The 251,869-nt window shown below is 42.8% G+C and overlaps 3 protein-coding genes across 8 annotated transcripts; 1 reads left to right on the top strand and 2 right to left on the bottom strand.

The window, feature by feature from the left end:
- Positions 1-12,945: 12,945 nt before the first annotated feature.
- On the bottom strand, positions 12,946-22,668 carry LOC133388539 (leucine-rich repeat-containing protein 23-like). Its single transcript, XM_061634498.1, has 4 exons — positions 22,482-22,668; positions 19,603-19,745; positions 14,534-14,731; positions 12,946-13,106 (listed from the first exon to the last, which is right to left on the bottom strand). Exons 1-4 carry the CDS (start codon positions 22,500-22,502, stop codon positions 12,995-12,997), a joined length of 474 nt encoding a protein of 157 aa, XP_061490482.1. The 5' UTR covers positions 22,503-22,668; the 3' UTR covers positions 12,946-12,994.
- A 53,256-nt stretch (positions 22,669-75,924) lies between these two features.
- Positions 75,925-217,776, bottom strand: SERPINI1 (serpin family I member 1). The gene is made up of 9 exons (XM_061637245.1): positions 217,568-217,776; positions 133,668-133,937; positions 128,737-128,967; positions 116,126-116,320; positions 114,573-114,777; positions 99,931-100,028; positions 88,439-88,525; positions 80,315-80,404; positions 75,925-76,291 (listed from the first exon to the last, which is right to left on the bottom strand). The coding sequence occupies exons 2-9, from the start codon at positions 133,915-133,917 to the stop codon at positions 76,215-76,217; spliced, it is 1,233 nt and encodes a 410-aa protein (XP_061493229.1). The 5' UTR covers positions 133,918-133,937; positions 217,568-217,776; the 3' UTR covers positions 75,925-76,214.
- A 180-nt stretch (positions 217,777-217,956) lies between these two features.
- PDCD10 (programmed cell death 10) lies at positions 217,957-247,024 on the top strand. 6 transcript variants are annotated; one of them, XM_061637248.1, is made up of 8 exons: positions 217,957-218,075; positions 230,915-231,127; positions 232,178-232,231; positions 235,861-235,978; positions 236,812-236,938; positions 242,215-242,293; positions 242,793-242,875; positions 246,525-247,024. In XM_061637248.1, exons 2-8 carry the CDS (start codon positions 231,032-231,034, stop codon positions 246,604-246,606), a joined length of 639 nt encoding a protein of 212 aa, XP_061493232.1. In that variant the 5' UTR covers positions 217,957-218,075; positions 230,915-231,031; the 3' UTR covers positions 246,607-247,024. The 6 variants fall into 6 exon arrangements, with proteins under 6 accessions (XP_061493232.1, XP_061493234.1, XP_061493230.1 ...); XM_061637250.1 differs by lacking the exon at positions 217,957-218,075 and adding an exon at positions 218,241-218,319; XM_061637246.1 differs by lacking the exon at positions 217,957-218,075 and adding an exon at positions 218,326-218,433.
- Positions 247,025-251,869: the final 4,845 nt, after the last annotated feature.

Here is a 251,869-nt window from a genome sequence, read left to right as displayed (position 1 = left end):
ATTTTTAATGTTTCGATGGAATTGTTTTATTGTGTATTTTGATTATGTGTGGATATTATATAATCGATTATATTTTCAAACCACTTAGAAGCCCTTTTGGCGCGTGCACGGTATTTGCTGTGGTTGTTAAGTGCCTTCAAGTTGATATAAATAAATAAAAAGGTTGTATCCAGTGTTAGCCATGCTCAGAGTAGATCCCCTAAAATGAATGGACATTAATAACTCAGATCCATTCATTTCAGTTGGTCTACTCTGAGTAGAACCTAGTTGGATAAAGCCCATAAGGATTAATTACGGCTATCCATCAAGACCCTCATCAATTCCAGTGTTGTGCACAGCATCCTTGGATAGTTCAGGATCAGAGGCAGCAAGCCTCTGAATACCAGTTGTCACTGATGTGAGCATCTGGTTGGCCATTGCCAGGGCCGGTGCCAGACATGACTTGGCCCTTGGGCACCAGCCTGCCCTGGACCCACAGCACCCGCTCACACATCTCACATACCTCTTCTGTTGCTGTGAATGCTGTGTGCACTGTGGGTGCATGCCTACCATCAACCAAGATGGCAGAGGGGATGTCAGTCCCTTAGGGAAGCCCACGTTGCCATCTTGGTTGATGGTAGGCATGCACATACAGCATACACTACAGCTGCTGCAGATTGCAGAATGGGAGCACACCTTCCACCCTAAGGAGGGGCCCTTTAGTGGCCCCTCTGAGTGAAGGGCCCCTCAGCCAGGGCCCAACCTGGCAGCCGTCTGGTGCTGGCCCTACAGAAAACAGGACTAGAAGGGCATTTGGTCTGATCCAGTAAGTCTCTTCTTATGTTCTTCCCATAACCAGGAAAAACTCAAGGCTCATTCCTTTTGTCTGTATTTTGCTTAATCTTACTGGTCTTTGGAACCTTGGTGCATTCATTCTTTTTATTAGTTATTTTCTCCCAAACATTTTTATATCCTGTTTCAGACACTGGTCTTGAAGAAGTGTTTGCCTTTTAAAGACTATCCAAGGACGATGAGTGCAACACTGGAATTGATGAGAGCCTTGATGGATCTGCCTGTTCCTATAAACGCACCTGCTCCACCCGTGATTTATGGCATCTACGTGGGCTACATAGTAGACGCCAACCTGGTAACGTTGAACATGCTGATTGCAGTGATGGATGATACAAACTGGAGAGCAATACAAAAGAAAGAAATAGGGAGTTGCAAGGAATCTAATGGATCATCTAGTATGACCTCCTGGTCCCAAGCCAGAATTCCTTTGTCCAGAAGTATCTCCATGGATACCTGCCTTAATATTTTTGTAAAACGTCTGAAAATAGAAACTTTTCAAGCCCCACCCCACCCCTCAGGTGTTATAGTGTTGTGTTGAAGCTAGTGTTGCTCTTGTTCATTTTCTTTCTTGGTGAAAAGTTGAGGAGGGAGTGGATTGAGAGGTTTTACTTCTCATTCTTATAACCCTAGAATTTGGCGGTCACCCAGTGATGAAATTGACTGAATGTAGTTTCAATCAGTCACAGGAAAATCAGAGAACTTCTTCATGTAATGTATAATTTTATGGAATTTATGATGACCATTAGCTGAAATGACTTTAAAAGATGATTAGACAAGTTATTGGAAATAGAACATAAGACAAGTCTTGATGCATCAGACCAGAGTCCATTATCCTGTTTTCCCCAGAGCTTGGAAGTAACTCGTTATTTTTAACGAGTTACTTGTAATTAGTTACAATTTTAAATAACAAGTGGGTAATTCCATTACATTTGGCAAGTAACGGAACGACTAGTAATTTCCCTACTTTTCAGCTGCAACTTTAACGTTTCCATTTTAGGTTGGACGTTACTTGGGGGCGGGAACAAGGGGAAGTCAGCTCCTGGCTGTGATTGGTTAACACAAGACATGTGCCTCACACTGATTGGACCTCTGCGCAGACTCTCTCTTCCGTCGTGATCTGTGTTAGGAGGCACGAGGGAAGAGGTGAATAGGCAGGGCCTGCTAGCGTCTGAGAGGAAAAAATGGATGCTGGAGGAAAAAGCCAGGGCAAGGACAACGGAGGAGAAGGCAGCAGCAGAATGGCGAAGAGCTGTGGAGTTGAGTGACGATGATTTGTGTGTGTGTGTGTGTGCCCCCACGGCCCCTTCCACCCCCCTGTGGCATTTCCCCACCCACCCACCCCCCGTGGCCCGTTCTGCCCCCCACTGCCTCTCCTTGCCTAGGTATGCATGGGAACTCCCATCAGCCCTAGGCAACATGGCCACTGGATTAGGCTGATGGGAGCTGTAGTTCAAAAAAGTAACTTTTCCAAGCTCTGGCCTACTTCTCTTCCTTCCCCCCCTTTTTGAACTCTCCTCCTTGTTCCCATGCATACCTGTGTGCTGTATTTATCCAGACAGAGCACTCCTGCTTTTTAAAATGCCAGCTAGCTTTTTATTGTATATTTATTTGAACTCCATCTTTCTTTTTATTTCTATTTTTGTCCTGTTTAATCACAAGACTGAATTGTATGTGGGACAAAAACTGTCTCAATAATAATAATAATAATAATAATAATAATAATAAACCATTAGGCGTATAATAAATGGCTTAAGGCTGATTTTTTTGTTCTTGGCAGAGATGAGGTGAGAAGTAGGGTCCTTGCAGCTCCTCCTCTCAGTCCCCCAGCTCTCAAACTCATGTGAGAAAGAGAGAGATTCCCAGTCCCAGAGAGAGATAGAGTGTTGACAATCTCTGCTAATATCTATACAAATGTACATAACATGCATCACCTGAACTCACGTGATCTAGAGTTACCTTAGATCTTGCAAGATTTGCAAATGAGAAGCAATAGGGTTTTATATTAGTTCTGATTGTCTATTGGGCTATCATAGGTTATATGTTTTTTTCATTTTCTATGGCAAAAACTCCTTCAATGGAATTTATGTGATGTGTTCTAATCATTTGAATTTGGCTAATGAATGCTTTATTTTTTCATCAGAACTTTAGCAGTAGTACTAAAATATTAATAAAAAAGAAAAGGGAAAGAAAAAATACTTTACATACATCATTCAGCTGTATTGCTAATTATAGATATAGATATAAAAGATAAACGGCATTTTGTCAAAAGTATTTTTGTCTACATTTTATACCTCATCTTTGGTTTTCCAAGCTTGTCATGGAATGCTTCTCATACAGAATTAATTTGAAATGCTGCATATTTATTATCATAATCATCATATTCAAAATAAAAAATATATGTACCGCCTTCAAGTTGATTCCAACTTATGGTGACCCTATGAATAGGGTTTTCATGAGGCTGAGAGGCAGTGACTGGCCCAAGGTCACCCAGTGAGCTTCATGGCTATGTGGGGATTTGAACCCTAGTCTCATTTTGTTCTCACAACAACCCTGTGAGATAGTAGGTTAGACTGGCCCAGGCAGGGTTATTCAGTGAGCAAAAATGATGCAAATAGGATCTCTTTTAATTGTGCTATTGACCTGCTTACTTCCACTCTGACTGGGGCATCTTGCAGCATGGGGAAGAGATGGGGGCACATCACAGCTGAAGTTCACCCATATAGGAGCATTATCTCTTGTTTATTACAGAGACGCCTGTTGCAGGTTTTGCTGCTGAGAGCAGCAGTCAGTTAGTGCGGCCACTTGAGTCACAGCTTGTTGATCCTGAGGAGGCAAAACTAGAAAGTGAGGCTCAGAAAGGAGGCCCTGTGCATGAGGAGGAGGAGGGCATGAAGCAGTGCCAGTTGCCCACAGCCACATCTGCAGAACAGCAAGTACCATGGTTTGGCTTTGAGAAAGCTTGTACATTTGTGAGCCAGAGTGGGGAAAATGTTGTTGTACGATGCAATTACTGCCTTCCAAGGATCAAAAATCTGAGATCAGCTGTTTCCTCCTCATCCAATGTGAAGAAACATTTTGAGGTAAGCCTTTGTCATGCTGGTCCTCCAAGAGTGTCCATTGTCTATTTATGTTTAAATTGTGAAGTTCCTCTTCCATTTTTTCTTGGATTCATGCTTTGTTCTTCTTCCTCAGAGGGCACACCCTGAGAAGCTGAGAGCAATTGAAGAAGCAATAAAGGCAAGGAGACGTGGCCTTCCTGAACCAATGCATGACACCCCTCCTCCCAAAATGCTGAAGCAGCAGCAGACAACCCTTGAGAGGTGGGGATCTGGCAGGGAGCCTGTCACCCAGAGCAATCTCGACAGGAGAATCATTGATTTCATTGTAGAGGAGACATTACCACTTCAGACTGTGGACAAACCATCATTCATTAATCTGGTTCGCATTGGACTCCCCAAAGATCTCACCATCATATGTGCCAAGACTCTGAGAGACAGAATTGAGAAGAGAGCATGCCACATGAGAGAAACTCTTGCAAACCGAATGGGTGCTGTGGCATATATAGCAACCACTGCAGATTGTTGGACCAATGGCAAGAAGAGTTACTTTGGGGTAACAGCCCACTGGATCAACCCAACTACCCTGAAACGTGAGGTCAGGGCCTTGGCTTGTAAGCGTCTGAAGGGGCGCCATACATATGATGTCCTTTCAAAAGCACTGCATGATGTACATGTGCAGTACAGGATCCACAACAAAGTTATGTGCACTACTACAGACAATGGCTCCAACTTTGTGAAAGCGTTCAGAGTTTTCATGGCCAAAGAACCAGTGGAAGCTGCAGGCACCAGTGACGATGATGGTGATAACCAGGAGGAGGAGGAGGCTGAGGTGGAGTTTGTGCCTATCTGTGAGATCCTGGACACAGGACCTGAGGCAGAGGAAGAAGCTGCAGACTCAGGAGAGGATTTTGTTTTACCACCACACCAGAGATGTGCTAGCCACACCCTCAACCTTGTGGCAACACAAGACATAGAGGCCATGCTTTCTGACTCCTCCAAAAGTAGTCTTCTTGGTCCTTTCAAGAAACAGTTTCATTCCTTGATGGGAAAGTGCAGCAAGTTGTGGTCCAAGCAGAACCAGTCAGCCCAGATTGCTGAGTATATCCGTGCGCAATGTGGTGTGTATCTGAAGGTACCGAATAAGACCAGGTGGAATTCCACCTTTGATGCGTTGAAGCAACTACATGAGCTCCTGTCAACTGTGCCACTAAAAATGCATGCCATAATGGACCGCTGCTCCTTGTCCAGGATCACAGCTGCTGAGATTGAAGTGGTACAGGAATACACAGAGATTATGGAGCCACTAGCCCAGTCCCTAGATATCCTGCAACGGGAGAACGGCATGTTCATGGGGTATTTGCTACCAACGCTCTGCAATCTGGACCGCAAGTTAGAAGGACTGGAAAACAAACCTGAGAGGTACACATACTGTTTTCAGCTGTTGAGAGGTGTGCGCGAAGCCCTAAGAAAGCGGTTTGCAGCTATCTGGGAGGACAAGAGGCTTCTTCTGGCAGCCTGCCTACACCCTCGCTTCAAACTAGATTGGCTGGAATCGTGTCAGGCCACCACCCATACCAACAAGTAAGAACATTAGGGAAGCCCTTTGGGTGGATTACTCCAAGGGAAATGTTGTCTCAAGGGAGGCATCAGAGGGCTTAAGGTGGTAGGCAGGGGCTGGTCCTTTTCTTCCTGGGGCTCCTCATCACAACCTTGGGTTGCTGCAGGTAATCCTTAAGGGTCTGCTGTGCTGCCCCATGAGTGTGGTGACTTGGTCACCTTCCTACCTTCCATGTCATCATCCACAGGCTCAGGCTGGACCCTGAACCAGGGGACACGACAAGCATCAGGAAATGAAGAGCAGATGATGGTTTCCTAACATATATGTGTTAACATATCCTCTCTCTTTCTTAGATACACAATGGAAGCCTTGTTGAAAGCTGAAATAAAGATGGGTGTACTTAATGAGGACAGTGATCAGTCTTCAGATAAAGACCAGGAAGGAGATGACTTAGCAGATGACTTCTTTAACTTTCTGCCCCAGGGCAAGAAGTCAGCAGTGGACACTGCTGAGGAGGAACTGGTGAGGTACCTGAGGTCTCCCAGCAGGGAAGTGTCATCACTCCATGGCTTTCCACGTGTGCTGCGGTGTTTTTTGCAGCACAACACAGGCATGCCTTCAAGCGCCGCAGTAGAACGCCTGTTCAGTACTGGTGGCAACGTAATGACTGTAAAAAGACATTCCTTGTCTGACATGCTCTTTGAGCATCTTGTTCTTTTGAGACATAACAGAAACATATTATAAAAGCATTTCAAGTGTAAAATTTGATTTCAAGAGTTGGGGTATCTTCATTGCTTGGGGGGATGTGAGATTCTGTTATGCCATTATGTTAATCTTATGGATAATTTTTTTATTCTACTACCCCCTGTGTGTGTGTGTTTATTTTTAATATTGTTTTAGGCTTCTTAGATGTGCAGCAGCCAAGGCCAGCACCTTGTAGGAGTTTTTTTTAAAAAAAGTAACTGAAATGTAATTGTAGTGATTACTTTTGAGAAAAAGCAAAGTAATCAGTTACTTTCAGAGCAATTGTAATTGTAACGGTAATTACTACTTTTTTGGGCCAAGTAATGTTAACTGTAATTTATTACTTTTTAAAAGTAATCTTCCAAGCTCTGGTTTTCCCCAGTAGCCAACCAGATGCTTATGGGAAGTCCACAAACAGGACACGAGCGCAATACCTCTCTCCCACTGTTGTTCCTCAGTGACTGATAATCATAGGCATGCAGCTTAAAATTAGTATATTATCTATAAGGATTAGTAGCCATACATACAGAACCTCCATCTACAAGAGGCAGTATGCCTCTTCATACCAATTTCTAGAGAGCAACAGTGAGGGAAGGCTCTTGCCTTCATGTCCGTCTTGTGAGCTTTCTGACAATATTGCGCAAGGTCAGCTTTTCCCAACTTAGTGCTCTCTGTGCTGACTGGAGTCCAAAGTAGTCCAAACCATCTGGAGGTAATTATGTGTATGCTGGTCGAGCATCTGATTTAATTTGCTGTGCCATTCCACATGATTTTATTCAGTGATGTGAGCACCTCATGTGACATCATGCAATGTTATTTAGTTTCTTCTTGCCTGATACTGTATTGCCAGCACCACATACATATCATCTTATGAATGGGAATCCTTTCTGAAAAATGGAGTTAGTGTTAGTGGCTGCTTCGACAGCAGTGGTAGCAGTGGAAATGTGCAGTAGCATCAGGACAAGTCTTTAAATAATATGCGTTCTTATATTGCATACCTGCGAGAAGGTGTTATAGTCAATGTGGCTTTAGTGAAAAGGCTTGGCAACCCAGGATGTTGTGAGAAATTACTATGTGTGTTGTACCCTGCACAATACATTTTTGTACACAAATGTACACTGCAGTGCATGGTACATTTTTTCTAAATGATTTTAAAAAAATAGATGTTTGACAAAAATTGTACATAGGAAAAGGTTAAAGTCTGAACCAAAAACCATACATTATAAACACCTAGTCTTTGGAATTCTCTTCCATTACCTATCAGATGGGTGGCATCTCTATTGTCTTTTTGGCACCTCTTGAAGACCTCCTTATTTCAACCAGTCTTTTAAGTGGACATTTTTATTCCACTCTGTATCTGTGTTGCATTTAAAATGGTTTTTAATATATGAAATTGTTCTAAATGCTTCTACATATATGCAATTTTAAAAATTGCTTTTGTAGATGAAATTGTTTTAGATATGTTTTTCTCATTTATGTGTTTTTCACTTGGAGATGTTTCATAGGAAGCGATCCATAAAGGTAATGAAATAAATAAAATAAATAAACAAAATTTGGCCCAGGGCTAGTTCTTTCCATCGCTGGATCGCCCTGCAAGTGTGTAAATCTAACCTGAGTGGAAACCTGTCCCACTGGCAATGAACTAAGACAAAACACTGTTCTCCTTCTTTTTCCCCGCATGCCTTTAAGCTAAATTGTTTTTAAATCCTGCATTCCCTATTCCTCTATTACTTTCTAAACCAACCAAGTTTCTCCAGCTTTATCCTCAGATCTCTCTCCTGAATCACTTCCAATGTGAGCTGTGTAGCCCAGAACAGGAGTGCAGAAAGTTGACTTTTTCCTGAGTACTTGTTTTAACTTTTCATCGTACTTGTCAGTATTCATTCACCATAGTGATAGTTCTGAGCCAACTAAATAGGGTTGCCAGGTTCAATCCCTGAGACTGACCCTATATTTTTAGGAGAAAAGAAAGCCAGCCAAGTGCAGGTGTTCTTGCAACATTGTAATGGGAAAAACCACAAGGTGGGATTCTCCCTTTCCCCTGCAAAACTCTTAAAGATACAGAAGACCTCTTGGTTGCCAGGCCTGGCCTCCAAGAGGTCTTTTGTATCTTTAAAAGTTGTGCAGGGGGAAGGGAGAACTCCACCTTATGGTTTTCCCATTACAGTGTTGCAAGAACACCTGCACTTGGCTGACTTTCTCTTCTCCTAAAGACACAGGATCAGTCTCAGGGATTGAACCTGGCAACCCTACAACTAAAGGATATCTTGAGAGTATTGTCTGAACTTGGGTCTACTCTGGCATCCATGGGTGGCCTTAGACCTCTGGCTACTCATGACTGGGTTGCAGCTTAAGAGCAGAGGCATGCTTTAATGAGCAGGCATCTTCTTTGCTTGGCCTCTCCAGTATCCTGTCAGTTGGGACTCCGGGACTGGGGCTTTACTTTCTGGCAAATGCTAATGCATTTGTGATTCCTCTGCACCTCCCAGTTGCAGAGCAGGCTGCATCAAATAGGTCTGTACCGAAACCTAAATAGGTGCATAATGGACCTTTCCCCCTTTTATGTGTTACTTGTGCTTGCTGAGAAGTGGGGCCACATTTCTGCCCCTGGCATTGGTTATGTTGCCTGGCTCTGCCTAAAGGCATTCATGTATTGGCTGCAAAGGTGTAGGCTCCCATCCCATGTGATCAGGACACCATGATTGCGTGGAAGCCTCTGTGTGAAGTGCTGCTTCCACACAGGCAGGCTTCTTCCCTGCAGATGAGCACACTAACACATGGACATTTCTAGGCCGGCCCAGGCAGCATGCATGATGCCATTGGTTGGGCCAGACTCACGCCCCCTCACTCCTCAGTAATCATGGGATGCCCCGTCCTTCTGAGTAACACACAAAGGGAGCTTGAAGTAATTGCCCCTTTATCCCTTATTTGCCCCCTGCCTCCTCGTCCCTCTCCTTCCTCAGTTCCCCCTGTGTTGTATTTTAGATGGAAAGCTGCTTGCAGGCAAGGGCCTGATGTCTTGCACTCTGACAAGAGCTGTGCATATTGATGCCCCCACCCTCCCCTTGTCAGGATACCCAGGCTACATCGAGAACCACTGTGCTAGGATAACAAGCACACTCTTCAGTGTCAGTTGTTTTTTCCACATTTGTAAAGCATCTTTTTTATTTTCTGTTGCTTTTAGGGACATCCTGTGCCTTGACTATTCATGAGTGCAGCGGTCATTGCTAAGTCATCACTGTCCCAGCCTGCAGCATTCTTCTCAAACTGATTACATTTATTTATACTGTTTGATCTCTGGCATATGCTGCTTGTGAACCCCCATTCCTTATTGTCAGCACTTTCAATTATTAAGCGTGGCAGAGTGCACACCACCTGAAATATATATTGCAATGGAGTTCACAAATGAAAAATGACGGGCTCTTTAAATGACTTAATAGGGGGTGTTTGACTACAGTTCCTGAAACTGTGCCCCTGTGTGCTTTATACATGTATCCAAATTGATCAGAGCATCCGTCAGCGTATGTGTGCTTACAGTCATTTTTTGCTTTTAGTGTTGATGGCAAAGAAATTTGCTCCATAGACTTTCTGTGATTTTCAATTTTGTGGATGGCCAGGTCAGTGGTTAAAGTAAATGAAAACTATTTGATTGTAATCAGCTGAAGAGGGGGAGGGAAGAAAACAAATGGTTTTTGTTATCCTTCACTGCAGTTCATTCTATGGCAGGACATTGCACAACTTTGCACAACTTTGCATGAAACAATTAAAGAGGACTGCAGTGTCCTCTTGTGACCTGCTACTTTGCAAAACCTAAATCCCTGTCCTCGCAATATTTATGTAATTATTTACTTATATTCTGACTTTCCACCATGGAACCCAGGGCAGTAAAGAACAAGTGATAAAACACTAAACACATCTTTTAAAATAGTATATTGTGGAGCACAGAAGATGAATTTTCTGAACATTCTGATGTCAAGCTTATCCACGTAGACTTTTTCTAATTCTTCTAGTTCCTTAATCTTGATGATAAGTGAGTCCCCCAGCCTTCTAGTTTTGCTAAAATATGTACAATTCTCATAGATTATATGCATTATTATATGTATAATATTAGACATTATACACATATACACTCCAGGTCCCTAAAGTAACCAGCACTTAGATAGAGATATGCAACAGTGCATGTAACCTTAGGGAAATACATATACATTAATATAAAATTATGTTGCAGAAATATTGTGCAGTATGAGACTTGACTCTAATGGATATAATACTATAATCAGTAGTGTAGTAGCAGATTAAAAAGTGAAGGGTCCTTTCATGGTAGTGACACCACACCGCCTCATAGACACTCCCACTTCTAATATTATGCAATAAAATGACCTTTCAGTCTCTTACTTTGTTTGGAGTACTTTCCCTTAGTAATGTACTGCAAAGATCAATGCAGACCTCCATGTGTTGTCTTTCAGCTAGTTCTACTATTTTGAGTGCATGTAAATGGGCAAATGTGCTAAGATGCTGTAAGGTAAGGAACTTCCTTTGCTTAGTTTCCCTACTTGCTTGCCATACTAAGGGGAGTGTGTCAGCTACTGAGCAGAGTCTTCTCAGTGGCTGACTCACCCATTTTCACTCTGATTGGCTCCAATCAGCAGGAAAGGATACTGAAGACATAGGGACACTGATCCCAAAAAGGTAAAAGGACTAAGAGCACCTGGGACCCTGGACGACTACGCTCCTGACTAAAATATACATTTTCTCCCCTCTGGAGCAGATTTTGAGGGTGCACGGGGGGGGTCTGAGGGGAGAGAAGAAGAGGAGGAAGTTCCATTGCACAAGGAGGAATCTGTTGCATGAGTGGAATGATGCAATTGAATACAAGTCACTCTTTCTGTTTGTTTGTTTTTAGCTTATTTGTTCATACAAGGGTCACAGTAGACACTTATCTGAAGAGCATTGGGTCAGTTTGGATGTAATGGGTGGTATCCAACTCAACAGTTCCGCTAGCACAAACACTTTGGGCTGCCCAGTAGAACTTCCTCTCCCTTTCCTCTCCCTGGGCACCCCCATCTCTACTTGTGAGGGCTTGGGGAAAACACCCTACTGATTTAGGCTGTGTGCTGGCGGGGGGGGGGGAGGAAAGGAGGCAGAGGGAAGTTTTGCTGTGCAGCCAAAATGCTTGCACAAGCAGAACTATTTAGCTATTTGTAAACCATAGCTTATCAAGCTGGGAATGAGCACTGGGCAGTCATGCTACCCTCTCCTTTTTCCATCATGGGCTTGGCTTTGGTAATCCTGGTCTCCTTAAACCACAGTTGCCCATTATGTCTGACTGTTTTAAGATCCTAGATAGTGAACCAACATCAAACCACAGTTCCCCTGTTTGGGCAGAATTCAGCCAGAATCACGATGCCAAGGGGCAGAGTGGCTGCTAAAATGTCCCTAAGAGCTACTCTTATGTCATAAGCTACTCTTATGTCTACTGTTAGCAAAATTACAATTGAATTACCCAGGAAGGACTAAGGTCACTTCCAGGCAACCTGTTTGTTGAGCATACATCCTGATTTGTTTCCAAATTGTTTGCAGGGAAGTTACATTGTTTTTAATGATGCATTTTAGATTGTTCTACTACTGCTACTACTACTACTACTACATGAATGAATGAATGAATGAATGAATGAATGAATGAATGAATGAATGAATGAAATTTATTAATTTCTCACCTTCCACCACAAGGTCATAGGGCAGGTTATAGCAAGTACAAATACAATATTAACATCAGTTAAAATAACTTACAATCAAAAGAATGGGGTGGGTCCTAAAATTGTATATCTCAGGTCACAGGCGAGGGTAAAGATATGTGTATTGGACATAATAAAAGCTATACAATGAAAGTGCAGATGCACTTCTGTGGAGAGGGAATTCCATGGTTTAGGGGCTGCCACAGAGAATGACCTTTCCTGGGCCATCATTCCCCAAAACTCTGAGAGTGGTGGAACTACCAAAAGGCTCCCTCTGCCAATCTTAACACCCAAGAGGGTCATACGCTTCAGATATTTGGGGCCCAAGTTGTTTAGGGCTTTAAACACTAATGTGTAGAGCCAGTGTGGCAAAGTGGTTAGAGTGCTAGACTATGACCTGGGAGCCCAGGGTTCAAATTCCCTCTCGGCCATGAAGGTCACTGGGTGACCATCAGCTGGTCACTGCCTCTTAGCCTAACCTACCCCACAGGGTTGTTGTGAGGATAAAACGGAGAGGGAGAGAACTATGTACACCACTTTGAGCTCTTTGGAGGAAAGATGGGATATAAATGCAGTAATAAATTAAATTGGATTAATAGTGTAAGCACCTTGAATTGGGCCTGGAAATGAACTGGCAACCAGTACAGCTGTTTTAAAACAGGACTTATGTGAGTTTAAATAAAACTCCAGCCAGTTATCTGGCTGCTGCATTTTGGACCAGTTGAAGTTTCCAAGTCACCTTGAAGGGCATCCCCATTTAGAGTGTGTTGCGATAATCCAATATGGAAGTTACTACAGCATGTAGTGCAGTGGCCAAGAAGCTGGTGAACCTTCCAGAGCTGGGAAAGGCACTTCTAGCCACCAAGGCCATTTGAGCTGCCAGGGCCAATGTTGGATTCATGCATACCCTAAATTAAATATATATGCTTGGTTTTCTGTGGTGCATAATTTGGACATTTTGGCATAGCATATAGTTCAGCCACGAGGCCAGGAAACACACTTGTGTATTCGTAGGATTTATTATTTTAAATGTGGCAATTCCTTCAGTCCTGTCATAAAATATAATGCTATAGTATGGTGCATATTTTTGACAGAAAACTAGTTTCCGGTGGAGGACAGTCCTCTGGTAGTTTCAGGATCCCATCCAGCATTTTCAAGTTTGGCAAGTTGGAAAACACACTAGAAGAGAACAAGATTTAGGAGTAAATTCATATATTCCCATCATTCCATATCCTTGGCTTCCACTTCAGTGTTGCCCTCCCCCTCTCCCCCTCTCCCCAATCTGTAGAGGAACAGGAGGGGACTGGGGGGAGTCATTTCAGGGGCCACCCACCTGTCAATCATCTGACATCAGGTGACTGATAGGTGGAGGGTACAGTCTATCTGCCAAAGTTGACCTTGAGGGGGGAGGGGCCAGCCTTGCCAGCGTTTTCCCAGCAGGAAATGCACTGGTAAAGCAGCACACAGCAGGACTGAACTCTCTGCTCTTTAGCTGATGAGCAGGTGGTTCAGTCCTGCTCTCTGCAGTGGTCTGAACAGGACTGAACCACCCTACCCTGCTGATTAAATCCAGATGCTTTGGCTGTGCATGCCATTTGCACCAGGAAACTGGCAATGCACAGCCAAACCAAGCAGGATTTGGCCCCCACTCATCAGCAAACCATAAGCAGGGATTAAACCCTGCTGTTTTGACTGCACACCAGCTCCAGGTGGGGAAATGGCAGGTGCAGCCAATGCAAATCTGAACCCCTCCCCCCATCCACCGAGAGCAGACATCACCTAGTGCCATCAGGTAATTGACAGGTAGATGTGATTTGGGGGAAAATGCCCTCATGGGCCAAATTGGTGAACCAAGATTGGCCTGGGAGGCAGAGGCTCCTAACCCTGTTATCAGCTCTAGAAAGGTGTTTTTTGTTTTTGGCTACCCCCTACTGCAGCCTTTCCCAACCAGTGTGCCTCCAGATGTTGTTGGACCACAATTCCCATCTTTCCTGACCATTGGCAATGCTAACTGAGTCTGATGGGAGTTGTGGTCCAACAACATCTGGAGGCACACTGGTTGGGAAAGGCTGCCCTACTGCTTTACAAACATGCTTTTCCAGGGAGCCATCATTCTTTCTCTTTCCAATATCCAAAGGTGCTTCTGTCATTTCTGAAACAGGACCATCTATTCACAACAGGGAGGAAGCAGTAGACCCATACCCTAAGGATTGGAAAGGGCAAAAGGATTCTTAGAGGAAGAAAACCCTCAAAGTAGACCAATCAGAACTAGACTTGTTCAGTGGCCATGCAATACTGATTGACTATGGGGTGTGTGTGGGATACACCAGGAGTGGAGAACTTGCGGTCCTCTCAAAGTTGTTGAACTCCAGCTCACATCAGCTCTGTCAGCATGGCCAGTAGCCAGGAATGATGTGAGGTCATCCAGCAACATCTGGAGGGTCACAGATTCCCCACACCTGGAGTAGATTATTGTAGAGGAGGGCATGGCTGATGGACTGAATCTCTGAATATGAGCGCTCTATACTATTATGTTGCAACCCCCCTTGTTACTAATTTTGACCCCGTTGTGTCTAATTACACTTCAGTGGTATGCAGTAACTTACAGCTGCCTGTAGTTTTCATGAAACTCACAGGGGTTCCTCTTGAGTACGAGAGACTCTAACGGAGTGTGTCTTAGGGTGGATAACCCCTGCAGAGTCTCAATGTTGTTCTCATCAAGGGACAGATGTTGAATCTCAGGTATTTTTGGCAGCTGACTGAAGGATGTAAAATGATTTTTGCTGAGTTTCAGTTCTTTGCATCTGTAAATTGTACAAAAGGTGTACAATCAGTTATTACATACAGAGGGAAGGAAATTCCAGCTTACAACAATGAGGGGGTTACAAAAAAGTCCTAAAAATGTAGACAATAATTCGTTTGTAAGAAGCAATTCAATGGACCCCTATACTGGGATGATCTTACAGAAGGCACTAGTGGATATGGTAATTAGTCTCCAGTGCTGCACCAGTTATGCTCAAAGTCCTATTTGTGAAATGGTAAAGGGCTCAGGTGAGGAGTTTATTAGCTTGGCTTCACACTGCATTGTTGTCTGACCCGCTTGCTGTCAAAAATGTCAACTCAGTGGCTCCCTTGGAAAACCATTTCTTAGCACAATTAGCCAAGATGTAAACAAGCTTTGTGCCTGCACATGCAGCTCCTTTTCTTCTCCTTTCACAAGGTGCAAGCAATTAAACCCAGAAGTTTCCAATTAACCAATGTGTGAAAAACTCCCTTTGGGATAAGGCCATTCAGAGCCTATTTAGCATCCCTGCACTCCCTCTGGGAGAGAACTAAATGTTTCCCAGCCTCTACTATGGCTTAGGGAGGCCTGACTCATCACTTAGGTTAAAGCTTTCAGGATGTCTGCTCCCCAGCTCAATAAATCTGCCTCTTGTTTCCTAACCTCACCCACTCTGGCTCCAGGAAACAAAGCTTGCCTTGGACCTTCATTGCTCCTTGCAATAAAGACAACCAGCTTCCACTCTTCACTGCCTCTCACCTGGTTGCCTCTTCCAGGTTGATTAAATAGCAGCTGCTGTGGCTTGGCTTGGGTGCGCTACCTGTCCCTGGCTAAGGCTCTGTGCTTTCACTTACAATTCCCATGCATTCCCATTTTCCATTTCTGGAATGCTGAGAACATGCTCCAATGAAGCAACATTGTGAGGAAGTCTTCCAGAAGGTCCAGGCTTGCACAATCCTTCACACATTGTACCCCCTTTTTTTTGCCCAAACTGGGAAACTATGTTTACCAGTTTCAGAACAATCTATGATCTTAAACCAACTCCAAATTGTGGTTTAAGTTGCTGGCTTGTTTTCTGAATCTGAACACCATAGTTTCCCAGTTTGGATGAAATGGTAAACTACAGGTAATTGGCAACTTCTGGGCTTAATTGCAACACACTGTGAAGGGAGGAAGCACAAAGACCATATTTACACCATAGATTTATTTCACTATTATTCCACTTTAACCAGTCATGGCTTCCCCAAAAGAATCCTGGGAATTGTAGTTTGTGAAGGGTGCTGTTAGGAGACCCATATTCCCTTCATAGATCTACAGAGTTCTCTGGGAAGAGTTGTTGTTATGTGCCTCCAAATCAACTACGACTTATGGCGACCCTATGAATCAGTGACCTCCAAGAGCATCTGTCATGAACCACCCTGTTCAGATCTTGTAAGTTCAGGTTTGTGACTTCCTTTATGGAATCATACAACTCTGGACTCTCCTTTTGCATCTGTGCGCATCAGCCTCTGGGCTTCCTTTCAGCTTTGACCCAGCTGCGTCATTAGTCACAGCGCTACTCGTACTTGTCCTTTGTTCTTCCCCAGTAGCTCGGTGAGTGCCTTCTGACTTGGGGGGTCTCATCTTCCAGCACTATCTTGAGTTGCATTTTGGATATTCTGTTCATAGGGTTTTCGTGGTAAGAGATATTCAGAGGTGGTTTACCATTGCCTTCCTCTGAGTTTGGATGCATCTTAGCAGAGCTTGGAAAAGTTACTTTTTTGAACTACAACTCCCATCAGCCCCAGCCAGCACAGTGCTGGCTGGGGCTGATGGGAGTTGTAGTTCAAAAAAGTAACTTTTCCAAGCTCTGCATCTTAGTCTGGTGTTTCAGCTTTGACCATTCCGCCTTGGGTGCCTCTGCTAGGAGTCTAGCCTCTTGGTCTAGACTCCTGACAGCATTGGACTGACTTAAACCACTCTGAAAATTATAACTCTGTGAGGAGAAAAAGAGTCTCCTAATAACTCACAGCACCCTTCACAAACTACACTTCCCAGGATTCTTTGGGGGAAGCCATAACTATTTAAAAGGGAATAATAGTAGAATAAATATATGGTGTGAATGTGGCCAAAGTCTTTATGTGGGCACTTATTAAGCTTAGATACAATAATCCAGATCAGGTTAGCTAGTAGCAGCTGCAGAAAGGTAAATTTAGTTCCCGAGATTATGAGGAAAGGATTGAAAAAAAACTGCCATTATTGTAAATTAAGTGGCCACATTTGGCATACCATGTGTACAATTCTGCCTATAGAATTTCAACAAAGATGATCAAGGAGTGAAGGCTCATTTTATTCATTTGGTTTAGAAAAAAAGATAACTAAGGTTACAGTGCTAATCCCACTCATTTGGAAGTAAACCCCATTGAACTCAATACTTCTTTCAATTACTTCTGGGTAGACATGGTTAGGATTGCACTGTGACATAACAGAGGTCTACACAATGATGCATAGCATGGAGAAAGTAGACAGAGAGAAGCTTTTCTTCCTCATAATACTAGAATTTGGGGAAAGCCTATGAACAAACAGAGACAATTCACACAGCACATTCTTTTATGCAACTGACTACCACAGGACATGGTGATGGCCATGAGTTTAGATGACTTTAAAAGAGGATTAAACCAATTCACAGAGGAGAATTGATCTATCACTGGCTCTTATTCATGATGGTTATACAGAACCTCCACTGAACATGCCGCCAAATACCACTTGCTGAGGAAGAACAACAGAGGGCTATTATGTTCATGTCCTGCTTCTCGTGAGCTTCCTGGGAGATATATGTGGCTGACCATCAAGGGAATCATGATGCCGGACTAGATAAATCTTTGTTCTGATCCAGTAGGGCTCTTCTTACATTCTTACATTCTTATGCATTGGGAGAGGGCTATAGCTCAGTTGCAGAGCATCTGCTTCGCATGCAATAGACCAGGTGGCACCGAAACGTCCTCTCCCCCTGAATAGAACTCAGACTGCACCCTGGTATACACCACAGTTACGCGGTCTGAGACAGGAAGTGAGACGACTAGAACGCCGATGGCGGAAGTCGTGCACTGAAGGCGATCGGACACTGGTTAGAGCGGCAATAGCGGCCTACCAGCGGGCAACAAAGGCAGCAAAGAGGCAATTTTTTGCTGCCTCTATTGCGTTGGCAGAGTGCTGTCCCAGGACTTTTTAGTTTAGAGAAAAGGCGGGTCAGAGGAGACATGATAGAAGTGTATAAAATTATGCATGGCATTGAGAAAGTGGATAGAGAAAAGTTCTTCTCCCTCTCTCATAATACTAGAACTCGTGGACATTCAAAGAAGCTGAATGTTGGAAGATTCAGGACAGACAAAAGGAAGTACTTCTTTACTCAGCGCATAGTTAAACTATGGAATTTGCTCCCACAAGATGCAGTAATGGCCACCAGCTTGGATGGCTTTAAAAGAAGATTAGACAAATTCATGGAGGACAGGGCTATCAATGGCTACTAGCCATGATGGCTGTGCTCTGCCACCGTAGTCAGAGGCAGCATGCTTCTGAAAACCAGTTGCTGGAAGCCTCAGGAGGGGAGAGTGTTCTTGCACTCGGGTCCTGCTTGCGGGCTTCCCCCAGGCACCTGGTTGGCCACTGTGAGAACAGGATGCTGGACTAGATGGGCCACTGGCCTGATCCAGCAGGCTCTTCTTATGTTCTTATGTTCTTATGTATACTGGGCCCAATTCAAGGTGTTGGTATTAACCTTTAAAACCCTATATGGTTTCGGCCCAGTTTATCTGAAGGAACGCCTCCAGTATCACCAAATATGCCGCCAAACAAGATCAGCCTCACAAGACCTTCTCTCGGTCCCACCGGTAAAAACAGCTAGGCTGGTGCGGACCAGAGAGAGGGCTTTTTCGATCGTGGCCCCCACCCTCTGGAACTTGCTTCCTTTTGACCTTCGACATGCCTCCTCCCTGATGGTTTTTCGCCGAGCCTTAAAGACCTGGCTATTCAGGCAGGCCTATGGGATTTCCGGGGTGGGTTAGGCTATTATGCTGTATTATTGAAGGATGGTTAAATGAATTGATGTTAATATTGTGATTGTCGTATGCATATGTTTTATAATGTATTTTATATTGTGTAAGTCGCCCAGAGTGTCCGTTAGGTTGGACAGATGGGCGACTAACAAATAAAATTTTATTATTATTATTATAAGGTCCCAAGTTCAATCCCCAGCATCTCCAGGTAGGTTGAGAAATATTCCCTGCCAGACACCCTGAAGAGTTGCTGCCAGTCACAGAAGGCAATACTGAGCTAGATGGACTGAGCTGGTTTCAGGCAGCTTCCTAATGTTCCTTTGCCACATATAAAGCATGAAACGTGCAGCCAAGAAAAGACACACACCCCTTGTGGCATGGAAATCTTAGCAGTCCAGCTGTTTCCCGAACTGCAAAGATAATGTCAATAGCATTAGATCCCTGGAGTGGGGCTATACTGGTATGAGAAGGAGTCCCATTGCTGACTCAGTTCATTTTGCCCAGAGCTTCTGACATTACCCTCATTGTGGGGTAGGAAAGAGCAATGCTGCTGTGATTCCCATACTGTGAAGGTCACACGGGCCCCTAACATATAGGAAATGCCATACAAAGCATTTCTCATGTGAATTTGAGTCCCAGTACCTCCTTTGCAAACTACGTGCATGTACCCATCCTGAGTGTAATTTCCAGTGGTCAAAACACACCCCTCCAGATGGCACTTGCAACAAATGATGTATAAAGTGATCTAATGATTTAAGCCTTACTATAGCAAATTGGGCATTCACCCTGATTAATTTACATAGCTCTGCTATTAACTTTGTTAATGCTTGAAAAGGTCCCAATAATTAATAAAAATTACCTTGGCAAGCCTATGGCACTTAGATCTGTCAGTGAGTTGTCCACCAGCCAAAGCCTCTCCACTCGAATTAATCGTCGGAGAATCCTTTTACAGTTTTCTATCTGGTAAAGGTCTCCCAAATCTTGATACGAAAGATTTAAACTCTAGCAGGGGGAGGAAATTCATACAATACACAAGTAAATTTCTTTTGTCTGAACAATTAGCCTGATATCTTTGGCACATTCGATGTTTTTCACAGCATGAAGACCAAATTAGACAAGACAGGGATGCATGAGTGCATCTCAGCTCTCTTTAAACCACTGTTCTTCAACCTTGGGTCCCCAGATGTTGTTGGACTACAACTCCCATCATCCCCAGACAGCATGGTCAATGGCCAAGGATGATAGGAGCTGAAACCCATTAACATCTGGGGACCTCAGGCTGAAGAACACTGCTTTAAACATTTGCAAATAGGCCCCAAAACAGATTGGAACAATGGAATCAGGGAGCAGGGTGAATTTTCATGTCCCGCCCTCACTATTTCCCCAAGAAAAATCCCCCACCAGAACTGTTGGGAACACATACATGTGAATATATTTTCTCCCTCTAACAGAGCAAATCACAGAGCAAATCACAACTTTGGGGTGGTAGTTGTAGGCAGTGGCGTCACTAGGGTTGGTGTCATCCAGTGCGGGGCCTGATGGCTGCACCGACTGGCTGCTGGGATGCCCCAATCAGCGGCTCTGAGCTGGCGGCAAGCCGGTAAGGACATTCCCCCAAGCCCTGCCCAGCCCCAGCCCACCGTGGGGAGGGGCTCGCCCGCCCACTTGCCCGGAGCCTGCCTTTGGCCCGCCATGTCGGGGCGCTGAGGGAGCAGGCGGGCAGCCGTCTGCCGGGCGTGGAGTCTCCTCCTGACAGATCTCCTCCTCCTCCTGGGACCGCTTCCCCTTCACACGTCCCTCACTTCCTCTCTAGTCTGGGCTCCGGGCGCCTTTGCGCAGGTTTTGCGCACTCCTGGGTTCTGCACCAGCCAGATGGGAGCCCCTGCAGCGGCTCTGGGTGTCACCCCTCTCATGGTGTCACCCGGGTGCGGTCCGCACCTCCCGCACCTGCCTAGTGATGCCTCTGGTTGTAGGTATTCACTGAGGGAAAAAAGGTACTGGGAAAAGGGTTAAAATGTCCCCTTATGTTACTGTAGAGATTCTCCCACCCCAGTTGCTCCTATCACGAATGTTTAAAGGAAGAGATAAATGTTTAAAGAAAGCAGAGAAAACTTCACACATCTCCATTTGCCCCTTGGTTTCCTTACAACACAGAACACTTCTAAGCAAGATGGTGCAGCTAGTGTGAGGTTAGATGGCTCACTATTAGTTTCGTTCTTGTGTGTGGGCTTCCTGTTATACCTAACTGCTAACAAATTAAGGTGCCAGATTTGACATTTCCCAGAGTAGTTCAGTCCCTCTTCCCAGAGAACTCTGGGAACTGCAGCTCTGTGAGTGGAATAGAGCTCCTAACAACTCTCAGCACCTTAACAAACTACATTTCCCAGGATTCTTTGGAAGAAGCCATGGCTGTTTAAAGTGGAATAATAGTGAAATAAATGTATGGTGTGAATGTGGCCCCAATCAGAGACTTGGAACTGCTGAGGAACTTACCTCACAGGCCAAATTTTATATCGCAGTTATGAGGAGACTTTCCTCTTTTTTCTTAATATGCAATAAATCATTTCCAGCCATTGTCAGTGTGTTTGAGGTATGCACTTTGATGAAGTGTGTCATACCTGTGAGGGATGAGCCATACCAGGCTGGAAGATGTGTGGCTGGATCTTCTGATGTATTTCTCACTTTACTTTAAAACAAGGGTCACCAGCATAGTGCACACAGGTGCACATGTGCCCACAGAGACCTTCCCTGGTGCTCACAGGGTTTCCTCACTCATGTGTAGCACATAGACTAGGTTGCAATGTATGCTTGGTTGTGGAGTGTGTCTGATGCCCACCATGATTCCTCTGGTTCACAAATGTGCCCACATACCCAAAAAGGTTGGCGACCCCTGAATTTTGAGTAGACCCATGGCACTGAGAAAAGGCTTTTTTATCCCTTTGCCTCTCCACCAGTGTCTGGAGATCACCCCTCTGAAGCTGCAGCTGTATCACATTTGTATTTCACCACCACCGCCCTCTCCTGCAGAATTAATAGGATGTTCAGGTACATGATTTACATAAGATAACAATAAGGGGGGAAAGTTAAGCATCTCCTCTCCCAGTACAGCTGCTCCAATCAAAATCAGGGTTCCCTCCTTTAAAGTTTAAAAAAAGTTAGGTGATGTGATCACAGATCTCCTACTTCATATGCAATTAGGCCCTAGGCCATGAGTCCTGTATTTTGATCCTGACTCCCAGTTAAGAGGAATGGGTGCCACAAGTAGGAAAGATAGGGGCATAGGATCAGTTTCCTGATTAAAGAAATCTTAGTCATTGAAACATCTGTATTGTTGTCAAATAATCAGTCATCTATATCTGCATTAGTGATTACCATTAAAGTGTTGGACTTGGATTGGGAGACCAGGGTTCAAATCCCCACTTAGCCAAGAAGCTCACTGGGTGACCTAGGACCAGTCACAGTCTCCCAGTCTAACCTACCTCTCAGGGTTGCTGTGAGGATAAAAAGAGGAGGGGGAGAATTATGTATGCCACCTTGAGCTCACTGGAGGAAGGGTGGGATATAATAATAATAATAATAACAACAACAATAATAACAATAACAACAACAACAATAATAATAAACAATATATAAACTTTTGCTCTGAAATACATGCATATGGATCACAGCAGTGGAGGCTGGCCTATTAGGATGAGTGGGGCACTTAGCCAGCCCCCCACCTCCAGCCTTCTTACTTACATCCAGCCTAGGGAGTGGCATTGGCTGTAAGCTTCCTCCTTCTCCTCCTTAGTGTTGCCATTATAGAACTCAGCAGGGAGGAGGATGGGGGCAAAAAGTTGGCTCTGGTTCCTCCTACTGTTGGCCTTCCACCTTACCAGCCTCAATGGGCAACAGCCACCCTGGATCATAGCAAGAATCGTCTCAAATGAGGCATTCTCTCCTGTCTGTGAGAGGTGTAATGCGTCTCCTAAAATGGTGCTTGCCTCTGCAGCTTTTGTAAATATTTCTAACAGAAACAACAAAGGGCAGAATCCAATTGGTTTCCAGAAAAGATTTTTGGGAGGAGCTGAGGGCTGCAGGGAGCAGGAAAAATTGTGCCTCCTCCTCCCTTTTTAGCAGATGCCTCCCACTGGATACAGCCCTTTAACAAGAAGAAGCACACACACACATTCACTGCCTGATGAATTGGAACACTTTCTGAGTCAGTTTTAGAACTCTAATCTATTATCTGGCTAAACATGGCAGCATTAGTTTACATGCAAATATCTTAACTAATTCCTTTCCTCAGTGTAAACTTCCTATCTCCCAATCCATTTTCCTGTTGTGTTGTGCCTTTTTACAATGTAAACCAGAAGGTAGGGACTGTGTAAAAGGCTTTGGGAGCCTTTTTTGTTTTGGTTTGGCTGACTTGCATGGGAAAAAAATCTTTCGATAAGATAAATAAAAGGCTACACTGGCAAGTGCTATATTTGTCCAATCGGAGTCAGGAGCAATGCCCATTGAGTTCAATGGGAATAACTCGCAGATGAGTGTATATAGAATTGCAGGCTGAGATGGTACTCATGCTGTGTACGCACTAACGTGTTTGTTGCACAAAGATGTAGCTTTTCTCAATCTGGAATTGCTCATACTTGTCCTCAACATGCTGCTTTCGATCTAGATCGATTCTAGATCCTGCCATCCACAAAAGTGGGTGTGGTTACTTGATACTCATTTGAAAACTCTCCCCTTGATTAGGTTATCCACCCCTTTTCCTCCCTGCACATGCTCCATGTGAATGAAGAAGGAAGGGGTGATTACAATTTTGGTATATGCCCAGGAGTGTAGTCGTCTGGGGTTGCTGGGGGTCATAGACCCCTTACTTTTTTTGTAAGCAGGGTCTCTCACCAGTTCTCTATGTACAAGCCATTCAACATGAAAGGGGAGCTTGTTAGCCACTGAGAAGAGTCCTTGTCCTTTCTTGCTGATTGGAGCCAATCAGAATGAAAGGAGGTGAGTCAGCCATGTCTCAGTAGCTCACACACAGCCTCCCCTTCCATGCTGATTGACTCCTAGGGACAGTTGTGAGGGGGCGTGACTATCATGAAGAGATCCTGCACTTCTGAATTTGCTACTACACTACTGTATATACCCAGCTACAATGCCATTGGGAAGGTGTGGTATATCTCACCATTGCTGGGACTGCCTACATCTATTTTCAAGTGGGCACACTGCGGAGTAATGCAAAATCAATGTGCAATGAGTTTTTATTTTTGGAATGAAGCCAGGGTAAAAAAATATGCAGTAGATCTAGATTGTATGTGGACTCATAGAAATAAACAGAAATTCAGTTTCCATTGATTCTAGAATAAAAGAATAAAATAAATAACTAAGCTTTAAAAAAATTAAAACAATCCCAATGCACAAAAATTTCTTACCACACAGTTTTCCCAGTTCTCTTGTAGCCTTTGTTCCCATTTCTCTTTCTCTGTCAATTGTTTTCTTGCACACAGAGTATGATACTCTCCTCTGAAAAAACACTCTTCTTCAGAAGGTCCTGTTAAAAAATATTGATTTCCATTCAAATATTGTTTTTCTGCTTATATAACAAATCTTAGTAAAACATTTCAAAGCTTAGAAATATGCAGGAAGGGATATATCTACATGTACATGTATGTGTGTGTGTACACTAGGGATGGAAAGATCTGTCAATTTCGGTCCTCGCCGTTTCTCAGTTTTCCAATCTTAAATTTAGTTCTCCACGTTTCTACAGCAATTTGTGATTTTTTTTAAAAATCCTCATGAAAATTCTCCAGCATTTTAGTGCAAGTTTCTCCTAATAAACACATTTTTGTAGGCAGTTTTGACTAAAGCACACATTTTTGCAAATTTCTCATCATGTAACGCATTTTTGCATGTTATTTTCACTTTTATATTCATTTTTATGCACACTTTTCTCTAATATACGCATTTCTATAAATATTTTTTGTTGACCAACAGCATCACAAAATTCAGATAAGTGTGCATTTCGAAGGATGGCTGTGTTTTAGTTCTTTTATTATTTCAGAAATTGCAAATTTGTTAAATTTGGCTTGAAATGAGAACTGAATCAAAATTCTCACCCATCCCTAGTGTACACACACGCACATGCACACACACACACACTTTCATCGCCTTACACCTCAAAGGTCTCAGTAAATAAATACAATAAAATATAAAGTGACTAAAAACGATCATGCATAAATATCCAAAATTTTAAACTCTGATCACTTGCTGTCCTATACTTTGACCCACTCACACCTGTAGAAGAAACATCAACAATCAAATGCCTAGGAATAAAGAAAACAGTCTGCCACTGAAAAGCCAACAATGCACAGCTGATCCAGTCAGGGCTTGCTGTCACTGCTAACCAGCTGATCAGCACTGACAGCAAGTCTCACTTGCCAAGGAACAATTTGGAGTGCACTTTAAGGCTCCTTATTGTTCCTTTGCAGCAGGATCTCTACTCGCTTCACACCTGATATCACAGATGATATATCTAAAGGACTTCCTGCACCCACATGAACCTGCTCAAGCTTTAAGATCAGTGTCTGAGGAACAGGGCCTTTTTAGTGGTGCCCTTGCATCTTCGGTCCTTCATCCACAGGGAAATACATATGGCCAATCATTGCTGTTTAAAATTTTTAGTCTGGTTTTGGATGATGTGCTGTGTCTTGATAATTTTGACATTTGCTGCTGTTTATTTACTAGGGATATGATATTTTTATGATTTCTGTAATTAATATGCATTTATGTCCTTTAAAAACCTTACTTCTAAACTGCCTTAGAAGGGCAATGAAAGATGGGTTATAAGTTCTTTAATAAAACAATATGAATAAAGAAAGTTTAAAGTGCTTCAAAAAAGTCTTTATTTCCCATTGCAGGCACACATATTTGTTTTCTCCCATGGCCAACCTCTGTGCAAACAGGTTTTGTAGGATTTGGATGCAATAAAAAACCTTGCAGACTTGTTTTTCAGATGCACTAGTGGGATGATTACATAACGATGTAGTTTTCTTAGGTTCTTGTTGATTTCCTCATATAATCTCTCTCTTATTTATTGTTTGTCTACAATAGTGAATAAAATAACTAGTTGGGGAATTAAATCTCAGGGCAGCTGAATCTCGCAAGACTGATCTCTATCTAGGTCATAGAAGCACAACATTAAATCGTAAGTTTGGATGATCATGGATGCCTGCATTGTTATGATAATGTATGTGCCATATTGGATTGCTTTCAAGATTGCTTTTGGGGAGAAAGGGATGATGCTGGCTGCCAGTAAAGCAGTTGGTATTTTTTCAACTGATTCTCATTATAAATTACTTCTTATCTCTGTTGCCAGGGCTTGATTGCTTTCTTCCATTTTGTAATCTGATTTCTTTATACTTCATGATCATTGGAACAGTCGTATATATCAGCTGCAATCCCATAAACAGATAAGTTGCTTAACTCCCACTGAACATAATAATTTGGGATGCCATCTGAGCAATCAGCTACCTTTTAACCAATGAATCAATTAAGGGTTCCATCGTATTGTCCCTTGGAAGACATCCCATGGGCAACAGCATTTGTGGTTCTTCCTCTCCATGGGTGGGGAAGTGGGAGAGAGAGAGAGAGAGATTCAGATCAGGAGATCTATCAGCTTTCCTCAAGCTGGTGGAGAAACCTCAGTGGCTGTCCCTCTTCTGTTGTTATTGCTCTGATTGCAGAGGGCAAAGGGGGAGTGTGTGTGTTTGTGGCAGATTTTGGGAGGCTGGCACAAAGCTTTTCTGTTCTCCAGAGATAGCCCTAGAGTGGAAGGCAAAGCATGTCAGCCCTTCATTGAGATCCATGTGAGGTGAAATCCATTAAAAATGCTCAGCTGATGGAAGAAAATAAAACAAGAGAGTGGAAAGATCCTCCCCATCCAACACACACACCTTTTGTCCTGCTGACAGGAGTCTTGGCCAGGCTTTGGATTTGTCAGTTCCACAACCTTCAAATCTCCTCTTCCAACCCCTTTGGATTGCTCTGCCACCTCAAATAAACTTGTTTGTTGCCGAAACTCCAGTGCATGTGCCTTATTAAGGTACTGAAGGAAGACTTAAGACGGCTGCTTTTTGTAAAAGTTCCCAACATTGTTTAACATCCTAGAAAGGCTCAGTTATCTGTTGTTAGCCTGGTCAGGTTTACTAAGCAGATCCAGCATAAACCCAACACAGCACTTTCGTAATAACTAGAGCTGATCTCATATCCACAAAAGTGGAGAGGGGGTGTTTGGGGGGGATGGTAATCCAAATTTAGGGTGAGCAAGGAGTGGTTCACAAGTCCAGATAATTGGTCAGTTGCCTGCTTTGGAAGGGGTTGTACTCCCCCTGAAGGAGCAGGTTCATAATCGGAGGGTGTTCATGGATCCACCTCTGTCACTAGAGGTGACCTCAGTGGCTAGAAGTACATTTCACCAGCTTTAGCTGGTAAGATAGCTATGGACATTTCTGAACCACAATGTTGATCACTCTTGTCAATGTGCTGGTAACCTCCAGGTTGGGCTGCCCCTGAGGTTGGCCCAGAAGTAGCAGTTAGTGCAAAATGCAGTGGCTTGACTCCTCACTGGTACAAACTATTGCCATCTTGTTATGCCTCTGCTGCTGAAAGAATCACATTGGCTGCCAATTAGCTACTGGGCTAGGTTCAAAGTGCTGGTACCAGTGTATAAAACCATATACAGCTTGGCTCAAGTTACCTAAAATATATTCTCATGCCTTATATACCCAACCCAACACTGCATTCTGCAGGACAGAGCTTCCTAAAGACACCATCTCATCACAAAATCCATTTTGTATGCTGTAGGAATCAGGCCTTTAGCATGACAGCCCTGCCCTTTGGAACTCCCTCATGATACATGTCACTCAGGAGGCATCTCTTTTGTCTTTTCAGTGCCTATTGAAGACTTCCCTTTTTCAGCAAGTGTTTTTAGTGGAGATTTTTATCCCAGTCTATATGTGTATTGGATTTAAAATTGTTTTATATAAATGAAATTGTTGTCATTGTTTTTATTGTTGATGTTTTTGTTGTTAAATCTCTCTGAGATATTTTGTAGGAAGTGATTCATCAATCGAAATAAAAAAATAAAGATGATGTTGTCCAGATGTTTTAGACTACAAATCCCATCAGCTCCAGCCAGCATGGTCAATGTTCAGGGATTATGGGAGTTGTAGTACAAGATCTGGAGGGCACCAGGTTGGGAAAGGCTCTGACAGACAGAGAGGTTTCCAGTTAACCTCCAGCTAATCCATTAGCTCTCACTGCCATGATAGCAGCAATCATTCTGGGCTATTAAACAGAGATCTGTCTATCAATAATGGTTAACCAGTTCCACAGTAACAATGCAAACAAGCCTGCAACAATGTAAACAAGCCTACATTTAACTTGCAATCCTGCTGAATAAAATTTGGCCCACAACAATTAGTGACTTAAAACTTTGGTTGATTTACATACTCACTAGACCAATTACACTCAGTTCAATGGATAGAGCAACATCCTGTGCACATCCCTTTGAGAATGTGGAGCTACTCCTTCACTGAACTCAGCCAATATGCATAATTCTACTAGGTGCTCATTGAGCTCTAAAGCAAGGCACCTGCCTCTAATCCAATCAACAGTCCAGAATTCAGCCATCATTTCCGCTATCATCTGATATCATGGAGGCTACAAACCAGATTTGTTTTCTATACCTTCTCTCACTCGGGGGCAGCAGATTTGGTTTCCTTGAACATCATGTTCTTCTAATTCATACCAGGTGAGATACTTGAACGAATCTGATGGAAGCTTGAAAGAGGAGAAGCAAATTAAGAACAATTTCCCCTTTTGCCAGATATATTTTTAATTGGTACATAAATATCAGATAGTATTTTTAATTTTAGTTTGTTTGGACATTTTCAGTTCTTCAGTGCATTTGAAACAAAAACTACAAGGGGTCTCATGGCACCTTAAAAGACTAATACATTGATTAGGGGTGTCCATCAGCTCTATGCAAGGGCTGAAAAATGAGGTGATTCAGGTCTCCCTTCCTCTCTGAGTCAAAGCACAATGCCAATAGCCACCACTCCTGAGTTGGTTTCTCTCCCCCCCCCAAAGCTTCAGAGTGCCATGTTGCTCTGTTTTAGTGCTGATACCGCTCTATATTTTCCTATATAATATCTCTCTGTTTGCCTAGATTCATGGACTTTGTGAGAAATGAGGCTGTCCAAAATGTTGTCGGTGGAGCATAGGAGAGCTCTGTTCTTGTTTTTGTTAGATCACAGCAGTGGAGGATTTTTTTTATAAAAATCATTCAAAGCTTCATTTCAGTTTTTTTTAAAATCCTATATTGTTCTGCTTTAGCAACATACAATCAAATCTCAGAGCTCTTCAGAACTCCGCAGGCATCATTCTAGACAGCCTCACATTGTAAATTCTATTATTGGAGATCTGTAAAGGCCCATCGGGAGGCCTGTAAAACCTATCAGAGAACACAAACAACCACCAGCAAGAAAGGCTGGTGTGAAGTTGCAAAGTTTTAAAAAATGTACAAGCAAGAATACATACCACTTGGTCACCTCTTAGGTAAGAAAGAGACAACCCCCCTCACAAGGGATTATGAAAGAAAGTGAATGCTTTTTATTTCCCTCCCAGAAAGCCCCGGACCTATTTGTCTGCAATTTGGCAAGCTTAATGCATACACAGCTTTATACAGAGCATTTTAGTAGCTGAATTACAGATTGTAGTGTAGGTTGCAAAGTGCAACTCAGAAACCGACCGGAATTTTAAAAAATGCAGATACAAGGTGAATCTTGGCACACCCCTATTATCCCATAAGCTTTCATGGACTAGAATCCACTTCATCAATGCATTTGGTTTACTGAAAAGGGGAAAATTCAAATCTCTAAATATTTAATATGGCTGCAATCCAGATGGAAGCATATGCAACAGTCACATTTGCAGGAACTTAGAATGATACATTTGCCATCAATCATATTGGCCATGCATGGCCTCATCTTCTTTTTGTCTCAGTGAGTGCTGCAAAGATATCCTATCAGTCACATGGTAATCCAAGGTAAGGCAGGCTGGACAAACCAATACAGACAGTTGATTTCAGTGGGCTCAAGTATGCATAGAGTCACCTATAATTTTAGTAGGGATCCCACTGTGGAAGTAACTCATTGCATTTTGGGCTCACATTTCATCTTCTCTCCCAGAAGCCCATGGGAAATATCTTGCAGTTCTCAGCAAACATTAGACTTGTACTGTGCAGATTGGCTAGGCCTCATGTCCATCAGAAAGGCGTATCCCTCCTCACTCAGAGCAGGGCTGTGCACAATGCTAATAGGCTGGATTTTTTGTGACTCCCAGTGCCACATTTCCCCATTGTTTGACTAGGGCTGTTTGCAGTGCTGATTGGCTTGCCCTTTTGTCAGTCACAATGTCATTTCTCTTCTTGGTGAAGTGTTTAAAGTACTTTTAAAAGTGTAAAATACAACTGTTTAAATAAAAAAAACACCAAATAAAAAAATTAAATAAAAAAGCAAAAACAAAATTGGCAAATGGCTAAGAAAGATGGGGGAAGCAGAGCTCACTTTGTTGCTCCTGTTTCAGGGATATCTGTATGTAGTGTTGGTGTTAGTGTGTGGCCCTGATCTCTGTTGAAGAGATCACCTTTCCTTGCTTCATCAGCATTACTAATGAGACTTCTCATAGCCAAACCAGAATGACATTTGTCACATTATTTGCCCTGTGCAAACACCCTTCAAGCCTGATTAGAACTGTCGGGTAGAAGGAGGAGGCTTTAACTCTTTGCTTCTACTGTAGTCCCAGTTGGACTTGCCCCCATCAGGCTAGTCACAGTGGGAAGAAAGCTCCCGTTGGTGCAAAAGATGTAAAGCTCCCGTTTGTGACAATGGAAGATTTCCTCTCATTGTGAATAGCAGGTACAGCCTCTGCTGATTCTGATCAGATTAATCCTTCATCCCACCACATCCTAGTCCTGATCCAGCTCACCAACTCTTGCTAGCTATTTTTTTTTAAAATCAAACATGTAAGGGTAAACTCTGTAACAAATGTCACATCTAGTTTAGCCCTTAGTGGGGACTTTGAGGCAAGCACTCAAAGGGGCTGTTCTCTCTTGTAATTTGCATCCCTAGAAGGCTAGATCAAATAAAAGAAGACCATAAACTCTGTAAGTGGGCACAGATCATTATACCCCATGACTTGGGTGGAGTTAGGGAGGCAATCCATTTACACACACACACACAGACACCACAGATCGGTCACCCTTATTTCTTCCATTCCAGTAGCTAGTCCCTTACGTCTGATGGCTAAGACTCAAGGAGAATGTTTGCACTGTCATGCTGCAGAAGAAGATGCCAGTAGTGAGGTTACCATCAATTTGTGCTTCTTTCCACAGAACTCAGTACCAGAATGCTTACTGGAGAGGCAATGCCAGAATCACAGCTGGGCAGGCAAATCCCTCTGTTCCCTGACAATAGCACCAGCAAAGGAATTTCTGAATCAGTTAAATCAGAGCAGGGTGATGAATGGGAGGTGCAGAATCTAAGGCAGCTTGCATTCAAACCTGAGGAGCTAAGAAGACAACATTATAAAGTCACAGAGAGGTTTACTGATCTTGTGAAACATATTAGCAATCACTTTTGGGTCCAGACCCACACAGAGGGACATCTTAATGCAGTGAAGCTGGATCTCACAAGGTATAGGAGTAAAAGGCAATGTTGAAAATGATCCTGGCTCTTGGAGAATATTCAGTAGAAATTGCAGAGATGGCTCAGTGCATCTAGTCTTAGCACTCTGTGTCCAACAAGATGCACCTGGGTGAATCCTACCTGGTTTGGTCCTAAGGTAAATGGAGAACTGGTGGCCCTCCATATGTTTGAGTAAATACACTTGGAACCCTGCAAGCAAACAAGAACCCTGATTGTGAAGGGTTCCCATTCATGTGGAATATTCTAAGCACATTCACCCAAACATGTGCCTCCTTCACACCTACCTGCTCAGTGTGGGAAATTTAGGGGGCAGGCAAGCCAACATGCATGGGACTATTGGGTGCAGGGAAGGCATACACACCTCTATGCTCCCTATTCATGTTGGGAATTCTCTGATCAGGCAAAACATTTCCACACACCTGAACAAGGAAAGGATGCTGCCTGATAGCAAGTTCAACTATTGGTCTGTCTAGCATTGTCTATGCTCACTGGCAGGTCTCAGGGAGAGGCCTTTCTCCACCACTTGCCACCAGATCTTTTAATTTTAGATCCTAGGGATTGAACCAGGGGCCTTCTGATTGCAAAGCATGTGCTCTGCCACTAAACTGAGGACCAGGGGTTGTTAGGAAAGACCTGTGCAACTTCAACAGGCACTGGACAAAGGAAAGGGATTGTAAGATAACCAGCAAGACTAGGAAGGAAACCTCTTAACAAGCCTGACTCTTATAGGTCAGAGCCTGATACACTCTAATCTCTACTAAAGATTCTGGATCAGGCTTGTTCACTAACCAGAGCAACCAGCTCTACTTGGTCCTGGATCTAGATCTCCTGTTACCTTTTTGGACTTTTTCCTTCTTGCCTCTGCCCCACCATAGACTTTATTGGAGTTGAGTCTGACACACAGCACTTTATGCATGCGCCACATGAGCTTATACGGTTTATTATTTTGTTGGACCGGAGAATTGAAATTGGTTTATTCTTTATTGCATAAACGGTGCAATTTTCAAGGCTGTGATTTCAAGCAAATGAACATCTCTAAAGGCGCAGAGAAGTCTACAGAGGAATACCTTGATAGATATTCATGTTGATCTTTAGTAGCACAGTCGATTCAGCAAACCACACTCCAGTTATTCTACAAGCTCCATGATCTGTCACAAAACATGATTATAACAGCTGCACAAGGGAAAAGAGGAAGACGTGCAACTATAAAATGCTCTGGTAAGAATAGTAATGGAACCTTCCTTCTACACAAGAACGAAAGGCCCATATAAAGTATTAAGTGACTTCAAATTGTAGCAATGTTGCTATTTGAGAGTACTCCTGAACAGAATCATAAGTTGCTTTGGCAAAATTCACTGTTTGGAAATATCCAAGAAAAGAGGTTCTGCAAAGTCTTTCATATGATCTTTAGTGCAGTGTTTCTCAAACTCTCTAACCTTAGGGACCCTTTCTGTTTTGACTTGCCTGATAGGTCAACTTCGGAATCTCTGTGCATTGCGGATAATTCTTAGTCCTTAAAGGCATTTCATCGATTTGCATAGGGGACCTGCTAGGCCTGTGCTGTGCATTACAGAGGAACATCTGCAGTAGTAGAAAAGCTGTGTATGAGGGACGCTTGATCTTTTCATTAAGGACCCATGATCCTTTTTCTAACATTCATATGTGTATGAATATATGATATATATAATTCATATAATATATAATAATATATAATTCGTATATGAATATATGGGGGGAAATGATTGGGGTCATGCCTACTGGCTTCATCCCTGGCCTCCATGCACTAAAGCCTGGGTGGGAAACCTGTGGCCCTCCAGTGATTGTTGGACTCCAGCTCCCTTCATCACTGACCATTGTCCATGCTGGCTGGGGCTGATGGGAGTCAATCAATCAATCAATCAATCAATCAATCAAGTTTATTTGCGGTCAAAGACCCGAAATACAATATACAGTTGACTTTACTCGTAATAGAAAACGAAGAATAAAAACATATATATATATATTTAGAATAGCCTGGTTGACTAGGAGGGAAGGAGGATCTTCCTTCGGATCCGTTGGGCAGTAAAAATAAACTTTGCGACGGATAAGGTTATTGATTTGTCCTTGCCATCCAGAAGATATTGCAATAAAACTATCCTGGACCTGCCAGGAAGGTTTATTAAAATAGGATTTAAGCATCTGGAACGTGCCATGCGATAATAAGGGCAAACAAAAAGGACATGAGACAAGGACTCAATGTCTACAGTATTACAGGGACAAAAACGGAGATCAAAGGGGGTACCCTGGTATCAATAAGCGAGGAAAAAATACAGTTAAACCGCGCCCTAGAGAAGGCGTGGCGGAATTTAGGTGTAGTCAGGTATTCCAGATAGGGGGCTGAATTGGGGAAGGGGAAACTTAAATTGGAGTATAAGGGAGAGCAAGTTTTAGTTGCATTTGTCCAGGAGCTTTGAAGGTAAGTGTCCTTTAATTGAGTCTCTATGGTCCATCTGGCTGTCTGGGAGTCCAAAACATCTGGAGGGTCACAAGTTCCCCATCCTTGCACTAAAGGCACTTCTTGCACAGAGCATACATCTGGATGCCTGCAGGCTCCTGTTCATGTGGTCTGAGTCCTTCCATTTCCCAGGGTTCTGGATTGTGTGCATTTATGCTCCATCATGGCCCGAATCTCTGTCCAAATACATGCAGCTACACTTAAAACAGTTTTTAGATGACATCTCACTCCAATTAAACTTCCCTTTATAAATTCAAATCTTTCCCCCTAGGGATGGGGGAGAATATCTGCTAAATTGGACCTGGCTCCAGATTCCAGCTGAATTCAATAGTTCACCATCCTTTTGGACCAGCACCTATTTCTTGCTGTGGGCCACAGCTGTAATCAGCATGGATTTTGCAGCTGTGGCGTGCAAATCAGCAAGAATTTATACTTTTGAACTTTCCCCCTATTTTACACTGAGTTAAACCACATGCAACCCTGGGATCACGCATGTAAGCTACCTAAAAACTATGCAATGTTTTTCCGGCCACCAAAAAACCATGCCAAATACTGTCATCATTTACATAAGTATCTATGTTGATAACTATGAAATTTTGGCCACCAAAAAAAATAAAAATAAACCGCAGATTGAATAACCCAAAAACCGGCACAGCAGATCGAATTGGCAAGCACGACAACAAGTGGAAACAAAAAAAGGGTGGATCAGGATCAAACGACAGACTATTGGAATGCAAATGGATTAGAACTGTGCAGTGAACCCCATCCCTATTTTTCCTACAATGTTGGCACTGTAGACTTGGTAAGGGCACGTATTTCTACTTTTGGTGGACCTGCCCATTAGTAGCAGAGTTCTAGGATATTATCTTTGCCAAAATTAAGCTAATTATAAAACAGGACATCATACCAGTGCCATCTTTTGCCTTATTAGGGGCATGGGAAGGACTGAATGAAGAGTGCCATGATAAAGAACTGATTCTGCATCTCCTAGCAGTAGCATGAATCTTGTAGTAAAAAGCTGGATGCATTTAGAAGGAACAACAAAGGAACAATCAGGTGTGATTTTTAATGATTATGGAGAAACTAATGTATAAAATATTGTTGAGTCAGGGACAAACCAAATTTTTAAAGGTTTGTCAAAGTTTTTTTTTAAAAAAAAATAGAAATAATACTAATACTATCCAGGCTGTTCCAGCAAGACATGCCAGTGTTTGGAATGTTTGTTGACTGCCAACTGATACTGATGATTGATGATGGAACTCTGGATCTTGGATGACCTGCAAAAATCTATACAAGAACAAAAATGGCAAAGTTCTGATTTATGGCAACAGCACATTGTTACCCTGACATATATACAAATATGTATACCTGTCTGTTTATGGAAAATTAAATAAGAAGTATTTTTTAAAAAGACACATGGAAAGGAAGCTCCAGGGACCAGCCATGACTTTATCCTCTCTGCCTGAGAAGATAGTTCTCTCCCCTTTCAAAGAGGGAAGTAGGACCTCCGGCTCAACCCCAGAAACTTTCTCTGACATCACATCAGGTCTAGGACCAATGTACTGTTCCCTTGCTTCAGAATACAACATGGTCCCTCAAAGCCCAATCTGTGTTTCTCCAAGGAGGTGGAACTTGGGACATCCACGTGGCTTCAGAGGTTTGCAGTTGGCATTCCAGGTACTCTGATGTTGCTTGTGACTATTAGCTGCCAGTGTGTGCTGTCCATGGTCCTGGCCATTTGCTGTACCCAGCCGGGACACCTCTGCCAGACTCCAGCTTTGAGCAGGACACAATCTGTTCACAAACATCCTCTGAAGCACATGTTTTTGTTTTATACATGAGTTGACTTATATGAGCTTAAATTTAGAAGCTGACAAACATCTGTGTATGCATTTGGGTGTTTAGGGCTGGTTTATGAAGCTGGATTGGAAAAATATTTACATGCCTCTGTTCCCAAGCTGATAAAAACGTTAATTTACTGCGTCATTGCTGTCCACATTGCTACATTAGATTGTTGCTGTGTGCAAGGATTTGGAGCTGCTTTGAGTAAATTGTTCTGTGGAGGTGAATTTTATTAGCATTATACAATATCATCATCTGATGCACTGTCAGTGTCATAAAATATGCCATTATACCATGTGAAAATACACAATGAAAATAATTTAGAATAGGAGAGGGAGGTAGCAGTGCAGAGAGTTATAGAGATGAGAACTGCTTTTTTAAATTTATTATTCAAAATTTATTTCCCACCATTTGCTTCCTCCATAGAAGTCAGGGTGGTGTATGTGGGTTCCCTCCATTTTCTCAACACAACAAGCCTACGAGGTAGGTTCAGCTGAGAGGTAGTGACTAGCTTGAGGCCACCCAATGAGTTTCATTACTAAGTGGAGTGAGGTCATATATTTCACAGTTCTTGCCACATTTAACGTCATCAGGTGGCGAAGAAGTTGAATAGTTCACTGTTTATGTTACCCAGTACTGATCATGCTTCTGTGGGGATATTTTCCACGATGGAAGTCAGGCAGCAGCAGTGATATTTTCTTAAAAGGTTGAGGCCACTTAGGAACAAGCAATGTATTAAACTAATAGGCATTTAGACAAAATGCAAAAGGATTATAGGCTTGGATCTGGATGGGCCTTGTTCTGTGCCACCCCTTTGCACCTTCTTGTCTGCAGGGGCAATCCCAAACTGGCTCCAAGAAAGCCTACAGGAAAGCAGTGTGTGTGCATGTGCGTGTGTGGCAGGGTGCTGTTGTTGAGGAACATAAGAAGAAGAACACTGCTGGATCAGAGCAAAGTCCAACATACTGTTGTCACAGTGGCCAATCAAATGCCTATAGGAAGCTCACAAGCAGGACTTGAGTGTAACAGCTCTCTTCTCATTTGCAGTTCCTTGCAACAGGTATTTAAAGGTATGCTGCTTCTGACGATGGAGGTTCTGTAATGCTCTGCATTGACCCTCTCTCCTTTCTCAATTATTTTCAGTGTGCATTGTGACACTGTATGTCGCTGAAGCTTTATATGCAGAAGCTGATGTTTCTGTAACCAAAGGCAGCAACACTCCACTTTTTAGCCATCACAGACATCAAGGTAGTAAACACAGTGGTCTCTCATCCAGGCACTGACCAGACCCACTGCAAGGAAGCAGCATGATATGTCTTCAGACTATGCCTTGCCCCACCCATATTGGGCTGATATAACTTTAGGGATAGGTTTGTGGTGCTGATGCTAAAATGTCATGACATAATGTTTCAGGCCTTTTCCTAATCATTCCTAAAAATGTGTTGCTATTGAAGCTTTTGCTGCTGTTTTATTGGGTATTGTCTGTGGATCTTTTTCACTAACCGTCACACATTTTTATTGTCATGCATTATCTTATTTATACTTTATGCTCTTAAAACATTTTGTAAGTTGCCTGGAGACCTTTTTTCTGTAGCAAGTGACTCCTAAGTTCAATAAATAATAATAAAATAATAAGAGACAGCAATTAATAAGAGCAGGCATTGCCTTCATAATTTAGATGAGGGTGGGCAAATGGTAGCTCAAGATCTACGGGTCTATCTTTGGGTGACTTGCAGTAAATTGCCATGGGTTTTTGACTCCCCCCTGTTTAACAATGGCAACAACAAAATGACTTTTCTCACCTAAATTAGGCTGCTGAAATAAAGAAGGTGAAGAAGGTGTGGACTTTTGTGCGAAAGGACTCAGAGCTCAGTTCAGGGCTGGTGCTGAAAACAAATGTGTTCCAACTTCCCAGGAGGATCCCTCCGCCTGTGCTGCCTCTGAGACGGGCTCCCGTCTCCCGGCTTCCCCCAGGCACCTGGTTGGCCACTGTGAGAACAGGATGCTGGACTAGATGGGCCACTGGCCTGATCCAGCAGGCTCTTCTTATGTTCTTATGTTCTTATGAAACTTATCCAGTTTTAAATTCAGTCAGAAGGGTTTTTTCTGACTGGGGATGATTTCTTCCGGATAAGGAAGAAGCGTGAGATCTGCCACATAGTTTTGTTTTGATTGTTGGAGCCTGGAATTCGTCAGAATTGTCTGTCTTCCAGCAGTTCAGACAGAGCGAGGATTTTATGCTAGCTCAGCTGGATAAGTGACCCGTTTTTTTTTAACGGACTAGCAGGCAAACCTCCTGTCTACATTTATAATTTTCTTATCTATATAGCTAAAGAGATTTGTCAAAGTAACAGCAATTAAGATAACCTAGATGAGGTAAGACTTTCCTTCTTTATTTACGGAACTAAGGGGGAAGAAAATATAAATAGCTTATCTTTTTTTTTTTATTGCAAAAAGCTGACATGGAAAATTGCGTTTTAAAGATTACAACGGATGAGAGCTTTCTGATTGGGAGAGATAAGAAATCTTTTTGATTTACAAGACTTTTGTGTAATATATATAAGGGACTATTTTTTCTGATCTACTTTTTTGTTGTTGTTGACGAATCTGCTCATTCTCTCTGCTACTAGTTATTTGAACGCTGTGAACTAAAAGCTGTTTTTGCACTTCTGGACATTTAAGAGATAAGGACTGTCTAGCGTGTGACGTTAGTTGGTTGGAAAGATTAACTCCTTTGTAACTGGATAAAGAAATAAACTGCTCTTTGCTTGGGACATTGAAAATTGAAGGAGTTTTGTTCTTTTGGTTTTAAGAATGGCAATTAAGAAGATCATGGATGTACAAGAAGGGACTTTATTTCTAGACATGCTTCAGAAAATAATGGATGGGATTAACTCAATAAAACAAGAACTGAGAAATAATAGACAAGCGTGGAGAACTGAATTTCATGAAATGAGACAGGAGCTGAAAGAAACTCAGGATTCTATGAGAAAGGATAATAAAGATAGATCTGGAAAACAAAAAAAGGATGAAAGAGAAATTAAAGGCAAGGTTCAATCTATGGAGATTGGCTTAAATATGGACATGAAAAAAGATTTGGATTTCCTGGTTGTGACGGATCCTGGAGATAAATATTACAGTTTGGAATACAGCGCTGTCTCTGAAGGAATTGAAGAGATTGGAGATAAAGATATTATCGGTTCAAAAAAATTCCTGGACTGGAAGGATTTGATGGAACTTGAAATGGAGAAAGTTAATAGAATTAATCCCTGTTTTGTGTCAATGGAAAAACCTTCAAGAAATGTACTAGTGTATCATGTGGAAAAGAGGAGCAGAGATGCGGCTTTGAAACAATACTTCAGTGTTACGTTTGGATTTGATGGTAAGAAAATATCTGTGATGGAGGAAATTCCTATCAGACTTTTATTATATGACTATGACAGCAAGATTTTTAGGTGCGTAAAGATGGAAGATGGACCCAATATGGATAAAGACAGAAGAGCGATTTGAAACTACTGGACTCAGTAGATTTGATGAGTTGGATTAATTGACATGTTTATTTAGAAAAAAAATTGATTGACATATATCTCAAGGATTGGAAACTTCTCTTTGACTTTTTGTGGAAGATTAAAATGATATGATGTTAATGAGATTTGAAACCAACTAAGATAACTGCTGGAGGAAGGTGATTTAATAGATTATAAAATCTTAATAAAGAGATAGGTCTGTTATATATTATAGATTTATAGTTGAATTATAGTGTTTTGAAATTACTGGATTTAGTAGATTTGATGAGCTGGATTAATTGGCATGTTTATTTAGAAAAAAAATTGATTGATATATATCTCAAGGATTGGAAACTTCTCTTTGACTTTTTGTGGAATATTAAAATGATATGATGTTAATGAGATTTGAAACCAACTAAGATAACCGCTGGAGGAAGGTGATTTTATAATCTATTAAGAGATAGGTTTGTTATATATTATAGATTTATAGCTGAACTATGACAAATCGGAAGTCAATATTTTTATATATATGTATTTTTTTTTGTATTGTATTAGTTATTGATTTGTGTTGTTTTCTTTTTGTATTATTTTGGTTTTGAAAATTAGAATAAAAATTAATTGAAAAAAACAAAAACAAAAAAACAAATGTGTTCCAAGGCACCCTGTTCTTTAATTCTAATGTCCTTTTGCACCTGGCTCTGACTGGCGGCTCTTGGGATTCTATTAAAAGCAAAACAGATCCGACAAGCCTGAAGACAAGCCTGAAGATTATAGTCATTTGCTAAAATGATTTAGACTAGAAATGTGAGACTGAAAACGTTACAGTAGGGTTCAGTCGTCTATATTTAACGCTAAGAAAATTGCAGTCTAAAAAAAAAGGAAGAGAAAAAAATAACAGGTGTATGAAGAACTTTCCCAAGTCCAAATGCCTCCACATATCTTAATACACCCCTTTTCTTGCTCCCAGTGGAGGCTGGTCTTTTAGGGCAAGTGGGGCATTGCCCTGCCAACTTCAGTCTGCCCTCAGCCAGCCCCCACCTGCCTACTTACAGCCAGTCAAGGGGTTGGCCCTGGCTGTTAGCTTCCTCCTTCTGAACTGCAGAGTTGCCCTCGCAGAACTCAGCACGGAGGAGGATGGGGGCAACACTAGAACTAGTTGGCTCTGCCTGGCTTGGCTCTGGCTGTTGTTTGGCCTACTTGAATTCCACCCCACCAGGCTTGATGGGCACCAGCCGCCACTGCTTTCTGCCACCAATGACAGAACTCCAACACTGATAGGGCTAGAGCCATGGGAGACAGGCCTTTGGTCTGATCCAGCAGGGCTTTTTTCATGCCAGTGGCAGGGCCCACCCTCCACATAACTGTGCGGATCTCCATGTGCTTAATGAGTGAAGGAGGCTATACCATGGCTTAAAACAGTCCCCCGGGGCTGCCTGCCTGCCTGCCTGCTTGCTTCCCATCTTGTCTTCCTGTATAGATGTGCACACGTGAGAAAAACACCGTCAGCTTTCACTGCACTCTTCTTATCCCAAAAGGCTGCCCTGGGACTTCCAGCCACTGAGAAACATGGGGCGCGTGAGACTACATCCCTACAGAAAAGGGGATGGAGAAGTGGAGGATCATAGATAGGTTCAACCCCAAGAATCTCCAGCTAGAAGCATCATAAGTAGAAGCAGTGGAAATTGGGCCATGTGGGCAAATGGGGCACTGCCCCACCAACTACAGTCTGCCTATGGCCAGACACCCCCCCCACCTGCCTTACAACCTATCCAAGCAGAGGCACTGTCTATCAGCTTCCTCCTTCTTAGTCTCAGTATTGGGGAGAGAACAAGAATTAGCTGGCTCTGCCTGTCATTGGCTCTGGCCCCGCCTGTCAATGGCTGCAGCTTCCCCACCTTCCGCCCTACCAGTCCCGATAGGCACCAGCCACCACCGGGTAGAAGAACTGTGAAAGACCTCTGGCTCAGATTCTGGGGAGATGCTCCCTCTCAGACTAGACAGCGCTGAGCTAAATGGAGTCTGGAGCAATGGTGTGACTTGATGCCGCAAGGCAATTTGAGAAGTTACATTCAAGGTGAATGGCATTTCAGCCACCAACATGCCAAGTTTCAGTCGGTGATATTTTCAGACCTCATAATATTTTAAAACCTGTGGATAAGGTGATCAGTTCAGTTAGATGGCCATTTTTTCCTCACTTGCTTTTTTATTATTACCTCTTAAGGGCCAGCTAAAACTAATTGTGGCGGTAGAGGCAGGATGCAATTTAAAACTATTACATCTGGCCATATTTTAAACTATCTTAGCTTTCTGCCTGGGTTGGAGAGCCCTCTGACTCGGGCTGACTCTCCAAACAGCCCCTCTGGGAGATGTGCTTTAGATTATATCAACCGTTATGTGGGGGAAAAATGAGATTCATGCTGTCTCCCTTGGCAGAGTTATTTCCCCTCCTTTTGCCTGCAGTGAGGAACAGGTTGTTACTGTAAATCATAGACTTTACTCCTAGAGAGGAATTCATTTCACTCATGCTCTAACAGAAACCTGCTGTGCTTGTAGTCCAGGGGTAGGGAGCCTCAGGCCCAGGGGCAAAATGCATCCCTCCAGGCTTCTTTATCTGGTCCTTAGGAACCTCCCCAGGCCACACCTCTTCCTATCCCACATCCCTCCTTGGCCCATCCCATCCTTGAGCGCTTTTGCTGGGCTGGAACATCTCCGTAGCTGTGATAATGCCTCTTAACTTGCCTGGGTGCAGACATGTGTGTGCTTGGCTTGAATGCAGACTGCTGTACAAAGGCAAGAGTCACAACTGTTGCTCCTCCTATTTTTGCCTCTGGCCAGCCACATATACCATTGGTAAGCTGCCCTTGGAAAGGGAATGTGGCCTTTGAGCTGAAAAAGGGGCCCCACCCTTGTCCAAGATCTTTTTCCTCACCTCCTGGTAATTTACAACTGGAAGGACTCTTTTTAGGTGGGTTTGCTAATATTTTAAGATTGCTGAAAGTAAGTCTGGGGATAAACCAGATGAGAGATCATTATGTTCACACATGTATGTTCATCACCATGTGTGTGTGTGTGTTTGTTTAGGGGACAAGTACCTGGGACTCACACATGGAGGGGCCACATCTGCATTGATAATCAACATTGATAAACACTCATTGCCACATTGTAGACATTCCTCCTCCTGAATTTCACTAATTTGAACTCCATGGGGGGAGGGGAATCAGAAAACAAACTATAGGATGATCAGGTCCCATTGCCATGAACCTTAGAAATACAAATTGTGGTTGGTGGGTTGTGCATGAGCCATTAGACTTCAGGTTTTATACATGGAATCAGCTACTCATCAACCAAAAAGCAGTTGGTGCTCTCTTTCCTCTTTCTCCTGTTGCTAAGAGGACTCACTTCTTAGACACTACAGAGGGCTGTAATGGATCTGAGAGTACTGCACATAGTATTCTGAAGATAATTTGCAAAAAGGAACTGGGTGAAGCTTTTCCAAGTGTTACCACAGCTTTCTGCCTTTATCTAACTCTGCCCATTTCAAATTGTGAAGGAGAAAAAGCATTCTCCAAATGATCCTTTATTAAAAATAGATTACAGTCAACAGTGTTGCAAGTCAAGGTTGTCATCGTTATCTGTTCTTTCCACAGATTGGGATCTTCTGATAGAAACTACTTTTGATAATCTTATATCTCACTTTGCTGCCAAGAAAAGTGGGTGGGAGGGAAGAGGAGATATACTAACATCTAGAATTACCCAAGTACAGTTTTGTCATTATATGTAATTTTTTTAAAAACTTTTTAAAATTCATATTAGGTGATAAAACATGAAAAGAGGATCCCATATGCAGAAGGACTGAAGGTGTAGACTGGGAACAACAACAATTGAAAACAACAGCAATTGAAGCCACACTTCCCAGTGTGTGAATTCTCTTTTACCACTATTGGGCAAGAAACAAACCATCATGCAAATAACAAGGTGTGTCATCACTGGGTTTAAGGGGTTTTTGATGACCACATGGAACCACTGTTGTTGCTTCTGTGGATGTAAACGAGTAAGGTCAAAGGTAACTCAAATGCAAATAGAAAAACAAAAGACAGTGATGATTTCCTAAATGCAATACCATACCAACCACAACAAGATTCCTATGAATAAGACAGAAAACTCAGCATCTCACAACCAGTCAGGGTTCCTATCCAAAATTTAAAAAATTCTGGCAGCCAGTCAGGCAAGGTCACAGAAATCCGCATGCAGCACAACCTGACTCAGGGGTTGCAGTTAGTGCAGAATGCTGAGGCATGACTGCTGACAGGAGTGAGACCCTATCAAACCTGCTCTGGTTGTCGATTTGCTACCAGGCCAAGTTCAAGGTGTGCTTTCCATGTTATGGGTGCCACATAGTACTTGTTCTGCTCTTGTAAGAAATCGATCCTTTAGTATGGCACTACTTACACTTTGGAACTCCCTGCCTATTTACATTAGGCAGGCTCTTTCATTGTACTCATTTTGGCACCTGCTAAAAGCATTTTTGTTTAGGCAAGCCTACCCAGGCATGTAGAAGCGCTTATGTTTTTTTATCTGTTTTTAACTCATTGTTGGTTTTATTATTTTGAATTATTTTGGACAGGATTTTATGCCTGTTCAGGGTTCCTATCGCCAACTGAGGAAAAATATAATATTGACATATGGTGCAGTGAGAAGCAAGGAGGCCTCAAATGAACATTCAGCCCTCAGGCCTGTTGGAGTCTTAAAAAGGGGATGGTAATCATTACTGCAGTAATACTGTAGTATTACTGTAGTACTGTAGTGATCACTACAGTATCAAGTGATAATTTGAATGTGTGAATGAGTCATCACCCAATTTCATATTACTCAAAGTCAACACCAAAATGACACTTTTGAAAGGAGATGGTTCATCTGAGAGTCACCAGATGTTGAGTAATCCAATGATCAGGAGCATCTTGCCTAGTGGGGTGGAGCCACAACAATAGACTCCCAGCATCTGCCACTTACCAGGATGGGGGGAGGTAGGGGGAGGTGACAGCAAGGGCAGGGCTATGTGGGGCACCAGAAGAGCCAATCTGGCTCTCCTACCAGTGTGTTGACAGAGCCCTAACCTTGCCTTATCTTCCTGGTAAGCAGCAGGGACACTGATGCTGTGGCTCTGCCCCTCTGGTCAAACTGTTGTTGTAAGTGATGACATGCATACGTGCACCAACTCTTTGAAGGTCTTACCACCCATTGCTGGCTGGCTGGGGATTTGCTAGGGGCTAAAGAGCATGTTCCAAGTGTGTAGTTCCCTTAGTGACTAGAAGGCAGAAGAAGAGCATAATCCGAGTCAAAGATCCACCTAGTCAAGCAAAAGGCCTCTTGTAGTCTAGCCAGATGCTTCCAAGAAGCCCACTGGCAAGGCCTGAAAGCCCCTCCCATTACCCCCTAGTAATTAGTGTTCAGTGGCATGCTGCCTTTGAATTTGAAGTTTCTATTTAGTTGTTAAGGCTAATAATATCAAACCATACTGAGCATGCTCCTGTGGAAGACATTTTCCAAGATGGAGGCCAGGTCAAGGCCTCTGGGAGTATATTGGCAGAATAATCTTGATGGACAGAATGCAATTAAAATTAAACATAAAATCAAGCATGGGGAGGATCCATGATTAGTGGAAGCGTTATCAGTGCAGATTTTCTTGAGTCATGTATTTTTTGCTGACACAGGGAACTTTCTATGTTTGCATTTTAATGCTTCATCACTGAAGTTCTTGTGCCTTGCTTACTTTTGGGGAATTATAGTTGGGGACAGTTACAGCTCAGTCTTTACATAATACCAGCCAATGGTCTTTCTGTATTAGTAGAAAGGTTATGTGTTTATACTGCACTCTATGTCACAGAGGGTGGATTCATGCAAATTCCCGCTTCCTTCCTCTTATATTTTGCAAATGTCATCATGGTTAGAGATGCATGTCATGTTGCATGAATGACTGATGACACATATGCAAGAACACATTCACAAGAACCTAAGAAGAACCTGCTGGATCAAGCCAATGTCCCATCTAATTCAGCATCCTGTTTGTACACTGGCCAACTGGGTGCTTATGGGAAGCCCAAAAGCAGGACCTGAGTGCAACAGCACTTTCCCCAATTGTGATTCTTATCAAGCGGTATTCAAAGGCATACAGCCTCAACAGTGGAGACAGAACAAAGGCATCATAACTAATAGACATTGATAGTATATCCTCCATGAATTTGTCTAGTCCTCTTTTAAAGGAGGATTGGTTGGTGGCCATCATGCCAAATCACAAGTTTACACATGTTCAGGAACAAACAAAAATCAAATCTGCCCAACTCACATTTTGGTTTAACAACAGCAAAGCACCCAAATGAAATGCTATTTTAAGACTGCATGAATTCAATCAAGAGGGTCTTGTAGGAAATCTAGGCCAGCCCTCTGCTCAGTGCAGAAACTCCACAGCTAGAGCACCATCTACAGATGTCTGCCCAGCCTCTGCTGGAAGGCCTCCAATGAGGGAGAGCCCACCACCCCTCTAGGTAATCAGTTCCTTTGTCACACAGATCTATATCAAAAGATTTCTCCTACTGTTCAACCAAAATCCACCTGCCCGTAACTTAAGCCTATTAGATATAGTGCCAACCTCTGAAGCTGCACAGAACAAGCCTTTGTCCTCTTCTGTGTGATAGCCCTATGATGTGTTCTCCATCTGCCCTGAGTTCTCCAAGGCTGGAGGGAAAGCATCGGAAACAACCCAGGGTCATTTGAGATCACAGGATTTCAGATTTTCAAGTAGCAAAAACCACAAAGATAAGAAAAACAAATCACATATCAGTGGAACTCCAGCATTATAAGCCGATTACTAACTCAATGCTTCCATGTGCGAAAGAAGCAGTAAGTGGCAGGCAATCAAGACAAGGAAGGTTATGGAGAGAAGGATAATAGAACAGCCCTTCCTATCTGCACTGTGCTCTTGGCTCGAATGAGGCATCCTAAAATCAGTAGGTAGAATTACAGGGCTGTGTGAGTTTTTCCTCCATCAAGAGGAAATCTGAAAAAAACCCAATGCATTGCTGTCAATGCAGAGTAATCAATGTGAGGGGTTGGGCACACAACCTGTTGCATTGTAAAGGGCTGATAGATGGGTTTCTGGTGACCCAACCAAGACACACATTAGGCTTGTGGGGATGGGATTGCCAGTTTTGAAATAACAAAATTCAAGTGCCAGGGCAGGGTACAGGGGGTAGAGCCCAAGCAGGCAGCTAAGCATAGTAGACTTGGCCACTTAAGTATTGCAAAAAAATATAAAATTTACTCCACCCCCCCAAAAGGACAAATAAGGAACTGTTCTGCATAGAGTTTTTGTTTAACAAGCAAGCAGTATATAAATTTTAATAATAAACATTTGCATATGCTAATATATATGTGAGGATGCACATTTAGAAATCTAGGGTGGTATTCTACTCTTCCTCAGAGTAGACTCATTGAAGTTAATGGACACAACCCAGCTACTATAATTTAAATAGAAATGCATCTCACCATAGCAGGGAAGACCCTGCTCAGTCTGCGGTCCAGGTGCCTACTGTTGATGAGCAACTTCAAGGCCCCTGCAGGTCTCTCTGCTTATGGGTCTTGATCTTTAAACTGGACTTGGATCAGACTGCCCTTCAGAGCTGTGCTCTATAAGGTAGGGCATATGGCCTCCCTAGATGATGTTATGCAGGTTTGGGGATGGGCTAGTGAGCTTAGAGTCTCCCTGTGTGCCTGTCTGCAGTTCACCAAAGTGTACACCTAGAAAAGAGCCCAAAGTCAAACAGGCCAGGGAGAAAAATAACTGTTGGCCTTTCCTCTTTGTTTTCATGCAAGTAGCCTGAAAGCAGAGCAACCAAACTTTTTTTTCTGGTAGTCTGACAATTTTGCGAGGGGGAAAGAAAAGAGGTAGATGTATCTCTCCCTTATGAAGGCCTACTTGACCCTGAAGCACTTTCAACAGTCTTCACTAACTGCTATTTTTCATTTTTATCTTCTTATTTTTATCTTCGTATTTTACCTTCTTATTTTGTTCTGACAAAATAAATCTGCGCTATACATTTAAAGCAGTATCATACCACTTAAAACATGTTGTCATGGTTTCCCCCAAAGAATCCTGGGAAGTGTAGTTTGTGAAGGGTGCTGACAGTTGTGAAGAGACCCCTATTCACCTCACAGAACTACTATATCCAGAGTGGTTTAACAATCAATCCCTCTTTCCTGGGATCTCTGAGAATTGTAGCTCTGTGACGGAAACAGGAGTTGTTTCCTAACAACTCTCAGGACCCTTCACAAATTACACTTCCCAGGTTTCTGGGGGGAGGAGCCATGACTGTTCAAAACTTTAAATGTATAGTGCAAATGAGGCCCATATCTCTACTTCTAGCCTAAGAACTCAGCTGTAGCTTGCCATAGTTGCAATGTATAGCACAGTTCCAGGTGTCCCCCCTCACATTCGAGCCATTACAAACAATACATCTTGGGTGGGGGGCTTCATTAAAACCTTTAACTATTATAACAGAGCCATTTGGGAACAATTTTACCAATGCACATCCCTTTCCAGTGTGTGGCCACACAGTGAATGATTATCCTAACGTTGCAGCATTCATTTCTTTGCTACATAGAAAATGTCTCTTATTTGCAATTTAGGTTCAATTAGCATAATTAGCCATATCACATACAATTAGCCATTGCTGGCAGATGTAAAACTTGGACGCCAGGCTAGTCATCCATAACAGTAACGATCGTATGGTTAATATTGTATTTGAGCGGCTGCTTGTACCTGCTTTTCATAAATAATCCATTTCTTCGAGGATGCTATTTGTCTTCAGTAATGAATAAATGACATATTTCTCCTTTGCTTTCCCAGCGCACGAAGCCAGCTCTCAACCATTCAGTTGCTGCTAACTTTGCGTTAATAAAACGATACTCAATCCTGTAATCCTATCTTGGTTTTTCAAAGTGTGTCAAGTCAATAGTGCAAAGACTAAAGTTACTTTCCCCACTTTCGGTCTCCTACCTTTCAGACATGGCGCACGGCTACGTGAAGCTTTCAAGGCTCCCATGAAGCTATTTGCCTTCTGCAAAAGCATTTCCCCCCATCTTTCCTTCTTCTGGCTTTGCAACTCAGCATCCCTTCGATGAAGACGCAGAAACCCCTACGGGGTCTTGGCTGGAACTCTATGGATTCAGTGTCGCCAAGGAGACAGCCTGTCCGACTCGCAATGCCTGGTCACTTGAGAAGGTATTGTTACCAATCTCTTAAGTGCATCAAAGAATTTTCTGTGTAGCTCCAGCCAATCGCAAAGGGCCCTTTATTTCCTCAGGAGATTCCTGGAGGCTGACAAAGACACTTCAGAAGATATATGATTTGTCAGTGGGATAAATCTGTCATGATCTCAATGATTTCCAGATATTAGTTTTTAAATTTCTAATTTTGATTAAAAATGAATGGTCTAGGAGCTGTTTGTTTTGTCAGAGGGCCATTTCCTTCCCCAAGCTGGTGCCCTTCAGATGTTTTGGACTATAGCTCCTGTCACTCTGGCCAGTGGCCGGCTGGTTGTAGTCCAAAACATCTGCTGGGCACCAGGTTGGAGAAGGCTGAATTAAAGTATGACAGGTAAGGGCTGGCTGGGAGGAAGGGTGGGATATAATAAATAATATTAATATTTTTATTATTAATAATAATAATAATAATAAACACCCATCCTCCAAAGTGTCTCAAGGTCAAACATTATTGGCCCAAGTTCTAGCCCTTCTCTTCACCCCACCATGGGCAGAAATAGAAATTATAATAGCTCTGAATTAAATATGTTAAAGTGGAGTTGGTTTGGTTTGGGCTACTCAGAGAGTGTGTACAATTCATCTGTAACCCTGCTTTAGCCCAGCAGTGAGGAACCTGTGGCCCTCCAGACATTGTTGGACTCCACTTCATCCCTTGACCATTTGCCATGCTGGCTGGGGCTTATGGGAGCTGGAGACCAGCAATGTCTGGAGGGCTACAGGTCCCCCATCTCTGCACCTGGTCTAAAAAAATTAGACATCCAGAAAGAATGTAACTGACGGAGTGGGAACCTTGGCTTGATTAAGGCTAAGTGGGAGCTTTGACATGCTAGGCTTGCTGTGTTTTTTTTTTTAAGGTTACCAGCAAATGTCAACCTTTTGCATATTTTTCTCTAGGCTATGGTAATGGCTTATTAGTTCATTATCTACTTATGTGTCAATGGCTGTGTTAATTGAATTACATGTATTGGTCAAATAAACAAATTATCTTATGCAAAGTAACATTTTACTTTTGAAGAAACAACAAAAATGCCCAGATATATTAGCTCTAGTGCTATAAATGAGAAATGACCTTTTTGCTCAGTCAGATAAGAAAAACAATAATTAAATCATGGGGCAGTGCTGTGGGGCCACTAGGTGCCCTTTTCCTATTTTTTTTAAGAGGCACAGATGCATTAATGTGCCTATGCTTTCATTTTTCACATTACAAGAAAGAGATTTCCAAGCAGTTGCAAAGCTGCTCCAGGAATGCATCTGTTTATTCAATTTTTATCCTGTCCTCCTCTCTCATGGCTCTCCCCTTCACAATTTTTCCTCACAACAACCCTGTGAGGTAGGTTACACTGAGAAATACTGCCTGACCGTAAGTCACATAGTGAGCTCATGGCTGAATGGGGATTTTACCCTAGGCCCAGTCCAATCAAGGAGGGGGGGGCAATGCTTGTCAAGAGGTTTCCACAGTAGGCATGTACATGAATGCTCAGTCAGAGTTTAATTTCCCCATCTCTGCTAAAAACCTGAACAGCACCTTGGACAGCTCCTTGAAAAGCCCAGAGTGGATTGACTGCCCCACGAACACTGGAGCCATCAGTCTCCACTGACCATGTGCTTGTATGGTGGTAGCGCTGTTGTGTGACCCACCTCATGACAGGCTATGATCCAGTAATGGATCCCTTATCCACTAGTTCAGGGTCAGTGAGATCTCCACAGATTCTGCTTTGGAGACTGTAGCTCTAGTGGTTCACCTGAAAACTAGGCACAAGTCTCCAGTGTGCTTTGCTTTAAAGGAAGGGCAGTGAAATATTCACATCCCTTTCTCCCAAGGGAGCAAAGCAATGCACTTCTGTAATATACAAATCCTTTACATATATATTGCACACCTCTTCTCTGTAAAGAATACAAAACAACTGTTGCATTTTTGAGTGGCTGTCTGAGCCTAAGTTTCTCAAGGTCACTTTGGAATGAGATTGAGAGTTTCCAGTGCTGAATTGAAGAGAAGAATCCATTTGTGTATTGAACATTGTGCTCATCTGCTGATGCTTTAAGTATCTCTGTGTTCATTGCTCCATGTATATAATGCCCTCACCTTGGGATTGTGCTCTCTCTGTAGTCTAGACTCTTCCATTAGCTTCCGTCCATCACTGTTGCTCTAACTTGCTGGAGGAATGGGGTGGGGGAAGTGCAGTCAGCATCTCTGAAATACAAAGTTATACGATGCCAGTCAGGTTCCCTTGGGCTATTTCCCATGCCCCTCAGTTTATTACTATCTTTCTCATTTAAGCAATATTTAAAGTGACAACAATTTCACGCATAGCCAATAGGCTGAATGTATTGTACATTTAAAAAAAACAAAGCAGCTTCCTGCTCCAAGGGGAACCCAAATTTTGTGACAAGCAAAGCAGGGTTCTGCAACCTGTATACATTATGCATGGTTGCTCTCATTTGCATACTTTACTCTGCACATTGTTTTTGCTATTTGAGTGCTATGTAGCGCTTTCGTTTGCATGTTTACCCAGAAGTAATTCCCCATGTGTTCAGTGGGACTTGCATCCAGGAAAGACTTCACAGGATTGCAGGATGAGTAGGATTGCACTGTTAAGCTGCTTCTGAAAACCATCAGGAGGGATGGGTTTTATGTCGGACAAAAGCCTCTGCTATTGAACTCTACATATTTTATTCAGCAACTTCTCTGGCTTCTGAGGATGCATACACTTGTATGCCCAAACAGAAGTTGGGATATTTTTCCGCCCTGCTGCTAACGTCCACCTTTGTTCCTCACATGCATTTGTCTCCAAAACCAACACTGATCGCCTCTTCTAAATGTCTCCTGCCATGATTAAGGATGGGCATGTTATTTTAACTAATGTAGTCATTTTAATGCACCTTTTCTCCTGATACATGAATTTTTGTATCCAATGTCCGGTTGGAAAACTGCACCGCAAAATTTGGATAAGTGCAAATTTTGAAGGGTAGCTGTATTTCACTTTGCATATTTTATTTATTTATTTATTTAATGTATATCCTGCCCTTCCTCAGAGAAGGAGCCCAGAGCAGCAAACAAAACACTCTAAAACATCTTAAAAACAGACTTTAAAATATGTTAAAACAAACATGTTTAAAAACATTTTAAAACAAAACATTTTTTTTAAAAAAAAGCTTAAAAACATCTTAAAAAGCAATTCCAAGACAGATGCAGACTGGGATAAGGTCTCTACTTAAAAGCTTGTTGAAAGAGGAAGATCTTTAGTAGGCACCAAAAAGACAACAGAGATGGTGCCTGTCTAATGTTTAAGGGGAGGGAATTCCACAGGGGGTGTGGTCTAGGGAGAGTCTTGAGGCCAGATGGAAAGGACTGAAGGCCCGCACACAGCCCCCCAGGCCTGAGGTTCCCCAGTCCTGCTTTAAATGGATACAGAGAGGGGAACAGAGAGCTCCTGAGCACAGCGCTGATAAATCTGCAACCCACAGTGCCATGCAAACAGAAGTGTCATTTTGTTCCCTGCAATTTACTAACAGCTGGGAATTCCTTAAAACCATAGTTTGTAAAAAAAATAATTTTGCTTCTTGGGGCACAGTGACATCTGGTGGGCTGCACCTCTTAAGGTTATAGCCATAGATTACATTCTCTTTGACTTCATCAGCCTATTTTAAGTCAGTGGATGTGATTCTCCCCTACAGGGCTACCGTCTGAGGCCTCTGCCATCTCCGAGAAAGGGAGCAGAGCGAACATACCATGCCTTTGTCAATCCGTAGCACGTGGGCGGGGAACCTCTTCTCTGTCCAGGGCCTCATTCCTTCAGGGCGACCTGTCGGGGCTGCATGCCAGTGGTGAATGGGGATAGAGTGAAATTTGGGCAGACCACCCCCTTTTTTTGCCCCTTTTTCTCTCCCCTCATTTCTCCAAAGAAAATATGCATATACAAGGGGTGAGAATGTCCCTGCAAAGTTATTTTGTCAGGGGTCACATGTCGATGGCGCACAGGGCCAAAACCAAAAGTGTTCAGGGCCACACCTTCTCTCTCTCTGTGTCTCTCTCTCTCTCTGACACCCCTTTCTCTCTTTCGCTGCAACCTCTCTCTCTTTCTTTGACACCCCCTTTCTCTCTGCCACCTCTTTTCTCTCTGACACCCCCGGTATCTTTCTCTCTTCCTCCCAATCCAGAAGGCTGCCAGGGAAGGGATAGATTGCTCTTGCCACTGACCTGAAATGATCATTTACAGAGTGCTTTCTTACCCCAACCTTCCTCCTATCACTCCATCCATTTTGGTAACCTACTGTTCCCCCCCCCCTTTGCCTTTCTTGTCTTCCTCTTGGGTGCCTAAATGTACAAAACTGCCTAATTTCATATGAAATAACCTGCATGCAGCCCTCAGGCCATACGTTTTCCACCCTTGAGCTAGCAGAACAGTCAAAACTACTACAGAGGTGCAGCATATCTCGGCTAAAATGCTAGAAAGGGTTACATCAACATTTTCCGCTAAGGAGCAATTCCTTGGATGAACAAATGCAAAAGACAAAAGAATATTAAATATGGAAAATGGCAATGAACTGCCTTCAAGTCGATTCTGACTTACGGCAACCCTATGAATAGGGTTTTCATGGTAGGAGGTATTCAGAGGTAGTTTACCATTGCATTCCTCTGAGGCTGACAGGCAGTGACTGGCCCAAGGTCACCCAGTGAGTTTCATGGCTATGTGGGGATTCGAACCCTGGTCTCCCAGGTCATAGTCCAACCACTACATCTCACTAGCTTGCCATTCTAAATCCAGCTTGGACGTCTGGCATTTCTTGCTCCATATATGGTAAGAGCCCTTGTTGTAGAATCTTGAGCATTGCTTTACTCGAATGGGATATTAAGGCAATAGTTTGATACTTACTGCATTCTCTGGGATCCCCTTTCTTTGGAATTGGACTGTATATTCCAATCTGTGGGCCATTTTTTAGTTTTTCATATTTGTTGACAATTTTTTCTCAAAATTTGGACAGATTCAGCCTCAGTAGCTTGTAGCAACTCTATTGGTATGCCATCTGTTCCTGCTGATTTGTTTCTTCCAAGTATTTTAAGAGCAGCTTTCACCTCGCATTCTAAAATTTCTGGTTAATAATAATAATAATAATAATTTAATTTATGTGTCGCCTATCTGGCCAATGGCCACTCTAGGTGACGTACAAATCAGTTGCAGTAAATGCAGCACAATAAAATACACATAAAATATAATATAACAAGGAAACTATAAATAGGAATGATAACAATTCAGAGTAATAGGCAATTAGTCCTGAAAATTAACCCTCCCTGGAAGTCCCAAAGGCCTGTCTGAAAAGCCAGGTCTTCAAGGCTTTGCGGAATACATTCAGGGAAGGGGCATGCCGAAGATCGTACGGGAGGGAGTTCCAGAGAGTGGGGGCTGCCACTGAAAATGCCCTCTCTCTAGTCCCCACCAACCTAGCTGTTTTAGTTGGTGGGACTGAGAGAAGGCCCTGAGTGGCTGATCTTGTCGGGCAGCATAATTGGTGACGCTGGAGGCGCTCCATCAGGTAAACTGGTCCGAAACTGTGTAGGGATTTAAAGGTTAGTACCAACACCTTGAATTGAGCCCGGAAAATAACTGGAAGCCAGTGTAGATTGAATAACACTGGAGTGATGTGTTCCCGGCGGCGACAATTTGTAAGTAGTCGAGCTGCAGCATTTTGTATAAGTTGTAATTTCCGGACCGTTTTCAAGGGTAACCCCACGTAGAGCGCATTGCAGTAGTCTAAACGAGAGGTGACCAGGGCATGTACTACCAGTGGGAGCTGATGAACAGGGAGGTAGGGTTGCAGCCTACGAATGAGGTGTAATTGATACCAGGCTGCCCGGCTCACTGCCGAAATCTGAGCCTCCATGGACAGCCTGGAATCAAGAACAACCCCAAGGCTGCGGACCTGGTCCTTTAGGGGCAATCTTACCCCACTGAACATCAGGTCAACATCTCCCAACCTTCCCTTGTCTCCCACAAGCATCACCTCAGTCTTATCGGGATTCAACTTCAACCTGTTCCTTCCCATCCATCCACTCATATGGTTCTTCATCATATGGTTCCTCTGTGAATGAATCTGTCATCCTGGCATCTCTTTTATAGAGTTCTTCAGTGTATTGCTTCCATCTTCCTTTTATTTAATCTCGGTCAGTCAGTGTGTTCCTCTGTTGATTATTCAACACCCCTACTCTTGGTTTAAATTTCCCTTTCATTTCTCTAATTTTTTGGAATAGAGCTCTTGTTCTTCCCTTTTTGTTGTCCTCTTCTCTTTCTATGCAATAGCTATTATTTTCTCTTATTAACTTCTCTTTGTCCCTACGTGCTAGTCCCTGTATTGTTGCATTTAGGGTTCTGACTGTGTTTCTGTCTCCTTTTGCTTCTGCTTTCCTTCTCTCTTTAAGCATTTTAAGAGTTTCTTCAGTCATCCATTGAGGTCTTTCTCTCTTTTTAACTAGAGCTATTGTCTTTTTGCATTCTTTCCTGATAACGTCTCTGACTTCACTCCATAGTTCTTCTGGTTCTCTGTCAAATAAGTTTAAAGCCTCAAACCTGTTCCTTATTTGATCTTTATATTTTTATGGGATGTTATTTAAATTGTATTTTGGCATTATGATTGCTCTGTTGTTCTTCTTTAGCTGTACTCTGATTCTCGATACAACCAGTTCATGATCTGTACCGCAATCTGTTTCTACATCACTTCTCACTATTAAAGCAACCCCATTTCTTCTTAATCTCTCATTTCCTGCAGAAAATATTTTGTAGTTGCCTGATGGAAAATCCCGTCCATTTTAATTGACTCATGCCAAGTATTGTAATGTTGATAAGTTCCATTTCTTGCTTGACAGTTTCTAACTTTCCCTGGTTCATGCTTCTCACATTCCATGTTCCTATTGTGAGCATCGTACTACTCCGGACTCTCCTTTTGCATCTGTGCGCATCAGCCTCTGGGCTTCCTTTCAGCTTTGACCCAGCTGCGTCATTAGTCACAGCGCTACTCGTACTTGTCCTTTGTTCTTCCCCAGTAGCTTGGTGAGTGCCTTCTGACCTGGGGGTCTCATCTTCCAGCGCTATCTCATGTTGCATTTTGGATACTCTGTTCATAGGGTTTCCTGATAAGAGGTTTTCAGAGGTGGTTTACCATTGCCTTCCTCTGAGTTTGGATGCATCTTAGTCTGGTGTTTCAGCTTTGACCATTCCGCCTTGGGTGCCCCTGCCAGGAGTCTAGCCTCTTGCTCTAAGAACATAAGAAGAGCCTGCTGGATCAGGCCAGTGGCCCATCTAGTCCAGCACCCTGTTCTCACAGTGGCCAACCAGGTGCCTGGGGGAAGCCCGCAAGCAGGACCCGAGTGCAAGAACACTCTCCCCTCCTGAGGCTTCCGGCAACTGGTTTTCAGAAGCATGCTGCCTCTGACTAGGGTGGCACAGCACAGCCATCACGGCTAGTAGCCATTGATAGCCCTGTCCTCCATGAATTTGTCTAATCTTCTTTTAAAGCCATCCAAGCTGGTGGCCATTACTGCATCTTGTGGGAGCAAATTCCATAGTTTAACTATGCGCTGAGTAAAGAAGTACTTCCTTTTGTCTGTCCTGAATCTTCCAACATTCAGCTTCTTTGAATGTCCACGAGTTCTAGTATTATGAGAGAGGGAGAAGAACTTTTCTCTATCCACTTTCTCAATGCCATGCATAATTTTATACACTTCTATCATGTCTCCTCTGACCCGCCTTTTCTCTAAATTAAAAAGCCCCAAATGCTGCAACCTTTCCTCATAAGGGAGTCACTCCATCCCCTTGATCATTCTGGTTGCCCTCTTCTGAACCTTTTCCAACTCTATAATATCCTTTTTGAGATGAGGCGACCAGAACTGTACACAGTATTCCAAATGCGGCCGCACCATAGATTTATACAACGGCATTATGATATCGGCTGTTTTATTTTCAATACCTTTCCTAATTATCGCTAGCATGGAATTTGCCCTTTTCACAGCTGCCGCACACTGGGTCGACATTTTCATCGTGCTGTCCACTACAACCCCGAGGTCTCTCTCCTGGTCGGTCACCGCCAGTTCAGACCCCATGAGCGTATATGTGAAATTAAGATTTTTTGCTCCAATATGCATAATTTTACACTTATTTATATTGAATTGCATTTGCCATTTTTCCGCCCATTCACTCAGTTTGGAGAGGTCTTTTTGGAGCTCTTCGCAATCCCTTTTTGTTTTAACAACCCTGAACAATTTAGTGTCATCAGCAAACTTGGCCACTTCACTGCTCACTCCTAATTCTAGGTCATTAATGAACAAGTTGAAAAGTACAGGTCCCAATACCGATCCTTGAGGGACTCCACTTTCTACAGCCCTCCATTGGGAGAACTGTCAGTTTATTCCTACTCTCTGTTTTCTGCTTCTTAACCAATTCCTTATCCACAAGAGGACCTCTCCACTTATTCCATGACTGCTAAGCTTCCTCAGAAGTCTTTGGTGAGGTACCTTGTCAAACGCTTTTTGAAAGTCTAAGTACACTATGTCCACTGGATCACCTCTATCTATATGCTTGTTGACACTCTCAAAGAATTCTAGTAGGTTACTGAGACAGGACTTTCCCTTGCAGAAGCCATGCTGGCTCTGCTTCAGCAAGGCTTGTTCTTCTATGTGCTTAGTTAATCTAGCTTTAATCATACTTTCTACCAGTTTTCCAGGGACAGAAGTTAAGCTAACTGGCCTGTAATTTCCGGGATCCCCTCTGGATCGCTTTTTGAAGATTGGCGTTACATTTGCCACTTTCCAGTCCTCAGGCACGGAGGAGGACCCGAGGGACAAGTTACATATTTTAGTTAGCAGATCAGCAATTTCACCTTTGAGTTCTTTGAGAACTCTCGGGTGGATGCCATCCGGGCCCGGTGATTTGTCAGTTTTTATATTGTCCATTAAGCCTAGAACTTCCTCTCTCGTTACCACTATTTGTCTCAGTTCCTCAGAATCCCTTCCTGCAAATGTTAGTTCAGGTTCAGGGATCTGCCCTATATCTTCCACTGTGAAGATAGATGCAAAGAATTCATTTAGCTTCTCTGCAATCTCCTTATCGTTCTTTAGTACACCTTTGACTCCCTTATCATCCAAGGGTCCAATCGCCTCCCTAGATGGTCTCCTGCTTTGAATGTATTTATAGAATTTTTTGTTGTTGGTTTTTATGTTCTTAGCAATGTGCTCCTCAAATTCTTTTTTAGCATCCCTTATTGTCTTCTTGCATTTCTTTTGCCAGAGTTTGTGTTCTTTTTTATTTTCTTCATTCGGACAAGACTTCCATTTTTTGAAGGAAGACTTTTTGCCTCTAAGAGCTTCCTTGACTTTGCTCGTTAACCATGCTGGCATCTTCTTGGTCCTGGCAGTACCTTTTCTGATCTGCAGTATGCACTCCAGTTGAGCTTCTAATATAGTGTTTTTAAACAACTTCCAAGCATTTTCGAGTGATGTGACCCTCTGGACTTTGTTTTTCAGCTTTCTTTTTACCAATCCCCTCATTTTTGTGAAGTTTCCTCTTTTGAAGTCAAATGTGACCGTGTTGGATTTTCTTGGCTATTGGCCATTTACATGTATGTTTAATTTAATAGCACTGTGGTCACTGCTCCCAATCGGTTCAACAACACTTACATCTCGCACCAGGTCCTGGTCCCCACTGAGGATTAAGTCCAGGGTTGCCGTCCCTCTGGTCGGTTCCATGACCAACTGGTCTAGGGAATAGTCATTTAGAATATCTAGAAACTTTGCTTCTTTGTCATGACTGGAACACATATGCGGCCTGTCTATGTCCGGGTAGTTGAAGTCACCCATTACTACCACTATCAGCTTCTTCAACACTCTCAAATCCCCTTGCCATGTTAAGGTGTGCATCCTAGAGGGGGCATTAAATATAGTACATTAAATATAGAGTGCTATAGTTAAATTTCTAAATAAAACATCTTGGTTGATGGCATGCATGCATACTATGCACGCACATCCCTGCCATCAGCCAAGATGGCGGCAGAGGTTTCAGCCCCTTAGGGAAACCTCGGCTGCCATCTTGGTTAAGGGCAGCGCTATGTGCGCTGCATGCACAGCTGCAACACACACAGCCGAGAAAGGTAGGCTAAACGAGGGAATGACGGGGGTTCTGAAGCTCCCGCTCTGTGATCAGTGGCAGCAATAATGTGGCAAATTGTGGAAAGGGAGTGCCAGGGCCCAGGGCAGGGTGGTGCCCAAGCACCCTGGCATGCCTGGGGCCAGCCCTGGTGGGTCTCATGGATTATTTCTTGATCCCACTATCAGAACTCTAACAAAGGGATAACATACATTGATCCAGCTTCTGCAAAGGTTTAACATGACTCAGCAAGTCTGTCTCTATGATAAATGTTGGCAAAAAAGGGAGGAAACATCTGGAGAAAGAAAAGAGTGACACATGTGTACTAAATGATCACTTACTCATTTCTGTCATTTTATGACTCTTGTCTTAGCAGCATTTATTTTATACATCACAATAGACATTTATTTCCTGGAGTCAATGAGAATCTTGCCCTGTTTGTCAACCCTGTTTTTATGGCTGCATGCAGCTTTCTGTCATGGCCCCGTCAGAGGACTCCTCAGATGAGGATGACTCGGGACTAACAGCAGCAGACCCAGGAGCAGCAGGAGACATGGAGAAGCCTCCTGAGAATCCAGCTCCTTCTGCCCCTCAGCTGCAGAGCACCCCAGGGACAGCAGAGGCCCTGCAGCCAGACACAGACAGTGAACAGGATACTCCCCCCTCACCTGCAGAACGTAGACAGCAGAAGGTCAGGCAGAAGAGAGGCAGGCCTGGCTCCTTAAGGCCCAAACGCTGAGGGCTCACACCTGCTGTCCATCCTGCTCTTTATAAGGCACACCTTGGCTGCAGCTTGTTGCTGACTGCAATGTCAGGTGTGGCTTTGTGTAGACCTAGCTTCCCTGCAGCATCTCTTTGACTGACCTCCTTGGCAATTGATCCCGGACCTCCACTGACCTCGCTTCTAGACTTCTGACTCGGCAAGTACGCTTCGGATAGGCCTGGCAGATTTACAACCCGACTGCTGGCTAAGGACTTTCCTTCCCTGCCAGAGACCCAGGAATTTCCAGCCCCCCCTGACACTGCTAAGGCAGTGTAGAGCTGACACTTTCTGATGTTCATTTTCCAATCAGGTTACAAAGAATTTTTCCTGCTTCAGAGGTTTCCCAATGACTCTTTACATTGTGAAATTTACTGACTTTGAAGGACTGCCAAAATACAACTGCCACAATAATCACAGTCTTTTAAATGCTTTAATGGTGGATACATATTGTCGAGATGTCTCCAACTGGAAGGCACTGCCTTAGAACTCCATGCATGCTCCTACATGCGATGGAGCTCTTGCAGATGCGGGCTGCCATTCATTTCAGCACAGAGGGCAGCATGCTTCTCTTTGCATATGCAAACCTCTCCCCCTCCATTGATGTAAACAAGGAAACCTTTGCAGACACGAGCTCCCTGTGTGCATTGAAGCTCCAGTTGGAATAGGGCAAGTGTGGAAATATTAGTTTAGTACAATATTTGGTTGTTGGCAGCAGGTTCTACCCGAGATACCCTAGGAAGCAGCAACAGATGAGTGGGACTGTGTCAGCTTTACATACAACATAGCTGGCAGTTCTGTTTCAAAGTTTCTGTGCCAAAACTATTATGTCCCACTATTATTGAATTTTATTGAAATGTATAAACTGAAATCCAAAGTCCACTGTGTAAGCAGGGACTGTGTAAGCAGGGCCTCCTGTTGCTGGCTATGACAGGGAATGCTTTGATTTGGATTCCTGCATTGAGCAGGGGGTTGGTCTTGATGGCCTTATAGGCCCCTTCCAACTCTACTATTCTATGATTTTATGATTCTAAGTTCCATGCAAGTGCCTTTCCCTGCCTTTGTTGACAGTGGGAGAGTCCTACTTTGGAGTTGCTCCAAACCTCAGAATATGTTTGTAATTACAGAATTACTTTGCTATGGGAACACAATAGGTCATGGAGAGCAATGGGTATCAGTTTGTCAGGTGTTCAGTTGGGTTGTGCGGTGACCACAAGATTTGCCTTGTATCTGTAGTATTTGGAAGCAGCCTGAACGGTTTTGAATCCACTCTGTGTCATTCTGGTTTACATCTGAATCATCTGTTCAGTCTGAAGCTCTGTTTTGTTCCCATTGACTATAACATAGAATCACACAAGGGGATGAAATATGCAAGCAAAGGAGCCCTGCCAGAATGGATTTAGCCTGTCAAATTTCCAGCAGATTTATCCAGGGAGTTTTGTGCAGAGAACCTGTAAGTTTTTTTAAAAAAGAAGCTCTAACATTTTTGTTTTCTGAGGGGATGACATCTGGGGATATTCCTGGGTAAGAAACCTGCCGACATTCACACAAATTGGTTCAGGGGCCATCTTGCTATGTGATTTTACCTTTGTTAGAAAAAGGGGGGAAAGCAGAGTTTTTTCTTATCACATGCACAATACCCTCCACAAAGAAAAAAAGAGAACGCGCGATGGCTTTTAATTGCTTGTTAGGAAAAAGAACAATTGCAAAGCAAGCAAGCCACCCCAGAGATCTAACTCTCCTGCTTACACTCTGTGCTCACAGCCAAAACTCAGAGGAAACTAATGACCCATATGTCTACAGTATGTCAACATCCATCCCCCAAATCACGAGAGTGGAGTGCACTGGGAAAATAATTCACTGTGATTTAAAGGTAGGCTTGTCCATCAAAACAAAAACTCCCTCCACTTTTCCACCCTCTTCCCTCTTGAGCTGTGGGCATTTCCTCAATTGCCTTGGTTTCATTTTTCAGAAAAGAACAGGAGTGGTGGTCATGTGTTTAACTTTATGGCAAAGCCAAGGCAACAGAACTACTTGGAAGGTTGGGCACACCCTGATCTGCCTAAACAGTCCTTGTTAATGACACGATCTAACCCGGTAATATGAAAGACTACCCCGAATCACCCCAATTTGCCTCATTATTTGGGGTATTATACAGAGCCAATGCATACCTCTAGCATTCAATGTGTAATGTTGTTTTGATGCTTGGCTTTTCAGACCCAAAATTTAGGTCATGTATTTACAAGTTTCTCCTTTAAAATGGTGTTACAGTGTTCAGGCTTTTTTTACATGGATGGGTGGCAGTAGTAAAATACCAATACTAATTGTCAGCACACTTGGATGAAACGGATTATCTGGATCCATACCAATCGGGTTTCAGGACTGGACATGGAACTGAAACAGCCTTGGTCGCTCTGGTGGATGATATGAGGAGGGCATTAGACAGGGGAGAATTCACCTTTCTTGTCCTCCTGGATCTTTCAGCGGCTTTTGATACCGTTGACCACGGTATCCTGTTGGATCGCCTGGAAGGACTGGGAATAGGAGGCACTGTTCTACGGTGGTTCCGTTCCTTTCTCTCTGACAGGCATCAACAGGTAGCATTGGGAGATGAGGTTTCAGACCCTTGGCCTCTCACTTGTGGAGTACCACAGGGTTCTATCCTCTCTCCCATGCTATTCAACATCTATATGAAGCCGCTGGGATCCATAATCAGGAGATTTGGGCTGCGGTGTCACCAATATGCAGATGACACTCAGCTCTATCTCTCGTTTAAGTCCTCACCAGAGTTGGCTGTGGAGACCATGTCCAAGTGTCTGGAATCTGTGAGTGGATGGATGGGAAGGAACAGGCTGAAGCTAAATCCTGACAAGACCGAGGTGCTGCTTGTGGGAGACAGAGGAAGGTTGGGTCCTGTTGACCTGAGGTTTAATGGGGTACAATTACCCCTGAAGGACCAGGTCCGCAGCCTTGGGGTTGTTCTTGATTCCAGGCTGTCCATGGAGGCTCAGATTTCGGCAGTGAGCCGGGCAGCCTGGTACCAATTACACCTCATACGTAGGCTGCAACCCTACCTCCCTGTTCATCAGCTCCCACTGGTAGTACATGCCCTGGTCACCTTTCGATTAGACTACTGCAATGCGCTCTACGTGGGGTTACCCTTGAAAACGGTCCGGAAACTTCAACTGGTACAGAAAGCGGCGGCTTGTTTACTTACAAACAGTCGTCGCCGTGATCATATTACGCCAGTATTATTCAATCTACACTGGCTTCCAGTTATTTTCCGGGCCCAATTCAAGGTGTTGGTGTTAACCTTTAAATCCCTATATGGTTTCGGCCCAGTTTATCTGAAGGAGCACCTCCAGCATCACCAATTATGCCGCCCGACAATTATGCCACGCAGGGCCTTCTCTCAATCCCACCAACAAAAGCAGCTAGGTTGGTGGGGAGTAGAGAGAGGGCTTTTTCGGTGGCGGCCCCCACTCTCTGGAATTCCCTCCTGTTCGATCTTCGGCATGCCCCTTCCCTGGATACCTTCCGCCGAGCCTTAAAAACGTGGCTGTTTGGACAGGCCTTTGGGACCGCCGGGATGGGCTAATTACATACTGAATGCCCATTGTTGTGTACTGTATATGTTGTTATTTTTGTTACTGTTGATTATATTGTATTTTATTGTAATTATTGTATTTTATTGTATTTTATTGAAATTTAATATGTACGTCGCCTAGAGTGGCTTCGGCCACATAGGCGACCTAAAAATTAAATTTACATTTACATTTACATTTTACATTTACCATGGAATGTAATTAGTCAAATACAAATACAAAAGCATAAAGCCATATTTAATCACTGCAAAACATTTAAAATGGTTGTTCTCACCGTGGTGACTTTTTTCTTTAGTCTGGAATGTATCACTTAGGAAAGTTGTTCAAGTAAGGGAAATCCATTGCAGAGGGATGTTTTTGTATTGATTTAAAGATGTAGGAAATGAGCAAAACCTGATCACTTGTGAACTCAGCCTGAAATATCTGAAACAAGACCAAAGCAGATGCAAGCCCACTTGATCACATTCATAACTGGTTACTCTAGAATTTCCCTTTCCTTTCCTCCTTCAATCTTCTTACCCCACTGTTGAAACGTAGATTGTATTCTTCTCAGGGGAGCAACTTATCAGTTTTGCTTATGTTACTCTGCAAGTTGTTATGGATTGCATCCGATTGTGTCCCTCTGCTCACAGAAGGCTCTGCTCCAATGGAGGCATCTCTAGACAAAAGAGTGTTGCAAACTCTCCCGTTTTTTCCTGCAACCTGAATCATCTCCCCTGTGGTGCAAAATGCTGCAGCTAGAGTGTTGATGGGAACAGACTATCGCCAGCATATAACTTGAGTGCTCAAAAGCTTGCACTGACTGCCCGTAGGCGACAGGGTCAGGTTCAAGCTTCTTGTATTAATTTACAAAGCCCTTAACAACGTGGGTCCAGGATAATTTATGGACCACCTAATCCTGTATATCCAGTGCCAGATTTAGACTTGGTGAGGCCCTAAGCTATATAAAGCTTGGAGGCCCTTTGTTAAAAAATTACACCAGATATATACATATATTCAGTACACATAAAATTTTAAAAGCCCCCGCAAAAAAATTCTGAAATTTTTTGAGGCCCCTGCAGATTGTGAGGCCGTAAACTGTAGCTTGTTTAGCTTATGCCTAAATCCGGCACTTCTTATATCCCTGCTTGATCACTGAGGGGGTCTGGGGTAGAATCCCTGTTAGTGGTCCTGCATGGCTCAGATGCATGGGTTGTATCCACCAGGAGCCATGCATTCAGTATTATAGGCCCAATTTTATGGTACTCCTTTCCAGTTGAAGTCAGATAGGCCCCCTCCCTGTTGAACTTCTAGCACCTACCAATTTTTTTTTATTCCAGCAGGCATTTTAACTGAATTCTGATTGTAACATGTCAACTGATTTTCATTTTCATTGTACTGAGGTTTTTGTACACCACTTAGAGACGACTGTAATTATGTGGGATATACATTGTTGAAACACAGTTGTTCCAAAGGGTGTCACAACCCTCTCAAGAAGATTCTGGAGGATGCACAGGGCGCTACAAAAGGAAGGGGGAATCTCTTCCCCCCCCCTTCTGTTCACAGAAGCCAGAGTCTTCCATGAGCAGTGAGACACTGTTGCATACGACTCTGTACACTGATGGCACTAAATAAACACTAAAAAAAAGATGAATCACTGCATCAAATTTTAAAGCCAAGGCTCTAGCCAGAGGTGCATTCCCACACTCACTTGACTACAATGGAGAAATTCTTCTCTCACCTCATCCATTCAATTGTGCACACGAATTCTGGGCAGAGAAGAAGTGTAAAAAGGATGGATTTTCTTTCCACCCTCTTAATACACATTTGTTTGTGGAGAGTGGATTTTAAACTGTTAGCAAGAAGGGGCATGCAACTGATGGAGGAGTGCCCGTTGTTCTGGCTTCATGAATCTGGAAGAATAGAATTATGTTCCTGCCAGGATGCATTAAGGCTACCCTGTTCTTTTTTTCTTTATGGTGTTGCCAAGCACAATGGATTCTTCCACAGATGAGAGGGCCCTTTGTTGACATAAAAGGTGTCCGAGGCAGTGCATTGACTCTAGTATATCCTGATTTTCTAAGGAGTTGCTATCAGAGAATTTTTGCTTATTTAGTCAGGGCACAGTGCATGAAATGAGGCTTCTGTTTTTCCTCCTGAGCACAATTTAAGAGAACTGGACCTTGAAATCTGGAGGAAGGAATGGTTTGGCCCAAGGCATGCCATTTATTTATTTAATTAGGCTGCCTTTGAAGGTGCAGCTCCCCAAAAGTGGCAAACCTAAAATAATCATGAAGCCTAAAAAACAACACTGTCTTAGGAAGTGGTTAATGCCTCCTTGAGGGAGGGAGTAGTCCCTGGTAGCCTCAAGGAGGCAGTAGTGAGACCTCTTTTAAAGAAACCCTCCTTGGACCCAGATAACTTGAACAACTATAGACCGGTGGCGAATGTCCCTTTTTTGGGCAAGGTTTTGGAACGGGTGGTTGCCGGCCAGCTCCAGGCGCTCTTGGATGAAACCGATTATCTAGATCCGTTTCAATCTGGTTTTAGGCCCGGTTTTGGCACCGAAACAGCCTTGGTCGCCCTGTATGATGACCTTTGTCGGGAGAGGGACAGGGGGAGTGTGACTCTGTTGATTCTCCTTGATCTCTCAGCGGCGTTTGATACCATCGACCATGGTATCCTTCTGGGGAGACTTGTGGAGTTGGGTGTCGGGGGCACTGCTTGGCAGTGGTTCCGCTCCTACTTCGCGGACCGTCACCAGAAGGTAGTGCTTGGGGAACATCACTCGACACCATGGACTCTCCATTGTGGAGTCCCTCAGGGGTCGGTCTTGTCCCCCATGCTTTTCAACATCTACATGCAGCCGCTGGGTGCGGTCATCAGGAGTTTTGGAGTGCGTTGCCATCAATATGCTGATGACACGCAGCTCTATTTCTCCTTTTCATCTTCTTCAGGTGAGTCTGTTGATGTGCTGAACCGTTGCCTGACCGCGATAATGGACTGGATGAGAGCTAATAAACTGAGACTCAATCCAGACAAGACCGAGACACTGCTGGTGAACGCCTTCCCTGCTCAGATGGTGGATGTTCACCCTGTTCTGGATGGGGTTACACTCCCCCTGAAAGAACAGGTACGTAGTTTGGGGGTTCTTTTCGATTCTTCCTTGTCTCTCGAGGCCCAAGTGGCCTCGGTGGCATGGAATGCATTTTACCATCTTCGTCTGGTAGCCCAACTACGCCCCTATCTGGACAGGGACAACCTCGCCTCCGTTGTTCATGCTCTGGTAACTTCAAGATTGGATTACTGTAATGCGCTCTACGTAGGGCTGCCCTTGAAGACAGTTCGGAAGCTTCAGCTGGTGCAGAACGCGGCTGCCAGACTATTGACGAGGACCAGTCGGTCTTCGCATATAACACCTATTCTGGCGCGTCTGCACTGGCTCCCTATTTGCTTCTGGGCGAGATTCAAGGTGCTGGTTTTGACCTATAAAGCCTTACACGGCGTGGGACCTCAATACCTTGTGGAACGCCTCCCTCGCTATGAACCTACCCGTTCACTTCGTTCAGAATCTAAGGCCCTCCTCCGGGTACCAGCTCATCGGGAAGCCCGGAGGGTGGTTACTAGATCTAGGGCCTTTTCTGTGGTGGCCCCTGAGTTGTGGAACAGCCTCCCCGAAGAGGTACGCCTGGCGCCTACACTTCTATCTTTCCGGCGCCAGGTAAAGACCTTTTTATGCTCCCAGGCATTTTAATCTTTAATTTTCTTAATCTTTCTACTTTTAACATGTATCCTTCTTAATTTGTGTTGTATTTCGTTTTTGTTGTGCTTTCTGTTGTTTGTTTGTACATGTTTTTGTGATTTTTTACTATGATATATTGTATTTTATCTTGTTTGTTCACCGCCCTGAGAGCTATTCTGCTAAGGGCGGTATATAAATTGAAATAATAATAATAATAATAATAATAATAACTGCAGTTTAAAACCAATGCATAGACTGGAATCATTCTAGAAAACATATACATAAGACACTCTAAAGACAATTTCAGGCCAGCCTCAAGAGATCAAAAAGCTGACAGAAACAAACGGATTTTAAAGGCCTGTTGGGGGGGGCATCACTGAAAAAGCCACGTTTCTTGTGTCTGCCAGTTAAATCAATTTTACAGTTGAGCCTCTGAGTGTCAGCTCTACACTGCGTCAGCAGTGCCGGTGGGGGGCTGGAAATTCCCAGGTGGTTGGCAGGGACGCAAAGTCCTGGTCATAAATCTGCCAGGTCTAGGAGGAGGGGAGCTGATAAGGGCCAGGCTTGTCCGAAGAGTACTTGCCGAGTCAGGAGTCCAGAAGTGAGGTCAGTAGAGGTCCGGGATCAAGTGCCAAGGGGTCAGTCCGAAAGAGGGTGCCAGGAAACTAGGAACACACAAGCCACGCCTGACGTTGCAGTCAGCAACAAGCTGCAGCCAAGGTGTGCCTTATAAAGAGCAAGGTTGACAGCAGGTGTGAGTCCTCAGCGTTTGGGCCTTAAGGAGACAGGCCTGCCTCTCTTCTGCCTGACCTTCTGCTGTCTACGTTCTGCAGGTGAGGGGGGAGTATCCTGTTCACTGTCTGTGTCTGGCTGCAGGGCCTCTGCTGTATCTGGGGTGCTCTGCAGCTGAGGGGGAGAAGGAGCTGGATTCTCAGGAGGCTCCTCCGTGTCTCCTTCTGAGTCTGCTGCTCCTGGGTCTGCTGCTGTTACTCCCGAGTCGTCCTCATCTGAGGAGTCCTCTGACGGGGCCATGACACTGAGCCTGATTTTAAGGCTCACACAGCTTCATAGAGGTCCTCAAAATAATCTGGTCCTAAACTGTTTAGGGCTTTAAGTGTCAACACCACCCCTTGAACTATGCTCAGGAATGTACTGGCAGCAACCAATATTGGAATTATATGTTCCAACCACCTGGTCGCTCCCAACATTCCGGTGGAATCCCTTTGTAGAACACATTATAGTAGCCCATCCAGGATGTCACCTGTGCATGAATAAATGAGGCCATGATGTGGTAATTACTCCAGTCGTAAGCGTCGTTCCTACAAATATAATAAGCTAAGGTTTGAACTCAGTGATGACTGTGTTTAAAATTAGAAAAGAGCCTGTGAATAAATTAGGCTCTCTTGATAATCTCATGATAATCAGTTATGTAAAACTAGTAATGGACTGTATGGTGCATAATTCAGCAGGCCGTCATCTGATAGGTCTGTGTCAAATAGTCTCAATTTTGATATTTAGTTCAAGATTAGCATATTTGATGCAGCTAATCTAATTACAGAACATAATATTCACTGCACCCAATATTTATATTGTTTCAACCCGATGTAGCATTCTTTTATCCCTCTGTCTACTGCTTCTCAGCGCCATTGTTATTTGTTTTTCCCTTATTGACCTTGGTCTCATTTATGTGTACTGAGATTTAATCTGATTTGCTGCAATGACTCATATGATTATGTTTTATGACACCAGCAGTTCAGATGCAGCATTATTACATCACAGATAAAGCCAGGTGAGTACCACTAGGGATGGATGGAAAGATCTGTCAGTTTCAGTTTTGTCAGTGTCTCATGTTCCCAATCTTAAATTTGGTTCTGTGAGAATTTGCAATTAAAGAAAAAAAAATCCTCATGAAAATTCAAAAATTCATTGCAAAGTTCAGATAAGTGCAAACTTTGAAGGATGGCTGTGTTTTGGTTCTCATAGTGTTTTGGAATATGATAAACTTGGCTTTCAGTGCAAACTGAATGGAATTTCTCTTCCATCTCTAACTGCAGCCGGTCAGATCAAATGGTATTGAGACCAAATGAGGACAAGGACAGCGAAGGACTGTACAGCCTATGCACAACCTGCAGTTCTCTCCCCCTCCTGTGCATATAGGTGGAAGCAAGAGGAAATCAACTCAAGGGGCATATTGAAGCCATGCGGCTTATAATGGTCTTTTGGACTAAAATAATATGCATGAGATCTTTAGGAAACATACAGTGCTACTCCCCCAATGGTGGACAGGGTGCCAGGATTTAAAGAAAGAGAGCACAGTAGAAAGACATCTGCTCTGTAACATACAGGAGCACTAATTTCAACATGGATGAATCACCATCAGTTCACAAATTCTCATGCTTTGTTTGTAAATCTTTATAGTCATCTCAGAAGCAGGTTTGAGGTTACATGTCTCCTGTGTACCTGCACCCTTCTCCGCCTTTGGCTTCAGTTTGGGCCAAAGAGCTGAACTCTGGGCTCTCTCTGTGTGTGCGCGCGCACATGCGTGCATGCGTGTGTGTGCGCACAAGCACACATTTCCTTGACTTTTCCTTTCTTTCAACAAATTAGCACTAGAGGATGGGGTAGGGCAGGGTTGAATGCCAGGGAATCTGATTAACCTGACAAGCCAAGACAAACTCTCTATTGTAATACACTCAGGGATTTTGCAGTGTTGTTGCTGAAGCCTTCAACGGTTATTGTCTGGGCTGCCCTGATATCACAGAGAGGAAGGAGCAGGCAGAATGCATGTGGCTGCTCATATAGGGAGAGGCAGGGCATCTGGGAAGGGAGCTTAGAAACAAGGGAAGACCACAGGCTTACACAAACAGGAGGCAAAAAAAGTAAGGCTGGGACTTAGGAGAGGTTTGGGAAGAGAAGAAACAGTGGGTGATTGAAGGTGAGACCATAGTTCAACGGTAAAGCTCATATTTTGTATAAAGAACGTTCCTGGTGTAATCTCCAGCATCTCTAGCTAAATGGATCAGACAGCAGGTGATAATAAAGACCCCGGAGAGTTGCTGTCAGAGTAGACAATATTCAGCTCAGTAAGTGGACAGATGGTCCAACCTGGAATAAGGCAGAAAGGATAGTTAAGCATGACCAGGGGCTGGAGAAATGAGAATCACTATGATTGTAAACCACTTTTTGTTCAATAATCTTCAGTTTCCTCAGAGCTAGGAATCACCTTTAAACCAAGCATGCATTTGGGGGACCCATTTGCTATTTTTTTTTCATGTTCTTTGTATGGCAGCAATGCTGCTTAGACCAGGCTGTGATCCCAGCTCACCAGATGAAGAGCAGTACTCTAGTTCCTAATCATTTCAACTGGAGAACAATTCATCTCATTTATTGCTCGAGTCTGTACCCTTCTGGATTTTTTTTAAAAAAAACTAGATTGAATTAAGTGTCTTATCCTGCCTCCAGTTCTTATTCCCCTCCTCTTTTTTTTGGTGCTAATTACAGCTTTTAAAAATTATTATTAATTTATAGCATAGGAAGCAGTAATTATATATCAGGGCTTAGGTGCTGCTGAGTGCTGCAGTTTGCCCTTCCTCCTATAAATAGCGGTGGTCTTCCTTATGCCTGCAGACATCTAGATTGTTGGAAGTGCCATTCTGTTCCATATAGCAGGGTATTCCCAAGAATAAAAATATGAATTGCTTTTAAATGGGAAGAAAAAGAGGGAAGGTGTGTGTGTCTGTGTGTTGTTAAGTCACTGATTCCACATTATCTAAGCACCAATATATCATGTTTTTGAGTATTTCTCCGAGCAGTAGCCTCCTTATTCAGTGAAAAGCAATAGACCTGGAAGGGGAACTTTTGTTGTTGTTGTTATGTGCCTTCAAATCGATTACGGCTTATGGCAACCCTATGAATCAGTGACCTCCAGTAGCATCTGTTGTAAACCATCCTGTTCAGACCTTGTAAGTTCAGGTCTGTGGCTTCCTTTATGGAATCAATCCATCTCTTGTTTGGCCTTCCTCTTTTTCTACTCCCCTCTGTTTCCCCCAGCATTATTGTCTTTTCTAGTTAATCATGTCTTCTCATTATGTGTCCAAAGTATGATAACCTACATTTCATCATTTTAGCTTCTAGTGATAGTTCTGGTTTAATTTGTTCTAACACCCAATTATTTGTCTTTTTTTGCAGTCCATGGTATGCGTGAAGCTCTCCTCCAGCACCACATTTCAAAGGAATTGATTTTTCTCTTAGCCGCTTTTTTCACTGGCCAACTTTCACATCCATACATAGAGATCAGGAATAGCATGGTCTGAATGATCCTGACATTAGTGTTCAGTGATACATATTTGCATTTGAGGACCTTTCTAGTTCTCTCACCAATCCTAACCTTCTAATTTCTTGACTATCGTCTCCATTTTGGTTAATGACTGTGCTGAGGTATTGATAATCCTTGACAAGTTCAATGCCCTCATTGTCAACTTTAAAGTTACATAAATCTTCTGTTGTCATTACTTAGATCTTGACGTTCAGCTGTAGTCCTGCTTTTGTGCTTTCCTCTTTAACTTTCATCAGCATTCGTTTCAAATCATTACTGGTTCTGCTAGTAGTATGGTATCGTCTGCGTATCTTAAATTATTGATAATTCTCCCTCCAATTTTCACACCTCCTTCATCTTGATCCAATCCCGCTTTCCGTATGATGTGTTCTGCATATAGATTAAACACAGGATAAAATGCACCCCTATTTCACACCCTTCCCTGTCGGGAACCAATCAAATTCTCCATATTCTGTTCTTACAGTATTTATTTATTTATTACATTTATACCCCCCCTTTCTTTTTTCATGAAACCCAAGGCGGCTTACATATGGTTCCCAGGTGGTCTCCCATCCAGGCACTGACCAGACCTGACCCTGCTTAGCTTCAGCAGGGAGCTAGCCTTATGTGCCTTCAGCCTGGGACCTCTTGTCAGTACAGTACAGTAGCCTGTCGTCCAGAGTGTAGGTTGCGGCTGGGATAGAAAAATATTGTATTCGACTAAGTCCTGCTCAGAGTAGACCACTGATATTAGTCATGACTATTAACTTCAATGGGTCTACTCTGAGTAGGATTAGCATTGAACATCACCCTTTGAGTATTATCCTGTGCATGTTGACTCACAAGCAAATCCCACTGAAGTCTATGGTACTTAAGCATACACAAGAGTGCCAACCAAGTTCAGGGGTGGGAAACCTTCCAGGCTTCTCTATTAAGCCATGCCCCTGCCTTGCAGGCCACACCCTTCACTAGCCCTGCTTCATATCCTAATTTTTTTTTGCTTGGCTGAAATGTGTCCTTGATAATGCCTTTGCTTATCTGGATAGATAAATAGGTATCTGTGTAAAAGGTAAAATTTACATTCATTGCTCCACCCACTTTTGCCTCTAGCCCCGTCCACTGTTGGTATGTGGCATTTGAAGGCTGCGCAGAAGGGAATGTGGCCCTCAGGCTGAAAAAATTTCCCCACCCCGGCTTTAAGTCAACCATGCTTTACTTGTAGCCTGTAGTGTATTCACTCTCCACAAGCATCAATGCAGCTGCATTTGAATGAGTTTAATATTCTCAGAACGAAAAATGTCAAGTTACAAGCAGGAGTGATAGCAATAGGTGAGTTGGGGGGGGGTATGAGCTAAGGATAGCCAAGTTTTTCATGCTCGTGCCAGACATGCCCTATAACCAGTAATCATTCAACAGAGAATAGAATTAAATCTAAAGACACTATGGATTGCAGCTGAAGTTAGTGGCTACCAAACCATACTGAAACCAATGTAGGGAAATTTAACAGTCAACCTGTGCCCCATGGCTTTCAGCCGGTTGTATTCAATGAAGTCATCCAGTTAGCACAAGGATTTCTGTCTGTGCAATGCGATTTCATCTCCCCACAGCCTCCTCCCCCAAATCTGCTCTAGAGGGTTAGGGGAATGCCCAGAACAGATTGTGGGGGTGGGGCATGGAGAAGGGAGATGAAAAGGAAGTCTTGCTGTGAAGGATGAAGTCCTCATGCTAATGCGACAACTTTGTTCAGTATAACCCAATGGGTCTAAGGCTGCAGCCCTACTGAACTCAACAGGACTGTTTTGAGTAGGGATGTAAGGATTTGTCAGCTTTGGTCCTTCCAGTTTCTTTTTACCAATCCCAAATTCAGTTCTCCACATTTCTGCAGCAATTTGCATTTTTTAAAAAATGTCATGATGAAAGTTCTTCACCATTTTAGTGTGAATGTTTCTTAATAAACACATTTTCATAGGCAGTTTTGACTAATGTATATATTCTTGCAAGCATTTTCTCCTAATACAATGCATTTTCCTGTTATTTTCATCAGTATATTCACATTGGTTGGAGGACTGCATACAAAATTCAGGCAGTGCAAATTTGATAGATTCATATTCTTTCAGAAAGTGTGAATTTGATAGATTTGGCTTTCAATGTGATCTGAATTGAATTTCTCCCCATCCCTACTTCTGAGTATACATGTGTAGGATTGCAGTACTATCTGTAGCTGGATTGGGACCATGGTATTCTATTTACATAACTGAAGCCCAATGCTATTGCAATGATCATTTGCTACTTTCACAAGCATCACAGAAGAACTCACAAGAATTCCTGTAAATCAGCTTGCAGGAAGGAACCACATTAAAATCTGATAAATTATTAACTTTCACCTCATCGGTTATGAAGTTTTGCAATTTACAGCAGCAGCTACTCAATTTCAAGCTTGCACAGCCATTTTTACAACACAGCAGTACTTTTTAAACTTTTAAAAACTGAAGAACACTATCTTTTTTCTGAATTAAAATTGCATGCGTACATCAATCATACATCTGGGAAGACATTAAGCATGACCCTCAGGGGAGTCAGTGTTTCCGTCACCCCTTCTACATTTCTGTACGAACCTCTGATTTTGGCATGTCTCCTCATTGGAAAGGAACAAGCCTAGAATGGTGACTCAAGCAGACGCACAACTGGGAGCCCCCTTGGGGATTTCTGTTTTGTCTTTGCATCTCAAATGACTGAATAATCCAATCACCTGTAGTGCAGCAGAATTACTAGGGATGGGGCTAAGCCAAACTCTCAAAAAGAAAATCAGCCTGGATTTGGGGTGGAACTCACTGGTGAGAGAGAAACCACCTTCCTTCTTTTGCTTTTTCAGGGAACGATTCCAAGGTTGGGGGAAACTTGCCAGCACTTCCTGGCTCCTCACTACTACCAGCTGCCATTTTTTCTTCTTCTGAATGCCCCAGAATTACACTATGTCATGGTGTACCAGTGTTCTGAGAGACATGGGGGGGGGAGTGGTGGCCCCATCGGCACCCACCATTTAATAGTGGCTGCGATTTTATTTTTGTACTAGAATGCCTTCAGATTGCATCCAAGTGCAACTTAGTAGGATGCAATTCTTAGCCTCATTAACCTGCAGAATAGAGCTGCGCTGCTGGCCCCACACCTGAGATTGCACAGCAGCACCTGACCCCCAACATTAGGTGTGGAAATCTGCAAAGGAAAGCCTGTGCACGTAGGCCTTGCACACATTCTGGAACCCTGTGGTAGTGGTGGCGGGGAGGGTCTGGTGCAGCCATGTGGCCTGTGAGGGGCAGTAGTGCAACATCGCAGCTCCATTCTACACAATGGGGCTGTCAGTTTGGGGCATTCTGATACTGATGGACAGTAGCTGTGAGGCCTTTTTCTTCTGCTGCTACAGAATACCCCAGAACATTCTGGGGACCACCAACCTTGAAATCCCTCTTCCCTGAGAAAGCAGGCTGAATTGGCATCCCCTACTATCATGGGTTGTGAATGGGAATGAAAAAAGAGGAGGTGCCATTTTGGCAGACCCCTCACTGTGGTTGACTGGACAGGCCAGGTCAGAGCAGTGAGTCACAGTGAAATGGAACAAGTCAACTGCTCCAGGGATTAGTACGTGGACTCAGAGACTTCAGTTCAGGAGTGACTAACCCTCCAAGTTCAGGCTCGCCAAACAATTTTTCTGCCCACCTTCAGATCCCACTGATTCTGGTGGTGGCAGTAAAAGGGAAAAAATACAATAATATAGAGACAGAGCTGGGGGTGGTCGGAGCACCCTGATGGGAATACAAATTGCCCCCTTCTCAGACATCAAACAGATCGTTTGAGAAGTGGGAAGGGAGCAAGAACCCCTTCCTCAACTAATCTGCTCAAATCAACTGAGGAAGGGGAGCTGTGTGCCCATCGGCCCATGTGTACATCAGAAAGTAAGAAGAGCCCTGCTGTATCAGGCCAAACTAAGGCCCATCTAGTCCAGCATCCCTTTCTCACAGTGGCCAACTATGGTAAGCAAGCAAGCAGGGCCTGAGGGCAACAGCTAGGGATGACAGGTTCAGGGCCTGAGACTGATCCTGTATCTTTAAGAGAAGAGAAAGTCAGCCAAGTGCCGGTGTTCTTGCAACACTGTAACGGGAAAAACCACAAGGTGGAATTCTCCCTTCCCCCTGCACAACTTTTAAAGACCCAGCCTCCAGGCTCGGCCTTCAAGAGGTCTTCTATATCTTTAAAAGTTGTGCAGGAAGAAGGGAGAATTCCACCTTGTGGTTTTTCCCATTACAGGGTTGCAAGAACACCTGCACTTGGCTGACTTTCTCTTCTCCTAAAGTTACAGGGTCAGTCTCAGGCCCTGAACCTGGCATCCCTCGTAACAGCACTCTCCCCTCCTTCCGTTTCCAGCAACTGGAGTGCAGGAGTACACTGCTTCGAAATGGGGAGGCAGAGTATAGCCATGATGCCTAGTCCTCCATGAATTTGTCTAATCCTTTTTTTTTAAAGCCCTATGTCTGTGAGAAGGAGTAGGATGGCTATACCCACTGCTGGCATCTGACCCCCAGGGAATTAGCCAAGAGGGAATATGGCTCTCAGGCAATTTTATATGTGTGTGTATATATATATATATATATATATATATATATATATATATATATATATATATATATATATATATATATATATACAAACACACGCACGCACACTAATTCACCGAGACAGAAAATGCGGCCACTGACATGGATACAGTTTTTATTTTAGAGAACCAACAATCACAAGGACAACATTACTTTAATACTGAAAGTTTTTCTTCCACAACCGTGGTCTGCAATTTCTAGCTGAAGTTAGATCTGGAAGCTTTTTTCTTTTTTCTTTCCTTTAAACTGTGTCTCAAAGGTAACAATGCAAAAAACAAACAAACCACATGATAAATCTTAAATACATCAACTGCAAACTCAGTGTGCTTATTTTTCTTTGTGTGTGTGTGTATTTGGGCTTGGTGAGCCTGTAGGGATATTAAAGTTCTTCAAAGTCATGGGCACTTGTATTCATCACTTCTGGGTGCATAACTCTCCCCATGAAAATGATGGTACCTAAAAAAGGAGAAAAAGAGACATATACAGATGGAATCAGAAGATGGGCAAGGGGAGATGCTGTATATTTTGTTAAGGCACAGAAATGTAGAAATCAAGCCTTAATTCAAGACTGGAAAACTCATGGCCAAAATGCATGCAGCATGTGACACCTGTAACTTGCTGTAACTCAGTGGCAGAGCATCTGCTTTGCATGTAGAACAGGGTTGCCAGGTTGCTGGCCTGAGACTGATCCTGTATCTTTAGGAGAAGAGAAAGTCAGCCAAGTGCAGGTGTTCTTGCAACCCTGTAATGGGAAAAACCACAAGGTGGAATTCTCCCTTCCCCCTGCACAGTGTTTAAAGATACAGAAGACCTCTTGGAGGCTGGGCTTGGCAACCAAGAGGTCTTTTGTATCTTTAAAATTGTGCGGGGGGGGAGGGAGAATTCCACCTTATGTTTTTTCCCATTACAGTGTTGCAAGAACACCTGCACTTGGCTGACTTTCTCTTCTCCTAAAGATACAGGATCAGTCTCAGTCCAGCAACCTGGCGACCCTAATGTAGAATGTTCCAGGTTTAATCCCTGGCATCTCCAGGTAGGGCTAGGAATGTCCCCTGCCTGAAACCCCGGAGAGCCGCTGCCGGTCAATGTAAGCAATACTGAACTGTTTAGACCAACGGCAGCCTCCTATGTTGTTCCATATTCATTCATTCTTTGGAAATCACTTGCGGCTGAGTAAGATTGTCTTCCAGGGTAAGGTCTTTAACAGTGGGTCCGTAAGTGACTGTGGAGGCCAGTTCTGGATCCACACAGCCTCCCACAGTGAGGACATAAGTTTCCAGATGGAAGATGGTTCCATAGCACAATTCGCGACAGGTCCTCTTGATGCCTTTTCCTTTTACTGTGGCCTCCAATATGGATTGGAAGTGCAATGCTGGGTAACTGGGTGGGTGGGGGCTAACCCTTCTGTTTCATCATTTTCCTGCCTTAAATCATTCCTGAAGGCTGCTAACAGCCACAGGAGGGGAAAAAAAAGAAAGGTGCAATATGGGTGCTTGTTTCCCTCTCGCTCCCCCAAACTCTTCAGCTGCTTTGTGGGGTATGATTTAATTTGAAGAAAATGGCACAAGGGAAAGGCTTGGTCTTCCCTCGCCCAGCACTATGGCTCTGATCCAAGTAGCCGTTCCCCTCCAGGGTTGCTTTTAACGACTGACAAGAATAGGGGGAGATCATGTATATTTTGTGCTCTCTGGTCACCCACACCATACATTTAAAGCACATTTAAAGGGTGTGGCTTCCCTGGGAAATGCAGTTTGTTAAGGGTGCTGGGAACTGTAGCTCTATAGTTCCCAGGATTCTTTGGGAGCAGCCGTGTGTTTTAAATGTATGGTGTGGATGTGACCTCTATCCAAGGCTGAATCTATCCATTTTGGTTTTCTCCCACTTTATCATTTTTTGAGTCTTGAGCTAGGTTCTCCATGTTTCCACATCACTCTGTGAATATTTTTTACAATAAACTCCTCATGAAGATTCATCAGCATTTCAGTGTGAATTTTTCCTAATATACACATTTCTGCAAAGCCATTTCCTCTAATATAATGCATGCTTGTATGTGGTATCCTTCAATATATGCATTTTATGCACATTTCACCCCAGGATATGTATTTTTGTGCACAGCACTTGGCTGGAGACATGCACTGCAAATTCGGAGAAAGGTGAATTTAAAAAGATGGCTGTGTTTGGTTCGCCTATTGTTTCAAATTAGGTAGGATTGCCTTTAAATAGGAACTGAATCAGATTTCCCCTACATCCTTATCTCAGGTGGAAGAATTCTCCACCAACTAGACAGCCATTGATGGGGTTAGAGGGGCAGAAAGAGAGAACTGCTCAAATATGTGGTCTTATTTTATGGCATGTTTTCATAACTAATGAGAGCCTCATGGGAGGTCTTGAAATGTTAACAGAGAACATTCCCTGTTACTATTGGAGTTTGTAAATATTTGAGGCCGATGGTACTCTTTTCAAATTTATAGCACCTTATGCCACACCTTTTTTTGTTACACTGCATAGGCAAATTGCAATAATTTTTTTTTGTAGAGGTGGATAATTTTTTTAAAAGAAGCCAAACCCCACAGTGTTTCCATTCCAACAATGTCGCAAATAATTCAAGTATAGGCTGGTTTGGATGCGAGTATGTGCAGAGGAAACAGTGTGATTGTTTTATCCCATCCACCAGACTTTCCTATCCAGTGCCCAGGACTGTGAGATTGCCTTGCAAAGGGCTAATGTGGGCATAGTCCAATGTACATAGTCCTAATGACATGCTTTCCTAGATTTTACATAGGAAAAATTAGCTCTTCTGGTCAGCTAAGAATTAGCTGGGCCATCACATAAGTGTTTGTGCAGACTGCTGCATCATTTGCTGGGAAAACATATGAAGCTGCCTCAGTCAGACCACTGGTCCATCTTGCCTACTGCAGTCAACTGACAGCAGTTCTCCTGAGTCTCGGGGAGAACAGCTTTTTCCTGGTCCTGCAACTCAAGATTGTTATTTTAATTGGTGATGTTGGGGATTCAGCCTGAGACATTCTGCATGCAAAGTGTGTACTCTTACACATTGAGCTGTTCCTTCTCTCCAAGACTATAGGCAAAGAGAACTCTATATACTCTTAAATCAATCTGTTCCATTACATAGTAGGCAATTCTCATCGGTCCTGTCCAGCACATGAATAACTGATCATACTGGTGCGCTGGATGCTCTTGGACCAGAGTGTTTTAGAATTCTGCTGCAATACGTTCAAGTGGAATAGGATTCAAAGCTGATGGTGTGACTAAGACAATATTCCTGCTGTGTTTTAAGAACATAAGAAGAGCCTTGCTGGATTACATCAAAGGCCCGTCTACTCCAGCTTTCTGTTCTCACAATTGCCAACCAGCTACCTACAGAAAGCCTACAAGCTGGACATGGGCACAGTGGCAATCCCTCACTCATCATCTCCAAACTGCTTCTGATACTGGATGAAAGGAGGACAGATGGATGTGTCTTTTAAGCCGGCAACAACAGCGTTGCAACTCTTGCTCCCTTTTGCAAATTTGCAGCCACTCTCGTCATCCTAAGGCAGAACGGCTTCTCGCAAATAATTCTCTTTTTAAAATAGAAATAAATGAATTCCACACACATTACTGTATTCTGGGAGTGCTTTCTGTGGTTGCTGTTGGGAAGAAAGATCACACAAAGCAAAGGGAGGTTTAAATTGTCTCGGGACCATTTCATACATTATTCCCCTGCCCCAAATAGGTGTTGAGAAAAGTGTGCACTTCAGATTGCGAGTGTGAGTGTACAACTGCCTTTGGGGATGTCTGCATGTGGACTGGAGACCCAATGTATGGGCAGACACTGATCTGGAAAAGGTGCAGGTCAGTGGTAGAGTATCTGCCTTTGTGTGCAGGAGATCCCAGGTTCAATCCACAGCAAGTAGGGCTGGGAATGCCCCCTGCCTGAAACCCTGGAGAGCTGCTGCCACTCAGTGTAGACAATACTGAGCTAGATGGACCAATGATCTGACTTGGTATAACATAGCTTCCTATGTTCCTTTTTGCTTGTGGGAGACACATGGCGTTCTCATGTCATGACATCCATTACATAATTATAGGGTCACTGCACTGAGGAGGCTTGCACTGGTATGAAAAACTGCACATTCTGCTAGTGGAGAACAAGTCTGAAAACCCTACTATTATAATTGATTAAATTTATATACCCATCATTAACTATTCCCTGTGTGGCTTTTGCTGTTTTTCTTGAACTGTTGAGTGATAATTGCAGTTAATAATATCAATTCCAATCAGTGCAGATCCCTTTACTTTCTGCTGAAATTCTTTAGCTTTGTATACCACAAACATTCCAATTTATTTTTGTTCCACTTTTGTTGCACTATGGCCATCGCAGAGCACGCTGACACAGAACAAATGTGCCACTAATGTCGAGAAGATGATGCAATAAAACACCAGACCGGAGGGGCCCAGAGAGTCCAATGCACTCACCTGTTCTTCTGTTCCTGACCACAAAGAAAAAGGGATGATCCACGATAACCTGGGGATACAGCACTGCCATCCTGCTAATGGCTATCATTCCTGGGGAGGGTGAAAAGAAGACAAAGAGGCCATGTCTGAAATGTCCCAGCAAGGCTTCTCCTATACAAATCTCTTGAGCTTTTTCTGTGTCATAACATTAACGACACATGTAAAGACACATGCACAAAGATATTAAAAAAAACCCAACCCTCCAAACACATCTAATCTAAAATGAAGAGAGACTAGCAAAAAAATGGATGTGTCTAGTTATGCTCTGAGAATGATTAACAACTTGTAGCAGTGCAATTTATTTCTCGCTGCTGGGGGAACGGCTTATAACTTACAAAAAGAGGAAGAACTTTGAGAGAGAGAGTTATGATGGCCATTCCCTGCACGGGAAATACATTTTGCCTGACAGTTCTGCCATCCACATGGGCTGTGTTAGGCAGAGGCAGAGCCCATTGGGTGAAAGTGAAACACATTCCCTCTTGGCTCTGATCGGCCATGATCGTTCCCTGCAGCCTTCTCTGGTGTTCTTGAAATATAAAATTTGGAGCCAAGGGATTTTCAAAAGAAATGCAAGCTCTGAATAGGTTATTGCAAAACATTTTGTGACTTATTCTGATTACCAACAATAAATGTGAATTGCGCTTCTGGGCTTACAGGTGGAAATATCACACCACCGATGCTGCAGTGTTTCCATTCAACAAGAGACAAAGAGATTCTTCTTTAGGAGCTGAGGCAGGTGTAATGCTAGATCCCTGCCAAGCACAGTTAACAAACTGACAGCCAGTTTTATGAAGATAGGTTTGCTCTCCCCAGCTCTTCATAAAAAGCACAATAAAAACGCTGGATCAAATCAATGGTCGTAAGAATATAAGAAGAGCCTGCTGGATCAGGTCAACAGCCCATCTAGTCCAGAATCCTCTTCTCAGAGGTCAACCAGATGCCTATGGGAAGCCCACAAGTGGGGCTTAAGCACAAGAGCACTCTCCCTTCCTGTGGTTTCCAGCAAGTGGTACTCGGAAGCATACTGGCTCCAACTGTGGCGGCAGAGCATAGCTATCAAGTCTACCATGCTGTTCCCTCAGTGGCCAGACAGATGCCTTTTGGAAGCCCACAAACTGAGCATGAAGGCAATAGCCTCCTCTTGCTGATATTCCCTAGCAAGTGCTCTTTAGACACATGCCATATCTCAACCCGCATATACTAGTACCCATTGACAGATTATTACTAGTACCCACTGATGGAGTTATTCTTCAAGAATTGGTCTAATCTACTTTTGGAGCCATTTAAGTTAGTGGCAATCACCGTGACCTGTGCCAACAAATTCTATACATTAGTTGCATGCCGTGTGAGTTAGTATATCCTTTGATCTGCCACGACTCTCCTGCCAATCAGCTTTGCTTGGTGAAACAAACTCCCACCTGCCCAGTTAACCATGGGCGGTTAAGCAGTTGGACAGCACTAAGATTAAATAAGGTTAAGGCTAACAAGGGGTTTCCCTGAATGTAGGATCTGAAACCCACTTGAAATTGCAACTTCATCCTGGCTTAAGGGAAACTGGCTTTCTTTAACCATGACTCTGGAGTATGGACTGACAGCACATGAGGCCATCACCTTGCTGAATCTAAGCAAGTCTGGAACTGGTCAGAGCCTGGACGAGAGATCATCTGGGAACCACATGTACACCACTTTGGGCTCCATGATGGAAGAAGGGCAGGATATAAATGAGAGGAAATAAATAAATAATAGTGGCATTTAACTGCAATTATTTATTATTAATTTTATTATTAAATTTATATCCCACTTTTCCTCCAAGGAGCTCAACGTAGTGTACAAACATGGCTTTCCCCCTCCTGATTTTATCCTCAAAACATTCCTGTGAGGTAGGTTAGGCCAAGAGACTCCTAACGCAAGCCTCTTATTATTTATTTTTATTTATGATTTCATTTATATCCCACCTTTCCTCCAAGGAGCTCAAGGTGGCCTATATGGTTCTCTTCCTCCCCATTTTTATCTTCACAACAACCCTGTGAGGTAGGTGAGGCTGAGAGATGATGAATGGCCCAAGGTCACCCAGTGAGCTTCATGGCCAAGCGGAGATTTGAACCCTGGTCTCCCAGGTCCCGGCCCAACACTCTAACTTCTACCCCATTACAAAGGGAGATTTTGGCAAGGGGAGGATTTGCTCCAGGGAGGGTAGTGCTGCAGAAAGAGAATGTGTGCAATGTGTGCAGCCAGTCTCAATGGGTGAGGTGCTGCTATTATTCACTGGAAAAGGGGTGGGGCGGGAGAGGGCTGTGATGAACTCAAAGAACTCACTCTCAGACACGGCTGTGTTTTTTTCTTTTATTGCAGTAAGAGAAGTTTCAATTCAGTGCTTCTCATGAATCTATCTACGGCTTACTCAGAACTCAGCATTTCTCTAGGTCTAACTAGGCACAACTTTGCTGCACTAAGACGTTGACACAGCAACTACTCCCCCTCCTTGGCTTAAGTAAGGCTGGGCGGGCACCCTACTCCCTACTTGCATGTGCTAAATGTCAACTGTTGGGAGCGCATGAGCAGGCAAAGACTCCATCTCAACTCTGTCTGTTGAATCTCCCTCTGCATTCACTTCCTGGCGCGAGGTGAAGGCGGTGCCTCTGTCACCATCCCACCTTCCCCTTCAGCGGAAGGAGGGCGGCCTGTGGGCAACGTGGGGGAAGCGTCAGGCTGGGAAACAACCGGGTGGTCAGGTAGACTCTTCACAGGGATATCTGGAGCTGCTGGAGTTGAACTGTCAAAGTCCAGAGCTGGTGCACCTTCTGAGTTCAACTCCCTGCCCAGCCCTTCACCGGCAAGACCATTCCACTCGAAGTGTTCCTCTTCCTCCACTTCGTTCTCATCAGTCCACCCCCCTCAAGCAGGGCTCACAACAGGTGGAGGAAGTACTGGGTTGATGGGGGCACAGGAGCACACACATCTGTGTCCACCAACAACAACCTGGTGGTCCCCCACTCACCACTCCTCTGCCCTGCACCATCACTGTAAGGAGTTGCACCATTGCAGCTGGCAGGATGGCACAGCAACAGTACCTCACTGATTGCACCGTGACTGTGCAGGGCTTGTTCCCGATTTGTCAGATGTGGCTAATGGGGAACCGCTATCACATCTGTACTGGGTCCTCTTAGGTGCAGTGGAAGCCTCTGCTTTTCTTGCAGCAGCTACAGCCAAGGAAGAATCAGGGTGCTGTGATGTGAATAACTGATGGGCAATTTGAGGAGCTGAATAGGAGGCTGAGCAGGGGGATAATTAACAGAGTTAGAAGTAGTCCAGGTTAGATTGCGGAAAATTCGAATTCCTGAGATGTTTGTTTAGTGAGAGGTCCAACAGTAAGCAGATTTAATTTTTAATATCTGGTATACAAAGGGAATTCTGTGGGCCAAACATATTAGTTAGAGAGGCAGGGGTTGATCTTAATTAAATTTGGAAATATTTTATGACTCCTTTCTAGAGCTTCATGTTTTCCAAGGATTTTATTAACTTTTATCTTTTATTGCATTGACCTGTGAAAAAACCCAACAATAAAAATAAATAAATAAATGAACAAAATCCATGCATGCCCAGACATGAGATCAGTCCTCGCTTATATAGTTTGAGGAATGTGGTTTTCCAGCCAGAATTACAGCTGCGAATGGGGCTCACTGCAAAGAACTTTGCTTTTCTTGTAATGAAAAATAGTTCCAGCAGAGATCAATTCATGATGAATGCCAAAGAAGAAACAAGAATGATTTGCTGGTGGGAAAAGCCAATATTTGCATGTAACAAGCACCAAGTTCTACCATCTGGCCCTTCCATAAAGGCTGGAAAGCTAATATTTTCTTCATTATTCATATACAATGCCCATATCCAAATGCAATTGCATCCCTGCACTATTTCTAACCGGTTTGGAAAGAAAGGGTGGTATTCAATGCTACTCCTACACAGAGTAGACCCATTAAAGTTACTAGACATGACTAACCTAGGTTCATTAATTTCATTAGGTCTACTCTAAATAGGACTGAGTCGAATACAACTCAAACAGTTCTCAGTTCAATATAACTCTTTGCTGTACAGCGGCAACAGAGCACAGGTTCCAACCTTATTAATAGCTCTCAGGCCACCAAGGCCTGTCTAGTCCAGTCTCCTGTTGCCCACAATGGCCAAGCAGATGCCCAAGGGAAGCCCACAAGCAGGACATGAGGGCAACAGACCTCTTCAGCTGATATTCAGAAGCAGTCTGCCTCTGATTCTGAGAGACAGTATGTAGCCATCCTGACTAATAGCCACGGATGTTCCTAGTAGTCCTCATCCCCTTGCAGTGTTGCAGCAAACCAGCTACATTCATCTCTCTGGCACTGTGCCAGCATGACCATGTACAAGCAAATCCAAGCAAAGGCTGCGGCAGGAGAAGAACAACTTTTGCATAAAGCATCAGTCCAGAGTGCCACTCTCTAATAGTGCTTACGTGGGTGAAGCAGACACTCTAACTTGATTGTGACTGGTAGTCATCGCTGGTTAGGCTGTATACTATAGCCAGCATGGTTTCTTCGCATTCCGCAATGTTAAATCGAAAATACCCCCATGCCATTCTGATGCTTCCCATCAGCTCATTTCAAAACAAAACCTTACAAAACTGACAGTCCTGAACTCAGAAACGCTTGCTTAACAACCCTCTAAGTTTTCACGGCGATACACAAAACACTCAGAGAGAATCGAGAGTTCAAAGTGTAAAACAAGAGAGAGAGAAATCCAGACCCCTGTTGGACTTCTTTCTGACAGTGGTCTCATAATTTGTTGAAATTAATTAAAAATTCTCACAGCTGTTTGGCTTGGCTAATCAGGGGGCCACACCCACACCAGACATTTTTTCCACTTTAGATAGTTATGGCTTCCCCCAAAGGATCCTGGGAAGTGTAGTTTGTGAAGGGTCCTGAGAGTTTAGGAGACTCCTATTCCTCTGACAGAGCTCCAGTGGCCAGAGTGGTTGAACACTCAGCTCCTCCTCCCAGAGAATTCTGGGGATTGCAGCTCAGTGAGGGGAATAGGGTGCTTCCTAAACAACTCTCAGCACCCTTCACAAACTACCAACAGTATCAAAATCACAGTGTTTTTGTTTTGGAAAGGGGCTTTCCCTCTGCCCAGTACCCACCCACCCACAATCTCCTCCCCTCCCCCTCCATGTCCCCTCCCTCTTCCTCCCTTTCCCTATCCTTCCTCCCCTTCCGTCTCTGCCCCTCCCCCAGGTCAGTTCCACCTATCCTAAGCATTATTGTACAGGAGTAAATACCATGGAACTAAAAAAAACATGCAAATGATCAACCTTGCCCTCCCCTCCCCCTCCCTTCTATCCCCCCTTCCTTTGCTCCCTCCCCCTCTCCTTCCAATCCATTCCCCTGTACACCAACACCTTAAAATGCAGAGAAATTCACTGATAGACAAAAAAACCCCATGCAGTTTAAGAACATACCTATAGCAACAGATATTTCTATCAAACTTTGAAAAGCAGGGAAATTGGGCAGCTATAGCAAATACACTAGGGGAGCAGCAGACCTGACCTTCTCTCTGAGATACTGGAATGCCCTACAAATTGGTAAAAATGCAAACACAATTTGGGTTTGTTCTTTCACAGTCTAATCCACTTTCTGTGTAGCTTGGAAGAATTTGGCAACATGTGCCTTTGGGCATACGGTGAGTGATGGCAACAGCCAGCTCCAGTCAGCATGGATTCCAACAGCATCTGAAGGCTACCAGCTCCCCATTCCGGATCCAGAGCAATGTAGTTCAATCCAAAGCCCATTCCTCCCCCCTGCAAGACCTTAAAATGATATATTTTTTAATTTATTTATTAGGTTTATATCTCACCCTTCCTCCCAGGAGGAGCCCAGGGCGGCAATGATATTTGTATTAATGTGATATTTGTATTAATATGATAATGTGATATCTGTATGAAGAAAGCCCATATAAAATACATAAATACTAAGGGCTATGGCCCTTTGTGCTTCGCTTGCCAAGCCTGCCTACCCTCACCAACCCCCCTCGCCATCTACTTCTTTCCCTTCACCCTCTGCCAAAGCTTCCCACCCCTTCCCGTACTGCTGCCTGCCTCCTTCTTCATCTCAGCTCCCCTCTTCTGCTACAGCTTCCTGTCCCCTCCCTTTATTCCTGCCTGTCTCCGTTGCCCTCCTCTGCTAGAGATTCCCATCCTTCCCTTTACTCCTGCCTGCCTCCGTCTCCGTCTCCCTCCTCCGCTGGCTCAGCAGGTCTCATAAGTCTGTCGTCACGCTGCAGTTTGCAGGGTCACCTGCAGTTATGCAAACTGTGGCTGAATGATGACAACCTTGTGTATACAGAAAAGTTTGGTTTTCCATTTCATCTTAATACAGTGTCTGCCCCGCATCCTTCTGGGGACTCTACCTTCACTATTTTATTATCAGTCATTTGACAGCAGCTTCAGACATTACCCCAAAGAACCCAAAGATGGTGCAAAAGTAACATCTGAGTCCTTGACCGTTGGCCAGGCTGGCTAGGGCTGACAGGAGTTCAGTAACAATGGAGGGCCACAGGTGCCCTGTCCCAGTCCTAGGGGAAAGATGTGCAAAGGGCTAGAAAGATACTCCTGGTAATAACCTTTAAAGAGCACTTTCCAGGTGTGCAGTGCCTTGTTTGTGCTTTGAAGAGTCCTGGGGAGATAAGCTACTTATTATTTGGATAAATAAGAATCTGAGGATAAAAGACTGCAGTCTGGTTCATACACTTATCAAGCTGGTGAATTACTTTGTTTGATGGAGAGGTGGCCTGCCCTTCCCCTCCAACATAGGCATTAAATACCAGTGTCGGTGTGGTGGTGTAATTACAGTCAAGCAGTTGAGAGTTCAAATCCCCACTCAGCCATGAAGCATGCTGGGTGACTTTGGACCAATCACTCTCTCTCAGCCCAGCCTACCTCACAGGGTTATTGTGAAGATCAGCATGATGGCCTACATGCGTATATACTACCCCTGGGCTCGTGTATGATCCATACAAAGGAGGAACTCCGATTTGTTTCCGGGCCAGATTCAAGGTGCTGGTATTGACCTATAAAGCCTTACACGGTGTGGGCCCGCAATACCTGATGGAACGCCTCTCCCGCTATGAACCTACCCGTGCACTTCGTTCGACATCTAAGGCCCTCCTCCGAGTACCGACTCATTGAGAAGCTCGGAGGGTAATGACAAGATCTAGGGCCTTTTCGGTGGTGGCCCCCGAATTGTAGAATAGTCTCCCCGAGGAGGTACGCCTGGTGCCTACATTGTTATCCTTTCGGCGCCAGGCCAAAACCTTCCTATTCTCCCAGGCATTTTAATGCATTTTAATGCATTTTAATTCATTTGTATGTATTTTAATGTTTTAATTACCTTAATATTAGGTAGTGCTATTATGTATTTTGTATTTTATATCTTCCGATTTTTGTTGATTATTGTTGTTATTGTATGTTGTACACCGCCCAGGGAGCCATTGGCTAAGGGCGGTTTATAAATGAAATTAAATAAATAAATAAATAAATAAATAAACTCAAATGATTCATCCTCCTCCTAAATCGTGGGGATGGGGAGATGTGTATACCTGCTCCAGACCACACAAAGAGGACTGCTAGTCTGAACCAGCCAGAGACTTGCACAATAGCATGCTGCAAATTCACAGCTGAGCCAAAACTATAACCAAGGTCCCGTATATTCCCACTGAGCATGCCACTCGCATTGGCAAAAACAGGCTTTCTAATGGAACAATGATTTAATATAGTGGATGCTTAATATAAAACACGTTTCTAAAGTGCTCCAAGAGCTTCACGTACATTCTTTCAGCGATCCTGCAAGGTAGACAAGGGTTATTACCCAAATAACAGATGAGGTGTGAAGGCTAAAAAAAAAAAAAGGCTGTGGTTTACTTAAAGCTGCCCAGTGAGCTCATGGCTAAGCTGTAATTTGAACCCAGAACTTTTAAACTTCTGTCTCATGCTTTCAGCCAGTACGCTATGTCAGCTAATAGACTGTGCGTACAACTGAGTCAATAGTTTTAGGAGGTGCATACCTGAGGCAGCAGCAGCTTCGGAACCCTCTTCATTAACTTCAAAGATGGACTTGTGAACGGCTTTTGAAAGGTGGAGTTCTTTGTTGTCTGAAGGAGAAACAGAAGCCAGAAGGTAAGCAGGGATGGACAATTGATCATCCTATTTCTCCCAGTTTCTCATTTTTTCCAGTCTTAAGTTCAGGCCACCCCATTTCTGGTTCGGTGTGCAATTTATTATTTTTTAAAAAGTCTGGATCAAAACACGTATGCGGTCATGCATTTTTCTCCAAAGATGCCCATTTTTGCATGCAGTGTTGCCCAATATATGCCTAATGCAAGGCCTTTTTGTACACATTTTTAGTTGGAGAACTGCATTGCAAAATGCAGACGTGCGAATGTTGAAGCATACAGTCCACACATGGTTCAGGAGGTGTGAATTAGGTAGGTTTGCATTAAAATGTGAAACAAACTAATTTCCTTGTCACCCTGAAGGACAGGATTCCTGTCCTGTCCTGTCCCTGAATGAGACTATTCAGGATTTCCCCCCCAAGATCTCATCTCCCCCGCATTGCTGAACATCTGATTAAAAACAAACTTTGGGCACAGCCCACAATAATGCAAACCAATGGGCCACTTATTTCAGTGGGATATGGACTACAGAGTAATCATGACACTCTTTGCTCACAGGAATTAAGCTGTGGCTGGTTCACTTCTCTTTCCAAGACCACAATCCTAAACACACTTATTAGTGGTCACAGTAACACTTGCTTCCCAGGAAACATGCACAGGATTGTTCCATAAGAACATAAGAAGAGCCCTGTGGATCAGGCCAATGGCCCAGCTAGTCCAGCATCCTGTTCTTACAGTGGCCAACCTGATGCCTGTGGGAAGCCCACAAGCAGGACCTGAGTGCAACAGCACTTTCCCTTCCTGCGGTTTCCAGCAACTGGTATTCAGAAGCATGCTGCCTCCAACCATGGAGACACAGCATAGTCATCATGGCTTGTAGCAATTTAAAGCCTTATCCTCTATGTATTAGTCTCATCCTCTTTTAAAGCCATCAGAGTTGGTGGCCATCATCTCCTGTGGGAGAGAATTCCATAGGAAAAAGTACTTTCCATTAGAAGAAATCCTTCCTTTTGTCTGTTCTGAATCTTCCAACATCCAGCTTCATTGAATGTCCACGAGTTCTAGTGTAAGGAGAGAGGGAGAAGAACTTTTCTCTGTCTACTTTCTCTATGCCGTGCATAATTTTATATACTCGTGTCACCTCTTATTCACCTTCTCTCTAAAGAGCCCCATATGCTGCAACATTTCTTCATAGGGAAGTCACTCTTGATAAATTTGGTTGCCCTTTTCTGAACCTTCTAACACACTTCTAATGATGGTCCCACCATTACACTGTCATGCTCCACTACTTTAGCCAGAAGCCCGGCACTGGTTTAAATCTCCTGCGAACTGAGACTTCCTTCTGACTAAGTTCACCTATTCGCAATAGAGGCAGCCCCTTCCTGCCAATGCTGTATGTATAAGATGGTAAGAGCTAAGAACAGACACAGCTGAAGAGTACCTTCCAACTAATATGTGGACAATCCATAAATCAGGGTAGGGAATCTTTTTGAGCCCCGTGGCTGCATAAGTGAGTACTCATCTGAGCTCACAGTCACCTGAAGAAAATCCCCAAGAGGTTTCTTATGGGACACACGTTTCACGGAACTATGGCACTCAAATGATACCTAAAGGTCATCTAGTCCAGCCCTCTGGCACATGGCAGGGCTAGTCATTCACCAGCACCATCCTCCTATTGGTCTATGCACATCCAGACCAGAATGCCACACAATGGAAGTAAGGCGCTCTGCAGCTGGGGGCGGAATTCAACTATCTCTTTGTGCTGGTGCAAGGATTAGTGCTAGTGCAAGGGAATTTCCCCCCTCTCCTTGCCCTGCACCATTCCCATATCCCAGAGGGTTGTGGGAACCCTCAGAACAGATTTAGAGGGCACATGGGGGGGGGAGAATTGCGCTGATTGAAACTTAGCCTTAGCACTACGTTGAATACAACCCTAGATATTAAGTGGGTAAATAGCATGAGATAGCTTTCATGATGGGCTAAGCCAAATGCTTCAGTGTAACCCTAAATTCACTGCTAATCTGGTGTGTGGTGGAAAGATCTCTATCTTCATTTCGTATGTTATGCCTTCAACCTGTCTCCTCCCCTCTGCCAGGATATTAACATGGCAAGGGAAAATGGGTTAATCCTCCTCTTTCCCCAATGTTGCATCCTCGATCTCTTCTCGCCATGGCTGCTTTGAAAATGATGTCAGGGGGCCCAATTGTAGCTCAGGGGTCACAGGCCAGAGGGTAAAGAGGTCTTCAGCATATGATGAAAACTACATATTGAAGGTGCCAGATGCACCTCTGTGGAGAGGGAGTTCCACAGCCGAGGGGCTGCCACCCCCTACCTTCCAAGGGTGGTGGAACTACCAAAAGGGCTCCCTCTGCTGACTTTTAACACCCGCCGGAGGCTGTAGGGAAGGAGGTGGCCCTTCAGATATTCAGGGCTCCAGTCATTTAGGGCTTTAAACACTAATGTGAGCACCCTGAATTGGGCCTGGAAACAAGCTGGCAACCAGTACACCTGTTTTAGAACAGGGGTTATATGAGATCTCCATGGGAGTCAGGCCAGTAATCTGGTTGCTGCATTTTGGACCAGTCAAAGTTTCTGAATCATCTTCCAAGGGCAGCTCCACAGAGCATGTTGCAATAATATGAAAGATCATCTCATCCCTTGTATACCCAGCTGATCACTGCATTCTGCAGGCGGCCTCTACCAGGTACCATCTTATCAGGAGGTCTGTTCCACACAACACAGAACTGGGCCTTTAGTGTTGTGTTGTAGCACCTACCCTTTGGATTTCCCTCTTGTTAAATATTAGACAGGTGCCTTCTCTGTTTCGGCGCCTGCTGAAGACCTTCCTCTTCCAGCAAGCCTTTTAAGTACAGACCTTTATCCCAATCTGTACTGGAATTGTTTTAAAGTTGAATTGCTGGTTGCTTGACACCTTGGACTCCTTTGGAGGAAGGGTTGGATATAATTATCCAATTATTATTGGATATAATAAATAAATACTATGAGGCTGCCTTATATCGAGTCAAACCAATGATCCATCTAGTGCAGTATTGTCCACTCTGACTGGCAGTGGCTCTTCAGGGTCTCAAGTGGAATGTTCATCCCATTACCTGCTACCTGATCCTTTGCACTGGAGGTGCCAGAAACTGAGCCTGGGACCTTGTGCATGCAAAACATGTGCTCTATCACTGAGCTATGTGTCCAAGCCTAAAAGAAGAAACCATGAAAAGCTGAGCACACACCCACAACCAAAGTCATTAGCATGAACTTAAAGGAGACCCAAGGCTGTTGCACTGAAACATTTGCCCGTCAGACCCTAGATTGGGCAAAAAAGTTTGAGCACTGAAATAATAATTTTATACATTCACATTGTGCATGCATTAGCCTGCTTAGAGGAGAATGAGAGGAAAATCCTGCAATTTTTTTTTTCTCACCCTACTAATAATTAAAAAGGGAGAGCAGCTTTTTGTGAGAAACGAAAATAAATGAAGCACTGCATTTGCCACATCAAGCCAGAGCTCTTAAGTAATTTAAAGATGATGCCTCAAAATTATTGCTGCGTATTTAATTCAATAAAAGCAAACTGTGAGCAACCTTTTCAGCACCACCTGGGATGCCTCTTATTCACGGAGAAAATGCTGCGGAGCCCATTAATCTTCGCTGTGCTTAATGCTCAACGTTCCTTTATAAACAACTTAATCTTTAAAATGGTAGAGGAGTTAATTTGGTCGAGTAAAAACAGGTTTGTGGGTTTCAAGTTGTCTGCTGGTTTTCATAAAAGTAAAGGTGCAGAAAAGTATAAATCTTCAGGAAAACAATTTGTCTCGGTTGAAATGCAAACCCAATGCACCTGCCGGCGTTTGTGCTTTATAGCCCAATCCTAGGACCGGCTGCTTCAGCATTGTGAAGGAGCGAAATAAAAGTGCGTAAGGAGTAAGAAATGTTCTGCTGGATCAAGTTGAAGATCCGTCTCGGCCGGCATTTTTTTTCTGGCAATGGCCAGGCAGCCAGATGACTCTGGAAAGCAGGCCATGAAGGCATACAGGCTTCCGTTGTGGCTCAACATCTGGTTCTCAGTTTAAGACAAGGGTGGAGAACCTCAAGACCATGGGCCAAATATGGCCCTTCAGGCCTCTCGGTCTGGCCCTTGGAACTCTCCCCAGGCCACAGTAGCCCTGCTTCACGCCCTCTTTTGCCTGGCTGGAATGGGTCCTTGGACTCTGATTTTACCTCTTGCTTGCCTGGATGGAGGATAGAGAGAGATGTGTGAATGCATGCAGGAACTAGCCTACATTTGTTGCTCCACCTGCTTTTGCATCTGGCCCCACCAACTACTGGCATGCGGCCCTCAGAAGGTGGCCCAGAAGGGAGTGTGGCTCTCAAGCTGAAAAAAGTTCCCCACCCCTGGTTTAAGACACCACATTTTGGCAAAACATTAGAAATTTCCTAGTGTTGCAAGGTGACAGTGGAACAGACTGCCTCAGGAAGTGGTAGGCTCTCCTTCACCGGAGGCATTGATGCAGAGGCTGGGAGGTCATCTGACAGGGATGCTTTAGTTCAGACACTGGCAACTTGTGGGCCTCCAGATGTTTTGGGTCTCCAACTCCCATCAGCCCCAGCCAGCACAGGTAATTATCTGGGATGACGGGAGTTGGAGTCCAATATTTCTGGAGGGCCACAGGTTCCCTATCACTGCATCCTGCATTGTAGATCCTGCACTGAACAGGGGGCTGAACTAGAGGATCTCCAAGTTGCATTTCAACTCTCAGATTCTATGGTCTCTAGCAGAGGGACTTAGGGTTGTATTCAATGTAGTGTTAAATAAGTTGTTAAGGAACTCCCCCTTCTCCCCCCCCAAATATGTTCTTGGCCTTCCTCCAACCCTCCAGATCAGATTTGGGGAGGGTGTTGGGAGTGGTGGGGGAAGGAGAGAGGGAGTAATCCTTGTGCTGATGGGATGGGTTACTTGATTGCAATGGTGGCTGACGCCCATTGGGACTGGTGGGGCAGAAGGCAAGGAGCCTAACAATAGGTAGAACCAGAGCCAAGGACAGGCAGAGCCAAAGTAACTCTCATTTTATCCCTGTCCTCCTCCTTGCTGAGTTCTACAAGGGCAACACGGAGGAGGAGGAGGAAGCCAGTGCCACCACTTGGACTGGTTGTAAGCAAGAAAGCAGGCAGGTGTGGGCTGGCTACGTGCAGTCAGAGATTGGAAGGACAATGACCCACTAGCCCCAATGGACCAGCTTCCACTGGTTAAATCCTGCCCAGAGGGTTTTTTTATTTCCATCTCCCCTGCCTCCTATTTTTCACTCCTATTTTTATTGGTTCGGCTGTGCTCTCTAGAAAGTCACAGGCCCTGGTAATTGATAATGGGATTATCAACCCTTGAGCATCATACCAGGTGACTTACATACCCAGCCTAACTGCTGTTTGTTTTCCCCTCTCACATGGATTTGTCTTATCCTTTTGTTAATGTGTTAATCCTTATTACTGCTGGCCAAAGGTTCCACAGACCTACTGTGTGCAAACATGTATTTTCTTTTGTTTTTAAATCAACTACATGTTCAAGTTTAATTTGTCGGTGTGCTGTTCCAGCAAAACGTCAAAGGCCAAATAATTGTTGCTTAGTTAGCTCAGTGACAGAGCATCTGCCTTGCATGCAGAAGGTCCCAGTTTCAATATCCGACATCTCCAGGTAGGGCTGGAAAGAACCCTGGCTGAAACCCCGGAGAGATGCTGCCAGCCAGTATGGACAATACAGAGCTGGCCTGACTTTGTGTAAGATAGCTTCATATGTCCAATTTGCTCATGATTTTATATATACTGAATCCACCCACATCCTCATATGTGGCAATCCTAAGCACACTTATTCATACAAGGCTCTTCTAGAATCAAGAGGAAATGGACTGCCTTCAAATCAATCCCAACTTATGGCGACCCTATGAATAGGGTTTTCATGGTAAGCGGTATTCAGAGGAGGTCTACCATTGCCTCCCTCTGAGGCTAGTCCTCCCCAGCTGGCTAGGGCCTGCTCAGCTTGCCACAGCTGCACAAGCCAGCCCCTTCCTTGTCCGCAACTGCCAGCTGGGGGGCAACTGGACTCCTTGGGACTATGCAGCTTGCCCATGGCTGCACAGGTGGCAGGGCACATAACCCCTGAGCCACTCACTGTGGGGGTGATCTTTGGCTGGCCCTTGACACCTAGGAGGCACGAGTGGGGATTTGAACTCACAGACTCTGGACTCCCATGGCTTTAGAATTAGTGTTTTAATTCTGTCCTGTAAACTGGAATGGTCTAATACTTTTTAAAACATTTAAAAAAATATTTTATTTAGACCATTTCTATATCGTTTAATACATATAAAATATATTAATACTAGGGACTGCCACCCCTGCTTACTTCGCTCACCAACTTCACCTACCATCACCAAAGTCATCCTCCTTCTCCCGCACAGGGGTTGCCAGAGCTCCCTCTTCCTCTCCCCACAAGGGTCACCAGTGCTCCCCCCGCCCTTATGGGCCAGGCCTCCCCCTGATCCCCCATAGGTTGCCAAAGCTCTCCCTTTTGTAAGCATGATGCTTACAAATATGAAGATGTAAAATATTTGCCATTGTGTCGCAGCTTTTGGTCACCCATTCGCTGTTAGGTGGATTGCTGGTTAATATAGTTTGTTGAATTTATGAAAGAGAATTAATGATTAGCAGATGGTCTCCTGAAAGCTGGAGATATCTCTCTGTGTTTCTGAATGAGTTGCCCATCAGGGCTTGTAGAAGATGAAATCCCTCTTGTTAAGGGAAGGTGGCAAGGAGAACACAGGAAAAAAATATATATGGAAGTTTTTGTTTGTTAAGCAGGAGAGAGTGAGGATAAGGGAGAGCTTAAAGTTTCCAGATGGCTTAAGCATGAACTAAGGGTGTAGCTCAGAGGACTGTCCAGGTTGTTCTCTGTAGGATCTTCTGCCTTGTAGAATCCCCTTTTTGCCACCGCTTAAGCTCTGCTTGTACATTTGTAAACCAAGCAAACTTTGTATCAGCCTTATATTTTAACAACTCACGTAGTAGCCATAGGCCACTAGGAATTTCATCTAGGTGAGTAAGCAGGCTGGCAGAAGAGCGACAGATCACTTTATCTACCCCACCAACCCTCCAGAACAGACTATCTTAACACAATGTTAGGAAAACAAGAGCGAGGAAGCCAGGTGGACCTCCCAGTGTATGTGTGAGAGGAAAAGAATCTAGACTGCATGCAATGGTCAGAAAGGCCCTGGGTCTCACCCACCTACATAACCACAGAAGGTGAGGGGGAAGGAGATTAGAGCCTCAGATGATGACTAGGGATGCATTAGGGATTTCATCATTGTGAATTCTGAAATGAAGTGACCAGATCTATACCTCCTGGGCCACTGTGTGGGCCACTACCAGCTTTTATATTTCCCAATTGTTCTAACACAGTTTGCAGCTCAAAAAAAAAAGTATCAAAATGCATTTCAAAACATGCATTTGGGCAGAAAATACCCTTAAAATATGCATTTAAATATCAACTGTTTTTGTGGTTCTTTCTTATATTGCAGAATAATGCAGAATTGGGATGAAATGGACTTATATGTGAGCACGTGCCAAACTGACACAGACCAGAAAAAAAACCTGACTTGTCCATCCCTATGATGACTAAGAATGTGGGCAGGTTCATATTGGACATCCCAGATAGTTTACAGCCATGATAGCCAACATCTCATCATGCCTGATCATTAGTCCTGCTGGAGTTCTAGTCCAAAACATCTGGAGGGCACCACACGTATCTACCCCAGTTCAGAGCTTTAAAAGCTGTTATTAGGACTTTGAATTAGGCCCTGAAGCAGAAGAGGAGCTCATGCAGCGAAGAAAGTATTGGCATTATATGCTCCCAGTGACAGGGCTCCAGGACGAACTACCCCCTTGACTGTTTTCTCTAGAGACTAGCATCTATGTAGGGCCTAGAAATAGGGTAATTAAACCCTCCATTACTACTTGGTTTTACACCAACATTTTTGGCACATCCCAATCATGGTGCAGTGTTGAACTTACTGGATCATGGTTTTGATGCAGCAAAGCTACCAATTCCTGGAAACTGCAGGAGGGGAGAGTGCTCGTGCACTCAGGTCCTGCTTATGGGCTTCACATAGGCATCTGGTTGGCTACTGTGACAACAGGATGCTGGACACGATGGGCTTTTGGCCTGATCCAGCAGGTTCTTCTTATGTTTTCGATTTTAAGAGAGGAACTCAGCAAATCACTGGTACTGAGTACGGAGCTTACTTAAATCAATGCAAGGGCAATGACTTGCAGTGAACAGGTGAGATGCCTACATTATCTGGGTAACTCTGGAATGTGCAATAGGACAAAAAAAACCCTTGCTCCTGTTGCTGTCATGTCTCCATCTCAACATGGTCCTGACATTGTAATTATCAGCCGATTGCCGTTGCTGGCTATAAGCCAGCTCCCAGCAATGTCCTCGTTGCTAACTTGAACCACCCAATACAGCTAAGCATCAAACCTCAGGTGAGACGTGCACAGGAACAAAGGAGAGAAAATACATAAATGATAAGTATAACAAGCATGGCAGCCAGATCTAACTGGAGATGGGAGCCAGAAGCTTTAATAGAGGCAGGCATGAGTAATACCTTGTTAAAAGTCAAGGCAGTGTGTGTAGGCTTCCATTGATCCAAAGAGCTTTTTGTAACAGTTTCTAGTAGAAGCAGAACTCTTTGGGCAGGTGGGAGGTGGTGGTGGGGAGGGATTGCATTGCTCTTAAGGAATGATAGTTTAGCCAATTCCATGGCCATTAAGAACATTTTTATCACCGCAACGAAGCCTGTGGAGATTCTTTGCTGCTTACAAAGGACAAGTACCATTTGTCAGAGACATTTAATGATGTTTTAATCTTCTCTTGTAAACTGTTTTGAGCACTTCTTGGTGGACATGCAGCCAAGGCAATTTGCACATAAATAAGCTGATAATTATTTTGTAGAGAAATGGATTGTATTTATTATTTATTGTTACAAGGTACAAGATAATGCAGACCCATATAAATTACTGGGAACTTTATTATATCTGTATACCATGTCTGATTATGTAACAGAAGTTGAGGGCGGCATTCTGTCTTTGTTCTACTCAGAGTAGTCCCATTGAAATTAATAGACATAGCTAACTTAGGTTCACTAATTTAAATTTCAGTAGGACTTAGTTGAATACAACCCTTACTGTTTATTTTATGTACATGTACATATATGTCAGAATGACTGCAAATAGCATATTTACTTAACATAAATTTTAAAAACTAAAAAAAACCCAGTATTTTTTAAATTACATTTCTCCAAATTCTACCTTTCTCCTATTTAAGGCTGCAATCTTAGATATACCTTACCTGGGACCAAGCTGCACTGAACTCACTGGGACTTACTTCCTAATAAACATGCATAGAAGTGTGCTCTTTATCAACCTATAGTAACATTTCCTGGTAATTATGCCATGGTCACTCATTCTTATAGATGTGCCTGCCTATTGCGAAAGCATTAGATCCAGTGGGTGATCCACTAGATTACATTAGATGGTTTCATTACCGGTGGACGTATCTCAATTTCACCACTGTAGGATACATTGGGAAGATGACAAACTGGTTGGGAGAGACCAGTTTATCCAATTTATGCATGCTGGCTTTTAAGCTCCCCTTGCACCAGGATTCCCTGGGCCACTGAAAAGCCTTCGCTAAGGTCAGTGCCCCCCCGAGTACCCCATGGAGGCACACAAGACTGCAACCACAAGGAAATGTTACCAGCTCTTGTGTGCATGAACAGAAGTCCTTTCTACTTGTGCATGAGTGAAGAGAGTTGGATATTGCCCAGTGACTGATGACTAACCAAATAACTCATTGCATCCAATAAAACACAAAGGAGGCATTCCTATAGCTTCTGTCCTCCCTGTTGAACCCCTTGATTATAACCATGGAACTGATCCCATCCCCTCCGTCTGAGTGTTGATAATTCTTTGAATTCTCAACACCGAGAGTCACCATTCACAGATTCATTGAGGACTACACTGACACACCTTATCTACTGTAGCTGTATGATGGTAGAGGATCTTCCTGCAATGGTGAAAAGGGCTTATGCGAAGCTACATATCTGAAACAATAATGTATTATCTACATTTCCTTCCAGTTCTATGACGTATCAAATAGTACTAACAACAAGTAAAACTATCTTGGCTGTGATCCATTGAAATTAACTGCCTTGAGTGTGTTGAACTCTGTCCTGGGTTGTAGCTAGGGCTGGTGTCCTTTCATCGGGGGGGGGGGTGTTAATCCAATTTGAAGGAACATTTTGGGCAAATCCCAGAAATGAGATGAAAAGGAGAAAAGGGGAAGGAGTGGGAGACAGTTTCTAGGGAGGAGAGAGTCCTTGTGTTTTTCAAAATCATCTCCCCTTTAAAATATTGTTTAAAACAAGAATGGCTAACATGTGGCCATCTAGATATTGCTTGACTACAACCCCTATCATCACTGACCGTTGGCCATGCTGGCTGGGGCAGACGGGATTTGGAGTCCCATCTGGGGAGGGTCACAGTCTAGCCATTCCTGCTTTAAAAAGCATCCTCTCCAGTGCAGCAGCAGCAGCAGCAGTGGCGCTCTGTCACTGCCTTTTGGCTTTCCCAGAGGGCATCCTTCCCAACCTGTTACCCTCCAGATGTTTTAGACTACAAATCGCACCAGCCTCAACCAGCACAGTTATACAGTGTGGGGCTGATGGAAACTGTAGTCCAAAAACACCTGGTGGGCAACAGGTTGGGGAAGGCTGTGCTAGTGCTTGCTTTCCTTCCAGAGGCATTCTGGGAAAGGATGGTGGTGGTTAGAACTGCACTGCTGCTGTGGCCAGTGGTTTTAAAGAGATTTTTAAATGGGGGGTTGCAAAAAGAAAAGGTAAGAAGCCACCCTCAATGATAATTGTAAGCCCTCTCTCCTTAAATTGATTTGAGGGTCTAATTGTAACCTCCTCCTCAGTGAAGGCACTGATATGGCTACCCAAAATTTGCCACCTTCAAGAAGGGTGTTGAACAGGGTCTGGCTGTTTCGCTCTACCCCTAGTTATGGTTGCTTTCTTGGAAAAAAATATTTTATCCTAGGGGTAGGCAACTGGAGACACGAGAGCCACAAATCCGCTGACTTTCTTTCCAGTAAACTCTTCTCTTGGAATGGTTGGCCCATGGCAAGTTGCACATGGTAACTACACGAGCCAGGGGAAATGCCAAATTTTACCTACCCTGTTTAAGAACTTTGACTTTTAGCTTTGAAATGATTTTGGAACAATTATATGCAAGGGTCCAAGACATATGGACAAAAAGTCTCTTACCAGACATGGCAGTGAGATCAGCGCTTCGGCTAAACACTTCTGTAATCCCAAGGCCCTTCAAAACATCCTTCAGATCAATTTCCTGTTCTATTGTGAACCTAGAGGGCATAAAACAAGAATGAAACTCCCAGCTCTCTTCCCCCACAAAGAAGCATATCTGCAAGTTGCTACTGGTGAACACAGAAACACTGAATTAATACAGAAGAAGACAGTAAGGTATTCAGGTACAGATTTTGTTATAGTCAAGCAGTATATAAATGTTAAATAAAAGAAAGAAAAAGTATCTTCTGACCACCACACCAAATATGCTGAAACTATACCACCATATTTTTGTGATGTTGTGATTTTAGGTTGTTTTGTTTTAATGATGTATTTTAAAATTGTTGTAACCCACCCTGGGACCTCTGAGTGAAGGGCAGGTAATAATGTTGCTAATAATAATATCAAACAGAAACAAGCTCTCAGCAGCACCGTTACCTGGTTCCCTTAGGTACCACCATACTTCGTTATGTTCTAGAACAGGTGTGGGGAACCTTTGGCCCTATAGATGTTGCTGAACTACCACTCCCATCATCCCCCGCCATTGGCCATGTTTGCTGAGGTTGATGGGAGTTGTAGTTCAGTAACATCTGGAAGGCCAAAGTTTCCCCACCCCTGCTCTAGAACAAGGATAGTTGAATTCTTAAGGCTGAGTGGGGAGCATGTGCTTTGACACCCATTAGGCTGGGGTCTGGCTCATTCATGTATTTCCTTGCATAGGCTCCTGCATGCAAGTCGGGAGCCCTTCACAATTAGAGTGGGTGATTACACAGAGGAACCAGCTGGTTCCTCTTCAGACACATGCCCAATGCATGAAGAGCAGGGCAGAGCTGGGTTTGCATGCTGAGTGAGGTGCAGGCCCTGATCCACCTTATTCACATGGCTAACACGTGAACAGGGCTAAGGTCAGGCCTTCACTTCTACCTGTTACTTCAGTGGTGTGCTGTTTCCTGCTCCTTCACTCAGCAGACTAGAAGCAGAACCTTGCCAACTGGGTGGGGTGGTGGGCTTTATATGTATATCAGCATGCATTAGAGTGGTTTGATCTCATGTCCTGGATCGTGAGATGACGAACCTGGGGCCATCCAGATGCTGTCGGACTTCACCTCCCATCAGCCTCAGCCAATCTGGCCAACGTTCATGAATGATGGGGAGTTGTAGTCCAACAGCACCTGGACGTCCATACATCCCTGCTCTAGCTCCCTACCACCCAAAAGTTTGGCCAGTGCTGTTCTAAAACTAATGAGCCAAAATGTTCCAAGCACAGCATAGAAAACATACTGTATGTATAACGTTCTGGTTGCCTCCTCCACAATATGATGTAGTAAGAGTTGAAAAATGCAGAAAAGGACAACCATAATGAAGGGTGGGGGACCTCCCTATGAGGAAAGAGGTAGTCACTATGGTGCCTTCCAGATGTTTGGGGCTATAATTGCCATTATACTTGACAATTGGCCATGCTGGCTGGGGCTGTAACCCAACCACATTTGGAAGGGAGCACATTGGCTACCACTTGTCTAACATATATGGGGTTTTGTCATTAGGGGAGAAAACAAGAATAAAGCAAGGGACAGGAAAGCGAGATTTTATAAAATAAGGTCTGGTGCCAGCGAACCGGCAGACGGGCCCCCGGATGAAGGACCCTGAGGGCCCCCCTTCTAACAGGTTGATGCCCCTCCCACCATCTTGGGTGATAGAAGGTGGACATGCACACTGACACTAGAGGTAGGTGGAATGAGTGGGCAGACCTATATAAGTCTCATGCTGCCTCTACAAGGAGTGGGTGTTGGGGCCTCATCTCAAAAAGGATATTATAGAGTTGGAAAAGGTTCAGAAGAGGGCAACCAGAATGATCAAGGGGATGGAGCGACTCCCTTACGAGGAAAGGTTGCAGCATTTGGGGCTTTTTAGTTTAGAGAAAAGGCGGGTCAGAGGAGACATGATAGACGTGTATAAAAATGCATGGCATTGAGAAAGTGGATAGAGAAAAGTTCTTCTCCCTCTCTCATAATACTAGAACTCGTGGACATTCAAAGAAGCTGAATGTTGGAAGATTCAGGACAGACAAAAGGAAGTACTTCTTTACTCAGCGTATAGTTAAACTATGGAATTTGCTCCCACAAGATGCAGTAATGGCCACCAGCTTGGATGGCTTTAAAAGAGGATTAGACAAATTCATGGAGGACAGGGCTATCAATGGCTACTAGCCGTGATGGCTGTGCTCTGCCACCCTAGTCAGAGGCAGCATGCTCCTGAAAACCAGTTGCCGGAAGCCTCAGGAGGGGAGAGTGTTCTTGCACTCGGGTCCTGCTTGCAGGCTTCCCCCAGGCACCTGGTTGGCCACTGTGAGAACAGGATGCTGGACTAGATGGGCCACTGGCCTGATCCAGCAGGCTCTTCTTATGTTCTTATGTTAAACAGGGCTACGGACTCAGTCATGCCTGGCGCCAGCCCTGTATAACGCTATGCATGGGGTGAAGAAATTAATTAGAAAGAAGCCCCCCCGACTCCCTGTAGTGTCCCTGTATCATAATACTAGAACTCAAGGTTATGCCTTGAGTAATGAAAATGGATTAGCAGTAGATTCAGGACAGGGAAAACAAGGAACCCATTCTTCATATAATACGTAATTAATTCATGGAGTTCATTGCAATAAGATATGGCGACAGCCACTAGGTTTGATGGCGTTAAAATAGACTGGAGGATAGAAATATCAATAGACATTGTCGCAATAGCTATATATCAGACCAGTTGCCAGGTAGGTGGGACACAGCAGGAATGTCCTCCTTGGAAGCATCTGCCTGGACACTGTGCAGACCAGGATACTGAACAAGATGGTGCTTTGGTTTAATCTAGCAGGGCTGTTCTCATGCTGTGCAACCACACTGCAAACTCTTTGATTGCTTTAACAGTTCTGAATTCAATCGGTCTCCATTCCTCCCTTGGTCACTGCAGCCTAGTTATTGGAAAACTTGCACCTGTGGAACATCTGCCTACTTTGGGGCTGATGGGAGTTGGAGTCCATCAACATCTGAAAGGCCACAGGTTCCTGATCCTGCTGCACAGTATAATAAATAACACTGGTCTCTTTGAAGATTTTGACTATATAATCAAGTTTTTGGCCAAAAGTTGTGCACTGTAGATAGAGATATAGACAAAGAGAATCCATAGTCAATAGGTGCTGTTTCCAGACACCCAACAAACTAGGATTCGATCCAATAGAGCAGCCTTTCCCAACCTTTGGGTCCCCAGATATTGCTGGATCACAACTCCCATCAGCCCTGGCCAGCATGGTGAATGGTCAGGAATTATGGGAATTTAGTCGTGCAACATTTGGGGACCCAAAGGTTGCAAAAGGTTGCATTAGAGCAGGGGTGGAGAACCTCTAGCCCATGGGCCGAGTTAGGCTTGGCAGGCCTCCCCATTTGGCCAAGCCACACCCAATCACTTGATGTCATATGTGAGATCAGGTACGAGCAGGTAAAAAGGTAGCTGGAGCCAAAAAGGGTTTTTGAAGTCCTAGTAATCAGCTGAATTGCTGATGCTTCAGAAGCACATCACACCTGGCTTCTGAAGCAATGATAATCAGCTGATCGACGGGACTTCAAATCACAGAGCAGGGCTCTTTGCAGGCCCCATGCAAAGAGTCCTGCACTGTACATTGAAGTCAGGTAATCAGCTGATCACTGATGCGTCAAAGCACAGGTCATTTGTGCCTCACATCATTTGTGACATCAGGTGATTAACCTGACCCCAAACATTTGTCAAATTTGGCCTGCTGGGGAGAGAGATAATACAGCCCTGCATTAGAGGTACAAAACAAGACAAACATCCCTGGCCATCTGGACTCCTGCAGCAAATGAGTGTGTATGAAAAGTTAAGGTGAGAAACGGTAACCAGAGCCTACTTAAAAATGTCACAGAGGCGTAATTGCCAGACAAAGCAGCATAGCTAAAAACACCAGAGGAACTAAAAGGCTTTTATTAGAATGACGGGAGCATTAATTATGAAGGATTTTAGTTCTGCTGACTGTGGAGCGCTCTGGGGGAGCACGTAACACACGAGCGGGACATGTTACTGCAGCTGTCACCAACCTGGTACTCCTAAATGTTTTGGACTACAGGTCCCATCGCCCCAGCCAGCACAGTCCAAAATATCTGGAGAGCATCAGATTGGTGAAGGCTGCGTTGTAGGGTTCTTCAGGAAGCCAGCTGGCCTGAGAAGATGGGCTTAGTTTGCTATGCATTCTTTTGGGAAAAAATGTCCACAGAAAAGTAAAGTAAAGTAGAGGGCATTAGGTTTAGAGGATAGTGGTTGGTGGACTGTGTTCTGTCAACTACTCCACAAATCACACAGGACCAAACAAGGTGTGGACCAAACAATGAGCTCCTGCAGAAAACCAATTCCCTACTAGATTCCCATGGCATAGATTAAATGGGCTTTCAAGCTGTCAATTAAAAAACCACAATGCCACATTTTAAAAAGATGACATCCAAGGACATTCAGTGGGCTGCATTTACTGAGATGCCATATTTGAGTGGAATCTTAATCATGCAACTTAACTAAAGGCTCCTCAGGTTTGATGGGAGCTGGCAGTAGGGGGAGTTCCAGCCCTTTCTCCATACCTCTAGTTCTCCACTGTAGGTCCCCAGCCATTATTCAGGCCAGTGCTTTAGGAAGAACAATCCTTCATCCCATAGAGCTCAATGGTGGCCAATAAGAACCAAGCCAACCCCTCACTGTGGTGCCCAGTGTTGGGTTGTGCGTCTCAGATTGTAACTAGCTGAGATGGTGGGAGATCTGTGATTGGATATGGATATCCTAGAGCAGCTATTTGACCTGTGGGGCAAAGTTTCCAGGTATGCAGTGTCTCATGTAGTTTTGCCCTTGATGACATTAGAGTGCTGGGTTAATGTTGGGCAACTGGGATAAATCACTGGGAACTTGGTTACACAGATATAGCTACTACAGGTATTTTTTTTAAAAGTTCTCATCACATTCAGGACCATGTTAAGCATTAAAAAGAAAATTTCCTGTTTCCTAGAAAACCAACCCAAGGAGAGCTGGGCTTAAACACTAGATGCCTGCAGCTAAAGAACTGGCTGGATTATTTGAATCAATACATGAAATTCATCCCATCCACCTCTCAGCTGGTCTTTACTGTGACCTAACAATCCTAAGGGGAGAGTGATGCACACACATGCAAAACACCAAGTCCACCGCAAAATGTTTCCTGTCCTAGGAGTTGGGAGATGGAAATAAATAATTTTTTGAGCCTGCACTGAAAACGTATGTAAGGCCCATGGAACTTATTAAGTCCCTAAGGCAAGGGTGGGGATCTTGTTTCAACCTGAGAGCCACATTTCTTTCTTGGCAACCTTCCAAGGGCCACATTCTGGTTGGCAGGGTCAGAGACAAAACTGGGTACAGCAACAGATATACAATTCACCTTTGCACAGTTGGCTAGTTTCTACATACACTCACACCACTCTTTACCCTCCATTCAGAAAAGCAAGAGGCATGATCAGAGTTCCAAGGACACGATCTAGCCAGACAAAACACTAAAGGAGGGCACGAAGCAGGGCTGGTGAAGGGCATGTCCTGGGGAGAAGGGGTGTGGCTGGAGGGGTGTTTGGCCTGGAAAAAAGGCCCAAGGGTCAGACTGTGAGGCCTGAAGGACCACATCTGCCCCCACAACTGATGTCCCCCACCCCTACGCTAAGATTTCCTCCAGCTGTTGTTGGACTCCAGCACCCATCAACTTCAGCCAGAATGGCCAATGGTCAGGAATCATGGGAGTTGTAATCCAGCAACATGCAGAGGCCGCTCAGGGTCCCTAACCCTTAGGATGCCACCATATGGCATGCTGTCAGTGGTGGCTCCAGCGGTAAAAGAGAGTGAAACAGCCTTTGCGGAGGAACACCTTAAAAAATGGAAATGGACTGCCTTCAAGTCGATTCCAACTTATGGCGACCCTATGAATTGGGTTTTCATGGTAAGTGGTATTCAGAGGGGGTTTACCATTCCTCTGAGGCTAAGAGGTAGTGATTGGCCCAAGGTCACCCAGTGAGCTTCATGGTTGTGTGGGGATTTGAACCCTGGTCTCCCAGGTCATAGTCCAACACCTTAACCATCACACCACACACCTTAGGAAGCTGTTTTATCATCCATCTAGCTCAGTGCTGTCTACCCCAACTGGTAGTGGCTCTCCAGGTCTTAAGCAGAGGTCTTGCCCAGAACTGGCTTCCTGATCTCCTTTTCAATTGGATATGCCAAGGACTGAATCTTGGGCCTTCTGCATGCAACTCATATGCTTTTCTACCAAGCTAGGTAAAACATGGCAGGCTTGAAGAGGTCTCCGTGCCTCTTGTTGCCTAATCTGTGCTATAAAAGGAACTGAAAGGCCAGGCTCCAAACAGCTTTTTTGTTGCACTCTAAGCAATACCTACTGGAAATTTGTATGTTTCCCTTTTGAATGGCCCATACTATGTCCCCATTCCAGTTAATCAATTGCACTTTTAGCCCTCAAATGCTCAACAAGCAAATGGACAAATAGAATAAATTAAACCAGAACTATCACTAGAAGCTAAAATGATGAAACTGAGGTTATCATACTTTGGACACATCATGAGAAGACATGATTCACTAGAAAAAATGCTGGGAAAAACAGAAGGGAGTAGAAAAAGAAGAATGTCAAACAAGAGATGGATTGATTCCATAAAGGAAGCCACAGACCTGAACTTACAAGATCTGAACAGGGTGGTTCATGACAGATGCTCTTGGAGGTCACTGATTCATAGGGTCGCCATAAGTCATAATCGACTTGAAGGCACATAACAACAACAGCAACAACAAGCAAATGGTAGGCGCAGGATGCATTGCTAGGAATCACAGGGTTACATGTATCAAAATGTGAAGGAACTGGATAAAGTACCATCTCTAAAAGGTCAGAAAGAAGTAAGCTATGGGAGAGCCAAGGTAGTGTAAACAGATTTAGTGTTTGTCGGGGAGACCCAGGTTCAAATCTTTGCTCAGCCATGAACCTCACAGGGTGACCTTGGGCCAGTCACTCTCTCTCAGCCACAGCCACCTCTCATGGTTGTTGTGAGGATAAAGCCCTCCATACTACTCTAAGCTTCTTGGAGGAACAGTAGAAAAAACAAACAAAATATGACCTCGTTTCTATTGCTTTGTGCAAGACAAGCGAAACTGAGAAACACAGGAACAATAACAAACAACTGTGAGAGTAAACTAAGCATGTTATATTTCCATGACAGTTTGAGATTCTGTTCTGTGTTCAGCAGAAAAGAGAATAATTTCTGGTGCTGGCTGGGAAGTGCTTGGAGCCTTCCAGTTACAATTACCTAGGAGACAACAATAAATTTGTAATTAATTTGATGCAAATAGAAATCTGCCTCACTGTCACCTCTGATTTCCTGCTTGACATGTTGATCTCTGCCAGTTACCTGGAGTAACGACAGTGATATGCCTGCACACAAATGCCTTGTCAGACATTTTCATATAGCATGGGAAAACACAGGGGTGCCCATAGAAACTTGTCAGTCACCTTAAATAACTGCATACTGGAGTTAAATAATATTTGCTTTGGCATATCCTTTAATTTGCGAGGGTTTTACCGTTCTCAGCAGTGATATTGGGACATGATTTAAAGCTTACTCCCTTAGTTTTTTTTTTCAAGGTTCACATTTGGTCTTGAGGGAGTCTCCTACTCACTACTGCATTCTGGGTTGTGTCTTCATGTTTTGAGTGACAATGGTCACTTTTAAAATGCAGATTAAAAAATAAACATATATATATATAAATTTCATAGGACCAAAGAATTTTAGCATTGGTGGGGACTTACTCAGCATAGACCCACTGAAATTAATGAACTAAATTAGTCGTGTCCATTAATAGATCTACTCTGAGTATGACTAACATTGAATGCCATCTGATGTTTAGCCAAAATCTGCTTCCCTTCCATTTGTACTCATTAGTTTTGTTCTGATCATTTTATTGCGATAAAGTAATTTGAGATAGCTCTTGGTAGCCAGGATTAAAAAAATAAAGGGAGTTTTTATTCTGTCTATTTTGGGCCATTTCTACATACAGCGTGAAAGAGGGTTGTATCCAATGTCAGTCCTACTCAGAGTAGATCTATTAACAATAATGGACAGGACTAACTTTGGTAAATTAATTGAAATGGGTCTGCTAGTACAACGTAGTCATATACAACCTAAAATTAGAAACATGGCAGCCTAAAGAAAATTGAGATCTTGCTTTTACATATTGAGTAATGAATCAACTATCAAGGGGTAGTGCTGAAGGAGGGTTTGTATGTTCCAAAACCTATGGGAGGCTCAGAAAGCCGACAGCAGGCTTTTCTGTGAGCTCAGGCTACCCATCAAGCGTGGAGTGCAGGTTAGGCTTCCCCTGCAAAAACACCCGCATGCAAGACCCTTAATTTTCCCCCCCAGTTACATTCACTAGACTGCAAGATCCTTGAGCAGGGTCCTATCCTCTTCTAGTTTGTAAAGTGCAATGCAAGTGCATAGAATCATAGAGTTAGAAGGGGCCCATAAGGCCATCGAGTCTAACCCCTTGCTCAATGTAGGAATCCAAATCAAAGCATACTCAACAAGTGGCTGCCCAACAGCCTCTTGAATGCCTCTAGTGTTGGAGAACCCATCACCTCCGTAGGTAAGTGGTTTCATTGTCGTATTGCTCTAACAGTCAGGAAGTTTTTCCTGATGTTCAGTTGAAATCTGGCTTCCTGTAACTTGGGCCCATTATTCTGTGACCTGCGCTCTGCTATGATCAAGAAAAGATCCTAGCCCTCCTGTGTGTGGCAACCTCTCAAGTACCTGAAGAGTGCTATCATATATCCCTCAGTCTTCTCTTCTCCAGGCTAAACATGCCCAGTTCTTTCAGTCTTTTTTTAAAGGGCTTTGTTTCTAGTCCCCTGATCCTCCTTGTTGCCCTCCTCTGAACTTGTTCCAGTTTATCTGCATCTTTCTTAAAGGGCAGTGTCCAGAACTGGAGCCAGTACTCAAGATGAGGCCTAACCAGTGCAGAATAGAGCAGAACCAATACTTCACATGATTTGGAAACTATACTTCTGTTAATGCAGCCTAAAATAGTAATTGCCTTCTTTGCAGCCACATCAGTGTTGGCTCATATTCAGCTTGTGATCATCAACAATCCCAAGATCGTTCTCACATGTAGTATTGCTGAGCCAAGTCTTATAACTGTGCATTTGATTTCTTTTTCCTAGGTGTAGAACTTTGCACTTATTCCTGTTAAATTTCATTCTGTTGTTTTCATCTCAATGCTCCAGCCTATTAAGACCACTTTGAATTTTGTTTCTGTCTTCCAAGATATTAGCTATCTCTCCCAATTTTGTATCATCTGCAAATTTGATAAGCATGCTCTGTACCTCCTTATCCAAGTCGACAATAAGAATGTGGAAGAGCACTGGTCCCAGGACCGAGCCCTGTGGCACCCCACTCGTTACCTCTCCCCAGTTTGAGAAGGAACCACTGATAAGTACTGTTTGAGTGTGATTCTGTAGCCAACTATGGATCCACCTGATAATTGTTCCATCCAGCCCACATTTAGCTAGCTTGCTAATCAGAATATCATGGGGCACTTTGTTAAATGCTTTGCTGAAGTCAAGATATATTATGTCTACAGCATTCCCACAGTCTACAAGGGAGATTGCCCAATCAAAAACTGAGATAAGATTAATCTGGCAGGATTTGTTCTTGATAAATCCAGGTTGGCTTCTAGTAATCACTGTATTGTTTTCAAGGTGCTTACAGACTGACCACTTTATAATCTGCTCCAGAATTTTCCCAGGGATCGATGTCAGGCTGACTGATCTGTAGTTTCCAGGTTCCTCCTTTTTGCCTTTTTTGAAGATAGGGACAACATTAGCCCTCCTCCAGTCATCCGGCACTTCACCCACCCTCCACGATTTCGTAAAGATAATTGATAGTGGTTCCAAGAGTTCTTCAGCCAGTTCCTTCAATACTCTACGATGCAGTTAATCGGGCCCTAGAGATTTGAACTCATTCAAAAGTGATTAGGTATTCCTAATCCCCAATTAGGTATTTGTCTATCAATGTCAAGCTGCAATCCTGCCCGTTCAACTTCATGTTTGCCAGGAGGGTCATAGACCCTCTTTGGGGAGAAGACTGAGCCAAAGTAGGAATTGAGCACTTCTTCCTTTTCTTTGTCATGTTATTGTTTTGCCACCATTCCAGGCCCCTCACTTTTTCTTCCAACAGCGCCACCAGCTTGCACTTGTTGCATATGTACACATGTTGTTCTCAGGCAAGAAAACAAACATTGCACACACCTTGCAGATCACCACCACTGGAGTGTCCTTCCCATCCATAGTCCCTACTGCCTTTTGTTTCTTTCTTTCTACAGTAGGGCCCCACTCATATGGCAGGTTACGTTCCAAGCCTCCGCCGAAAAGCAAAAACCGCTGGAAAGTGGGGCCCTACTGTATTCCAGCCGCTGCGCTCCAGCTGACAGCGATCAGCTGTAGCGAGCAATTAGCTGGAGCGTGGGGAGCTCCAGCTGCTGCATTCCAGCTGACAGCGATCAGCTGCAGCATGCGAGCTCCCCGTGCTCCAGCTGATCGTGCACTCCAGCTGACAGCAATCAGCTATAGCAGTCTTTCCCAACCAGTGTGCCTCCAGATGTTGTTGGACCACAACTCCCATCTTTCCTGACCATTGGCAATGCTGGCTGAGGCTGATGGGAGTTGTGGTACAACAATATCTGGAGGCACACTGGTTGGGAAAGGCTGAGCTATAGTGCGTGAGCTTCCCATGCTCCAGCTGATCAGTCAGCTATAGTGCGCGAACTCCCCCGCGCTCCATCTGATCGCGTGCTCCATCTGATCGCTGTCAGCTGGAGCGTGGAGGCTAGAGCTCCCCGTGCTCCAGCTGATCACCCCACTGGTGCCGCTGTATTAGCGGAACGACAAAAAGCAGGGCCCTACTGTACTTGTATTGGCATGACCTGTGCTTTGTCCTTTCCTCCTTCAGGGTAAATAGGAGAGTCCCACTGGTATGTGGTGCTCTGTAGAAGGAAAAAAAAATTTTTTTAGGGACCTCCTCGTCAAATTCCTCTGTCAAATTTCTGTTAGCTCTTCCTGTTCACTCACTCTGTTCGCTCGCTGTCTGAGAGCTGGCTCGCTTGTATATCCTCTGGACCAGCTGACACATCTCCTTTTGCTCTGCTCAGTTAGGAGTCAGGAAACAGAATGCGTATGTTCCTTGTGTATATGTATGTTCCTTGCATTATTTATTTCTTGATGGGAGTGGCCTGGTTCACATGACAAGCTAAACTGACCCATGGCTTAGGACAGTGTGGTATGGCAGCAAAAAGGACCAACGAAGCTGCAATCTCTTCTCCAGTTGTCCACACATTGGCTTGGTCTTGCTGAGCCCAGGTTTAGCACAGGGGTAGCTAACATGGTGCCCTCAAAGATCTTATGGCTTACAGCTCCCATCAGCAACAGCCAGCATAGCCAATGGTCATGGCTCATGGGAGCTTTAATCCATAAAATCTAGAGGGCACCACATTGGCTATCCCTGGCTTAGTGTGTTATGTGAACCAGTCCAGTGTGTGTTTCATCCAGGGAAGAATGAGACCAGCTCTGCTTCCCTGGTGTCACTGAAGTAGTGAAAGAAGCTGCTTCCTGGGACTGTACTGCTGCACTGAGCAAAGAAACCCCTTCCCAAAAGGATGACAGCAACTAGAAATGGCCTGATTTTCAGCAGCCATTTCTGATACATCACTTTAAACATTCGGGGGTGTATTCAATGTAGTGCTAAGGAGATTGTTCCATCAGTGCATGGATTTCTCCTTCCACAACAGAACAGTCTCTCCCTCTCCTTCCCCTGTGTGCTCCCTAAATCTGTTCTGAGGGTTCTCCCAACCTTCCAGGGCAGATCTGGGGACGGTGCAGGGAGCACACAGGGGGAGGAGAGGAAACCCTGCTGTGAGAGCACTAGCTCCAGTGCCAACAAAAAAAGTTAGTTGGAACACTGTCCTACGGGTCTGTATTGAACAAAAGTAACTGTTTACTGAATTGTTGGGTTGTGTATTTCTTTGGAATATGATTTTACAAACAGAAACAGTGGTTGTTATTTTGTTGTACTTTGTTTGTGAGCTGCTTTGAGAACTCAACTTAATTGGAAATGCTGCATATAAATATTAACATCAAATTGAATTGATGGCGCTACAAAAATAACAGTAAACATTATGGGCTAAATTAAAAGGTATGCATCCTGGGGCATCATCTGGAGGAACTAGGGGGCAACTAAACCTACTGCCAATCCCCAGAGATTCTAGCAACTGCAGCCATTGAGAATAAAGCACGTTCCTACCTGCACATCCTTACTCAAGGGTCTGTCTCTTGGTCACAGTTTAGCACGATGCTAGAATGGGACAGAACCTTGAGAACCGGATTTTATAAACAGAGGAGATTCTTTCAGACTTCACCCAAACATTCTTAAGACAGTTTAAAAATATCAATGAGTAAGCATAGCTGAGAACGGATAAAATTAGATGCCATTCGTCTCCAGCACATTTTCATAATAGAAATGAAAAAGGTAGCTAGATTGCATAAATGTGCAGTGCCCCAATGTTGTAATCCCTTTATTAAATTGCAGAGATTAATTAGAGACTTCAAGGTTGAATTTCTCCGAGGACTGCAAGCAGATCTGCTGGATGTTATCAATGCACTAAATAAATATTTCATAAATATTTTATGCTATTCCTCCCCCCGCCAAAAAAGGGAAAGATGAAGAAGGAAGGCCCGCGGGCCTTATACACTGAGAAACAGCCGTGGAATAAAATTAAATTTTCAGTGCCCTGAAAGATTCCATCCACTTGCGAAGTGAACATTTTTTAAACTTTTGCATTTGTAATAGGGCTTGAACGACTAAGCAAAGCTGAGTTAATCACATTTCCAATTTTCTGTCTGCACTATCTGCATCCAGCTGAAACTGCGGTTTGCTTGTCTTAATAGCAAAATGGAAAAACGGCACAGGATTGTTAAATTATACTTCGTTTCATTCTCAAATCATTGTTTCGGAGCCAAAGTGATCAACATTTTTTAATCCACTTTTGTGTAGCAGGGAAACAGACCATGAAACTAATTTGCAAAAATGACTTCCAAGCATAATTTAACTGATGAACGTAAAGAGGGAGAAATACTGGCTAATAACAGTAACCAAGTAACCAAACAGTGTTCTCCTTAGTAACCACTCTGTACTAGAGTCTTGGGGCCTTGTGTGAAAAATGTGCATTTATTTCTTAGATAGTTGCTCATACTTTGAACACCTTCTCCTCAAGGAAGAAGTCTGGAGTAAGGATACTGCATTCCAAGTGCATATTATTATACCTGTGTGACACTTTCTTCCCTTCAATAACACATTGTTAGTGTTCCAATTTCCAGCATGAAATGTGGCTGTGTGAACATCACTGATGCCAACTGAACATTGGGTCAGATTGACCAACATGCTTACCTGGTTCACTCTCTGATACGTGGTGGGGGAAACAAGAGTGACTCTTGCCTCCAGGCCTACCTGGCAAGTTTGGCCCCACCAGTCATCCATGTATAGTCACAAAAAATGTGCAATCCAATGTGCACAGACCCAGACTTTATATGGGGTATTCACTGTGAGGCACGGGCCTAAGCACATCGGATTTAGCACACATGCTCCAATTTTGAACATTACACGCACATGTTGACATCTAGTGATACTTTGAGAGGGACAGGCATGCCAGGTGTGGTGGTGGTGAGGAGGATGTTCTTCCTCCCCACTGCACATAGGGGAACAGCCCCAGTAAGCATGCTGCCCAGCCTAGCCTATTATTTGGATTCAACAGGCATTTCATCTACAATATAGCCCAATGCTGTATTTTCTGATATCCGAGGCACAGTTTTGTTTTGCATTAACACTGGAGGTGCACTTCACATTTCACAGCTGAAAAGGTATGCATTTTCTTGATGAGTTCCCAGAACAGCTGACAGGCTTCTTGGCATCCCATCCACTGATTGCAAAGTTAAGGATGGGTGATGGGACAGTACCTTCTGGGCAATGATCATCATGCCACAAGTACTGTTCCATGACCGTTAGCTGAAGTATGGATTGTGTCATGGAATCTAGGTTTCTATTTACTCCCTCTCTTGGGACAATCTAATTGTCTATACAGAAAGAGAGATGGGGGGAGGCCCATCTAGTCCAGCAGCCTGTTCTCACAGTGGTCAACCAGATGCCTGTGGGAGATCCTGAGTGCCAACAGCACTCTCCCCATACCAATGTTCTTATGTATCCTCGTCACCCCTCTCAAAGGACAACACTGACCTTTCCATTTTATGTGTGCGGTACCGAGACAAAAAAAGAAGAAGTGGTGATTGTGGAGGGAATAACTTTAGAAATGGCATCTTCAGAGCTCCAGAGTTGAGCAGGCTGTTTGAGTCCTACTCTCTTTCTCCCCCAATATCTAACATGCTATCCATTACACCACACCAGTACTCCTCCTCCACACACCCAAAATATGGAAAAGTGTCTCACCTTGGTAGATACACCTCCACCTTCTGCTTCTTCACAGAGCTTGCCCATTCCTCAATCAACTGGGCTTTGACCAGAGGTTCCAGTGTGGCTAATGGAACTTCCTGCCTGGAAAGGACAATCATCATACTAATTTCATCCCCCTCATAGGGTATTTCCAGGACTTGATAGATGCCCCCTGCTTCATTGGAGCCATCGCTGAATTCCCCTAAAAAAAAAAAGAGGAAAAAAACCAGTCTAGTTGGACTTTTAGAGCTCATTTCATTTCTTTCTGCTGAAATTCATATGTTGCTTTCACACTGAGAACAGGCCCTAAGGCAAATTGTGACCAGACATTAAAACCAGACAAAGGTTAATTCTTTTGGATTATGTTTTCACATTTTTAAAATTAATTATATCACCTTGCATGGATATCTCTATCTATCTATCTATCTATCTATCTATCTATCTATCTATCTATCTATCTATCTATCTATCTATCTATCTATCTATCTATCTATCTATCTATCTATCTATCTATCTATCTATCTATCTATCTATCTATCTATCTATCTATCTATCTATCTATCTATCTATCTCATACACTTTTCATAGTTTAGAATTGGTGGGTTTCCCTTGTTGTGGTTTGTTTCTTCTTAAAAATCCCAACACAATGAAAATGCTATACTATCATATTTTTAACCCTTCTATAACTGGGGCATCACTAACAAAAATATCTCTGCTAAGGATGCTTTAGACATAATGTGAAGCGACACTTTGTGATAACCACACTTATTAACGCACATCATGGTTTGAGCTTCCAGATGTACAGCAAGTAAACTGAGGTTTAGAGCTACTTGTCAGCTTTTGTTTTCCATACCCTCACCTTCATAGTAGCACAGCAGAGAAATGGCCCAAGTGATGTTTGTCAATGCTTTGTGAATTCAGACACAACAGTGGATCACAGCATAAACTTTGGCTTGCAAACCAAGTCATGGTTTGTTAGCTCCTAATAAACCATGGTTTGTGGGCAAATTTGGGTTCAGACATGACTTGCATTATGTCTAAACACAGCCAACATTTTCTACATCAGAGCATGAACCCAGAAAGTGGTGTGAAGATATAACAGGTAATTTCATCTCCAAAACCAAACAAGTCTGGTTCTGATAAGGATGAGAGGCAGCCTGGAATAACTGATCTAAGCTCCTTCAGCGATGAGCAGGATATCGAGGGTAGTTATACTAATAACAATACCAACTGTTCAAAGCATTTTGCATGCATTACCTAGATGTAATCTTTAAAACAACCCTGGAAACTAAGAGCCAGTATTATTATCCTCCATATTACTACACTTATGAAAATAGTGTGGCTGACCCAATAGTCATGGAAAATTCCCTTTCCCAGGCCCCACTGAAAAGAATGAGATTTCCCTTCCATCCAATGAAGATTGTGCAGGAGCTGTTATTAATATGTCTGGATTGACATTAAGTGCTGAAGAGGGGTAATGGTGTATGCCCTGACGTATAATCTTGTCTGCAGTTGGATGGCTAGAAGGAAACATGCACTGTATTGCTTACCATAATAAAATTCTCCCTGCTGATACATCATTGGAATTTGCACCTCGCTTTCATCATCTTTAGTGAATGAGAATGTTCTTGTGTTTTCTGGCCTGAACTGAGACTTCCAATTTCCCTTAAAGTAGATTGCATTGATGAGGGCCAAGTGAGTAAGAGCGCCAAAATCCCGCGCCGACACAAAATCTTTGATCATGTCTGCCAGATGAAAAGGGAGAGTACATCAATCAGAATGTCTAACTGAACATTTAAATCAAAGCTTACGCAGTCTGCCAAAAAAAAAGGAAGAAAAACAAAACAATCAAAAATAATATATAATTTCCTATTCAAAATTTCCTTTTCATACCCCCACATGAAACTGTCAAATCTTTGGGCGGGGGAGAACTTAGGCTTCAATGTAGGCAGATCAACCTGCATAACAAATATAATATATACCAGTCAAAATAGTTTTGACATATCAGCATTAAAATAATGTTACTTGACTGGTGCATTTGTTGGTTACTGATTTAATGAAGAGCATACTGTGATGTTCCTATATTAATGTATATATGGTAAGTGTTGTTGTTTTAGAAGATACATGGTAAGTAGAGTGAAAGAGGGGGAGTGACTGGGCAGTAGAATGCGAGATGATTGGCTGAGTGTTTAAAATGGCTGAATGTATAAAAGGAAGAGTGAGAGTGGAATCTGGGGGGGAGAAGAGAAAGAGTGGATTGCTTGGTGGGGTTTAGAGAGTTGTTTACCAGGAGGGAGGTGGAGTTCAGATTAGTATTGAGTAAAACCATATGCTTATGTGCCTTAAGAAGAAATCTTGTTAATCTTGTTAGCTTTGTTATCTGTAATAAATACTTAATTTGGTTTACCAAAGGCCTGATCCTTGGCTGGGGTTTCACAGACCAGAAGGGAGGGTAAGGTAATGACCAAGGCTGAAGGGGAACTGTAACAAATGGTGGCAGCGGTGAAGAGAATAACAATACCAGTATTCAGAGTCTCTGGGAATACTAGTATTGGGACGTTACTGGTGGTTGCCTAGCAGGGGGATATGTTGAGATCTGTGCTAGAGTGGGGAGAGAAACCATAAGAGATAGCGGTCCGGACTGGTGAAGTCCCTGGTAGTGCCTAGAGACAGGCAGGCAGTAACCACGCGCAGTTAGGAACCTGACAGGGAGAGCCAGGGAAGGACGCATCACATGTGGTGTCAGTAGCGGTGGGATACGAACAACAGAGAATCCAGATACAGTGGTGTGGCAAACAGAAATATCAAAACAAGATTACTTGTGAGAGTGACTGGCAAAGAGTGTGTGGCAAAGAGTGAGTGAACTCAAACACCATGGCTGAATACATAAAAATGAAAAGAGAGGAGCTGGTGGAGAAGTGCATAACATTCAATTTACCTCACGAGGGTAAAGGGGTAGATGAATTGAGGGTAGCACTAATAGGATTTGCAACTGCCCAGCAAAAACAACCTGTCAGAGAAGAGACCCCAGAAGGATATTTAAACAATCCCGCTTATATAGAGTACTTGAGAGAGAAGTTGAGGATGGAAACTGAGAGAATGAGGATGGAAGCTGATGGGAAAGATAAACAGCGAGAGTTGGAAACTAAGAGATTGAGGATGGAAGGTGCAGAGAAAGAAAAACAGAGGGAGTTGGAAATTGAGAGAATGAGATTGGGGTTTGAGGAGAGGGAGAAGCAACGAGCAGTGGATGCCGAATTACAAGTAGAAAAGTTAAAATTTGAAAGAGAGAAGTTTCATTCTGATGAAACAAGAAAGGACAGACATGGAGCAAAAATAAAAATTACTCCAAAGGACTTTGCTGTCTATGAGCCTGGTCAAGATCCTCAAATTTACCTCAGCACCTTTGAAAAAGCAGCTCAGTTGTGGGGGCTACCTGAAGATAAATACATGCAGTATTTATCAAACCTGATTAAAGGGGAATTGGCTGCGGTATACCAATATTTCCCCTCAGACAGGCCCGTCACCTATGCTGAATTCAAAGAAGCAGTGTTTAAAAGATTCAGACTGGGGCCTGATTATTTTAGAAAGCTTTTCAGAAACTGCCAGATACAGACAAGGAGGTCTTTTGTGGAACTGGGAGCAAAGTTGATGGATATATTTGGAAAGTGGATGAGTAGTGCCAAAGCTCAGTCAGTGGAAGAGGTGAAAAGCCTCATGATACTGGATCAATTATACCATCAGTTACCACCAGAAATAAGGCTCCTGGTCAAAGACTGTTCCCCTACATCTGTGCAGGAGGCCGCAGAGATGGCGGATCACTTCGCCTCCAATAGAACTGGCTGGGTGGGGAAAACATCAAGAGAGTTTAAACCCAGACCATATAGTGCTGGCAGAAGGGATGTGGTACCACAGCGAGTGAGTCCTCCATTAAAATCTGAAGGGCACAGGACACCCCAGAGTGGATCTGTGTACCCTAAAAGTGAGGAGAAATTATGCTACAAATGTGGTAGACCGGGGCACCTACGTTTTCAATGTGAGGTTGCCAACCCCATTAGTAATCCTGCTCAGACAAGGGCAGTGAAAACAGAGCCCAAGGCTTTAGAAACAGCGAAAAAGGTTCAGTTCTGCCAGATAAACTGGACAGAAGTAACAGACCTTGATTCAAGTCTGAGAGAGGAAGTGAGTGTACAAGGGGCAAATTATTGGGCATTGCTTGATACTGGTGCCGCTCAGACATTACTGAGGCCAGATTTAATAAAATCTGAGGTAATATTACCTCAGGAAACTGTGACTATCCAAGGAGTGAGGGGTCAACCAGAAAGTTTGCCTGTGGCCCTGGTGGAAATGACTTGGAGAGGCCGAGAGGGCCGATATAAAGTAGGCATTAATGCCCAGCAACAAGAACCAGTAATACTGGGAAGAGATGTAATGGGAGCCCAAGGAAAGATCTATGTAGTGACCAGACAGCAAATTGGCAGAGAAAAAGAAGCCATATTAAGGGGGGCTGAAACAAACAGGGTGGAATCTGTTAACCAGCCTCAGGTCACCATAGCAACCACTAGCAGGCCTGCTGAAGTTGACAAACTGTATCAAGTGGTCTCTGATAAGAAAGAAGCAGAGCAATTCAGGGAAGAGCTGCATAAAGATATCAGTTTGAAGCAGATAAAGGAACAAGCCCTGACCCGACAGATTCCTTTCACTGACAAACTGAGGAATCAAGTTGTGTGTGAGAATGGGATTTTATATAGACTGTGGATGCCTGCTGAGAGAAAGGATGAATGTGAACCAGTGAAGCAATTGATAGTACCTAGCAAATACAGAACCAGATTGCTAGAGGTAGCCCACGATGTCCCATGTGCAGGACATCTGGGAATAAAAAAGACCAAGAGGAGATTGGCTGCACATTATTATTGGCCAAATATCTCCAAGGATGTAAAACAACATTGTCTATCTTGTGGAATATGCCAAAAGGTGGGAAAGAGTGGAGTAAAGACCAAGGCACCTTTAAAGTCCCTTCCTATAATTGGACAACCCTTTTATAGAGTGGGAATAGATTTGGTGGGCCCTTTTTCCAAACCCACAAGGCATGGCAAGAAATATCTATTGGTGGTGGTGGATTTTGCCACCAGGTACCCAGACGCAGAAGCACTGAGATCTGTAGAAGCCCCTGTAGTGGCAGAGGCTTTATTAAAAATCTTTATGAGGCTGGGTTTCCCTCATGAAGTGCTGACGGATCAAGGCAGTGTATTCATGGGAGAAGTGATGCAATGTATGTGGAAATGTTGTGGTCTAAAACATCTAAAGACCACTACTTACCATCCCGCCACTAATGGGCTAACTGAGAGATTCAATGGAGTTTTGAAGGGCATGATCAGAAGCTATGTTCAAGATCACCCACAAGACTGGGATGAACGTTTGGGATGCTTCTTATTTGCATACCGAGAAGTCCCTCAAGAGTCAACAGGCTTCTCACCCTTTGAACTAATGTTTACTAGAAAAGTGAGGGAACCTTTGGAACTGCTAAAAAATTCATGGGAAGGAACTCTGGGAGAGTACAAAACTTCTGTAGTAGATTTTGTATTGGAATTCCGCAATAAATTAACATCAATGATGGAAGTAGTGAAAGAGAATTTGAGTCATGCACAGGAGAAGCAAAGTTACTGGTATGACAGAACAGCCAGAGAACGTGTGTATGATGTGGGAGATATGGTTATGGTGTTCATACCCAGGAAACATGACAAATTACAGGCTAACTGGGAAGGACCATATACTATCAGAGAAAGGCTTGACACAGTGACGTATGTAATCACCACAGACCAATTAAACAAAAGCAAAGTGGTTCATGTAAATATGTTGAAGCCTTACCATACCAGGGATGCACAGGTGTTGCAAGTTACCTTATTCCCTGAGGGAAGTGGGCCTGAACTTCCAGATTTGGTACAGGAAAGCAAAGACAAAGGAGGGGTAGATCAAGTGGAATGGTCAGAGGAGGTAGAGGAGGAAGTAAAAGAAGAGATTCTGAGAGTTTTGAAAACCTATAGGAATCTCTTTAGCAACAAACCTGGCCGAACCAGTATAGTTATACATTCCATTGATACTGGAGATCATGTCCCAATCAGATCTGTTCCGTACCGTGCGAATGGGAAAGTTTTGAATGAGATCAAAAAGGAGGTGGAAGATATGCTGGAATTAGGAGTGATCAGGGAATCCATCAGTCCCTGGGCCTCAAATATTGTCCTGGTTCCGAAAAAAGATGGAACGACCAGGTTTTGCATTGATTATCGGCTAATCAATAAAATTACTGTCCCAGATACGTATCCTATGCCTAGGGTAGACGCTATGTTAGAGTTATTGGGGGCAGCAACCATTATCTCTACACTAGATCTCTGTAAAGGATTTTGGCAAATGAAACTAGACGAGCAATCCAGAGCCAAAACTGCCTTCAGTACACCAGATGGGTTATATGAGTTTGTGACCTTACCCATGGGACTAAGGAACTCACCAAGTTCATTTCAGAGGCTAATCAATACTGTGTTGCGAGGCATGTCAGATTTTGCAGTGGCCTATATCGATGACGTGGCCATTTTTAGCAAGTCGGTGCCTGAGCATGTCCAACACCTGACAACAGTATTGGAGGCCTTAAGAAAAGCAGGCCTCACAATAAAAGCTAAGAAATGCCAGTTTGGACTAAAGGAAGTAATCTATTTAGGACATAAGGTGGGGAGTGGGAAAATCACCCCCTTATGGAGCAAGGTGGAGGCAATACAAGCGTGGCCGATCCCCTTAACCAAAAAACAAGTAAGGGCATTTCTGGGTGTGGCTAGATTTTATAGGAAGTTTGTGAGAAATTTTGGGGAAATAGCAACCCCCTTGCATGAATTAACAAAGAAGAAGTGTTCTGAGCGTGTGGTATGGACGGATGAATGTCAGAAGGCTTTTGATCTACTGAAGCAAGCCTTGTGCCAAGGACCCATATTAATAGCACCAGACTATGAGAAACCATTCATCGTGGCTACAGATGCGTCGGACCTCGCGCTGGGAGTTGTCTTGCTACAGGAGAGAGAAGGCACTAGACATCCAGTGGCATACCTGAGTCGCAAGCTGACGCCGAGGGAGAAAAACTATTCGTCGGTCCAGAAGGAGTGCCTAGCGGTCGTGTGGGGACTGAACAAGTTGCGCCCATATGTGTGGGGATGAAGATTCACAGTGACTACGGATCATCGGGCCTTGTTATGGTTGCAGACTATGAAAAACCATAACACTATGCTGCAGAGGTGGTCCTGGGCCCTACAGGACTATCAAGTGGACTTCCAGTTCATCAAAGGCAAGGACAATGTACTGGCCGATGGACTTTCCAGGCAAGTGGCTGGGACTGCAGTGACGTGACCAGGCAGAGCAACAAAAAAAGACATTTTCCCCATAGGGACTTTTATTTGTTAACGCGACGTATAAATCCTGGAACTGGAATAATACTCTGCTGTTGTTTAAGGGGGGGGAGGAAAATCTGATGTTCCTATATTAATGTATATATGGTAAGTGTTGTTGTTTTAGAAGATACATGGTAAGTAGAGTGAAAGAGGGGGAGTGACTGGGCAGTAGAATGCGAGATGATTGGCTGAGTGTTTAAAATGGCTGAATGTATAAAAGGAAGAGTGAGAGTGGAATCTGGGGGGGAGAAGAGAAAGAGTGGATTGCTTGGTGGGGTTTAGAGAGTTGTTTACCAGGAGGGAGGTGGAGTTCAGATTAGTATTGAGTAAAACCATATGCTTATGTGCCTTAAGAAGAAATCTTGTTAATCTTGTTAGCTTTGTTATCTGTAATAAATACTTAATTTGGTTTACCAAAGGCCTGATCCTTGGCTGGGGTTTCACAGACCAGAAGGGAGGGTAAGGTAATGACCAAGGCTGAAGGGGAACTGTAACAAATGGTGGCAGCGGTGAAGAGAATAACAATACCAGTATTCAGAGTCTCTGGGAATACTAGTATTGGGACGTTACTGGTGGTTGCCTAGCAGGGGGATCTGTTGAGATCTGTGCTAGAGCGGGGAGAGAAACCATAAGAGAGAGCGGTCCGGACTGGTGAAGTCCCTGGTGGTGCCTAGAGACAGGCAGTAACCACGCGCAGGTAGGAACCTGACAGGGAGAGCCAGGGAAGGACGCATCACACATACCTACCTAGGAGTGGATGGATATGTCAGTTTTGGGTTCTCTCACTTTCTCATATTTTTAATCTTAAATTCAATTTGCCACATTTCTACTTCAGTTTGCCATTTTGTAAACCAAAAGTTCTCACAAAACTTTATCAGCATTTTCGTGTATGTTTCTCTTAATATAAATATTTTTGTAAGCAACTTTGCCTAATATACACATTTTGGCAAGAACGTTTCCCTACTATAATGGTTTTTGTTGTAATGTTTACTAAAATATGCATTTTTATGCACTTTCCCATAATATATGCATTTTTGTACACATTCTTTGATGGGAGAACTACATCACAAAATTTGGACAAGTGCAGATTTCAAAGAACAGCTCTCTTTCAGTTTGTGTATCGTTTCAGAAAGCATCCATTAGGTAGATTTGTATTAAAATGCAAGCCAAACTGGATTTCTTCCACATTCCTAGCCCACCAACATTAAATCTTCAGAGCAAAGATTGAGGAACCCAGTGCTGTTGAGATGCAAGCTATCAGCCGTCTTGCACTAGGGGGAAAAGGCAGAAAGGCCCAGGTGCCTCACTCTCTGTGCCATCACCAGGACAGTTTAGAGGAAGAAAGACTGGTTAGCCTGAGTACTGCTGTTCCACAACAACCCAATGGCATGCAAGGAAACCGTAGCCTGTTAGCAAAGTAGGAATCAGAACCCAGGAAGCTAATGGAGCTTCTGCTGGTATTCAACCAGCCCTGAAGCCACCATTCCTTGTTAGGTGGGGCAGCCACATTTCTAGGTGGGATATTTTGAGAGGGGGAGGCACATAGCTCCAGTCAATCCCCCCCATTCACTGGTGGAGAGGATGTGAAGGACAGGTGAAAGGAAAGGCAGTGACCTCCCCCCCCCACTCCTCCTCCATTATATCAACTTGCACAATGGGCTATGTAAAGTTAACAGAAAATTTAGTAATGACCACCAGGAATTAAATGACTGGCGTAAGACAAAAAGATGTTAAGAATATAGTGAACAAGGGAATAATAGGTGTAAAACAAAACAGTTTATGCTATAGCTAAGAAATTAAAAACTAATGTGGTGCTTGTCGGTTTTAATCTTGTATCATGACAACGTCAATTCAAAAAAACAGGTTTAGAAACGTAGTCAAGCATTTAGGGCGAGTGGTGCCGAGAACAACATGCACAACTTTCTTGTTGAAGTCAATGAGACTGAGTCCTTAACTTTGTAAAATATTTACTGCGTAAAAGACTTCCTTTCGTATAAACAAGCTTGATAAATATGCCAAAAAGCTTCTGAATAGTAAGCTCATGATACACCTTTCAGAGAGGAAAAAAACGCATAGTACCTAAAAATCATACTTTGAATAGTTGCGGCTTTTGGGTTTTCCTTGAATTAAAGTAATGTAATTTTTTAAAAATCAAAGTTAACGTTAGCTGTCCTTTCTTTTTCAAATGCCAGAAAAACTATAGCTTTAAGTCACTGAACCCGGAAAAGGCCTCATGCTGAGCTACAGACATGGAGAAAATCAGAAATTAGGCCTGAATTACAGCCTAGGTGGCCAGCCAGCTAAATGCAATGCGCACAACAGTGTTTCTATCCCTCTAGGGCTGTTTTCATCCTTTGCCAAGAACTCAAGAAAAAGAAGAAAAAATAGCCACTGTGACTGAGAGTATAGTGAGTGCTATAAAAGAGGTAAGAAAGTCCAAGCAGTGGAGTCCAATTCTAGCCCGTAATACAAAGTTATCATATTTAACTCTTCAGGGGTTATGTTACTATACTGGCTGTTTTTGTTTTCAGGATCATTTAAGCAATTATAGGGTGATTGTGAGCATGAAAAATCCACCCTCAGTCAGGGAAAGTCTTGAGTGAGCAGACTTTTGGGGGCTCTTCCAGATGAGGCTTTGGTTATGCACTTAAGTTGCCCTATTCAGGGGCTCCTATTTTTCAAGGGTCCTATTCTTAAATTGCTTAAAACAAGCTTTAAATGGAGGCTGTGATTGTCTATCGTGTCACAAATTAGAAATACAATTTCCCCCCCAAAAAATCCTGGGGGTGGGAGCAAAGGACTGCTATAGAGCTGTACTAAACAGCCCAGCTCAGACAAATGGCCAACAGCACATCTGAGATATATGCTGTCTGCCTCCGATGTTTTGAATCTTTGTCTGCCTACTCTGGAACCACACCTTTTGCTGAGCTCCAACAAGAGGATGCAGATGTGCTTCCTCCTTCCTCCCAGCGCCACGTTACATGGGGAAAAAAACCCAAGCAAAATTCAATGATGGCTTTCCTGTCCAGCTTGGGTCAAAAATTAAGAGTTATTTTGCATTTCAGGGTAAATTTATTATGGCATCCCTGTTTAAAAGGCATTCAGAGCAGTTCACATACATTTTCTCAGTAAACCTTAACAACGCTGCCGCAAGAGATGTTAGTGCTATTGTTGTAATATTGTAAGTTGGGAAACTAAGGCTAAGAGATGGTGGCTGAGTGCATCACTGAGGGTGAGGTTTGAGCAGGGGGCTTCTTGGTTCACATCTCAGGCTGCAATCCTATGCACATTTACTTAGAGGTAATCCCGACTGAACTCAGTGGCAGTTGCTTCCAAGTAAACATACATAGGCTTGAGAAATCTTATGGCAGTCTTGCCATGGACCAGAAAGCAATAGTGCAGATTTAGGAGCTAATTGTTCTTCTTTAAACAGAGGTCAAGTTCCAAACTGCAGCAAAACAAAAAAGAAAAAGCCTCCTACTACCCAAGGATGATATGACAAGATTTGGAAAATATTCACTATGGGTAACAGCTGTGCCAGTTAGCTAAAGTGGCTTACTTCAGACTTAATGGTGGTGAGGAATGGTTCTAAATGTAATTGACTCGACTTCCTAAACATAGAAGATACCATTGAGATTCTCTTCAGTAGTGCTCTATTAATTACAGGAGATTATATCTGTATATATTTCTTACTAAATTCTGTTATGCATGGATCCAAACAAAGCTTGTATCTTTTACTATTCCTGATTATTCTGTTTTCTTACCTTGATTTTTTTTAATTCTTTCCTTTCAACCTGCCTGGGTGAAAAGATCAGCAGGGGAGGACTGTGGTTCGAGGAGTGGAGGAGCATGGGAGAGCCTTCTCTGTCGTGGCTTCCAGGTTGTCGAATGACCTCCCCTCTGAGTGTTTCCTTTGCCATCACACTATGCTTTTCAATGACTGGTCAAGATGCACCTCTTTACCCAGACCTTTGTTTGAAAGGGCATCTTCCCTCCTCCTGCACTGCTGTGGTTCTGCTTTGTTACTGTCATTTTGTGGTTTTATTTTAATGTCATTTGCATTTGTTTTTCATTGTGATATCTTGCAATCCACCGAGACCATTTTAAGTACAATAGACAGAATAATATAAAAACCGAGTTTATATACTCTGTTATTCTAAACTGCATCCCATGAATGGGAAATTGTATTATTTCATTGAAAACATAATGAGAAATGTTGAAAAGAGTTTTTGAAAAGAAAGGGTTGGGTAGGCAATCTATTAACCTGGGCAGGCATTTTCTTAACCAGCGCACGCTACCCTAGAGGTGGGAACCTTAGACCAAGGGCCACTTGTGGCCCTTCAGGCCTCTCCACATGGCCATTGAAACTCTCCCTAGGCCACACACTCTCCTTAGCTATACCCACTCTGCTCAGGCCACACCCCTTACCAGCCCTATTTTGCACCCTCCTTGAGAGTTTTTGCTTGATTTGAATGTGTCCTTTATTCTGATAACGTCTCTTGGTTGACTGGACAGGGAATGTGTGTGGAAACTAGGTACGAGAGGGGGGATTTCAATTCAATTCATGTTTCAAGTTGAATTTATCACATTTGCACCTTTCTGAAACAATATGGGAACAGAAACACAGCCATTCTTTGAAATTCACACTTATTCAAATTTGATGATGCAGTTCACCAACCAATGTTTACAAAAATGCGTATCTTAGGGGAAAGTGTGCATAAAGATGAATATATCAGTGAAAATAACACGCAAAAATGCATTATATGGCAAGACGGCTTGCAAAAATGTGCTTGTTAGGAGACATTTGCACTAAAATGGTGGAGAATTTTCATGAGGATCTTTTTTTTAAAAAAAGTAAATTGCTGCAGAAATACCGAGAACTGAATTTAAGGTTGGAAAAATGAGGAACTGAGAGAAACAAAAGTGACAGGTCTTTCTACCCCTAGTAGAAATTAACCTACTGCAAAGAAAGTAAAACATGCGCTCATTGCTCTGCCCACTTTTGCCTCTGGTCCCGCTCACCATTGGCATGTGGCCCTTGGAAGGCTGCCCAGATGGAAATGTGGCCTTTTGGCTGAAAAAGGTTCCCCACCCCTGCAACACCCTATTTCTCAAATGCCAATATGAATGTATAACACCAATGCTAGCATCTCTGCAGAGGGCCTCTGAAACTTAAGACAGCACATTGCTATTTTAAAAGGAATTGTTCTGCCGACAGTCCCCCATCTTCAAAGAATTTTCAGTACAGATTTGATACACAGAACAATCCTACTGAGTTTACGCTTTTCCAGCAAGTTGTCTTATCTTCATGTTATTGCCACTCGATTTTACCTGGGCAACATCCCACAGGTTTCAAGGGTAATAAGTGAGTAATAAAAGAGAGAAAGCACCTAGCCCAACAGACATTTATTCAAGGAAAGGAAGAGATGTCTTACATCTGTTCCAGTCAGGAGAGGCTTGTTAGCCAAGTGCAGCAGCTGCTGTGCCCACATTCCTAAATAAATCACTCCAATCAGAATGCATTGTCTACAACCTGGTGTTGCCAATTGGGAATGGCCTGCCTGATTTTCGGTGAGATAATTTCGAGTTTGGGATTTTGCACTGGCAGTGATGAATCAAGTAAATGCATCAGATTTCACAGATCATTGCAGGCGGGGTCCCTGCATTTTATTTGGAATAAAAGAAGCTACATGCATTAGAGACACTCAGATACGGCCTCCAATCCAAATGGCTGCGTGCACTCTGATGCACACGTGGAACTCGGCGCGTGCGTTACCTTTGCACGCATGGTAGAAGCAAGTCAGCCAAGCCATGCAACCAAGGGGAGTCATTTATAAAAAGATATCCATACAGAGATAGACAGCTAGAACTACTAAACTACATTATTTGGCAGACTGAACTTCCCACTTGCCGTGCCTCAGGCCCAGAGTAGCAGGATCATCATGGCTTAAATGGCCACGTTATGGTATTGCTGCGGAAAGATTCACATCAGCAGTTCTGGAAGATACGGAAATGTTTAGGACAAGGAAGTAAAACGTTTAAGGCAGGGGTGGGGACTCTCAGGCCTGGGAGCCAAATGTGGCTCTCTGGGCCTCTCTACCAGACCCTCAAGGCTCTCTTCAGCCCACACCTCACTAGCTTCCTTCGCGTCCTCTCTGAGTATTAGCTGACTGGAAGGTATTCATGAACACTGATAGTGCCACCTGCTTGGACTGGAAGGGGGATATGGGGTGTGTATGTGTGTCAGTAGCGGCACCAGAAAAAAATGGGGGAGGGCACAGCAGGGTCAATGTATATTTCTAGGTGGACAAAATATAACAGGTGGGGGGCAAGCTCCTTTTAGGGGGGTGCTCTTCCCCCCCCCAATGTGAACCTACTGAACAAAAAGTAAAATATTGCTACATCGACTTTTGCCTCTGATCCCACCCACTAGGGACATGCAGCCCTTGCAAGGTTGCCTAGAAGGAATGACAGCCCTTGGGTTGAACATAGAACATTGCCCGTTTGAAAGCCATCTCTGAAGGAAGAAACAGAAGAAATTTTGCTGCAGTAGGCAACTTTAGCAATAAGCCCTTTTAAGACATTCGACTGTCATAATTTTATTTATTTATTATTCGATTTATATCCCGCCCTTCCTCCCAGCAGGAGCCCAGGGCGGCAAACAGAAACGCAATGGACACAACATGACAACCGTTGACAGTAAGGATGAATGTCAAAATGCAGGAACATACTGTTCGTATGATTCTCCACCCATCTATTGATGTGGCTGGCGACTGCTATGTTTTGACTGAAATCTACGTCTTCTACGTCAGCTTTAAAGTATTTTTTCATCAGCTGCAAGAACTTCTCACTGATGTGATATCCGTTCTGCACATAGAGGGAATTGGCAAGCTTCATCACGTACTGGCTATCTTCAGCATTTGCCATGTCAGAAAGGTCCTTTAAGAATGAAAATTCTTCACCTGAATCAAAACATGTGACAGAAAATACGTCTGTCAGAGCAAGTACATATAGTAAGGGCTTAAAGCATCCCGTTGTCCCCTAGTGGAAAATCACAGTGATATTTTAACTTTCAACAGAGAGATTTACTACAAAATGTTTTAGGTTGGCATGACTCTTCTTCAAAAAGACCTGGGCCCAAGAAAAATTAGAAGGAGGGGCAGCCACTCAAATGGTTCAAGGGGCTCTTGTAGGCAGATAAAGCTACATTTAAATGGGAACATCTCCATTAATGCCAGGAAAATGCTCAGTATGGCACCATCTGCACTATACACTTAAAGCATTATTACACCACTTTAAATAGTCATGGCATTCCCCAAAGAATCCTGGGAACTGTAGATGCTCTAGGGAAACCCATAAGCAGGATATGAAAACGATAGCCCTCCATACTGTCACTTCCCAGCAAACTAGTATTCAGGGGCACACTGCCCTTGAACATGGAGGTTCCATATGGCCAGGGGTGCAGTCATCCAGGGCTTCAGGGGGTCTTCGACCCCTTACTTTTTTGGGGAGCCAGGTCTCAGCAGGATCCTTATATCTCCAGCCTCCTATGAGCATGAAAGGCGAGTGTGTCAGCTAGTGAGAAGAGTCTTCTAACTTGGTTCCTTGTTGTTTCCTGCTGATTAGAGCCAATCAGAGTAGAAGGAGTTCCTATTAGTTCCTACCTCAAAATGCCAAACTGTGGAGTGTGACAATTCTGTAATTGCAGAAGAAGAGGCAGTGAATCCTGATAATAGCATACCATTTACATAATCAAGCAGTTTGGCAGCAGCAGGAATTAAATGTATAGACACTGAATTCACTAATTCAAGAAATATAGCTGACAGTGAGAAAGGACAGTCGAATGATGACAGTGATACAGAAGCAGAAAACAGTATTCAGGCCTGGCCAGGTTATTCTATGATTTTAGAAGGCTGTATAATCTTAGAAGAGGAAGTGGCTGTGAGGGAGCGTGGCTGTGATTGCTATGAAGGGACCCTGCACTTCTGAATTTGCCACTATGCTATAGCAATTGACAGATTAATCTCCATGAATTTGTCTAATTCTCTTATAGATATGTAAACTTGGGGGCTATCACTCTTGATTTGTGGGAATGAATTCCTCAAATTAGATTATGCACATTTTTATCCTGAGGCTACTGCCAACCAATTCAATTGGATGATCCGAATTCCTAATATTACTCCTAATATTTCTAATATTATGACAGAGGACACAGACTTCTTTGTGACCATTGTCATACGTCATTATCATGCTCTATCAATTCAACTCTCACCTTTCCTCTGACATGTTCCCTGGTTGTGCATCACTCTCTTTTTAGAATTAACAATCAAAGCATTGCTCTACCAGGAAGCATTTTAACAGGGAACAGCATACTTTTGACAATCAACGTTTTATAAACAGGCATTATGTGTCCATATGTTTCCAACTTTTAATGGGAGATTTCAGCCACTTTTGCTAAATATTTACATGGTTAGGCCAGCTGTTTAAAACTTGCTCTATTATTCTAAAGATTCCCATTGAGCTCCTTCAAGACTCCTCAAAAAGCTGTACTAATGATGTTTACGTACAATTAGCGCATGCCACTTGTATAGACAAATAAATCATCTCAGTGTGCTGCAAATGCAGTCACATTTTTGAAAATTATGATAGGCTGTCACGATTTCTCCAAAATAAGAATGACACTTGCTTTTAAATCCCTTCACCTCTTTGCAATGTTTGCCAAAAAATGAATGTGGTTCTATCCACAGAGACAGATTAAAAAGAGGCCAAGCTCACAGAGAGGCTGGACTGGGCAGTTCTCTATGCCAGTGTGCAAGAAAAGGTTAGAGGTGTAGATCTTGTAATGACCATGAAAAATAGGGGCACTGGGCAGAGTATAAATTTTGGTTATGCTCATGCATGGAGTTCTTCTTGTGAAAAGGAACTTCCTCCTCTGCTCCTCTTTCTGCATGCCCCAAAATCTGCTCTGGAGGGTCCCTCAACTCTCTGGAGCAGATTTTGAGTGTGTGCAGGGGGCTGCAGGGGACAGAAGGGGGCACCTCAGTGGAATAACAGCATTGGATACACCCAGTGCTTTTTTTGTGAGAGTAGTCCCCGGTATGGAGTACAGTACTGTCACCTCTATTTTTGATGCCCATTTTGTGCTGGCACCTACACAACTTTTATCAAGGAATGAATACCAGCATCTCATTTTTTTAACCTAAAAGTCAATGGATACAAGCCTTTGTAGCAGGCTCAGAAAATTATGTTGGTGACCATGGACTCAAAGCTGGACCAGGCAACTTTCCATACTTGGAGTTGTAAGGATCTTATAGATCAGAAAAGAGAAATCGTATTGCCATGTCCTGGGTCACATATATGGCTTTTTTTCTGGAAGGAGAAGTGGTAGGCCTGGGCCAAAAAAATCAAATCAAAACAATTGACAGTCCTAAATGCTAAATATTTGTTAGGAAGAAGGTCAAGACAAAAAGTATCTGTGGTCTTCCATGAAGATACATGAAATAATAGAGCAAGGCATCAAAATTTTGGGAGGAAACCTTAGCCCCCTGACTCAGATGCAATAAAAATGTGATGATAGATCAGGATAGCACAGTGACTCATTCTCTGATAACCTCACATTTAGATTACTGTAATGCACTCTACTTAGGGCTACCACTGAAGCCATCAGGACTGAAAGTGGGTTTCTGTTCAGAACCACATTGCACTAACAGCAATGGCTACCATATGAAACCATGCCCAGTTCAAGGTTTTATCGCTAACTTATGAAGTCCTGAATGACTTGGGTCCCAAATACTTGATGGAGTGTCTCTACAGTTATCTGCCAGGGAAGGCCCTTCTCATGATCCCACCAACGAAAGTAATTCATGGGGGATTGGGATCTGTCTGTGAAGCTCTCTCCTCCTACAGCAGGGCTGGAGAACCCATGGCCCTCCAGATGTGGCTGTTCCATCAGTCCTAGCAAGCATGGCCAACAGCCAGGGATGATGGGAGTTGTAGTTCAGCCACATCTGGAGAACCAAAGTGTCCCTCCACCTGGGTTAGGGTAATGCTGTTCTGCTGTTTGTAATTTAACTCTGTTGCACTTGGATTTAACTGCTGAATTTTTGGTTAAATGGATGTTTATATTTTTAACTAGTTTGAATCTTAACTGGTTTTATTGTGTAATACTATTGTTTTTAATCATATGCATGTGTAAACTGTCCTGGGTTCCTTTTGATTTAGGGTGTTTAATTTAGCACTGCATAAACAAATGTTAAATAATATAAAAAGAAGACTAGAACAGGGGTTCTTAAACTATGGTCCATGGACCACCAATGGTCCATGAGTTTCATTCAGGTGGTTCACGCCACGTCCACAATAAATATTCATGTTGATTTTAATTGTATTTTATTGCTTCTTTTATTGTATTACAATTTGAATTCTATGGAATGCAAATTGTAATACAATAAAATACAATATGAAAAATAAACAAAATAACAATTAAAATAATATAGCATCTAGCACAATGCATTACAATTGCTACAACAAGCAGAAAAATAGTTAACTGATCTGCCAAGACCATCAGCAATTTTCAAATGGACTGTGGGGGAAAAAAGTTTGGGAACCACTGGATTAGATGAAAGGACAGACAAGTGAAAGTACTTCTTCATACAGTGCAGTATGCCTCTGAATGCCAGTTGCTAGGAATCACAAGTGGGGAGAGCGCTGTTGCTCTCAGGTCCTGCTTGTGGGCTTCCTGTAGGCATCTGGTTGGCCACTGTGATCCAGCAGGTTCTTCTTATGTTCTTATTGAATTCTTCAGCTGCAGCGTGAGCCCAATTTTCTCCAAATTCACAATATGAATGAGACATATACATGTAAGCCAACTGAAAACTGGTCTACCTGTCAGTCTCGTCTTTCTGTCCATGGCAGGATGCCCACCTTTTCCATTTTTTAATACAAAAAAACACAGCAGTCATATTTATTGGTTCATTTACCACCTTATCATTTTAAAACTGATTTTTTACAAAACGAATAGCAAACTATTCCTGGGATTGGGTTTATGTGTGTGTGTGTATGTGTGTGTGAGCATGTGTACTTTCTGACATCATGGGCATCAGCCAATCAGCACCATGCTGGAATGGAGTGGGGGTGCTTCCAAAAAAAGCCTCACTGCTCTTTAAAAAAAAGTCATGCCTTCCAACAGCTTTTCAATCAATAGGCATAAAAAGATTAATTTATTTTTATCATTTTTTAACTGATTTTTTTAATGTGGTGTTTTTGTTGTTAATTTTATTGTTAGATGTCTTGGGTATTTTCATTATAGAAAGCTGAAGTATTCAATTTATATAACGTCATCATCTTTTTAATAATGCACATTGGAAACCCTATGATTTCTTCAGAAGACCATCCCTTCAAGCAGATGAGATCTTTAGCAATATTAAAAATCACTTAAATCAACACAGGTGATCAATCCTGTTCAGAATTCTGAAGAAAGATACCTGATATTTTCATATCTCCTAGGGAGTAATGCAGGATCATTCTATATGTGTCTATTAAAGAAGGTAAGTCCTACTGAATTCTAAGCAATTTGGTCCAAGGTAAGACTGCAATTTTAATTTGTTGACTGAACAAAACAATAGTCAAAGAAGTATCGCTTGATGCTTTGTAAAACACACATTACCATTTTTCAAACCTTCATATCCCATGGCGTGTCTGATTTCTTTCAAGGTAGAACCATGGGCTCCGAGTTCCACCATTCCCACGGCAATTGATATTCCCAGTGGGGAGAAAATAATGTTTTCATCTTCCCCTGCAGTTCTCAGCTGATTGTAAACATTCACTGAAAACTCTGCAATGGTTTCATCTGGAAAACTGGTGCTGAAGGCTTCACTTTGCAAAACAAGCAGAGACAGGAGGCCGAGGAGAAGCATGTTGGGAGAAAGTTTCAGATCTGTAAGGGAAGTTAGAGAATGAACAAATTAATATTATACTCCACACATAATGGATTAATGGGATCATCAAATTCTATTAAACTAATACATGTACAGCTGTGATTTTTTACAAACAGAAATCACTTGCAAACCCAAAAAAGTAAATTAGAAAAATGTATAAAACATTATTTTGATTTACATTGTTAATTATATTTGATGCCGTTGATCTGTTTTTAGTATTTGTAATTCCGTACTATACTCTGGAAATCAATACAGATATAATTATAATTATATACACATATACCTCCATAACCCCATAACTTGTTCTAGGTGAATGAAATCCATTCCCCCCTCCTATGCGTATGGCAGTGGATTCCTCATAAGTCAAGGGTAGAGAACCTGTGGTCCTCCAGGTGCTGTTCGGCTCTAATATTCATCAGTTCCAGCCAGTATGGCCAATGGTCAGAGATGATATGAGATATAATCCAACACTATCTAGAGCAGGGGCCAACACCCTTTTTGGGCAAGAACATAAGAAGAGCCTACTGGATCAGGCCAGTGGCCCATCTAGTTCAGCATCCTGTTCTCACAGTGGCCAACCAGGTGCCTGGGGGAAGCAAGATGGCACATTTCAAATTTTGAGAATGTTAGGGGCACCAGTCACAAAATGTCTGCCAAGGTGTGTAGCATAACACAAAATTAAAGTGGTCATAGAGAAGATTTTCCATAACTGTATTTTCATACTAGAAAAGGCTTGACCTGTTGAATTTCTGCCTGCCATACAGCTGTTCCCTCAATACCAACCCTAAATCAAAGCCTAGGATGCCACCCTGTACCTACTTTCCTAGAAGTAAGCCCCATTAAACACATAGACTTACTTCTGAGTATACATTTATACCATTGTACTGTAACTTAATTGTACAGTGAACTCTTAACGAGGCTCTGGTCTTTAGCTCCTGCAAAGCAGGAGACATGCCAAAGCCTGTTTGCAAAGTTCTCACATTTGACTTTTGGGTGGAAGAGGATTCTTACTTATTGTGTAGTAGTATTTGCAGAAAATAATTTCTAGGCTCTACCCAATCTCAGGTGAACTCAGCATAGGAAAGATGCATTGTGGTTGTTAGGGGAAAAGGAAGGGCAAACTATGGAAATTCCACTGAGTAGAAAAGGCAGAAGCAGGAAAAGTACACTAAAGGGGAGGGGAAAACAGCAGCTCTTTAGAACTCCAAGGATTCCTATTGACTGGTGTCTGAACAACTCACTTATCAGTCACAGCTCTAACTTCACTCATTGGCTAATAAGACTGACAGGCGGGAGTAGCCAGACTAGCTCATTTCACAGAACTTGCTTAAAGGGATATCTGCACCTTTTGCTCCATAACTTTCTTTCTAGCAGGGCTAGAAACTTACTTTTTAAAAAATGAAAGCTCAGAGTCTGTGCTACCTGCTGGGGGCACCAGCGAAGCCTTCGCAGGTGGCATGGCACCCACGGTTGATCGGTTAGGGTCCCATAATCTAGAGGGCCAAATGTTAGCTACCCCTGCCATATGGAGTAAACTGAGGGTAGCTACAGTTGTGACAGCTAGAGCAAATGTATCTGAGCATGTAAAAAATTCTTCCCAGGTGTCCTTTAAAAAGAACTAGTAGGCAGCGTTTTCTTAAGCAGAGACTGCTTCCTTGACTGTCCTAGAGTGTTGTGGAATCTGTGTTTCTACAGAGAATAGTTTGAACTTTCTAAACCAACAAGCAAAGCTGGATAAAGCTATCCTTCAAAAAGGCACATTTTTCTATATTTTGTGATGCAGTTCTCAAACCAGAAAATGCATACAAAAATCACAATCTGATACAGAAATGGAACAAACTGAAGACTGGAAAAATGTGAAACAGAGAGAAACCAAAACGGGTAGATCTGTCCATCCCTACTCAGGAGGCAAGAGCACATCTATCTCCTAAACAAAAAACAATGGAGATTCAATAGCCAGTCTCTTAAAAGGCTCTTCTCCCTGATACTGTATTAAGGTATCATCCTGGACCACAGTCTGTGCTGGATGGAGCTGATGAGAGTTGGAGGCCAACAACTTCTGGAGGGTACCACTTTTGCTACCCTGATGTAGAGATCAGGGCTGCATGAGCTAGTTTTCAGAGAGTAAACTTTTCAGAGAGTAATACTGTGTCACACAAATGTGCAGAAAATTCAACAAATCATGATTTGAATCCATTGGTCTTGTGGCAGGGCAGTTCTTTGTAACACACACTCTACACCAAGAATGGGAAACCTGGGGCCTTCCAGCTGTTGTTGGACTCCACCTCCCATCAGCCCCAGCCAGCAGGACCAAAGGTCAGGGATGATGGGAGTTGCAGTCCAGCAGCATCTGTGGAGGGCCACAGGTTCCTCACCCTTGCTGTGCACATAGGAGAAAATAAAGCTACCTGTTTAACCAAAAGAAAAGAAAAGAAAAGGTTTTGAAACATGCTTTCTTTGCCATGTGCATGTATGGCACACTGATTTTCTGGCATGATATAAAGATAAATAGTTTGGAGGTATATCTTTACATTTCAGTTACTAAGAATGTTGTCAGCCCAACTAAACATCTTAAAAAATCCTTAAAAGCATCTTAAAAAGCAATTCCAAAACAGGTGCAAACTGTTCAGGTGCAATTGAGTTAACTGTCAATTCAGATCTGAATTGGCAAGCTTGTCCAAGCAGAATAGTCTTTATTGCATAACGCAGTGCAATTTGAGGGCCTAAGGGCCACTTCACCGACTACATTTTTGGTATCTTATGCAAAAATGAAATTTTTGTCTGCATGGAGCAGTTCCTTGCTGAGTTATATTCAAGTCGGGTTTGCATCTGCATAATGTGTGAAATGGCCTTTGTGTCTTTCTTCGGGGGATTTCGTTAAAAATTCTCTCAAGGGGGAATAGGAAATTTTGCATCGTCATCCCAAACATGGATTCCAGTGCGGGGTACATAAAAACCAGATACCAATACAACATTAAAACAAAAATGAAAAAATTGATGATATCCAGCTAAACATTTCTACTAGTACAAGCATGTTTAGCTGCATAACAGAACTTCCCCTTCCTCTCCTCTCCCCCTAATCTGCTCCAGAGGGTTGGGGGGAAACCGAGAACATATTTAGGGGGCACATGGTGAGAGGAGAAGAAGAGGAAGTTCTGTTGTACAGTTAAAAGCGATTGTGCTAGCAGAACTGTTTACTTGGATACCATCCAATACAATAAAAACTGAGAAATAATAAACCAAAAAGGATTCAAGCAGCTTAGCCAGCACAATAAATTTAAATTTCTTGAACTTCACATTCTGGACCAACAAACTCCTTAATGAGGCACATGGTACAATCCAGGAATTACTGAGCACATCATGATGAGTGGGACTTGAGTCCTTAGTTTTCTATCCACTCATTGGTTTCTGGAGTGCAACACAGCAACTAGAAAGGAGGACAGCTGCGCCAAGAACACGACCCTGAAGAAGAGCCTGACACACATTAGGTTTGTGGCATGACATTTCTTTCACAGCACTACTGGATTAACCCCTTTTGTTTGATATCAATACACTAATCCATCAGAAAAAAACTGACTGGCCTAAAACCATCAAATTCTTTGGCCTGGTTTTGCCTACAAACATGAAGGGGGAGAAAATACCACCATTATATAATCCATTTGTGAATCTTTGCAATATCCCAGCCTTTAAAAAGTGCAGAGACAGTGTCTTGTTTGACTTGGATATGGTACATTTATGTCTGTTGTTAATAGATCATTTGTGTTCTTCTCTTCAGTGACCTTTTGTGATAATAATACTTAACATTTATGTGGTGTTTCTTATTAGCACAGGGCTCCACAAACATTATCCAATTAAATATTGTGACAGCTCAGAGTGGTGTGTAATTGAATATCATTAAACCTATTTTATAGGTGAAGAAACACCAAGTAATAGGCTGTTGTGCCTCTTGGGACAACACTAATATCTACTACATACAGACAGGAGATGAAGGTGGGTAAAACTATTCCTGGTAGGAAAAATTCATGGCTGAATCCTTCCCATGAATATAATTCCTTGCATGTACAACCCTACATGCAGTAGTATAGTGGCAAATTCGGAAGTGCAGGGTCCCTTCATGTTAGTCATAGCCATGCCCCCCCTTATTTTTCTGCTGGGTTGAGAATGAGATCTTTTTAATGCCTTCTCCCACAACAAAAGATATCCCTAGGAGCCAGTAAGCATGAAAGGGGTGAATGTTAGCTGCTGAGAAGAGTTTTCTCAGTGGCTGACTCACGTCCTTTTACTCTGATTGGCTCCAATCAGCAGGAAAGGACAAGGAAACATGTTAGAAGACTCTTCTCAGTGGCTAATACACTCCCTTTTCATGCTGATTGTCTCATAGGATGCTGAAGATATAGGGACCCTGCTGGAACCCTGTTCCCAAAAAAGTAAAGGGTCTAAGACCCCTCTGAGACCCTGGATGACTACACCCCTGCCTACATGCTAGGCTAGAGTAGAACTCCTCTCATAAAATATTGTTTACCATGTACAGCAAATCTTTCTTTTTGAATATGGAGGAGCATTCAGTCATGTGATCATCTTTCTATGTTCTAAATGTGTACAGTTTAGAAAAAGTTCTATCATCTCTTCAGCCAACTCTGTGAACTAGGCTGAAAACAACTATAATCCTCCATCCCTTTCAATATAATCAACAATCACATACGAGAAGCACAAGATTCCTGTTCTATTGTCATTATGAAACAAATGTGGGCAGCCCAACCTCTACATCCGAGATGGGGAACCTGTGGGCCTCCAGATGCTCTTGGACTACAACTCCCATCAACCCCAGCCAGCATGTCCAATAGTGAGGGATGACTGGCGTTATACTCCTTCAACATCTGGGTCCAAAGGTGAGCCAACCTTGCTTTTCATATTCATTATAAGGTCTGAAAGTACCCCAAGTGAGTAAGTATATGTGAAGATTTCCATGAGTTTGGGAAACGATTCTCAACCATGTTGAAAAAACTCTCCATGCATTATGGCCATTGTAACATATGCAGGGGCTCTTTCAGATAAATGGTGTGTGGAAGTTGGGTTTAATTCCATTTCCCCCATCCCCATGTATTTAAAAATTCTCTGAAAGGGGATATTGACTGTTCTTTATTAAACTGGGGTTCAGAAGGCATTATAGTGAAACACAGCTATGTTCGTCGTTGGTATAATGAACTTCTTGCTTTCACAGTTTACTCAATGGTCATTACGTAACCCTAAATTACATGACCTTAATATTGTGGATCCACAAACCAGTTAAATAATGAGCCACTTGCTACAATCCATGGATCACTGAGCATATTTAAATCACTATGTTTGGGCCATCTGTCGTGTTTTCTTTATTCCCCCTTTGGTTTTCAAACTAATACGGTCCCAATGGGTTTAAGAGGATTTGCAACCTGATCCTAACCATATTAATATAGAAGCAATCTAGTTTCAATTTGCTTCCAAGTACTTGGTTTTAAGCTTCATGTAAAACAGAAGATAGGAAGACAGACAAGTAGCCTGCAAATACAGAGGTATGTTATTCAGAAGAATGTCTTCTCATGGAGAATGAAACATGACAATTATTAGTTCAAGATTGTTCGTATTCATACCTGGACAGTGATTATTTGATTAAGTTACAACTTTGCTCTATGCTTACTACGTCAGAAAGTGGTATGGCCTCATAGATATTATTTTCACCCTTCACCAAATATGAGCTCCTCTCTGCTCAAGAGGTTCACAGTACACAGAGTCCTGTGTGCAACTCTTAATTAACAAATATTTTGTGTGTGCTCATAATGACATAGCATTGATTGAAAAGCTTCATCTCTGCAATACAACTCCAAACTGTTTTTTCTACAAGTAGCCAATTTTGGTCAATCACCAATGCCCAAAACTTCAGTTACGTGAAGCCTTGTCAATTATGCAGTGTTTGCTTTGTCAGTAAGATATTCATCCAGATCAATATACTACACAGGACAGAGATGGCTGGTGCCGACTAGGAGTGGTAAGGTAGAAAGTATGGAGATCAATAGTAGGTGGCGCCAGAGCAAATGACAGACACAGCCATCTCCCTGCTGAGTTCTACAAGGGCAATGCTGAGAATAATTAGGGGCTGATTCACATGGGAGCTAAACTTCGTATTAAAGATGAAGCTTTCCCCACTGCGATATATTTTCAAAGTTCACACATCTTCCAATCTGCTGCTTTCCAGTCACATTTAGTATCGCTGTTTCCTTGTGGCCCTGCCCCCAAATGTACATGTTTGCTCACTCCAGAGTATTGCTAATGGAGAAGGGGAGGGGGTTCGCTGAAGCCAGGATAGCGTGGGGTGCAATTTACACAAAAAACGTTATTCTGTCAGTTTAATTTCCTCCTGACATATTTATAGCAAAAAACCCTTTTAATTAAGTACTTATGAAATGCAATTTTTAGTGGAAGAGTGTGTGTGTGTCTGTGCACACACGCCTTCTGCCACATAGGTAATTGGGCGTATGGAACTCACAATGGAGAGGGGGGTGCAATCCCCATGACTGTTTGGGCTTAAAGGCTGAAGCCAGTAGAGCGCCTCAGCGTGAAATTGACATGACACTGACTAGATCCCCCTCCTATTCCTACTAAAACCCTTTCTTCCTTTTTCTTTTTTTAAATTAGGTAGTGGGAGACAGGCTGTGTGTGTGTGTGTGTGTGTGTGTGTGTGTGTGTGTGTTCAGCAGGTTGCTTTGATTCGGATTTAAAGGGAAAAGCTGCAACACACCTTCCCTTTGTTTGCAACGTCATGTAAACTGTGTGAATGATATGGGGGTGCAGGTGGCACCCATCTCATCACATTAAATCTCCGTGTGAACCAGCCCTAGAAGAAAGCCAGCAGGCAGTGGCACCCTCTAGTTTGAAGATGCGGCAGGAAGATGAGGACTGACTGGGAGCAGACTGAAGTTGGTGAGGCAATGCCCTATCCACCTAAACAGGTTAGCCCCCGTTGACACATGGGATCAGCAGGGGATTCCCTCTCCCATCCACTACATTACTTCCCAGTAAGACAACTCATAGCATTGTGAGCTTGTTCCAGCTGTTCCCTTCGCAAAAGGGAGATAGATTGGCCTGGGTTACAAAACCTGTTAAGCCAAACTATAGTGTAGTGGGACTGTGTAGGTTTCCAGAGATGAGCTTGCAGGCGCTTTGTTCCTCTCCCGAGCTGAGCTAAACCAAGGTTTGGCTTAGCATATCATCCAAACCCAGCCTCTTCAGACTAACTACAAGCTGTAACCAAGGTTTGCTCTTGGTTATGGTGCATGGTTAACGTAGAGACAGCTTAACCAAGAGCCCAGGTTTGGACAACACACTAAGCCAAACCTGCTTTATTTTAGCACAGTGTGGCACAACAGCAAAGTGGCTGTAAGGTTCTCTCTGGGAACTCGTATGCTCATGTGGTCCTATGAAACCATTGTTTGGCTTAGCATGACATGCGAACCAGACTATTATGTTTTTCATCTGTGGTGAAGACTGTATCTATGGTGTTACACTTTAAACAAATATTCTTCCACACATCATTTTCCTAGTATTTAGCAAGCTGAAAAAAGAGGAAGAATAAACCTACCATCCTGTGCGCTCTCTCTCTCTCTCTCTCTCTCTCTCTCTCTCTCTCTCATGCGCTATTTGCTGTTGGAGGGTGAAAAATAAATTATCTAATCCCTGATCACGGTCGGCTTTGAATGTTGCCTGAGGTACGTCTGCTTATTTTAGCAGCACTATAAAGCCATTAAACATTTTCCTAGGGGAGAGGTGAGAAATATCTTCTATTCTCTGAAGCATGACCATCATTATTTCATTCAAAGGCTGAAAGGCAAACAATTCATCCAAATACAAATAGATACCAACATTTATTCATTACCATTCTCTCAATACCTTTGTTCTGTAATGAAAGCCAGTGTGTGCCAGTAAATAAAAAAACTGGACTCTGATAAGGGGATTTTTATAGAGTCCCATCTCTGCCCTGGGCTCATTCTGTAACTGTGGGCAACCCATTATCTCAGCCTCTGCACCGCATGTATGAAATGAGAATAATAGGGAACTATCTCACACCTTGAGATCTTGAAACCATTATATAATGAGTTGTAATACCGCTACTTATTCTTACCTGCCTGCTCTGTAGTCAGTTTTTTTAAAAAAGCAATACAGTTTTCCTGTCTTAAAACTCAGATCTCAATGATTTGATGCACAAGGCACCTACAGAATCTTATATTCAAAGAGGAATGATGGGCAACGTTACCAAAGCTACATGCCCTTTTCTCCTGCCTTACAATCTAAGCCCTACAAGGAAATGTAAACCCATAAATCAAACTTTACCAACCGGCCCTCTGACATGTCGTCAACACATACACTTTCTGTAATGTATGCATTATGAACTCAACATCTGGGGCACGGTCACTTTAGGAGAAACAGCTATGACCCAGGGGGCCAGTTCTCAGGGAGCTGACTCTGAGGTGTGGTCCAGCAGAGGAAGTTAATTACTACTCTGTGTAGGCTCTCAGGCCTCATCAAAAATAGTATTTGTTATACTACAGCTTGTAGTGAGTGTATTGTCTATGACCGATCCATCCAGAGGCAGTGATGGCCACCAACTTGGATAGCTGTAAAAGAGGATTATTCAGGGATGATAAGGTTATCAATGGCTACTAGCCATGATGGCTGTGCTCTGCCATCATAGTTGGAGGAAGTACGCTTCTGAAAACCAGTTGCTGGAAGCCACAGGAATGGGCATGGACATCTGATAGGCCACTGAGAAAGAATGGACTAGATGGGCCAATGGCCTGATCCAGCAGGCTCTTCTTATGTTCTTATTCCCTGATGCACAACCAGATTCCAGAATGCTCTGGGCTAAGCATAGACTAATCCACCCCAGGAAGCAAGAAAAGTACTCTACAACACTTAGCAAGTATAACCAGAGTCCACATTCTTACTTCCAAGAGTATCAAGCCTCTGAACACAACAGTGAGTTTCTACATAAACAGCAGAAGACAACACACTCTGCAACATGCATCCAGTCTATTGTAATTGCAGATATTCTGTTACAATACATGGGATGTATAGATACCAAATTTTAACTATAGTGGCTGGTTATGGTATAATGGCTGGTTGGTTCACATAACTGATTAACACCTCCCTAAGGGAAGGCTCTATGCCAACATTGTTGAAGGAGGCTGTGATTAGACCTTTGTTTAAAAAGCCTTCATTAGATCCTGCAGATCTTAATAACTTCTGCCTGTCTCTCATCTCCCCTTTCTGGGCAAGGTGATTGAGAGGGTGGTGGTGGCTCAACTCCAAGTTTTCCTGAATGAATTGGATTATCTAGACCCTTTTCAGTCAGGCTTCAGGCCTGGTCATGGGACAGAGACTGCCCTGCTTGATGACCTACGCCGGGCATCAGACAGGGGGAGTGCATCCCTGTTGGTGCTGCTGGACCTCTCGGCGGCCTTTGATAACATTGATCATGGTATCCTTCTGAGCCATCTTGCTGGGATGGGTCTAGGAGGCACTGTTTTACAGTGGTTCTGTTCCTACCTGATGGACAGGACCCAGAAAGTGGTGCTGGGAGACTACGGCTCGAACCCCTGGCTGTTGGCCTACAGGGTACTGCAGGGTTCCATTCTGTCTCCCATGCTCTTTAACATTTGTATGAAACCTCTGGGAGAGGTCATCTGGAGATTTGGAGTGCAATGTCATCACCATGCTGATGACACTCAACTCTATTTCTCCCTTCCATCTGATGGCAGGGTGGGAGTGCTCATCCTAAACCAGTGCCTGGAGGCTGTGGAGGGCTGGATGTGGGCTAACAAACTGAAACTTAATCCAGACAAGACGGAAGTGTTGCTGGCCAAGGAGAAAACTGCCCCAGGGATAAGGTTGCAACCTGTTCTGGATGGGGTTGCACTCCCCTTGAAAGAGCAGGCCCGCAGTTTGGGAGTTCTTCTGGATTCTGCCCTGCTGCCGGAATATCAGGTGGCTGCAGTAGCCAGGAGCGCTTTTGGTCATCTCAAAATGGTCTACCAGCAGCGTCCGTTCCTGGAAGCAGTTGACTTGGCCATGGTGACACATGCATTGGTGACATCAAGGCTTGATTACTGTAAGGCACTCTACGTGGGGCTGCCTTTGAAAACTATCTGGAAACTACAGTTGGTCCAAAATGCAGCAGCCAGAATGTTAACTGGAACACAGCGCAGGGAGCATATCACCCGTGATTTATCGACTCCACAGGCTCCCAATTTGTTTTCGAGCCCAATTCAAAGTGCTGGTTTTGACCTTTAAAGCCCTAAACGGCCTTGGACCAGTGTACTTAAGGGACCGCTTATGTCCATATGCTCCTACCCTGGATTTAAGATCATCTGCCTCTGGTCTCCTCTGCGTGCCTGGAATGAAGGAAGTTAGATTGACAGGCACGCGGGAGAGTGCCTTTTCAATTGTGGCTCCCAGACTTTGGAATTCCCTGCCCCAAGAAGCCTGCTTTGCTCCCTCCCTGATGGTCTTCTGGAAACTTGTAAAAACTATTTTGTTCCAGAGAGCCTTTGGTTGGGACTGAAGGGTCAGCCTGACACTGTTTTAAGTTTTTTATCTTTTAAGTTCTTTTATTCTCACTCCCTCATATGTGTGTGCACAAATATATATGTATTTTATGCATTTTAATTTACTGTAATGTTTGTGCTTTTATTGTGTATTTTATTATATATGTGTGCAATTTTATTGTAGCCGCCCTGAGTGTTCTATTGTAGGGTAGAAGGGCAGGATAGAAATATTTTAAATAAATAAATATATAAATAAAATAGACATTGGCCCTGAGAATCTACAGATGGAAGGAAAAATGTAGTCTTCAGATCTTGAGAGGTAAATGATCCAGAATATTAGGAATAATCGAGGCAAAGTTATGTGCTTTAAAAGCAATGGGACTTATGATTATGCCAATCGCTCTTCCAACATATTTTTCAACATATTTCCCACCGAGGGAGCACTAAAGATTAGGCATGTTTTTTCTTAAAGTAGTTTAAAAATAATCTCATTGCAAAAGGAAATGATATTACCAATAACAATGAATAACAATGAAAGCCACATACTCTCCAAATTATGTGTGTATTCAGTTGTTACAGTGGCTGTAATATTCAGATGCCACACACCTCACAAATCTTGCTATTGCATTAGAGGTTGGGGGCAGCTCAGTCCCTGAGCAGGGGTTCACAATGAATCACCCCTACTCATACCAAATCCTGGATTGACAGGCTGAGATTCACTCCATGAGATGAATATAGCAGAGCTGGGCTGTGTGTGGGAGTAAGACTAAATAACAAACTGAAAAGTTTACAGGTGATTTGCAATATCTCAATGTTAAAAAAAACAAGCTGTCAAAAATCTTTATAAGTTGGCATTTATGAGAGTCTCTGAAAAGGATATGTCAGCCTGATTTCTGCCAAGCACCTTATGGGCTTGCAGCCTGATCCTATACAGGCTTATTTACAGGTACAACCTACTGAATATAGGCAGAAGTACAGGATTTTGACCTAAGCCGTTAGAGGGTATTACCAGAGCTTGGAAAAGTTACTTTTTTAAACTACAACTCCCATCAGCCCCAGCCAGCATGGCTACTGGATACAGCTGATGGGAGTTGTAGTTCCAAAAAGTAACGTTTCCAAGGTCTGGGTATTACCTCTATATTGTGACTATCTGTCTTCTCATATCACATAAAGTGGAGCCATTTTATACCTTATTGCCCATACCCAGAACTACTCTAGAATAATTCATTTTGGGGAGTGTAGGGTAGCAAAAGTGAGGAAGCAGATATTTATTTATCCTTGCCAAGCAGAGGAGTTTGTGTCAGTGAGCGTGTGAGAGAAGTATGGCCTCAAGATTATTGACATGAAGGTTGTGTTCCTCTGGTCTGGAATCACAGGCTCTTGTTGGCTCAGCTTTAAGCTGGAGAAGAGAGGAGGCATTTTTTTTAAAAAAATAGCACTTGTAATAATTTAAAATGTTTAATTCAAACTTGGACATTAGATCAACATATGATTATTGAAAAGGCTACCAAGGCAGTTTGCAATAACAAGCTAACAATGAAATCCTTGCAGTAACACAAGACAGTTTTTACTGTATAGTTGACCTAACGCAAAAGCAGCAGTTTAAAGCAATCTAGAACTTCTAAAAGCCTAAAAACGTAATTGCCTGGCATCAAAATGATAGCAAAGTGGGCCCCAGTGAGACTCCTTGGGAGGCAGTTCTGTTAACAGGGAACCACCACCAAAAAGGTCCTTTCTTGTGTCCCCACCTGCTTCACTCAAGGGAGCAGGGGAACCCAGAGGAGAAGCCTACACAGATGACCCCAGCACATAAGCAGGCTGATGCTGAATCAGATGTTTCTTCAGGTCTTTTGTTTTTATGATATTTTTGAATGCTTTTGGTGTTTTTGTTTGCTGCCCTGGGCTCCTTCCGAGAAGGGTGGGATATAAATTTAAATAATAACAACAGTAATATAATTCCCAATTCTCAAAGCTGTGTGGGGCTTTGAAAATAAATATTGGATAGTATTTGTCAAATAGAGAGCCTTCAGTGGCAGATTTCATCATGATATATAAAAACATAATTGGAGAAAATGGCAATTAGGAGATGGGACCGTTAAACTAAGTTTGTTTTGGAGAAAAATATACCCATCCTACTAAGTGAAACTTTACCACCTGTCCACTATTTCACAAAGTGGTTCGTACTCCTAGACCAATTATGTATTACTGCTTAGAATTCTTAACTCTTTTTGATCCTGAATAAAGAGTTCTGTATTATTATTTTTATGATTATTATTAAATGAATATTACTTCTTTTCTCCCAGAAGGAGCCCAGCAGAACTCCATTGCTGGCCTGACCCAGTAAATGGGTATCATCAGAATCATTTCACATTCTATTCTTCATTTGTATCCCAAACTACATGCTTTTTTAAAAAAAATGGTGAAGAAATGCAAGTTTAAAGCATAGGATGCTAATTTTACATTTGTAGATTGGAGCATAAAGCTCTGCAGAACTAAGTCAGATGTCTCTGTGGGTTCCTGATGACATCGCTCTGGTGCTGCACTGTGACTGAAATTAGATTTGTCCTTTTAGCCTACATAGACAGTCAGAGCCTCAGCCAGTGTAAATATGCAAACCCAGTTAATTTATGAGCTTGTTCCAACTAAACAATCACGATTTCTGGAATCTCTTCCATTTACACCCTTTAGAATTCCTTACTCAAGTTACTGTACCTTTTTCATCCAGTTTCATTCCCACTCCCCCAGGGATCCAATTCTATATAGAGCACAATAGCGCTGCAATTGTTTATTATTCTATACATTTCAATGTGAGTCACCTCACCTGTACACCAACACTTTGTAAAAGTTAACCCTAACAGACAGCCATGCCACAATTAAGAGCTGAGTTTCTCCTCTCTTCACTTAATGTTATGTAATCCTTTCAGTGCAGTTCCTGGGAGAATCCATCTATTCCTTGCTGGGCGCTTAGAAAACCATGAGAACATTACAGACAACAGTGCCATTTTGTGGAGTACTCCACTCCTTATTTCAAGGAACAAGTAAATCAAAAAACAAATCATGCCTATAAGAAAGTGAATTGGACTAGGCTGCAATCTTATTCATTTATAAGTTAAAAAAACCTTGTGGTTTAAGAACATACCTATAGCCAACACATATTTCTATCAAACTTTAAAAAGCAGGGAAATTGGACAGTTATAGTGAATGCACCAAGGGAGCAGGAGACCCAACCTCCTCTCTGAGATATTGTACTGACTTATAAATTTGTAACTTTGTAGATTTGTAAGGAGAGTCCGGAGTTGTACGAAGTACACAATAGGAACATGGAATGTGAGAAGCATGAACCAGGGAAAGTTAGAAATTGTCAAGCAAGAAATGGAATGTATCAACATTATAATGCTTGGCATGAGTAAATTAAAATTGACATTTTCAATCAGGCAACTACAAAATATTTTATGCAGGAAATGAGAAATTAAGAAGAAACGGGGTTGCTTTAATAGTGAGAAGTGATGTAGCAAAAGCAATTAGGAGCTACAACACAAGGTCTGAGCAAATTATATCAATGAGATTAAATGGGAAACCTATTAACATAACCATCATCCAAGTCTATGCTCCAACGGCAAACGCAGAAGAAGAGGAATTGGAGATATTTTACACAGAAGTACAGGAAGAAATTTATCACACCAAAACAAGATGTGCTCACAATTATGGGGGACTGGGATGCAAAAGCAGGGAACAGAAGAACTAGGAAGTGTGGGGAAATGGGGCTTAGGAGATATAAATGAAGCAGGAGACTTATCGAATTCTGTAAGCCAATAATTTGTTTCTTGCAAACACATTTTTTGAGCAACCAAAAAGACGACTGTACACGTGGACATCACCAAATAGTCAATATAGGAATCAAATTGGTTATATAATTGGGAGCAGAAGATGGAGAAGTTCCATACTTTCTGCAAAAACAGGAGCAGGAGCAGACTGTGGTACAGATCATGAACTGGTCATATTGAAATTCAGAGTAAAGCTAAAGTACAACAGCAAAGCAATCACAATGCCAAAATGAAATTTAAATAACGTAAGAATGCAAAAAGATAGTATCACTAGTTAAAGAGAGAGAAAGACCTCAATGGATGACTGAAGAAACTCTTAAAATGGTTAAAGAGAGAAGGAAAGCAAAAGCAAAAGGAGATAAAAACACAGTTAGAACCCTAAATGCAACAATACAGTGGCCTGCCTGGGGCCGCCGCAAAGTTCTTGCAGGCCCAAGTTGGCCGCACTCGCTGCCGCTGCTAACGGTCCTTCCCTAGGCTCGCCTCTGGGCTTTTCCTGCTCCCCACCGCAGCCATGTTGTCCATCCTGCCCTTCATGCCGCCCATCGTCAAGTGGCTGCTGGGCTGGAAGAAAGGCAAGCAGAACGGGCAGGAGCAGAAGTGGAGCAAGAAGGCAGTCAAGAGCCTGGTGAAGAAGCTCAAGAAGACCAGGTAGCTGGACGAGCTGGAGAAGGCCATCACCACCCAGAGCGTCAACACCAAGTGCATCCCCATCCACAGGTAGATGCCTCCTTTCCGCTTGCATCCGATGACTGAGTTTGGCTTAGAAATGGAAGTCTCAAAAATGGGGTCCAATCCCAACAGTCTGCTGGTGTCAAGCCCCAACCCTCTTGCGAGGGCCTGGAGGGGGGGGGAATATGAGTTTCAGGCTTCTCAGCTGTCAGAGGGTGAGGAAAGCCCAGGAGTTGTTGAGACTCCGCAAGACCTTGAGCGAGGGAGTAAGGAGGATTTCAGGCCAGTTCCCACAGATGGTGCTGTCCCAGCCGGGGAGAGCGCGCCACCCCCAGACATGTCAGCAGAGCAGCTGGACGATGAGCCGGAGCGGGCGTTAACTCCCCCTTTACCCAGTGGCTCGCGGGATGAGTCCAACACTTTGCTGCCACCTGACCTCGAATCTCTGGCTAAGGAGCAGGTTCCTTCGGACGAGGTGTTGGAAGCACACACCCCTTCACCACGCTCTCAATGCAGGGAGAAATGGACAGGCCAAAGGTAAGAATTGAGCAGGAGCCAGAGAGTATGCTCCAAGACCCTGCCTATTTAAGCCTGCCACTTCCGGGTTGGAGCTGCTGAGTCAACTTTCTTTCAACGTTGCAGTGCATGCCTAGAGTGCAGTCAGGGAATTCTAGTGAGATAGCTTAGGGGTTTGTATGAAGCTCACTGTTTTTGATGTATCCATTACTTTAATAAAACACGATTTAATTGCACCCACGTCTCCGTCTTGTGGATCCCGCTCAGAACAGGACAGCTGGGACTGGAACAGAGTAAACTGTGTCTGAGACAGACTCTAAGCATGGAATATTGTGTGCTGGGAAAGACACTTGTTCAAAATTCACTTGTTCAAAATTTTTCTTGGACATTTGCTTTTCTTAAAAATGTTATTTAGTTTAATTTTTGTAAATTGTATTGCTTTTATTGATGTATTTTTATACTTGTGTTTATTTTTCTTTGTAAGCCGCCTTGAGGGCCTTTGGCCAACAGGCAGGGTATAAATAAATTTAATAATAATAATAATAGTATGTAGGGACAAAGAGAACTATTACAATGGTTACTGTATAGAAACAGGATAACAAAAAGGGACGAACAAGAGCCCTATTTCAAAAGTTTAGAGAAATTAAAGGGAAATTTAAACCAAGGGTAGGCATGTTGAATAATCAACAGGGGAACACAGAGATGAAATAAAAGGAAGATGGAAGCAATACACTGAAGAACTCTATAGAAGAGATGCCAGGATGACAGATTCATTCACGGAGGAACCATATGATGAAGAACCAGACATTTTAGAATGTGAGGTTAAAGCTGCTCTTAAAATACTTGGAAGAAACAAATCACCAGGAACAGATGGCATACCAATAGAGTTGCTACAAGCTACTGAGACTGAATCTGTCCAAAGTTTGACAAAAAATTGTCAACAAATATGGAAAACTAAACAATGGCCCACAGACTGGAAGCATTCAATATACATCCCAATTCCAAAGAAAGGGGATCCCAGGGAATGCAGTAATAAAGTGTAGTAAACTATACTTCCCAGGATTCTTTGGGGGAAGCCATAACTATTTAAAGTGGAAAAAATGCCTGGTGTGGGTGTGGCCCCCTGATTAGCCAAGCCAAACAGCTGTGAGCCTGGCACAGACAGTTTGTTCTTACTGAGCATGCCTGCACTATCATAGTCTCCAATGTTAAATTTCTTAAGTTAATTAAAAATCAGCCATACTTTTTTTTTACCTTTTAAGTTGCAGAAGGTGAAGGTCAGAGCACGGAGCAAGGTCAGAAATAGGATTACAGGTGCTCTGTGAACATGGCTGATTTTTAATTAATTTCAACACATTATGAGACAACTGACAGAAAAAAGCCTAATGGGTCTGGATTTCCCCCCTCTTGTTTTAGATTTGAACTCTAGATTCTTTCTGAGTGTTTTGTGTATCACCATGAAAACTTAAGAGGATTGTTAAGCAAGCATTTCTAGTTCTGGACTATACATTTTGTAAGGTTTTGTTTTGAAATGGGCTTATGGGAAGCAGCAGAATGGCATAGGGGATATTTCAATTTAACATAGCAGAATGTGAAAAATTCATGCTGGCTATAGTATACAGTCACTCTTGTGGCTGTATAATTTACCTGTACAGTAGGGCCCCGCTTATACGGCGGGTTCCGTTCCGGACCCCTGCTGTAAAGCAGAAAACGCCGTAAAGCGGAACCCCATTGACTTTAATGGGTTGCGTCGCGCAAAAATGACGCCAAAACGGCGCAAAAGGGGGAAAAACCCTTTAAAATTGAAAATAAAAGGCGCCGCATCAGCAGAACGCCTTAAAGCGGAACACCGTAATGCAGGGCCCTACTGTACCATTGAGTAAGCCTCACTGAACTAAATGAACCTTGCTTTTGAGAAGACATGCATATGATTACACTGTCTTCCAGTTTCTTGGCTTTTCCCCACGCTGTACAAGTAGATAAAAGTTTTCCCCAGCCCCCCAAAAATCAATTTATTTTTATCAGATAAAATACTGTCCCTTCCAATTGTCCTGAAGGTACACTGAAAGAAAAGGAAACACTTTTAGAGGCCAAGAAAAATAAGAAGGAAACCTACAGGAAGGAAGGAACCGTGTTGGGATGTAAAAATGTGTCAACTTCAGGAGATTCCAGAGACTTCAGGAGGCAAAGTGGAGGCCTTTTTATTACATCAAGTATGTGCTTCCACAGCAATAACATTTTATATTCTTTCCTCCTGCTACATTGGGTTCATTGGTTTGTATTTTTAAGGCTTATGGATTTAATTGGACATAATGAGTTCGTTTTATGGATTATCATGAACTACCCTGAGAATATTTAGATTGGAAAGGCAGGCTATAACATTGTTAAGAAACAGATTAATAAAACCATAAGAGCCTTGCTGAATTAACCGAAAGTTCACCTAGTCCAGTGTCCTCCTTTTAGAGTAGCCAACCAGTTATTTCTGGGAAGCCCACAAGCAGGGAATGTAGCCAAAAGCCTCCTTCCACTATGATTCCCAGAAACTGGTATTCAGTCAGCATACTGCCTATGAACAAGAAGAGTCCACAGAGCCATAATGGCTAATACCTACTAATAGGCTTATCCTCCAGGAATTTGTCTAATCCCCTTTTAAAACCAGCTATGTTACTGCCCATGGCCACATCTTACGTGAATGAATTCTATAAAGTCAAATTATTCTTGGTGTGAAGAAGTACTCTTTTTTCTTGTACAAGGTGGCACATACAAGATCTTTGGCATAGTCCTGGATCCCATCTACCCTTTCACTTGATGAGTACTACCATTTTAAATTAGGAAAGGAATCACCTGTTTTATCCTTCTTGGGCTTTCAAGATAGAAAGTAGTGTTCCCTCCAGCTGCAAAAGTCAGGTTTCCTTATTTTGCAATAATTATTCTTCCATATTTATATTTACTTTTAAGAAATGCCCAGGGTCACCTTACTATTCAAACCAGCAGTGGGATATCCACCAAACTATGGCAACACACTGTTCATTAGGAACATAGGAAGCTTCCTTATACTGAGTCAGACTATCGGTCTACCTAGCTCAATATCATTGACACTCATGGGCTGCTGCTCTCCAAGGTTTCAGAAAGGTGATGCGGTGGGCCACCCTCTTGATAAAACTGTGTGCACTAGGTACAATCCCAGGGCAATGTGTGATTGGTGTTAAGTCTGAAGGTAGCTTCCTTACATAAAGGTACCAATGTGACAGGAACCTTAATTATCCTATCAGTGCTAGCTCTACCTCTGGGTAGGTTTACAGAGCCCACCCTAGGGAGGTTTTAAAGTATCAGGGATGGGAAACCTTTTTCAGCCTGAAGACCACATTCTCTTCTGGGCAATCTTCCAGGGGCCACATGCCAGTGCTGAGAAGGGCCAGAGACAGACATGGGTGGAGCAATGAATGTAAATTGTACCTTTGCACAGTACACTACTGTCTACACACGGCCAAACATCTCTATCCCCCAATTCAAGGAATCACAAGGCATTATTAGAGATCAAGGATACATTCCTGTCCAAAGAGGGTGAAAAGTAGAGCCAGACATGCACTGGGGAGAGTCCTGGGGGGCAGACAGAGAGGCTCAGAGGGCCACATTTGGCCTCCGGCCTGAGGTTCTCCACCCGATTTAGCTTATAAACATCCTAACATTTTACAACCATTTAGATTTTGTACCCTTAGGTACCTAAATGTTTTGGGTCTTCTCCAGCTCTAACAGAAGACCAGTCTGAATCGTATTCTTGAAGTAACTTCAAACCCCCTGCTCAGGGAACGGCAAATCTGTCTAAGTAAATAAAAACAGCAATCAAACGTTTTCTCCATGTGCCCAGTCAGGTGTAGAAATGCACCTCCCTAAGAACATATCTCTCTCTCTCTTTCACACACACAGGCACATACACACAGACTTTTCCTTCACTTCAGTGCCGCAGAACCCATCATATGTAACCTGGGAACTGTCATCATAAAAAAACCCCAACTAGTTATAGTTAGGCTGCTGAGCATAGGCAAGGCTGCTCATGAAGGCCAAGACCCTGTCAGCTGCCTTCGCTACAAATTTGCCAAAGGGCACGTCAAGCATAACAGAGAAGAGGAGAGAAAGAAGAAATAATTCAGAGAGAAACTACCCAACTATCTTTTCTTAGAGGTGAATGAACAACAGGACAGATGGGATTTCGGTATTTTTAGCCGGTTGACTGGTTTTATTCCTCTGAATTTTATTGTGCTGCTGGTTATTTTTATACTGCATTTGTAGTATTAACATATCTTTGTATCCCACCCTGAAATCTATGTTTTGATGGAAAGCAATTTATACATTTTTAATAAATAAGGCATGCAAAACAGACGGAACCATTTGTGTGTGTGTGTGCTGTAACAAAAGAGCTCCTTAATTTGATGCCAAAAAAGCGAAAGAGTTCTACTGGGGAGAACTTAACGCGATTATATTTTCCTCTTCTTTCCTACCTACCCCTTTTTGTAATACAGCTGAAGTAGCCAGTTCTATAAGGCCACAAGTTTTCAAGGCCATGTGAGATTTGCCTTAGCACTCAACTTCCTTAACTCAGCACAACAAATAAATAAATAAATAAATAAATAAATAAAGTTCTCTCTGCTCTTGCAGCAATGGTCCATGGAAGTTACCGGCATGATTATTACATTCACTTCAGTCAACATGCTCCCCCTACAAGCCTGGAAAAGCAAAGAATCCCACAATGCATTCAGGAAGAAGTATGGAAGTTAACTGGCAAAAGGCCAGTCGTGTTGGACAGTGGTGTGGGGGAACAAGCCACGGGCCTAGATAAATGTGGAGCCAGGCCTGCATTTCACCACCTGGCCCTGTTGCCTGCTCTCTTAAATCAAAATGTTATCCAGGCTCCAAGGAAGAGACCCTTTCACCTCCTCCTGACTGAGGCATCACATTCCCTCCTCTCTCCTTTAAAACTGTATTTGTGTGTTATGTAGCATTGCAAGAATCTTACCCCAGCCACACAACGCTGGAGCTGCTTTCAGAAAGGAAAAGTAGGAATATGAAGCGGTCATCAGGAGATGTGGGGCGAGGTGTCAGCAGTATGCTGACCATACCCAGCTCTATTTCTCTGTAACATCTGAATCAGGAGAGGTCGTGCAAGCCCTGGACAGCTGCCTGGATTAGTGGTGGGTTGGATGAGGGCCAATAAACTGAGTCTGAATCCTAGCAAGACAGAGGAGCTGTGGGTTGGTGGTTACCGAGTTCAGATAACTGCTCAGTTGCCTGCTTTGGATGGGGTCGTACTCCCTCTGAAAGAGCAGGTCCGTAGTCTGGGGGTGCTCCTGGATCCATCTTTGTTGCTAGAGGCCCAGGTGACCTCAGAGGCTAGAAGTGTCTTTTTCCAGCTTTGGCTGGTAAGACAGCTGTGTCCATTTCTGGACCAGGATAGCCTGACCACTGTTGTCCACGCACTGGTAACTTCCAGGCTGGATTACTGTAATGCGCTCTATGTAGGGCTGCCCTTGAGGTTGGTTCGGAAGCTGCAGCTGGTGCAAAATGCAGCAGCGAGACTTCTCACTGGGACAGGGTATCGCCAATATGTCACCCCGCTGCTGAAAGAATTGCACTGGCTGCCCAGTGGCTTCCAAGCTACACAGGAAGTGGATTGGACTGTGAAAGACCAACCCAAATTGTGTTTGCATTTTGACAAATTTGTAGGGCAGTACAGTATCTCAGAGAGGAGGTCAGGTCTCCTGCTCCCCTGGTGCATTCACTATAGCTGCCCAATTTCTCTGCTTTTTCAAGTTTGATAGAAATATCTGTGGGCTATATGTAAGTTCTTAAACTGCAAGTTTTTTTGCCTATGAGTGAATTAATCACTCAATAGACAAATCCCTTGGCGATAGTACGAAAAAGACACAGGTCCCATTTGCACAACTTAGTAAGCCATAAACTACAACTTACTGTAAAACAGCAGTGGGCTAATGCACACTGCTGAAATCTCTCCCTGAAATCCACCCTTTCAGGAGCAATAAATCATGAGCCTTGCCTTACAATGATGCATGAACCAGCACTTATGGTGTGTTTCTCGCAAACAAACCACAATATTTTGGCTTACCAATCTTTTGCCCTGGCTTAATCAGGAGAGGTAAACAACGCTATGCAAGCCCACAACTTTGGAACATGCAGTTTTTATGTCCGTATGTCACACATTATAAACATTTTTAGATTTGTTCCGTTTTCCTTAGTGATGTGCAGTTATATTCATATTTCAACGTGCATGAGTGCCAAGAACAAAACTGCAGCATTTTAACACCAGCTGTTGATTCACCTAGTTGCTTGCTGCCTGGAACCAGGAAACCTTGAAGTTGATTTCCATTTTGTTTGCTGCATGCTGCCCAATCTGCTGCACAGAGACTATAAAGGGCCACCTCTTTATGCAAACTATTAAAGCACACATGTAAAGAACTCTTTGAAAACAAAAAGATAACACAGTGGCAATATCACAAACCAGGCCTGCACAACTTGTGACCCCAGGGCAAATGGAGTCTATGTGTGGTAGGCTACCAGATGCTCCTGATATGCCCTGGTCCACAAAAATGGGGCAGGGCACATTACACAGTGATCCGTGTTCACCTTGGTAGATCACTAGTTGTGCAGTCCCGCTATAAGCAATTCTTGGATATTCATTCTAAATCCTCTAGAATGCACACCATACCTAGGAATATGATCTGTTGGCTGGTGCCAGTTTGAAGCATGCCATTGACCTAACCGGCTATAATCAATCTGAGTTCGTTCCTGATCCGCAAGCTGCTACTTTTACCAATCTGGTTTGATTTTCTCTCAGAAAAATTTGACATTAATATCAATTTTGTAAAGGAAATATCAACATTTTTAAAGGAAACATCAATAAATTAAAGGAAATATCAATAAAAATATCTATATTTAATGCATTTTTTTTAAAAAAAGATCCATTTCCAAATATAGCCACAGAAAAACACTACATAAATATCCAATCCGCAATGATAATGAATAAGCAAATTAATGGAAAATTCAGTACCAAATCCGATTTGGATGGAATTCTAGCACATCCCTACTCAAGACCTTGATAGCCTTCTAGGATCAGGGATGGAGGAGAAACTTGATTCAGTTCACATTTCACATTTAAAAGCAAAGCTACCAAATATGCACTTTCTGAAACAATATGTAAACTAAAACATAACCATCCTTCAAAATTTGGAGTTGTCCAAATTTTCCAATGCATTTCTCCAGCCAAATAACGTGTAAAGACAAAAGCGTATACTTGGGTAAAGTGCTCATATAAATGCATATATTAGTGAAAATAACATACAAAAATGAGTTACATTAGGAAAAACTGCTTTGCAAAAATGTGTATATTAGGCAAAAATGTATATATTAGAAGAAATTTGCACAAAAATGCTGATGAATTTTCAGGAGAACCTTTGTAAAACAAATATGTAGACTAATGTGGAAATGTGGAGGACTGAAATCAAGACTGGAAAAATGAAAAACCAAGAGAAAAGAAATTGACAGATTCTTCCACCCCTAGACAGAAAAGTTCCCAACATACATCATCAAGCCAAAAACGGTAGGGTAATATTAAAATAATCAAGAGATTGGAGATTTCTACAAGAAAAGACTGAAGCAACGCTTCTCAATGTCATTTTGAAGTGAGACCCACTTGTAAACTTACTCAACCTTTTCAAAAACCCTTGAAGGGGTTTCCACTTTTGGAAATTATCTATCTATCTATCTATCTATCTATCTATCTATCTATCTATCTATCTATCTATCTATCTATCTATCTATCTATCTATCTATCTATCTATCTATCTATCTATCTATCTTCTGTGTTGCAATTGCTTTTAATACGCTTTTAAACCTTTTTTTAAACAATATGTTTTTAAACCTTTTTTAAAAGTCTACAAAGCTGTTTAAAAAAATGTTTTTAAAGTTGTTTTGTTTTAATGTATTTTAATGTCTGGTTTTATGATGTTTTAAAGTCTTTTTAGTGCTTTTGTTTGCCGCCCTAGGCTCCTGCTGGGAGGAAGGGCGGGATAAAAATCAAATAATAAATAAATATCCATACATCTTATTTTTTTCTTAGGCTGCCATCACACTGTAATCAAGTGATGGCAACCTTTTAAATGCTGCAGGGTCGTGGCAATGGTGGAGGCAGACAAGGAAGGCCAGCAAGTGGAGAAGGAAGGGAGAGGCTGGCCAGCCAGCAAGTGGGCAAGGTGGCAGTGAGGAGGCAGCAGCAGGGGGAGCGGGAAGAGGTGGCCTGGGAGAGCTACGGAGGAACAGATGAGGCAGGCAGGCAGCACTAGAGGGTTTGGCGAGGGGGCTTTAGCAAGGGGTGTGGTGGGTCCCTGGGGGCCCATTTCTGGGATTAGATGGTGGGGCTGGCGTGCAAAGTACACAGGTGTAAAAGTCCCTAGTATAGGTAATATGTATGTAAACAGTATTTTAAACATGACATTTGAGAGTCATGTCTGTCTCTCAAATACACAACAGAAATAGTGTGCTATTGGTCTGGTGAAAGAAAAGGTGCCAATGGAAATGGCAGAAAAGCATCTCATTCTGGGTGGGTCACACAATAAGATGTCAGAACACAAACTTTAAGAAGCATTAGGCTAGTATCTGGGGGTTTTAATGGCCTTTTCCTCTATATTTAATTTAAATATAAATATAAATTTAAGTCATATTTAAATAGTGTTTTAAAATAGTGTTTTAATGCTAAGGTTGCAATTAAAGGGTTTTTTAAAATTATTGTTAGCTTTTATTGTTCTTTGTTGCATTTAATTATTATATATTGTATTTTTAACACTGCATTGCTTGTAAGCTGACCAGGGAATATTTATTGATGGGTGACTATATAAAATTGGTTATAATGTTTAAGTGGGAGGCATAATAGAGATTTACAAAATTAAGATTCAGAGAGAGAAAAGTGTTACTTGGCCTCTTATAATACTCTGATTCGTGCAATGAAATTGATTGACAGGAGATTCAGGATAGATCATGAAGAGAGAACCTATGGTCCTCCAGATGTCGTTGGACTCCAGCTCATATCAGCCCCAGCTAGCGTGGCCAGAGATAATGGGAATTGTAGGCCAACAACTTCTGGAGGACCACAGATTCCCTATCACTGGATAGACAGAAAGGGCATGCTTCACACAGGCCTACCACAGGAATGGTGATCAATGGTAGCTTAGATGGCTTTAAAGAAAGGAGTAGGGAAGGCAGTCTATCATCAACAGCTATCATCAACAGCTAAGACGGATAAAAGTTCCATCCATTTGATCACTTACATTGCTGTTTTCTATACTGTTATCAGATTTACAATATTTTTGAGATGGAGGAATCAAAATTGTATACTAGCATTGAAAATGTGGCCACACCAAAGATTCATTATTATGTTACTTGCAACTTCATTTTTGTGTTTCTTCGCTTACAGAGCTTGGAAAAGTTACTTTTTTGAACTACAACTCCCATCAGCCCCAGCCAGCATGGCCACTGGATTGGGCTGATGGGAGTTGTAGTTCAAAAAAGTAACTTTTCCAAGCTCTGCGCTTATTGTATCTGAAAATTGCGTATTCTGTATTTTACTGTGAAATTTGGTATTTTGGTGTTTGCTCCCAAAAGCTATTCCCCAGTTGTAATTTAATTAAAAGGGCAGTATCTAAGATTCACCATATGCAACTGCCATCTGTAATAGCTGCAGTTCAAGACTAAGGGTGACATGACTGCATGCACTAAACGTAGTTTTATAAGCAATGAAAGCTGTCACTTAAAGAGTAGAAATTGTTATTATGCCTTATATTAATGCATCAGTAGGCTACAAAAGCTATCATTGGTTTTATTTTAATAACTCATTTAACAGTGGGGGGGCAGGGGAGAGAGTTTAAATCGAAAAACCGTACAGATATATAATAAGAAGAAAAAAATGGAAGATTCACAACTATCCCTACACTCAATTACAAACTACCTAGTGGGAGCACAGCACCTTAAGGTCAAAAATGTCAAAAATTGTGTATTGGGAACATGTACGAGAATTTAAACTTTGACAAAGTGCAGAATGAAATGCCTAAGAGGATGGGGTATACAGTTAGAAATATGGGCCTATGTTCCCCCCACCCCCACCTGAATTTCAACTGAATTGACAAGCTTTATAAAATCCTTTATAGAACCATTCCACCCTGGGCTCCTACTGGGAGAAAGGGCCGGATATAAATCGAATGAATGAATGAATGAATTTTGAACTCTTTCAGTTACTATTTTTTGATCCACAACATATGCATTCAACAGATATTCCTTTAAAAGGGAATTGGATTTTAATATAGGCAGGTGGTCTTCCAGTGGGAAAGGGGTTGAGGTGGTCAATGTGTGAGACACAGGCAGACCAGGTAGTCTCAGTGGGAAGCTGGCGTGATGTTCGTGTCCACCTCCAACTGACTGCAGCTTGTGAAATCAGCCACCATGCTTCCGGTGGATCCGACCCCACATATGTCACAAGTATATGGGGCTCTTGAGATTGTGGCTCTGCCAAGCAGAACCAGTGGTAGCATCTTCTTATATGGGAAGGATTTAACCTGGAAAAATGGAAGAACAGTAGAGATTCACTCAAGATAGAATGGGGAGATGGAGAGATGGGGTGGAAGACTATCTAAGGAAGATTCACTGCCATATACTGCAACCTTATCAGGACGCTTCAGCTAGTTCAGGATGCTGCATGTAGACTGGCGACGGGAATAGACTACTGCCAACATATGACACTGGGGTTAGAAAACCTGCACTGGCTTCCCATCTGCTACCAGACCAGGCTCAAGGTTCTTGAACTAGTGCACAAAACTCAGGATAACTTAGGTCCAGGATATCTCAAGAACTGTCTTGACCTGTAAGTCCCAAGATGATCACTGAAATTGTCTGGGGGAGCACTATAAGTTGTCCCCCATCGGCCAGAAGCATGACTCATGTCAATGATGGGCCAAGCCTTCAGTGTTGTGGGGCCAACTTTATGGAACTCCCTCCCACTGAAAATTAGATAGGCACTGTCCCTGCTGAGTTTCAGATGCCTGGTTAAAACTATTTTATTTTGGGAGGCCTGTCTATCGTGAATGCTTCTATGATGGTTTTACAATTTTCTGATTTTTTTATTTTAAATTTCTAAGGTTTTGGGGTTTAATTTCTAAGGTTTGAAGTTTAATTCATGTTTTAAATTTTGTCTACTGTATATTTTTATCATTATAAGATGCTTTGAGCCTAGATGGCTCAACAACCAGAAGGGCATAGAGACAGGAAGCAGAGAAGTAGCTAGGTAGGCTACTCATTCAGCTCACCACATTTGCACAGTAAGTACAGCTTTCCCCTGTGGTTAGAGCAGCCAGGCTTTCTCCCAACTTTGAAGCTGCAGAGGTGGCAAAGTATCATCCTAGCACTTTCATGGACACTGCCACCACCTCCTCAGCTCCGAAGTTGGGAGACTGTAGATTGTTTGACAGCTGCATGACTGAGGCATTCACCCAAAGGGTCTTGGTTGCACAGGGCCAAGCCAGCAACCTCCTCCACAAGGTATTGGGATGCCAATACCTGAAGCCATTTAGGGTACCTTCTGAGTGGCAGCAGTCAGCTGGGCACACTCTCCCTTTGCCCCTTCCCACAGGAAGGGCCAGCTGGGGAACGGTCATAGCTCAGTGGTAGAGCATCTACTTTGCAGCTTCAATCTCTGACATCTCCAGGCAGGGCTAGGAATGCCCCTTATCTGAAATCCTGAAGAATTGTTGTCAGTCGGTATAGACAATACTGAGCTAGATAGACCAATGGTCTGACCTGGTAAAAGGCACATTCCTATGTTCAAGCAGAGATGCCCAACTGAATTTGTTCACCTTCCCCACTGACCCTTTCTTTGGGAGAGTCTGGCCTGGAGGATATTGGGTGCTATTGCTCAAAGATGCACAGGACATCGACCAGGCATACTCATCTTCTTGCCAGCCCTTCCCACTGATGAAATCGACCTTGGCCCTCCTGTATTTTAACCTAGTATTGTTGCTTGGACAGATTTCTTATTGTTATTTTGATCTTGTATGCATGCATGTGTTAGGAAATATTTTATTTCTAGGCCCCAAGAGTTGTTCAGAGATGCTAAATTGTAGCCAGAGCTAGTATCGCAATGGATCATGGAACTAAGAGAGGGTGGGGGACAGACGACTCTAAGTTTCGTTTTCTCTCTTCGTGAGAAATAACACCCAGAGGCGCCTTACAGGCTGTAACCTCCTGGAAAAGAGATAAAATGTATCCCATCTGGATTGTTGTTATTTCCCTTGTCTTGTTTCACTATACACATCCTGCGTATTGTAGCAAAACTCAGCACAAAGGAAGAAGTGTTCCCCAAATACTTTAACTACAACTGTATCCATAAGATTTATGTCATACTGCTGAGTGGATAACTTTTTTAGGTATACTAGCCCTATCTTTATCTTTTACTGGTGTCAATCTAACTCTCTTCCTCGCTTTCCTCAAGTTCTTATCTCAAATTAAGTTCTCTTAGATTGACAAGTGTATAACTTCTTTATCAATTCCTCGCTTTATAAGAATTATGAGAAATGTAACAAGGATAAGATGCGCTTGCTTTATCTCTGTAATACTGTATTCCCTTTGTTATGCTTTTAGTGATATTATACTTTGTTTTGCTTTTGAAACTTATATAATGGTGCTTCACTTAATAAACGGTGCTCTCTTCCCTGTCAGACTGCTGTCTGCACAGTTTAGAGACCCCTCTTGATCAAGCAGTATTGTGTGTCTACTTTATGTTTATATTTGGTATCTGGCTGAACCACTGAGACAGGTAAATTGCATTGCCAAGCTTGCACTCCCGCCCAGGGCGGAGGGGTGCATTAGCTCACCCCTTTAGGGAAAGGGGGCGCTTAGATTTGGACCCAACACATGCATGACTGAATCATAAAGTAATTACAGCATTATTACTCTTCCCCGGTGTTATTCAATCCTATTAGGTATCTTTATGTGGTGCACCACACCATTTAATACTGGTAACTTTTGCTGTTGAGCTTGGAGAGGAAGATTTCAGAAATGCTCACACAAGAGGAGGCACAAGAGACTTTAATTACCGCTGGCGTTAGTCTACTGGTAGCATGAAAACCTGTTAACTTTGAAACAATTGCTGTGACCTTTGGAAGCAGAAATGAATCACCAGCGCTTAGTGTTTAGGAAAAGCAATGCCCAGGGCTCAAAGCTGTCTGGAAATACCATCATATGTAGACACTCTCTGCTGTGGAGGGGAATATATACATATTTAATTTTTATTTAAATTAAAATACATAAAGTACAATTAAAATACATAATATACTATTTTAATTTACTGCAATGTTTTGTGTTTTTATTGTGTATTATTTTATTATGTATGTGTGCGATTTTATTGTAAGCTGCCCTGAGTGCCCTACTGTAGGGTAGAAGGGCGGGATAGAAATATTTTAAAGAAATAAATAATAAATATACTCTGCACCTGCTCTGAGGCACTTTCAACCATTTTTAATTTAATTTATATTCTGGCATCCTTTCTTCCATCAAGGAATTCATAGTAATGTTTCCAGGGTGTTTCTCAGTATTTGGTATGTTCCAGGACTTGGCTGAATCTTTGGGGGGGAAAGTTGCTGGAAATGCATCCCAGTGCATCCTAGCACAACCTGTGAATTATGCTATAATAATTTGCATGGGAGCAACAACAATTAGTGTAGGGACATACAACCTTCCCACTGTTTATCATGAAAGGAAGCATTCCAACTGAGAATTTGCAAAAACTTCATCCGTTTGTGTGCAATTGCAATTCTTGCAAAAGACTTATGGAAGCCACCCCGTTGGCTCCCCTTTTCCCCAAATCCAAGAACTTACCTTCGGGAAGATGGCAGCAGTGAAAGCTGCTCCACGAGCTAGAGGGAGCCCCAGCTGACGAAGCGTCAAGGCGAGTTAAGCAGCAGAGCGAGTTCGGCAGCAGGGTGAGGAGGCCAGGGCCCCCCACTCTGCCCGTCTGTTCCCTGACCTCAACTAAACCGCAGTCTCCAACCCATTGACGTAATAAACCTTAAACAAAACTATGCAGGTAAGAAGCCAGCAGGGGTGTGGGGGCTTTCCAGTGTTTTGCACCGCCTGCTGCATGTACGACTATCTGCCTGTTGGACAGAAGTCGTGGGTATGCTCTCGGTGCAATGAGCTCCTGGCTCTCCGGGAACGACTTCATTTCCTTGAGGCCAAGGTGGCGGACCTGGAAAAGCTGAGAGAGGCAGAGATGTGTGTGGAGGAGGCCTTCAGGGACATTATAGCTGTGTCCCACTCCAACGATGATAGCTCTCCTGCTATCATGGAGAACGATGGTCTCGGGGAAATAGAACATCCAGCTGAGGAAGAGGGAAACGATCCCTTAGAAGGGACCCATTCCTTGGGGGATGAGCAGCTATCCTCTCGTGCCGAGGATATATCTCCAGGGGGTGGAGGGATCCTTGTAGTGGGTGATTTGATCATTAGGAACATAGACAGTGGGGTGTGTGATGGGCGTGTAGACCACAAGGTGTTTTCCCTGCCTGGTGCGAAGGTTGCGGATATCGCCCGTCATTTAGATAGTTTGGTAGACAGTGCTGGGAAGGAGTCAGTGGTCGTGGTGCACGTTGGCACCAACGACATGGGGAAATGCAGCCGTGAGGTCCTGGAAGCAAAATTTAGGTTGCTAGGTAGGATGCTGAAAGCCAGGACCTCCAAGGTGGCTTCTCTGAAATGCTACCAGTTCCACGCACAGGACTAGCCAGACAGGCCCAGCTTCGCAGTCTCAATGCGTGGATGAGACGATGGTGTCGGGTGGAAGGGTTCGGATTTGTTAGGCACTGGGGACAAGTGGGACAAGCCGGGCCTGTACAAAAGGGACGGGCTCCACTTGAACCAGAATGGAACCAGACTGCTGGCACTTAAAATTAAAAAGGTAGCAGAGCAGCTTTTAAACTGACTGAGGGGGGAAACCCGACAGGAGCTGAGAAAGGTCCGGTTCGGAATAAACCTCCCCCCTGGGATAAAAACCAAAGAAATGATGAAATTTTAAAAGGGGTAGGCCTAGAAGTAGGCATTGTGAGAGCAGGGGCACAGGATATAAATTCAGAAGAGCAAAATTACCACAGGCCTAACCACAAGTGCCAAAGACACTTGAAGAGAGACACTGCTTACAAGTGCCTGTACGCTAATGCTAGGAGCCTCCGAACCAAGATGGGAGAACTGGAGTGCTTGGTCTTAGAGAAGAGCATTGATATAGTGAGCATAACCGAGACCTGGTGGAATGGAGAAAACCAGTGGGATACGGTTATCCCTGGATATAAACTATATCGGAAGGACAGGGAAGGACGTATTGGTGGCGGAGTCGCTCTATACGTGAAAGAAGGCATTGAATCCAGCAAGCTCGAAACCCCAAAAGAGGCGGACTCCTCCACAGAATCGTTGTGGGTGGTGATACCGTGCCCCAGGAGGGACTTAATACTGGGAACGATCTATCGTCCCCCTGATCAAAATGCTCAGGGAGACCTTGAGATGAGATATGAAATTGAGGAAGCATCCAAACTAGGAAATGTGGTAGTAATGGGTGACTTCAACTACCCCGACATAGACTGCCTGCATATGTGTTCCAGTCATGACAAAGAAGCAAAGTTTCTAGATATTCTAAATGACTATTCCCTAGACCAGAGGGACGGCAACCCTGGACTTAATCCTCAGTGGGGACCGGGACCTGGTGCGAGATGTAAGTGTTGTTGAACCGATTGGGAGCAGTGACCACAGTGCTATTAAATTAAACATACATGTAACTGGCCAATTGCCAAGAAAATCCAACACGGTCACATTTGACTTCAAAAGAGGAAACTTCACAAAAATGAGGGGATTGGTAAAAAGAAAGCTGAAAAACAAAGTCTAGAGGGTCACATCACTCAAAAATGCTTGGAAGTTGTTTAAAAACACTATATTAGAAGCTCAACTGGAGAGCATACCGCAGATCAGAAAAGGTACCGCCAGGGCCAAGAAGATGCCAGCATGGTTAACGAGCAAAGTCAAGGAAGCTCTTAGAGGCAAATAGTCTTCCTTCAGAAAATGGAAGTCTTGTCCGAATGAAGAAAATAAAAAAGAACACAAACTCTGGCAAAAGAAATGCAAGAAGACAATAAGGGATGCTAAAGAAGAATTTGAGGAGCACATTGCTAAGAACATAAAAACCAACAACAAAAAATTCTATAAATACATTCAAAGCAGGAGACCATCTAGGGAGACAATTGGATCCTTGGATGATAAGGGAGTCAAAGGTGTACTAAAGAACGATAAGGAGATTGCAGAGAAGCTAAATAAATTCTTTGCATCTGTCTTCACAGTGGAAGATATAGGGCAGATCCCTGAACCTGAACTAACATTTGCAGGAAGGGATTCTGAGGAACTAAGACAAATAGTTGTAACGAGAGAGGAAGTTCTAAGCTTAATGGACAATATAAAAACTGACAAATCACCGGGCCCGGATGGCATCCACCCGAGAGTTCTCAAAGAACTCAAAGGTGAAATTGCTGATCTGCTAACTAAAATATGTAACTTGTCCCTCGGGTCCTCCTCCGTGCCTGAGGCATGGAAAGTGGCAAATGTAACGCCAATCTTCAAAAAGGGATCCAGAGGGGATCCCGGAAATTACAGGCCAGTTAGCTTAACTTCTGTCCCTGGAAAACTGGTAGAAAGTATGATTAAAGCTAGATTAACTAAGCACATAGAAGAACAAGCCTTGCTGAAGCAGAGCCAGCATGGCTTCTGCAAGGGAAAGTCCTGTCTCAGTAACCTATTAGAATTCTTTGAGAGTGTCAACAAGCATATAGATAGAGGTGATCCAATGGACATAGTGTACTTAGACTTTCAAAAAGCGTTTGACAAGGTACCTCACCAAAGGCTTCTGAGGAAGCTTAGCAGTCATGGAATAAGAGGAGAGGTCCTCTTGTGGATAAGGAATTGGTTAAGAAGCAGAAAGCAGAGAGTAGGAATAAACGGACAGTTCTCCCAATGGAGGGCTGTAGAAAGTGGAGTCCCTCAAGGATCGGTATTGGGACCTGTACTTTTCAACTTGTTCATTAATGACCTAGAATTAGGAGTGAGCAGTGAAGTGGCCAAGTTTGCTGACGACACTAAATTGTTCAGGGTTGTTAAAACAAAAAGGGATTGCGAAGAGCTCCAAAAAGACCTCTCCAAACTGAGTGAATGGGCGGAAAAATGGCAAATGTAATTCAATATAAACAAGTGTAAAATTATGCATATTGGAGCAAACAATCTTAATTTCACATATACACTCATGGGGTCTGAACTGGCGGTGACCGACCAGGAGAGAGACCTCGGGGTTGTAGTGGACAGCACGATGAAAATGTCGACCCAGTGTGCGGCAGCTGTGAAAAAGGCAAATTCCATGCTAGCAATAATTAGGAAAGGTATTGAAAATAAAACAGCCGATATCATAATGCCGTTGTATAAATCTATGGTGCGGCCGCATTTGGAATACTGTGTACAGTTCTGGTCGCCTCATCTCAAAAAGGATATTCTAGAGTTGGAAAAGGTTCAGAAGAGGGCAACCAGAATGATCAAGGGGATGGAGCGACTCCCTTACGAGGAAAGGTTGCAGCATTTGGGGCTTTTTAGTTTAGAGAAAAGGCGGGTCAGAGGAGACATGATAGAAGTGTATAAAATTATGAATGGCATTGAGAAAGTGGATAGAGAAAAGTTCTTCTCCCTCTCTCATAATACTAGAACTCGTGGACATTCAAAGAAGCTGAATGTTGGAAGATTCAGGACAGACAAAAGGAAGTACTTCTTTACTCAGCGCATAGTTAAACTATGGAATTTGCTCCCACAAGATGCAGTAATGCCCACCAGCTTGGATGGCTTTAAAAGAAGATTAGACAAATTCATGGAGGACAGGGCTATCAATGGCTACTAGCCGTGATGGCTGTGCTGTGCCACCCTAGTCAGAGGCAGCATGCTTCTGAAAACCAGTTGCCGGAAGCCTCAGGAGGGGAGAGTGTTCTTGCACTCGGGTCCTGCTTGCGGGCTTCCCCCAGGCACCTGGTTGGCCACTGTGAGAACAGGATGCTGGACTAGATGGGCCACTGGCCTGATCCAGCAGGCTCTTCTTATGTTCTTAAAGCTGGCACTACCCGATGGAGTGCCCCTTCTTTCAAAGGCCTGGGGCAACCAGTCCCAGAATCCCTGTTAGATATGATAAACATAGTATTGATTTCCAGTCAGAAATTCTGGAACTGGTCATCTTAGACCTAGTCGCTGGTAGAAAAAGATGCTCTGCCTCCACCACCGCCTATACCTTCTTGGGTAACCTGCAGGATCCAGGTGAGCCCAGCCCTTTTCAAAGCAGGCTGCAATCCAGGATTGTGCTCACCTTGATCTTACTCCCATAATTCAAGCAGAGGGCTTGCTTTTCCAGGCACCCCTTGTTCAAATGTTCACAACATCTCTAAAACATGATGCAGTCATCTGGAAGACTGATGCTTGCCATTTACCATCTATGGCATTTTAAAATTAATTCTATTTTTTTTTATCCAAGCTTGACGTAGATAGCAATCCAGTAAAACAAAATATGGGAATATTGCCATACTGATTGCATTAAAACAAAACAAAACAACATTTCGCGATGACAATCCAATATGGTATTATTTTTTGGTCACTAAGGGCACTTTCAAAAAAAGAAAAGTTGACCATGTAAATGAATAAAACTGACCTATAATAAATACATCTTGGAAGGTACCAAATTTGGCAGGAGCTACATTGCTTGATCAATGGTGATCTTTCATTGCGATTTGGAACAGTAACTCAGTCTAGAGCAGGGATGGGGAACCTGCAGCACTCCAGATGTTATTGGATTACAAATCCCATCAGCCCCAGCCAGCAAGGCCAATGGTCAGGGATAATGGGAATTGGAGTCCAACAGCATCTGAAGGGTCACAGGCAAACCATCTCTGTTCTACATGTAAAGCAAAGGACTCCACCTAGAGAAAATGATCAACACACCAAAAAAAGAAATGAAACAAAAACAACTTGGTGCAAGAAATGCAGATTTCTGCCAATAGTTTGCTAGGTTTGGAAGTAAGGTCAAAAATATTCCTCAGATTCAGTAAAATATTAAACACTTTCCAAATACTACTTTTCATACAGAACACTAAAGTTCTGCTGCTTCAAAGAGGGGCTAAGAACAAATGTCCACATTTTGTAATGACAAATATATCTCTTCCTAAATGACACCATTTTGCTTCCAAAGAGTTCAGGAGACCACTATGCCTCTTGGGTTCAGCAAAGTTAGGTTTCATTTCTGATGACATAGATAATGATCAGATACAGAAACTAAACCCTGAGTCACATAATGCCTATTGATTGTCTAGGCTAGAGGATTCCATAATGAGGGAAACAGCTACCGAATATCAGCTGCAGGAGAGGAAGAAGATGTCCCATTTCACTAGGTTAGTAATGCCAACATATCATTATCAAGGTTTTGTTTTAAACTCACAGCAGTTGCTTCTCCAATGTTTTTCAGCATCATAGCCAATTATAGTTTGTGAGATGAAAAACTGCAACAGCAGTCACCGGTGAGCTCCCAGTAAGGCTGTAATTACTCTTGGCCGAGAGGATATGCATCGACAGTCACGATAGCCAGAACACTGACAGCCAACCCCCCCAACCTATTCAAAATGGAGCTGCATTGACTCTGAAACACATCATCAACAGGCCAACAAAGACCCAGCCGTTGTTGGCAGCTTGTGATTTGGCAACGGTTCTGAACCTCAATAAGGGACTTGTACTGGTAATGGATGCTGAGCTCAAACCCATTCAGCTAATGGAGATGTCCTGGCAGGAGATCTGAAGCTGTCGACCAACGCCATCAACAACTGGGGTTTCCAAGGCCACTATTTTGTGGGTGTTCTGTTGTGGCAGATACACTCCCAACACTGAAAGACTGACAACTATCAGCACAATTACAGCTGCCAAGTTCTGAAGGAAGCCAACCAAAAAGACTGACTCGCAATGCTATTTTTGAAACTTTTTGCCTAATAGGATGGAATAACAAAAGAAAAATACGTGAACAAATACATTCTCAGAGAATAAGTGGATCACATATACAGATGCTATTTTAATCTTCATACTATTTTTTTTAAATGGATAGAGGTTCGAACATACATCAGCACTGAGAACAGAAATCAGTATTTTTAAGTTACAGGGGGCAGGGGGAGTCATAGAAGATTATCGGATCCCAAATTTGCATGCAGTGCAAACCAGAAGGGCCCTCTCCCTGCTTACATTCACGTGATACCACAGACACTGGTATCTGTGACATTCCTCTTTCAACAAGCTTTTTAAAATCTTTATCCCAGCTGGTATCTGTTATGGAACCGAATAGGTTTTATGTATGTGCCATTTGAATTTTTAAAAATATATTTATAATTTTTTTAAAAAAAGTTTTTATATATATGCAATTGTTTTAGCTATTTTTAGATAGGTAACTTTTATATATGTTGTGTAGGCTTATGCAGGAAGTTAAGAAGATGTCTCTTTGCAACAGTTGACCTTATTTTTACTGTATTTTTAATGGTTTTTATTATACAGTTTTTATTGGACGTAAACCACTTTATGATGTTTTTTCTAATGAAACAGCAATATACAAGTATGCTTATAAATAAATAAATAATATCGTAAATCACTTCAGGACGCCTCTTGGGAAGAGATTCATAAATGAAATAAATAATGTTGTGGCAAGAGTGTGCAACATTATGGCAGATGTTGGGGAAGGAGCATGCAACATTGGTGCGGGCTACTCAGCATGGTCCTGCTCCTTGCTTCCACGCCGGTCAACACGGAAGCAACAAACACTCTAATACGCCTTGAATATCATTAGTGATTTTAGTCTAATTCAGAGTGCATCTAGAACTCTACTCCTTCGTCATGGAGGTACTCTGGAAACTCAGCCCTGCACATCCTTTCCCCTGCTTGTGCCAGGAGTGTAAAATACAGACACTTGTGCCCCACTTATAGGCACCTGTCTCCCAAATCCTTACTAGGGATGGGATCCATTGGCTAGTGCTGGTTCGAAAGCATTCCTTCAACCTAACAGGCTGGTATCGATTCAAGTTCATTCTTTGTCTGCAAGCCATTGCTTTTACTGATCTGTGTTTTTTTCCTCCTCACACACACAAAAAAATGATATTAGCATTTTGAAAGGAAATACTGATATTTTGAAATGAAATGTTGATAAACTGAAGGAAATATGTATAAAATATTGATAATATCAATATTTTAGATACAGGTTTGTTTGTTTTTAAATCCATTTCCGAAAATTGCTACGGAAAACCGCTACATAAAAATCCAATCCGCAACAATAGTGAATAAGCGAATTAATGGAAAATTCAGTACCAAATCTGAATTGGGCTGATTTCTAGCACATTCCTAATCCTTACCAAAAGTGGCTAAACAACAACCTTTCCAGGATTTTTAAGATGATATTGAAATATGAAGGCTAAAAGATTGATGAAGAAAAAGCGGTTTAGGGGAAAACATTGTTGCCAACTGATTCTATCCTGTAAACCTCTCAAGACTGTGTGTGTCTTGCTGCATGGAAGACACTACCCATTAAAACAGACTTCTCTCTCTCTCTCTCTCTCACACACACACACAAAAAAACCCCAGCCTGAATCATCTGACCACTTTCTTTCATGGGGAACAACCAAAAAATGTCAGTTGGACTTTGGACTGGGTCTGGTTTGCATGCACTAGAAGAGCAGTTTCAAATCTCACCATCAAAACAAAGCATTTCTACATTTTCAGTACTAGATCAAAGAAGCTGATGTTGTATTACCCGGTAGTGTGGTAGAGTGGTTAGAGTGGTGGGCTAGGACCCAGAAAAACTGGATTCAACTCCTCACAAAGTGTGCACAAGAAGCATGATGGGCGGCCTTTCCCTCTTTCTCTTTCTGGATGGCACTCTCTCTCTACCAAACTTACCTCACAGAGTTGTTGGGAGGACAAAATGTTAGTTGGAGGTGGGTGGATAGGAATATATACACTACTTTGACCTCCTTGGAAGAAAAGCAGGCTATAAATTCAATGCAATGTAATAAAATAAATATTAGGGTTATCACTACCTGAACAAATCCTGCTAGCTACAAATCTATAAAAGCTGCTCTGGAAACTTTCCTCAGATAGCAAGGAGTATGGAACAATATTAATACAAGGCTTTAATATGGTCTTTATTACATATATTGCAGGAATAAAAGCACATAGATTTTAATTGTCCCCCACATTACAGAGCCTGAATGGCCTCAACCAAAAACTGGGCATTTAGTGTCACTGGTCCCATGCTATGGAACACTCTTCTAGCAAAGATTCAGCAGGCATCCTCATCCTCTGGAAGACTTTTTTGTGCCAACCAGCCTATGCAGCTGTGTTTTTGTTATAATTTTAAATGTTATGTTGGTGTGCACCACCCTGATGTTTTGCAAGAGGGTGGTATATAAATATTTTTATTTAAAAAAGATTAAGTTAAATGCAGATCACCTGGATTACATGCGTTGATACTTATTAGAAAATGGCTAAAATGTAAATGTTTGAAGCCTGTTTTATCATTTTCCATTGAAAGGATCAACCATAAAGAGATTTTCCATATGTGTATTCAAAGGAAATTTGGATCCACATCGAAGTATAGACTGCATCACTGTGACAAAGACCTTGAGGTCAGCTTTCCCCATGCCTGAGAAATCTGGTTGGAGCTTCACATAACGGAAAAAGAGCCCTGAAATCCTCCACTTTTCCCTCCGACTATCTCTACAGAGGAGAGGTCTTCTCTGCTAGTTTCACAGCTCTCTTTTTGCTGGTGTTACACTCCAGAAAAATCTCAACACTCAGTAATATCCCTGACGCAATTACTTCCCACAATCTCATGTGTTGCTGAGAAATGAAGCCTTTCAAAAAGAGGTAACTGTACACAGCAAGATCCACTTAGATAATATAGGATGCTAGCAATGACTGTTAAGAGCAGAATGCAGTCCCGGCATCACAGCAGGCTGTCGCTCTCCAGTTAACTATCACCATCTTTCTTAGGCTATAAGCCTGGCCATGGCCAAGTGCTTTTTTAAAATGCAATTCAAACGAAGAACACTGGGATTTCCTGGCACAGGTGAGGCCCACAGACTCCATAATACTGCAAAACAGATAACAACTAGCAATGAACCGAAGGACTTTGTTCTGCTCTGAAATGTTTTGACAGGGAATGGAATGGTTACAGGCAAGCAAACACAAAAGGGCCTGATGTCCAGAGGTCTCCAACACCTCACATAACTTCTACAAGCATGCTAGTGGCTCCTATGAATTGAAGCTACATGTGAAGTATCTCAGTGGAGTTTTGTCATACACCGTGTCTGAATCTAAAACAGAGTTACCCATAGCCCATTACCCTGTACACACAATGTTGTTACATTGCTAAAGCTAAGCAGGTTTCAGCCTGGCTAAGTATCTGGGTGGAACAGTTATATCAGCACCATGGCAGAAAATGGAATAAGCATTTTATCCAGTGAATGCTCTCTGGATACTGTAGTATTCACTAGAAAAGGTCCTCAAATGCAAAGATGTATCACTGAACACTAAAGTCAGGATCATTCAGACCATGGCATTCCCAATCTCTATGTATGGATGTGAAAATTGAACAGTGAAAAAAGTGGTTTAAGAGAAAAATCAACTCATTTGAAATGTGATGTTGCAGGAGAGCTTTGCGGATACCATGGACCATGAAAAAGACAAATAATTGACAAATTAAACCAGAACTATCACTAGAAGCTAAAATGATGAAGCTGAGGTTATCATACATTGGACACATCATGAGATGACATGATTCATTAGAAAAGATAATAATGCTGGGGAAAACAGAAGGGAGAAGAAAAAGAGGAAGTCCAAACAAGAGATGGATTGATTCCATAAAGGAAATGACAGACCTGAATGTACAAGATCTGAACAGGGTGGTTCAAAACAGATGCTATTGGAGGCTGCTGATTCATAGGGTCGCTATAAGTAAAAATCGACTTGAAGGCACATAACAACAGCAACTGTAGTACTGTTGAAACCAAGCAGATGTGGACTGATCAGTGCCTAAATGAAAGACCCGTACCGGTCCCATGGCAGCCAATCCACACTTTCTAATGGAAGGGCAGAAGACAAGCATCTCCCTGTTAGGACTAAAATGTAAGCCCCTGGGACTTTGGATAGAGGTAGTCCAACTTCCTTTTGGGGAATCTCAGCTTTATTTAATTTATTTATTTCTCATTAAATTTATATTCCGCCCATCCACCTGGATGCTTATCAAATTTGCAGATGATACAAAATTGGGAGGCATAGCTAATACCGTGCAAGACAGAAACAAAATTCAAAGGGATCTTGATAGGCTGGAGCACTGGGCTGAAAACAACAGAATGAAATTCAACAGGGAAAAGTTCTACACCTAGGGAAAAGAAACCAAATGCACAGTTATAAGATTGGGGATACTTGGCTCAATAATATGACATGTGAGAAGGATCTTGGAATTGTCGTTGATCACAAGCTGAATATGGGCCTACAGTGCGATGTGGCTGCAAAAAAGGCAAATGCTATATTAGGCAGCATTAACAGAAGTATAGTTTCCAGATCACGTGAAGTATTAGTTCCCCTCTATTCAGCACTGGTTAGGCTTCATCTTGAGTACTGCGTCCAGTTCTGGTCTCCGCACTTCAAGAAGGATGCAGACAAACTGGAACAGGTTCAGAGGAGGGCAACAAGGATGATCAGGGGACTGGAAACAAAGCCCTACGAGGAGAGACTGAAAGAACTGGGCATGTTTAGCTGGAGAAGAGAAGACTGAGGGGAGATATGATAGCACTCTTCAAGTACATGAAAGGTTGCCACACAGAGGAGGGCCGGGATCTCTTCTCGATCGTCCCAGAGTGCAGGACATGGAATAACGGGCTCAAGTTGCAGGAAGCCAGATTTTGACTGGACATCAGGAAAAACTTCCTAACTGTTAGAGCCATACAACAATGGAACCAATCACCTAGAGAGGTAGTGGGCTCTCTGACACTGGAGACATTCAAGAGGCAGTTTGACAGCCATCTGTCGGGAATATTTTGATTTGGATTCCTGCATTGAGCAGTGGGTTGGACTTGATGGCCTTATAGGCCCCTTACAACTCTACTATACTATGATTCTATGATCCTCTGATGGGCCTCAGGGCAGGAAACAGGTGAAAAATACTAAAACATCTGAAAACCAGAGAACTTTAGCCCTTTTGACCTATTAGGGCATGACATTACAACACCCACCTTAACATTAATGCTCACAATAGCTGTTGCCCTATCTACCTCCCCTGGAGTAGCCTTTCCCAACCTTTGGGTCCCCAGATGTTGCTGGACTACAGTCCCCATCAGCCTCACCCAGCATGGCCAATGATCAGGAATTATGGGAGCTGTAGTCCAGCAACATCTGGGGACCCAAAAGTTTGGGAAAGGCTGCTGTAGAGCACAGGCTGGCAACTTTCTCTGCTGAGTGTCTCATTCCCTTGGGGTTACTCTCTCAAGGACTGCATGCTGAATGTGGAGGGGGTTGCCCTAGGGCAGGGATGGCGAACCTCGGGCGCGAGAGCCAAATGCAGCCCTACAGGCCTTCCTAGTCAGTCCTTGGAGTCTGTCCAGGTCACAACTCCTCTTCCTAGACCAGCCTTTCCCAACTAGTGGGCCATCAGATGTTGTTGGACCACAATTCACATCAGCCTCAGCCAGCATTGCCAATGGTCAGGAAATATGGGAATTGTGGTCCAACAACATCTGGTGGCCCACTAGTTGGGAAACGCTGTCCTAGACCTTCTATTGGCTCTCCTTCAAACTCTTCTCAAGTGCTTTTGCTTTTCTTGAACTGTGATAATGCCTTACTTGCTTACTTGGATGTAGCAGTGGGGTGTGTGTGTGTGTGTGTAGAAACTTCTGATGTGTGTGGCTGAAATGTAGCCTCTCACCCAATTTACAGTCATATCCATTGCTCCGCCTACTTTTGCCTCTGGTCATACCCACAAGTAGTCCATGGAAGTTGCCTATTGGGAAATGTGACCCTCAATTTGACAAAAAGGTTCTCCACCCCTGCCCTAGAAGACAACTCTTTCCAGTGCACACACTCCTATAGGCTGTAAACACCCTAGTCACCAGAGCAAAGCATTTCCATTAGCCACACTTGGAGGGACAAGGGGTTGATCTGAAGATCAATTGCAAAATGTCTTTGAAGCGAATTTTTTTTAAAAAAACACTCAAGCAGATTCCACCAGGTTTTACAGTAAAAAGGGGCAGGGTTTGACTAGTGTCATGTGCCCCCATTTTCAGAAGAGAGAGGTGGAGGCACACTGGAACCGGCAGACCAGTGAGCGTGTTTCTATCCATAATCTCTCTGCCTCTTATCCAGCCTCAGTTGCAGCATCACCTTTTTGTTAACTTCAAAGCCATCAAATGGTTTGTAAAATGGTTCGCTCAACTTATGTAAATGGTTGTTTTCCTGCCAGATCCTAATCCTCTTTTTTCCAGGCTAACTATTAATGGGCTTTCTGCTGAAATTAATGGAACCTATAGTGATAACAGTGCAGCAACAGCCGACGCAAGCATCATTTTCGGGATCTTGTTTCAGAAACCGCTTTACTGGGCCTATGAAAGAAAGGCTTTATCCCCCTCCCCATTCTGCTTTCTTAGCTTGGCACACAAGTGAGCAGGCACCAATAAATATTTCAGGCTCTAAAGGCATTTATGATCCATTTATTTGGCAGTAAGAATGGTGTCCTGAATAATGTCAGCAACCATTCATCAACATGATGGATGATATCCTCTCAACAACGTAGATTAGTTTCCTTGTCAGTCATTATAAAAGCTCTCAATTTCAGATGCCTTGCATTCTGTGCTATTTGGATATTTAGAATTATTGAGAGAAGGGAGAGTGTTAAAAGGCTTCCAAGACCACATCTTCAGGCTAATTCGGACAAGGAGATGATTCCTTAGAGCCTTAGCTCAATGGACTCTGCTGCAGCAACACAAGCTCTTCCTTGAACTCCCACATACCTGCCAACCCCTTTTTGTAACACACTAACTATGTCCAGAGCTTGGAAATGTTACTTTTTTGAACTACAACTCCCATCAGCCCAATCCAGTGGCCATGCTGGCTGGGGCTGATGGGAGTTGTAGTTCAAAAAAGTAACTTTTCCAAGCTCTATATTAGGTAGGTAGATTTGGGAGTTTTATAGGGCAGTAGCAGGTGAGCTCAAACACCCCAGTGTAGAGTTAGACTATGTTAGGTCCAAACCCAACACGCAAGTCGCCCTGTCAACCCCAACTCGCTTATTACACCCGGGAAGAGTGCGGAGTTGAGTGCAAATGAACCCACTATCAGAGATCAAGTAACATGAGACAAAGAACCTTTGCAAAGGGGACCCAATACTTACAAGCCGAAGTCAGCCAGCATGGGAACTTCGTTTATTGGTGTCATAGGGTTTATATAGGCTCACCCCGAAGTTTACAGTATCGGGCATATGTCACAAAATACAAAAGAAGCAGTTGCTAGACACTATAGCTTTGGGGCAGACAAAAGGAGGTAAAGGGGTGTAGGGGGAAGGACGAAAGTGGATACACTAAGATTATCTCTTAGATTCCATGTCTGCATACTTCGCATGTCCTTGAGATAAGCACTATGCAACTACAGAAGAAGAGAAGAGTAAAGGGGTGGCCGGCTGCAACCGGGCGCCCCATGGGTAGGAGACAGACATGAAAATTACTACGCTTGCATATCAAAGGGTTTCACAAGTCAAGATCTGTGGGGCAGCGGAACAGCTTATAACATTTCTATGCAAGGCATCTTTATAGCAATAAACAAGGTCATAGGCATGGATGTGATACAAGAGATACATAGTAGGGAAGTTTCCAGCTTAAACCGGCTTTTATTATGCGAGCCACTGGAATGTAGGTAAGGGTCAGGTCGCCAGGGAATAAACTGACATTTTATATCAAAAATCAACTAAAGGCCATTTTGGTTCTATTTCCCATAATGCCTGAATTTGTTTGGGTAAGGCAAGTGAACTATAGTATTGCAGACGACTGAGGTTCAATTTTGATCCTAACAACTAGATAGTGGCATTGAGGGAAGAGTCACCGCTCAGTGGCAGAACATCTGCTTTGCATGCAGAAAGTCCCAAGTTCAACCAAAAGCATCTCATCTCCATACAGGACTGGGAATGTCCCCTACCTGAAACCTTGGAGAGCCACTGTCAATTGCTGTGGACAAATGGACCAATGGTCTGATTCAGTATGAGGCAGCTTCCTTTGTATCATCATCTTATATGGAAAAGGACTCAAATATAAGCAACGTGGATCCTGCAGATAGGACTGGCCCTGCAATTAGTCAGCAAGGTAACCACTTCAGATGGTGGAAGCTGGGTGGGTGTGGTGATGAGATTTTGGAAAAAATAGAGCTGTGAGTGCCATGTGGCCCACCCTGTACCCCCTTACCTACTGCCTTCAAGTGATGTGTAGGATGCTATCCCATTGCTAGTTTTGAAGTAAGATTCAGCTGCCAGTCTGGTGAGCTTTTGTACATGGAATTGGGGAAGGAGGGGGGAATATTAACCTTTGCCTCAGCCAGTAAAATGTTTTGGGCTGGCCCCGATTGGGAAAGGTTGTGAAGGAGATCCAACCCAAAGCATCTCCAAAAGCTGGGCTCCTCCTATGAAGTAACTGACTAATTTCTAACATATTGATTCACGGACATTAATTTCCCAAACTGATTGGGCCAACAAGAGAGTTGCCTAGAGACTCTGGTGGCCAAACATTCAATTCAACCCAACTCTCTGAAGGTTTACTACTAAGTAAGTCTCATTGTGTGTGGGAGTTACTCTCAAGGTAGTGTACGCAAGACTGGAGCCTCAGCTGCCTTATTTTCTGCTTTACCACAAAGGCTTATTTTCTCTTCCACCATGGTGGTAGAGAAAGGGTGGGAAATCTGTGGCCTACAGATGTCATTGGACTACAACTCCTATAGACATTGGCCATGCTGGCTAGGGTTGAGGGGAGCTGGAGTCCAACAACATCTGGAGGATCACAGGTTCACCATCAATGCAGTAAGCCTAAACTACTTGTCTGTTATCTGTCCTATTTGAGCACCACCAATGGAGTTGACTGGAAGGAAATGCAACTGAGTAAATGACACAAGGGGCCATTGAGGGTGCATTGGCCCTATAACACTCAACACTCCTATGCTGCCTATAGTAGAAATGTGAAGGCCCAAAAGAAAACAGAAGATCTGGGAAAAACAAACCTTTTTTGCTTCGTTTTTCTGAAAAATTAGGGAAAAACCTGGAGAAAACTGGGTTTCCCCCCCCAAAAAAAATTTCTGTTTTTTCTTCTCAGGCCTTCACATCTCTAGCCTATAGAGCAGGGATGGGGAATCTGTGACCCTACAGATTCTGGCCTCCAACTCCCCAAAGCCCCAACCAGCATAGCCAATGATCAGGGACCATGGTAGCTGTAGCCCAACAACAGTGGAGGTTGAGAGCCTGCTAGAGAGAGAAGACCAAGTTGCTTGTCAGAGAGTCTGTTGTGACTGCCTCAGGATTGCCGGGATCCAAAAAAACCTCCACAAATTGTATGTGTTTGTGGGGGGGGGGGAGGGTGAAGCACTCTTACTCCCTGGTTGCTTTTTCTTCACTGCAAAATTGTCTGAAGCATGCACTGGTCACTAAATGTACAGTTCTACCATCAGATAATGAAGCAAGCTCAGGGTTTGTTATCCCACAATAATAGCGCATGTCAACAGGCACTTAGGGAGGCTCCCTTGAATTACTGGGAACTCTACTTCAGAAAATTCATCATTTTATTTCCCAAAGCCCTAGGTAGACCTTCTGCAGAGACAGCACCGATTTGTGACAGAATGCTAAGGGTAGCTATAATCCCAGGGTTTGCAGGAATAGCAGATGAGTGATAGCTATTTAGCAACCTGTATTCAAGAGTGTGGTCTATGTGGGAGGAAAAAGGAGTAATATTGAAGTAACACAGGGAGGTGGCCCCAGGCTTAGCTCGTAAAGCAGAAGTTCCAAGAAATGATGGAACAAGAGTCTGACACATGGGGAGGAGAACCTCCATAAGAACATAAGAAAAGCCATGCCAGTTAAGGCCAAAGGCCCATCTAGTTCAGCAACCTGTTCTTACAGTGGCCAGCCAGGCTACCTCAGGGAAGCCTGGAAGAAGGACTCGAACGCCATAGTGCTCATGCCACTGGGGATTCCCAACTGGTATTCAGAAGCATACTGCCTCTGACAGTGGAGGTAGAGCATAGCCATTGTGGCCAGTAGCCACTGATAGCCTTATCCTCCATGAATTTGTCTAACCCTCTTTTAAAGCAATCCAAGTTGGTGGCTATCACTGTATCTTGTGGGAGTGAATAATAGGAAGGCTAGGAAAGAAACCAGCGGGACAGGCGAGAGAGAGTGAGAGTGTCCTGCTGAATCAGATCAAACACTCCATCAAGTTCAGCATCCTGTTTACCAGAGTGGCGAGCCAGATATCTCCACAAAGCCTGCAAGCAGAACATGAACAGAATGGCATTCTCCCATTTTTGCTCCTCAGGAAGTGATATTTGTTAGTATACTGCCTCTGAGCATGGAGCTTCCCAATAGCCATCGTGATGGATAGCCATTGATCCATTGATATTCCTATTCTCCATGAACTTGTCTAAGTCCAGACACAGTGTAGTGGTTAGAGTATCGGACTAGGAGCTGGGAGACCAGGGTTCAGATCCCCACTCAGCCAGGAAGCTTGCTGGATGACCTTGGGCCAGTCAGGGTCTCTCAGCCTAACACCTCACAGGGTTGTTGTGGAGGATTAAATGGAGAGGAAGGAGAACCATGTATGTCACTTTGAGCTCCTGGGAGGAAAGGTGGGATACAAATGTAATAAATAAAATAAATTTTAAAGCCATCTTAGTTAATGGTCATTGCTACATCATGTGGCCAGTATTCAACCAACTTGGCCCATCAGTGCAAGGATTTCCACTAGTTCAAAGGGACTTCTCCCCCTCTCCTATCCATGTGTGTGTCCTGCATGTTCTCCACATCTGCTCCTGAGGGTTGGGGCAACCCTTGGAACAGATTTAGGGGGCACATGGGTGAGATGGGGAGAAGTCCCACTGCACTGGGGTAAACCTTATGCCGAAGGACTCCTGACCCAGCACTACAATGGAGGCAGCAAATTCTGTAAATTAAATCATGCACTGTGGGGAGGAGAATTCCTTTTATCTGTCCTGAATCTGGAAAAATAAATAGGGATTCTGAACATGTTTGCAAATGAACACAAAAGCCAGTTCTCTTTTGATATACCCAACAGCACATTTTAGACTGCCATTTATTTAGTACATTTTATGTAACTCCTGTTTAAAAACACACCCACCCCGCCCACCCCTAAATACTTTCAAAACATCGGGCCTTGGTAATTTCCTATGGAGCCCCACTGATTTATAGATTTAATTTTGCTTCTTTTTTTGACAGGCCCCATTTTAAAAATAAATCCAAAGTGTGTGCAAGTACTTTCACCTCCTAAAATCAACAAGCAGCTGCAATTCATTTTCAGAGGCATGATATGTGCTGGAATGGGACGCCTAGCTACAATTCCACTGAGTCAATGTCACTATCCAGTTTTCTCTCTTTTCCGTTTTTAAGAAGAGATTCAGTAAAGTCCTATTTTGATGAATGCAGAAGAATTCCTTTGAAACGAGAAGAACTAAAATGTAGAGCATCTCCATATACACAAATATACAACATGACTCAAGACCAGTTCATACTCTTGCTTTTTCCTACAGGTCACTGGCCCTACTTGGCCATGTAATCGTAGGTATACGTCTGAAGAATCCAAAATATGAACCAAACACAGATACATGTACAGATGGCAGCTCAGAACTAACAAGAGCTTAGAAGAGCATTTCCTCTCACAACCAACCATTCAAGGCTGTGGCAAGGATGACTAAAGAGCTGTCTAAAGCACTTAGTATTTATATAGCACTTTAGAATATTGCAAAGTATAATGATCGGCACTAGATATTTGGATCACACCATACACCCATCTGCGAAAGAACAGGGAATTTAATAGGACAATGAATTGATAGGCTGTTACTTGCACCCATTTTTTCTCCCTACAGTAAACCTCAGAACTAGACCAGACAATAGTTCCATTACCTAATCAATAGATTTTGTGACTGCTTTCCCTGCTGGCAGCCAACGGGAATGCTTCTTTGGCCAATTGTCTTTACAGCTGCAGCTAGTACTCTGAAATTCCCATTTCCCTCCTATGCATGTAAACCTGGTGTCCACACTTCTTTCCACACACACTTGCCCAGGGACCCCTCTTCATGTGCTATTACCCACTACCCTTGAGACACAGAAACCTGAGGGTACTATTGTCATTATGAATCTAGATGTCTACAGAACAGGTACTCATGTGAATATGGTCACACATCAAACATGTCTTTGCCATCTATGTAAAAAGGGAACAACAGGTATCACTGATCTTCAGTCATTTAAATATCCAAATGTGTCCAAATTCAAACATGGGCCAAAACCAACATGCCCAAGTATAGCAGCTGTGTCAATGGATTAACTGGGATTTGAACCCATATCTTCTATGCAAAAGTGAACACATTTGCTTACATTCGTTTGTTCTGGCTTTCCAGATGGATGTACACATAAAAATAATGTGCCATTCATAGAACTTTCCCCAAATATGATCAGCTGATCTGACACAAATAAAAATCCAAGATTCAGCTCCCTAGACATTCCTTGACTGAGTCAACTTTCTGTGACAATATTTTCACAAGGATACATCCATAAGTATTATTCCAAATGCCCATGGATTCAGAATGGCACAGGAGGAAGTTGCTGGGACTTTCTAGTGAGGATCATCTACCCAAGTGATCCTGAATGTTATTGATTCCACAGGAAATGAAACTTTGTGGAAGGAATCTCTTGGAAGGAATCTCTGTTGGCTTTTCAGGGTGGAGGAGAGACGAAGGTACTAGATCCTGAACTACAGACTGACAACTCTGCCCTTTCAAGTGAAAAGTCTAAATCAACCCACCAGCCATTCACTCTGGACTTGTTTCTGTGCATCTTCTGTTTGGGCCAATCACCTCTGGATAGCACAGCCAATCACAATCATTGCTATAGTCCCATCCCTGTCTCCATGTGTAAAATTCTAGTAAGAGTGGCTTAGGGAGGGGAGGGGTCCCCTCAGCACCTCCCGAAGCTCCATTTTGATTTTATTTCCATAAGATAAACTCTAACCAATCAGGAGCAGTCCCTCAGAAATGCACTGGAAGTTCCATAGCACTAGTGCAGGACTATGAAGAGCCTCCGCAATTCATTTCAATCTGAGCCAATCAGATGCACGCATTTCCAATCTGCACTGGCTCCTCTCTAAGTTTGCATTGCTATTCCCTCGCTTTTGCAAGCAGCAGGAAGCACGATTATTTTTCTGCAGCCAGCCTTTGAAAGCAGCAGCAACATTTCTGTGTGAGTTCAGTTCCATATTTGATTGTGCGGAGTAGGTGGGTGGGTGTATATTGCTGCATGGGGAGCAATGGGGAAAAATGCAGTGTCGTGATGGAGGGGGTATGGTTTGGTCCTGATGTTGACTGTTGGAGGGGGAGGGAGAGGGAGGAGGGAAAAGCAGGAACCAAATGGATACGCCTGTATGTGTGTGTGTGGGGATTATGGATGTTTTGCATCTAACCAGATGTAGTTTGAAAGTGTGTGTGTGCAGGCGGCAGTTGAGTGGGGATCTTCCAGATCCTAGTCCAATGCTCTAAACATTGCATTTATACATATATAAATGCTCATTTTGTTTTATCAATAATTTTATTGTCTTTTGTGGACCCCTTCTAAACCAAAGTAAGGCTTTTCCAGTTTATTTATGTTCTATTTGTACTCAATGTTTAAGAATCCACAGAATCTTTCAAAGCAGGAAGACGGGAAGAAAACCAAACCTTGGCCACGTGCTGTGACCTCATAGCAGTCCCTCCAGTTTTAGAAGGCACCAGCCACTACTGCCACTCATACAGCAATGCAATCGCAAAAAACATTAAAATCTCCTAAATTGTACAGCTTCAGCTTCAGAGAACTATGTATATTTTACTCCTGCACTAAGCATCTTACCATTATTCCAAAGAAAGCTTGGGTTAAAACTTTTAAGAAAAATGCATCTCACTGAAGCGTTTAACCTCAAGCAAATCTAATTCACAGGTTACGGAACAGTGTTTTTCAGCATGTGAAGCATGATAAAATAAACAAATGAATTTTAAAAAATTGCCAGCAAGGGAAATAAATTATTTCCCCAAATGCTTCTATAGCTTGCATAAAGACATCAATTACGGCAGTCTGTCTTGTAAGTTAATGATTCACAGTGATGGATTATTCATGCAAGTCGGCCAGCTGAACATTCTACTTTGACACTAAGAGGGGGAAAGTTTAGCGTGCCTCAATTAATTAAGCTTTGTGGAAGTTTGGAGTCATCAAAAACGTAAATAAGATGTTTTCCACCTAGTAAAATAAAGAAAAAGATTTAGGATTGTCAACTACCCCCTTGCTTCCTCAGCCTGTAAATTTTCAAAAGGTCGTTCATTAACTTGCTCGGTCAGACCAAAAGAACCATCTAATTTAGTGTTAGGTTGTAAATGCCAGCCACCCAGATGACTTTGGAAATTTTCAAGGAGGGCATGAAACTGATGGCCACCTTCTGTTTATCACCAGCTTCTGACTACTGAGGCACAAGTTTCTGAATGTGGAAGTTCCATTTAGTGATCATGGCCAATAGCCAACAATAGACCACTGAGCACAATTTTTTTAGTAGGAAGTTCACCAATAAATAGTATTGGTTTGAATCAAATTGAGCCCTTTCATCCGTAGAAGAGCTATTAAGAATACAGGAAGCTGCCTTATACCGAGTCAGACCATCTGTCTATTTAGGCCAGTATTGCCAACACTGACTGGCAGCAACTCTCCAGGATTTCATCTTTTCCCAGCCCAACTTGGAATTGCAGATGGTTGAATCTGGAACCTTTTGCATGTCAAAAATGTGCTCTGTTACTGAGCTACAGCCCTTCGGTCAAAATCACTACAACTAGAACAGGTGAGGAGGTGATTTTCAATTATTTCTGCTACACCCTGCACTGTTTGAAAATTTGCTCCAGAGGGTCAGGGACCCTCCAAAACAGCATGGAAGGTGGCACATGAGGAAACTGGCAAAAATCACCTCCCTTTCTCTTCCGCTAGTGGACACTTCTGCCAGGAGCCGCCTTGGCAGCTGCCGGCAACATTGATTAGCTCACCTGAAGGAAAGAATCCTCCTTTGAACAATGAAGGCAGAACCGAGAAATGCATATGGTGGAAGAATAAAAAGGCAGCTGGCTGCATTTCAAGGGAGACAGAAAGCAGGTATCAGTGATAGCTTTAGGATCGGGAGAGCCAGGAGGGCAGAGGTACTTCAAGAGAAAGAGGCCAGGAAGAAGGAAACCAGGGGATTGAAGACAGGGACAGAGGAGAAAGCTTCACCCCAGAGAGGGAAGAACAGAAGAAGCAGGGGGTGGTAAGGAAGGTCTGGAGGCCAAGAAACCTCCCGTGGTGGGCTTTAAGGAGTGGAGAAGGGGTTCCACAAGGTAGGGAACCTAGGCTAAGGAAAGGCCAGAGCCTGAGAAAGGGGAGTATGGACTGCTGGAAATAAAACATACAGCAAATCGGCATCAGTGATCATCTGAGTACCCAGGCTTGTGGAAATAAGGTGCTCGCCATGTGGCTTCTGAAGTAAGAGACCCTCTGGGAGTCTGACGATCACTGGGACCGACCGAGGAGGCAGGCCCCGCCAACCTCCTCTAGATTAGAGAGATTCTTCCAAAGGACCCAGGTGGACACAACCCAATATTCCCAACCTGTCAAATCTGTTTTAAAAGCCACCTAAACGCCACATCTCGTATGTATGTATGTTAATTCCACCTGCCTGCTGCTCCTGGAGAGATGGGACAATGGAACTGCCATTGGCTTCCCTTGCCTGTGAGCAATCTCCATACCAGCTGGTCAAGTAAGAGCAGTTATGGAAACCTGAATTTGATGGAAATCTGAATTTGCATGTTTCCCCTTCTTCCTCCTCATCGCTTTTGTGACATGTCTGTTAGCCTATTAAGCCTGTAGGCCAAGACTGTCTTTATTTTTAATTTTTGTACAGTGCCTAAAGAATTTCAGGCATTTTATAAAGGATAATTAATCATCATTATTATAATTAGGGTTGAGTGAAGACTTACCTTCTTTTGTCTGCATTGAACCTGCTGCCAGCCAATTTCATAGTGTGACCCAAGTTCTAGAATAATGACAGACTGAGGAAGACTGTTAAGTTTTTACAAACTTATGCTGTCTGTCATCTTTTTTTTCCAAGTAAAAAGCCTCATATACATTAGCCTTTTCTCACAGGTAAAGGGGTTCTTAACCCTTGATTAAGAATCGATGTTTGATGGGGAGAAAGTCTCAGTTGAATGTTGTATATGAATGGATTTCAAAAAATCAAAGTCAGAACTCAGAGAATTGTGTGTTGGTCACAGATCAATTGCCCTTTTCTGTATCTTTTCTAGCTCTTCTATTCAGTGGTCTTTACAATACTCTACAGATGGAAAAAACTCTTCATACGAGAGCACTGGAGCCTCAAACAAACCAGCAACAGGAGTCTCAGATTAGTCTTTTAAGAAATACGTTTTACTCGGCAAATTGACTTCAGCTCTGTTCTATCAAAGCTTGATGAAGCAATTCAAATTTTATCCAATTCCGTCTGTCTCATATCGTTTCTGCTACATTGCAAAACTGCAATTGCCTACTTCCAGAGTACAGAAGGACGCTAATTCTCTTAGACTTGCTCTAACTGTACTCAACATAATGAATTTTTGCATGAGTGACAACATATTTCAGTCTTGTGTATTTTCTAGGCAAAAATAAATAATGAAACGTTTTACAACTAGCTGTGTAGCATGCAAAATAGTTTGTTGCTATTCTATTTATTCTCAAAAGAGCTAGGCAATTATTATTCCCATTTTAGAGAGAGGAATAAGGCCCCAAAGTGAGTACATGACCACGATGGTACCCAGATCCAACACTCTACCAGATTATCCCAGGGCCATACCCCCAAACACGCTTAGAAGTTGTAATGCTAAAAATGCTTATTTGGAAGCATCTCCTATTGACAGCAGATTTACCTCTGTGCAAATGTACTTCAGATTGGTTTTTAAGTAGGACTTACTTTTGAGCAAGCATATTTAGGATCAATACTGTGGGACATAGTTCATCTGGGTGCTTTCCAAAATGCAGGAATTTATTTTAGATCCAAACTCCAATCGATGTTTGATGGGGAGAAAGTCTCAGTTGAATGTTGTATATGAATGGATTTCAAAAAATCAAAGTCAGAACTCAGAGAATTGTGTGTTGGTCACAGATCAAACTATGCTCACAAAACTATCATATGACTAAAGGGCCCTTGGCAGATATATCTCCTGCATTGCTTTACAGTTCTATTTTGAATCCCGTCATCTTTATGATCCATGTTAATTGGTGGCATTTTGATTAGCGTGCAAGCATTCATTGAATACAATTCTACAGAACTCATCCCTGCCAACGGTATGCATCATCTGCTGTATGAGTTCAGAGCTTCCAAATTGAAACCCTGATCAATAAACATGCTCTCCATATTCCTCCCTTGCACTTACATTTACTATTACAACTTGTAACTTATCAAAATGGCATGCAAGAGCTGGCGTAGTTGAATGCTCAAACCATAGCCTTTCCAGTGTGCAGCTGATAGGATTCCTAAAATTGTCCCGTCCTCAGTGCTCTCCACTGGCCTCTTTCTGGAACAGGCTCTTAGCAGGGCTGTATGTAACACTAATTCATTCAACATTTCATGTGTTGAGCAAAGCAATCCCTTAATCAGAGGTAAGAAAGTGGATCCAGCCGGCAAGCCAGATCTTTACCTCCCCCACCCCTAGAAGCCAACTTGGAGAGGTGTAACTGCCCACTTGTCAATCACCAAATGCCATTATGACATCCGGAAATGACTTCAATGACTGGCACAAAGATCGAGCTCCTTTGAAGGAGTGCTGTCAGCACCAATCAGCTGATGGGTATTGAGAGGGGTTCATTTGAATTCAAACTCCATCTGCAAAACAGACTTTTCTCCCCTCTGCAGATTAGCAGAGGAAAAAGAGTCATGCTCAAGTGTGACTTGAATCTATACCATGCCTGCCTGCAAACAAAGGCCCGTTAATGTTTTTGTGGATTTTTATATGGTTTCAACTACTTCAGTGGGTGGGGCCACCCATCTGTCAATCATCCAACATCATACAGCACCATGTCATCTGGAGGAATGCCATCAGTTTACTCCAACCGGCTTCAACCAGAAGTCGAGCATTCAGTGTTTTCCAGTCGCATGCTGTGGAACACTTTTCAAGCAGAGACTCGACAGTCATCCTTGCTTCAAGAGCCGTCTCTTGAAAACTTTTTATGCCAAAGGCCTACACAATTTAAATGTTTTCTTGAGTAGCCAGTCATTTTAATGATTGCTTTGTATCGCTTTTAAAGATGTTTATGTTGTTGTACACCACCCTGATGTTTTGTGAGATGGAAGCATATAAGTACTTTTATAAATAATAAATAGAAAGTTCAATCTGGGGCTCCTAATTCTTCCTTTGGAGGCAAAATATGGCACTTTTTGAACTAGATGCCCTTTTCTCTGTCACCATACACACTCCTGGTTCTCCCTCCTTCAGCTGCGGCTTGACGTTTCAAGACACAACTTGAAATTTAGACTTCAAGCCCAGGAAATTTGGGTGCGGTTCATCCAAAATGATCGACAGGCTAGCCTCCAAGACCCGGTGGCCCTAATTAGGAGTGAATTTAAGTCTGGGTCAACTGCTTGTTGCAGACAGCAGCTGAGGTTTCCCAGTGTTCTTCTCAATGCTGCTGAGGTCATGCGCCCTTCGCTGCCCTATTACACCCCCTGGTGCTGCTCCTGCTAACAACCAGACAGCTCAGTGACTGGGAGGAAAGAGGAGGCGGCCCAGGGATCCCAAGAGCCCAGCAAAGGGCAACTTGCCCGGGGGCCGCTTCAAACCTGGCGTAAGCTCCACTAATGGAGGTTAGGCAGGCGGTTACTGGAGGAATGACCTTCTCTTTGGCAGCATGCACATTCTGAAACTCTTGCCCTAAGTGTGCATACCTGGCACCTTCATATCAGACTGAGCCCATCCTGTTCTCTGGTTTGTTTTTCAATGGAAACTGACCTCCTTTTTTATGGTATCTGCTCTACCTTTTTCGTGTTTTAACGTCTCACCTGTTAATTTTCGTTTTGTTCTCCCTTTTACTGTTTTCACAATTATATTAAGAAGGTAAGAAGAAGAACCTGCTGGATCAGGCCAATGGCCCATCTAATCCAGCATCCTGTTCTCACAGTAGCCAACCAGATGCCTATGGGAAGCCCACAAGTAGGACCTGAGCACATTAGCGCTCTCCCCATTTGCGATTCCCAGTAGCTGACATTCAGTAGCATATTGCCTCAGACAGTGGAGACAGAACTTCGCCACCACAGTTGGTAGCCACTGACAGCCTTCTCCATGAATTCGTCTAATCCATTTTTAAAGCCGTCCATGCTGATGGCCATCACTACTTCTTGTGGGAACGCATTCCAGAGTTTAACTCTGCACTGAGTGAAGGAACAAAATAAAATAAATACTCATCTCACCCCAGAAGCCTACCAGGTCTTAGGAAAGTCCAATGAATCTGAAAGACTGAGTTGAAAACCACCCCAAAGGGGAGGACAGTGATCTGGGCATTCTTTATTAACTTGCCTGCTAGATTCCCTGGATGTAGCTTGCCATTTTGGTGGACATCTCTCTTTGCCAGGCCATTTCATTTGTTCACCAATATCCTCCCCATTCTATTTGGCAACCAAACAGTTGACAGTGCATGGACATAGCCAAATCCATCAGAGAAATAAATTAGCATATGCAGAGTTTGGCTTTTTCCACACCATAATGCCTTTTCTCAGACAACAAAAATTACAGTAGGTTTTTGTGAAGCTGTTTTGTTGTTGTTAAAGCAGAATATCAATATCTCATTGATTCAGTCCAATGGGGTGTCATGCTGAGAGAAAAAGATTGTTCATTTGTGCAGTGTGTTCTCAGACATGAGGAATATAACCTTAAGCAAGACAGTAGGAAATCTGGGGTAGAATTTGTTATATACATGTAAAAAGGCAGCCCATTGGTTAGCCACATAGAGTCCTTTGCCTCAGATGGTAAAAGGGCAAGTGCTATGCTAAATTCAAGGTTCTGTTTTTGGTGTACAAAGCCCTATACAGCTTGGGACTAGGATACCTGAAAGACCGTCTTATCCCTTATATTCCCAGTCAATCACTGCGCTCTGCAGGTGAGGGCCTCCTGCAGATACCATCTTATCAGGAGGTCCGTTCTCCACAACATAGGAAACGGACCTTTAGTGTGGCAGCACCTACCCTGTGGAATTCCCTCCCCTTAAATATTAGACAGGCACCATCTCTGTTATCTTTTCAGCACCTATTGAAGACTTTTCTCTTTCAACAAGCCTTTTAAGTTGAGACCTATCCTAGTCTGTGTTGGAATTGCTTTTTAATATGTTCTTAAACATTTTAAAAAATGTTTTTAATCTTAGATGTTTTGAAAGTTTTTTTTAAGTAACATTTTTGAAGATGTTTTGTTTTAATTTGTTTTGAAGTTTGTTTTTATAATGTTTTTAGTGCTTTTGTTTGCCGCCCTGGGCTCCTGCTGGGAGAAAGGGCGGGATATAAATCTAATAATAATAATAATAATATTAATAATAAACACATTGTTGCACACCATTCCAATCTCCAAGCAGTGCAAGACTTCTAGGGGTTCCTGTGCTTTACTCAAGGTTTGGTTTCATTGGAAAGAAAGTCGGCAGAGACTGTGGTGTCTTTTTGAGAGATGGTTTATTTCCACATATCCACAACCTGAGTTTAAGATGGAGGGGTTCAGAGCATTATCAGTCCATCAGATCTTGTTCCCAAAGTCCATAGGAGACACAAAGAGTGAGCAAGCCTCTCTGCCTGTTTTTCCAGCATCACCCCACAATGAGACTAAAAGACACAAGCCTCTCCTTCGCTCCAGGCTTTCCCCCTAAAAGAATTCCAAAAGCAACATGATCTCTCTTGGCCACATCCCTTTGGCTATTTGGATTGACCACTCAAAAAAACCCTTAATTTACAAGCTGACTTGGCAAAACTATTAGATTAACAAAGGAAAATAGTCAGACCAGTGGAGCAAGTTTCTTCTGTTGCAGATTCCAACTTCCAGATACAATATCACAGGCTTGAAGAAGACCCAAAGAAATAATCTCTCTCAACCCCCAATCCCATAACACTATATAGGATTTTCACAAAGCAGAAGGGTGGTGCAGTGGCTAACCACAGAGAATAATGAAGGAATGTCTAGCTAAGCTGACAAAATGATAAATAAACATGTGGATAAGAATACACCCCGAGAGAATCCGAAAACACTGTGTCCTGAAGAACGAAAGGTAGAGCTAGAACATCAAGACACACCTCTGAAAAATTAATCATGTTAAAATAAATTAATCCATTCTTTAGTAACAGACATCTTCTGGAGGCAGAGAGAGTGTTCAACCCATCTGTGTGAATGGAAGAACCAGGTGGAAGTTGATTTCACAGCAGCTACCAGTGAGTTTCATATGAAAAGCAGGACTGGACCAAGACAAGGAATAATTTAAGATATACAGAAGATACCATGCTACTAGCAGAAACCAGTAATGATTTGAAACGAAAGCTGATGAAAGTCAAAGAGGAAAGCACAAAAGCAGGACTATAGCTGAACATCAAGAAGACTAAAGTAATGACAACAGAAGATTTATGAAACTTTAAAACTGACAATGAGGACATTGAACTTGCCAAGTATTATCAATTCCTTGGCACAGTCCTTAACTAAAATGGAGACAATAGTCAAGAAATCAGAAGAAGAATAGGAGTGAGGAGGGCAGCTATGAGAGAACTAGAAAACGTCTTCAAATGCAAAGATGTATCACTGAACACTAAAGTCAGGATCATTCAAACCATGGTATTCCCAATGTCTATGTATGGATATGAAAGTTGGACAGTGAAAAAAGGTGGATAAGAGAAAAATCAGCTCATTTGAAATGTGGTGTTGGAGGAGAGGTTTGCAGATACCATGGACTGCAAAAAAGACAAATAATGGGATATTAGAACAAATTAAACCAGAACTATCATTAGAAGCTAAAATGATGACACTGAGGTTATCATACTTTGGACACATAAGGAGAAGACATGATTCACTAGAAAAGACAATAACGCTGGGAAAAACAGCAGGGAGTAGAAAAAGAGAAAAACCAAACAAGAGATGGATTGATTCCATAAAGGAAGCCACAGACCTGAACTAACAAGATCTGAACAGAGTGGTTTATAACAGATGCTATTGGAGGTCGCTGATTCATAGAGTTGCCATAAGTTGTAATCAACATGAAGGCACATAATAACAAGCAGTGTGTTATATGTCTGTGTGTGTCTCACATAGGTTATGAAGTCAAGGTCATGCCAGGGTGGGAAAAGCCACACTGATTCCCCCCAACGTAACAACATGCCTGTATGCATTCGGAATGAATGTGTGCAGCACACAGGAACAAAATGTTCTAAATCTTGCTTTAATATGGTGTGTGTGTAATTCCAGAACAGATTTACGGAACCAGTTAAATTAAGTATTAAAATATACTAGCTGTAGTGTTGAATTACAGAGAGAGGGAGAGAGGGAGAGAGAGAGAGAGAGAGACAGAGAGAGAGAGAGAGAGAGAGAGAGAGAGACTCTGTTCTTCCAATATGGAAAATGAAACTGCCAGAACAAGATGTTTGACTATTGTTTTAAATATATGTGCCAAAACAATGTTGCTAGTTGTGGAAGAACAAAAACTGTGCAATCCACAGATGACATATGTATCCAAAACTCAAAAGTCAAATGAATAATTGCACTATAATTGTAACTCACACGGAACTAGTTTAGTGGCCGACAGCCAGATTCCAGACAATTGGCTCTCATGATCAAAAGCAGAAACTCACAGTGTTGTATTAATCATTATAGAATCTTAAATAAACTTCCCTCTTGAGCTGCCTATAAAAGACAGATGATGCAGGAATTCGGTCCCATCCTTCCACTAACTGATACATTAGGACAATCTGCAAACCTATAAAACTTGCCTGTAGTGGTGAGACAATATGGCTTTATGTTCCTGACTCGAGTTCCAAGCCTTCTCAGACCACATTCAGACCATTTATTCCGTTTCCAACAGTCATGGCTTCCCCCAAAGAATCCTGGGAAATGTAGTTTGTGAAGGGCGCTGATGAGACCCCTATTCCCCTCACAGAGCTACAACTCCCAGAGTTCCCTTGGAAGGAGGATTGATTGTTAAACCACTCTGGGAATTGCAGCTCCGAAAGGGGAATAGGGGTCTCCTAACAACTGTCAGCACCTTTCACAAACCACACTAGCAAGGATTCTTTGGGGAAGGCCATGACTGTTGAAAGTGGGATAACGATGGAATAAATATATGGTGTGGATGTGTCACCAGTGGAGATGGAAAAGATAAATGGGATTTTAAACTTAGCAAAATTAGGACAAGTTTTCACAGGAAGTAGCCACATGCTAAAAATCTAGATGAATTTCTGAGAGTCCACCTAAGTGGCAGTTCACACAGGAGACCACAAATGAGGCTGTATGTGGTGACAAGCCCTGAGGGACTGTAGCAGCGGGGGGGGGGGGGAATCCACAGAGAGCCCCCTTCCAGACCTCTCCCAATAGTGCCAGAGGGAACACTCTTCAAATCAGTCTTCCCCAACTGTGGATATGAAGATCTTGTTGGATACCCCCACCTCATCTTTCCAGCCAGCATGGCCAATGGTCAGGGATGATGAGAGTTGCAGCCACAGCATACTCTAGGGTCTAATCATTCATACTAAGAACATAAGGACATAAGAAGAGCCTGCTGGATCAGGCCAGTGGCCCATCTAGTCCAGCATCCTGTTCTCACAGTGGCCAACCAGGTGCCTGGGGGAAGCCCGCAAGCAGGACCCGAGTGCAAGAACACTCTCCCCTCCTGAGGCTTCCAGCAACCAGTTTTCAGAAGCATGCTGCCTCTGACTAGCGTGGCAGAGCACAGCCATCATGGCTAGTAGCCATTGATAGCCCTGTCCTCCATGAATTTGTCTAATCTTCTTTTAAAGCCATCCAAGCTGGTGGGCATTACTGCATCTTGTGGGAGCAAATTCCATAGTTTAACTATGCGCTGAGTAAAGAAGTACTTCCTTTTGTCTGTCCTGAATCTTCCAACATTCAGCTTCTTTGAATGTCCACGAGTTCTAGTATTATGAGAGAGGGAGAAAAACTTTTCTCTATCCACTTTCTCGATGCCATGCATAATTTTATACACTTCTATCATGTCTCCTCTGACCCGCCTTTTCTCTAAACTAAAAAGCCCCAAATGCTGCAACCTTTCCTCATAAGGGAGTCGCTCCATCCCCTTGATCATTCTGGTTGCCCTCTTCTGAACCTTTTCCAACTCTATAACATCCTTTTTAAGATGAGGCGACCAGACCTGTACACAGTATTCCAAATGCGGCCGCATCATAGATTTATACAACAGCATTATGATATCGGCTGTTTTATTTTCAATACTTTTCCTAATTATCCCTAGCATGGAATTTGCCTTTTTCACAGCTGCCGCACACTGGGTCGACCTTTTCATCGTGCTGTCCACTACAACCCCGAGGTCTCTCTCCTGGTCGGTCACCGCCAGTTCAGACCCCATGAGCGTATATGTGAAATGAAGATTTTTTGCTCCAATATGCATAATTTTACACTTGTTTATATTGAATTGCATATGCCAATTTTTTTGCCATTTTTTTTGGTAGAAAGTGCTTCTTTACATATATTTACTGACTATTAAGGCCTCCACAGTGAATTTTGAGCAAATTTTCTCTTCAGGTTACAGACTAAACAACCTACCTCCATATCTCAGAATGCATGATTTATAAATATGCCTACAGTATTCATACTGGAGTCTTGTGAAAAACATCCAGCAGAGTGACCTATAAGGAGAATTTGGTCATGCATGCCTAGCCGCTCCCATCAAATTACTTTTTCAGTGCGGCATGAGATCAAGGACATTAAAGGCTCTGCAAACCTCAGTCGACAGAAAGCTGTGTTCATGCAATAAGGAAGAGAGATGGGAGACTTACATATTGCCCAAGTACCTTTCCCTTGATGCACCAGTAGAGATCTGTTTGGGTATTGCAGAAGCATGCATCAGAAGCCATGTCTTGTGCTGCGTTGATCTAAGCCAGCATTTGGCTTAGTGCGTCATCTGAACCAAGGCTTGTACTTAAGTTCTCTCCTCATTAACTACAACTTGTAACCAGGGCTGTGGAGTCGGAGTCATGGAGTCGGAAGCAATTTTGGGTGGAGTCGGTAGAAATGTACCGACTCCGACTTCAAAATAAATTTTGATTGACAAATTTTTTAAAATATAAACTCAAAATGTCAAAGAAGCTTCCCATGAAGTCACCTGTAGTTGAGCATTTCACCATAACTCAAGATGGAAAACATTTTGTGTGTCAGTGTATGACACAGGACCCAGATGAAGACAAATGCTGTGATGCCAAGATCAGCGCATATTCAGGCAGCGATAAAAATGCTCCTATGAGAGCTTCCAATTTAAAAAGACATTTACAGCCCTTTCCACAGCTGTGGAGTTGGAAGCAATTTTGGGTGGAGTCGGAGTCGGACAGCAGAAATATACATGAGTCGAAGGTTTGGCGTACTGACTCTACAGCCCTGCTTGTAACGGAAGCAAAAAGGACCACAGAGAAGCAAAGCAGCTTCAAGCTCCTCTCCAGAAGACTGTGAGTTCACACTAAGCAATAGGTGCTGAAGCAGCCCATGTCTTTCTTGCACTGTTCCAAAAGCTCCTTTCCATGCCAGCCCTGCCCTCATCTCTGGGAGAAATGATGCTAGCACAGGAAGGATCCATTGGGCCATAACTCAGTGATAGAACATCTGCTTCAACATGCAGAAGGCCCCATGCTCATTCCTCGACATTTCCAGGTAGGGCTGAGGATACCCTCTGTCTGAAACCCTAGAGAGCCACTGCCAGTCAGTGTGGACAGTACTGAACTAGATGAACCAATCGTTTGACTTGGTATAAGGCAGCTTCTTATGACTCCCTCCTCCTGTGCTTCCTTATAACCATGAGTGCCTCTTATATGATCTATTATTAATGTTTACTATTGTTGTTAATCATCTATCATCATCAGCTCCATGGTGTTTTGTGGAAAGAGATGAAGAAATGAAATTAATAATAACTTTAAAATCCCTCCCTGCCAGTAGCAGATTCTGATGCATGCCACTCCCTCAATCAGGGAGGGGTGTGGATCAGAATCTCCTGCTAAAAGAGCCATTTCCCCATTGTGTTAGCAGGGAATTCCATGCAAACCTGCATGGGATCCTCTGCTAAAACAACAGAGGGGAAAATCCCCGTTTAGCAGTGCCAGCAAGACTTCGGGACTTCAAAGCACAATGATGCCATTGTGACATCATAATGAATCCTTTCCGTCGAATTTGGCCCACAGGGCTAATCCTGATAAAAGATTTGGCCTGTGAAGCCATAAAGGTTCCCCACTCCTTGCACAAATTCTCTACATGCAATAAAAAAAACCCACATTAACAAGAACACAAGTCTTCTCCCCAATATTCTGGTTTACTGCTCGCAGGGAGAGGTTTGCATGGAGCACTGAAAAGTGTGTCCCTCTACCAGCAGCCTGAAGTAGAACTTATTTAATTTTACCACCCCATTTATGTGTAATGTCATCTGTAGGTTCATAATATGGACTGCTGTACCAACACAACTGCACACCAAGATGTTTTAATGGCAGGACAGGGATGCTACATGAATGAAAGCATCCAGGACTGGAATTTCACACAGCCAAAGTAAAACAGAAAGTTCTTTTATAAAACCTGAGCAGTGCAGAGATATTGATTAAAGCAACAGTAGAATGAGACAGCCATGGGTATACATACAAGCTGTATAGTGTATCTTATTACTCAGATTTATAGTCGGCTTTATATTTTATATTTTATCAGTTTCCTGAGGAGAATTTAAGGATTAAAATTTGGCATCTCGCAAATCTCAGGAGGAAGCAATTTCATTACACATTTTCACACAAGCAGAAAATGTAAGATTAATGTACTCCTCTAGCAACTGTAAAGCCAACCTACTTACACCATTTCATGTTATTAAATCTAACTGAAATTATCTTTCGGACACTTTCTTTCCAAAACCTAGAATTGAGTTTACATGGTTCCTCCAGGTCAGCTGATGAACAAGGACTCTGCAAGACACAGAGTGTGCGTTAGAGTGTGGTGTTGTGGATAGAGCACTTGTCTTGGGTCTGGATTAATTAGGAATATCTGAATTCAACTGCAACCAAACCACATGGGCTCTCTGGTCCGGTTTATATACAGTTGGCAACCATTGCTTATATGTGAAAAAGTTGTGGCAGATCTTGGGCTTGCAGGCTTGTGCCCTCTTCCTCCTTCATGCCCACGAAGAGATCAAAACCTTCCCTTTTTGATTTTAAGATAACCATGGTACCTGCTGTACTGTACCAACTTAAGGAACTGCAGTGTGTTTAAAATAGAGTTAGCAAGAACAATCATGATCTTGGCTTGTTCTCAATAACAGCAATTAAATCAAACTATAGTTCTGAGTTTGGACATCATAGGAAACTGTAGTTAGTTTAAAAATCAGCTACTTCCTGTGGGCATAGAAAAGGACAGAACATGGAGCATGCAAGCCCAAGATGTGCCTTAGCTCTCTTGCAGTAAGAAACAGTTTCAGTTTATGTTTTGACTAAGCCTCACTCTTTGATTAACCATTGTGATGGTTAAATGGTATGACCACATTTTTACCCCTCTGAGGCATTTGGAGGAAGGTGGGACACCAAGAGGATTACAACATAAGGCCCTTATTATGAAAAAGAGGGGTGAATTTGTTACCTGGGAGATTCAATTCATTTCTGCCATGTGTATAGCTTTGCTTTATTAAAATTAGTTTAATCATTAGAGCGGGCAAAACAAAATTTGCCATCCTTATTTTGTTCATACTAAAGCAAAGTAACAAACAGAGCTGTACAAAGGAGGAGGGCATCACTGCCGCCAATACACTTGTCAAGTCACGCAAATAATCTGCTCTGAAATATATCCTGAAATAAGACATTAAGCCTCACTCCAAAAACATCTGCTTTAATCTTTTACACAGCCTGAGCAACTGACCACTGCCAGATACTCTCATCGCTAAGTAGAGGCGTTTTAAAAAATGACTTTTTTTGGAGGGAGGGGAGAAGAAATCATGCTTAGGATAGGTAAAATTGAATTCAAAAGGTTTTGGTCCCTAGTCAATGGATCTATGAGGCCCTCTAACTATGCTCCCTGTAATATTTCCTCTCATGTATGGGAACAATACTTTGCGGACTTTCAGAAGGACTTGCGTTATACCACCCCAAAGCTCTTTTCCACCCTTGATCCTGAAAATCTCCCAGTTTGGTCTCCGGTTTCTCAGCTGGAAATAATAGATCTGACTAAAGCTTTAAGATCGGCCAAAGCCCCGGGTAGCGATAATCTACTCCCAGAGATTTTGAAATCACACCAAGCGTAGTGGGCTCCGATATTAGCTGACTTATTTACACTGATCAACAATACTGGTCATTTTCCCCAGGCCTGGCAGGAAGCCATAGTTGTTCCCATCTACAAAAAAGGCCCTAGAGACGATCCCTCCAGCTATAGGCCAATCAGCCTGCTTCGGTAATAGGGAAACTTTATGCCAACTACCTAAAGAGGAAATTGTCTACATGGATGGAGGAGGAGAACATTCTGGGCTGGGAACAGGCAGGTTTTAGGAGTGGTAGATCTGTCCTGGACCACTGCCTGCTGCTAAATCATCTGGCAGAAAAATATAGGAATCGACTGGGGAGAGGTTTATACGTTGCTTTTGTCGATTTAAAGTCTGCCTTCGACTCCATCCCGAGGGACATCCTATGGGCTAAATTGGCCAAAACATCAATTGATAAAAGGCTGTTGCTCCTTATCCATAATCTCCATCTGAATACCTCCCTGCGTGTCCGCTGTGGACACGATGGGGGTCTTTCTAACTCAATCGCCACAACGAAAGGAGTTAGGCAAGGCTGCGTCCTGGCTCCGCTGCTTTTCAATCTCTTCCTGAACGATCTGGGCCCTAAATGTCTCTCGCCTGACCTCCACTCTCCCAAAGTAAGAGGAAGCAGTTGTCCCATTCTGCTATACGCAGATGATGCGGTCCTGTTATCTTTCTCCAAAGTTGGCCTCAAACGTTTGATTAGAGTTTTTATGACCTACTGCTCCGACAATCAACTTACCATAAATTACTCCAAAACTAAAATCTTAGCATTTGCAAAATGCCCATCAGTTTCTGGGTGGACAATCAATGGTCATCTCATCGAGCAAGTTAGGTCTTACAAATATCTAGGTATCACATTCCATACTACTCTTTCTTGGGCGCCACATATTCGTGCGGCTGTCTTGACAGCTCGGACTACGGTGAAAAGTATTGTATGTTACTACTATAATAAAGGGGGGCAGTTTATTCCGGCAGCTATTCAGGTTTTTAGAGCCAAAATCATTTCCCAATTATTATATGGTGCCCCTCTTTGGATAAATGCCTTTAACTCCACGGTAGAATCAGTACTTTCTATCTTTTTACGCCAAATTTTTGGCGTACCAAACTGTGTCTCAAATGCGGCCCTAAGGTTAGAAGCTGGCCTAAGCTCGATTGAATGTCAAGCTTAGACTCTTGCCTTCAATTATTGGTCTAAAATTGCATATGATTGCCCATCTGGATATTTGGTGCTCCTCTGGGAAGATGCTCACCTATCCACCTGGATGAAAACCTTTCTTGACAAACTCCCCAGATTAGGCCTGTCATTAGAATATCTTTCTTCTCAAGATCTCGTAAGGGCTAGACAGACTATCCGGTCCCGTCTTAGGGACATTGATATCCAAACTACAACTCAAGCAGCTCCCCTCTGCATCATAATTTGGGCCTTAATCCCCTGAAGCACGCCCCTTATTTAGATGTTCTAACATACCCTAAATACCGACAAGCATTTTCCAAGGCTCGTTTCAACTGCCTAGTCTCAGCACTGTTGGAAGGAAGATTTCAGGGCATACCTTTAGAGCAACGCTTTTGTCCATGTAAGGAAGGTAACATAGAAACGCTCTTTCATGTCTTCTTTGTTTGCCTGTTATATTCGTCAGAACGTGATATCTATATATGGCCATTCACCAATTAATCTCCTGAGCGCTGGCTACCCTGTCTTTTATCAGGCTCCAATAGATCTCTTATGATCTCAGTTGCTAAATTCGTTTATGCAGCTCAACTTAAACGGACTTCATATTTTCCCTAAACTCCCTATACAGATGTTATGTTTTACTCTTATTTTATTAGTTTCAATGCATCATTGTATTGTATGTTCTTATTTGTCTGTATTTTAACTCTCTGTATGGGTCGCTGACCGCAATAAACATATTGTATTGTATGACCGGGGGGGGGGGGGGAGGAGAGGAAGAAGGAGGAGGAGAGGAGAGAAGGAGGGGAAAGACAGTTCTGATCATTTGCATGCTTACTGAGTTCAATAGGATCTACTTCCATGCAATCATAGTTAGGATAGTTAAAACTGACCATGGGGGAGGGGAGGGGAGAGGGAAAGAAGAAGGGAGGGGGAAGGAGGGGATTGGAAGGAGGGGGAGGGGCAAAGAAAGGGGCAAAAGGGAGGTGATGGGAGAGAGGAGTGGAGATCTGATCATTTGCATGTTTTTTTAGTTCAATGGGATTTACTCCTGTACAATCATGCTTAGGGCAGGTCAAACTGACCATGGGGGAGGAGGAAGGGGAGGGGAGAGGAGAAGGAGGACGGGATTGTAAGGGAATGGGAAGATGATAGGAGGGAGGAGGGGAGGGCAGGTTGGATCATTTGCATACTTTTTTAGTTCATTGGGATTTACTCCTGTGCAATCATGCTTAGGATAAGTGAAACTGACATGGGAGAGGTACAGGAAGGGGGAGAGGGGAGGAAGAGGAAGACCCTTTCCTTTCCAAAAGAAAACATTGTGAACAGTATCATTTTTCAGCGTTTCCCTCACCTTTTTATTCTACAGCAGGCACATGTAGCCTGCCACCCAAATTTAAACCAAAGCTGTCACTGGCCACATCCACACCAGACCTTTATTTCACTTTAGATAGTCATGGCTTCCCCCAAAGAATCCTAGGAAGTGTAGTTTGTGAAGGGTGCTGAGAGTTACTAGGAGACGCCCTGTTCCCCTCACAGAGCTTCCATGAGCGGCTGACTGTTAAACCACTCTGGGGCTCTGTCAGGGGAATAGGAGTCTCCTTTCAGCACCCTTCACAAACTACACTTCCCAAGATTCTTTGGAGGAAGCCCTGACTGTCTAAAGTGAAATAAAGGTCTGATGAGGGTGTAGCCCCTGATTAGCCAAGCCAAGCAGCTGTGAGTCTGGCTTTCAGAACACTGCCAGTTCTTACTGAGCATGCCTGACGCTATAATAGACTTCAGTGTTAAATTTCTTAAATTAATTAAAAATCAGCTAGTCATTTTTTAACTGTTAAACTGCTGAAGATGAGGGTTAGAGCATGAGGCAAGGTCATAACTGCATTACAGGTACTCTGTGAACAGGGCTGATTTTTAATTAATTTCAACAAATTATGAGAACTTGTGACAGAAAAAAGCCCAAAGGGCCCTGGTTTTTTTCTCTCTCTTTTAACACTCTGAACTCTCGATTCTCTCTGACTGTTTTGTGTATCGCCATGAAAATTTAAAGGGTTGTTAAGCAAGTGTTTGAGTTCAAGACTATAAGTTTTGTAAGGTTTTGTTTTCAAATGAGCTTATGGAAAGCATCAGAATGCCATGGGGGTATTTTTAATTTAACATTGTGGAATGCAAAAAATCCATGCTGGCTATATTATACAGCCACTCTCATGGCTGTATAATTTCACCTTCATGCAAATCTATTTGTTGTAAACCACTGCAAGTGATGCATCCACATTATAAGGGATGGGCAAAGATCTAGATCTAAATAAAATAAAGATATAAGTACAACTAGAAAAACTATATTCTCTAAAGTCTGGGTAACCAATGTGGTGCCCTCCAGCTGTTGTTAGACTTCAACTCCCATAAGCCTCAGCTAGCATAGCTAATGGTCACGAATGATGGGGATTCTGGTCAAGCAACAGCTGGAAGCACCACATTGGCTATCCGTGCTCCAGGTTAAGAAGCACTAGGAGCTGAAAAACCAGACAAGCTCCAGATTCTATGGCTTAGCACCTCCTGCCCAGCTCCACCCATAGCCCACAAGATTCCACTCCCACTCTGCTTCCAACTCTCCATATTATCCCCTGACTCCTCCAGGCCACACCCCAATGCACCAATTTCTATCCTGTGAGATGGCCAAGGGCGGTGGTGTGTGTGCAGTATTCTTTTCCAAAAGCATTTCCCAAGCACTCTGCAGATGCCTGCCCTTCCTGACCTGAAAGAGCCGCATGGGAGGAGTGACCTCATGATGGCTTCCCTTGGGCTTTGACTGAAGCATGGGGACCCGTGAAAGATGCAGAATGCAGACCACTGATGAGATGATTTGTAGAACGAAAGAAACTCAGGAACATCCCTCAGCCACCTCAGAAAATCAAGTAAGCACACATCAAAAACCCTGCACTGCACCCATGAGAATTTCAATGAAATTCTCCCCACTTTGATAATTTTCAAATACACTTTCTATTCTCATTAACTAGGAGGGGAGCAGCGGATTTTTTTGGTGCAGCACTAACAACAACAATCAGGCTACCTGTGGGATGATCAACATTTTTTAAAAAAATTGTGCTTTCCATATTTACATTCCACTGCTTCCACAATTACTTAACATGTTAATGATACTGTTTGGTTTGCACTCTACAGAGAGCATGTGTTTGCACCCCGCTGATTAGAGGGGATAGGATCTTGCTTGTACCACACTGAGAAACTGGGAATAACAACAATATGCCTGCAGGAGGAATTACTACACCGCATTTAAGCCTTGAGGCAAGCCAATTCTTTTTTTTTTCCCTGCTGTTAGAGGAGGAAGAGAAGAATAATTGAATTTTGTCTTAAAGTGTATGCTAAGAGGCTTAATACTTCTACTACTTCTCTCTGGGAAAAATAGTAAACACTTCGCCTGGGAGCAGTGGCTGATTGTACACAATGACTGCGCAACCCTATTCATGTTTACTCAGAACTGGGGTGCAAGAAAGTGTTCTTTTCTGTTCCACCTTGTATTTATCGCATGCAGCACTGTTTCTGTTTCACTGCCGTTTGTCTTCCGTCAAAACTTACTTTACTGGTCTGACTGTGCTGTGGCAAAATTACAAAACTTTTAATTAATTACATAAATGATGTTATTCTACCGCATTCATTGCAATGCAAAGGAAACACAATATACATGGGGGGGGAAGCAATCAATTATGTATTGTTTGCAGACTGAAAGCAACAACAGCAGCGAATACCAATCACGCTCACTGGATTGATTTCTGTTTAAGACATGGGACGAATAACAAACATTGGCAATTTCTATTTCTGTCAGAATTAACCGACATCCCTACCCAGAAGTAAGCCTGAATTCAATGGGTTTATTTATTTATATCCTGCCCTTTCTCCCAGAAGGAGCCTAGGACAGCAAACAAAAATGCTAGAAACACCCTTTAATATATTTTTATAACAGACCTTAAAATACATTAAAACAAAACATCTTTAAAAACATATTAAAAAGCAATTCCAACCAGACACAGCCTGGGATAATGTAACAGAGATGGTGCCTGTCTAACATTTAAGGAGAGGGAATTCCAAAGGATAGGTGCTACAACACTAAAGGTCCACTTCCTATGATGTGCAGAACAGGGCCAGCACCATGCATATCAGGGCCCTTGAGCACCAGCCTGCCCTGGGCCCACAGTGCCTGCCTGCACCCCCCACCTACTTCTCCCATTGCCATGAATGCTGTGTGCGCTGTGCACACATATCTATCATCAACCAAGATGGTGGTGGGGCCTTCCCAAAGGGACTGATGCCCCCGCCGCCATCTTAATTGATGGCACACATGCACTGTACACGTGCACATACCTGCCATCAACCAAGATGGCAGCAGGGGCATCAACCCCTTAGGGAAGCTTCCATCGCCATTTTGGCTGATGACAGGTATGCACGCGCAACACACACAGCATTCTCAGCAACGGCAGAGGTAGGTGAGGTGTGTGGACAGGTGTCACAGGCCTGCAAGGTCTGAAGGGGGGGGCGGAGCTCCCTCTATGTGATCTGCAGCAGGGTTGGGAGTCAACACTGCCGTGGATCATGGAACAGGAGCGCTACCCTCTCACCCTAAGGAGGGGGCCTTCAGGGGTCCCTCTGGGCTGCAGGGACCCTCAGCCAGGGCCCAACGTGGCCGCTCTCTAGTGCCAGCCCTGGTGCAGAATGGACCTCCTGATAAGATGGTATCTGCAGAGTGCAGTGATTGCCTGGGTATATAAGAGGCAAGACGATCTTTCAAGTATCCTGGTCCCAAGCTGTATAGGGCTTTGTACACCAGAACCTTGAACTTGGTCCCGTAGCTAATTTACTTCCAAGTAAGTGTGCACAGGACGATATCCCTCATATTCTTTTGCTCTATAATGATAGGCAGTAGGATGTCACACAAATGATTATTGTGGCCCTATGTAACTCTCTGACCTGTAGCAACCCACACTGCTCATATAGTACTAGCTTTCTATATCATACTGGATACAAGACTGTAAATCAGTGGTAGCGCACCAGCTTTTCATACAGAAGGTCCCCAGTTCAATCCTCGGCCTGAAAACCTGAAGAGCTGCTGCCAGTCACTGTAGACAATATTGAGCCAGGTGGACCAGTGGTCTGACTCAGTATGAGGCAGCGTCCTGTGTTCAAGATCTTTCTCAGGCTACATATAGGTTGTTTTTTTTAAAAAAAAAGAACATGCGTGTACCATATGAAGCTGATCAACAAAAAAGAAATGAGGACAGTTTCTTCACACTGGCATGAGAGCCAACCATGACAGGCAATGGGCAGAGCAATCTGGGAGAGAGGAGATAATAATAATAATAATAATAATAATAATTTAATTTTTAGGCCGCCTATCTGGCCGAAGCCACTCTAGGCGGCGTACATATTAAATTCAATAAAATACAAAATACAGTAAATACAATAAATACAATAAAATACAAATAATCAACAGTGACAGAATAGCAGCAATTGTAATACATAGCAATGGGCATTGAGTATATAATTAGCCCATCCCGATAGTCCCAAAGGCCTGACCAAACAGCCAAGTTTTTAATGCTCGGCGGAAGGTATCCAGGGAAGGGGCATGTCGAAGTTCGAACGGGAGGGAATTCCAGAGAGTGGGGGCCGCCACCGAAAAAGCCCTCTCTCTAGTCCCCACCAACCTAGCTACTTTTGTTGGTGGGATTGAGAGAAGGCCCTGCGTGGCGGATCTTGTCGGGCGGCATAGTTGGTGACGCTGGAGGTGCTCCTTCAGATAAACTGGGCCGAAACCGTATAGGGATTTAAAGGTTAACACCAACACCTTGAATTGGGCCCAGAAAACTACTGGAAGCCAGTGTAGATTAAATAATACTGGTGTAATATGATCACGGCGACGGCTGTTTGTAAGTAAACGAGCCGCCGCATTCTGTACCAGTTGAAGTTTCCGGACCGTTTTCAAGGGTAACCCCACGTAGAGCGCATTGCAGTAGTCTAATCGAGAGGTGACCAGGGCATGTACTACCAGTGGGAGCTGATGAACAGGGAGGTAGGGTTGCAGCCTACGTATGAGGTGTAATTGGTACCAGGCTGCCCGGCTCACTGCCGAAATCTGAGCCTCCATGGACAGCCTGGAATCAAGAACAACCCCCAGGCTGCGGACCTGGTCCTTTAGGGGCAATTGTACCCCATTAAACCTCAGGTCAACAGGACCCAGCCTACCCCTGTCTCCCACAAGCAGTACCTCGGTCTTGTCAGGATTTAGCTTCAGCCTGTTCCTTCCCATCCATCCACTCACGGATTCCAGGCACTTGGACATGGTCTCCACAGCCAACTCTGGTGAAGACTTAAACGAGAGATGGAGCTGTGTGTCATCCGCATATTGGTGACACCGCAGCACAAATCTCCTGATGATAGATCCCAGCGGCTTCATATAGATGTTAAATAGCATGGGAGAGAGGATAGAACCCTGTGGCACTCCACAAGTGAGGGGCCAAGGGTCTGAAACCTCATCTCCCAATGCTACCTGTTGGTGCCTGTCAGAGAGAAAGGAACGGAACCACTGTAAAACAGTGCCTCCAATTCCCAGTCCTTCCAGGCGATGTAACAGGATACTGTGGTCAACAGTATCAAAAGCCGCTGAGAGATCGAGGAGGACAAGAAAGGTGAATTCTCCCCTATCTAATGCCCTCCTCATATCATCCACCAGAGCGACCAAGGCTGTTTCAGTTCCATGTCCAGTCCTGAAACCCGATTGGTATGGATCCAGATAATCCATTTCATCCAAGTGTGCTGACAACTGGTTAGCCACCACTCGCTCAATGATCTTGCCCAAAAATGGTAAATTCGAAACAGGGCGGAAGTTGTTCAGAACTCGGGGATCCAGGGAGGACTTCTTTAAAATAGGTCTTATAATTGCCTCCTTGAGGGCCAGTGGCATCACACCCTCCACTAAGGATGCGTTTACCACCGCCCTAATCCCTTCACCCAGTTTCTCCTTAAAATTTACAAGGAGCCATGATGGGCAAGGATCAATCAGACAAGTGGTAGGCTTCACAGATGAAAGCACCTTGTCCACTTCCTCAGATCCCACTGGACCGGATTGCAAATGGTCAACTCTGGTTCATTCACTGCATCCACGGCGTACGGAATCGAGCTCCTTAGGTGTTCGATTTTATCAGCAAAGTGTGTAGCCAATTTGTCACAGGAGGTCTTAGAATGTTCCAGGGGTACCTGAGCAACTGGACCGACCAGGCTTCAGACCACCTGGAACAACCTCCTGGGACAACACTCTGCGGATGCAATAGAGGCAGCAAAGAAATCGTTCTTTGCTGCCTTCACTGCCACCTGGTAGGCAGCTACTGCTGCTCTGACCTGTGTCCGAGTACCTTTGGAGCGAGATTTCCGCCACCGGCGTTCTAGTCGTCTCACCTCCCGCCTCAGATTGCGCAACCGTGGTGAATACCATGGCGCTATCTGAGTTCTGTTCAGGGGGAGAGGACGTTTCGGGGCAACTCGGTCCAATGCCCCGGTGATCCCTCATTCCACTCCATCACCAGGGTTTCGACCGAGCGACCTTCAGCAGGTTCCAATTCCCCAAGCGCAGTCAGGAATCCATCTGGATCCATCAAGCGCCTGGGGCGGACCATTCTAATAGGTTCTTTGCCCCTGCGGCAACGAGAAATCTATATTCACCAGATAGTGATCTGACCATGACACAGGGGTATAAGAAATAGCCCCCACTTTCAGAACACTTCCCTCCTCTCCCAGGACAAATACAAGGTCGAGAGCATGACCATAAACCAAGCTAAGGCTTACAGCAAGTGCGGAGAACCTTTGGCCCTCCAGATGTTGCTGAGCTACAGATCCCATCACCCCTGGACATTGCCCATGCTTGCTGGGGCTGATAGGAGTTGTAGTTCAGCAACATCTGGAGGGCCAAAAGATTCCCATGCCTGGCTTACTGGAACTGTGCGAAGGTGTAGGCTCCTAGACAGGAGCTCATAGCCACTCTATGCCTCTCCAATCTTTTTGACTGTCACACTGAGCTAAGCCAAGGCTTGACTTAATGTGTCATCCAAACCTAGGTTCAGGGCCAGCGCCAAAAGGCAGCCAGGCCAGGCCCCGGCTGAGGTCCCCTGCGGCCCACAGGGGTTCCCCGAAGGGCCCCTCCTTAGGGTGTGGGGGCAGTGCTACCCTTCCGCGATCCTCAGCAGGGTCGACTCCTGACCCTGCCGCAGATCACAGAGACAGAGCTCCCAGCCTCCCCTACAGACCATGCACGCCCTCTCCATCTACCTCTGCTGCCTTTCTGTGAATGCCCTGCGAGCTGCGCACGCAGCTGCCATCAACCAGCAGCAGAGGCTTCTCTAAGGGGCTGATGCCCCTGCCGCCATCTTGATTGATGGCAGGTATATCAGCCCCTTAGAGGAGCCTCCGCCACCACCTTGGTTTATGGGAGTGAGCGCAGGGCATTCACAGACAGAAAGAAGAGGCAGGTGGAGCGGCCCTGCACAGTCTATAGGGGGGCTGGGAGCGGGCAGGCTGGGAGTGGGGGGCTGGGGAAGGCTGGCACCGAAGGGCCCATTCACGCCTGGCGCTGGCCCTGCCTGGGCTCCTGGTTTTATTTATTTAAGATGTTTTTATAATGCTTAAGCATTCACATTTCTAAGCAGCGCACATATCAATAAGCCATACATAAAATAAAAAGATTAAGTTCCCTCCTTGCTAAGCACAAGCTGTTCCTGGCTAGAGCTCGTGGTTAGCTAAGAGTGAGCTTATCCCTGAGCACAGGTTTAGATGGCACACCAAACCAAAGCCTGGCTTAGTTCAGGACAGCACAGCTGCAAAAGAGAGCAAAGCAGCTGCAAGCTTCTGTCTTGGAGTTGCATGCTTCCACAGTTCTGATAAGCCTTAGTCTGGCTCAACAAGTCATATGAATGAGGCCTGTGAGAGAGTTTGCTGTAATACAAACTACCATCATCAGCTCTCCACCCACTTCCCATTGATCCCAAAATGGGAGGAAATATAAATACACCAGCTTGAGGGCTGGCACACTTCCCTCCCCTCCCATTCCAGGGTCATTTCAGGGAATGGAAGGGTTTGATATCCTGAGCCTTCCCTACAATAAATCCAGGAAAACTCAAATTAACCATTGTTTCCCTATTTCATCCAAACCGAGAAACTATGGTTATTAGCTTTGGAATGCTGAAGCTGTTAGTCATGGTTTCCTGGTTCGTATGGAGCAGGAAACTATGGTTAATTTTGAGGCTTCCTGGCTTATTTGCTCACACCACGAAGGGAAGAACAAAAGGGCTGCATGTAGGAGCAAAAGGCTTGTTCATAGCTTGGCATATGAAGACAAGATGCAACTGTAAAGAAAGTCTGGTTTTGCTAATAAAGAAAATTCTGTGGCAAGAAATTGTGGGGGAACATCTTACCTGAATGAGTGCCTCTAGCAGGCCATGAGACTGTCAGTTCTCACAGCTGAATCCAGTTAATTAAGCAGTTAGGGAGAACACCTGCTTATCAGATTAAGACTGGTACCTCAAGGCCATAGGCCTGGGTAGGCTGGAGAAACAGCGCAACCGTCAGGCATGATAGCACTAGAAAATTTCATCATCAGAAAGTCCTCTGATTGGCTAATTAATTCCTGGCTGTTGCCATGCTTTTTCTCATAGAAGTAGCACTCAATTGGCTTGATGCCGTTCCCCAATGTTCCTTGATGCTACCTGATGTTGGGGTTCCATCTTCCTAATGCTATCCAGGTCATACATCTCTGAGGGAGATGTGGAACCATGAAGTTACTTTGCCTGTCTTCCTATGATTTGTGAGTACAGAAGTAGCTTAGACAGTTTTGTTATTTTTATCCTGTGATTGAACACTTTGTATTTTTGTATTTTACCTAACCATCCGGGTGTTTGGTTAAAGAAATTACTTTGTTACTATATTTTTGCATTTATAATTTTATTTAAATAAAGGCTATCTTTTATTTACCAGTGTGTGTTCATTGCAAGGGAATTTTGGCTCTGAATCCAGCACCTTGGCCATTTAGCCACAGACTACCATATAACTGGGTATTTTTGTCTTAAAGCTCCAAGACAAGAAGTGCATTTTGGCTCTTGTCTTTTGGAATCCTTGGCAGGTCTATTCGTGACACTTTGGCTTTCCCCTTGGCCCAGAGTGGGTGGCCAGCATAAGGGGTGGTGAGAGCAGGGCTGTGGAGTCGGAAGCAATTTTGGGTGGAGTCGGAAGAAATATACCGACTCAGACTTCAAAATAAAAACTTTCATAGGAATTTAGGAAAGTTTTCTTGTTCAGAAATTTTAATCAAATAAATAGATGTTATGTTCTATAGACTGTTACGATGAAGCAAGGTCATGGAGCCTGCTAAAACTACAATTCCCACCCTACACCCCTTCTTATGAGACTCGTCATGAAATCCAGAGGTATTGTGCGAAGGAAGAACAAGGGCAGAATTAAGATACAAAATTAACTAAATGTTCTGCATAAATGTTATCTTTTTTCTTGGCAGACTTCCCTCACCCACAGTGAATCCCATTGTTCGTTAGGAGCCTTAGTTTTTCAGGGTCAGTTAGAAATACACATGCAGATACACACACACATACACAAAATCACCAGACTTTCAGACCCCTCCTTTGCCGGAGGGGGAGAGAGGAAAACGTCTTTTAAAACTGAGGCCTGAATCTAGAAAAAGAGAAAAGAAGGGGGGCCAAGGAAGATCAGAGGTCCAACACGTGTACTACACTCTCAAGGAATGCATCAAGGACTGCAGGGACAGAACCAGGGAGACTCTGGGTCTTGGTGCAAAACCTTGAGACCAAGAGATTCCTTCCTGGTTTTGGATCAGAGCTCTTCCACATAGCTTCAGCTGTATTCAACCGCCCACTCCAGGCATAGGATAGGTAATCTCTCCTACCTTTCACCTCTTATAGTAATAGGGTCCTTTGACTTCTTTAGTTTAAAGTTATGAATGGGTTAGGATATTAATGATTAATGCTGCCACGCACCCAAGTAATTCTGTAATGCTATTCTACTCTTTCAATAAAAGAAAGCTTTGCTTTATTTTGGTTTGGACCTGCATTTCTTGGGTTAAATATAGATACACCATTTAGGCACACTTCAGGACAAAGCGCTTGTTTTTATCCCTAGCAAAAGATCCCCCTCCTCTCAAGGAGGTGTGTTTCATGGGACATGAGGGTGGCAAATTCACACACTCAGGTTTCCAAGAGCACGTGTCGTAACACAATCTAGCCTGATGATTCATGTGGTGGTAATGAAATGCCTTGTACTACCATTTTACTACAGTAAATTTGTTATTACTAGTTAATATACATTTGCCATTTATGAAGGAGTCGGAGTCGGACAGTAGAAAAATAGAGGAGTCGGAGTAGAAGGTTTGGCGTACCAACTCCACAGCCCTGGGTGAGAGTCTACCAACCTTATAGGGTTGCCGTTTGGCTTAAATCAACACTGGTGTGGGAGGCACGGATTGTGCCTGGATGGGATCAATTGCCCTCAAGTTAGGAGTTGGCCCGAGGAGTTCTTTACAATGACCACCCATATAAGTCAATAAGATGTACTTCTGAGGAAAAAACATGGTTAGGATTGTGATGTTTATTTGATTTCTTGACCTTCAGGATAAACTTAAAAAGTGATCAGAAAGAGGCTGGGGTCCCAAAGGCCACTAGGACAACTTCTGAAGGCAAAACTAAGCTTCCAAACTCTCCTCACCCACTTCTGACTGTCACCTTCCACTCTACAACAAGCTGTGCTCAAAAACTCAACTCAGGAAGCTGCAGCAGAAGAGAGGGACGAAGGCATGTTGTGTGTTTGTGTGTTCATGCGCTTCAGTGTGGCTAAGGGACTCTTTGGATCTCCTGTAAATAGGAATGACAGATAAGAGAAACAAAATCCTGCCTCAGTGGGACATCTGTGTTTTACTGCAACACAAGTTTGTTTGTTTTTAATTCCAGATGAGCAATATTAACCTGCTGGCAGCAAAGAGAGAGCTGGATCTGGACTTGGCAGGGGAACTGGACACTTCTGCAGGTAGAACTGAGTGATGGTGGAAGAGGCAATTTTTGCCTATTCTTGAAGGCTGCATCCAACACTGTTATTCTGTGGGTACAACAGACGTCCACCTGTGCAATAGAACTTCCCCCTCCTCTCTGTTGCAGCCTCCCATGCACCATCAGATTCTGCTCCAGAGGGTTGGGGGACCCTTCAGAGCAGATCTGGGGGGGTACACAAGGAGAGGAAGGCACCAGCTGAACTTGACACACTACCTCCTCCACGCTGCACCCCCCCTGTAGACAGCTTCAGAGCTGCATCGCACAAGCAGAATTCCATGCATGACGCTTTGGATACAATCCTGTACTTCCTCAAAATCTGCTCTGGAGAGTTAGGGGGTCATGACCCATGAACTTGGCAATGGTCTGAACATGGAGTTGGAAGCTGCAAGTGCACCAGATGGGCAGCTGGGTCAAGATCAGGGCTCAGAGCTGACTGCTGAACATAGGGAGATCAGTGTGCACAAGTCTGTTTGGCAGGGGCCCCCACAACAACCTCCCAGACCACCAGACCCCAGTCCCTCAGGAGAATCTTCCCTGAGCCTGAAGAACCAGATGCCCCCCCCCACATATCACCAGTCTGGTGGCACAGGGAATGTACCAAAAGGGAGCCTATAACAGATGTCCATCTTTGGGCCAGAGGGTTGACACTTTAAGGCTCTGAAGCTCTCTATAGGAGGAGTGGAGCCTGGAGGAGGCAGCCTGGAGACAGAGGCCTAAAAGTTCTCAGGCTGATCCCAACCTTTGTCGGAGCAAGTTGCTCACACAGAGCCAGCCTTACTCCCTTCTCCATGGCATCTCACATTAGACCTTAACACGACATCGGGGAACCTCCAACCCAGTGTGAGATATGAGCATGGGAATTGCAAAAATAAATAATCACCTCCACTCCTTACTCCAGTTGTCCTCGAGCCCTTCCATTAAATGGAAGGGTAGTCTAGATCCAACCTAGAGAGTGTGTGCTATGGCAACCCAGAAACAAAGAGGTTTACTGTACAGCCTCAGTGTTTAGCTCATCTGTTAATTGATAAAAAGCCTTTTTGTTGAACTAGAATTGTGCCCTGCCTTTATGGGCTGGATTGTGGGTTTTTGTTGTTGTTTTAGTTTATGTATTTTTTAATACAAGTACTTACAAAAAAGGTAGCTGGGGCTGCCATCTCGGAAGAGGCATTCTCTTCTGTTTCAAAAAGAAAACAGTGTGTTCTACAAAACATGGGTACATCATCTAAAAGTGTGCTTTTTTCCTTTTTTTTGTTCATCTGTAAATGTATACAGAATTTAATCAATAAATTAGTCATTGAAATTCATATAATTAAGCCTTCTAGTATTCTTTTAATCAGGTAACAGTGCCTTCTACCAACTTTAGTTGGTGGCCCCACTACGTCCCTATCTGGACAGGGATAACCTGGCTTCAGTTGTCCATGCTTTGGTAACCTCCAAATTAGATTACTGCAATGCACTCTATGTGGGGCTGCCTTTGAAGACGGTTCAGAAACTGCAGCTTGTGCAAATTGCAGTGGCCAGATTGGTAACAGGGACCAGACGGTCCGAACATATAAAACCGATTCTGGCCCGCTTGCATTGGCTGCCTCTATGTTTCCGAGCTCAATTCAAGGTGCTGGTTTTGACCTATAAAGCCTTACATGGCTTGGGACCACAATACCTGATGGAACGCCTCTCCCGATACGAACCCACCCGTACACCACGGTCAAGATCAAAGGCCCTCCTCCAGGTGCCTACTCCAAGGGAAGCTCGGAGGGTGGCAACAAGTGAGAGGGCCTTCTCAGTGGTGTAAACAGAGGGTGGCTAGCATCCAAATGGGCAATCAAAAAGCGATTTGCTCGTCTTTTAATCTTATAAGCTATTATCCCCTGATAAAGGCCTGTAGATAACAGGCTGAAACGCGTTGGGTTTTATAAAAAATAAAAGTTCCCACTTTCCAGCATCTTGGTCTTTGACCTTCTCTTTTTGATTGCCCTTCTCAGTGGTGGTCCCCAAATTATGGAACGATCTTCCTGACGAGGTGCGCCTGGCACCAACGCTGTTATTTTTTTGGCGCCAGCTAAAGACTTTCCTCTTCTCCCAGGCATTTTAGCATGTGTTTTAAATTGTTTTTATATTGTTTTAAATTTTAAAATTGTGTTTTAAATTGTTTTTAAAATATGTATTTTAAATTGTATATTTGTTTTAATGTTTTTGATTGCTGTAAACCGCCCAGAGAGCTTCGGCTATGGGGCGGTATACAAGTGCAATCAATCAATCAATCAATAAAAGCTCATGCCAAAACAAGAGCCTACTTTGTGCTTTCTTCAAGTATATGAAAGGCTGCCATGCAGAAGATGGAAAAGACTCGGAGGGCAGAACTAGAAATAATGAGTGGAAACTGTAAGGAAGCAGATTTTGTCTAAACACTAGGAGAAACTTCCTAACAGTAAGAGCCAATAAGACAGTGTAACAGACCGCCCTGGGAGGTGGTGGGCTTTCTTTTTCTGGAGGTACCTATGCAGAGGCTGGAGGGCGGTCTGGGATGCTGTGGTTACATCCTCTACTGAGCAGGGGATTGGACTTGATGACTTTCAATGTCCCGCCAAACTCTATGATTCTGTGATCACATGTGAAATTTGGACAGAGAAGTATATACACCCAGAATCCCGCTGATTGAGCAGAGAGATGAGCTCCTTATTGTGGCTATCATACATCAAAGTTAGCTGATGCAAAAGAATTACATGGGGTGCCACAGGTTGCTGTATATGCCACATTGCTAAGTACAAACATAAGAAAATCCGTGCTGGAATGGGCAAAAAAGGCCCATTAGCATTCCTCTTCTCATAGATGCAACAGCACTGGGCGTGTCACCAGTACTGAGCTCAACTGTCTTCTGCATGTCTGCCCTAGCTCATCCATGTATGAAAGCTTGTTTCTGCACATGGTTTGGTATTACTGGACTGGAGCAACAAGAACCAAGTTAAACAGGATAAACCAAAGTAACACGATAAGAAGAGCAGTTTGTAGGAATACAAGATATGGGGCTTGACAGCTAGAGTGGGGAAATAAATACAAAGTATAATCAACGAAATACAAACTATGGTCTAATCCTAAAAATCACGTGACACCAGCAAATACATGCTTGGGACCAGGCATACAGATCACTGCACCCTCCCAAACAACAGGGAGACTATTTCTTTGGAAAATGTATAGACAGCTAAACATTAGCAAATATAGTGGTGTACAACAATAAAAATGCAATAAATAAGATAGATAAGAACAGTTTCCCAAAAGAAATCTGACACTGCCTACAAATCAGCTCATCCTTCTTTAGAGGAAAAAAATTAGAGATGTTTTAGCATCCGATGAAATGTGTACAATGTCAGAGTCTAATTTCAAAGGGCAGTGTGTTCTAGACAGTCACAGGGAGCAAATGAGCCAGCCCAAGTGCTCAGGACTGGAGTTATTCTAAAGTAATCTCACAGACAGCAACAATTATATTTGTTAATGATGTACAGGGTTACCTTTTAGGCAGTGATAAATATTTCAGAATAGAAATTTGCTGCATCCTAAACTCACAAGGGAATAAGTTTCACTGAACGGATAGGGTTTACTTACTACATGGAAGGGCTGTTGCCCAGTGATAGGACATCTGTTTTGCATGCAGAAGGTTCGAGGTTCAATCACTGGCATCTCTGGGTAGGGTTAGAAATATCCTCTGTCTGAAACCCTAGAGTGCCACTGCCAATATACAAAGTGCTAAGCTAGATATGGTCTGACATGGGATAAGACACCTTCCTATGTAATTCCCAAATAAACACATTTAGGATTGCAGTTTATTTTTACATAAATTTCCATTACAACAAAATCCTAATCAAGCTTTTATATTCACCCAGGCACTACAGATCGTGGTCACCAGATATTAATTTTGCTTAAATCCAGTTTTGAATTGTCAGGGCTAAGAAACTGTCGGTATCTGGTCTTCTAGACAGCTAAAATCATCTAATCTCTAGGAATTTTGGATTGATCCTAAAAATGCAGAGCTGCCACTGAGATACAACATTCTTGCTTCCAACCCTTTGTCCAATGGGGAAAAAAGTGATGAATGATTATACAATATGCTGCTGTCCACTATAGCTGAAGTCTCACTTGCACAGCACAGAGCCAACAGTTTCAAAGGTAACACCCTGATTTTTTCTGCAAGGTATCTCTCTGTTATCACCACTGGTTGACAAGGTCAATCATTTGATGTAACTAGTATGCAAGAGACCAGATTTCTCCTCTTTACATTTTAAATGCCAACTTTTGATTTTGCATTTCACATGAAGTTCTTATCAAAGATGGGTCTCATATTTGCAAGTGATATGGATCAGCAACATTTACAGGCAAACTGATTCTATAATTGAAAGCAGGATATAAACCAGATTAATAGGAATAAAACAGTTTAACATTCCTGTGTACACTTATTTGGAAAGCAAGTCCCACTGAATTTAGTAGGCCCTAATTCTGAATAAACATCTCCAGGATTAGTTTGCAGATTCAGTGCAGCTCAATGTGGAGCCATATCCATACACAGAAGTAACCCCCTTTGTGTTCAATGGGCAGTGCTCCTATGTAAGTGAATCACAACACAGAATTACATTGGAGACCCAAATGTAGCTGTCTTGTGAAAGATCTCTATATTATCTCCTCCCAATTACTACATCTCACTTTCTATTGTGGGTAAGTTTATTTGATATACATTTTGAGAAGGCATTTTCATTTCTTTCTTCTAAGAGCAGCTGGAATTACTAAATAATGACCCACTTGAAGGCAATTGCAAAATTGTCATTGACTTCAATGTAAGCACTCCAGCCTGAACTAACAGACATGAAAATATACCGTGCCGAGGACTGGGGATCATTTTACTGGACTGACATTCTTTATAAAACTTTCAAGAGAAAGCATTTCAAAAGCACATTTTTTAACAAAAACAACAGATGTTATACAGAGAGCCCTGTAGAGGAAGCGATAGCATCTAGGATAAACATGAACAGTTCCTATTCTAAAATTAACAGACAATATTAATATCCTCCCTCTCTCTCTCTCTCACACACACACAATTGCTACTTCTAGGTATTGTATTTTAAAGTTCAAAACATCTTTTACAGCAAATGGAAGCATTTTCTTAATGACTCCCAGCAAAGAGCACATGTGAATTGCGGCTTATGGAGAATGACAATGGGCGAAAACGAGATTCTGCTCAAGTAACTGGGATATTTTCTCTAATGACTCAGTAAAATCAAGTACTGTATTCACCAAAATCCCAATAAAGGGAAAAAAAGACTGCAGTTTTTTAAAAAAGAAAACATATCTACCTTATATGATAGACGAATACAAGATATAGAAATATATATCCTCGTAGGTATGTAGTAACGGGGAAGAAAATAACAAAGGCTCACTGTCAAACCGTTAAGTGTTTCAAAAGAGATTTATAATATCACGTCTATGAAACTGAGGCGATATTTCCACATAAATCGAAAGTGTTTAAGTTATTTTACTGAAACATCTGACATCCACGACAAAAAACACTGTGCTTTTTTTTAAAAAAAAAGAATAAGGAAAACTCTTTAAAAAACACACACACACCACTGTGACACTGCAGTTCTCTAATGAGCGCTGAAAAAAATTACTCTATTAAAAAGAAAAAAGGAACATGAAATAGGCGGAAGAGCTGCGTCCAGTCCACCTGCCAACCCCGCACAAGTAGCGAACAAAGCTCCGCGACTGCAGAAGTGACTGGGGGCGCTTACCTGCCCGAAACCCCGTTGAGTGAGTGATGATGATGCGGTAAATGCAGATGCTGAAAATGTGGATGCACCCACCGGTTAGCTCCACAACAGGACTGCTCTTTTTGCCGGAGCTGAAAGCACAGCAGCAGCAAGCGCGAACACCGCCTCCAGGGATTGTTTCTCTTGCGTTTTACAGCGCCTGGAATAGTTTTCCTTTACCCGCCCCCTCTCTTCCATACATGGCTATTGCCACGCCTCCTTCCTCGATGCTGTGCCCTGATTGGCTTACTTTCTCACCCGTTCCTCCTCCTTCTATATCTGGTCGTTTAATGCCTCTTCTACCCTTTTTTTTCTTTTGCCGTCGCCTTGCTTCGTCCCCGCAATGCTTCTCGGGAGTTGTAGTCTTTCCGGGAAACGGACTACAGGTCCCATGGGCCTGCGCGGTCGCCGGGTAGTTCCGGACAACGCCTGGTGTGTGGTAACGACGGCGGCGGCGGCTGGCGAGAGGAGGACGCTTCCTTTTTGGCTGGTACTTCCGGCAGTAGCTACGGCGGAGCCCGTTCGGAAGCCCTAAAGGCTTCGAGGGGCGGGTGGGCAGGGAGGGGAGGTAAGGAGCTGGCTGCGGCCATTATTATTATTGTTATTATTATTATTGGGTCGCCTGGGCAACGGCCGCAGGGGTCAGTCGTAAGTTTACGCAGGGCCTAGCCGTACTGCAGAGGTTACGCCGCCCGAAAGGCGTAAAAGGGCTTCGAGAATCTGCTAGCAGCCAGGTAGAGGCGGCCTTAGGTTGCAGAGGGGCCTAGTGCCCCGGCCCGCGAAGGGAAGGGACCTGGTTTTCTCTCTCCCCCCCCTCCTTCTCCTCAGCCCACCCTCGGAGCTTTGAGGTACAGGGCCCATTCTTTTTCCGAGATCTCTAAGCAGGAGGGGTAAGGAAGGCTGGTGTGTCCCTGGGAGAGGGCAGGAGGACGTATACGTGCAGGTCCAACGCTTTGAAGGCGAGGGTCCCCACTTCCATTGGGGAGGATGCTTAGGATTAGAGGAGGGGATAGGAAGGCTTTTGTGCGCGATGTGAGCAGCTTCCCTCCTTGGAGAGAAAAAGTGGGGAGAACTGGAAAGAGGAAGTAGTGTCCTTGCTCTCCAGGGGGAGAAGGCCTGGCTCTCTTGAAGTAAGGGGGTGTGTGTGTAGGGGGGAGGGAGGTAATGTATGTCTCCCTCTTCCCAAAGAGGAGTTGATAAGGTCGACAAGTCTGTTCTGTGTAAACAGCAGATGAAGAGAGAAAACTGGTTGGACTGTATGCTCTTACAATGCTCCCTCTTAAGGCTGTAGGAGGTTGTGTGGTGGACTGCATGCTCTTACAATGCTCCCTCTTGTGGGGAGGAAAGCTGGCATATTGAGGGGGGGGAGATTAGGTTCCAATTTCCTACACATGCCCATTTTGTTATATGTAGGGAGTAGCTTTTACAGGTACTTACTTGGTCGTGAGGTTCCTGTCATGCACCTTGTAGAAGAAGAGAATACTGGAATGTTGTCAGTTCATCTTTTTCAATAGACCAGTGCTTCAGTAGAGTAGTGGTGTGTGTGTGTCCATGCCCATGCCCATGTTTGCAATGTGAAGAGGTGATGTGCTTGTGAGAGAGGGATTGATGGAGGACTCAAAAGATAGATTTAATGAAGAAGCATTGGGACCTTGGAGCATTTTATGCAGAGGATACCAAACACAGGCTGTGTTGGGAACAGAGTGCTCCATTAGGTAGACTCTGCTCTCATCCAATCCAGGCGGTTGTTGCATTCTTTGAGTGGGAGAATGAAGGGGGAGAGAAGGATGGATGAGTGGGGCAGTAATAGAAAGAATGGGGATAGGCAATCATGGGGGTTTTCTGGATTTTTTTTCCTATGCAAGTTAGGATAATTTGCATAGGGTGATTTCCATTGGAAATTTTTCCATTTGTATTGGAAAATGTTCTGATACCCTAGAGAGTGATCCAGTTCAGTATGTTTATTTTACTTGTATTTAGTAAACACAGCTACAAACTCTAAAAGTGTCAAGTTTGCCTAAAGTTGTCCTTGCAGTTGGTGTCTATTAATTGTTATTAATTTTTGAAATGAAATTTTTTCAGCAGTAAAATAAAGAACTTGAAATCTTTCCATTTTGGAACAAAACTCCTTAGAGTCACTAGATAAGGGTTAGTTAATGTGTTGATTTGGTTATGCTACGTTATCACTTATGGTGAATCAGACTTGGAAGTACTGTGTGTGGGTTGGTGGAACGATGGCAACAAGAGGGTGTGTAATAGTTAATGGGTTACTTTGGAGTCATTGAACTGATCATGGACGTTGCTCTTAAAGACAAATCTTTATTGATACATCTTTTGCCAGTGTATGACTACAATATTTTTGAAACTGGGGCTACCGTGGTTTTCGCTGGAGAAAGCAAAAGGGCTGTTTTTGTCTCCATCTTGATATGACCAAGCACAGCCAGTCACGAAGCCAGAGACTTTTGCATAATATGAAAAAAGTAGCTCTGCTGCACAGGTACAGACCATTTTCCTAACATGACTAAGAAGGCATATAAGAAGGTTGTTTGAAGGCATATGTTGGACAGTAAATGGTTGTATACTGAAATTGTGAGGCAGTCTTGAAGCACAAAAGTAGGTTGCTCTTAAAAAGAGGTGTTCCTCTCTACCAGTACATAGTAATGATGTTCAGTGCCTTTGACACTTCACCCCATATCCCAATGTGAAATTCCAGTTGGAGTCTCTATAGGTTTAGGACTAATTTGTTGAAACTCTTCTGTTTATGCAGTTGATATTAGCATCTCCTGTATCTTTTCATGCATCAATGTATTTTTTCTTTAATAAGAAGCCCCTTAAATATCTAAGGAGTAAATTGCGTGACACATTTTGGTACATTCATTCTTTTTGAGATGCCAGGATTCTTATCTGTACCCTTTACATCTGAAAAACAGAAAATGAAACTGATTCGTGTGGAAACCAAATAGAAAATAGTAAATGCCCTATGTGTTTAAATGATCTTTCAATTTCTGTAACTTCAGTGACGACTAAGAAAATAAACTGGTGCAAAGTTGTCTGTTTGTCAACCAGCTGACATACTTTCTTTCTGTGGTCTGATTTTTACAGACAGTGGCCAAATGATTGTTTTTCCTTCAGATTATTGCCCTCTTCAAGTATGCAGATGCATGATAATCCCACCCTATGTAGCGTTTTGTATTTGTGGGATAGATAAGTTTATGTTCACCACTCTTTTCTGTTAAACAGGAGAAATTTGTTCTCTCAACACTTCCAAGAAAGAACGCATACACTTTAAAAGCACATTTTACAAAAGTAGCTCCATGAAGTGATGCTTTTTAATATTTAGGTAGTCTTGCAGGTGGTATTCACTATTTTTGATAATAAAACTAAACCTTAAAGATACACAAAATAGATGCATATATGGTGGAAGTAGGAGTTAGGAATTGTGTTGCTTGGGATCCTTGTGCTGCCACGTTACACACAGCATGCTCAGCTTTAATGGGTGCACTAGTTGGTGGAAGAATTCTATTTTCCCAATGCCAAGATATTTTAGTTTGAGCTCTGGAAAATGCAATGCCCTAATACAAACACTGATTTTGTTTTAAAATATATAACGTTTACATACTGAAAGGTGGCTTAGATGTTTCTTAAAGAAAAAAAAAACTTGAAGAAAGGCACCTCGATCCTTCACAACAAATGAAGAACAGCTTGTGTGTGTGTGACCAGAAAACCTTCATGTAGAACTGCTTTTAATGAAACCCTAGGCCTTTTTACTATATTTTAATAAAATTGTAATCTATGATAGCAGCTAATCTGTTATGTTTATGCAGTATTTTGAAATAATGGACAAGCAAATAAGTGATGTACTTGCAGATGTCCTTGCGACGCTGTATAAAGCAAACATTGGTTAGAATAACTATTTTTCTTTGAGATTTAATCTTGCTCATTTCTAAACCTTGGCAGCTTAATAGTATTTTGAGAGGGAGAAAAGTGTTAGCTCCATATAAACATGCACTTTAAATAAACGCATGCTTCTTTCAGACCATTAGACGCCTAAACAATTGACTGTTTTCGTACACTACTAACATATGCTCAAACTTTGACAGGCTCCAAGGGAAGGAAGTTCTAAAATTAAGTGACATTAATGATTATGTGCTTTTCCATTCAAACATGTTTTTCTTGCCACACACTACAGTACATTATTAGTATGTAGTGTTCAGCAGCAGAGGCAGGCAGCCATTTTCGGTGGTAACTAGCACTATAGAGGTCAATATAGACATCTTGAATTATACATAAAAGTCAAATGTTCACAGCCATTCTGATAAATTGCTTGTTCAGTGTCTGAATGACTGCACTGTTAAGGTCACAAAATCTGAGCCAAACACAACTGCTGCTCTTCAGAAAAATCTAAATCTTTTCGAATCTATTCAGAGAAGATCCTTGTTGTATGTCCAGGTAAACTCAGAGGAATGGGTGAGGTGACTTTAAGATGTCTAAAATGGGAATTGAACTGTTAAACTTCCAAGTTCTTCCAGTTTGGTTGTTTAATGCTTGCAGGATTAGTTTTATAAAAAAGATGTAAATTATGCTGAAATTTACCACCATCTTCTAAGCAACTGTAATTGACCACTATTAGAAGTGGTTAACTGGCCTGTGATCTGATGTGGTTGGTAGTACTTGTCCTGGATATTGAAGCCCCATAAAAGAAGTCAAGGGAAGATGTTTGCAACTGTGGTAATGCAATGGAAATGTCAAGCCAGTACTGAAGACTTTAGAGAATAGGCTCTCTTCTTCAATAACGAAAATCTTCTCATAGACTTCAGTAAGAGCAGGTAGTGGTAGTTTCCCCTATGGCACATCAAACTAAACTAGGTCAAAAAGATTAAGTAGAGAAATATTCAATATTGCAGTACTCACAATGAATTGCTAGACTCTTTCTGAAGTTAATACAGTATGTATTTAGTATACACAGGAAAAGTTGGCATATGCGGAACACACACACAATTATAAACAGACAATTGTATGCAAAATGTAAAACTTAAGTTCTTTTTGTACAGTCATGTGAATTTCTATTCAAGATACTAGTTCTTTTAGAGTCTTGCTTCTCTCCACTCCAGGCACTTGTTAGTTCTTCTCAACAGGTAGAGCAAGACAGCAGGGAAGTGTTCTTCCATTCTTCACCATCTACTCTGATTCTGTTACCCTTTAAACTTTGGAGTTGGAAAAATCCCAGATATCTAGACATTTCAAATTCTCAAGTGCTAGCTTTAAATATTAGCTGTGTTCACGGCTTGCATCCAGACATTGGACGCTGGCTCATTTTAATTTCTTCTGGCACTCTCAGTATGAAATGGTTTTGGCTCTCAGAACATATCTGGAATTTGAAATTATTACATATGAAAAACATTGAATTTGGGTTCACTTCATAAGCTTTTGTTGCTGATGTTTTCGTTTGGTCCTAGAAAAATTCCAGGCTCCTCCATTGACAAGGTGCCTAAAAATTGATTGACAATTATGCCTGTTATCTGTAATTATTATTATTAGTAGTAGTATTGGTGCTGTGCAGTGCTGGCTGTCAAGAATTTGAAGTTTGTTACAGCCATGTTTTGCTTGCTTTTACCATTGGGGTGAAAAGAATTCAGGTGTGTAGTTTTATGTTGATGCACATCTACGCTGTTGAATATTATGGAATTTTTTGGGAGCAGAAGACAATGTAATTTTGTTGAGTCTAAAATGTTACCTTAAATTCCAGCTTCAGCCATTGTCAGAAATCCTGACTGGAGACGGCAAGGTCTTCTGAAGCATGACTGCTAACTTCGGCAAAAACCTAAGTGTAGAAGTAGCGTATGCCAAATTGGCTTGGCAGTACACTTGTGCTTTGGCCAAATATACAGTTGCCAGCTTCTATTTGCTTTTCTCTTTGGCTTGCATGCTGAGAGAGAATGCATTAGAAAATTGGTCAAGGTTAATTGCCTTGTTGTAGCCTCCTCTAAGCTTTTGTCTGTAAACTAATTTACTGCAGTGTAGCTAGACAAGAGCCAGTGTGGCATAGTGGTTAAGGTGTTGGACTACGACCTGGGAGACCAGGGTTCGAATCCCCACATAGCCATGAAGATCACTGCCTCTCAGCTTCAGAGGGAGGCAATGGTAAACCCCCTCTGAATACCGCTTACCATGAAAACCTACTCATAGGGTCGCCATAAATCGGGATCGACTTGAAGGCAGTACATTTACGTTTAGCTAGACAAATGTCATCTTCCATCTTCAAAACTTAAAACTCTTCACTAGGGAAATGTTGAATTCCATATGAGGTTAGTTAAAACCAGACTTCCAGATAATTACTTGAGGAGTTAGTTATTTGTTGTTGTGTTATGTGCCTCCAAGTTGACTATGACTTATGGTGACCCTATCAATCAATGACCTCCAAGAGCATCTGTCATGAACCACCCTGTTCAGATCTTGTAAGTTCAGGTCTGTGGCTTCCTTTATGGAATCAATCCATCTCTTGTTTGGCCTTCCTCTTTTTCTAGTCCTTTCTGTTTTTCCCAGCATTATTATCTTTTCTAATGAATCATGTCTTCTCATTATATGTCCAAAGTACGATAACCTCAGTTTCATCATTTTAGCTTCTAATGATAGTTCTGGTTTAATTTGTTCAAACACCCAATTATTTGTCTTTTTCATAGTCTATGGTATCCGCAAAGCTCTCCTCCAACACCACATTTCAAATGAGTTGATTTTTCTCTTAGCCGCTTTTTTCACTCTCCAACTTTCACATCCATACATAGAGATTGGGGGTACCATGGTCTGAATGATCCTGACTTTAGTGTTCAGTCATACATCTTTGCATTTGAGGACCTTTTGTAGTTCTCTCATAACTGCCCTCCCCAGTCCTAGCCTTCTTCTGATTTCTTGACTATTGTCTCCATTTTGGTTAATGGCTGTGCCAAGGTATTGATATTCCTTGACAAGTTCAATGTCCTCATTGTCAACTGTAAAATTACATAAACCTTCTGTTGTCATTACTTAAGTCTTTTTGACGTTCATCTGTAGTCCTGCTTTTGTGCTTTCCTCTTTAACTTTCATCAGCATTCGTTTCAAATCATTACTGGTTTCTGCTAGTAGGATGGTATCATCTGCATATCTTAAATTATTTCTCCCTCCAATTTTCACACCTTCTTCATCTTGGTCCAATCCTGCTTTCCATATGTTATGTTCTGCGTATAGATTAAATAAATAGGGTGATAAAATACACCCCATCTCACACCCTTTCCAATGGGGAACAAATCGGTTTCTCCATATTCTGTCCTTACAGTAGCCTCTTGTGCAGAGTATAGGTTGCGCATCAGGACAATCAGATGCTGTGGCACCCCCATTTCTTTCAAAGTATTCCATAGTTTTCCATGATCTACACAGTCAAAGGCTTTGCTATAATCTATAAAGCACAGGGCGATTTTCTTCTGAAATTCCTTGCTCCATTCCAATATCCAATGTATGTTTGCGATATAATCTCTGGTGCCTCTTCCCTTTCTAAATCCAGCTTGGACATCTGGCATTTCTCTCTCCACATATGGTAGGAGCCTTTGTTGTAGAATCTTGAGCATTACTTTACTTGCATGGGATATTAAGGCAATAGTTTGATAATTACTGCATTCCCTGGGATCCCCTTTCTTTGGAATTGGGGTGTATATGGAATTCTTCCAGTCTGTGGGCCATTTTTTAGTTTTTCATATTTGTTGACAAATGTTTGTCAAAATTTGGACAGATTCAGTCTCAGTAGCTTGTAGCAACTCTATTGGTATGCCATCTATTCCTGGTGATTTGTTTCTTCCAAGAATTTTAAGAGCAGCTTTCACCTCACATTCTAAAATTTCTGGTTCTTCATCATATGGTTCCTCTGTGAATGAATCTGTCATCCTGGTGTCTCTTTTATAGAGTTCTTCATTGTATTGCTTCTATCTTCCTTTTTTTCATCTCGGTCAGTCAGTGTGTTCCCCTGTTGATTATTCAACATCCCTACTCTTGGTTTAAATTTCCCTTTCATTTATCTTAATCTTTTGGAACAGGGCTCTTGTTCTACCCTTTTTGTTGCCTCTTCTATTTCTATACTTGGCTGGTCCGTGACCAAAATAAATTAATTCATTCTATTTCTATACAGTAACTATTGTAATAGTTTTCTTTGTCCCTATGTACTAGTCGCTGTATTGTTGCATATTGGGTTGTGACTGTGTTTCTATCTCCTTTTGCTTATAATCTTCTACCCTGTTCTCACAGTAGCCAGTCAGATGCCTATAGGAAGCGCACAAGCAGAACCTGAACACAAAAGCACTCTCCCCGCTTACAGTTCCCAGAAGCTGGCATTCCAAGGCATATTTCCTCTGACAGTGGAAGAAGAACTAGCCATTGATAGCCGTATATTCCATGAATTTGTCTAATGCTCTTTTAAAGTCATTCAGTTAGTGGCAGTCACTACTTGTGGGAGCAAATTACATGGTTTAACTATGCACTGTGTGAAGAAGTATCTTCTTTTGTCTGTCCTGAATCTTACAGCACTCAGCTTCATTTGATGTCCATGAGTCCTAATATTATGAAACATGGAAAAAACTTCTCCATCCACTTTCTCCTTGTCATGCATAATTTTAATACTATCACATCTCCTCTTGCTTGCCTTTTGTCTAAGCTAAAACACCCCAAATGCTGTAACCTTTCCTCATAGGGGGATTATTCCATCCCCTTGAACGTTCTGGTTGCCCTTTTCTGAACCTTTTCCAGCTGGACCAGAACGGTACAGTGTATTCCAAGCATGGTGACACCATGGATTTGTATAACAGTGTTATGCTGTTGGCAGTTTTATTTTCAATTCCTTTCCTAATGATCCCTGGCATAGAATTTGCCTTTTTTACAGCTGTCACACACTGGGTCAACATCTTCATTAAGCTATCCACTGTGACTGACCCAAAGGTCTCGCTCTTGGTCAGTCACTGCCAGTTCAGACCTCATGAGCACTGATGTGAAATCAAGTTGTTGTTTTGCCCTGACATGCATACCTTTACACTTGTTTACATTAAACTGCATTTGCCATTTTACTGCCCCTTCACTCTGTTGGAGAAGTCTTTTTGGAGCTCTTCACAATCCCTTCTTGTTTCAACTGCCCTGAACAAGAAGCAAACTTGGCTTCCTCACTGCTCACCCCTAACTCTAAATCATTCATGAAAATCTCCTTTCCCCCCTCTGTTTCATGCCACTCCTGGTGTTACACTTAAACTCAGGAGCTAAGGGAAGTAATAGCAGAGTGTGGCAGAACCAAACTTTTTAAGCAATTAAAACTATTTTTATGTTACCTTTGGGTTTTCCAGTGATTTATTTATTGTATTGTATATTTATATCCCATTTTCCAGTTACATTTGGTTGCTAAATCAAGCTTGCTTGTTAAAATCTACAAGGGTACAGTATAATTAAGGGTATGTTGGTGTATGTAGTAGTCTGTTTTGGTCCAGGTTTCCAACTCTACCCTCCATAAGATGGAGGTAGAAGAGACTGCTGATGGTAAAGGTGCCAACCACAGAAACAGCCCTTCCACAGAAGCATTTAGTCTTCCAAGTGCCAACTGTTATGGCACTCCAAGTCACACCATCTCTCACTCTGTTCATTTCTGCCTTCCCCCTTTTCCCTTTAGCACAGGCCTGAATTGATAGTTTGCTGAGGGACATGAAATTAAACTGAGAGCTGCATACAGCCCTCTGCCCACAGGTTCCACTGCTGCATCCCACCTTTAGACAGTTTCAAAACAGGGTACTTAACATAGCTATCTTCTCCCACATAATCTTGCCCAAGTATTAAAAATTGTCCTCTGCATCTCATCTCATAAGTCCCCTTGCCATCCAAAGTAAGATGAGTGCTAACCAGAGATGGACCCTTTCCAATTGTGGAGGGCTGTCTTTGGAACTTACTGCTAAGGAGGCTTGCCTGTTGAATCTTGTTTTCCTTACTTTGTAAGGTAAAGAACTTTTTGTTTGCCTAGGTCTTTTGGATCTCTTTTAAGTAGTCTCAGTACCCCTGTGTCAGCTCTACACCAAGACAGCAGTGCAGGCGGGGGCTGGAAATTCCTGGGTATTTAGCAGGGCGGGAAAATCCTTAGCTGGCAGCTTGGTCGTAAATCTGCCAGGCTAATGAGGATGAAGCGTGATAAGGGCAAGGCCCTTTCGAAGCTTACGTGCCAAGCCAGAAGTCCAGAAGCGAGGTCAGTAGAGGTCCGGGTTCAATTGCCGAAGGGTCAGTCCAAGATAAGGTTCAGGGAATCTGGAAACACACGAAGCCATGCCTGACATTGTAGTCAGCAACAAGCTGAAGCCAAGGTTTGTCTTTTAAGGAGCAGGTTTGTCAGCAGGTGTGAGCCTTCAGCGTTTTGGCCTTAAGTGGACAGGCCTTCCCCTCTTCTGCCTGACCTTCTGTTGTCTACGTTCTGCAGGTGAGGGGGGAGTATCCTGTTCACTGGCTGCGTCTGGCTGAAGGGCTTCAGCTGTGTCTGGGGTGTTCTGCAGCTGAGGGGGAGAAGGAGCTGGGTTCTCAGGAGTTTCCTCCGTTTCTCCTTCTGGGTCTGCTGCTGTTACTCCCGAGTCATCCTCGTCTGATGAGTTCTCCGACGGGGCCATGACATCCTGGACATTTATTTGTGCTCCTGGTGCTCTCTTTATTTGTTTTGTAAGCCCCGCTGGGAGCCATACTAGTTGAAGGCTTTCATTAATAAATCAATATGGTTGCATGGATCCATGCTTAGTATGATAGGTGAAGCTATGCAGTAGGAGCTGGTATATTCTCAAAAGGTTCTTCCTTTCCTGAAACACTGCATGTTCCCAACTGTTGTAATCCATAGCTCAAATAGAATGTTATTTCAGAAACTGAATACCCCCTGCATTTTATGTAAAATCTTAAAGTTTCAAGATTTGATAATTTGCAGAGGATTAGAACCTTTTAATTGTGTTCTGCTTTTTCAACCCTTCCTGGAGTTGATGAGACAATGATGTGAAACTTTCCCCCTTAGCCAAAGGAAATCAGACCTGCAATTTGAGATTCAAAAGGGATGGATCTGTGAACACAATTTAAACAGGTTTATGTTGCCCTATAGGACTTGTAGGCAAAGCTGACTGAAACGAAAATATTGTCTCACCTCCTATGTACACAACACAAGCAACCTACAAGAGAGAGCTTCCTGCCTATACGGAACGCCTCTCCCGATATGAACCGGCCCGTACACTACAGTCTACTACGAAGGCCCTCCTCCGGGTTCCGACTCATAGGGAAGCCCGGAGAGTGGTGACAAGATCTAGGGCCTTCTCAGTAGTGGCCCCTGAACTATGGAATGGTCTCCCCGAGGAGGTGCGCCTGGCACCGACACTATCATATTTTCGGCGCCAGGTTAAAACCTTTCTCTTCTCTGAGGAATTTTAATTCCTGTTAATTCTAAATTATTATATTTTGATTTTAGACTGTACAGTTTTGTGTACGGTTTTGTGTTATTTTTATTGTATTTTTAATGTTCACCGCCCAGAGAGCTGTTGCTAGTCGGGCGGTATATAAGCTTAAATAAATAAATAAATAAATATACCATCTCATTAGGAGGTCCATTCCACATGCTGTAGGAATTGGGCCTTTAGTGCAGCAGAACTTCTGCGACTCCCTCCCATTACATATCAGACAGGCACTGTCTCTTTTCAGCACCTATTAAAGGCGTTTGTTTTTCAACAAGGCTTTTAAGTGGAGATTTTTATCCCAGTCTGTATGTGTATTGGATTTGAAATTGCTCTTATGTAAAAATGTTTTAATTGTGTGTATGTATGAAATGATTTTATATAGTGGTTATTGTTGACATTTTAAAAAAATCATTTCAAGATGTTTCATAGGAAGCTCTAATGAACAAACTGCATTTCCATTTAGAATGTGGCACTGAACCCTAATTCTCAGGCACTGCTTGGGTATGTTGATATACTTGTTCAATACCTTATTAGATTATAGTCTAGAGAGGGTGTGCAGCTAAAATTAACCTTGGAATGAGCTTTTATACTGAAAAGAGTAGGAAATAAGAAAGAAGATCTATTTACTGAGGTAATGCATGAATAATGGAAGTTAGCTTTTTATGAGACAGGTTTGATCATACAATGTTTTGTTATAGATTAGAGCAATAATTCCTTTTCAGTCCCAGCATACTCTTTTAGTCCCATTCTGAAATCTACCATTCTAATTTTTTTCCATGTTTAAATCCATATTTTTCTATTTCCCCATCTCTTTTGCTCTCAGTTTTTCCCTTTTTTCCCTTCTCAGTTTAACAAATAACCTAAACAAAAAGAGAATGAATTGCACTGTGACCTGCTTTTGGTTGGAGGTAACCCATTTGTGTGGCCTGGCTCACCAGTCAAAGACAATTATATCAATGGTTTAAACTTTATTGTCATGTTACTATAAAACCATTTAGTAGGTAATTCTAAACATGCTATGTCTCCCACAAATTTTTACAGGGGTGAAGAAATATTTCAGATGTGTTGGAGTCAGCATACTTGTTAGGCACCAGAATCAAATTTTTAGGAATATGCTTGCTTGATGCTTTTCCATGCTTTTCATATCCTTTGTGAAATAGGTGCATTTCCTTACTCATACTTGAAATTCAGGTCCACTGTTCTCTAAAGTTAAAGGGTGGGACGGGGTGGAGGATCTCTTAAACCAGATTCCGTTTCATGAGCCATTATTTTCCATTGAGCTAACAGTTGCTGGCACACCCTTATGAAAACAGAGCTTGAGACTTCTGTTTGTTTTAAAGCAATCTAGACATAGAGGTTTGAGTAGCTTTTTGTAATTTATAAACTTAATACTACTTGTTCTACTGGATTTGCTGTATAGGTATGAATATCAAATATTACCTTTGTGGCTGGCATTTATGCTGGCATACAACTTGGTTGTTACTTGCTATTTTGGATCTCTTCCTTCAGTTTCCAAGCAAGTCGTCAGTAGATGTATGACTAACTTCACAAGCGTTAGTGAACGCTTGCTGTATAAATGGCAAAAATAGTTAATGACCTTTCAGATGTTAAAGACATCGTTTTTCACTTTCATTGCTCTTTTCAAGAAAGTGGCTGCGCTGAGAACTTGTGATAAATTCTCAAGAACTACATTAATTGCATACACATCATCAGCTAACCTGCAGCACATTTGAACTTTGCTTAGAAGGGAACTGATTGAATAGAGGCAGTACTGAACGTGCCTCCTTCAATTTTTTGGTAGTACGTCTTGTGTCAGACAAGATACTGGCTATAATGAAGTATTTTTTTTCTCTTTTCCTTCCAGGGTAATTTTTTAAAGCAGTCTAGGCACTCTGATAGAACTGGGAGAAAGAAGGAAACCCTTCATTGAATGAGGGATCCATTGATTTGATAGCCTTTTTCTTCAAGGGTGCATCTTTGAATGAGGATGACAATGGAAGAGATGAAGAATGAAGCAGAGACCACTTCTATGGTTTCCATGCCCCTCTATGCTGTTATGTATCCTGTCTTTCATGAGGTAACATGTCTTCTAGTTGATTTTCTGTATATTATAGTGTTTGGGAAGCAGGAGGTTGTCTTTAATGTCAAATGACACCCTAACATACTGCTTATACTTACAAGCTAAAGTTTTTTTACCAAGTCTTTACAAACTCTGCTAACGAGTCTTGCTTTCTATCTTTCTTTGGCTTATTTCCATGAAAACAATATCTATAACCTTGACTATTTTTTTTTTGGCTCAAGTTTTGTTCCTTCATTCTGACATTCTTTTCAGGACTTAGAGGGTCTCAAGATGTTTTCCAGCATATGCAAGTTTCTGAAATGTAAACTCCATTAGTGTTAATTAGTATCCAGGTCTTAGGCAGCCACAGAGGAGAAGGCGGCATGTCTTGTGCTATGCTTCTGCAGTCACTGTAGTTTTACAGAACTGACCTCTGTTTGAAAATGGTAAAACCTAGAAATTTTTGCTGATATGGGAATCTAGAATTTGGATTTGTTTAAATATGTGATGGACCAGCCTTTCCCTGGTGCGCTTCTCAGGAAATCCTATATAAATACTAAATTAACTTCGTAATTATTACACACTCTCTTTGGAAGTCTCAATTTGCTTGTCTACAAGAAACTTTGTTCCGGTTGTTGCTGTTCTGTCTTTAATAAATAACTGTAAAACTTCACTAGTTCTTTTGTCTCTCCTCTGAATGGATTGTTGCCCCAGTTCTCTTCATCAAAACTGACTGTATGCTAGCCAGAGCCTTGGCTATCAGCTGTTGAATTTTAGCAGAATGTGATACCAGTAATCTTCAGGTCATGACTCGATTCACAGAGCCATTTTACCATGTAGATATTGAGAGTAAAAATCACTGTGGTATCCAACTTAATGCCTACAAGTAGCTGTGTGAATTAGCCCTTTTTGTTTTGAGCAAGAAGGCAATGCCCAGTGCTTCTAAAGATGAAAAAAATCACATTGCATTCTGGCAGAGAATTTTGCAAATTAAATTTCATAAGGCAAAGGGTTTTTTTGCATGACTTATTTAAATTAATGTAACAGTTTTATTTTTAATTCTTATAGCTAGAACAAGTAAATCTATCTGCAGCTCAGACATTGAGAGCAGCTTTTATTAAGGTAAGAATAACTAAAATTGTCTCTCTGTACATGAGATTCACACAACAGTACAATGTAAAACCATACCGCATTTAGCTACTGTTCTTGTTTTGTCTTGAGTCCATTACTTTTCTTTTTCCTCAGGGACCCCCAACAAATTCCTGTTTCCTGCTCTAATTAGCATGCATCTGGTTCAATCAGACAAAAAGCTAACTGCCATTTGGCTATAGCTCTGAAGCGGAGCATCTGCTTTGCATACTAGAGGTCCCAGTTTGTTTGTTTATTTATTTATTTATTTATGGCACTTGTATGCTGCCCCATAGCTGAAGCTCTCTGGGCGGTTTACAGCAACCGCAGTTTAAATTATGGCATCTCTGGGCGGTTTAAATTATGGCATCTTTGGTAGGCATTGGGAATGACCCCTGCTGAAACCTTGAAGATCTGCTGCCAAAGTAGAAGCATTAGGCTAGATATTCTGATTTGGTCTCAGGCAAGTTCATACGTTAAATGCCTGTGACAGTGGTGATGTATCCCAGATTTGCAGATAATTGAGAAGGCGAATTTGCTACTTTTCTCTAAGCATGTCTTGTCAGCATCCCGTTTCTAAACCTGATGCTGTTTATGCTTTCTCCTCCTTCTCTTATCCACTACTGTATTTTTCCCCACCCACAAAAGATACAGAGGACTCTCTCACACACTTCTTTAAAGGAGATACAACAGACATAGCCATGCAGTGTTAACAGGGTTGTTGGTTCTGGTTTTGTAGTTTGAAAAGGCAGCTGGCATAGTCCAGCTCTCTCCCCACCCCCATGGAAAGACTACTATGGGACTGCTGGGCTGCATCTCTTAACAGCCCAGAAATTCTTTGGCCTGGAGTGGAAAGAGCATGGTGGAAAGACCAGTGAGTTTGCCACTCTTGCTAGTTCCTGGGACAATTGCTGTTTGACTCCGATAAGTGGGGAGATTATGTGGGGCTGCACCTTGACCACTACTTACAAGAAGTGCAAGTTTCTCAAAATTATTTAGATTTTGCTATGTGAAAACCAATCATGTCTCTAGAAAATGCATACAATAAAATATTATCTTTCTCATATAAACACTTAATATCAATTTTTTAAATCTGTATTATAAACTTCAGCAATTGACAGTGTTCATCTACCACACGTTTTTGCTCGTTAATTATAATTAAGTTGTATATCGAGCTGTAAATTGAATTGTGAATGAGCATAATTACTCATTGTAAATCAGTTGCACTTTCTGTCAGCTAGTGAAGGTGGGCTTTATTTATGGATAAGAAGTTAAGAGTTAATGTCTGGCCCAATACTGAAAAAATACTGCCAAATCATATGGCTTATGTTCCGATTGTCCACTTATCAAGGAGTGCAGTTTAACTTGGAGAGTGTATAAGATCTGAACTTTTTATTCTGCTTTCTGTCACTAATTGGACATGAATTACTGAAGCATAACTACACCAGCTTAGACAGTTTCAGTCCCAACACTTCTGCTGTTGGTAGCTATATGATCGTTTCTGAAAGACTTTGGTTCCTAGGGCCAAGGAAGTAAAACACTGCTTGATTTGGCATTAGTAGAATTTTCTTTGATGGTACTATACTCAGTTCTGCGTGCCATAGTTCAAGAAGGATTTTGGCAAGTTAGAAAACTCAAGTTTGTACCAGGAAAAATGTTGTGTCTAAGCAAAAGATGTGAAAAACTAACTAACTTTAGCTTAGGAAAAAGTTGATTATTTTATTTTATTTATTATTTAATTTGTATCCCGTCCTTCCAGCAGGAACCCAGGGCTGCAAACAAAGCGCTAAGAACACTTTAAAACATCATAAAAACAGATCTTAAAATACATTAAAACAAAACAGCGTTAAAAACATTTTAAAAAAACTTTTGAAAAGAGTTAAAAACATTATTAAAAACATATTAAGCAATTCTAACACAGACACAGACTGGGAGAGGTCTCAACCTAAAAGGCTTGTTGAAAAAGGAAAGTGAGAGATTATGGGCCTGTGTTGACAATTTGAAATGCTTTTTAAAAAAATCAAATAAAAGAAGCAGTATTGTTGTATGTTGGGGGAGGGAGGTTTTATATTTTGCATTGGAAGATTACTCCAGTATTTGCTTCAAAAGATTTCAGAAACCCAGTGGGTACTCATGATTTTTCCTCCCTTCAAACGTTAGCCCTTTCTCCCATGGTGCATTGCAAATTGCTTTTGAAAGTCCCCCTAATTTCTAAAGGCTTGCCATGCAACGTGGGAGACTGCTCTTTAAAGGGAGACAAAATCAAGACTCACTGGGCAGACTGTTCTGATTCTCTGGATTATAACCTGCAAGAGCAAATGAACAATGGCAAAAACTGGGAAGTTTTTTAAATTCTCCTTTACGGTTGGACAGGCACCTTTCAGTTAAACTGCTACCACTTGAGCATTTCCATCTAGCTGGGGGGGGGGGTGCTGGTTCAGAAGTAATGCCTTACATGCTGCTGTTTGGCCAGGATAAGAGCTGCTTCACAATCACATTTTGCACACTACCAAAGCCAGCAAAATCATGCCAGGTTCTGCTTCTCAATGGGTGAGGGGCCTTGCTATGTAAAAGGGGAAAGGACATCCAGTGGTCTCTCCTTTTTTCAGTGCTGCAAGAGGCATCCCTTTTCTTCAGACTTATGATCTGGGCCTTCCGTGGCCAAACACCCTAGAGGAGGAGCAGAAGTTGGCTGTTATTTGTCTAGAATAGCCTGTCTTTGGCTTGGGGTTTGGAGTATATTACTATTAGAATAGAATCATAGAGCTGGAATGACCTATGAGGCCATTGAGTCCAACCCCCTGCTCAAGGCAGGAACCCAAATTAAAGCATACTACCTTTACATTCTAATTATTTGCTTAGAAACAAGCATGTGAAGTGAGAGTGCAGTTTTCCCAATGTATAACTGAGAGGAATTTGGGATAGGGGTGTGGAGCGTTCATCTCCCTTATTAAAAAAAATAAAGTATTAATCTTATTCCATAGTTTGTATAGGCATTACTGTGGTGGTTGACTACTGGTACTTCATGTTACATCCTCTCTAAAAAGCTGAAAAATCAATGCCATAATAGCACTCCGAGGAATGTTTAAGACATTAAGTGACATAGGATATAAGGAAACTGAGGTTTTGCAGCTCCTTTTTACACTTGGTGGAGTTCATTGTCTCCTGTTACTATTACTAGACATACACATTGCTAGATGTTGAAAACATTCTGGATAAGTGAAAACTCTGAAGAGAAGTTGAACTTCACTAATTCAGTGCAGCCTATAATGTTGTAAGAACTTAACTCCAATTATATAAATAAGTCTAGCCCTTAATCTGAGTTGAAAAAAGAAGAGAGGATGTTATGATGGGTAGAGATGAATGTTGCACAGAAATAAATGAAATGGCTTACTGGGCAAAGTTACAAATAAAAAATATTGATGTAGTTGAAGGAATATGGATCTTCCTTTGAAGAAGAGAAAGGCAATGCAAAATTGGATGCTGCTTATGAGCCAGTGCTGCTTGGTTATCTTCTAGAAATACAATTTTGAATTTACAATCTGTAGCAATTCTTGGATATCTTTTTTCTGCTTACAGATTGTTCGTGTACTAAATGAATAAAACTGTTCTTTGCAATGCAGGCTGAAAAGGAAAATCCAGGTCTTACACAAGATATCATCATAAAAATTTTGGAGAAAAAAAGTGTTGAAGTTAATTTTACTGAGTCTCTTCTGCGCATGGCAGCTGATGATGTAGAAGGTATTTCCACTTAAATTGCTGTAAATTTGCTGACTGATATTGTTGCATCAAGAATCGGGCTTTTTGAAAATTAGGTGAAAATATTTGTTGCTGTTTTGTTTCACCATAATGATGAATTTCATGAGGAAGATAGCCAGATAAAATGTAGTATAAGATATTTGTGTAGGTACTTGTATGTTGCAAGTACAGCAGTGGTAGCCAATGTGATGCCCTCCACATGCATCATACTTGACCTTTGGCAATCTCTTTGCGGCTGATTGGAGTTGATGTCTACTGCATCTGGAGGGCATTACATTGACTATCCCTCCTTTTCAGTTATTTCTTTTAGTGTTTCTCAAAACCTGATGGTTGAAGGAAGACAGGCAGGGTGAGCCTGGCACTGCCCACTTGCTTGTATGTGGTTTTGGGACTGAGACAGTGAAATAACAATTATCTAAATAAAAAAGATTATTCCCACTTCGAAAGAGAATGGTTTGTCCAAGGCCATGCAATCAGTTTGATAAAGGTGTAGTTTGATCACAAATCATGTATTCTCTTTATTGGCTCTTAAATACCACTCATGCACCTGGAGTAGCATTTGCTGATGCTACTTTGGTATGTGAGTTGAGCATCTTTAAAGCAATCGGGCATGTGTATTAAGGACTTCAATTGTATACATTGACCTTTCCCTGTAAGGTGTAGAGTTGGGACAAGTTCATAGTTCTATTCTTGCCAACCATGTATGTTGAGTATTTGGTATGGATAAGGTTGTTTAAAATGTTTTTGGTGTCTTTAGAAATCTTTTTGGAATAAGTAACCAATTTCTCTTTTCTCTCTCTCCCCCACCCCTCCAGAGTATATGATTGAAAGACCAGAGCCAGAATTCAAGGACTTAAATGAAAAGGCACGCGCACTTAAACAGATTCTCAGTAAGATTCCAGATGAAATCAATGACAGAGTAAGGTTTCTTCAGACAATCAAGTAAGTGCTTCTATCTCAACCAGCTTGCTGATCAAAGTAGAAAGCTATCCCAAAAAGTGAGCTTTACACCTACCTTTTGTAGGCCTCTTTCCTTTGCAATGTACCTTTTGCTTACAATTTTTATAGTGAAGCATGATACGTATAGTAATTTTAAATAATTACTGTTTTTATTATTTTATTGTATGGATCCTGTGAGTCTTCGCTTCAAAATAAATATTTCCTACAGTTGGGTGGTCAACGTACGGATTGGCTTTAGCCACTGCAGTGCTAATAGCTGCTGTGTGACCACAGCAGCTAAAGCAACATCTGTTACTTGGAAAATGGGGCAGAGATGCCTATTCTGCCCAGTTTGCCATAAAATCCTTTTATTTATAGCAGTACTAAAAGCATCCATAAGCTTAAAAAGATGGGTTTCCTCTAACCTTAAGTGGTATCAGTTTGCACTATAGCTTACCAAGTTCTTGAAACTACTATAGGATGAAGAGGCTGTCACTCTGTTTACCCCCAGAATAGCTATGATTTGCACTGGAAGGAATTATTCCAATGGCATCGAGACCCATATGTGCAGTTTTATGACTTCCTGTTGGGGAATAGGATTGCATGGTTAGTGATGTCTAAAATTGAACAGTGTCTTGATTTTCAGCGTGGAAGATGCAGTAGCTAAGCTCAGGACTCTGGTCAGTTGACCAGTCACATTATCAATTGACCTCCCACTGATCAAATATTCCATGAAGCCTAGGATGCCTTCTATATAAGCAGCATCTTTTTCATTGCATGTGCAGATATTGCTCATGCCCTATAATTCTTTTGAGAAGATGTTTTTTCTCTCCTCTCCCAATTAAGCTGCCTGGCCTCTCTCTTCCTGTCAGCCATTTGCTTAACTGCAGGCATCCCTGAACAGGAAGCATGAAGGAAATGCTTAAAGTGGCAACTGATCAGAACTTTACACCACTGTGGTGGCTGCATTTGTGGGGCTCTTGCATTCAGGCCCTGCTTGTGGGCTTCCCATAGAAATCTGGGAACAGGATGCTGGACTGAATGGGCCATTGGCCTGATCCAGCAAGCTCTTCTTATGTTCCTATGCATCTGTATACACTGTGAAGGTTTTTTGTTCTGAATGCACACTGTTCCACTTCATACAGCCTGACTCCTTTGTAAGGGGACCATAGAGGTAGCTGGACCATTTTGCAGGATATATTTAGAAAGACAGCATGCATTTGTGTATTGATTTTCTCGATACTATGCAGAAAAGACACCCAAAAATAGAGCTTGGATTTCTCCCCTTAGGTTAAATGATAGCCTTTCATCTTCAGGCTATCTATTTGCATCTCTAGGGCAACTGCCATTTTGCCCTTATGCCATTTTTGTTCTTTAATTTTCCCTTGGACGGGAACAATACACATTCTCACAGGCTTCTAGAACCTGTTTTTTTTGTTTTCATTCCAATAAATTAATACTTTCAATACTTGACCGATATTGGACTGGTCAGTTGGCTAACAGTTTTTATTCATCAACTGCCAACCCTAGTAGTAGCGTACTCTAAAAGTGTAGAATCTTATCTGCATCTGCAGATTTGTTTGTTGAACACATGACTTGTATAGATTGAGGTCATATTGTATGGTAAATGGACCAGAAAAACGATTGGACTTGGACGTGTACTGGGAGCAAATCAAAGGAAGTGTTCAGATAGCTACTGACTTGAAAATACTAATTACTTCCTGATGTACCATTTGCACACTTTGGTGCATAAAATATTTGGAATTATCAGGAGCTTCTTGATCCTTTTGTTCTAACTTAAGTGGATAGTAAGAATACTCCTAAGCAAGGTGACAGGTACTGTATAGTGTTCACATTTTAAAACATCGGTAACTCACTTATAAATCACAAGGCTGCCACAGTCCAGATGACTATATATATACTATAAAAGAACCACACCCACAGCTGGGGTTTTCTCAGGGATGGTTATAGCACAGCTAGCTTTTTAAAGTTAGGTCCTTAAGCAGTAAGAACCACTTTAGGAAAAACCTTAGAAAACTGATTGCATGTGTGGTACTTGTAATAGCTTGTTTGGAACTATGTCTAGAGACACAATTCTTCAGCATCACATTTACTTATTTATTTAGTATATTTGTATGCTGCTTTTCATCAACATGTTCAGAATATCATCATCAGAATAAAAAACTTCAACAGTATCAATAAATATCTTCATCAAAACAGGTTTAGATCTCACATCAATCTAAACATAACATAGTCTCCAAAAGGTAGAGAAAACAAATATGTTTCTATCACACAGTAGAGTCCTGTCATTGTTATGCCTGTCCATGTCTCCAAGAGGAGAAAAGTTCACCACTGGGATACCACTACAGAAAATACCCTTCCCCAGGTCCTTCTCCAGAGAGATGTAGCCACCCACCTGGTGATGGAGTTTTTTCAGGCATTCTAATGAGTGCACAACAGCAGTCATGTATGACATGGAAGTTTTAAAAAACTTCCAGATATTATTAGTTCTGACACTCCACTATTTGGACTTTCCCTTATTTGGGTCTATAGCCTTAAAGCTATAGACATAGCTTCTGTAGTGGTGAGAAAGTAAAGGGCTCCAATCCAAGACAGAGTTAAGGTTGCAAGCTCATTTATTTCAATGGGCTTGCATGGTTAACTGTGTGTTAGATTAGAGCTAATCTTTTATAAGCTTCAACTTAATTTGAAGGCTCTTTTGGTATACTTAATCACTCTATGCGTTTATTTATTTATTATTTGATTTATATCCCACCCTTCCTCCCAGCAGGAGCCCAGGGCGGCAAACAGAAATGCTAAAAACGCTTTAAAACATAAAAACAGACCTTAAAATACATTAAAACAAAACAATGTTAAAAACATTTTTTAAAAAAAGCTTTAAAATAATCTTTTTTATTATCTTAAAAAACCACATATTAACAAGCAATTCTAACACAGACGCAGACTGTTGAAAGAGGAAAGTCTTCAAAAGGTGCCGAAAAGTTGACCGATAATTCCCTTGAATAGTAAAGTAAGAGGCCCATTGATTATTATTAGGGCAGCAAATGGACCTGTCCATAGAGGGGGTAGGAGAGGTGGGTTCTGCATATCCAGAGAGCCCTCAGATAACTGGAAAAGGTGTGTAAAAATGTTGCGCGCACACACACATTATATTGGAGCAGGTGGGCTGAGGGCACACATCTTCTTGTCCCTGTTTTACTCCATTACTTATTCCAAAATACTTGAAGTTGTTACAGTTCCCCCCCCCCGCCATGACCTTAAAAGCTCCTTGAGGAGTAGTTGCTAGTATCATAGGGAGAGCACTGTGATGTCCCTGTATATATAATACTGTAAATATGGTACCTGAGGGTTTACTAGAGTATATGTGGTAAGTAGACTGAGTGAGAGGGGGGAGTACATGGGTTGGAATGTTGATGAGTGTTGTATGATGATTGGCTGAGCATTTGAGTGTCTGAAGGTATAAATGAGAGGATGACAGTGGAGAGGGGTTAGTTTTGGAGAGGGTTGTAGGGTGGATTGGATTAGGCGGGTAGTGAGGCAGGTTATTGATGACTAAGAAACAAAAAGAGTAACGTATCTTATGAAACCACACGCTTGTTGACTAAACCTTTAAGTAATCTTGTTATTCCCTGTGTATATAAATAAATAGTTCTTGGTTTACCAAAAGGCCTGATCCTTGGCTGGGTTTACACAGACCAGAAGGGTGGGCAGAGCATATACGAAGGTTGGGAAGCAGTATCAATGGTGGCAGTGGTGAAGAGATAGTGTAACATCATCAGGTATCCGGAGCAACCCAGGGCTGTAATCTTGATAGGCACAAAGATACATGGGGGTTGAGGCCTGTAAGTGCACCCAGACACAATGTAGCAATAAGCCAGGAGGAGAGGAAGGCACAGTCTCAAGGCAATATTGTTTACAGGGAGTGTCTGGTGGTGCTGCCTAAGCAGGGGGATCTTGAGAGATATTTGCTAGAGCCAGTGAGATAACCGTTAAGAGACCAGGACCCTGAGGTGGGACCGAGACAGGATGGTGACCATGGGAGGGGTCCTGACAAGCACTTTCTCCAATCCTAATTAATCCCCCCAGCTCTCATCAGGATACATAATCTAAATCACCTTCCCCACAATCTCTCCTTTATGCTGTAGTTGCCAGCCCTGTGATTGGCGCTGTCTTACACTACAGTGTGACATTAGCCATGGTTGGGACTTACTGAGCAGCCTATTGCACATACAACCCCAAAACTGATACAAGGAAAGGTGTGTCCAAATTGTGCTGTAGCACTTAGGGCTGGCTGAACAGGAGACATGTTGTATGTCTTCACTTGTCAAATTATTATCCCAGCTGTTTTTGTCTTTGGTTTTAACATGGCAGTTAAGATGGTGAAATTCTTACACCCTGATAGTCATTTGTGAAATTGAACTACATGAAAGATGAAGTAGGCCTTATTTATCTGCAAAGCTGAATATGCTTAGTTACTTGCAAAAATCTTGTGTAGATGCTTTCATGAACCCTCCTCTTGCTACAATTTTAATTTTAGAAGTGACTTCGGTGAGTATTCCATGGTTTTGGTTGTAATTGTGGAAATCTGAGAGTTCTTTTCTCTTTCCTGATCTCTCTTAGCCCCAGCACAAAGCTGTTTAGTCTTGTGGTATAGCGACCTTAAATCCTGCCAAGTTAGAGCTAGATGAAATTGTATCCATTAATCCTGAGAGGGGTCTACCAACGTCAGATTGCTTTCAAGGACAACTGTGACAGTTTTCTTCCAGGTGTTTTAGCTTTATCTAAATGTCTAGAGACTTGAGCAGGACAAGATAATAGCCTCAATTCATGAGATCAGTGTTCACAAAATAGTTTTAAGGCAAATCATGGGTCACTTTTTCTTGAGAATAAAATGTCATGTGTGAATTGTGCTCATTCTATACACAGTATATATTCAGAGTTGTTCTGAGAGAGGGTATGATTCTGAAGGTAGGCCAGAGCTCCTGCTGCTTAACACTGTTGGGTAGATTTCTATATCAAGCAGATGCTAGTTTTTCACATATGAAGGCTACATTAAACCTAACTTGGACTTTGAAGTGCCATATAATCTAATTAGTTATCAGTGTTCGGTCTTGCTGTGCCATATCTAAAACTCATTCTGTGAGACAGCAAATCCTTTAGAAATACATGTCAGACACAACTTTCAAAGTGATTAAAATTCTGCATTGAGTAAGTCTAATTTTAAAAGATGTTGCAATTATCTTTTCATTGCCAAATAGGGATATCGCCAGTGCAATAAAGGAACTTCTCGACACAGTAAATAATGTCTTCAAGAAATATCAATACCAGAACCGGAGGGTAGGTGAATTAATTTCTGCTATGCTGGCTTGTCAGAAATATAAACATATTAACTATAAATATTAAAGAATCTGCAGCTTTTAATGTTTGGATTGTGGGAACTTTAAATCATTTCAACAATCACTGGCAGTTAAGACAAATAAACTTTCAGATGAAGAAGCAAACAGGATGAAAACCAATTTGCTGTCAATAAGCCAGTACTTTCCTTACTGCCTGAATTTTAGTATATGTGGATTTTTAGTCTGCAATAGCTACATTTAGGGCTTAGTGTAATATTGGATATCCTGTGTATAAATTTCATTGCTGTAAAACATTCCCATAGGCATCTACAGAAGTGCTTTTACTCATTTCATTTCTTGAATTTGTGAATTCTGCTATCACAGCATTTATGCTTATTTTCCTCAGTTTATTTTTTTAGTCTTTGTCTAGTGACTAAAATAGGATGGTTTGTGAAGGGTGAGACTTTGATTGAATGACTCTTCATATATACATATTTCAGGCACTTGAGCACCAAAAGAAAGAGTTTGTAAAATACTCCAAAAGTTTCAGCGACACTTTGAAAACCTATTTTAAAGATGGAAAGTAAGTATGGTTTTTCAGTTGAATTGGTGCAGTTTTTATGTCTTATCTTTTTTCCTCCTAAATGTTTATGTGAAATACTTCATACCAGCAAAAGAGCATCCTTTGCACAGTCTATTGTCTCAAGTGCTCCTTCATTTTCTGTTACTTTACGTGTACAAAAATATAGTGGCCTGTTCGTAAAGGGATTGCTGTTCTAAAACTTGGCATTTGTGAATGCTTATAATGATAATGTTAACTTGACTTGGGAATTGGGGATATTTTTAAAATTCTGAAATGTTTCCTTTGGTTACACAGATAAGATTACTACAAACCTGATAGGCACAAAACCGGAAAAATTGCACAAGCATGCAGTCTTCAACTCCTCTTCCAACACTGATCGCCACCTCCCTATTAAAATTCACACATTTAGTATTGTGGCAACCGATCCTTCAGTATTAGATTTAGGAAAGGGAATAAGGAATAGGAAGTCTTCTAAAAGTAATTATCATGCATAGTCAGGTGAATGGCAGATTTTATGTATATAAACCCAGAGACGAGGAAACTATGGTCCTCCAGATCCTATTGGGACTCTAACTCCCATCAGACCCAGCTAGCATGGCCAGTGTACAGGGATTATGGAAGTTGTGACTCTCTAGATGATGGCTACAGGTTCCAGTCCCTGCTATAATCTATGATTGCCACAGTAGAGTATCCAAATATAGGAATGGTACATCCCAAAGTAACATATGCTGGGGACAAATGGGGGAAAGGCATCCCTGGCTGTCAGTCAAGATGACTTTATGTTTCCTCCTGGGCAATATGTCTCTAAATACCAGTGGCTAAGGAGCAACATTGGGAGAGGACATCTGGTTGGCTATTCTGGGAGACAGGATGCTGGACTACATAGACATTTCCCCAACTGCTCAGTTACATGGTTCAGTTGGCTCCACCCACATGGTTATTAAACCTATGCCATTGTGGGAATGTATGCATTTTCATCATTTCCAAGCAGTGCACTGTGCATGAAAGGAAGCATGTGCAACAAGACTAAATGCAGCAACCAGTAATAGAAGCTGTCAAACAGTAACTTTAGCTCTGGGTAGTGAGGAGGAAAAAATCCGATCTGTTCCTTGACCTGGTTCAGGGTTGTTGTAGTTAACTGAGTGATGCTAATACACAAACTTCTCCAGTCTGCTGCATTGTACGGTGTTCAGTTTATTTAAAGTTTATAGTAAGATATTATTCTGGTTTGTTGAACTGTAGGCAGCCCAGGAATTGATTAGTCAGTAAGAGTGAAACTCACACATGCTGTGACTCAGATAATTGCATACAAAAAGGTGAAATGGATTTAGCTGAGGATGAAGTGCTGAAAGCAAAAAATGTCACTTCAACTAATCAGGCAACACCCACATTTGAATTTGATGGCCTTTACTGACTGTTGATTTCATTCTAGCATTATTTAAGCATGTAAGTTGAGCTGCCCAGGGTTGCTAGTGCATGTAGATCATTGGATTTTATTGCTATGGTCTTAATCAAATTTTCATTTCCATCTTTGCTGCCCTTGAGGCTTTCTGCTTTTTAAAAAAGTTAACAATCTCACTGGAAATATGCAAGCCTCTGGGGTCTGCCAGACGTAGCTCTCTGCCAATGTGTGTAATTCTGAAAAAAAGAAAAATAGTGTAAAATACCCCAGTGGGCTTCCATTGGAATGGAAGCTTCAACTAATATAAAATTCTTCTGCCCACCTTCTAGTAGCCCAGGATAAGGACATTCAACCAATATTGTGCCAATACTGGCTACTGGTGTGTTTCCAGGCCCAATAATTTTGCAGTGTTTGACCAATAAAGCCTTTCATTGCCTAGAACCCACATACACAAGGGACCACTACATCTTATATCGGTCCATATGCTAGTTGTGGTCAACTGATCATGCTTTTATTTCAAGAGGTTAGAATGGTGATAGTGACAATTGGAGCTGTTTGTGCACTGGTCCCAAGGCTTTTGAGGAGGTGTGAGGAGCCCATTTTAGCTCTTTTCCCTTATAAGACATCTCTTTTGGCAGGCATTTGGTTGATTTAAGCTTCACCTACCTACTTGGAAGTAAGACCCATTTATCGGGCCAGCTTCAAGGTTCCTGTATTAATTTACAAGACTTTTAACAATTTGGTTCCAGGATACCTCAAGCACAGCCTGATTCCTTATAACTCTGCTTGGTCTCTGAGAGGGAGTTACTGTTAGTGGTCCCCCATGGCTCTGTTGTGTGTGTGCGTGTGTAGATCATACAAGGATGGAATCCAAGAGCCGCATAGAACAGGAATAAGCCAGGCCAGGCAAGTTTCTTGTAAGAGTCTTTACTAGGCAAAGACATTAGACACAGTTCTCTCCACAGACAGTTTCCCCCACTGAGTTTTTCCAAGCTTCCCACCTTATCAGGCTTCCCAGCCAGCTACTGACCTTGGCAAACCTGGCGATCTGTTCTCACAGCTTAACCCTTCTGCTTCAGGTTTCACTCTCTTTGCTAAAACACCCTGTCTGTGAGTCTCACAGCCTGCTTCACTGACCAACAGGCTCAGATACACACTTTGTATCCAATAGGAGCCTTTTGTTCAGTATTGTGGGCCCAGTTTTATGGAACTCTCTTCCATTTGTGGTCAGACAGCCCCCCTCCCTATAGAACTTCCAGCACCTATTGAAGACTTCTATTCCAGCAGGCATTTTAACTGAATTCTGAGTTTATTGTGCTAACTGATTTTTTAAAAATTGTATCGAGTTGCTTGTACACTGCTTAAAGGCTATTGTAATTTAAGTGGTTTTTAATTTTTTGTCAAAATAAATAAATTTAACCCAAAAGGGCTTATTTTCCACAGGCATGTATGGAGCTGAGATGTTAGTTGTTCAGTGTCTTTTGAGCTGTTGCTATATTTGCTTTTTTATTATTTTACTATGTGGGTTTTAAGCCACTTTAAATATCTGGGAGACCAGGGTTTGAATCACCACACAGCCATGAAGCTCACTGGATGACCTTAGCCAGTCACTGCCTCTCAGAGGAAGGCACTGGTAAACCACCTCTGAATACCACTTACTATGAAAACCCTATTGATAGGGTCGCCATAAGTCAGAATCGACTTGAAGGTAGTCCGTTTCCATTTTTCAAATATCTGGAAAAGTGGCTTAAACATTCTTGAAAAGTTAGATGTTTAAGAAGCAAATACGAAATATAAGTGTGTCTGGTTTGCAACAGGATTTCAGATGGGTAAGACCACCTTATTTTCTTTACTCCCATCATTAATAAGAAGCATGTGTTCCTCATTGTGCCTTGCACTGAAGGGATCCCATGCCACATTTGTGAATGAGTTCCTTATTTCAGACTGGAGGTGAGAGGTATGGTAATGTGTGCAGTGTCTTGCAGAAATTCAGTATTTTTGCATGTAGCCCACATTCATTTGCAGGGGCAGTGAGAGACGGACTAATATTTGGATACTTTAAAACAAAACACCAATCTGATAAGTGTTAAAGATTTATCCAGATGGATCTGGTTTTTTTGCCTGGAGTTTTAAGTGCTGAAACATAAGCAGTATTGAAGTTGACACAAGTGCTATTCCACTTGAATAGCTTTTGATGAGTGCTGATTTCTGTTCTGCTGCTGAAATATATTTTCTTTTTTACAACAGGGCAATAAACGTGTTCATAAGTGCCAACCGACTAATTCATCAAACCAACTTGATACTCCAGACCTTCAAAACTGTGGCCTGAAAAAAAAACTGTATATGTTGAGAGCTGTACTTTTCAATGGTGGATAGGATACCTTTATATGTAAACTTTAAAGTTTTGACTGTATAAATTATCAGTCCCAGTTGAAGGGACCTATTGCAGGATTTTGAATGGGATTTATTGCCATCTTACACCATATTTTTGTAAAAACATTGTAGCTTAATCATAATCTCATGATGAAGATTTTGCATCACTTTTTTGCTATTATCATTCTTTTCAGAATTATAAGCCAAAAGAATTTACGCCTTAATGTGTCATTATGTAACATTCCTTATAAGAATTGTAAATATTTGGTGTTCTGTTTCTGACATTCTAACTTGAAAGCAAAAAAACTGCAAGATTGTGTATTTAACAATATTGGTGGCAAATATTCAATAAATAGTTTACATCTGTAAGATAACTGTATAATCAGTTTCCATTATATTATCTTTTAGAATTGGGAGGTAGTGGGTGATGTGCATATGTCTTCCACATCCACAAAGGTTTAAAATTTGCCCCCTAAAATGATAGCGGGGCAAAACTCATTGAAAAAATAAGCATCTTGAAAAATTCCTAAGCAGCAAGCTACCTTAGTGCTCTTCAGGTGTTCCATTAGTGTGTGCAATAAACACGCTAATGCTAGCTCCATCCTCTGACAGTTTTGTCACCCTTCACAAGTTGGAGGGTGATTGTCTGAAGCAGGGAGTTTCCTATACTCATGGGGCTTCCTGCATGTTTTAGAACCCTGATTTCTAAAGCATGTGGAGTGTCTCCATGAATACAGGAGGCTCCATGCTTCAGACAGTCATCCTCCAACTTGTGAAGGATGTCAGAAGATAGAGCGAGAATTCGTGTGTTTACTGAGCACACTGATGGAACACCTGAGCACACTAATGGAACACAATACCTAAGGGAATTGAATGTGAATCCCTCCCAAAGATTGAAATTTATCTAAATATAAATTATATCTTTAGAGTAAATTATACTCCAAAAGAACCCCTATTTGAAGCTAGGCTTTATGCGCACCTCCTGCAAGATTCCTGTCAGAGTGGGTCACCTAGCATCGGGGTGGAGAACAGGTTTATTTTGACCTGTAGAAGCTTACTTGGGAAAACTACTTAGAAGAGAATTGGAATTAACCCTATTACCTGGCCATTGAGAATCACGCCAGACTATATTCTGCATAGTCCTATCTGAACGTTTTTAGTCACACTGTTGTTGTTACATGCCTTCAAGTCAATTATGACTTTTGGCGACGCTATGAATCAGTGACCTCCAACAGCATCTGTCATGAACCACCCTGTTCAGATCTTGTAAGTTCAGGTCTGTGGCTTCCTTTATGGAATCAATCCATCTCTTGTTTGGCCTTCCTCTTTTTCTACTCCCTGCTGTTTTTCCCAGCGTTATTGACTTTTATAGTGAATCATGTCTTCTCATGTGTCCAAAGTATGATAACCTCAGTTTCATCATTTTAGCTTCTAGTGACAGTTCTGGTTTAATTTGTTCTAACACCCAATTATTTGTCTTTTTCGCTGTCCATGGTATGCACAAAGCTCTCCTCCAGCACCACATTTCAAATGAGTTGATTTTTCTCTTATCCGCCTTTTTCACTGTCCAACTTTCACATCCATACATAGAGATCAGGAATACCATGGTCTGAATGATCCTGACTTTGGTGTTCTGTGATACATCATTGCATTTGAGGACCTTTTCTAGTACTCTCACAGCTGCCCTACCCAATCCTAGTCACACTAGAGTAGGATAAAACATTAGGGACTTTTTATAGAGATGGACAGCACCAGGGATGTAACAAAAGCAGAACATGGCCCAAAGGAGCTTACAATCCAAATGTCGACAGGAAAGTGATGAGAGGAAAAGGAGTCAAGATAACACAGAGAGTTTGTGCACCAGTGTAACTGCTAAAGTGTTCTCAGTAAAGCACTGCATTACATTAATGAATTAAGCCTACTTAATTTTTCAATTGTACGGTTAAAGCTTAAAAGCACTGGGGAAATGCATCATTCCAATTTTATGAGTACATCCAATCTCATGACTTGCCTGTTACTGGACAAGCAGAGGTGTTTTTTTTTCTAATTATGGTGGTATACTATCTTTGGGGTGCTTTCTTTAAAAGGCATTTGTTAGTTGTGCTAAAATGCTGCTGTTAGAAAGTTAACAGAGCTTTTAAATCCCCTAGCTTCCAAATGTTCTGTATTGGTGGCAACTGAGAAACTACAGGGGTGTGTGCAGTTGCTTGTCTCCCTCAAAGCCTGGATTGCACATTGGTCTTATACATACAAGTAGTTGGAGACTGCAGAGAGTTTGCTGGTTCAAAGCTCTGTTCCATTTGTCAATGCACACAGCTCTTCCATGTTGGAACTAATTACCTTGCCTATCGATGCTCATACATACTTTGGTACAAAGGTTTCCCAAGGTAGTTAACAAGAGAACAATAAACATTTAGTAAAATACATACAAGGTTGCAACACATGAAGAGCTACAAAATATCTAAAGGAGTAATGGATGATAAGTCTTCATTTAACCCAAGCTGCTGCTGAATAATCAATTCTTGAGTGGGGAAGAGTTGGGGAAAATATGAAATTTAAAACAAAGACATCAACACAATAACCAAGGACAAACTTAATAAACAGCCCAAAGCTTGTCAGCAAATGCCTGGATCTCTTCCATCATGGTAGAGCAAACCTGATTTTCTTCCCTATAGTAGCCTTAATGGTGTTCACTCAGCTGCCTTGGTGGTTGAGATGAGCGCTGTCTTTCATAATACTGGGACTCTGCTGTCCTTTAAGCCTTTAAGCATACAAGATGATTCTGGTTTTGGATTGGGTTTGGTACTATCAAATCAGGCCTTTAAGATCAACTATAATACAAATTTATGACTATGGATCAGAATAGCAAACCAGATCCATCTTCGTACACCCACACTTTCCATTTTGTTCTCTTATCTAACAAAACCAACAGTAAGTAAGGCGCTTTTTCTTAACAGAGTAGTTATGCCCTAGAAGCCTTGAGCAAACCTAATTATGTGTCATGCCTTTCAGGGGTTATTATAAATGTTAGTTTGTTAGCACAGCAATTCCCATAGATATTTCATGTCAAATGTAGTCATACAAATTCAGGATGTTGGTTATCTTTGTCAGTAGCTACTTTTTATTTTATATGTGTGCCATAGTTCATAATAAAATGCCATTATGCAATTTGCTTTGATATTTATTCTGAATGTCCATTGCCAGCTGAAGGCCCAATAGGATACCAGCGATTTGGACCTCAATGTCTAAATTTGTGTGGGCTTGGACCCAATCGTCTGACGTCAAGTTGGGGATGTGAAGCAGCTGTCTGATCTGCCCCTGAATGGGAAGGGGAAGTTTCTTTTTGCTGGTAGGAGATCGGTAACAAAGAAGTGCATGTGTGGGAAAGGAGTAAGGCACTATACGCCCAGTTCTTGGCCCATCCCTCCCCCTTTTCAGGTGTCTGATCAGGGCCCACCTGACTCTTTCCTTCTGGCTGCTGTGTCATTTATTCTCTTGCATCTATTGTATATATTGAAGTTGGATCTGCCCATCGAGAAGCAATTTTTTTCTTGCAACTTTTAATCGGAGGTGTGATTATTTTCAAGAACTGGAAGGGAGCTCCAGATGGGGATTTAGATTTGTTTTGCCTTTCTTTCTGAGATGGAGGAGTTAGCCCTTTACTTTTGGTGGGAGGGGCCATAGCTCAGTGGTAAGAGTGCAGGTTTTGCACACAGAGGGTCTCAAGTTCAATATCTGGTACCACCAGTAGAAAAGGACCAGGTAGCATGTGATGAGAACTCAGATCTTCCTGACACCCTAGCGAGCTGCTGCTGCCACTATGGGAATGGGGAAAATGGTAGCTTCCTGGATAGCAAACTTCATGGCAAGTCTAACATCCCTTTTCAAACTCCTTATTGCTGAAATTGATTGTCTGAGTTTGGGTTTCATGAGGATATAGGAAAGTAGCAGCCTCTCAGTGTAAAGCTTTCGACTTGCATTTTTTATTTTGTGAACATCTACAAAGCCTTGGATTACTCTTAGCGGCAGGACAGAAATTGATCACAACTCTATAGACGGCAGGAAAAGGATTAGCCTTTAAAGGTGTTCTTTAAGCCTGGTGACTGTGGTGAAGGGGCTCTGATTTTAGTATCATGTGGGGTATCTGATGCATTGTGCAGGATGAGATCAAAGCATTCTCTTTAAAACTGGGGCGTAGCCATCGGAAAGAGCTACACTGCTACCGTTCCTTTGTTCATACTCAAGCTTGGCTGTGTTTGCTACAAAGTGGAGCAATTTTTGCTGTGGCTGTAAGGTGGAAAGGGGGAGTGACCATGTCTAAAGAACTGGCTGTTTGGTAAATCTACCAAAATGTTTTGGTTTTTTTTTTAAAAAAATCCTATTCTTCCATCCACATCCTGTTAGTGTTCAGTTTGGTTTTGAAACTTATGTTCAGCTGGTTGCTGGGACTGATAATACTCGGTGGTGATCAAGATCTTGTGTCAATGATATCGCAAGGCTTACAAACATGAAAGCATTATCCAGTACTTGAGGCTGTCCATGTGCAACCCCAATCAGTCTTTAGTCATGTCAGTAAGGGACAAGGGAGAACTAGATCCAGCCCTCTGCCCATCCTCTGACTTCCCTACTATCTTTCAGCAAGGATAAAGGATCTCTGCTGTTGCTAGAGACCCTCTTTTGTCCAGTCCCTTCAGTTTCCATCCTTAATTGTCTGTAGGTAGACCCACCAAGCTCAGAAATTGGCTACAGATCAGGGATGTAGCCCTCCAGATGTTCCTACACTCTCAACTCCCATCCTTCCAGCCAGCATGGCCAGCATGATGGGAGCTGTAGTCCAACACCATCTGGAAAGAGCTACAGGTTCACCATCCCTAATATAAATAATCCAATTGTCAGAATAAGGGAGTTTTTCCTAATGGATGTGCCTGAATCACCCCCAAAGAAGCCAAACTATTGGGAAAACTCAGAAGGTTCATCATTCACATGTGGTTGTTGTTGTTTTTTGGTTTTTTTTAGTGGGGGAAGACTGCAAAAATTGGCTACAATTCACTATGCTAGTGAGACACTGCCCCTTTTTACTGACAGAGCAAAATCTGGTGGCAAATACAGCATTGTAGTTAATGGCTGCTCTTCCACTCTTTGAGCACTTAAACATCAGATGGTCTGACACAGAGACTGGGAATCTGTGGCTCTTCTGAAGTTGTGGACGCCCAACTCCC

The sequence above is a fragment of the Rhineura floridana genome, chromosome 7 (assembly GCF_030035675.1).
Source record: "Rhineura floridana isolate rRhiFlo1 chromosome 7, rRhiFlo1.hap2, whole genome shotgun sequence".
Taxonomy (NCBI): domain Eukaryota; kingdom Metazoa; phylum Chordata; class Lepidosauria; order Squamata; family Rhineuridae; genus Rhineura; species Rhineura floridana.
This window is presented reverse-complemented; position numbering and strand designations above follow the sequence as displayed.

What these genes read in the sequence shown, in the direction of transcription:
- LOC133388539 (XM_061634498.1), bottom strand. Translation starts at nt 22,502, where the DNA reads ATGCCACTCCCTAGGCTGGAT. An exon ending in TGCCACTCCCTAGGCTGGAT is followed by an intron (nt 19,746 to 22,481) that starts GTAAGTAAGAAG and finishes TCCCCCTGCTAG; the next exon opens with AGTTTAAATCTTTCGTATCA. An exon ending in AGTGCCATAGGCTTGCCAAG is followed by an intron (nt 14,732 to 19,602) that starts GTAATTTTTATT and finishes TACAATTTACAG; the next exon opens with ATGCAAAGAACTGAAACTCA.
- SERPINI1 (XM_061637245.1), bottom strand. Translation starts at nt 133,917, where the DNA reads ATGCTTCTCCTCGGCCTCCTGTCTCTGCTTGTTTTGCAAAGTGAAGCC. An exon ending in ATATGAAGGTTTGAAAAATG is followed by an intron (nt 128,968 to 133,667) that starts GTAATGTGTGTT and finishes GTTTTGATTCAG; the next exon opens with GTGAAGAATTTTCATTCTTA. An exon ending in GGTGGAGAATCATACGAACA is followed by an intron (nt 116,321 to 128,736) that starts GTATGTTCCTGC and finishes TTCATCTGGCAG; the next exon opens with ACATGATCAAAGATTTTGTG.
- PDCD10 (XM_061637248.1), top strand. Translation starts at nt 231,032, where the DNA reads ATGAGGATGACAATGGAAGAGATGAAGAATGAAGCAGAGACCACTTCT. An exon ending in TGTATCCTGTCTTTCATGAG is followed by an intron (nt 231,128 to 232,177) that starts GTAACATGTCTT and finishes TAATTCTTATAG; the next exon opens with CTAGAACAAGTAAATCTATC. An exon ending in AGGTTTCTTCAGACAATCAA is followed by an intron (nt 236,939 to 242,214) that starts GTAAGTGCTTCT and finishes ATTGCCAAATAG; the next exon opens with GGATATCGCCAGTGCAATAA.